This window comes from Sturnus vulgaris, chromosome 6 (assembly GCF_052056855.1).
Source record: "Sturnus vulgaris isolate bStuVul1 chromosome 6, bStuVul1.hap1, whole genome shotgun sequence".
Taxonomy (NCBI): Eukaryota; Metazoa; Chordata; class Aves; order Passeriformes; family Sturnidae; genus Sturnus; species Sturnus vulgaris.
The window spans coordinates 20267108-20534712 of NC_142248.1; the positions used below are offsets into that span (position 1 = coordinate 20267108).

The window sequence follows — 267605 nt, forward strand, 5'->3', positions numbered from 1 at the left end:
ACCTTGGTTTACACAGAAAAATACTCAGGATTAGAGCAAAAAGACTGGGAAACAAATTAGGGAAAATGTTTCTGCTTCCTCATAAAACAACAATAATCAGGCTTGATGGTAGTACTTCTAGATTATTATATACAAGAACTAAAAATTCTTGATGTAGTACTGAAAATAACAGTGTTTATTATCCTTTAAAATGGATGAAACAGACATTCTGAAAGGTTATAACAGAAGTTGGATATTAACTGAAGTGCTTCTAAGTGGATCTAAGAAATTTCCATTGGATAAAGATGGAGGTTGACCAATGAAGATAAGAGTAAGGTGTGGCTTTACAGAAGCAGGAACACAGCAACAACAAAAAATACAGATTGTAATTCTGCTATTCCAAAAATAGCAAAGTTTCTCACGTGGTTCTCACACAGTTTTTCTCACATGGTTCTAAAGGTCAGCACCAAGAGGAAGAAGTGAAACCTGCAGCAGCTGCTGGTGGCAGTTCAAGGCTGGCAGCTGGACACCTTTCTCCAAGGCACACAGCTGGCCTGATGTGAGGCTCATGTGCAAGCAGGAGAGACACAGCTCCTATCACAAGGGGCCACGCTGTGCAGGTGTGACTGTTCAGTGATTAGCTGGATCAGCCACTCCACTCACTTTTCTTGAAAATCAACCAAGCCTCCGAAAATAAGAGAATGCAACTCAGATGCAAAAAGATAAATTTTCCTGGTTCTATGCAGAAGTAACAAAAAAGACAGGTTTTTCTCACAGATTTTTCTAAAAGTCTAAAGTCCTTATTTTTAAGTTAATATTGGTTGAGTAACTTGCACTTAATTTTTCAGATGTTTTTCAATTATTATTGGGAACTCTGTGCAGCATTACCTGATTGGGAATGAACCTTTCTTGACCCAATATTCATTTATAAATTAGAGGACCTTCAACTGAGTGGAAAGATGAAATATAAGTTCCTTCTTACCACCCAAAAGACCAAAAAAACCATGTTCTTCACTCCCTAGCTTTAGGTACATTGCAGTAACTGCTCTAAATGAAAATGTGAATTTTGCTGATTATTGTCTTCCTAGTGAAAAATGAAAAAGAGATTGTGCTCCACCTATTAATTTTTTAGGGCAATTATATAAGCCTGTAAAGGTATATCCTCTTATTTCTTTCTAAACTACTCAAATGATGTCTAATGACCCTCAGAATTAAAAAAAAAAAAAAAAAAACAAACAAAAAAAAAACAAAACAAAAAAAAAACCACCACAAACCAAAAACAAATCTTCCATTTATTTCAGTCTTTAACCCAGAAAATATAACTTAAACAGTAGAAGAGAAATAGACTATGCAATAAACAGTAGCAAATGAACTTATACTTTGTAAGCAAAGAATCAAAGTTTACCCTTTTTAACTTGGAAGGGTAAAAAGGCAAATCATTATGGGACAGTAAAAATATACTCTGAAAATATTAGTCACAAAGTGCAGTATAAAAGCATTCATTCAAGGAGATGAGAAAGAACCTGTCATCATTAAAATGTCACTAAATTTACAGAGGCCAGTATTTCTTTGTGTTAGAGGCTATGAACATAACGATTATGCAGTTATAGTGCTGGGATAGCTGCATAAAATATTTTTATTTCGCATGACTGTTTTCAGTCTCTCTGTGCTGATTTCAACTTGTCTTCCAAAAGAGTAGTCATTCTCAGTCATTTTGAGGGCAACCAAGTGAACCAAAAGGTCAATCTAATTAAAAAGGAAGAGAACTTCAGACTATAGGGAAAAGGGTCCAGTAAATGCCAAAGGAGTTTGTATCAGAGAAGTGCAAAATAAATAGTCCAAACAATGAAAAATCCACATTGGTGTCAAGAATATAGAAACAAAAGAAATATAAGTGACCTTTTCCTACGTTATACATAAATGGTCTTGTCTACTAGCAGAGAAAGTATTGTTTATTAAAGATAAGGAATACAGCTTTCAATTAGGACATTTTATTTCCATTTTCTCAGGGACTCAGATTATATTCTATTTTAATAAGCACTTTGAAGAATGGGGGAATTAAAATGAAACCTGTTTTGTAGTTGTTTTTCTCCCAAAAGACATACCTAATGAGCTTAATATCAACGTGAGTCATCCATCATTCCAAAAGCAACAAAGAAAAGACAAAACTTTAGTGTATAACTGTGACTCAGTTAAACTCACAAAGCAAGCTATTCAAACCTCTGTGGCCTTTGTAACTTCTTTAGTCAAACCAGAATTTACTAATGAAAATCAAACTTACTCTGCATCCTTTTGAGTCTGGTTTGTGGACTGTAAAGAAGTAAGAGGCTGGTAAGAGCTTCAGGTGGGGTTTTCCAAAATAGTTAATAAATCACACAAAAAAACATACCAGAGAAGCAACTCACAAACTCATGAGAAAAGTAATCATTAGCTGCTTCCCACTCTAGAGAGCCTTTGTTCTGCAGCGTGACCCCATCCTTCAGCCATTTCAGTTGCCAACACAACATTTGGTCAGGAAACTCTGCTTCCTCTTTTCAGTGTAAGATTCTTGTAAAATATTAGTATACTGGAGTCCAGCTTCTGTAACAGAAGCATGCACATAAAGCACAAACATTGAATGCAGACAGTGTAATATACTGTGGCAGGAGTGCTTTCCTTCCGTTTTCAGTTGTCTTTTCCCAAAGTCATAGTGCATTACCAAGTTGCATATGGTATAAGTGGACACTGGCTGATTCTGTACCAGACATGCTTTGCAAATTAGCTGTATTTTTCTCAAGATGCAGTAGAAACCATTAGTTACAACCTTCTGCAGGTTCTTCTGAATAATAATCATATGAAAATACTGTTGAGAGATTTCACTGGCCAATGTCTCAGTGTTTTCAAACAAATTCTTATTTAAAAAAAAATTGAACTTGCACTCGTATGCCAAGCCTGAAAAAAAAAGAGAGGTTTGTTTTGAAGGAATTTCTGAACTCATTAATCTTGGAATTTAAAAGCAAATCTTTAATACATTTCTTTTCATACCAATAACAAACTCTCTCTCTGTGTGTATGTGCAAAAGAAAAAATCTACACTGAAAAACTTTAGCAGAAATAATTTTGGGAACTGCAGTTAAGGCTTCATTAAGGATTGCACTGATAGTATTCACACCTGAATTTAATTTTTTTCCTTTTTTTTCCATTTGCAACTTAGAAGGGAGCTAAGAAAAATAACTGGTATTGAGAAAGGAGATAACATTTTAAATCCAGGGAAAATAAGGTCTACTGGACAAAAATAAGGTCTGTCTTTCCTTTGGTAGTATTTGCAATAGAAGATTTTAGATCAGTTATGCCACATCATGGTTTAACAAATCTTCCTTTTCTACTTTCAGAACAATGCATTATTGTATTCAGAATAACATATTGAATATATTAAAACAATTTTAATAAATTATATCTTTTGTAATATTTGAATACTACATAAATCACAATTCATTCTACAATATATATTAACAGAGCATGTATTTTATAATGTTTAAAGCCCTTTTTTTTCTTTGAAGAAAACATAAAGTACAAAGATCTAAGGGTTTTTGGAAATTCAGTAGTCAGTGGATATTCCATATATTCTGTAAACAGAAATTCAGGTAACAAAGCAGAATTATTATATTTTGTACACCTAGAGTTTATTCTGAGGTTTCAGGCAAAAACCAGAACAATTGTAACAATCTCTTCAATTTCTGTAATACAAGAGAAATATTATGCAAACCTGTTGGACAGTTGTTATATTGAATCCCAGAGGTGGCTGAATTTCCACAGTCATTGAAAGGGCTTTTTATATACCATACAGGATGGAGTATTGTTACATATTCTCAGGTATTAAATTCTTACTGAAGGCAAAAGGATTTATGATTGCTTCCTTCAGTGACAGAATTTAGTGTATGAACTAAAGAAGCACCTCATAAGCCCACAAGGTGGGAATAACTGTTATAAACACAGGCAATCCCATTCTAGCTATGTGACATCTGCTGTTCCCCCCTACAGCTTACACACGTAACAGAAAGGAATCTCAAGGACAGTGGAGACCCCATTTCATTTCTGCATCCACAGCTGTGTTAGGTGTGTGCAGAACTGTTTCTGGAAACCAAGCCTCACACTGCAAGCAGCAGCTAAACAAAGCAGACACTGAAATTTTCTTTCATGTAGATTTGAAATTCTGTACACGTAGATTCTTTTCTGCAGTTGCCAACTCTCTTAGGATAAAACTCAGCTCCCTGTAATATAATGAAGAATTCAGAAACTTCAGGTTTCTCATAACAATAAGACTGTTCCTTAATGTTGCTATACTACTATCTGCTATGCCTTCTTTCTGCATCAGTGGAGAGAAACCCTTAAATCTAATCTAAGGAGGTACCCAATCAGTTACTTTGAATTCTGTATTGCATATGTGTCTATACTACTGTAGATTTCCAGCACTTCAAAGTATTTGTGCAATCTATTGCTAAAACACTTGGCAAGTTATCAGACAATAAGCTGAATACCAATAATGTTGATCTGATTCTTTCTTGGATGCAGAAGGGTTTAATACTTCTCTTCAGAATTTCAGAGTACCAGAAGCATACACTAATTGACCTTTACATTCAGTAAGATATAAAAAAACATTTTATTAATCTGCTGGGATATTAAAACAAAATTAATAAATAATGATGAAACCATGCTTATTTGATGAGTTATGTTACTTTACAGTCTGAATTGGAGGAAATAAATGTATAGGCTCTGTGCAGAAAATGTCGCAAGCTGTAATTGAAATCTAATTTTGTATGTCCTTATTCACTGCAATATAATCTTTAAATTACATGACTGAAAAATCTGAATTTGATTATGATTGTATCTATATAAAAACATAGTTTGTATATGTCCAGACAAGTTTGACAGTGGTAAAGCTCTAGAGGCATAGCTCTATGCAAGAGTGCCATACTGTTCAGAGGTACCTGAGCTATTCCAAACAGAACGCTTCTGGAACTGGAAACTGTAGACTTGTGGGACCATATCTCAACTAATTAAATATGTTGAAAAGCTCTACATGTTAGCTGCTGGAGAAGCACTGCTGTAATATAGGATGCTGCACCCAAATCCAAAGGAGTATTACTGTATGGGCTTGGTACTGTATTCAGTCACTGATATAACTCAAGACATGGTTACTGTTTGTCAGCTTCCCTGTTCTTCCAGACTTTGCTGACTCCTGAAACACTGTTCCAGCTTTCTTATCCCAGTTTCTTTTCCAAGAATGTGTGTACATTGGAGGCAGACTTCACAACCTTCTTCACATTCCTGTGGCAAGGGTCATCTCAGGAGCATGGAGAGAATAAGGAACAACATAGTGTTAGGCAGAGTAGTGAACATGATTTATATAGCAAAGCCCGTAGTTGTTTATTTGCAGAGATACAATAAATTGACTGTCTTCATTGCAAACCAATTCAGTAATTATTAGTATTATTTGAATATTCCTAAAAGAGCATCACAAAGTAAAGCGATTATCAATGCATGCTATTTTTTTTTTTTGCACTGTAGAACAAACATGACATATTTTTTGGTATCTTTCTCATATCATACAAGAGAAAAACAAAAGAATACAGGATGCTTTCTGCTGAAAGCATCTCAGTAATTTCACGAAAAGTTGCCCCACTTTTACCCCAAGCCAGTTCAGCCACTGTGCCCTAGTTAAACATCTTTTCATGACACCAGCCGGTGCTGAAATCCAGACATTCTCCTGATGCTCTGTCCCCTGCCCAACGATCTTAATTCCCCTGTAGGGATTAAGGGATGGACAGAATTTGCCAGCAAGGTGAAGGTAGTTTCTCTTCCTCTTGTAACCTCAGAGTAGTTCAGAGAAAATCTACTGCAGAGCCCAGGAGCAAATGTTTGTTTATATGTGATATAGCTGGCTGACTCCAGCAGAATAAGAGTTCAAGCTATGGGTAGAAGTCATAGTTCAGGTACCAAACTGAAACATGATGTGGCTCAAATATTTACTTGAGAAATAAATGTTCTGATTTGTGAAAGTTTTATGAAGTCATTCTTAGCAAATGTAGATTTTATATTTTTTTAATTTTTAGTGACAGTACTTAATTTCTTTTATAATAAGAAAGTATGTTTTTGTTAATGCCTAAACTGAATCTTTTAATCTTCAATTATGATTATGTTTGTCTTCGTTGGATATAGTGAAAAAACTCCTGGTTTTATTTTTTTCAAATGAAAAATCTACCTCTTTGGAACTAGTAAATATTGATTTGTGTTTTGTCATATGCTCTAAAGTTTCTTAAGATATTAATTGCAGCAGAACAACAACAGAAAAAGGTAAAATCAGCAGGAGGTAAACAAATCAAACCGTACATATTTGAAATATTTATATTTGAAAATTCATATTAAGTCCCCTGCAAGCCTTTTCATTTGGAGCTTTGTTTTTTGGTTGGTTGGTTTTGGGGGTTTTTTCCCAAAATGAAATTATTTTAGTTCCTTGAATTTATTTGCTAGTCATGTTCTTCTATTCTCTTATTATCACTGTTAGTGTTTGTAATTATATCATTTAACCCATAGGCCACAAGTAAAATGATATCCTATGTCTTACATATTATAATCCTCTTAATATGTCTTCCAATGCACTTTGACCATTCGGGTTGTTTGTTCAGCTGTATGGTTTTGCAATATGACAATGTTTTTATGATCCTAGGTCTCCCAGAATCTTCCTTTCATCTGTGTTTGTTCCCTTGTTTTTCACTTTTATACAGAATCACAGAATCATAGAATGAGTTATGTTGAGAGGGACCTTAAAGACCATCTCATTCCAGCCTCAACCACCACAGGCAGCGACCCCACCCAGCAGACCACGTTGCTCAGGACTCCATCCAACCTGGCCTTGAACACTTCCAAGTTTGGGCCACCCAAGGATGGGCAACATGTTTCAGCATCTCGTCATCCTCACAGTAAAGAACTCCTTCCTAACCTCTAACTGCATTTTTTCCTCTTAAAGTTTGAAACCACTTCCCCTGATCCTATCACTATCTGCCCTTGTAAAAAGTTCCCCTCTCTTTTTTTTTATTTTGCAAGCTCCCTTTAGGTTCTGTAAGGCCTCCCCAAATCCTTCTCTTTTGCAGGCTGAACAACCCCGACTCTCTCAGCCTGCCTTTGTAGGAGAGATGCTTCAGCCCCCTCATCATCTGCATGGCTCTCCTTTGGACCCATTCTAGCAGGTCCACATCTTGTGAAAGAATTGATTCAAGTCATAAATATAGTACAAATGAAGTCCAGAACTGATCACTAAAAGATTAATAAGTCCCGAATATAAAATAAAATGGGGAAAATTAGGCAATACATTCTTTTTATTTCTTTATCTAACAGAGCAACAATCTTTCAGAGTAAAGAGAAATCGTAAGTGTTTAATATATGTTTAATACAGTAAGTCTTTAGAAATACTTCCACTTAAAATTCTTATAAGAGTCTATGTAAATAGAAGGTAATAAATGAGATTCCCAAAGGCTATATTCACATGCTGATAAATGTTAAAAAACATAGTTTTTATTTACATTTTTTGTTGTAATACCTAATTTGTGATTACTGTTTGCCTGAAGACTCTAAAAGCTTTTCTAAAGGCTTTTTTTACACTGGACCAGTTAATCTGGGAAGTTCTCCACATATCATATTGCTAAAGTATATATAGTGTATATAAATACTTCTACACATAAAATAGAATATTTTCAGTTAAAGGGACCAACAATGATCATATAGTCTAATTACCTTACCAATTCAGGGCTGAAAAAAGTCAAAACATAAAAACTGACAGGCTTCAAGCCTCAACCACCTCTCCAGGAAGCCAGGAAGCCTACTTGACAGTGCTCTCTGAAAGGATATTTTTCCTAATGTCATCTGAACCTCCTCTGAATGCAGCTTTGAACCATTCCCAGCAATGGTAAACTCCAGGCAGACAAATAAAAGTAAGTTTTGCTTGAGTTCTAGATCTAAGAAATCTAAATTCTACTCCATATCAATTATTCAATCCTGTTATTATCCTAAAAATATTTATTAATAACTTTTCTCTGTTTGGGTTTTATTCCCTCTCCAGAGATAGGGCTTGAGGCAAATAACTACAGATATTAAATGGATGAAGTTCAGGCAAAATTATTTTCATCCACTTGAAAATTGACAATGAATGTGAAATCTTAAATGAGGAGGATTTGGAAAATGTGCTTAGAAACACATATAAAATCCTGGCTTAGAGGAAAAAATCTATTTTTCTCTAAAGAGTTCTCTGAGACAGGAGAAATAGAATCCGAGAACATTAGTTATTTCTTAATTGTGTCTGCTGTGCAGTACCTTAGAAAAGCTGATGCAGTGCTCTAAAAGTAATGACTTTTTTCTATTATGACAGTGTGAATAACCAGTAGGCTGGTCAGCAAAATAATGTGGAACTAATTTTGCTTTTAGACGATTACATAAGCTCTAGAATAACTTTTTAAAAAGCATAATTCTGTCCATGTCGGTTCTCTGCTGTGAAACAATATTTTCTATACATTGATTCTACATTGCTCACGCCTCATCTGATAAAATGAGACAACATAAGATGCTCACTGAAAGGCACCACTGACTTCCAATTTTACTTCCACAAAATGTAGTGGCTGCAGATACTTATACAATATTGGTATGAATTTCTATGGGCAGATTCTGACTCACAAAAATACATTTTGTATCAGACCATTTATTAAAACCATTAATTCTGAAAGTGTTTTTCTCAGGTTATTTTACAGATTTGCATGCCATCACATTACTTTGTGTATGCACAATGGTCTCTCATAAGCCCTTCTGAAATGGTAACAGGCCATCTAAACAGCTTAACTTGTCTCATTTTTAGAAAACAAGAGGATTAAAATATTTGGAGCAAGGCAATTTTCTTTTAATGTGAAAACAGAGGAACCAAAGCAGATTTCATTGAGAAATATGCAGGTAACACCTCTTGATCTCTCTGGGCAGCATTCCAGTGAAATCATAAAATAAGTTTCTTGCCACTTCTAAAATACTGTAGAAGAAACTGAGGGAATAAGTTTCCTGACCAAATTCGTAGGACTTCTGTGGTCAAATATTATTGCAGATGTGTTAATGAGACTTGGCATTCAGTACATGCAATAAATCCCCATTCCCTGAAATGAACTAATTAATGAAATGAAACTTTATAACATGGAACTTTATAATCTATTATATAGACTTTGTAATAGCACAATTTCTTTCAGAAATCATGTCTCTATTAATTGCATGGTCAATTGTCTGATCTCAGTTGTATGATCTGGAGTGGACTGAGAGGATATGTTCTCTTTAATTAGTACTAGCTTTAAATCCATTATATTTAGGGAACTCATGGCATTTTGCTTTCCTGTCTTCATGTAAGATTATCTGCAACAGAAAGAGACTTGTTTTAATATGTTGAAAATATTTTAATAGAACTTATTTCTTCTACAGAAGAAGAAAGTGAGCTCAGAAACAAATGGTTTCGCAGTAAATTTATCTTTAGATTTTTTTGTTTTATTGATAAATGCCTTGGTTGTATAGTTCTTGGCATCTTTTCTGTTATGAATAAACTCACCCTCATTTTATCCTTTTTAATTATCCACTGTGGCTTAAAACATAATCAGCATTAAACCAGCTGTGCAACCTTGAAAGAACACAATTTCAGTAATACATTGATAAAAACAGAGCAAGCAAGCTATTAATTTTAATGGAAGCCCTCCCTTCTGGCTATAGCCTGGACACCATTTCAGAGCTGTATCCATTTATCATGGAGTACCATCCCTGGTGCACTCATTATAGGAAGAGATTCCATTCACTGTCTGACACTGTGACTAGCTAGATGATTATTCTGGGCCAGTAAGGTCACCTTTGAGGTGAGTGTTCCCTGCTAATACAGTGAAATGACTTGTGGAAACACTCATCAGTAGCAGAAGGAAATGTATGTGGTAAATAATGAAGAATCTTAATACAATTCCAAAATTGTTTGTCAAGAAGAAATTGCACAGAGACACTTGGAATTTAATGCTGCAAGAATCTTAATCAGTCCATCCTGTCTATCAGTCCAACAGTTATGAGTTCTGGCCAGAAGCTTTAACTGCTAAAAAAGTCAGAAATTAAAAACTGCATATGTCTCCGAATCTCCTAAGCTGCCAGGATATAAAAGAGGAGTCTTATATTAAATACCTGAATTTAGACTTGAATATTTCTATGATGCTTTAAAAATCTATATCTATCAGCGTTATTCAGCAGCCTAAACCCAGTGTAGTTGCATTAAGAATAAGCAAAATTTAAAAGAATTATAACATTTTCCTATTTATTGGACAGGAATACAGACCATTCAGGTGGAGGCTTTACTGATCTCAAGTTCATATTCCTTAACAGAGTGATTTACCAGATGTGTGCATAAAGAACTGATGTTAGGAGCACCAGTACAATCAAAATTTCCCTTACTACCACCTACAGTCATTATATTGGTGCTACAAGCAGTATGCACTGTGAATTTTCTGAACTTAGTAACCTGCCAGGCCTGTTATACTTCACCCAAGAGTTTATCGAGTCATGATCATGACACTTTCCACTCCAGTGAGCAATAAACTTAGAGAAAGTGTGGGAATCCTTAAAATCAGAAGAGTTTGGGAAAGCAAAAAAGCAGGCCTCAGAAACAGCAGAACTGTAATTAGAGCTAAGCAGTAGCCATAAGATTTGTCACCAGAAAAGTGAAATGAGATGTAGAATGCAAGAACAATAAAACAATGGTCTGTGCATTAACGCTTGGCTAGACTAACTCCCTGAGCTGCAGAAAAGTATATCTAGCAAGATATTAGGAAGTTCTAAGCTTAATAATGGAGCTCTGCATTGTATTTTAAGGCTTACAAGCAGATATTGTATTCTAAATAAGCAAGCATTGTTTTAACCGAAGGTACGTGTACTTATAATGGTTGGATAAAACTACTGTCAATATGCTTTTGTTTTGTGTGATTGGTCAAAAAACTTTCAAAGTGTGTTGTAACATCACGTTCTGAGGCTGCTGCCAAGGACTTGAGCTGCTGGCATCTTCCCATTGTCCCAACCATGTAATGAGACTGATGCTTGGAAAATAAAGCAGCTCGAGACACATTCCACAGCAGTCCCGTCCCGTTCGTGATTCTGTGCATAAACCCGTGACTGGCATTAAGATAGGTTTACAGAATCTATACTTTATTTGCTTTGTATGGTGGAAATGCTGTAAGGCTCTAATTTAGGGAAAAACACATTTAATTCTGATTTTTCTGCAGCCATAATAATGTACTCACTCACTATTACTATTATATTACTTTATATGATCCATAGGTCAATGCAGCCATAAAGTGCATTGACTTCTATCTACCAGTATATGTTCATGTGTATAGAATCAAGCATATACAAATTTGAGCAGATGTCAGAAATATGAAAGGCTTTAATCGTAAAATACTATCACAGCTACTTACATAACCTCAAATAAATCTTTTCCAGTGAGATGATTTTAAGCAATCTAGGTATTTTAGATACATATTTGTTTTGTTAATTTGATTGCAAGCTCTCTGATTAAATCCCATAGCATACTTTGAAGATAACCTTGAAAATAATGCTTCTGTTACAGCCAGAACATAACATGCAGAAAGTAGAAACTTTAAGAGAAGAGAGTCTGTGAAGAAGTGTCGTATGCAGGGTCCAGGAATTGAGCCCTTTTGTCCAAGTGTTCTTGGGTGTCCAGCACAGGGCCACGAGCTCCCCAGGTCCCTTCCTGGGGAAGGGTCTTGATCCCTTCCAATTCAGCATATTCTAGGATTCTAAGAAAGGGCAGGGGTGTGTTGCTCTCTCTTCAGGAATGTTTAGGTCAGAAAGAACCGATTCTGAATAAGAGCCATGACCAGGCTGAGAGCCTGCGGATAAAAATCAAGGACATGAGCAACAAGGGATGCCTTGTGTTTGGTGTCAGTCACAGTCTTCCTGTTCAGGGGCAAAGTGTTAACAAGGCCTCTTTTTCCAACTACAACAATCATGGTGCTCACAGGCTTTCATCCCAGTGGGGAATTGCAACCACCTGGATAGCTGCTGGGAAAGCAATACAGCAGGCTATAGGCAATTCAGGAGACTCCTGGAGTGCATCTGAACTCCTGGTCCAGGTATTGGAGAAACTATCCCAGAGGAGAAGAGTTACTGGTTGTTGTGCTTATCAGTGTGAATGAGATCATTAGAAAGATCAGAGACAGCCTTGGATGTACCAAGGATGTCATGGTCGAGTCTGTGATCTGGGAAAACTTTGGCTGGGGAAGGAACAAAGTCAGGATTCTGAAATTTAGAAGAGCAAATCCTAGCTGTTAAAGGAGATGGCGAATGAAATCTTATGTGAAACTGTTCTTAGAGACAGAGGAGCTGACCAGAGTTGGCAGGTCTTGAAGGCCACTTTTCTTAGACTAAGAGCTCTGCATCCTGATGGATAGGAAATCAAGCAGTGCAGGCTGGAAACCAGCATGGTTAAGCAAGGATCTGCTCCTCAAACTGAACAGTAAGAAAGAAATACTCAGTGGAAGCAGGGACAGGTGACTCAGAGAGAATACAGGAATGCAGTCTGGATGTATAATGATGGGATAAGGAAAGACAAGAACAGATGGAATGGATCTTGGCAAAGGATGTGAAGAATAAGGAGGGATTCTATAAGTATATCGGTCAGAAAAGAAAGGTCAAGAGTAAGAAAGATCACTGATAAATGAGAAGAGAGAATTAGTGGCAACAGATATGGGGAAGGCTGAGGTACTTAATGAGTTATTTGCCTCAGACTTTAGGCTTCCATGCAGCCTGTTTTCTGTTAGCAGAAAACAATCTGTTGGCAGATTTCTGTAAAATGAAAAGTGAAAATTCGGCCTACTATGTACCAATTATTAAAAAGAAGGAACAATCCATTAACTGTTGATTTCTTTCCTGTGTCTACTAGTAAAGTAACCCAAAAGTTAAAAGGGCCTTCGGGCAGAGTCATTATCACATCTTCCTCTCTGTTTCCTGCGAGCTTTCTCATGTACATCCACTGGCAGTTGCCCCACTCTGAACTGGTTCCTTCAGTGAAGGTGTGCTGGCATCATTCCTGGAAAAAGAAAATAATACAAGTCTCAAAGGGGTTGGTCCCTGGACAGGTTACCCCTTAGTAGCTCAAATTGTTTAGCAGCTTGGAATTTATATTTCTCAGGTGGACTCTGAAAGTCTATTCCACTAAATGCTTGCCACACTGCTGCTGTTACTTCCCCTACCTTTTCAGGGTATCTCTGTCTCATTTCATGTCTGGAGGGAGTGAGAATACTTGTAGAAGTTGGAGAAGCACAGCCTGTGTCCTGGGGCGTGAATGCCTATACCTCTGAAGGTGTCTGTAAGTATTGTTCTCCCTTCCAGATAAGCACCAATTGAGCCTTGTCATGATTCCAGCTTGGAATCATAAAAGATATATCTTTTACATCTAAGGTTGCTGCTATCTGAGTTTGTTACCAGTTCCAGAAAATTTAGCACAGCGGTGGTTAAAGGTGCAGCATTATCTTTCAATTGCCTGCAATAAACTGGCCAGATAAGAGAATTAGAAAGGGAGTGTGAAACCACCCCGACAATGTCCAAGTACCTGGGCACTTGCATTGTGGATGTTAGGTTTGCAATGTTGGGTGATGCAGCTGTTAGTGGAGCCAAATCATCTGTAACTTCAGAAAATCCATTTTCTGCTGCAGCAAAAATTCAGCACTGTGATACACCAGCAATTCTTTATTTAGGGACTGTAAGTGCTGCTCAGAGTGAGTGCACTGCAGTCTCTGAATTTCTTTTAGGGTCAAGATTAGCAGGCATCTGCTTCTCACCCAGGAGCCATAAATTAACCTTATCAGCTTGGCAGATAACACCACTTGCTCCATTTGCTCCAGTGATTTTAACTCTTTGCCGCCTGGGTAGTACACCCAGCTTCCCAGCCTCTCACTGCATTAATGCTGACTGGATATCAACCTCACCCGATTTATGGCCAAACTTTGGTATCTTGGTAGCTGCATATGGCACTGCTTTAATAGCAGTTCAATGACCTAGACAATCATTTGAGGTTTTAATTTTAATTAAAGGGTCATAATGTTACATCCTCATCATCAGATGTCAATGCAAACTTCCTCAGTTAGAGATATTAATGAAAATGCTACATCTTGTTCTTTATCAGAACAGATCTGTTCACCTTCTCCAAAATCCTCCACCGGACACAAAAAATTTGAGTTATAAAACTGTGTTTCTGAAAATGTTACAGAACTGTTCCATATCCCGAAATTCTTCCTGTGATTCTCTTTCTCTCAGGCACATCCCAAAGCTGTGCTTGAAGCGTTCCAAGGCAATCACACTGCCTGCAACCTCTTCTCCTTTTCTGCATTTAAATGGTAGTACATTTACTTCACCAAATCTTGTAAAGTTAGTATTATTTTATCTTCAGATTTCTGAGTAACTAATCATTTCTTTTGTGCTGCTTTAAGGACAGCAACCAAAACCAGCCTCTCTCAGATCACAAACTAGTTGCAAATTCCTCCCTTCTATGCTCGTCTCAAATTCCCACTGTGTTGGCTTATCCTCATGTTCTTTCTGTGTCCTTGACAGTGTTTTAAGACAGGAAACTGTATTCTTAATGTCCTTACAGCACTAGAACAGGTTGCCCCAAGGTGTTGGTGGACCATCTTTGGAAGTTTTGAAGTACAGATTGGATGGAGCCCTGAGGAATGTGATCCACTGGGTGGTGTCCCTGCCTGTGATGGCTGGGGTTAGAACTAGATGAACTCAAGGTCCCTCCCAGTCCAAGTCCTTTCATGATTAAATGAGATAGGAATTAAAAATTTTATTTTGTCATATTTGTTAAAATCTACTCATGAACACTCATTTCCAATGGAAGAGGAAGGAAAAGCTTTATCTGTTTTATAAATTTTGTAATTTTAGACATATGTTGCAATTCTATTAATTTACAGACTAACTAAAAAAGATTTGTTCCTCCTGCAAAGGTAATTAAGAAGAAAATCGTGACCCTTATAACTCTCCTATAAACTCCTGTATTAATAAGCAACATCGTTTCACCCTGAAATTCTTGGGTACCTTGAATTCTGGCTATATGTGTAGCCAGAAGAGCTAAGAAAAAAAAATCACAATACTACTCTGATAAAAGCTGACAGGGATCTATAAAGTAAGTGGTTTTGAATACATTAAGGATTTTGATGCCATAACAATTCTCTGAATCAAACCATGTGCAAAATACAACAGTGAATACTTTTTTATAAAGCTTACAAATATTAAATAGATACTTTGGTACAACTACCTTTTCCTGCCTATTTCCCCACTTCATAAAGAACATTAGTCTCCCCAAGGCTGTGTAATTGACCTTATAGATAGCTTAAATTCAATTCTGATCCTTAAAGCACTTTGGAATAGCTCATTTTCAAATCACAGGATGCACTGTCAGTCTCAGCTAGGCCGACATAGAAATGCAGGGATTTCTTACGACAAGTTTTGATGTGATCTGTTTATGAGCTGTAGTGAAATGGCTGCTAAGATAAACAATGTCCTCAGGCTGAAAACTGTAAGCATCTAGAGCAGCTGTCTTCCTAGCCAAATGCCAGTATATAACACACATATTTCCTGATGACCTCTACCTTATTATCTTTCTATTATCAGAGTAGACTGATAAATTACAAGAAAAGTGAAAGCAGAAAACATAAAATTCATTGTTCTTGGCACATTTTTGAAGTGATCTTCTCTATGGTATCTCTTTATTTTTCTGAGATATCTCAATCCAATTAATTTTAGAGATTGACAGATGTCTTTCCATTTTGCACTTGTAGTTAAAGTTGGAGTGCATACGGATCTCATCTTTCATGGTTTTGTGCTAGACATGTCCCGAAAATATTTTATATAAAAAAAGGTTACATCAATTTGAACAGATTCAAGTTTTTTCCCTCTACCCCTGAGTGAGACAAGTAGGTTTTATCCCATTTTATAAAAATAACTAATAAGATGTTGCAAGGGAGAATAAAAAGAACTGCTGAGAAAAGAAACAAGCACAAAACTCCTCAGCTGTTGTTCAGCACATGCTACCCATCATCATTCCAACAAATACCCACTGATTGATTGGTGTCACTAGAGCTTTATGTCGTGTTCTGTGGCTCAGCTACTGGACTGCACTGAAGGGCAGTAGCTCCAGAGATTTCTCTTAAGCTCCAACAGTATATGTTAACTCAAGATTAGCCCTTATTATCAATAAAAAGTACACCCTTTTTAAATGTTGGAGGTGCTTTACTGTATGTCTGATTTTATGCCCGAATTTTGCTGATGGCTAGAACAGCACTGCTCCCTTGTCACCTGCCATTGCCAGCAAAGTAATAGGCTGTATCAACTTAGTAACTAACACTTTCACCATGCATATTAGCATTTTTGCATTTACTAAATATGTTCTAAAATTTAATAAACCACAATAATAAATTTAGAGATTACTAAAATCTACAGGCTACTGGGGGATTTTTAAGCCGAATGGAAATATATATTTCAATGTTGTCCTCAATCTTACATTTTTTTCCTTTTTTTTTTTTTTTTTTTTTTTTAATTTTTTTTTTTTATTTTTAAGAGAGAGTCTAGAAAGTAGAGCAAAAATTCATTCTAGTGAAAAATGCTTTTCCCTATGTTGGGCACCTCCTTTGACAGGCAAATTCACCACGCTTTCTGTACTTTTAATAAATATCATTGCTTACTTATTTCTGTCCAGTCATTATGTCTTTTCTGTAAACTATATTTAAGTGGCTGAAAAAGATTTATTTTTCAGCTTGCCATAAAATGGATTGTGCATGTAAATAAATGCCTGAACAGTAGCACTTGCAGGAATATAACAGCCTTATGTCAAAGTATAATAATGTCATATATCTACATTACATAACATAGCATAAATTCAGATTTTGTTTGGGTTCTTCTTAGGTACTCTTAATTATTGAATAATTTTTCTCAGCCACGAAAGTGCCTGCTTTGGGTTTGTGTCTTGAAAATAAAGTGGAATACTGCAGGACGCTATTAAAAATGAATGTTTCAAAAATGGGAAATGTTGATTAAAGATAAAATAGTCGGCAAATTAATTGTCCAGGATCTGTGTAATCATTTCTAAACTTCATCATTTAAAGAAAAAATATTCTAAAGTTACTTCTAATCGATTTCCTGCCATACATCCCCTGCCTCATATCATGCTGAGGCCAGCATAAATCATTGCTATGTTTAATAGCAGAGCTAATTTCTAATTTAATCTGCAATATTTGCAATTTTTTCTTCATATATATTAACAGTTGTAAGTATTATATTTATCAAGAATTGCTCAGTAAAACAGACAAATATTTACCATCCAAGACAATCCCAAGTCTAAAATGATATAGTGTTTCACAGCTATTGAATGCCTAGGTGAGCAAGACTAGTGAAAAAAAGAGAATGAAAATGGTGATAAAACTTCACTACAGGTCGAAATCCCTTAGCATTATTAGCATAGATGTATGAGAAATTTTCTTGAATGAATCATTGACATGGATACACTGGAATATTTTATGTAGTCAACAGTATTTCTTCCTTGGCAATACCACCCTGCAAACCTACAAGAAGTAATGTTATATCAGGTTGCTAGAAAAATTATTACTGACAATTAATCTGAATATATTAGTACTTTAGAGATTTAGTTATCCACATGTCTAACCAACAAGCAGAAATTAATCATTCACTTTTGATCATATGTGACATGATCTGATAGGCAACGGGTACTTGCTACCAAAAGTAATAAATCTATGCCTGTATATAAGGTCCAGTGTCTGAATTTCCCTTCCTTATTAAAAATAAACACTCCATCAGTCAAATCAATTGAAGCATCACAAAAACATTTTACATTATTCTTCCATCAAGCATAAGACAGGAATATTTGACTAGCTGACAGAGACTTACATTATTGCAAAGATTGTGATTGAAACTTTGGCCATACTGATATCAGTGAGAGTTTTGCCACTGATCCCAGTTTGGCCAATATTTTACCAAAGTCCAGGATGGTAGGCTGCAGAAAAGTGCAAAATAGAATAGCAAAATTATAATACTAAATTTTGTAAAAGATCCATCACCCTTAACTAAAGCATGAATGCATTAAATGTGATACTATAATGATAGCACTTTGCCATGCTATCTATTTTTCATTGTAACTATGGCAAGACAAGGAAAGGGCTAACCAGTGCATGATCAGGCATAAGGCACTTGAACAGGTATCTGATTTTCCCTCATGTCATCATTCCTATTCCTGCTTTTTTTAGCCAGTATAATTTTTTTAATTGCAAAGTGAAATAGATAGTGCTTCAATTTTAAATTAAGACTTTATGTATTAAAGAGGTAGCATGGTATTTTCAGGATGATTCATGTATATATTAACTATTTTGTTTATGCAAATGTAATCACCAAACTCAAATTCACTTCTAATGGACCATGCATAATGTCAGGGTCTCTGCTGTCCACTCAAATGCCATAGAATGCATCTGACTTTATAATGAGCCAAACAGTTGTCTCTTCATAATCTCAAGATAGCCTTCTGTTAGGTATCTGTTTCCAAATTTTACAACACTATAGTGGAGATTATGTGCTTTCATGGCTAAAATCCAGTTGAAGATATACTTGCTCTGAATTCTCTCACATTTTGTTAAAATTATTGGCAAGCAGTTGCCTTCATATCCTTTGGAGTGAAAACGTTTGACCTTACAGAGTCCAAATGGCTTATTGCCTAGTTTTGATCTATTTTGTACACTAATGGGGAAGAGATCAAAACCAGATGACAGACATCAAGGCAAACGGCCAGTGGCAGAATGGTAGGCCTGTAGGCAGAAAACTAAAATAAACCTGCCAAGTATTATTTATCTCAAGCAATAACTACCTCAAGCTGACCGCTTTTATGATTAACTTCCAAATGGTTACTGAGAACCACCAACAAAATTTATTTTGAAATTTGACAGCCTGAACCTTTATTCCTCTTCTGAAATGGATTTTCTTGCATTGATTTTAGAAAGCAATGCAGAAGAACCATGTTTGATAGAAGAACATAAATGTAGACAGATCTTGAGAAAATACAAATATAGCTGTATAAAGAATATGGTAATAAAAATAAGTGACTTTCCTATCTTTTTCTTTGGTCAAGGATAGTGTCAGGCAATTTCAGTTTCATGGAACTTTAATCATGTACGTTGGTAGTGTCTCTGCTGGATTATTCTCTCTAATATAACCTTAAGCAAAAGGATTTAACTACAGATATAGCAAAAGGAGAAGTATTAAAACCTAATAACAAAACTTCTTTTTCTTAATAAAAATTAATTAAATGAGACTATGCTTCTGCTGTAGGTTTGTCACGTCTACCAGCAAGCAGCATTTATCCTCAGAATCACAAATAATAAAAGGGCTATACAAAAATAGCTTGGTAAACAAACATTATTGTCATAATTAAGCCACAATTTTGTCACCACAATTACATTTTTACTTTAAGTATGATAGCTTATATTTCTTAGCTGTTCAATATCCTTGAACACATTCACATTTACATGCTGAACACTGGAACACCACAGACTATGGTAAGAGAAACATCAACAAGCCATTGCTTCAATTTTGTTCTTTTGTTAAAAGAGACAAGGAGCAAACCATAGCATATAAAACACAACCACAGTACCTTGACCCAGGCATCGAAAGCCAAAAATACCCAGACACTTAGGTGAAGTGAAATTAAATTAAATTTCCTAACTACTTTTCAAACATTTTGCTCACAATCAGGTATACATATCTACAATTATATATTAACCAAGTACAATGCCAAATTACAATTGAGAAATTACCACATATTCCTGGGAGTGCCATAATCCTCGGGTTGTTTAAGGATCCTGTCACAGAGGAAAGACGACTGACCCTTGGCAGTGCAGCTGCATGATTTACTGACTGAGACAAAATTATCAGCAAACATTAACATCTAATATCAACACTTGGCAATTTGTAGATTCTGTAAAAGCAGCTTGCAGAGCTGGAATTGTGTGGAAACAATCTTTAAAGTAATCTTTATGGTGTGGATGACCAATCCTATACAGAAACATGACCAAAGCTCCTGATATTCCTTGCTATTAATTCCATTTAACACAGTGATTTCACAATCATCTTCTGCATAAGATACCAATAGTGTTGGTTTCATACTATCCTCAAAGTATAACACTGTTAGTGTATCTCAAGTTTTAGCTGCTGTGGTGATAAAATATATTGTTTACTTCTTTGCAAAGAAGCAGCTTATTTTATTTGTAAGTGTCATACAATCACAAAGTTCTTAGAAAGGCCACCTACTTCTCTGGGCAGCCTGTTCCAATAATCTCCTCAGTGTCACAGTGAAGAATTTCTCCTGATATCTAATATGAATTTACCCTCCTTCGGCTTAAAGTCATTTCCCCTTTTCCTGTCACTGCTTACCCTTGCAGAAAAGTCCCTCTCCAGCCTTCCTTTATGCCCCTTGACATATTGTGAGCTCTTCTCTTCTCTTCTCTTCTCTTCTCTTCTCTTCTCTTCTCTTCTCTTCTCTTCTCTTCTCTTCTCTTCTCTTCTCTTCTCTTCTCTTCTCTTCTCTTTTCTCCAAATTTATATCCAAGAAAACAGACACTATGGAAAAAAAGAGTTAATAGGCATCAGGTTTCTACAAAGGAATTATTGTGGACATATTTTATTTCTCCCTCAAAGTTTATATTTTTCTTAATACATTGTGCTATTACTTTACATTGCCTCTTTAACAAAGTATTTCAATTCATCGGTTATGCTGATTCTTCTGATATTTAATAATGTGAAAATAGAGGTTAGGAGATAGATTTAAGACATGAACAATTAATTAAAAATATAAAATACTATATTTAAGTTTTTTAACTAGATCAGACACCTACTGGATTTTCTATCAAAATGACATTGTTTTCTTTCTCAAATGAAAGAACATTTGTAGGTGGAAAAAGAGTAATTTTATTTAAAAAAATAAAACATTCTGCTTTTTCAAACTTTTTAAAATTAAGATTAATTTATATGAGAAAAAATTGCTTAAAAATATTACAAAAAATTCCTATAAAACATTTTGATCTCATAAATTATAAAAAAAAAACTTATGTAAAATTTATTGACATTTATAAATTTTTAGGACCAGGATTTTCTAATGACAGTAATTTCTTCAGAGTAACTGCTCATAGGTAATTGTTTAACTTGATCACTTATATTTTGCTAGGGCTTGTAAATCTTAGGATACTCTAAAGCAACCATGGTAATCTGCTTTAAAAATGCTGTAAGAAAAACAGTCTTCTTCAACTACCAAAAAAAAATTAATTTTATACATGTATAGTACTATTGATTTCTGATACACCTAGCAACAAGCTATTTTCAGGATACATCAATAAATATTGGTTCTCGTGTAACACACTATCATGTGCAGTTATGAATTCTAAATTTTATTACTATTTTATAATCCCAGAATACATTCTGTTGACTGATTTGGTTGGCTGATCATTGTTTTATCTAAAAATTTTAAAAATCTGTTGATGAAAAAAAATTCTAGTCAATTGTTCTTATTTGGGGAAAAAAACCCACCAAAAAAAACAAATCAGATTTGAAGTATGATATTTTCTTGAAAGTAATACCAGCTTACTCTGAATTCTAAATTTCTCCTATCGAGTTCAATTGAAGAGAAGCTGTATAACTAATAAAAAGTTTACTCTCCTTCCTTAAAGTGGAATGAGATCTTGGGAATTGCTCCTAGAAAAGAGACACTGTGTGAACAAGGAGTTGCACTGCAATCTCTTTAGTCATGTTTCAGTGCCATACATAAAGAAAGCATGTGTATGTTTACCTGAGTTCATAGCATATTTCACCTCTCCTGCATTGGTAAGGCTGCATCTGGAGCACTTGTCCTCTTTCCACTGGGTGGAGTGAAAGAGGAGAAAACAAGGGGAATCATGGAGATAATAAATGCTGCTGCTGAAAAAGGCTGTCTCGGAAAAAGATCCTCTTCCACTCTTAGCAACCAGTCTGTCTTTCCAGAATCCTACCAGAAAGTCTACTTTTCACCATTTCTAGTAGTTCAATGGTCTCTGAGACTTTTTTCCCCTCTAAATCTTTATCCCTCCTTGCTAAGTTCCTGTGACATTCCATTAGAAAATTAAAAAGCAATTAAAATTTGACCTCATTTTCTCATACACTATACATGCTACTCCTTTACAAGCTACACAAAAAACAGAGTGCAAAAGACCAAGCTGAATCTTTTAAGCAAAGCAATTTAGTAATGAGCTGCAGTCATCTTACGACCCAAGTTGAATGGCCTCACTGGAAAAGTTAGATATCTGAATATTACACATAAAAAATGTAGCCTGTATTGTTTGTCCCTTTGTGCTTCAGGGCTGCCTGCACAGGACAGTATTAGACACATCTTTATCATCTTTAATCGAATACAGTCAGTTTATAGTAATGCTATAGCTAATTAAATGAAAAAGTATTTTCAGGAACCTTTTCTTCCCTTTTCTGTTTTTGACTTGGTCATAGATGCAAAACAGATTCAGAGCAGATGCCAAATCTGTGAGACTGGAAGAGTATATCAAATTTTAAAAATTGAAGGCTACTCGGGGGCATTTTTGTATTAAAACAGGTAAAACAGAGAATGCTTCCCAGTTATGACTCTCATTTTAAAAATGATCTAGTAAAAACTGAGAGAGGTAAGTGTATTTACCCCTGAACATAAAGACTTGAGAATGATTAGAGAATCTAAGTCTATGCCTCATCCCTTTATTTCTGACAGTGAGTGGTTTTCCCACTTAATACTATCTATCACCTTTGTGTTGGTGAAGGAGTCTCATGAATGCCAAGACTGTGCTAGCAACAAGCTTGAAGAATCCTTTTTCAGGGATAGTAAACAGATATATTCTTGTTTCTACAAATTTAATATTACTTAGAAAGAAAAAAAAAAGCTGTTTTTAGGATGAGAAACCAGCAGCATTAATTCTTACCTGCAGTCATGAATTTATATTTTTTGCATTGTACACTGATGAATGTAATAAAAGCTCATTATACTGAATCGTCTTCATGACCTTAAATAATTTTTGTATTCATGGTTTATCTTTTGTTCTCAGGATTTTTCTAAATCCATTCATGTGTTATGCAACCTTTTTTCTTGGAGATCTTACTATTTAAAATGTCCATTCCAAGGCTTTTAACTTCAAAATATTAACTTATTCACTCTCATAGTTCATCTTTTGAATGCCTTACTACTGCATCAATACTCCTATTTCTGAATCTAATTCCTATAGTTAAACACAGGAGTAAATGCAAGTATCTAAAACAACCAGAAATATTTATTTAAATGAAAGGAATTACTGTCATTAAGAGCTACCATTACTGAGCTAAACAGAGTAAGCATAGTATTAATATATATAATGTTTTATATTTATGCAAGTGCATTAAAAGACCCTTTAAAAGTCTACAGTATATCCTTCATCTAATAACTTATAGGCATCTTCTTCCTCATATATTTGTTCTAATTTAATTTGTTTGATTTTTTTCATTGTTATGAAGAAAATTTCTAATCAAAACATGTGAATATACTTCAGAGTTCTGGACTTTCCACTTTTGTGGAGATGTTCAAGTGGTGTCTGCCTTGGTTTTCAGAAAATCTTGAATAGGTAAGGAAATATTCTGAATATATATTGTTGCAAATATGACTCATCTACAAATCAGAATAGAGTGTGAAGACAATGATGTGGGAATAAGACTGCACAAAAGATGTGGTACATACTTATATTTTCATTTGCTAACTAATTTAAGAGGGCTTTGAAAAACACTAGGCATTAAATTGTGCTAGGTGGGCCCTTTACACCAGCACATTGCAAAATATTTTCTGCTGAGTACCCCAGCCAATATTTGTGCTATTTTTAAGAGTTATAAGAAAAATTGGATTCTGCTGCAGTATATTACCCTCAAATCTTAAATAAAGGTGATGACAACTAAACCTTTCCTGAAGCTCCTACATCCTAGAATTCCATGCTAACAGCTTACCTTTTCTCCTTTGTCAAACATCTGTGACTTACTTTCTTCTTATTAAATACATCTTATTCTGTTATTGGGGTTTGGTAGTTTTACAGCACAGGAACACACTATTTAAGGCAAAAAACTACTGTTGAATTCAATGTCACAGCAGACTTTTATAGCAGTGAGGAATTGCCTTGATAAATGGTCCTGACATTAGCGTTTTCATGACTCTACCTTCAATGTCACTGCATCACAGTGCAGAGTGCTAAAGTAAGACCACTGCTACTTTCCAACAACATATTAAGTTGAAGCTCACTCTATCTCTAGATCCCATAGGCACAATAAATGGAGAAAATAACACATTTACAAACTGATAAAATCCAGCAAAGCTAATAAAATCAGACACTTTATAGCTTGGCTAATAGTGTCCTTTGAAGGGCATCAAATACCACATCATGTACTGCTCTGAGGGAAATCAATTTAAGTACAGCAATACTACCTCTGAACTGTGCATTTAAATACACAAGAGCTACTAAAGCTAATCAACTCATAATGATATAAATTTTATAATTAATGCCTTGCTTTTGTTAATGCAGTTTTATGCTGGTTTTATAGGAGCAGCAATCATATCAAATTGTTCCAATTTCCATATTTCATCTACTACATTCTCTTTCCTCATGTGTATGTCTATTGGAAAGATATCATCATATGTCACTTTAGCAAAAAAAGGACTTTTTTTTTACTGCAAGACAGCCGCAAGAGTAACTACATTATTCATTTTTTCTGGCTCAAAAAATAATAAAAATTATTTTTATTTTTTGATAGTACATTCTATGTAGGTATTAACAATATATGGATTGCATTTGTTCTCATGTTGCACTTTAAATTAATGTTTCGTTTTTTTGCCTTTTACTTTCACAGCTGGATTTCACTGTGTTGACTTTAAGTACCAAGCATCAGATCAAGTCTATACTGAGGTTTATCTAAACTTGATCTCTGACCACTTACCTCATTTTAACAATGTCTAATCTGTCAGGGGTTCAAAACTAAATTGGTTAAGTAGTACAGAAATGTGGTGCAGAGTGCCTAGAAAGGCAGTACCAGCCATTTGTGCTCTGATTCTATTAGACCTGACAAACTAGTCAAGGTTAAGCCTGGTTAGTAACAATGGAGGAAATTTCCAAGAATGAGCTAGGCTAAGAAAGTTAATACTCATCCGTTTTTACAGTTATCTCAAAGCTTATGAAGAAAATGTCAGAACACTTAAGATCAGGGACTGCATTTTTATCATCAATTTTTTATGTCATGTAGTGGTAAAAATTGAGACCTGAAGACCTGTTTGCTTCCATTGTTAAAATATATCATGGTATATAAAATATTTAAAACAGATAGCATGTGTTCTTGATCCAAGAACTTGCAATAGAAAGGCACAGCAGTATTTCTGTAGAGCAGAGTAAATAGTTTTTAAAAGGAAACCCACAATAAGTTTTTTGTGAGCAGTGTAGCTGAAAATCATAAAAAGTAAGTGGCAACTTACATGGAGAGCAATTTTCTTTTCTAGTATCCTGAGCTCATATGTTGCCACCATATTTAAGCAACGTCTGCAGATCTATCAGCTGCAGTTCAATCTCATTTAATGAGAAATTATGGTCACCATTATGAACTCATGAAAAATTACTAAAATATTTCCATCACATACAAAACAAAAACTTCCTAGTTTTTTATGTTAGGCTGAATATAAGAAATAGGATATTAATATTGTCAGGTTAAGTATACACCTAACTCCCAATTACCTGTATTGCAATTGCCATTTGGACTTATTCAGCAATTGCATTCCATCTTTGAAATAGCTGCATATCTCAGATATGTGAAATAAGCTTTTTTTTTTATTTATTTGATACCTTCCTAAGAAAACTGATACATGCTCACATACATACATACAGATATATATAAATAAATAAAAGCTAATAGAGAAAAAGATCTTTGAAAAACATGGAACAATAAGCTATGCATGGTAGAAGGTTGTTCATGGGATTTCCTGAAGTGTTGAGGAAGTACTGGGTATTGAATAGAATGGACCAAATGACAATATCAATATTAATTACTAGGTTAACTGAAAAATAAGTTAGATACAAGCTTACTAGTAAGAGATCTTCTGTGAATCAAAACAGCCCTGGTGCAATGTTTTGTACTTGTTTTTTTTAATATTAAAAAAGAAGGAAAAGAAAAAATATGACAAACTGTGTCTTAATTGTGAGGTCTTTTCAATTTTTTTCACCTTTTGAACTCATATGAATTCTTGCTATATATCAGGCACTGGCACATCTGCCATAAATAAGTGGTTGGATTTGTCATATGAATTAAATGGTTCTGGCATGTTTCTATGAGATCACAGCATGTCTTGTTTTACTAGAAAGATTGCTGCATGCTCTATGGTTGTGTACTTTCTAGGCCAATGTATTTCTCATGGAGCTGATCAAAGAGTGACTGACATGCCTTGGAAGACAAGAATAAGCATTTCAGGAAGTGTTATTATGCTATCTAAGCATATGTCTATTACAGCCTCAGTCATCCAAATTAAATGTTCATGTATGCTGTATTAGTGTCTGATACTGATATAATGTAATCATTCATTCATATGTAACAGTCATTCATATGAATCAGTCATTCATACGTAATCATATTCACAGTGGTTTGTATATCCTCTAATTAAGGACAGAAAATAAGATTTGCACTAAATAAAAGCTGAGAATTTCTCTTCTGTACTGAGGCAACTGACTGTTTAAAAAACTTGTGATTTTGACTCTAAGTGATGGTTATGTTATCTCATGCGCAATGGAGAAACAAGACAGTTAGACTAAATCTAATTCTCCAAGAAGGGAAAACTCTCAAAATTTAAGGTGTTAGCATCATCTTCATTTTCTCAGCCTGTGAAATGATGATAGCCATATAATCTCAGTTTCTTTTGTTGCTGTTTGTAAACAGTTACAGGGTACCCTAATATTTAGGCAAAGTAACAACCTATATGAACATAACTTACCTTCCTGTGTTCTTTCTGCAATAGCCATGGCCTTCTTTTCTTCCACTCCTTTATCTAACCTCCCTTCTGCTCTGTGTGCATGTTACCTTCCCGACATGAACTAAATCATGCAGTTCTCTTTTTTTTAATATATATTAGGTAGATAGACAAATAATAAATACATTATATCTGCATAAATATCCATAGATACAATCAACAACAAAATCTAAATTATAGCTATATCTTAATTATTGCCTCTAAACTCTGTTTAAATATTCTTTCACCACCACAAAAAAAAAAAAGACTGACAGTAATAATAAAAAAAATTATTACCAAAGTTCTTATTCCATCAGAACTCCTACTGTATGACTACTAATTAAATACTAAATATCTAGGACACTTCAGAATTACACAGCACTGCTTCTTATAGTTCAGATGAAATAATTCCATTTTCCATTAATCCTTTTTTTTCATCATCTCTTTTGAACAGACTGTTCAGTATTTTATCTCCTAGAGTGTTTTTTGTACTGTGTGAGGACAACCAACACAAGATAAACACAAACTTCTAAAACAAAACTTACTTTTCAGAAAAATGATGAGAGGTTAATTTCTGGGAAACTTCTGTAAATTCTTCTTTTCTGTGGGGTTCTTTCTTTTTCAGGTTGTGTACTTTCTAAATGTACTCCAGCTATAACTAGGACTGTACATTTTGTGCAACATTTCTGAATTGCTACAGACAAAGGTTATCTTTGGCTGCTGATATAGCTATTTAACAGGTGAATGTGTCTTAGTGAGCCCCAAGTCTTTTCAAGTATTCTAATATTGTAACATCAGTGTCACTTCTAATTCATCCTGATTGTTTATTTAGATCTTTCTTCTACAGAATCAATAATAGTTAAGGGTTTATTGGCATGCTTATTCTGGTTCATGTTCAGTATGTTTTAGTGTGCCAATGTAAGGTTACTGTTTGATAGCTGGTTTTAGTTTCATGTGTCTGTCTGTTCTCATCTGACGTGTTTCAACACACCTTTGTTGGTCATTTTTTTCATTGCTTTTTGTTCCAATTTGACATTGAACTTAGGCCTATTCCTAGTGAGCTGCAATCCTCTCTTCCGTTCCAGTCTCTTGTCTAAGCATTTCTATATACTTTTTCTTTTTCCAGGCAGCAGAAGGTAACATGCCATGAGGAACTTGGGTTTCAGTAGATACAGATTTACCGAGAAGGGTAAGAAAGCTTCATTATTTGCACTTGACTGTAACTTCTTAGGAATTTATATTCAACTTGCATATTAACAGCAGAATATTTAGATGTCAGGTATGGGAGCATCAAAGATGTTTGTTTTCCTGAAAGTTCATCTCTACTTTAATTAATTAGTCAACAAAATACTGATTTCTGCTTCAGCCTGAGATTTTACTTTCTTAGAACAAATCAGGCTCTTGAAGGATCACATAATGCAATGTAATATTTCAGTGAATAGGGTAAAGGAAAAATGGAAATCAAGTCTTTTATGTTATTTTCCTCTACTTAGGCAGTTATTCAGAGTATGGTACTGCATTATCTGCCAGTGACCTTTGATATACTAGGACCAAAGTATTGGAAGGGATTAAATTTTCCTCCTGCAGTTAACTTATAATTTTTACCAGCACTGTCTTTGAGAACAACCCTATGTATGTTTTTCTTGGTTTTTATGCTGTGATCATGAACATTTCCCTTGAGATAAGTGCTTTGTTCTGCTTGCACTCTTTTAAATTGCTTAGATTGCTATTAGCTCTCCTACCATCATGTCTCCAATTTATAACTCACAGATCTGACTTATTTTTGTTCCTGTTTCCTTCTCAGCTCTTAATGTTAAAAGATCTGGAATGTACATGTAAATGACATTTAAGTGCATATCAAAATCTCTATGATAACAATCAAATAAATCTTTTACAAAAACTGGCCTGTCACAGAGATGTGAGTTCTTTATATACTCTTCTAGTTTAGTCAGAAATATTTTTTTGCCGCTATTTCTCCACCTCTCTTTCTTTCTTCACCCCTCTACACCAAATTTGGACCACATCTACTAGTAGTTCTTAAAAATACCCAGTTATTGCTGGATACTTTCCAGTCATCTAACCTCTGGCAGCCACTCAAAAAGGTTATAGGATTATATTTGTACAAATGTTTTGATGTTACCAGTGGGGATCTAAAGAGCTCTGTTTTTCAAATATTGCCCATATTTGTTCCAGCTTTCCTCTGAAAAATGACAATGAGATAGCACTTGCAATTCTCTCTGTTGGATGTAATCTGCATTATAACTAATGTATCTTTATTAGAGTGACAACTCTCATCAGATATTTTGTGTACTAGAATTTAGCTCCAAGGGAAGAAGTGATGATGCTTGGAGCATGTCCCAAAACTGTGAGGAACACATATATTTAACTACTTGTTCAGCTGGCAACAGCCTATGTAAAGTCATTTATGCATTCACTTTAAATTATAATGCTAAGTTAAATGAAACAGTACCTACTTAAATTCTTAATAAATTCATTTTAAAATTATTTTGGGCTCTCATGGACTGCTACCTTGTTCATAAAACTCGTTTAATCTCCTTTTTGAGTGTTTCATGTTCTCTAGGATCAATAATTGAAATATATTTTACAGCAAGGACTTGGGTCCCTGTTTTCAAAGACCTTTGGATGTTTATGCAGTTCCAATACTACAAAGTACCCTTGGCTTTTGAGTTAAGGTTTTTGAGTTAAGTGAGGCATGAGTGGTGTATTGGCCTTGTCTTTCTTTTTTTTTTCCCCCAGACCCAAGGAAAAAATCCAGAAACAGCTGTGTAAAAAGTGATGTTATCTTGGTGTCAACCATCTTGAACACAAATAGAATGGAGATAGTTTGGGCAAACCTACATTCCCACTGTCTGCATTATGTTTGGTCATTTAATTTTTTTTTTGGTAAATAGGATGGAAAATGAACTTGAGCTTTTGATTACAAGAAAGTAGACATTCTTAACTGACAGGAGAGAAATTAACTCATTTCTTTAAATTCTAGACTATATTTTCTATCCATGTGTGAAACAAAATAAACTGTGTGTAATTTTCATTTTATGTGAATGAAAAAAATATATCAGGCACAGCTGCTTACTTGTCCTTTAATATTATGTGAAGTTCACCAGCAGGACATGTTCTTGCAAAAAGTGAAAAAAAGAAGCATTAAAGACTAGGTGCCCTGAGGTTGACTTGCATCCTAGATGTTCATACTGCTAAACAGTGTGATAAAGTTTATGTTCCATCAATGTGTGAATGTGCTCTTTGGAAGTGTTTTTTCTTCATGCCTGAACAACTGGCAATAAAGAGAAGAGACACAGCATGTGAAGCAGATCTCATCCAGATGCACCCTGATGTCCTTGCTCTGCACTGGGTCAGATAACAGACTGAATTGTTACCAGTGATTATCAACTTCAGTTTTGTGTTCAGTGAAAATGAAATATTTAATTCTCCCCTCTCTTATTATACAGACTTTCTCCTCTTTTTTCTTTTTTTTTTCTTTTTTTAAATAAGAAGAACCTAGTAGGCAGAAACTAGAGGCAGAACTCAGTGTCAAGCAACACCATTAAACATGACATAAACCACAAAGTGACTGAACATGAACTTAGTGAAAATTCACAGATTATTTGGATACTGGGTGCTAGCTGCCATGCCTAGGACAACAGTTCTGATACTATCAGGATATAATTTCAATGTTTAAATTATAAGTTCAAATGTATGACAAAATGGTACATTAAAGACTTAACCTCTTGGATCAATATGTGTTTCCAGCAAGTTCAAAATGAACAGGTTTTCATTAGTCAGAAGAACTAAAATTAGTTGAATTCGCATCCCACCACTTCACAATAGGTCTGTAGTCCCGAGCCTTTGCCAGATGCAGTTAGTCAAAGTTGCCTATCCAAATAGCTTACCTTGATCATGGATATTCAATGTAAATATCTAAACTTTTCCTTTTGTGGGTTTTTTTGGGTGTTTTGTTGGATTTTGTGGGGTTTTTTTTGGGGGGGAGGGTGCTTTTTGTTGTTGATTTTGGTTTTTTGTTGTTTTATTTTTGTTGTTGTTGTTGGGGGTTTTGTTTGTTTTGGCTTTTTTGTTCTACAGTCACAGAACACAGAGGTTACTTCATCTCTTCCTGTGTTGCCCCAAAACTGAATCAATAATGAGTATTTTTGAAAACAACACAGTGTGGTCTGAATCAAACCATAAGAGCTGATTATGATATTGGGGTATTCTGTTGGGTATTCTGAAAAAACAAACTTCTTGGCTGATTGGTGATAATAAAGTAATTTTGAACCAATTGGCATGCTTTTCCTAAAATGTTTTGGACAGAATTTCTTTCACAATATCTCCCTGCCCTTAACTCTAAGCACAGACTTGAGGGAAGAGTCATGCAGGAAAGTCAGTTACTTAAATTAACATCTTTGTCCCCTTTCTCAAACAATCTTTCCTGGAATGGAATCTGGCAGAGGTTCTTTATTTTGGAGGATTTTCCTTTAATGATTCTGATAAGTAAATATACCAATATTTTTTCCTCCCTTTTAGCAATAATAAACCATTTGGCTGCATTCATGACAAATTTTATATAGAGGTTTGTGATTTAGTCCAGAAATATCAAGAAACTCCTTTTTCAGGAGAAACAAGTGTCAATTCAGGCAACCAGATGGAGAATTATGAACTACAGGTAATAGGAAACTTGAAATTCTTGAAGGTAGGAAAGAGATCTTGGTCCTTAGAGTGTTCATTGAACATAATCATAATAATTATTACTAGATTGGACTACAGTCAAAAATTCATACAACAAATTTATTACTTATTGTAAATGGTACTGTATAAACACTGTGTAAACCTGATTTCTCTTACATAAAGTACAATAGCAGACCTTATAGATAGGATGAAATAAGAAGGAATACACACATTAAAAAAGTCATTATACAAACTGTGATGCCTAGCACTTGCATAATTATATTATTTTCAATCAGTTTTGATCTTCAATTAAAATCATTAAGTAAACCTAGCTATTCTTTGTAAAATTCTGACATTTGCAGGTGCCACAATCTAGGAGTTGATCCTAAAAAATTGGTTTGAAGAAAGTTTAGGCCCTGAATAATTAAAAATACTTCTAATGATGCATATGTAGCAGCTTTGCAAACATAAATAAAAGATTCTGGAGATGAGGAACTGCAAAAGGTGACACACTGTATCCTCTTAATGTTTTTATTTTCCTGCTCATTCAACCATAGTGTCTTAAAAAAATCCAGCCTTGACTAGAGTCATATGTAGATTCTTTTTCTCTAACAACCATCATCCATATTCATAAGGACCAATTGCTGTGAGGTGCATGGTTACTGCTAGAACCCAATGGCTCTGCACATTTCACTCTCAGAAGAGCAGTATCACACATCCTTAATTGATATAATGACATTGTGTTCTTCGATTCATGTCATGCTACCATGAAATTTGGATTATTGCCTAGTTAAATAATCTTAGTTTATTAAAGGAATTAGGTAAATGTGGCTTTCTGGAACAGTAATTGGTTAAGTGCCTATCTGGCAGATTCTGATTCCTGAAGTCATGGACTACACAGGGGATAGAGAATAGCTTTCTAACTTTTTATTCCCACTCTGTAAATGTAATGAGACTGGGCTACAACAATCATTAGCAAAAATTCTGCTTGAAAATGCTTGAAGGTTTTCATCTAGAAAATTATGTGAAATAACAATGCAAAAGAGCATTTGTCTTAGAAAGTTGATGTTTTAAGATTTAGTGGTTTTTTGTACAGTCAGTCTTCAAGGCCTTTTGAACCTGTTCTGTTGTACGTGCAATTCTACTTCTGCCAAACCTGTAGCCCTGTCACTTTCTCACCCTGCCGGAATAATTTTCTATAAATCCCTGTGAGATTAAAGTTTTTCTCCATGTAAATATAAGAAATTAGATTTAAACTGACATCAGTAGCAGAGCTAGGTAATAAAGGTTCAGCCATCTCACAGTTTAGATTGCAAGCCTGTTTTCACAAAGCTGCTTGACTATTGAGTTTTTAAAAAAATTTCATAAATGACTACTCCAACCATTTCTGAAGATAAATCAATTAAAACCTTTCTTTCTTTTCAATCTCAAATTAAAAGTGATTTCTAGAAATGCTTAAACAAGACATTGTAGCAGCCCCAAAGTTAAAACCGGAATTTGAAATTTATCAAAACACATACCCTCGGTGTCAGGGTTATAACCTATACCTTTTCTAACAACTGCAGACACAACATTAAGATGGAAATCTTTAAAGATCCCCCAATTACATATGCCTGGTAGAATCCTAGTAGATTGTAGCAGGTAAATTCACCTAAAAATTCATCTCTACTGAGCATGATCTTGTGTTAAAGAACTTTTTGATGTTCTCAGTTTTGTTATATCAGGTAGAATGGAGTATAATGCTGCCTGACTTAAAAGAAATGGTTTTGGATGCACAGCTAAGGTTATTGTAGAGTGCACTTTAAAAAGGCATGTATGAAAAGTGAAAATAAATGTTGTTTTGTAGTTTGGAGAAACAAACCTGCAGAGAAAGAAAAGCCTCTGAAAACCCCAACGTGTGAGATCATATGAAGAACCTGCTATTTCCCAACTTTATTACTTCTAGGACGTTAGCAAATCTAATTAATTACAAGTCTCTACACAACGAGCAAAACTCACCAAACTGCAACTTTAAAATTAAAATTTTAAAATTATAAAATTAATTATATTTAACTTGTGCCATTAATCAATTACTTAATTTTTCATCACCTGGAAACACAAAAAGACACCATGATATGTGACTGTGGAGGTGAATACATATGAACAGAAGAGAATTTATTTGACAATTATCTGGAAAAGTTCTATAATGAAAAATATTTAAAATTTCCTTTTCATGAGTTGCAGCAATTCTATTGTATAACCTTTGGATTAGCACAATGTTCATATTAGGAAAAGGAAAACACACGAATTTGTTATTAATTTCATTATCAGTTAATATTTTTTGTTTGTGATCTATTTTAAAATTATATTCTTGTTCAAGGAGCAAATAACTATAAGTAATACAAGTGTAATTTTATTCTCCTTATAAAAAAGTTCCCCTTCACAAATTCTACTAAAAGTATTTGACAGAATATATATTCTAGTTCAGTAACCTTGATTTTCTGTTGGTCTGGTCTCTGCAGTTTGGAAGAGAGTGTCAGCCCAGGGGCATAGTAAAAAATGGATTTCATATGGTTTGCATTTCTTTTCAGCTTTTATTATTTTACTGCAAACGTAATATTTTCCTAAGAAAAAAGAAAAGAAGATTTTGCTCTATTCATTCTTTGCAGCCCTACCTTTCTTGGGACTTATTAGAAATAATGGCATTTAAAATCAAATGCAAAGCTGTTCTAATTTCCTAAAGCAAAATCTTTTAAGATTTGGCAGACACATTTTAAAAAGCCCCTTGGGAACCGAGAGTTAAAAAAAAAATCAACCATCAACATTTTTTTTCCTTTCTGGAGTAGTATGATCTGTAACTTCTGCATATGTTAAAACTTATAGAATAATCTCTGGATTTTCAAAGGGATCACTTACACAATGATAAAAGTGTATTTTCCCATGAGAACAACATTCTTAACATTCTTCTGAAAACAGGCCTCAGAATAGGGAAAATATAACTTTCTTTTGGAAGTTTCATTTTCATTGCTAAAGTACTAAAAATACAGATATGTGTTGCAGGAAAGGAAGAGAAAAATTAAAACAATAATCATTAAGTAAAAGTAAAGAACAGCCTCAATTCATAAGAGAGAATTGAATTATGTATTTTAAGTAGAGAGTTAGTTTCTAAACTATAAAACTTTTTAAGGCTTTCATAAAATATATATAGAAAGATAATACATTTCTAAGAAGCATGGCTGTTTTAAACAAAAGCCAGGTATTGGGAGTAATTTTTTCCTCCTTAATTCAGGCTTGCTCCCTAAGAACACCATGTGAGCATCAGTTGAATTCATTTAAGCACCACTGATGATACTAGCAATAAGAGCGACAGAAATGTTTCCTTCAGCTATAATGATGTGCACACAAATATGTTGATGGCTCTCTTATTTCATCTTATTTTACAACCTCCATCATTTTTCCACCAGTGATGACATCAAACCCATGACCCTAGCTTAGACAGAGCACCACTGAAAACTCTGCACTGAAACTCCTGTACATCTTGCAGAGTACTTTTAGCATCTGAACCAAGGGTCTGTGACCAGGTCCCACACCATGTTTTTTTCCCAGCTCTGTGTATTCAGTTGTCTCCTCAAGTTCCAGCCTTGTCTCTAAGGCTTCAGCTATGTGCTGTCTCCCACTGCAACAACTGTTCTCACACCAGAACCCAACCATGTTCCCTCATTTGCAGATGAATGTTCTCAACAAGTTTATCTTTCACATTCTGCTTCAGGGCTATGTGGAGCCTTGGTAGGACTCAGAGTTTTACATAGATTGTTTTAGATTAGCTTAATTGGAACCTCAACAATAATTTATTTTTTTTTTACTGAAGCATATGCTGCCAGACATTCAAAACTCACCTGGACAAGTTCTGTGTTACTTGGCTCTAGGTGAACCTGCCTTGGCAGCAGGGTTGGACTACATGATATCCAGAGGTCCCTTCCATCCCTAGCAATTCTGTGATTCTGTGATTCATGAGATAAATTTGATTGATTTACACCGCAGGTAAAATTCTATATTGCAAAACTAGTTTAATAGTCTTACAGTCTAGTATCTCTGCTTCCTATCTGCTTCCCTTGTGCCTCCCAAAGCAATTGACTATCCTGTCAATTGTGTTGATACTTGTGTTTGATGTGACATGCTACAAATTAGATTAGTGAAATCATCTAGATGAAAGAAAGAGTCAAACAAAGGAATTGTATACAAAAATTTAAATCTTTTTTCACAAAGCAACTTTTCCTTCCAGTAAATCTTTTTCCCTTGCTCTTCTTTAGATTGCCTCCAACTAATATAATTTCTTCTGCTATCAAGGTACCTGAAGACTGGCATATTTATTTAAATTGTGAAACTATAGGAAGGTCTTTTTTAAAGAATCTATGTGGTAAATGTCAAACTAGTTTTTCAGATCACAGTTGTCTGCTATATTACACAGCAAGACTATCAAAGTTGTTTACTATGATCTTTTACTTCTAATAGAAGTGTCATAAGTTCAATACTGCTACAAAATGGACAGAGAATAGGTGTAAGAATACTTGATATCCTTAACTGCTACTAGGCTACTGCGAAAGGAAATGTATATATCTTACTGATAGCTGGAATGAGGATGGATATCTGTGCTGCTTAATGTCTTATATCCTTTTCACCTTCAATGACATTTCATGTATAGTTAAAAGGTTAAAAGAATAATTTTACATCTATTAAAGTATTTCCTCAAGTATTTTATTGCACAAACATTTCACTCAACTCCTGCTTAGATTTTGACTAGTTCAGGCAAAGGCCAGATGGATGCTGGAAACTGCACCACTAGGTCAAATCAAGAGCACCAGGTCAGTAGGAAAGGTGGCCAGGAAGAGCTGAAGGGCCACTATGCATCCATGGTCACATGGTCATATCCATGATGTCTTGATGTCTCCTGCAGCCATTTTCTTTTTTTTTCTTCCAGTTTCCTCAGAATTTGCTAAAGTATGGAAATGGTCTAGATCAAACCTTCAAGCTGCAGGGTATGAAACTGGTTTACCCAAAAAAACTTTTGAAGTGGATCTAATGGCAACTGGATCACTGAGTCTTTCCTGCTTCCAAATGAGATAAGGGGGACATGCACAATGAGATGGAGGAAGAAGAAGGAGCACCCTCAACATCAGCTAACAAAAAAAATCTCTTATTTTGTTCATAGGTGCATGATATTAAGTTACAGGTTATAAATAATGAAATCTTATTACTTAAGTGGATAATAAGTGAATTAATGTGACAGGCTGGTCTGAGCTAAAAGGGGATTGACCCTTGTTTGTCAAGTTTGTTTATTATGCTTCTTAATAAGCTCATTAATGAAAGTTTAAGTCACAGCATACATTGTCCTATAAATTTGAGAGATACAAACCCACTAACATATTTATGCCATCTTTGTTTGTTTATTATGTTGAATGTGGAAACTTCCCATTTCATAAGTCCATATGGGCCAAAGATATCTTCTCTGTGCAAAAAAATTTGGTGGGTCCTAAAGCAGTTCCATAGAAGATGTTAAACAAATATTTGTCCCCTATTAATAATGAACTATTGATTCCCTACAAATGCCAGGTTTTTTCTGGTACTTTCACAGCTTCATTTTGATGTAGACACATAAGTCTGGTCAAGTGGTTTCTCAGAAAGTTTTATGACAATGTAACATTCTGTCTCCAAAGCAGTTTAGAGCGATCACAGTGTTAAATTGTCATGATGATAGTTTGGTTGTCAATTATCTTTCTTCTGCCCAACCATTCTACAGTTCATGCACCAAAGTACCCTTCTCACCTGAGACTAAAAGAAACTCACAGAGTTCATTGATGCTTCAGGTATTCCCCTACTTTGGTTTTCATTGCAGAGCAATTTCATGTTACAAAAAGTAGGCAACCTTGGGTTTAGTTTCTGGAACTAAACCACCTGTTTCAGATATACTTGGTAATGTTTATTTAGTCCCTGGGATGATACTCTAGAGAGAATAAAGCAACCAGACCATACCAGATATACCAGATATATCGTGTGCTGGGTCTTTTATCACTCCACTGTTGTTGCATCATGCTGTTTCCTGATGTATATCCAGTTTTAAAGATAGGGAGAACTAACAATGTGACACTTCCTGGTACTGAGAAAAGGAAAAAGTTTGAAACTCTTTTCTTAGTTATAGTCCCAAGAGAATATTTTTATGGCCTAAAATTTCTATGTGAAAACCTAGTTAAATACAATTCTTAAAGCTTAGCTAATTTAAAAACTTTACTAAAACTTTAGATGCACAATATAGAGCTTCTTTAGTACTCTTTTGTAGAGTACTTTAGGTGCACAGGTAGAAATGGGCCTAAGTAATGATTAACTATTAAAGTTCTAAGATGCAGATAGATGGGGTTTTAATCACTAGTCTTTACATGAGCATTTTTAGTGGTGTTTCAACTGCTTTGTTTGCACTTGCTCATTTGTAAGCTTATATACACAGTGATTATATGATGTATACATTTCACACACTGAAGTTAAATTTAACTGACAGATTATTTATGCAATATTACAGTAGTTTTGTTTTCCTAATCACTACAGTTAGACTTTTAGAGAAAGATTCCATGCACCGTGCCAATATAGTTTGCTAAACTGGTCTCTTTTTATTTTAAATAAGACAATGGTAGGTTGTTTCAGGCATTACTGAATTACATTAGACAATATTAAGTAGCTACAGCTAAGTTGAAATTTCCTTGTTTAATGTTTCTTTCCCTCCCAGTTTATCTGACCTATAGCCATGATCCCTGACAACTAGACAGGCATTCTTACATTAAACGTTAATTACTTGATTTCTCTTAATATATCTTATAACTTCATCAAGAACAGAAGATATTCTCAGAGCCATATTATTTCCAGACTTTCAGTAGAGGCCCTTTTTGAGCAGAATATATACCTATCTGTAGACATATTAGCATGCAGATATACACTACAGCCTCTCACTGAGTATTTTCATCGTGAATATGTTGCTGTTTGGGTGGTTTCATGTGAACTCTGTAACTGCTAAAATGGCTGTCCCAACAAGCAATGCAGTAAATGTATGACTCACCTGGTTCATTAATTCTTATTGGATATTAAATGTTTGGGTCAGGTTTTTACTGATCAGTAGTTTAGTGGCTTACAGTGAAAAATAGGTTTAGACATGCCACTACTGGTCCCCATGTGTGTGAGGAAAAGAGTGTCAGAATGATAAAGTGCCCACTACAAAAGCTATTGGAATTTCAGCAATATACAGTACTGCTCAATTAGATTATGGCACCAGTAAAACTTGTGTTGTCACCCACTGACACTTGTTCAACATAAACCTGAAAGTAAGAGTGACTGGTCTCTCAGATGCTGGCGCATCAAAGGCTTGTAGGTGTATAAAATGAAAAAATTGCAGAGTAAGAATGCACAAATACATTTAATCTGAAGAAGTCCTCCACCTTCAGAAGAAGATGGGTATTCTTAAAATTACATAATTCTGTGATTAGTTTTTTTAAGCTTGTTCTATACTCAGTGGATATTCACAAGGGGATAATTGAGAACATATAAGTTGCATGCTTTTGTACAGCATTTTAATGAATTTTTAAAAATTAAAATGTTTCTTTAAGCCAGGCAACCAAGGGAGACCATTATTTGTACACTGGAATATTTTGTATTTCTGTGATAGGAAACTGTAGTTGTAATGTTAGAGTTTATAAAGATACATAATTGAAACTTTAGATGATGATAGAGAGAAATGTTTGTGACTTCTCAGAGAACGGGTTATAGGAACCCTTAATACCTTGTCATAGAAGGAATTTGAGTACTTTTTCTTTGCAAACATTTCTTAAAAATTTAAGTAGCAAAAAGAAGCATGTAGACCAAGAATATTCACTTCCATTCTTTAGAGATCCTAATCTTACAAATAAGTTAAAAATAAAACAGGTTTAACAAGAAGTAATTAAGTCTTGGTAGTTTTTGTCAAAAATCCTCTAAGATCATTGAATTTAACCATTAAATTAATATTATGACTGAATACCTACAAAAAATGTGGGATCAAGGATTTATTAAATCCTTCTTTGGATCCCTCACATAGACAGGCAAAACAGAAAAACATCTAATCTTACACTCATTGTATTAACCATCTTCATAATGCTAATGTAACAGTAAAAACACAAGAGTAGCAAATTTAGGACTTTCAGGTTCCCAGTCTGTTCTTGCAAAACCTTTCGTATTTTATTGAAGGTTTAATACTTCTAAGGCACAGATTAATTTGATTGTTTCAGTTCAAGAAAACTTTCTCACCTATACCTTGGAAATTCCAGGAATTTAAATAAAAATAATAATGTCTGACGTCTGCCTTGGTATAACTTCTTTCTCTCGGGATCCTTGGTGCAACTTTCTCCTCAGCAGAGAATGAATCAGATCTGCATCAGTCAATGACTACTTGTCACTCTCATAGGATCTGTTTGTTTACAGAATGCATTAAAAATTTCATGCTTTACATAACTCTTTAATTATACAAGTTGGTTGTTTTATCAACATCAGTCATTATATTAAAAAACACTGTATAAAAAGCTATAATAGTGGAAACTACTGAGGCTAAAACTAAACAGAACTACTCAAGGAGTTCTGTGGATCTTTCTGCTAAATTCTTATAATCTCATTTGTTAGATTTAGTACTGTCATGGACACCTTGAATTTTTCACCTTCTTATTTTATAGCTTTCAAGCACCATCTCAGTTATTTTCAATGATTTAATCAGAAACACGTGATTTACGAACTATTCTATCGTTTTGTCTTTTCATATATTTTTGGGAGACAGGCCCTTCATACTTTATTTATTAGTTCATAAATTCAGCTGAAATTATAGAACTTTCACTTGCTTTTAGACAGAAAATCTCATTTTCATGACATCAAATGATAAAATATTGTTCTTTATACAGGTAGCCTTACTATTGACAACAAAGGTTAGTTATAGTGGAAACTGTGAAAAATAAAAATCTCTAACTACCATTACATTCAAAACAGAATGTCTTAGTTATGAAGCATTTTATTAATTGAAATAGTAGCTAGTTGTTTTTTGAGTCTGAATAAATGTAATATAAAGTTAAGCATAAGAAATAAAAATAAAGTTGACTTAAATTGTAAAGAAGTTGCTTCAAAATACCAGGTTTATAATACCCAAATTTGGAACAAAACCTCATGGCTTTCATAAATGTAAAATAGTTTTTGGGTAAACTCACTTCTGTAGTGGATGAAAATGAGCCCATCTTGTATGTTTCACTGTGCTCATGAGAAGCTGGGAGCTTATGACCTTTCAGTTTCATATGAATTAGGTGTTGAATGAGTATCAAAAATACTGGAGATTTCTCAATTCATATACAATATCAGAACCTCAGTATTTCATGGGTAAGGCTTTTCCCAGAAAAGTTCTTATTTCATGAGTAACAGATTAAGTGGGGGACTATCAGACTAATTTTGTTTAATATTCGGAATTGTAATAAATGACGTTTCTTATAGATAATGCAGAATATTAAGGATATTTTTCTTTTTTTGCTGGGAATAGCAATTTGCACTTTTTTCAAGAGTTAGCTCTTGGTGGGAAAACTTTATTTATAGTAGAAGATGTTGCTGTCTCTCTAGGCATGGTAGATTCATTTCCTTCAAGGATGAGTAGTTTGTTTTCAACAGGTAGAAAAGGAAGAAAACCATGCTATAGAAGGTGGCATATAATCTGAACCAATAATTTAATTATAGGAAGAACTATGGTACAGAAATGTCCTCTCATGCTCTCACTAACAAAATTTCAATTCATTTCCATTATTTAGGAATAAGATTGTGGAGGAGTTTATGTGAACAGTAAAGTGAGACTATTTCACACATGCATCACCCAACTGTTAATGGATGGTGTTATTTAGGAAAGATTCCTAGTACCTTTCATAAGTGTGAAATCTTGTTTCAGGTTTTGTGGTTGGAAATTTTTTTTATTCATACTAATGTCTATTTTTATTCTCAATACATATTTTTAAACAGAAAATATTCCTTTAAATTGAAAGTTTAAATTATTTAAATGGACATTCCCCACATCATGGGCTTCATTCCACTTGAGCAGCAACAGTATAATCAAATTAACTGACAAATTTCTTAATTGAAAGTGTTTGCTGTAAAGTATGGAATATCTGGAATCATTGTTAAAAAGCATAGTCAGGAAAACTGAGGCATTAAATTTGTGATATTTGCTCATTTTGAACCTATCTTGCAATCCCGCCTATTTTGAGACTATGACTTACTACAGAATTAGTTATGCAAGCCATTCGGAAAGACAATTTTGAAGCGATGTTGAATGGATATTTTAAAGGCATTTAGACAAGGACAGCAATAATATTTTACTGAAAAATTGAGGGCTGGACTTTCTTTACAAATAAAATTTTTTTTACTGGATTTTTTTACAAAGTATTACAACTTATTCAACAAATAGTATCTTTTTCTTATAATTAAAATAATTAAAAATTAGTTAATAAATAAAAATAATTTGGTTTATATGAAATGCAGAAAAATGTGCAGTCTAAGTAGCATCAGATTTTAATTGCATATCATCATAATAATAGCTGATTTTTAAAAATGCTGGAAACCTTAAATAGTTGGGAGAGTACAGCACACTTCAGAATATATTTGTGCTAAAAGAGAAGGTTCCCAATACTGTATAAACATTTTTGTTTCAACAAACATTTCCCTTTTCATTCCACTTCATGATATCATGTATAAAATCTTGACTAAATGAAGGTTGTTGTTTGGGGCAACAGTCCTTGCTTTCATTCATTGATTATTTTTCCTGACTAACAGACTACTATGGTAACAAGTAGAATAACTATCTAAAAGGAAATTTAAAGTTTACAAGTTTAAAAAGTAATAGAATCTCACAATCTGTACATTGACAAAAACCTAAGTGATGTTTCTTTCTTCGACCTACACGGACTATTCTCTTTCAGTTTAGCCATGAAACCAAAAGTATTTGGTTTGTCCAGATGTAGTGGCCCAGAAGATAAGGGGTTAATATGTAAGTCTCAAACACCTATAGCCAAGTAACCGAGGAGAGCTGGTGAGAACAGGCTGTGAGAAAGGACATGCCTGGAGAAGGGGGCTATAAAGAGGTAGGACAGCTTGTTTGGGGACAAAAATCCTTGTTCTGGCTTCTGGAAACCAGCACCATGCGGGTCAGTGCCAGCAGTGATGAGGCTGAGAGCCCGGACAATCAACCAAAGGCCAGTCTGGAGGGGCGTGGAAGTTCACCAAAGCCTCCTGAAACCCTCCAGCCCATTCCCAGAAAGAACAAACTCTACATGATAACTAATTTGTGTAGAAAGAGAGAAACTTCCCTCCGGAGCAGGAAAAACTTATCTTTTAAAAGGTATCACCACAAAACCTGGGTGGTGGGCACCCGGCACTCTGAATGAGACATTAGCTGGATGTAGTTTCAACCAGAAAAAAAAATGATGGATAGACAAACATTCACAGATGAATGCAAGTTGCCTATGGTGGCTTTTTTTTTTTTTCTGAAAAAAGATATATTAAAGAGTATATTAAAGTTGCAACTTTTAAAACTCATGGAATAGCAGGAATAGGAGCATAACAAGCAATTTCTCTTTGTGTTCTGCACCCAATAGAAAGCAAAACCAAAACAAAAATGTTTGGGTGAGAGAGAGAGGGAGTTTGGGGGAAGGTAGGGGCTATATAATTCAGTGATGGTTATATCAGTTTCATCAGAGGATTCTCAAGCTGTCCAAATGTCTCAAATTAAAATTATCAGTATTCAAAATACATTAGAAAAATTTAATTGTAGTAATCATAATTTGAAAAACTGAAATTAACCAAAGTAAAATTAGAGCAACTACAGAGAAGCTCTAGACTTTTAAAAATATGTGCTTGTTTCTTTGAATTTTCAATGTGATAATTCTTACTGTGTTTTTATAACTATATTCTGACTATATTGATTAATATGTATGTGCTCAGCAAGTCAAATCAAGCTTCCCTTCTCTTATGTCATAGTCCAGTTTTGCATTATCTGCCTGTCAGAAAAATCATTTACTTTAAGAAAGAGAAGTGCTTCACACAGCTCTGCAATGCCTCTAGGTGACCAGATTAGAAGTATAGTTTGCCCTAAAATTTTTTCAAAGAAAACAAGTTAATCCTCTTTCCTTTGTACAATGCAGTACATGAGATGTTTCTGCTTCCTCACAAAATGCCCTTAATTGGGAAATTGACAAATCCACTGGAATTAACATTTTATAGTTGCAGAAAAGAAAAATAGTAAGAAGATTTTAAACCAGTCTTCAAATTACCAAGTTTGGTTATTTTTGCTATTAATTTTCTTGAAATGTATGCGGTAGCAATGGTCAAACTAGATAGCAAACCTTTTCTTGAAGTTCCCAATCCCATTCCTTCCAGCTGCATCCTAACTATCACACCCAGTGTTAACACTGCAGCACAAAATAGGAGTTAGTGCACAGTTAAAGCTCCTCTAGTTTGGTTAAAATATGACCTATATAATAATCACTTTTCTGTATGGTGAGAGTATTATTTATAGTGTAGTTCTCCATTGAATTCTGTTTGAATTATAGGTTTCTGGGCCAGCAATTCAAATGGCAGGGGAACAATGAAGCTGAAATAGATCTAAAAAGATTTAGTGTTAATCAATGCATGGAGGGAAATCTATTCAATTGTTTAAAGATTCGATATTCTTCTCTCTAATGGACAGAAAGTTTACCTTCAAATTCATAAATTCCTCCAGAGATTCTGGGATCATTGGTTTGGGAAGGGCTGGCAGCCTCAGTCTCTCTCCATAACCCTGTTGCAGAGGGTAAAATAATTGGAAAAAAAGTCTCCTTACAAAATTGCAGAGAATCTTTCAAGACTTGTACTTATTAGTCATAACTGAAAATTACCAGCTATATGAGTGTAACACAAATTGTGAAAAATTAGTAACTAGTGAATGTTTCCAAACCAAAACATATGCAACAGGACATTCAAATAGTGTAAATCTTTTTTTCAAAGTAATATGAAGCTTTCAGCCCATAGCTTTTGAATTCTTCCATCGATACTCAGCAGCACTAGTTTTGGCTGGGATAGGGGTAATTTTCTTCACAGTGACTGGCATGGGGCTGGGTTTTGGATTTGTGTTGAACATAGCAATAATAATAGAGATGTTTTGTTATTTCTGAGTAGGGCTTAGACAGAGCCAAGGCCTTTTCTGCTATTTGTGCTGCCATGCTGGTGAGGAAGCTGGGGGTGTATGGGAGGTTGGGAGGAGACACAGCTGGGACAGGTGACCTCAAATGCCCCTTCTCAGGAATGCAAGAAGTTAAAAAAAATCAAAGTTATGTGTGTGATTTCTATGCTCAACTATTTTTTGGGTTTAGAAAATTTATGATTATTTTTTCATTAGTAATAAATATATTAAAAAAATATTGCAAAAATATGCAGTATAATTTTTACAAGAGCCCAGCATGCTCTAAAGTGGCTTCCCTTGGACATGATCAAAATGTTTAAGGACAGTAAGGGTATGTGAAAGATATTCCACTGCATTGCTGGCTCTTCTTCATTCTACATCAGGTTTGCCAGTTTGATACAACATTACTCATAATCAAGTAAATGCTTCGGTCAAGATCTATGCAGCATTATACTGTTTTCACTCTTTGTTATCACCAAATGAGCTTGAAGAATGTACAATGAATTAAAAATACCAAGACTGGGCAAATCTCTCTCCTACAGTTGGCCCACTTATATTTATGAAAATATTTACTTCCTATCTATATTATTTCTATTTTTACATATTCTTGATATTTTTTCATTATTCTGGGTTCTTTTTTTTTTTAATTTTGACTTCATTAGAAGGTACGATCAGAAAATATTTTTCCTCTGTTAGAGATACTACTATCCTAACATTTGCTGTGGCAGTTTTGCTAGCAGTTCCAGAGTAAAGAGCTTTAAATGCAAAGCAAACATTTAATGATCTTCTTTTGCAAAAAGCTATATTCTTCTTTTTTTTTTTTTTCCTGAAAATTTGAAAAAAAGCTTTCATGGATGCGTTTTAAACATTTAGCACAAATTACTTGGCCTTAGGATTTGCTATTCCTTCACCTTCAATTATTCTTAGAATGAAAGAAGTTTAATGACTTTCATGTCCCTTGGCTGAAACTCTTTAGTAGGATCCTTTGGTGCAACCTACCTTCGTGTCACGTAGGATAAAAGAATTTTTCCTCTCGTAGTCTCATTCCTGAAGTTGGTTCTTTCACAAGACTGATGAATACTGCAAAACATTCCACACAGTACTGTCTTCTTTCACAGCTTGCCAACTTCTAGGTGATTATGCTGAAATGGTTATCTGCCCCCCATTGTTTTCAATTTGTTCTTAAGAAAGATGTCCACTGCTTTTTCTCTCTGGAAACAATCCCAATTTTGAAAGAAAGCACTTCACCTTAACTGAATTTCATCAAGAATAATAGGGAATGGAACCATTTGAAAGGGAGTGATGGATGATCTCTAAGGATTTTACCTCTGATGAACATAGTGGTAGAATAGCTATTTAACTCGAGCTTTTACAAAAGTTTGAAGAAAAACCCATCATTTTTTTTCTCCTAAGGCTTCTTTGAATAACCTAACCTTGATAGGTTTATTGAATTTGGTTTTATATACTTCCAAGAAAAGATTTTACAAGCCTGCTCATTAACTAGTTAGTATATTTAATTATCCTTATAGTAAGAAAGACTTTCTGTAAACTAATCATTGTTTCTTGCCCTATCCAGTGGTATAGAAAGTACTGCCATCTTTACAGAAACTTTTTATTTGATGCTGAAGAACTTTTATGTCTTTGAAGTCTTCTGCAACCCCAAAAAATCAGTTCTTTCAAACATTCTGTCAGTCATATTTTATAAATAACTTTCCTCCTAATTATTTTCCTCAGGACTGACCCCAGTTATTCTGTACCCGAAAGCATTATTGTCAAAACTGGTTAAAACACTCTGTGTAACCTTATCACTGTCAAATAAAGCAGAATAATGATTTGTATATATCAGTTCCATTGCCCCACCATGAATGAGTTTCCTTAAATGTGTTGCAGAAGTAATTTATTCTTCCAGAATTATTTCCCATTCCAGCTACTAATTTCCCATCTTATTTGCAACTTATATGAATCTGCTTTCCCTTTTCTAAGAGCAATACTTTGTTATCCTCTGACTGAACCCCATTTTCTTGATTTTATGTAATTTCTGTGGTCTACCAAGATTACTTTGAATTCCAGTCCTCTTCTCAGTAGTGTCAGCTCTCCCAGCCTGAGGGTCTGTAGTGCATGTGAACTTTTCACAGAATCACTGTGAACCACAGAAAAGTCTGTGTGGGAAGGGACCCACGAGGATCATCAAGCTCACCTCTTAAATGAGTGGTCCACACTGAATCCACAGCCTTGGAGTCAGTCACCTGAGGTAATTGTGGTTTCTTTCATCACACAAGCTAGTGATGAAAGTGCTGACTTCAACACAGATTCAACATAGACTGTCTAGTCAGACCATGAACTCATTCTAATTAATCTCTGAGTGTGATTTTTAAAGGGTTCTGTAACTATATGGTAATATCATCCCAAAATTTGTTTGCATAAATGCTAAGTGGAACTTTTGAGTCCAACATCAAAATATACCACATCTATTGTCTTCTGCCTCATATAGAGAGGTCACCCTTTCAGGAAAGGAAATTTGGCTGGTTTGATCTGATTTCTTTTTGACAAATCCACGTTGGCTATTTCTCACAGCACATTTTCCTCTAGATTTTAAAAAATTGGTTGTTTTGCAAGTTGTTCTACAATTCTCTTGAGTATCATAGCTGGTCTGTCTGGTCTGCAAACTCCCACTCATTTTATTCTTTTAAATTAACATGATGAAATATTGAGCAATCCAACAGTGCTTGTCAGGGTGAAAGAGTATATTGCCAAAAATTATTTTTAAATACCTGACTTTGCCATCTAAAATTGATGGAGAATAGTGTATTCTGTGTACATAGTTTTAACAGGAAATTGCTTTCTACATCAGATCTATCCTAGATATATATCAGACAGAGACTGAAGGAGAAAAAAGGGATTGGCCCAAAGCTTAGTCTAAGCAGTAGAAAGTCTACCAGCTGAGGCTTCAGACTTTGGAAAAGGCTCTTAGTACGTGTCTGGCACTTGCATCAGTCTGGCACCTGCATCAGTTTGACAGACAGATCAATTTGTGAGTCTGGCTATGCAAACTGAAAAGTCTTTAAAAAGGCCTTGCTGCTATACAAAATGGGAAGCAATGACATGCTGACCATAATTTCATTGAAAAATGTGGCACTGCATACTCTCTGGGAGTCCCCATGCTAGTGTTTTGTGTTTCAGTAATTAGAGATTTAATAACGAATAAAGAACTACAGTGTATTACAGTGGAGAGAGGAAAAGAGAAGAACTTAAGGAATTCACTCTAACAATATTCTCTAAGAATTCACTATAAGGAATAGACTCTAATAAAACCTGCAGCCAATGAAAGAACCTGGAGACATTTTATGCACAGTTCAGGCCCTGTTTTTTGTTTTATTAAAAAACAAAAACAAACAAACAAACAAACAAACAAAACAAACCACTAAATAAATATAAGCTAAACCAAATCAATCCTCATTCAATTTGGTTTGTGTTTTATTTATGCAATTGTAACGTCGCCATCTGGTGGTTACTTTAACATTAAAAAAAAAAAAAAAAAAAGGTTGTTTTTGAACAGTTGTTGCTATACAGAACGTGAGATGACAAAAAAGATCAAAATGTGAGCAATGACTATCCTAAAAAAAGTGTAGGGAATGGAGGTTACTGTAATGACTTTATCCAGGACACTTTATGGATTGCAGTGGTTCCAGGTTTGGGGGATATATAAAAACGTATATTCAGGAAAAATAATTTAATCTATTAAAATACTTGAAAAGAATATATTTGAGATTTGAAAATCAAAGATGGGATTAATCTGATCAGCAACTGAAAAATTAATTCAACTAGTGGACTGGTGAAATAGAAATCCCTTTAAATAGCAAATTATCTTCACCTATTAAAGGCATGCAAGATAAATATGATCACAGAATCATAGAATATGCTGACTTGGAATGTACCCACAAGGGTCATCCGGTCCATCATCAGAGTTAGCTGTGCTGACTTTGCATAGCACCATCCCCAAGAGTCACACTCTGTGCCTGGGAGTATTTTCCAAACCCTTCTTGAGCTCTGCCACACTGGTGCTGTGACCACTGCCCTGGGGAGCCTTTTCCAGTGCCCAAGCACCCTCTGGGTGAAGAAGCTTGTCCTAATATCCAACCTAACCCTCCCCTGACAGAGCTTCAGGCCATTCCCTCAGTCCTGTCCCTGTCACCCCATAGAGAGGTGATCAGTGCCTGCCCCTCCTCTTCCTCTCACGATGAAGCTGTAACTGCAGTGAGGTTTCCCCTCAGTCTCCTCCAGGCTGAACAGACCAAGTGGCCTCTGCTGCTTCACTCACAGTTTTCCCTCAAGGCTCTTCACCATCTTCATTGCCCTCCTTTGGACACTATCTAATAGCTTAACAGCTTTCTTATATTGATGAAACACTCTCTGGAAGGGTTTATCTCTGGCTCTCATTTACTAGCTTTGTGACTGTACCCTTTGGACAAGTTAAGAAAAATGGAATCCAGTTTAAGATCAAGTACTGGAAATTCCTGTCACCAAGGAGGGCTCTGCAGAGGGACTTGGAAAGGCTGGATTGATAGGCCAAATCCAACAACCTTTTATGCTTTTAACTGTGTATCTTGCCTACAAAATAGAGATCATTTAACGAATTATCTGGATACATGACACTATTCTTTCAAGCTATTTTATATATGTATACATATAGCTGTTGTTATAGGATCTTTTTGACTGGCAAAACAATGCTTAAAAATGTGTTTCACTAATGTGAAACACAGCCATTCCAGCTATTAGTAGCCATAATGAAATATCATCTTCCATTAAAAACATTGATGTAATTTGTACTTGACATATTGGCTAACCACTGGAATAGGGTCTCCAAAGGTGCCATGAAAATGCTGACAATTTGGCCAGGTCTTCCTTGTCCTAGTGCAGAAAATCAAGGAAAGGTTTAACATTGATGACCACTGTGTTGTAACTGACTTAATGCTTTGATTTGAAAAGAAAATATGATTTATTTTGGTTAAGAGATAAGAAACTAAAAGTCAAAAAAATAAAACTTTTACCTCTTTTGGTAATGTTACCAATCCCTCCATTTTTACCCCAACAAGTTGGAAGAGAAAAGAAAGAATCCAAGTCTTTTCTAAAAAATAAATATGTACCTGTTTTGCATATTAGAAATGTGTAAATAAGACAATCACTACTTTAGTCAATTCAATCTTTAGACTTTATACATTGTCAGTTTTATTTTTTATAAATTTTAATTCATCATAATTTGAATCTATTCATATTTCAAAATCTTCAAAATATTTCCTTTATATTTACTTTCAAAATATTTCCTTTTTTTTCTTCTTTCAGAAAGCCTTTTTGTTAAATATTTCCTCTCAGAAAAAAAAAAAAAAGTTAAGCAAACATATAAACAGAGAATGAAATAAAATATTTCATCTCAGGCTGGTCAGCATGCTTCTGAATTTTTTATTTGTATCACTATAAAGAATATATGAATATTTAAAATAGTTTTCAAGTTTACCTGAGATATTTTTCAACGTTTTACATTAAATCAAAAGTTCTTTGGCTTAAGATTTCGGAATTTCTGTCCATGTACATACCATATGAAAATTATGCCTGTTTCACTGTAAAGAAAACCATTATGTAAGAGGATTTGTACACATATTATGTAATTTCCCCATGGAAACAGAATGTAAGATTTGAAAAGTCCTCTCACAACAAAGGACCACTGCACATAAAAAAAAGATGACACTGAAATTTGAAAAACTTACAAAGAAATTTCTTCAAAATCTGTATACGTATTATTGCATAGTAATTACTTTTTCAGCTCATTTCCTTCTGAAAATATCTCAAGCCTTCAATACAAGGATGAAAGAATGGTATTGTGTGAATCAACCTGTAAGTTAATGACACTATACCATTTAATTTCAGGGAAATAAAATTTCCTCAGAATTATCTATTTGCTTTCCTTTGGCAGCAATCTTCAGCCTTTCTAAAGCTTTGCTCTCTCAGTATTACTAGGAAGCAAAATGATTAGTGTACTTCCTCTGTAAATAGGATATCATTAGAGAATGATTACATCATACCCAACATCTTCGTGGCAGGAGAACTAGTTTTCACTTTTGTTTCTGAAATGTTTGTTACAAAACTCATTTTAGAAGATCAACATCAATATTTTGAAATTATCTTTGAAAATATTTTTCAATTCACTTTTAATTTTCAATCTAGTTTTACACAATGTGATTTTTTAGACAAATAGTTGAATTTGTAATATGGATATAAATGGAAGTACTAAAGAAAAGTAAATAAAAATCACAGCCTTTTTCTTCTTTTTCATGAAACACGGGTAAAAGGAGCTTTTTAGTAACTTCTGTAAGTGCTAAAATGGTCATGAAGATAAGAGGACTTCTGCCTTTCAAGAATCATAACTTCCTTTATTCTGTTCTGTTGCTCATAAACTCTATTACCAGAAAATCATGTTGGAGTTCTGAAATTACTCTGAAACACCACTTTTAATAGAAGTCATGGTTTATCCAGTCCTGACAGAAGGAATAGTAATGTTCCATCCTGCAAAAATTGTATTTTATTCTGATACCAAAAAAAAAATTCCCAAGTAGATTCCAGTGCAGACTCCAAGTAACATATTGTTTCATATACATGATTCTGTTACATTAAAACATCTACTATTCTACCATATTTGTATATCTTTTAATAATAAATTTATGCAAGCCATTTAAAAATGTAAAATTTTCAGTCTTTTCTCGTAGCTTTAGCTTATTGTTTACATTGAACTGCATCTCCCTTTTGTACTTCTTCTGGTTTTGGAAAACAGAACAAATTTGAATTGCACAGAAGCATATCATACTTGCATTTACTGTAAATCTGTGTCAGAGCAACCAGCATTGTTTACATAGGAATAAAGTGCAATACAGTAAAAGATTACAGAAATGAAATGTATACAAATAAATCACAAATAAACTAAATGCTATCCTAAAGTATAATGAACTATTGATTAATAATGCATTAGAAGTTAACACTGAAATCAAATTACTCATCTCAGGAAGTTTGCATGCAATTTTTTTTCCTTGTCACTGATGTTGTGGTAACAGTTTTTAAAGCAAGTATGTTTCTATGATGAGTTCATTTAGTATTCAGCATAATAGCACTGATAATAATGAGCTCAATTTGGCTTCCATTATATAAGCATTAGATAATGGATACCTATATTAAAGTGTTGCTGTTATGGTAGTGCTTTTTTTCTTCATTTGGTACACAGTGCTAAATCTTTAAAGGAAAGCTTTTATGCAAATTGTTGATGTTTTTATCTTTAAATCATGACTAATTTTATGGACTCTGGAATCCCATTATTCTAAAAGTTGCTTTTGATATGAGGCTCTCAGTAATTTGACTTGCCAAGAGTTTTATTATCATTAGTTATATCCCAGCTTTTTGCTTTCATCTTTTCTCCCTTTGTCAGCTTTTTACATACTGCAACTTGTAGTATCATCCAACAAAAGTATACAGACACACTTCTGGCAATGCTCTGCTAATTTTAACACTGTTTAAATCTCACAGCCCAATACGTTGGCTTGCCCTTCAGTGAATGACTTGTTTGGCTCGCTAGGTACTACAATTTCCCCTGACAACTGCTGATCAGTGCTTCTATGTTTTTAGTGGAGAAGATATTTATATTAAAGATTAAGAGATTTAAGTATAAGGAAAGCAGAAGCTGGAGTCTTATTTTATTTAAGGATCATCATACCCCATAATCATAGAGTAGATACTGTTGAAGTTTATTCACAGTCATCTAACTATGAAGTAATTTTAAGACATTTAAGACATTGAAAATGCAGAATATTATTAGATCATTTTTGTTTTCCACTGCATGCAAGTGCCATATACAAAATAGTAGTTACAGATCTAGATGGCTCAGCTTTCTGTATGCATTTTGATTAATTTTTTTTGCAGCTACACTGATTCGTTGGTAGCTGTCCCTAAGGCAGGTCAAAACACTGACTGCTTTCTGACCTGTGTCTGTCCACTTGGTCATCACCCTAAGGCAGTAGTTATACTTTTTCCAATAAATCTAAACTCAACAAGATGATAGTGTTGTTCTTTAGAATCTTCCAGAAAAGACCTCAAGTCTAATTTCCGTGGCTGGATGGGAATGGTTTCCTAGTGCTTAACATTAAAGTGTTGAGGTACCATCCTAAGAAAAATATGAACTCATCTTTTCTATACTTCTTTCTCCTGAAGTATGCAATCCTGTTAAAAAAGGGAATTTTGGCTGATAAAACTAAAGGTAAGAAAAAGAGCTTAAATGTAACAGAACAGATCTCAAAAGAGTCAGATGAAGGACACTTCATTTTTTGGACATCTTTTGATGGGGAAATAAAAATATCTGTCTCAAACTTACCCCTCAGGATTATTGTTCTGTTTCATTCAGTTTTTATCTCATTTTTCTTTTATGTATATTTTGAAATGTAATTGATTAATCAGATTGCTTTCTCCTTAGCTGAACATGAAATCAGTTTATAGCTCTCAAGAAACTTCATATGATAACCTTTTTAATTTTCCAACAACATACGTAAAAATTGAATCGATGAAAGTGAATTTCAGCATAAATTATATTCTAGGTTCATTCTTTAATTACTTTTAAATGTAGAACTTCACCAATTTGATCTGAAACTACCATGCCATAATGGCTTCATCTTCTCAAGCAGGCTACATGGCATTTTAATTTAATCTTCCTGTCTTGAGAGAAAAGTCAGGATTCAACTGAGGAAAGAAGAGCAGAGCTCATCAGTGTCAACGTGGTCCCTAATAAGAGATTAGGGATTTATCCTAATTTCAGGGCCAGATGTAACTAACTCTTGGAAAAGAGAGATGAAACATCTTCTCTCCCTCTCACATTTTTGGAAAACACTGATTAAACTAGAAGCCTCTGAAAAATCATGATTTTTTTTCTTTTTCTTTTGATCTGGAATGGCAGCACAGAAAAATAATAAAGAAGACTAAAGTACCTGTCCCTCACTGACCCTTGCCTGCTTAGCTGCAGCAGGTCTCTGTAGGAGGACTTTGTGCTGAGCTGCTCTCAGTAAGCAGCTACGTGGACAACTTTGAGAAGGACTGTGACTCCTCATCTGCAATTTCCCTAACTGATCTCCATGGGTCATTGAAGCCTTGAAGTCTCATCTGTGCACATCTTAAGGCCTAAATAGCAACTGATTATCCAGCCAGTCTGAAGGAGAGCAGGATTGTTTTCACACCCTTTCTAGATGAAAGTCAAAGGAAATGGAAATGTTTAAATCTTTTCAGCGCCTCATAAAATCCTTGTTGAGTTCAGTGGTCTTTGAATAAGGGAAACAGTTAACGTATATTGGCAGGACTTTGTTTCCCTGAAATACCTTAGAGAGTACTAAATCCATAAGAATGTCAAATTGACTCCTCTTCTTCACTAAATAATATTGGAACATTTCCCTGATTTAGTGTTAATACTAAATCCCACAGTATCATGGGTTGTTTTAATTTTGAACTGCAGAAGAACACTTTGAAGTTATATAGAAACAGTCTCAGGTCCAAAAATCATCAAATCAAGCTTCTTCCTTGGCTGTTAGTTTGACCATTTCTAGGGGCTTCCTAAGGTATTTACACCTGACAGTATGTTTTAAAATATTCTGACATTTTATATTAACAAGGTTCTTAAATTTTGGCTTAGAACAACATTTAAACCACTGAGACAAAATAAAATTACTTGGGATGCTCTTTTTATCTTTTTTTAAAAAAAGTAACTTGGCCTCCAATATTAAGGAAAAAAAATCTTGGGCATTATATCCGTATTTTTTATTAAAGTCCTAACACTAAATTGCATTCATAAATATAATTAATTTAATATTAACAATCAATCAAGAATCAGTAACTAAATACTTCTGTCCAAATATATATTGTTGAATCACAGAATCACAAAATATGCAGAGTTGGAAAGGACCTACAAGGACTCTGCACTGGAACCCCAAGAGTCACACCATGTGCCCAAGAGATTTTTCCAAATGCTTCTTGAACTCTGTCAGGCTTGGTGTTGTGACCACTTCCCTGGGGAGTCTGTTCCAGTGAAGAACTGATTTTTAATATCCAATCTCAACTTCCCCTGAAACAGCTTCAGGCCATTCCCTTAGGTCCTGTCACTGGTCACCACAGAGAAGAGATCAGTGTCTGTCTCTAGAGAATAATCCAGTTTTTTTGTATGAGTCATATCATTATTACATGTCCAACGTGCAAGAGCATGTCTAGTAGCTGATGAGGTATTTCAGTATTTCAGTATTTTACCATATTTGCCTATCATATTACAGAGCAATAATCAGGGCTGCAATTTGCCAGTGCCTCTAAGAGAAGTTCTGCCATTGACCTGAACCCAAAGCCTCTCTTACTTGAGGGAGGGGATCACATATGTTTGAGTACATATTTTGTGCGTACATAATTTGTTTTTACTTTGTTATTTTGTGGTTTTAGGCAGTGGGGTGTGTGTGTGTGTGTGTGTGTGTGTGTGTGTGTGTTTGTGTTTGTGCTTTGGTTTTTTGGTTTTTTTTTTTCAAAGGGTCTGTTTCAATAAATACTTTCTACTTTTGAAGTCTTAATGAAAAGGTGTCTCAGGGAGATAACTAGAGTTTGGGTAGTGGTGACATTAGTCTTGCATCTTGTAGTTAATTTATGGACAGGGAGTACTAGCTTGAAGGCTCCAGAAATAGACCAGTATTATGCCAAAAATGAAACCTTCAATAATGAACACCAAACTGAAAGTCCAGTCCCAGAGACAGAAACCAGGACCAAAGTATATACTGGGCTGATTTAAGAAATTAAAAGTACATTGATGCAGGATGTATTTCTAATAAATATAAACTTGTTCTGTTACAGATGGGTTAATAATTTTCAGTACTTTTTCGTAAGTTACAGCAGATGATAACTTTCTACACATGCAGCTATGGCAGCAGCTTTGAAGTCACAGCAGAGCATCAGGGTTTCCTAGGATCAAACAGCATAGTGTACGATGCACTGGTGGTGGGAGTTCAAGTCATCACAGTGGTGGCTCAAGTAATACTGACAGGAGTGACAGCTGTACTGAGAAGCTCTTCAGAATCATTCCATCCCCACCCTCCACAAAAATTATGTTGGGATGTTCGAGCCAAGCTACTTACAACTGCTTGCTTTTTAACTGCAGTTTGCAGAGCTTCTGAAACAGACCACCCTGTGTCCCCTCACATCTGTCAGTGCTAGTCACAAAGCAGTATTTTTTGTGTATACAGAATTTAGTGCTCAGAATATGTTAAGGCAGTCCTCAAGTCCTTTGGCAATTAGAATTTTTTTGACCTACTAAATCATGACTCTTCTTCATGTAAACACTTGTTTGGAGAGAAAGTTTCTTAGACATAATCTAGTTCTCATCATTAACTTCGAAGCACACTGAACAAATTGTTTCCCTGCTGCTTGGTGGAATGCAGAACTAAAGCTAGTGTAAACAAACTCACTGACAGACGGTGCCAGTTCAGCTCAGCCTTTACTAGGTATGTGGGTATGAGTCAGTGGAAGGACACATCCTACCATTCCCACCTTCCCTCTTTCTAGGCAAGGTGAAAATTCCAAGTCTAATCCATTGTTTCACAATAACATTTTAATGTATTGGGGTTTGTTTTGCCCTTTTTTCCTTGCCATCTTTTATAGTCTGAAGCATATATTACAGCATTTCTCTAAAAACACACAGATTTTGTGGTTAACATTTCCGTAGATTAGAAAGAGTTGCACTATAAATATGATGCAGGAGTGCCTTTCAGGTGATTTTCTCTTTAGATCGGTAAGTGTTGTGGAACTAGGTTCTTTAAATACTGGGGAAATTCAGAGCTTGGCACTACGGACAGTATATAATATTCAGATATCTAACAAAAGATATCAGACACAATCCCATTTCCTAAGGTGAATCAAAATAACTTCCAATTATACCAGCAGAATTTACAGGTTTTTGAAAGCATGTAGCTTATATATAGTAAGAACAGGCTTTATATCCTGGAATGATAGTAAGATGATGAAAAGCCAGTCTTATTCCAATTAACAATCAGTTCTAGCATTCCCTGCCACTATGCAGTACTTCACATGACAAGATTAAGAGTACTGGGCAAAATACATTCATGATCTCCTCACTAAGGAAGACAGTCTGGCAGGTCTAGCTACATGTTTTGTTTTGGCACAAGCCAGCTTTGTGTTTCTCTTTTGCTATTACTTTCCTCCCGTCTTTTTATTTTTACAAAATCTGTTAGCCCTTTTTTCAAGTCATTTGGTGGTATGATAGCTTTAGTGAGCTATCAAAAGCTGCTTCTATCTGCTGTAGCAGATGCCTAGAGCTATAGTGTGAAATCAAAGGAAATAAACTCTGTTGACATGATTTGTAGATTATACTCTGTACATCATAGTAGGTTTCAAAGGTTGTCTTTGTAAAGCTGCAAAAGAAATTTCTTTAACTCAGTAGTTATCTAAAAATCCTTATATTAGAAAAACAACCCCAGGAGTAGCTGAAATTAGGTGCAAATGAGTATGATTTTCAAAGTAGATTCTCAGATGGTGTAACATGTCATAACTTCCTAGTGTAATTATGGCAGCTTATGTTAGATAAGAATCTATTCCTTAATGATTATACCAAGGTATATAATACAAAGACCAAAGAAGATATTCACTTCTGCTACTGAAAGTAGTCATATTTCATTACTTGTATATGGGCTTGATGTTGTCAGCTTTGTCATTTTAATTGAAAATAAGTTTCATCCATATTTTTTTTAAAGTATTATGATTGATTTCTTCAATTTAGGTATTTGAATTTGATGCATTGTCTATTTTGCCATGCACTGAATCCCTTTGCTACTTAAAAATCTCAGATTCCCTGTGCTTACTGACTGTTCTAAAGAAGGAAATTAATGAAACAAACACACTAATCTTAGTTAGGAGATAAAGTGGTGTGATTAGTGACATACTAACTTGAAAAAATTTTGATTACTTTGGAGAAGAGAATAAAAAGCTATTAAGTTTTTAAATTCATTTGGTCCAGAAATAAGGAAATGTAGGAAAAGAGAATTTTTGAAGAGGAAGTATCACAGTCTGATCTGCAATGAGAAGACCTTGTGAATTTCTAAAAGAACTGAGCTAAATCAGATCATGAATTTCTGAATAAAATCTAGTTAGAGGACAGTACCTTTCATAAAATCATAACATTCTCTCTCATTTGACCTAGAAATAGGATGCTGCAAAGAAAAAATATCCTTGAGTAGGCAGTTTCAGAATCAACTGTACTTCTATGAGACTAACTCAAACTGCAATAAAAAGTATCTTTTCTTAAATCAGAAAATTAAGTGGAAGGTGTCATATTTTCACAAACCTGTTTCCATTTTAAAAGGAAATAAAATATAGTTTCTGATTTTTTATTCCAAATAGATTTTCACTGCAAATTGTATCAAATACTTATTTTCTTGCCCTAGTCTTACTGTTCTTTGTTGTGCTTCTTATTTCCTGGATTTTGGCATATCCAGATCAAGACACAGGTCACTTCTAAACTTGTAAAGATGCTGAATTGTTTATGACTTCATGAGAAGCTTTGCCTAGAGATAGGGAAAGAATCTAAGATGCCTGTGTCACAGGAGGGCATTCCTACAAAAATAATTATCCTTCCTTTCTGGTGAGGAGGTAGCATAGATAGCTCAAAGCTTCTAGGTACTATAAGCAAAATTGAATTTTATCATCCCAAAGATAATGACAAAATTAATTCAGTCTTGTAGAAGAGCCAGAAGTATTCCTTCAGGTACCATTTCCCTTCCTGGCTCAAAACACTGAAACTGAACACGTTCCTAATTCTGATAATGGACAGTTACAGCCTGGTTTCCTGAGCACCCTTACTAGTCAGCTCTCTCTGATTCTCATCAATATTGTGTATGTGACTTTCAGAAAAAAAAAAAACAGCATTCTTGGAAAAAAAAGAGGATGGTGAGGAAAAGCAATCCTTGTCTCCTTCTTCCCCACACACAGTCATGTAGTGTTACAACCATCTTTTTTAGGGAGGACTGCAGTCACCCTTCATCCCTACAGCCATCTGGGCTAAAATGCTGGCTTTGGGCTCCACGATGAAGAGCCACAAACAGAGGCTGTGGAGCACTAGTCACACATTACTGAAGGTAGGTATTTCACTTTTATTTGATTAATAGCTTCCTATCTAGAATAAGTTCCCTGAGTTATGGCACTTGACTACAGCAAGTATAGACACAAAAAATTTTGAATTCCCTTCATTTTTCATGAGGTAAACTATATGAACATAGCTATAAAGCTGTGAAACCACTCAGTCACAAAAAACCATTTCTGTAAGAAAATTGCACACAAATGCAGGTTATTTTTTTCCTAGAGGTTCACAAACATAATACAAATATTTTTTTTCTTATAATTAATTAAAAAACAATGAATATTCACTGAGAAGCTAGGACATATCATAGTTGATGTGGCAGTTGTGTTGTTGAGATTTTTGATTAACATTTGAGAGGAGGAACATGGATGGAGATTAAAAGCTATTTTATTCTGTTAGTGCTTTTTTGTGCTGTAAATTTCTACCACAGCTTTCAAGCAACTGTCTTTGTCATAGGAAAATATGCTTCTTTTGATCATTGATTCAAATAATTTGATGTACTTTACTTCACTATGTTAGTGTTCAGAAAAAGTAAGAAACACTTTCAAACTGACTCCAGTAGCTTTTCCATGCAGCTCAAGAAAAAACATAAGTATCAGTATCAGTGCTCTAGCAAAGCAACCACATTAATATGAGGTAAAAGTGATACAGCTACTATATGCTAAACACTTGAAAGATACTTCAAGACTAGTGTGGAATATTACTTTTTCTCATGAGTGATAATGTCCACTGCACTAAATAACTAATTCTTAGTTTGATGAATTACCTCATTTAAGAATGGCCATTCTATTTTTTAACTCCTCGTCCCTTATTTTACTGCTTCTCTTGATAAGTCACCTTGGCTAATGTTGTCCAAAGGCTGCTTACCTTCTGAACTCAGTTTTGGGATTCAGTAACATTTGAATGATTGAGAACTCAGACTGGGCATGATTTTTTAGCATGAAATATTGCACTGCAGTGCAAATTGAAGTTGATCAGGTCATAACTCCTGCATAATACCTTCCAGAACACAGAAGAAATTATCTAGACTTAGTCTTTATCCTACTGTTTCCAAATGTCTATCGCCTGACCAAAGATGTGTCTCATACATTTGTACCACTTGTTTTCAAGTATGAGGGGCAGAAGCAATCTTATGACAGTTGGACCAGAGTAAGTTATAAGAAGTCTGTGACTTCAAAAGCCATATTATAAATGTTTATAAAAAGGCTTTGCTCCAAAATTTTGGCATAAATCTGTTTCTTGTAGGGTTCAGGTGATTTTGTGTGCTATTTGGGGAAAATTTTAAATCTGATTGTTGAAAAGACTATTTGTTTTAAAATAGCCTTTCTTACCTATGATATACTCTGGACTGAATGTACTTGGCCTTCCCATCTTCTCTTTAAGTCCACAGTCTCTCAGGCAACGTTTTCACTCTTGCTGGGAGCTTTCATTTTATAATGACTATAAATTCATTTCTATTGAAATACCTCTGAAGTATCTACACAAATTTTTTAAAAAATGTTTTTATAACATTCAAGGCTTTTTATTTCCTATTTTAAAACTCTCTCAGTGTTTGGGAGGAAAAAATATCCAGGTCTGGTCTTTTGAGTTCAGCATGTCTTTCATCCCAAAACTCAGACCGTCAGGCAGAAAAATACCAGCTGATATTTAAGAAGAAACACAAGAACCTTTGACTACAAGATCAAATAGAACATCAAATAGAATGATGCCCTCATGTAACAGAGTTTTGTCATGTTTTTTCACATCTCCACAAACCAATGTGCGATAAAGACAGAGTAAAGCCGTGACATTGTACTTCATTCAAATATGTAGCTTGGGAATAATGTGACATTTTAGCTAACCACTCTTGCAGGAGATTGTCTTCAGGGTGGTAACAAACACAGTAATGTGCTCTACTGTCAGTCAGGCTTCTAACATCTTTTGCTTCTTTATGGCATATGACAGGAAACTGAGCACTATTTGTGTCACTGCTGAGCAGCTTAAATTCATGTTAGTATGAAAGATACAGGAACAAACCAAATTAATACAAGTTCTTTTTCTTAGCTCAGGTACTTAGCTATGAACTATGTTAGCTTCAATCCTTCACAAGTCCCATCTGGGAACACTGTAACAGGAGATGCTTTCCTACACTCAGGTGCTAGGTTTAGATTTTGTACTTTTATTTGTTTGATATAAACTAAATGACTCTTGTGAGAAATGACTTGAATTTTGGAGGAAGAAAATGGGTTTCCTATTAAAATTGATTGTATTCTTTTCAAACTAATTTTGCTGTCATTCCCCACTTTGTCAGAATAGCAAGGTTTTAGAACGACATCTCTAATATTTGTCATGGACTCAGACTCTAAAACACAAATCCAAAAAAAAAAAAAAAAAACCAACAAAACAAACAAAAAAAAAAAAACACAAAAAAAACAAACAAAAAAAAAAAACAAAACAAAAAAAATAAAAAAAATAATAAAATAAAAAAAAAAAAAAAAAAAACAAGAAAAAAGATTGCTGTGTTCCAGCTGAAATTGCGTCTTTTGGTTCTGAAAAGTGTTATTTTAAAAAGTGTTGTTCTTTCCAGCATGGAGGAAAAACTTTTAGGAGCCTCACTATTTCATTTTGGAGCAGGATTTCAGTCCCTTTGGTCAACCTCTAAATTGGCTTCCAAAATTCCTAGATAGCCTGAGATGTGCAAATTTCTTCAGGGTCTCCTATCATGTACCTGTGGCCAATGAAATTTTGACAGTGGAGTTTCACAGGACTTTGTGAAAGAAACCACCCAGAAGCTAAGCACACAAAGTGAAGATGAAAGCTTGACTATATCATTCTACTGGAGGTCTTTCAGCCTCAAGTGCATTTGCTTAATAGTTCTGCTGGTGTTCCAAGTTTGAAGAAAAGCAGTAAAACACTTAGCAGTTGTGAAGCTGAAAAATCAGTGAAGTCTGAACATATTTCATTTTCTTTTGAGATTAATTTCATATCTTTTGCTGTGCTGAGCCACACGAGCCTGTGGCTCTCATTAATTTTGGGATAATTTCATCAAAAGTATCGTACGACTACAAAAAGACACAAGATGTCGGCAGCTGGACAATATATTGAAAATTTGGCCTCAGAATTCCCAGGAGTTTTTCAAAAATATAAGGCCTAAGAGATAATGAAAACAATAAAGAGGAATAATATCTGTGAGGGCTTAAGTAAAAGAGAGATACAGATAAGCTCTCAGCTGCCTCCCTGATCACATAAGCAAAATGCAGAAAGCCCAGCTCTTGATATAGTGGAAGGTATGATTACTTGATTACTTGGTAATAAGTCATATTTGACACCCTCTTCTCCACTTTTCCTCGCTTTTTTTTTTTTTTTTTTAGCCGGTGTAGGAGTTATACTGCTTAAATTGTGTACGGTGTGCCTGCCATTGCCTGAAAATTTATGTAGCTGTTGCTATGGCTGCAGCTCCATCCACTGCATATTCTCAGCTCTCTACAGCTAAAATGCCCTGTGGAGTACAAATTTCCACTGCAGAGGTGCAAAAGAAACAGCATAAAATATTCTGCTCTTTGATCCAACTTATATTTTTATGTGTAGAATGTCATATGCATTTTGAAAACGTGAGCATTGTCAGTCACCAAAAAGCTATTTCCTTTTCTGCTAATGCTAGAGTAATTTGCTACTGTATCTTTTCTCTTTGGTAATTGCAGAGGGCAATATGCTCACATGGGTTTATAGAGCCTAACCTGTTTCAGCAATCTTGGTATGGGTTTGTTTCATTTTCATTTGGTTTGTAGAGCACTCCGTTTTTCACAGTTTAAGCACAACTGTTGAAACTTTTCTTTCAGTACTGCTAAGAGGTAAGTGCCAGGATTTAGCATGTATAACATTGTCTGAGGCATTTGTTCAGCTGTCTGTTGAATCCCCTGAAACTAATGCTCAGTCTCTATTAAAGTCTCAGTCCCTGGAAAGCAGAGCCCATTCTCTCCTATAATTAATCTTGCAGGTACTACCTTGACATTATTGGTTCACCAGCAGAGCAGAACTGCCCCAGCCATCAATAATAATTCAGCACATTAGGACAAGACCTATATACACAGCCCACAGATGTAGCTGAGTTGTGTGCAGGCTCCAGCACTCCTTGCTGACAGGGAAAAGAAGGAAAAAAAATCTCTGCAGTCAAAAGTGTTTGGGTCGCTGGATAATTTTGCAGCACAAAGGTCGTGGTGTTACTCATGCTTTGGCTTTATGTTTTTTTCTTCAAATGTTGGCACTGTTTGGCACAATGCTTGTGATTGTCTGTTTACTGAATCTTTATACTAAAGCTGTTACAAATTGGCTTTCACAGATGGTGGGAGCTTCTCAGATCAGGAGAGGCAGGGAATTTATTACTCAATATTTCTGTATTACTGATTGGGACGTGAGAAGCATAAGCAATCTGTTCTACTGCAGGGTTTGAGCTCTCCCTCCTCCTTCTCCCACCCCAAAAATTATGGCTAGCTGGAGAAGGATTTTTTTTTCTCATTTTGTGTAGATAGCAGCTGTGCAATTTCAAGCAGAATGTTTGCTTTGATCTTCCTTTCTTTAATTGAAATCCACAATTATGAGATTTGTTTCTTTTATGTTTGCTAGTTTATTGGTTTAATCTACAAAATGTGCTGTCTTGCTGTCTTACACAGTTAAAGGCAACAACACAGTTGGGATTTAAATGGCAAACTTGGAGGGGGGTTGCAGTCTCTCAGGTATTGGGGGATAAAACTTCTTTCATCTGATTTCAGATCATTATTCATATAGGGTAGCAACAAGAACCCAAACAATATGTCAACTAATTGTAAAGAATATCCCTAGGTAGCCACTTAATGCAAACTAACCACATGAAAGAAAATTTTAATATGGAGGCAAAAAATCCTGACGGCTTATTTGGAGATTTCCTTTTTTTGGAAGCCTTTGTTTTCATTACAGAATGCTTTCCTGGTCTCTCCAGTACCAACTCCTACCTACCTGAGTTTAGCAAAACTCATTTTAGAACAGTCAGGGTATTTACAGTTTGAGGGAGCCATTGTCAAACAGTCAGATTCAGAAGATATGGCAGAGTAAGCATCTGCAAACCAAATGAATTGAGAGAACAGCTGGAAACAAATGCACAGTGGATTTTACCTTGTTAGGTATAATTGGGGTGAAAGAACATTAATACTTGGTCCACCTATGGATTTTTAAATTGTTTTTTAGGTAGAAAATGTCAGAAAACTCTTATAACAAACTTCAGGAAGATAAAATCCCTTTCCCTTATCGTCTTTGCCAAGAACTATTTCCTGACAATAGTTACGGCCAGAAAGGAACTTGTAATAAATTTTCAAAAATACTTTGCATGTTTTTGTAATAACTTCCTTGTCTTGTGAGATAGATGCCTCAGATTGAGATGGTTCTAGCTCTGTGATTACCATATAACATGGACTGCATATCAGATTACCCATCAGTATTCTACACTGTTTCTCCAATTATGGAAAAAAAATCTGTGAAATCAAGTTCAATTGCATGTCTTTTGTTAGATTGCTAAAAACAGTTAAGAATTTGTTCTCAAATATACAAAGAAAAAAAAAGAAAGTCATTAATGAAACTGTATTACAAGTCATGGATCCATTCTGGAGTGTTCCTAGTTTATATCAGCTAATAAACTTTCCTTTAAAAGAAACTTTTTGCTCATGTATGGATATATTTTTTGTGATAATCTCAAATGGGAAATCTTATATAATTAATGTTGAGCAGAGCTACATCAAGCATGGACTTGACTGATAACCTGTCCTAAGGCTTAGTAAGGTCCTCATTTAACTCAATAATAAGGACTTATAGCAACTTTAGATCAATTTACAATAAAAAACAAAGACAGAAATCTATGAAGTCAGGAGGCTAAGTCATATGAACCTACGAACTCTGCTGGCTTGCAGTTCTAATGTGTGGGATTGCCAAGATCCCTTTCAGTTATAAAAAGCCCACAGTTTCCAAGAATCACAAATAATAACAAAGACCTGTCTCCTCTTGCTGAGATAAATAAATAAATATGTATGTAATCTCGTGTAGGTTTGTTTGCAGTGGTGATGCTGGTTTGGAGAGTGAGTGCAATGTGTTTGTTAATGCAGCCTGTAGCCCCACGCCTCAGTATTGCCATTGCTAAAAGCAACCTACAAGCTTTGAATTGAGCTTGCAAGGCCTCAGCTCTGAGCTGTTCTATTTCTGAGCTTGTCTTTACCTGCCTGTTGCTTTCAATGGGCTTTTGACAGGTCTGCTTTATCTGCAGCAAGCATTTTTTATTATTTTCTTATTTTCTTTAACTTACCATGGTACAACCATGGTTTCATAACAGAGAGTAGTAACAAGTAGCTCGAGAAATAAAATGCTTGTGAGTTTAATGGCTATGGAGCTGTTGTAGTTCTGTGCACAGAGGGCAAACTATAACATTTGTGACACTGAGAAGAATAAGATGATAGGACTCCTAAGGACTAAAGAAGGATCAGGAGTGACACAATGTCTGCCCTCTCAGGTCTGACTGCAAAGAATTCTTGTCACAGGTCTCTGCCTCTGATGTCTTGCAGAGCTCTGTGTTACAGATATTTTCTGCCACACCGGGCACATGATGGACACAAAAAGTATTGGGAAAAAATACCATTTCTGCATCAGTCTTATATTTTACCATGAGTTTGTCATGGTTAATTTTTCATTAGAAGCATAGTTATGTCGTCTTGAGACCTTTCTGGAAAAATCATAGCTATCCACTGTAAATTCGGGAATACTACAAGTATAAGAAACAGAATACATATTTTTATCATAAAATGCTGTGTCATTTCAATGCTTGTAATAAAAAGTAAAAAAACTTCTCAATATTATACTTCAACTATCACAACAACTCAGCCTGAGAAGTTTGAGGATATCAAATCAGAAGTCTGACCTCAGTGTCAGAAAAGAAACTAACATTAGATCAGTTAATTGCTTGATATGAATCACACAACTCCGCATACAAATCTGTAAGGCTAAGAAATACCAATTTAGATTTGCTGGATTAAAGACTTTGTCTCGCTACTAAAAAATGAAAGTCAATTAAACGGCCAGATATACATCCAAAGATTGTTAGAATTCTGTGCTAAATGCAATATTATGTATTAAAATGTGGCAGTTGTTCATAGAATCATAGAATAATTTAATTTTGAAAAGACCTCTCAGATCCCCTAGTCCAACTGTTAACCCAGGACTGCCATATCTCCCACTAAACAGAGTTCCCAACTGCTCTGTCTACAGGTCTTTTAAACACCCCCGGGGATTCTGATTCAGCCACTTCTCTGGGCAGTCTGTTCCAATGCTTGGCAGCTCTTTTGATGAAGATTTTTATTCTAATATCTAATCTAAGCTGTCCCTGTCATATCTTGAGACCATTTCCTCTCTTCCCATCTCTTGCTGCTTTGGAGGAGAGTCTGATCCCTACCTCACCAGTGGCTTTGAAAAGAAACAAGAAACTAATGAAGGCTTATAAGTGAGGATTTACCTTCCTAACCTGAGGTGAGTTCAACTTCATTTGGAGATTGTTGGCATCATTTTGTCATTTCACCATTTTATCAGCCTAACCCTTGCACAGTGACATTGCATCACCATTACAAATTTCAACATCTGTAAATCTCATTAGACCAGATTAAAAGTACAGAGAACACATTTTCTTAAAATTCTTGATAGCGAAAACTAAATAAGAACACTTACTCCAGCCCTTTTTCTGCTCTATTAGTTTGGATGATGGAATTCATATTCTACTCACATATCTTATTATGTAAATAATAATGATAAACTTATAGAATTGAAGAAAACGGTGGGGAGGAAAAAGACTACTGGGAAAAAATGTAATTTTGTTATTCTATATGGTTTTGTGTGTGATCATGGAGCAATTTAACACATAGAGCAATGCTTCTGAGGTTTCTCCTGAAAGCCTTCAGGATTTTATGTAGTTTCAGTGAACTAACTTATCTTTAATAAATGATATCTTGGCTACTTAAATGAATCTGCCCACAACGATACTATATATCTGCATTACAGTGTAATACTTGACATGTGGGTGCATGGTCAAGAAGGTATTGCAAATTAAGCTATGATGGAAAGAATATTAAGTGAAAATAAATAATACTTAAGAAGGGAAGTAATTTGGTAATATACATTGGATACAGCTATTTGGGGAAACAGAAACTGAACCAAGCTTGCAAATGTAAGTGAACTATAAGAAATTATTGATTCTGTTATTGAAGAGAACAGAAAGCAAAAAGCAAAACAAAGACGTGAATAAATTTGAAAAAAGGAGGCAAACTTTAGCTTTTCAAATTCTCCTAATCATCTATAGAAAAAGAGGCAGTGGAATTGATCAGTAAGCATAAATACAGCTTTTAAAGCTATCTTTCAAGTAAGTTAAAAAATAAATATATATTTGGCACTCTAGAGGGAAAATTACAAAAAAAAAGAAAAGTACTTCTGTGATTTTTTTACCACTTTTGCATCAACGAAAGTGTTACAAGTTTTATTTTTATCCCCAGTTTTAGGTTCAAAATTTAATTTTTCTATGTATAATATTTTCCCACATCCTTCTCTCTGTCTCTTTCTTTCTTTCTTTCTTTCTTTCTTTCTTTCTTTCTTTCTTTCTTTCATTTGCTAAGTAAAAGAGCACAAGAGAGCTAGGAAGAAAATGAAGGAAAAACTTACAAGGGAGAAAAGAAAAATTATGAAACAGAAATAAACGCTTTAGAATTTATTTTTATGTCAATGCAGATGTTTTGCCAGCTCTCTTCTGAATACAGAAGAAGGAATATTTCATTATCAGTCTTGAGCTTGCCACTTTTTATGATGCTCTAGAAATGCACTGGCAAGAGAAAAACAGGATATATCTCAAAAGTGTTTCTCTTTTTTCTGATTTGCATGTCTCTCTGGTAGGTGCATCAGATACATGTAGCTCAGTGTAAATGCATTATCTGTCATTTGCTATGTTTTAGTGGTAGGTCACTTAATTGGGAAGAGAGTGAAGCACCTCTATTCTATACATATATATGTATTACAAATTTTCTCAGAATTCTGTCTGACAAAATATTTACATTCTTGTGAACTGATTTGCTCTCTCAGTCTTAATGATCTCAGGCAGATTGTAAACTCCTTGGGATGTTCTTTCAAACCCTTCTATGCATTGCACTGGTCTATTGTTTTATGTTTTATTCAGAGGGAATGAAGTTGCAACTGTGTAACTCCACCACTCATAATCTGATGAGAGAGTGCTTGCTGCATTCTTTTCTGAGATGAATTCCAATAGTTCCGGTTAGCTGTCTCTTCAGCACACTGAACTGCAGAAAAAAATACTCTTTTTGAGTATGTCTACATTTATTAGACTCCTACAGTTATGCCGTCTTGAAAATGATGCTCAAAATGCTGCATTCTGAATCAGAGAGAAAATGAATAGCTGATATGAAGGAGCACTCACTAGATTATCACCCTCTGGGGCAGAGTTTCCTGAAATGCTGCAATGCAGTTTTATGATATGAGCAAGGTAATGTATGCAAGTACTGAAGGTATATGTATCAAGTTCTAGCTCAATTGTAAATTAAATTCACTCTAGTGGGTAAGGAAAGGAAATGTTTTGATTGTAAAATGTAACAATGTCTGTGCATTTTTAATTTATATTATTAAAGATTAGACTTCAAGACTAGTTCACAGATAGATTTTGACCAGATTAATATAGTTATGTAAAATATGCCAGGGAATAAATGAGTAAAGTATAATCTTTTTAATCCCACAGAGTGTCTTGAAATTTGTGAAAGTCACTTAACATGAGGGCAAATTTTATAGTTGTTATGAAAGAAATATAAAATTATCCATGGTCTTTTGAACATTAATTATCCTACAAAAACAGATTGATAAATCTCCTAACACTACTGTGGATATTTCTGAAACCAGGGAGCAAAACTGATAGAAAGCAATATGTACGTCAGTGACAAACAGATTTGGAAAACAACTGCTAGGAAAATACAAATTCATCTACTTTTACACTAAGACAGAATACCACATTCTGATATTCTTGAAATTATCTGCTATATTGTCAGACCTAGAAAAAAGCAATTTTACCAAAAGTTGGACTGATTTTTCTAACTACATCACCTGGTCTACTAAAACTACAGCCTAGCTTTACAGATGCCACATCCCTTCTAAACACATTTGTAGATCAGAGCACCTCTTCCATTTCCAGCTTGCTTACAATGTTTAAATAGTGAACAATAAATATAACTTATTTTGGTAGACAGAAAAATATAAAATTCAAAAATTTCCCCTTAGCCTCAAAGAAGCAGGATGTCCAATAGTGACATCTGTTGGGAGAAGAAAAAAATACTATCGTGGTGTCATTTAGAGCTCATTTATGAGCAGCTGAACAGTGGATTTAGATAGGCAGGAATCAGAAAGGTCAGAAAAGCTTCCTGTATGGAATTCCTTTGCAATGATATTCCTGTAAATATTTGGGAATTGCAAAGAAAGGTGGGACAGGTATTTCATGAGAGAGAGAAACAGCAATAAAATAAGCTGCCAGTTCATGCAGTAAAAGAATACTTTTAAAATTAAAGACGAACATCGAGAATAAAAATTACTGATTCTTGATGATTAGTTTCCTTTGTGTAAATATAATTTATAACTGACTTCACTGAGATGACTATATTTATTGGTTAATCACTGATATGGGGAGCATCCTAATCTCTCTCAAATGTAGCACTGCAGGATTGTTTGAACAGTCCTTATATTTTGGTTACTTTCAGCTCATCCTTCCTTTGATCCACTGGGTAGGACTAAGAAATATAAGATATGTCCTTGTATTTGAAAACTGGCATATTCAGATGTAAGAAAACAAAACCAAGGTGGCAAAACATAAGCAGCCAAACTATTGCTTGAAACCATCAAAGTGCTCTTCCTCTCTTGATTTTTTATAAATACATAGTTCAAATCTTCGAGACTAGAAAGGGGAATAATTTGGCTTTGAAGTAGACAGAAAAGATGCTATTTGCCACCAAACAAAAGAAGGCTTTCAGATGGAGAGGAAAGAGATATCTCTTGTAGAAATCAGCAGTTTGATATATTTTTTTTAATATAAAATATGCATTTTAAGTGTATTCTTAAAAAAAATTGGGAAGTGTAGCATATGCATAGTTTATCTCAGGAAAAGGCAAAGAGCATGAAGGACAACAAGTTGAGTCCTGAATTTATTCGGGATATTCAGGACTTCTGAGTTCAGTAAAAGATGGGAGAATCCATATCAAAATGATTGCATTGAAAACACAATATATAATATAGTAATATAATAATATAATGATTGTATGCAGGTACTTTATTGAAGAGCTCTGGGAATCAGGGGTGCAGACCCAAATCTGACTCTGACATAGATCTGAGATGAACATATTTTTACATGCTTTTCATTATATAACTATATATTAATTATTAAACCCATATTGTTCTATTGCATACTGTATATATATTGATCTTATCCAAGCATGTATTCTTGTAATTTTCATTAGCCCCCCCAAATATTCTTTCTCATGATCCTTGTTACAATCACATCATTTCTCATGATTCCTATTACGATTAAACAATAATTATATTAAATTACCAAACAATCATTACATTTAACAATCATATCATTTATCATATGATGATTACACAGATGTAGCTTCACGTGATCTACAAAAAACAAAGCTCAATATTCGTTCCCAGGACCTAGTTCCCTTTCCCAGGCCTACCAGACCCAATCATCCTTTCCACCCCCGAATTTATTGCTTGCAATTCCCATGATTTTAGAAACATTTTAACCTTATGCTATCAAAACCGACAAAGATGCTTCTTTTTGACATCAAATTCTATCTTCAGCAATCATACTGACCATTTCTGCTAAAAATGAATTTTTTGTTTTCATACTGCAGCTAGAGCAAAACAGAAAGAGGTTCTATTCATTGAGTATGTAAAGAGAAAATGTGAACTATTTAACTTCATTATCTCCTTACTGGTGTATAAAGAAGAGCAATCTCCATTAAAAAGGAGCACCAAAATCAGAAAATTCAAAAGAATATTTTAATTGAGACAGTGATTTTCTTTTTATATGTGCTTAGAATCTGTCTTGCTCTGCCCTCTTACCATCCCTGTGTTGTGACAACCATCTCATTGATTTTCCATTTAAATAAAATATAACTTTTTCCTATTCAAATTAAAGGTCATTAAATGCAATTATTTTAAATGGTGACCGAGATCTATTGACAGGACAAGAACTTGCACAACAGCTGATGGCTGACCATTCTATTACCCTTCTCTAATGTTTTCTAATATTTATCCAGAGCTCATACACATACACAGAAAGAATCATCACAGAGAATGTTTCCACTTGAAAAAATATTAAATTATGAAGCCACAAGGACATTATCTATCAGAAAATGTTATTATCTAAAGGTTTATAAGTTCATGGATTCACAATAACCTGTAAATCATACACCACAGGCAGGAGTTCTTTTACCTGTACTTCATATTAGAAAAAAACCTCAGTTATTCATTTACATACCTATGTGTATAAATGTGCAGGCATATATATCTGCCTTTGTTTTAGTATATGTTGATATCCAGTGAAATTATCTATAGAAGGTTGACAGGTGAATAAGCCTTATGACTAAGGAGCTTGCACAGATGCCTGAAAATTCAATTCCTAGAGTTTAACTCTCTAACTGCAAAATAGGCAGAACAATGCCTGGAAATTTAAGAGGAAAAACACATTTAATGGACTTATCTATGCGAATAGATTTTACAGACTTATTTACTGTGTGTTTAGAAAGCTAAATGCGGATATATATACATCTCTTTTTAGTGGTAGGGTTTTTTTTGGACTGTTCAAATACCATTTAAAATGAAAATATTTTTCACGTGAATACTACTCAGTTCCTTAGTCATGATAGATCCAAAGTTTACAGAACTGGACATAAGTAGCTTAAAATTTCTCATACAGGTCAGGAACAGACAAACATGTAAAATAGTTTTTTAAATCCTCTGTGAAATATTAATTGCTAAAAAAAATTATAAGTATCATAAATAGCTACTGACCACTTTTGAACATCACGCATTTGATTACTTTTAAAGATGTATTTGCTCTACATAAAGTTTTCCCATTAGTAACTTTTCTGTGTTAATAAAACTTAGGAGATTAGTCAGTTATGAATGCTAAACATTTTCATGAACTACCTCTGACAGTTTGCTTCTTTTCAACATTCCTCTTTCCTATTAAAAAAAAAATACAAAATTAGATTTGGTTTCACTCTGGTAGTGAAATTGATGAATTTGGCATCAGTTGTTCTAGCAGCAAACATGACTTGGAAATTTAAGATGCAACTGAGAAGAATCTTTACTTAGTGTAGAAATGCCTTCGATTTCCTAAGAAAGAAATAAAGAAAATTTATGCCACAATGTACATCCTTATCAGCCACTTCTAGAATTCTGTGCTCAGCTCAGACCTCTCTGCCTCAAAGGAAAGGACAGAATAAATAAAAAAATAGAGAGAAGGAAGACATATAAGGAAAATCAGGATTTTCATGTAAGGAATATTGACACTGATTTTTTTATATATAAAAAAAGAATATGGTAGAGTTTTATAGACTTATAAGTGGCATAGAGACACCAAAAGTGGATTTTACTAGTTCTTATGTCCTCCTAGTATGAGGACACCGGGAAATGCATGACAATAAAGTCAAAAGGGCAGTTCCAAAACAATCGGCCATTGCACAGGAAAAAAGAAGTTGTAGAATACCTCCCTGCAATTTGTTGTAGTAGTACCTCCATGATTTTTGGGAAGTGACTGGATAAATTTCTGAAAAAACAATAATTCAATGACTGCTATGACCATACCCTGTAATCCTGGTCTTATCACCTTCAGTTTGTCAGTTAAATATCCTAAAAAGCAACATGATGATGGACATTGAGATTTGATCATGGTCTGGGAACCCCACAGTTGACAACCTTGGAGGAATATACACTGCAATTCATAGAATCATAGAGTATCCTCAGCTGGATGGGTCACACAAGGACCATGGAAGTCCAGCTCCTGGCTCTGCAGACCAACACCAAGAATCACACCTGGTAGGCTTGCCTGCTTTCCTGAGAAGTGTCCCAGCGCTGGACTTTAAGTGAGGCCACAGAAGACCAGTGTAGAGTGCAATTAATTTTTGAGTTAATTCTCTAGTACCTGAATTATTGCATGCCCTAATACCTTCCAAGAGAGGTCCACCTTACTATTTCCCTTGAATTCTAACTACCAGCGTGCAAAACACCAGCAAATGTCAAAATAGTTTAATGTTCTCTCGAGAACAATGCTGCAGTAAATACATGCCAGGTGCTATACTTAATTAAAAACCACTGAACAACCCACAGTAGAAATGAGTTCACCCGTACAGACAAAATAAAATATACTGTGTCTAATCAAAGCCTTCAGTGTACACTCTTAATTTTCAGCTGTTCTATGAAAAATTCAGTATAACTATATTTAATCGTTTGTGTTAGTTACAGTTAGTGACAGTGATAGATACTGCAGTTTGGTTCAAATGTGTTTTGTAGAGTATCAAATGAAAGTTACTTTAAAATACATATTAAATAACATCCACAGAATCAAAAAAGAACTAAGAAATGGAGACTGTTATAGTTAGAAACTTCATTGTATTATTTTTCACATTCAACACTGCTGGAAAACAACTTGCTAGACAGTTATTGAATCAAAGATGCTGCAGTCTTACACTGACCTGAGCAAAAGTACTAACATTTCTAGATCAATTCACTGCAGGGGGCCATTGCAAATATTTCTTTAACAGAAAAACAAAACCCTGTTAGCAAAGGAAACATATGTGTTCCAGGAGAACTTCCACACATTCTTTTCAAAATTTGTATTCATAAGTAACCTGTACTAAAACAAGGAAAATAGCAGGGATGGATTCCAGAACAAAGAAACAACAAAAGGAAAAAAAAAAATTGTACATTTGTTCCACAGTGAATATTGCAGATAGCTCCTGGATGAAAAACTGTCAATCATCTAGAAAAAATGTACCTACTTCTCCAGAACACACTGCAAATCCTTTCTGTACAGTGGGAACATCTGTGATTGAAGATGGGATATTTTAATATGGTGGATATAATTTACTTCGAGCTAAAATTAATTTGTCCAATATAATCCATAATTCTCAATCTACTGCATTTAGATCTTTTTTTTTTTTTTAAAGGATGAAGATGAGGAAAAGTAGCCATATGTAAACTCAAAGTAAATGTTAAAAAATTATGAATGTGAGAAAAAGCCAGCTATTTATTTTTTTTAAAATAAAAAAATAATTAAATATAAATAATGTATTATACATTGGCACATATATCCTACACACAAAGATATCCTTTTATGCATACTTTCATTATGAGGAACTTAATTTTGGTGATATATCGTGGTGCAGGATTGTAGCAAGTCACTACTGATGTGTTTTCACATTTCCTTGAGCTGAAGCTGGGCAATCAATGAAAGCTGGGAAATGTCTTTTTCACAAGATAATATTCTACTTAAAAACTACCTCCATATCAAAACCTCGAATGAATGCATTGTCTTCCAGTCTCATGACAGGCAAGTCAAAGGTAAGTCATTGAATCCAAATTATTGAATGTTTATGAGTGGCCCAATCATGTTAACACTCAAAATAAGTATGGTATGATCAGAGTGGAGGACTGACTCTGTAGGACTCCTAAGGTTCATAGCTATTCAAGCTTTGACACACAATATGGAATAATTATTTTTTATTGCTTACAAAGCACAGGTCAGTGAAATGAGAGATTAAAAATCTCTAAGCTTGGGCGTGAGCTGAAAATGTTGAGAAACCTATAGCTGGATACTGTTGGAAGATAGACTTCTCAGTTCCAATTATTTAGAAATCTTAGAGTCTTAAACTGAATAAAAATGCATGTAATTTCTAAAGAATAAAAAGAATGATAGTGTTCATGAACTTAGGTTCTCATACACAAACTCGCCATAGCTTGAATGTTGTTTTTAGTTAGACAAACATTTTTGTCATTTTTGTTTTTATGTTGGACATCAGAACAAACAAAAATCATTCTGTTAAACTGTGCCAGCGGAGGTTTAGGCTAGTCATTCTTTACAGAAAGAGTGGTTAGGCATTGGAATGGGCTGCCCAGGGAAGTGATGGAGTCACTATCCCTGGAGGGGTTTAAAAAACAGACTGGATGTGGCACTCTGTGCCAAGGTTTAGTTGATAAGGTGGTGTTAGGTCATAGGTTGGACTTGATGATCTCCAAGGTCTTTCTCAATCTAATTGATTCTGTGATTGTGTGAAGTAAGAACTCAGCAAAAATACAGATGAACCACCACTTGACATTATAAATTTGCATAGTTAATTTTCATATCCACATATTGTTCATTAAAACTATTTCTAGCAGGAGACATTTCAAAGTTTAATGGAAAAGGAACCTGACTTAATGCCAAGCCTTCAGTACTATTTCCCTTAAATTTGCAGTCTGATTCAGCTGACTGCCTGAACGAATATATTCCTTTTTCCCTCTGAGCAAGTGACCTGTGTCTAATAGCAATGTTATTAGCCAAAGAGCCTACTTGATGTAGAGTGCTATGTGTTCTACTTTTCTAGTCTAAATCTTTGCATTTTTTTCTCCTCTGCAGTACTCCCTTTATCAAGCAGAACAAACCTAGAGTAGTATGATATTTGCTGATTTTTTCACATTCTTGGCTGGGAAGGAGAACATCTTTCACTCTGTCATACAACAAAAAAATGTCTCAAAATCAACGGAGTTTATCCTACTTGAAGAGCATTCCAAAATATCTGAGGTTATAAAACTTTGAGGCAATAGGTGAATGTGGGCAGCTGAAATATGCCTGCAACTCAGCATTTGAGAATAAAGTGCTGTAGATGTTTTTAAATAAATGCCATTTTGAAATCAATGGCTCCTGACATTTCACCATGGTAATTTTTAAATGTCCTTTCTTCTAGAGTGATACTTCCATTTCTGTAATTTGATGCATTTACACACGTTTAAATGGTAGCTGTCCATTGTTTTTAGGGAGCCTAGGCATAGAAAATAGGCCACTTTCAGCTCATCATACAGCTTACTATTCTATTATCACAATTTGATAAGCAATGCAAGATACCTAAACCTCTTCTCCTGCTAGTAAGTGTTATCATCTGTTTTTCTGAACAGACTGAAAGGCCTTACATGAGGCTTTCTGATGTTCCTAAACTTGCAGTTGGGCAAATTTTTGTTGATTTTGTCCGATATATTATTGAGTGTTCTAAACAAGAACAGAAAATTGAAATTTTATTACAAAGTGATTAAGCAAAGTAACATACTTCAGGTTCTTCAAGCAAAACATAGGTGTTTAATATTTCTTTTTTTATAACTATCTGGCATTGTAATAGATATTAGTCACAGTGACATTTTTTCTCATGGGAAATCAAAATTTCATATTATCATCCAAATAAAGAAAAACCTTCCATTTTTTGAATCGAGTATTGGTCAATATTTAATGAAAATTTTGCCTAACTTAATTTCTGTTAATATATAATGTGTATACACCATCTTTCCTTCTTATAATTTTTATGTTCAGTTATCCAAATTTCATGCACAATCACAGTTCATGCAAGTATAAAGCAGACTTTTTTTCATATTTATATTTTTATATTAAAAGCTTATTAATAACATAATTTTATACCTTTTTAACATACTATCCGGTGGAATATGTTTTGTCTAAAACATTTTTTTAAATAAATACATGTATTTTAAGCTACACTAATAGCCCATGAAGAGGGGCATGAAGTTTTTACTAATTTCATTGTACTACAGTGTTCACAATGACCCGTACTATTAGCATCAAACTAGGAATCCAGATTAGTTGTGTTATTAGTTATTTCATTTTCAGGCAAACAGGGAAAAAAATGTGCATGTACATAATCAAATATTACCGAATATTATCTCTGGCAATTAATTTTTCCAATGAATTATTAGAGAGAATTAATTCTCCTTTCTCAAAGAAAAAACACAATTAGATTCTAAATTGTGAAATATTTTGTTTCATCAAACTAATATTCCAGGCACCAAAAGAGGAATCTGTCAGGCAACACCAAGAGTTAAGCTGGAACTTGGAAGGTCTCTCAGTCTTATAAACAAACCTCATTTCTCTTATTTTATTTACAAATCATCAGATGTATTTTTCTCTCAGCCAAAGCCAGATGTGTCAGTCAGCAAAGTAATCTGTTTTGTTGAGGTTAAAAGAGAGAAATCCTAGTGTTCAAAATCTAAATATAGAGAGATATCACAGAAAATATCTTGCTGAAGGAACCAAACTTTGATTGTCCAGGAGTACTTCTGGAATCAACCTCAAGATGCATATAATGGTGAAAGTGTCTGTAAGAACTTGAATGCCCTTGCAAAAGTCATACAATCTGGTTCAAACAAAATTAATCTGGAGGAAAATAGTGATGATATATAAAGTATATTAAAGCTCTAAACAAAGAACTTCCCTTATATAACAATATCCAGACAGTTTTGAGATGATTCAGTAACAAATGCCAACAAAATAAAATTAAACACCTTCTAAAGCAGACTTGCTTCAAGGTCTCATCATTAATGAATACAGAGGATTTTGAATCCAATATTATCAATGATCTATATCAGTAGTGGAGTTTTATGAATTGTTGTTATTTAACAATGTGTCTTGGTCGATATTACTATATCTATATATTTTTATTGTAATACACAAGTCTCTGTTTTCTATGTAATTTTCCTTCATGGTTTAAATGTCTTATCAGACCTTGCAAATTCTTTTCCTTGGAAGAAAAAGAAATCAAAAAGGATTTCACTGTATATGACATCTGCATGTTTTGGGTGAGATGTGAGAATTTTCCTGCTGCCATATTCAAATTTCCCTTCACTCAACATAAAATAATATATATGTAGGTGCATTATTTCAGATATGGGACGAAACAGTGCTCTTTCACTGGGATTAGATTAATCTCTCTTTAATATTATCTATTTATATAATCTACATTTAGAAAGAATTCATCATTTCACAGAGATCTTTGTTTCCTACTACAGCTCACTGAAACATAAATTTCTCTGAGCTCTCCCCACTTAGCCTTTAGTAAGGTGAAATAACAAGAATTTTGCACGAGAATATTTCAGGAACTGTTTTAATAACTGAAAGCTAAACCATGAGAAGGTAGTTCACCCTTACTATTTTGTGTCCCCATCTTCTCTAGTTTAAAGCAAAGCAGTAAAGAATATGTAAATATTTAATTTTTAAAAACAGTTTCAATGTGTTTTGTATGTTTCTATAGTTTTTAAAAACGTGATATTTCATATTTGCTGTTGCCTGAGAATTTTGTCAAGAGCACATTTATAAGAAACACAGTAGTCATTAATCTAAATCTATGTAACTGCAGAAATGAATCTATTTGTGTATTTGTATGTCACTGTTGTCACTTTGCAAATATCTGAATCATTGATGTAGGCCTCTAAACTGACAAATGATAAAAATTATGCAGAAAGTGCAAATCAAATTTAGAACAGCCATAAAATACATGTAGAAATACATGTTTCTCTTTCAAGCCTTACTAGAATCAAAGGATTTTACATTCGTGAAATTTGTATCAAGCAAGTTTTACAAACAACTGATCTCCTGTAGCATTCACAAAACTCTTTGGAATTAGCTTCCAAAATACAGTCTGTAAGACACTAAAAGCAGAGAAGTCTTTAAAGAGTTCTGAGTGTGGAAATTTCTTCCCTGTGAAGAGGCTCAGTCAGTTTCTAGGCAACGTAGCTCTTCTAAATCCCTTTCATGCTCTTTACAGTATCCCATCCAGTGACCCTGCTAGAAGAGACTGGTTAGAGCAGCCACAGGCAGCACAATCATTTCTGCCTGCCAGGCTTCTTTGTTATTCAATGTTTTTGCAGGATGTCTGCTGTATAACCTAACAAGCCCCCATAGGAGACAATATCTTAGCTGATTCCCCTGGCATCCAATCACTCTGCTACCACTACAGACAGAGACTTACTGGCATCGGGCTGCCTCTCTTCTTTCACACCACTGCTTGCATTTGTGCACACACACAAACCCTGACAGAGACCAGACACCCTGATCTTCTCTTTGAACCTCTTCCTTCAGTGCCTAGTGCTGCTTTACGGTCATTACTAGGGGATTCAGCTGATAGCTGTAAGTAGGGTGCCTAATCTACAAAGATAAAGGAAGAAATTTTACTTTAATTAATTTCTTATTGCAATTCAGCAGGCCTGCTGACACCTGTGAAATTGCTTCGGTCACTATAATGACTCCTCAGAAATGGTGTTATTTTATAAACACAATCTGTTTGCATAACTGAAAATTTGATTTATGGCACACATCAATCCTACCTAATGGCCTTACTAGTATATTGTACACCCTTGACAAGCAATTATATGTTTATGAAAACACTTGTTGCTTATAATTATAATCCTGCTAATTTCCTCATTCCCAAAAGCAACATTAGTGTTTGCTAATGAACTGCAGATTAATTCACTCTGAATTAGTCTCTACCCCCAGTCTGTCCCCCGCGCATACTAGATGGCACTAATTTTGCTTTAGGGATCTTAAAAGGATTTGCTGTTTGAGAGTAGATACAAATGTCCTGTTCTATTACTTAAGACTTTGGTTTACTTTAATATGAATTCATTTATTCAACAATGTTTTGAATTTGAGCTGAGAGATAATACATTATTAAAGAAATATAGAAAAATTATACAGATCAATACAAAGAAATTGAGCATGCAAACAGTAAGAGTAGCTCAAGGTGTTGTTTTCTCTGGGGCATCTAATGGTTTGAAGCTGGTAAACTGAAACAAGCTTGAGGGTCTGAGTTCAGTCCATAATGGTTTAATAGCCACAGCATTTAAGTACCAAACACAACACATTTTCTTACATAAAACTAATTTTTTACTTGCTGATTTTGTTCATCTCTGCAATCTTTTTAAAAACTGAATTATGTTAACAACAGTGATACTCCTTTTGCTTTGCACTTAAACCCCCTGCTTTTCATTTAAATCTGTGTAATATCTGACCTAACTATAAGTGACTAGGATTCACTACCTAAGTTATACAAACAACTCTCAGAATTCATTATTTAAAACAACAGATTATTGCTTATAAACTTTTTATCTTGTATCAGCTGCCAATCTCACACTATAATCCTTGATTCACACTGCATGAAACCTTTCATTCTCTGCCAGCAGCTGCTTGCTAAACTATTCCTGCCTCCCTTTCTTTCCTTGGCAGATGATGTGTTAAAAAAAGTACTAAGTGGAATATGTGCTAGCTGCAGGTGTACCAAATGGGGCAAGCAGAGACTGAGAGGACTGAGACAGGATGAAGTTCTTCATCCTCTGTGGTGTTACTTTTAAATAAGATAACGAAAATAAAGTATGTCCTACGTTGATGAAGCACTAGGTATGTTGACACCCTCTGCTCCCATTTGGTACTGGCTAGTTTTTAAATCAGACATGTTTTTTTGCTGTTTACTTCCATTAATTAAAGAAAAGTGGATTAAATATGTTTTTAAAATTCTAAATACATAAATTGTGAGCTTATTGTAACCCTGAGAGAATTCACTAAATGAAAATAACGTAAAATTAGTGATTCCTAATTTTTATTTTTCCAAGGTAAACTTAAAATTCAAGCCACAGCATGACTGGGTTTTTCTTGAATAATTACCAGACAAGGACTTCAAGAATTTGGCCCATAAGGTCCAGATTTTCAAAACAATTCAGCTTTTACTTATGAGCTAAGTGAAGAGGCCAGATTTTCAGGTGCTCACTATGCAGTGGAATTTTGAGTCCAGAGTTCTATTGAAAATGAAGCTACTATATAGACACTCCAAAAAGTGCATTGAGAACAAGGGGGAAGAAGATTGCTTATTTGTGCAATTTTTATTAATCAGGCATCAGGTGTTAATTTTCCTGGTTTAGTTATTTGTACATCATGAAATTAAATGATTTGATTATATTCCTATTAGCCAAGGGAAAAAAACAAACAAAAAATAGTTCTTACTATTAATGTATTTTAAAGCTCAAGCACATGATACCCATAATCTTTCTTTCAGATTGGTTTTTACCTTAAATTAAAAAAAATAAAATTAAGTTTGTTTGGAATATCATAAAAGTTAATTATTGTCATCTGAAATAATTTTGTTGCATTTTTGTGCACTACCACTGAAATTATCAAAGCAACACTTTTTAATATATTTTAATGGGAAACAAAATAATATATTATGTGCTGGTCTGAAATTTCATCCACCCTGACAGATTTAGGTTCTTTGGACCTACACTTTTTTACTAGAAGTGACTTCTTATGTTGAAACAAAGGATTATCACAAGCACAAGGTATACTGACACCTGTTTAGATTTAAACAAAAATAGCTATACAATGCATCTCAATGATAGTGGCATATTTTGTGAAAAAAATCTATAAACATCATTAAACATTAAAAATATTCTGGGAACTTGTGAAACTTTTAAGCTTTTTGAAATTCACATAAAGCACTAAAAAATATTCATTAATTAAATTGAATGTTAAATAAGTCAAGATACAATCAAATGGAAAATATAGTTTAACCTAGGTAAAGTCAGAAGAAAAATTTGATTTAAGTTTTATATCCACATTGGAAACATACCAAAGCCTACAAATAAATGTTTCTGGTATCAGCCCTTTCACATAGTTCCATAACTGAACTTCTGATTCAGTTGTATATTTTTACTTTCTAAAAATTTGTGGTAGAAAAAATAATTTTCAGAGTTCTCTATTATGGTGTATACTAGGGAATATCAAAGTAATGGAAAAAGGGGTCCTAAACTAATCACACAAATTCATATAAATATTGGAATACATTGTCACTATGACAGTGGTTATTTTTGTTGCTTTGTTGCTGTTGTAGTTGAGATTCTTTTAATTTTTTTCTTTTTTATTTTTTCTGAAATCAGAGAAAAAATTAAAATAAACAAAAGTTTGGATCTTTGCAGGAGACCTATCTTTCTTGGTAACCACTGACAGAAATGCTACTGCATCTGGGAAAAATGTGTGAGGTATCTTGTATGTAAGCTAAGCTATCTTGGCAGCATATGCTTCTGACAGGGTTGCTTTATCCTCAGTGAGTTTCCTTTAAGTAGTTTTGCCTGCAGTGAGTATAACCACCCTCACAGTGCAGGAGGTGAAGATTTTACTATGTGCCTGAAATTTGAAAGGGGTGAGTCATCACCCTTCGCAGGTTTTTATAGCAGAGTTGCTCAGTGGCAAGTGTATGGAAGGAGCGCAAAGAGCGGTGTTGAAGTGTTACAGATTTTCTGGATTTACATGCAAGAAAACAAAGGAAAAAAATTTCAAGTTCCTGCCAGTTATTTGAAGGGGAAAGTTCAGGAGGAGCTCTGATGAATAAGCTAGTAAATTTGTAGAATTCTCTCAATCCTCAGAGGATGCTCTAACTCTAATTATATAAAATTCTGAAATTTTGATAGGAAGGTATTTCTTTCCCCAGATTCATGGTGTTAGGCTATGAAGTAGATGTAATACCCATAGTTGTTTTCAGGTTCTGAATAATGCCAAATCTCTAACCAGTAGTTACATAGGTAACAATTTGCACTGCAAACACAACTATTAATTCAACTTTCCCTTTTACAGATGTGAACAGAGACTGCTTTTATCTATAGGTAAATATTCAAGTTTTCCATTTTATCTGTTTTAACTTAAGGATTTGGACTAGTTTTGCACTGAGAATTGCTGTATATACCTGGAAACAAAAAGCATGTTCAGGCTTCCCAAGGAGCAAATTGTACTGATTTAGTGTATTCATTGTTATCAGTTTTGTTGTTATTCCTTAGTTTATAGCTTATGGATGTTTTTGTTCCAAATGTCCGCTTTGGAAATCTCCTTAAACATATTTTATTTAATAAAACAAGAAGTAAATAAGCAAAGAATCAATGGTCTTTTTTGCAGCTACTCGGTATCACACTTTTTAAGGAATAATCAAATCAAAAAAACCTTTTCAACAATGCACAAAAGACAGCAACACTTATTTTAGTAAGTTTTTCAAATTCAATGTAGATTTACCAAGAAAGGGCTTACAAACATTCTAGTGAGTAGCATGGTGTTGCTCAAAAGAGTCAGAGATTATCTTATTTTGTTTAGGAGGAGCACAAAGAAATTATAACCACGTTTCACCATCATAGGTGTCTTTAAAAGGACCTTCCAGCATTTCTGGCTACAAATTTCTTCTGCAAAGAACCAAGCTGGAAGTCTTTACCACAGCAATTAGACATGATGAACTGTGCTAATGACAAACTATACTTAATTAGTCAGTTGTGACTCATGAGACTCAGTGTAGCTAAAACGTAACAAGTGACTCAGGCATTAGGGTGTCTCTTTTTTAGATGTCTAAACACAGTATTGTCTGCAACCCTAAAGGAGATTTTTAGGTTTCTCCACTAAATATGCAGAAAACTTACAGAAGCCAATGATTTAAATGGAAAATTCTCGAATATGGCTTCAAGGACTAAGCTCTTCCACTGCTTTGAAACTCAGAAGACTCAGCCTGGCCTCACATTTTATGTGTGGAGAACATCCTTATGCATGTCATCCCTTTGGCACACAACAGTAGAAAAGAACTGCCCAGTATTGCCTTTTTAATTACACATTGCCACATATATAACGAATTTTGGAACGACTATATAATTTTTGTCTCCTGACATTGGATTCTAGAGCTGACTGAAATTTCAATTAATAAAATAGAGTTTGTTTGGGTTTTTTTTAACAAATGTATATTAAATAAAGGCAAGATCTGTCAAATTAAGGAAATCTTTAATAAGATCCAAAAGGAAGATTTTCAAATAAATATTTTGTCAGCTTTACAAGTTCTTTATAATTGTAACAACAACAACAAAAAAAATAATGTCCAGGGGAAGGGTAAACCAAATAGGTATATACTTTTAACAAGTATTGCAGATGATACTGATATCTGAACAAAAGTTTTATGACTCAGACTGTAGCATATTGTGTTTTTTGGATGGTAGGCATGTGCAAATCCTGTCTTCCAAAAGAAGATATACAGTAATAACACTACAATTAAATTCAAAGTTTTGAGAACAAATCAACTTGAATTATCAACACATCTAACAAGTACTATACAAAAACCATTATTCTTGGGCATAATTTAAGTACTGTAGTCACTTCTTTTTTCAAGGGGTTGACTTGTATTTTTTCTTGAAAGAGATTTCCATTATTTTAACATTTTGCATTCAATGAATAATGGATTCAAGAGAGTTATAAATAATGGACATTTAAATTACTAATATAAGAAATGTGATATTAACAAAATACAAGTCACTCATTCTAAAGAAAACTGTTAAATGCTAAAATGCCATTAAGATTACAATCATGGTACTGAAGACTTATAGAAGAAGATGCAAAGCCAGCCATCTTTTTTTTCTTAGTATCTGTTTCTTTAGGCCTAATCCAAACCTAGAGAAAGTAAGACTATTCACGGTCTAACGACTCTACTGCTGCCATTGAAATTGTTTTTTTCTCTGTTTATAGACAATGATAGCTTTTCTAAAAGTTATATTTATTAGAATGTGTTCTCTGCCTCTATCTGTTAAAAGTCATATGTACTAAGGCCAATCAAGACTATTCTGACAAAAATTCTGGTACAGATTTATAAAGGAGGAAAATATTAAAATCTGGGCTTTCTAGGACAAATAAATACATTTTACCAATCTTTCATTACTAGCCCAATCTCTGGCCTAGCTTCCTAAATTTAAACAAAGAAAGAAAAATTGTAAAGTATAAATTGCTTATTACTAAGAAGCACTTACTTTTCTAATAGAGTATATTTCTATTTTATTTATATAAAGTGCTCCAAACAGGAAAAACACAAATTTTGGTGAGGTCACTCAATTTTAATTGAGTAAATAGAACGAGAAAGCTTTCATCCAGATTTTTCTTTGTCTACCTGACTGAGTCAATTACCTCCCTTAACCCACTTGCAGTACTTCCCTTAAAACTTTATCAACACCTTCTGTTTTAAAAAACAAACAAAAAATAACCTAATCAAAACAAAATCACCAGAATTCCTTTTCACATCACTTTTTCTCACTTATTTAGACACAAACCTATATGTAAATAAGCACTGAAGTCATTGCTGTGACACTAGCTTTTTCTCCCAGCCCTCATGGATGAATTGCTTTCATGAAGCACTGCAAGTTGTCGTGTGGGGGCTCTCATGGGGTCTGCAGAGCAGGACATTGCCCAGCAACCCTGAGCCTGGCAGGCTGGAGATCTTTTGGGGCAGCCAGGAAGCAAGGCTTACCAGGCAAACTTGTAGCCAGGACATGCCTCTCATATTTTAAGTCAGGATTAGATCCAAAAAACAATAGGGAAAGTAAGTGCATACTTGACTAGCACTGCTAACAGCTACAGTGCTAATGCAGAACAGCTTTATTTGGGACACAAGTGCAAGAACCCACCTCAAAAAGAATGTTACTCTCAGCATCTTGGGAAGTATCACATGCATACACGTACATAAGCAAAGGTGAAGCAAGGTAGACAAACACATTTGATTAGAGAAATTTCTGTCATAAGTACAACAAAGCTACAGGTCAAGAAATATCAAGACAAAACTGATCTGACATGTCTCAATCTGGAGGCCTTGCAAACTCATCACAGTTTGCTGCCTGTTACCAGCTACAGCAGCTCCTAAGTGGAAAGGGACGTGCTTATAGGGTACTGCTGCTGACCCTCTGCAAGGAAGGAGCTGCCCCGACCTGTGACCCATCAGCCAGATTAGCAGAATGGAGAGGAGGAAGATGTACTCAGAGCTCTGAAACAGGTGGGCTTGTTTCTGGTTTCAGGCAATCCAGATCACACAGATATGTTTGGTGGCAAGATTTCAGCCAATGGAAAAAAGAGAGAAGGCAGAAATATTTACTAATCCCATTCCAGGGAGAGTGGGAGAGAAGAAAAACACTTTAAACAAAGGATTAAATGATCAGCTTCTAGTACCTAGGAGATGTTGAAACTTACAAAAACCTGGCATTAGTACAATCAAGATATTTATAACAAGCCTAATTTCCTTTTACTGATGAGATTATTGCTCTTGTAGGAAGGTTGTGTATTACATATTTTTTCAAAACGTCTTTAGTATAGTCTTGTATAACATCCTCACAAGCAAAATAACAAAAAATGATGAAGATGAAATCATGTGTGACTGAGTCCCTAGCAGAACAAAAAGGAGAGAATATTAAAAGGAGGTGTATTTGTGGAATATGGGGTTATATATGTTAAAGTTATAATGCCTCTGGGGTTTGGGCCTTACAATCTAGGAAATGGACCAGATATATAAAAAATCATACTTGTGAAACCGGATTAGTAAGAGTAGCACGTTCTTTTGGAATGGATCATGGGCTGAATAGAATCATGGTAACTTCAAAAGGAAATCCAAAATGCTTTAGAGGATCTGTAATGACACAGCTGTTCATAATTTGGACACCTGAGTGTGTCTCCAGTTCAAAAAATTACATGAAGAACACAACATTTTGAAGTAGTCAGCAACCATGAAGATATCAATGACAAAGACAGGAAAGATAAAGCTATAAAAACAGCTTAGAATCAGTACTTCTGAATTCTATTTAACAGGGGTTTGTTTATTGGTTTGGTTTTTGGTTTTTCCTTTTTTATGTGATTGTTTTTTCCATTTTATTTTTCTAAAGATGACTCTATGCAAAAATCTTTGAGTGGTCCAAATACTCTTTAGTTGTCCAGGTGCTCTTAATCTTGCCCAGAATAGAGCAAAAAATTCAGTGATATATTGCAAATTTTCTATATATTTTGGTCTATGATTTACATCTGTAAATTAATCTCATATAACTGATTGATTAAATTAAAGATTAATATTATCATTGCCATCTCATGACAATGACTGCTGAGCTTTCAGCAATTCTGACTTTAAAATTGGTGCAAAATATTTTCTCCAAAAATTTCTTCTAAAACTAAGTATGAAATAGCATGAAGTACACACCTGACAAGCATCACACTTTAAATGCTACCTTGCTGAGAAAAAAACATATCCTGTATTAACATATATACTTCTGATTGTTTAGCAAGTGTAGGATTTAAATAGTAAGCTTTAAGTCTAAGATGTCGTATATGTCAAATTGTGCTGAGAGTAGAAGGGAATCAGGTTTTCCATAAATAAATGCACTTAAAGGGAGGAATACAAAACTGGAGGGGTGTGGGGGTGTGGGAGGCAAGACAAAATAACAGGACTTCAGGTAGTCATTCTTTTTCACGATTCTTGTCAGGAAACATAGGCCCAAATCTTGCTGCAACAGCTTTTGTTCAAATGGTAATGTTGTGTTCATTTCAAGTTAATGTCATCTGGGTGCAATAATTCTTCAGGTAAGTTTTCCTGAATTGTCTTTTGTAGCTTCTGTTTTTACTTGTAACAGAAATTGTGGTATAGAGAGTGTGAGGTTGTTCATGATTTTGTACAATAATATAAAATTAATTTTGGATTTCTATAATTTCAGGGAATGTGAAACTGCCCTAGCTGTGGAAAGACTTAGGCTAAATTGAGTTAGGAGTTCAAGGGAAAACCTGATTGAAATGCTCCTATCTTTTGCTTGGTGGCAGTGAGTATAGTTTTCACTAACTATAGGTTGGGGTATGATAGAATAAATCTGCCTGCAGCCTTCCACCAAATTTCGTGAAACATTGATTGAATTGACTGACAGAGTTTTTTTCTTGCTGACTTTATTATGAAGAGTTATCCCACAAGATACTGGAAAATGCTCTGTCATTGATGTGTATAGCACATGTAATAATTCTGTGAAATTGTCTTGTTAATATATTAAATTACTAAGAGGACCTGCAGAAAGCACCTGTGCAAGTTCTGGGGAACAGCTCTGATTCCCATCTCAGCACTCTAGAGAGTCCTTTCCTAGCAAGAAGATTTTTATGGAGTCCAAATACTTTGTACAAAGCGACTTTGGAATACAGAGAAAACAAATGTTGAACTTGCTTGCACTTTTTCTAGGTTATGCTCTTGTTTTGGATATTAGAACCATCTAGGTCTTATACAATATATTAAGAGCTGTATGAAACAAGGATCCTTCCTGGAGAAGAAAGCTTCCCAGAAACTGGTCTACAACTGTCCTTTTGACTTCAGGACTATATTTGTCCTCAGAAACAAAATTTCCAAGATTAGGCAAAATCAAAGCTGACTGTAACTGAGTAGCATCTGCAAGTGTGTCATTACTTATGAACATGTAAATTACTGGCACGGAATTGAAAAATCACCACACACCAGAAAAAGATTATGTAAAAAATGTGCTGAAATTCTCTTAATGGTGATGTGGCTTTCACCTAAATTTCTCAAAAAAAAAAATAAAATAAAATAAAAAAAAATTCTCAGTTACCTTCATCTCTCAGTATTTGTTCTTAATTAAAAAAAAAATAAAAAAAAATCAAAACAGACAGGCTTTAAAAGATTGGACTGGGAAATAAAACAGCATCATCGCATTTCCAAAATCATAAACTCTAGAGAAAATGTCATGGATCATAGTAATTAATCTCATCTTTCTCCTTTAACAAAATTTTGCTATCAACAATTTTCTTTCTCCCAGTCTGATTAATGTACCTTGTAACATCTACAGCACTTATTCTAAAACTTGTACTTAGCTTAGAAGATTGTTTCTTCTTTTTCTCATGGCAGAAGAGCTTATGGATTCAAAAGCTTCCCTCTTTTCTCAAGCTATACCAATTGATCTAAAAGAAGATACTCTATCTTCCTACAAACTTTACCTAATTTGTATCCTTACACTGTCACAGCTGCAATCAATAGAATCGATTTAACACCTAAGCTATGGTAACATTAAGTGAGTGATCATAATGTCTTTTTAATGCATTTAGCTAAAGTTTAAACACTTTTTGTTTTTCTGATTATATCTGTCTCCGGTAGACACCAATTCCTGTTATATTAACTATAATAGTCAACCTTTCTAATAATCTTCCCAAAACCTTTTTCAGATGAAAAAACCCACTCATTTTTATGAGTTTAGATCAATGATAGATGAGAGGTGTCAGGTATTTGCTCAAGTTTACCTAAAATGCCTCTGGAAAAAAGCACAGTGCAAGGCTCTTAAACCTTCACAGTTCTTCTAACCTGTATAAATATTATTTTATTAACTTAAAAATGTGGATAAAAAAGACAAAAAAATCAATCTAATGTTCAACAAATGTTTTTCTAGTATAGTTAATAATCTGACTCAGACATACGGTTCATTTTAAATTCCATCTAGATCACACTTTAAGTTAAAATAAGGTGGTACAATTATGCTGCAAGAATTCCTTGGGGATACCTGGCTATGATTTTTCTAGTATTGTACCTGGCCTATTTTTATAATAGGAAAATTACATCAAGGATTCACTTTTTCTCACAGTACTTCAGTTGCTTTGTTTGACTTTGGGCCAAATCTGGGAAGCAAGACGTATGCAAATGGTTCAAATTTGCTCCTATATACAAATGTGAAGTTCCCTGCAGTTCACATTTCTCAGCCAAATCTGAAAATCTTTCACAATTTAAAACTACACCAAAGAGGTTTTGTTTTTTGAATATATATGAACGGCATTCATCTATGAGGAATCTACCAATTAAATCACAGTAAGACATGAAAAAAACAGAAAAACAAATGTATTTGGTTAAATAAAAGAAAAATTTTTAAAATTTCATTTTTCAAGTTGCAAATCCCGAATTTCAAGCCATGTTTCTCCAGAGAATATGTATCAGAAATAACAACTACTCCAGAATTAAAAATTCTTTTATAAGATTAGCAAACTAAGTCTATTTTTTTCAAACCCCTCAGTCTAGGCTCCTTATTGGTTAGTAAATTTTGATGAGCCTTTAAAATGTTCTCATATTTTCATTAACTGTATTGACAGCAAAATTATCCATTCTGACCAGATGATGACTGCAAAACAGTGTAAGGATGATGCAGAGAAGTAAAAAATAAAAGCAAGTATCTGCAGGACTTAACTATACACATTGTACAGCACTGCAGCTCACAAGAGCTCTATGAAAGTATCAATTTAAAATAATAATTAATAGAAAAAAACATTCATGACTCCTAAGTATATAGAAACTCTGAATCTGATTTTTTTACTCATGTTTTAGTCAGCTAATGAAATAAAGATTAAGCTCTTAATTTATTTCTTAGGTCAAGCCATAACATTTCCTGAATTTTTCGACTAAAGGAGAAATAATACAAATCTGAGTGATTGAGTGACCTTTTTTAAAAACATTACATTACCTAGCACATTTTGGTTTGATTTTTTGTAATTCAATGGTTGTTGCTTTTCATTAGACTAATAAAGGTACTATAAATAGTTTCAAAACAGCAGTGGTTTAGTAATGTTGCTGAAAGATGCAAGTCTTATAAATAATCCAGAAAAATCACAAAAATTGATTTATAGTCCTTGCTTTCTCAACCCATATCTCAGAACCCACTGCTGCAAATCTCTGGGCAACTCATTAACATTTTCTTAAACAGAACCAAAGGAATTAAGTTAACAGCATGTTTTTTTTCTGCTTCAATATTCCTAAAATACAAAGTTATCCAAAGACCACTACTCAAAGAAATTCTTCTCCTTAAAAAGCATAGCTTAAGGGTTGAAATACTGATCTTAGCAGTTAGGATTTCTGTCTAAAACTTGAAACTGTTTTCAGTAAAATTCTAACTTCTTTATTCCAGATGGTCAGTTATAGAACCTAATTTACAAAAACAGTTTCGTTGCCATACTAATTAAGATTAGAAAGTGGTCTTTAAATGGGACCATTGTTCTGGTTTTCTCCCTATCTTATAGTTTTGAGCCCTACAGTTATTTAAAAACAAACAAACAAAAAGAAAAAAGAAAAAAGAATTAAGCTAGTAAAATTGTTTCCATTGCAATCAATCAGTGAGATTTTGAACCAGGGCCATTTATGCAAATGATCAAAAACTGAGTGAGCCATTTGCAATGCATAATTTAGCTAAAAATGTTAACCTCTCCTTCTGTTCAAGGCTTATCCACAAGCAGATCACACATTCTTTGAATTTATTTCTATTTAGACATGCTTTCTGGGAAGAAACAAGAAATTAATCTGGTAGTTCTATAGTCACAAATATTCATGAGTATTTGGCAACATTTATTTATAGTTGCGTCTGGTAGTAAGTACAGATTTATTTATTATTTGTATTTCTAATTCAAATCGTGGGGTTAAAAATATTTGTGGTTAAAATTCTGTAGCATTTTCTGAAAAGAGAAAGTAGGACCTCTTTGTCTTATTCTTAACATTCTTAATATTTTCAGAATCGGATTCCAAAGAGTTGATCTGTGTGACACCTTAAAGAGCTTTCAGAAAGGGAATTTTTTAAGCTGTCTGTACTTTAAGTCTTCCTATTTTGACAACATATGATCCTATGAACATATGATCTAATTCTGTTTAAATTGTTATATCTGGCTTGCCTTTGTGAGAGGTCATATGGAGAGAATTGCAAACTCATTGCTCTATATGGGCGCTTTGCAGACACAGGAAAACTTGTTGACCATGCACAGACCCTACTGGGAGCCCTGTGACCATGCAGGCACATTGTAAATATTGATATCACAAAGCCCTTCTCTCAGCTTTGATTTCTAACAGAAATCCTGCTGCTGGGCTTGTAAGACTTGGTGGGCTTAAATCTGGTCATGTCATGAAGAGAGTGTAGCACATCTTCCAAAAAGGCACCACTTACACTCTATAGAAGCCTGGTTCTAATAGAACAGACTATGTGGATTAAATAACAAGATATGGGAGCATCATTTTCATAGTTTTCTTCCAGAAATGCAGGAGACAGGTAGTGCAACCCAGTAGGTAGGATTCTGTCATATTAGAAGAGTACTACTTTCCTATCATAATGACAACTGCAGAAAATTAAAGAGAAACAACTATTCTTACTAAATTATAAACATATTCTGCCATGGAATGTTTGTAATTAGTTGATATTGTGATTTAAAATAAGCAATGTATTAAATTTAGGAGAATTTTACTTCAAGAAAGAAATGTAGCTATTTTAATATTTATTGGAATGAAAATTGTACTGCTAATAAAGCAAACCGTTTATAAAAGAAATAGAAAAACAAAATAATAGAAACACCAATGACAGCTAGAAAATTATGTAGATTTTTCTTAACATAATTAACTAAGCACCATAAGACATTGATTGGCTGTTACCCACACACAGTAAAATACCATCATGAAAGTTTAAAATAGAAAAGATGCCCATACATTTTAAGCACCCATTTTAGATTTAGTTCCTGTAAGGGCAAAATGTTTCCATTACAGCCAATTTGGCATCCCTATTCCCTGACTGGTATTCTCTTGGGTTCCAGTCTATACCACAGCAACATGGCTTAAATTAGTCAAAATATGAATATGCTAAAGCCAAAAGGTCTCAAATGAAGCATAATTTATTCTTGTTAGACTAAGCTTTTTGGATTTATTGTATTCCATTGAAATATTTTCAATCGTCAAACTCTCTTCTACATTCATCCCAAATGGAGTTAGTCAAACAAGAGTCATTGTTAAATTATTTTCTTTTATAGTAATTAATTGCTTAGTTTACCCACAGGTACATGTTCTCTTGTTGTCTAAGGCAGGACAGGAGTGTTTCTTAGTAAATATCACATCTCCTTAATTATTAGCGGAAGCAAAAGTGTTGTTGGTTTCATGTCACCTTTGTTCCTGAACCACAACACAGATTCTAATAGCATATGCCACAAAGTATAAAGATTTTAGTCCGTTTTAGTCCTCACTTTTGGTTTTCTCATAGTTTCATATACTATAGCTGGCATCTTCTTTAATACATATATATATATATATATATATATATATATATTTGTATTTATTCAACTTTCCTTCCCATAAAATATAATCTCCATTGCTTGGCAAGGAACTAAGAATAATTTCCAGGCACTGGGAATCTAAGGGACTTTCATTTGATAAACCATAGCAATGTTTTCCCTTTTAATGTTTGTGTGAACTGTAAGACAAACAAGTTTACCCCGTAAGAAAACATGTGTTTGATTGCCCCTTACAGATGCAGGATTGCAGAAAAAAGACTGAATAATAAAAAGAAATGGGGGAGAGAAAGAAGAACCTCCATTTAACCTGAGGACTGAGTGTTAATGAATTTGGATTTTTATAATATGGCAAATGTAAAAGATTATTGGGGATAGGAAACGGAACGAATGAATTCAGTTCCTGTATTGACGCTTAAGAATTCAATGCATCCTATCTTAACTTAATGATTTGACTGCCAAATGTAGTAGTTGGATGACCTGTGATTTAATTCACTGCTACATTTGAGCTTTGTTTTCTAATTATAATACCTAATTTTTTTACATTAATAATTGCCTCTGGTTAGAATTTATGACAATGGCCTTGATTTTTTCATCTATTGCTTTATAGTTGTTTATAAAATCTACAAAGGTGTCTATAAAAGCAGATGAGAGAGTAGTAACTTGCATTGGCATTCTTAAAAACTTCCTGAAGTACATACTTTTACCTCATCAAGTAATTGATTCTCTCTCTGAAAATGATAAACAGATTTCTCAGCAGAAAGACAAGAGGCAAAGATGTGCTCTTTCTTTCCCAGTGGCAAAGAGAATGCCAGGGTTTTGCCGGGCTGTCTCTGACTCAAGGCTGCAAGTTTCTTTCTATCCATTATATATCACTTTCACTTCTTGTGTGGACTAGTGGATTTCTAATAAGAATACCCTATGCATACATGCATATATGAACTTCAATATACTGGCCATAAAGGATATGACAAAGAACTCGGTTCCCACAAACTGAAAAGTCATGATTTTAAATAGTTGTAACTCGTTAACATAATAACATTTTGAATATAGTAGAAACAATCTATAAAACTTTGTATATAAATAAAAATTATTTGCCCCTTGCAACTTGCATGAAGATCATGTAAAAAGGAGAAATTAAATTATGCAAGCTTTCTACTTTGTTAGAATATGTTGTCAATATTCAAATAACATGAAAGTTTGCTTTTGGACTTGTTGAGAAGTTCTCATTTTTGCTGTAAAATCTTGTATGGTAGTGAAAATGTCAGAGCTAAAAACACAGTAAAAAGCTTCATGCTTGAATTGTCATTTTATTCCTTTGTGCAGAGATTGAATGTAAGGGTCCATACTTTTAGTCAGTGATGTCAACAAAACTGACATATAAATGAAAAAATTTACACCTGAGGATTTTTATGCATTTGACAAGATATAATGGAATTGTTTGCAAAGTTTTATTGAATTTCCTACTTCCATTTATCTTTGCTAGCATAGCTACAGAAATCTGCTTTATAATATGCCTGTATGAATTAAACTAACTATAACAGAATTAGACAAGGAAAGGAAAAGACAAGAGTCTATTTATCCTTAAGTAAAAATGTTTTTGTAGGGAAATATTTCTATATTATTATGGTTTTTTGTAACAATTAGATTTGGTTTATTTAACAATGCCTAAAACAATGCCTAAAACTTGCAAGAACCTCTGATCAAGGATGTTGAATAGCTTGCTTTCTTTTATCAAGAGAGGAATTTCCAAGCATTAATAAACTTTAACCCAAATGCTTCTTCATAACAACTGAGAGGGTAGATTATTATTCCTAAACGTTTTGGGTTTTTTGCTTTTGTTTTATGATGCATGATCAAAAACTGAAGAGCAGTCTAAACTGTTTGCTTAATGAGCCACTAAGTTCTTTCAATATGCTAAGCACTAATTCTCAAGCCACTGCAATGTTTAGCTTGTGTATAAAGGTAAACATGCAATAGGCCTCCAAAGTCAATTAAAATAAAATACTTCCATCCCTATGTTCCCACCAAATACGCTAATTGGAAATTATCAGGACTGAAAGTCCTACCTTGAATTCAATTATATTTTCATATCCATATTTTATATCAACTTTTATAAGACTCCAAAAGTTCCTGTGACCTTGCAGCTAGTGACCAACTTCAAAAATACCATAAACCAGGAAATTCACTATAATAATTATTTTAATGTGTAAGTACAGCAAAAATAGACAAAAGAAAAAAAAGAACCTTGGAGAATTATACAAATTTTCTAAGAAACAGGAAACAATTTGTTTCCGTTGATTTGAAGTCTAATTATAAGAATATTTATGTACCTGCCTTGCAAAATGACACAAACTAAAGAATATAGAAAAACAGAATATCTAAAATGTGCCAATTCATATTAGACAATAAGTTTCTAAAGAAACTAGAAGGTTAAGACAACTCTAGGTGAAGAATATATTGCAGAATTGAACTGAACATCCTTTGGAAGAGAGAACAGCCTCAATCACTGAACATTTCATAACTCATTACTGACGGCTGTCCATGGCCCTAAATCACCTTCTCCCTGTATTTAAACCTCTGAATGCCTTGACTCCAGAAATTAGACTAAAATATTTCACTAATTGGAATTGTCTTATTTAAAATACATTTAATATTTTTTCCAGTCTTTTTGTGAAAATCGACTTCTTTATCCTTATGTGAAAATCATGCAATGGTGTGGGATACTCATCACTAGATATCACAGTGTGGATAAGACCTTGCCTAAATGTCAAAAAAGCCAAAAGAAGATGGGAAAAATATAATCAATATTCCAGAAAGAAACCATAACATTTTTCAAGATGAATGTTTTATTGATTCACTTTGCCCTGCCAGTGTCAAACTAGACAAAAAAATACGTATGTTAAAGAAAATCAAAATCTATATTATATAAGCCAAACATTTAAAAGCACTATTCAAAATGTCAACTAAACATATTTAATTGTTTTGTAATATAGAAGAACAAATTATAATTTATGCTTTAATTTTCAAACCATTTAATATTATTTCTCTTAGACTAAGTCTGTCCATTGATGTTAATAAAATGTGCTAAATCCTATCATCTTTTGTGATTAGCTGATTGTCTGCTGAATATTTTCCCTTAAATATTTTCTACTTTCTATCCAGTCTTGTCTCAAAAGGTTGTGCTTTATAAAAAAAGCCCCTTCCTTAGTAAAAACACAGCACCTTCTACAGAGGAAGCTACAGCATATAAGAAGAAGTAGATAGAGGAAGATGTACTTTTATACAGATCTTCTAACTTCAGGGCTGTTCATCTGAGTTTGGGTGAGAGACCTCCATTGGATGGGGAAAGAAGAAGCTTTCTTTTTTAATTTTTAAAAAATAAATTAGCATTTTTAAACTAATTTTTGAAATAATTTTGAACAAATTAAGTTAAAATTAAAATACAGAAGCCTGAAAACAAAGCAAAAAATTCAGGAAAAGTTCATAAACACCAAACCACAACAAAATGAATATTAAAAATATTTCATAATTTCTTCACAGTCATTCTATCCTGCAGTAAGTTTTGCCTACATCACTGCTAGTAAAAATAAAGATTTTAAGAATATAAGCAGAGATCTTTATCCCTTTATCTTGCTTTAAATATATCAGAAACAAAAATATATTTTTCTTCTTCCTCCTGTGATTTCCACAATAGTTGCTATTTGAAAAAATGGATCAATACTATCTGAAGAAATGGATCAATATGTGTTCATCACTAGAAAAGCTTTTGGTAAGAGTAGTAAAAATTCCCTGTACCTTGCTCTCTCTTACTGTTGGTACAGACGTGTCAGGTGTTGAAATAATCTTGGTTACTGGAAACTCAGTTCCCTTGTATGAAAAAGAGAATTTTTCCACAAGCTTCCACAAGGCCAAAATTCCACCTTATAAATTAAATCAAACATTTATGAAAGCCTTTATAAATTTCAACTGTTTCTCATGCTTTTGGGATCCTGAAAATGCCAGAATGTGCACAGCAAGAATTCAACTCTCTTTATTAGAAAGAATTTGAATCTGTTTACTTTTACAAAATGCCAGATGTACCTGAATTTTCTTTTAGGTATGTGCTTCTTCTGATTGCTATTGTCTCCTGTTGTGTTATGCTTTTCTTCAGAACACACTTGCTAGTGAATAATTTTAGTATTTGAATATCAGCTTGACATGAGCTTTATATTCCAAGACACATTTTTTATAAAATATATGTGTGTTCATCAAGACAGCAGTGCTCCATTGCAGGGGATAACTCATTATTATGTGCACAAATAATGTATAAAAGATTTATCTGAGGCTTGATACATCCAGTTGGGAGTCTGAAGAAACCAAATTTCTCCTGCTGTGAGACACAGAGTAGGGGAACACAGACACTGTTTGCAATCTGAAATGGGTTGCTGTGCCCGTTGTCCACCCAGCTTGCCTGAAACTTTTGAGTGATTGTACTCCAATGGGTGCATTTCCTACAGTCACACGCTCTGCCGAGGCAGGAAAAAGAAATGCTTCAGCTTTGTCACCGTGATAAGCCTGATACTTTAAATTGGTACATCTCCTCGTGTCACTTTTCCCCCACTTACTACTCTAATCTATTTCAGACTGCAGCAATGGCTACACTGATTAGCTTTTCTCCTCAAAGTTTGTTCACAATCATGAGCAGATATGAAAATTATTTAAAATTATTTTCAGGTTTTCTTCAGTGTCTGTATCAAATGATTAGTAATGCATTCTAGATGTGTATTTCCTTTTCAAATACTTGTATTTTTAAAAATGCAAAGTAATATAAAGTAGGATTTTTTTAAACTGAATTTGTTATAGACAATTATATAAAATTATGCTTCTGAAGATGATACCCATCATCTACCCCATGCATAATTGTTAAAATTAAAACTTTTTTTTTAACTCTGTGCAAATTGTCTATTCATTATGAAAGTTCTGTCTACAACACGATTATTCTTTGTACTTAAAGATCACTTAGAAAATTCCTTGTTAATATATACATAATTAGAATTTTGCTTTTAAGTGCAATACTTGTTAATAAATTAAATATAGGTTTTAATAGGGTAATTGTTCAAAGTTAAATTTAATCTTTAGGAAAACTGTCTCTGTGGCAATTGGTGTCACTAATAACTAACTGAAAAGCTACTTTGAGCAAAATGTTCCTAGTTTTCATCTAAGGAAGGTTCATGTCCAGCATGTTTCTGAAGCTATTACACTCAGATTTATTTATAATTTATTATTTAAAAAACCCTTACTTCAAGCTTTTTCCTCCCCCTTACCAAGGGCAATACTGAATCTTTCTCTTTCGTTGTTATTTTTGATAGCATTTTAGCTAACTAATCGATTTACAACATAATACCACCCTTAACTTTGGCAATACAGTAGGGATTCTAGTGTGACTGAGCAGAGATTTATCCTCTGAACCCTGTGATTTTTATTATCTTATTTTCATTGGCATTCGGCAAAAGGTACCTCTCAGTAAAACTGATTCAAGCAGTTGAGAATTGAATATTTTCTAGTGTTCTATTTCAGTTTACATTCACTGATATATGTCATTGTGCTAGAGATATTACTTTCATCTTCTCAAAAATCTTTGGCAAGATTATCATCACCTTTATTAATACTGAAAGCTAAATTTTAGAAATTTTTAATGGGGTGCATGAAAGATTAAAGACAATTTGCAGGATAATTTGCATTATTGTCTGAAGTTTTAAAACTGCAACAAAAATTGAGTATCATATTTAACAAGGAAAATCCTACTTTAGCTCTCTTTTTCAGCACTTTATTGAAGTTCCCATTAACCTTAACAGTGCCATCAGAAAATTTCCGATTGAATGAAATATTCTTCTAACAGAAAAGTCTAGATTTGGATATGATGAATCCCGTGAGTAATGTTAGCAGGTTCAAAAGGTCTGACAGAACTAATACATCAAGAAATTCTATACAGCAGAGAGTGCCCGATTGGCATACAATATACAGAGAGACCTTTGTCAACATTATATCCTTTCCCAACATCTTCTGTTACGTCAACATTTTCTTGTCTCTCCAAAAATAGTCCAAGAGCCCTGCATAAATCCACTATAAATCCAGAATGTGTCAAATTTCCTGAGGAAAATTCTGCCAAAAGCGGGCTTTGCTTTTTGCGTGCAGACACCTGTGATGTCAAGCAGACACCTTGAAGGGCACTGAGCTGGAAAGTTTCCATAAATTTTCCATTATTTTATGTGGACCAGTTTCTAGGGGATGAGGTACTTTTTGATTTTGGTTAGTGTTCTCATCCTTTGGGAAGTTTTTTCCCTGTATATTGGCTATTAGTTATGTGGCAATTCAGAGACAGCACAGGTGTAATGTACCTTTGTGTTATATGGTGACTCCACACTGAATTTTTGTGATAATTATGAAGCGAAAACCACCTTCAACATAGAATAATCTCATACAGAAACAAGGAAAGTACTTTAATCATGGTCATAGCTGAAATAGAATGACAGTAGAAAAGTCAAAGTTGAGCACTAGGGAAGCAGAAGTGCAGTAGCCTCTTAAATGTTTAGAAATGATGAAGGCAAATTAAAAGGAAAAAACACATGGTAGACTGTCTGCAATGTGAACTGAACTTCAGTTTAGTGGCTTGAATTGATACCTTAGGACGATGAGTTTAGGAGGTTGGATCAAAGCTAAAATTACTCTTATTTCCCGGAGAGGAAAATAAAACAAACATTTGGATGCCATAGAACATAACTAAGAATTTAAGTTTACTGATGCATCAGTAGAGAATTATATTACTCTTTATCAAGGTGCAGTGTTGAAACAACTGACCATACTGAGGTATATTGTCTTAAAGACACATTTTCTCACATGAAATTCCAAGGTTTTTTTTCCAATAGATTTTCAGTGATTAACAGACATAAAGGGTTATAGTCTGAATTGTCTCTTAAGCGAAATTTTTTTAAATTCCCAGACAGTGAGAATTCCACTGCAATTTCTAAAGATAGTCTGTTCCAGTCAGACTATTTTTTAAGATTTGAAAAATATTTAAAAGAAATATCAGAGATACAGGTTTGGTTTTTTTTTCAAATGTGGATCATCCATATTCTTGTGAGAAAGTAATGAAAAATAAAAAAGTTAACCTAATTATACTTTTGTCATAAATTAGCAGTGAAGAAAAATCTTCCTAAGGGAAGAAAATATCAAAATATACAGCTAGATTTCAAGCTAGCTTTTATTTCTATTTTTCTTCAATCCTCTACATCATGTCCTATTTGTGATAATGGCATTTTAAAGCTAAACAAGGGCTATTTTCTACAGGTTTTCTGCCACAGCAACAGAATAGCATGCATATCCCCTCTGATTAATTTGGTGTTTTGCATATGCACATAAAAGGTTGCTGCAATATTGTGATATATCAGCACACTGAGTATTAAGCAAACTTCCTTTTCAAGTTATTTTTCATCCTGAATTTGTTTGAGTTGGCTGAATTCTCAGCTGTAATACAACTGCATACAGTACAAGTCAAGATGGCAGAGACAGTGACTGTGACTGTTTATAACCTGATAGTGTACAAAACAGTGCAAGGATTGTTATTGAAGACTTTATTATACCTTTATTAAAAGAAATAACAAAGTTTAGGCTTCTCAAACAGATATAACAACTGAAAAAAATTACAAAGTGTTTTATGAAGATTTCATTTATAATTTTTTTTTTCCCTGCTAACTTTGCCCATCATTCCATTGCAAAGATTTCAGCTGTGACCTCCTTTATTTTGTTAGAGATCAAAAATCACATACATTAATGTATCCAGGTGCAAAAAAGTTGTGAAATTTAATTAGACCCAATTCGTTTAAAAATAGGATCCAGAAATGAGTGTGATAATGACTGTCATAAGCAAACTTTCTTTTTGTACTTTAAAGCACAGTTTTTCTGTTCTGTTGCCTTCTTTATAACTTTATTTAAGTAGTTCTATTTTGATCTTATACTAAAAATAATGAACAATTGAAATTTAGTCTGTGTTAGCATGAGGGGCTTTCAGTCTGCCATAGGGCAAATTCTGCTCAGTGTCAAGGGCATAAGTAAAGGAAGAGAATGAGCTCATTTCATGTTCCAGTTCCATGAAAAAGCAAAGTTATTCAGTAGTTAATATCTTTTTGACTCAAATATCCTATTAATTAAAGAATTGTGCTCTACTCTTTTCCTCCAGGACCACAAACCTCATAAATTTGGGTTCTTTGGGTTCAAAGTGATCTCAAATTCATTCCTCCCTAATTGGTTAGCTCATTAAGCAACTTTAACCACCTTATGTAACAGCTTTTATGTTAAATAAATTATAATAAGGAATCAATAGTAAAGCAAGCGTGATCAGGAAGAGGATCAAAGCTTTATACAGAGATTATTTGCTGTATGTCCTTGGAGTGTGATGTCTAGAAAATTAAGGGCAGATGCTTAATAGTCTACAAAGTTATTTTTATATTACAAGTACACAGATACATGACCAGTCTCATATGCCTATGTGTTTTCAAACAGCCACAAGAACTGATAAAACTCAAATATGTACAAGTAAAAACTCAGAATACTTCAAGTTACTTAAATCTTATTTTTTTTGTTGTTCAAATTTTTAATGAAATTGTAAACAATTGCATAAACAAAACACTTCTAAACTTTTATTTTCTTAAATAATTGTCTTTTAAAATGTTTTGTAACCTTCACATAGTCATTCCTTCATCATTTACATTCTCTAACATGTGATTAAATAATATCAAGTTTCTAGTTTTCCAGCACTATATAAAATAAAGTTTCTTTTCTGGGAAATTAGGCAATGTTCATATTGGTTTTAATATTTAATGAATGGAACAAATATGCCGATTCACCACTTCTTGTATGAAAGCAGTGGGGGGAGAAAAAAACAAAAACCCAGGAGTAAAAAGAGTTCTTTCATAGAAAAAGTTTCACCCAGACCACAAACAATTCTTGCTGAAAGTTCTGCTCTTCTCTGGAGTGTCACTTTCTAAAGTGTGTTGAGGTGTACAGCTATTATTATCTCAGTGATTTGCAGGTAATATCTTCTTTGGTACAAGCGGAAGGACGATTTATTCTACCTGCCAGCTCCACTCAGCTTGTGACCTGCAAGTGAAGAAGGCAAGGTTTGGTTTGGTCTGGTGTGACTTTGTTTGGCTTGGATTTTTTGTTCAGGTATCATTAGTAATAAAAGTTACTGTAACTTTTAATAAAGTTAAAAGTTACAGTAATAAAGTCTCAAGTTACAGTAATAAAGTTTCTGTAACTGAAACTTGGCTTTTAACTTGGTTAATGACATGGGAGAAAGAGTAGAATAAATATTATTTTCTTCCATGGTCTTCTTTACAGTTCAATAAATCTACTGAAATCTTTCTCATTAAAAGCAACAGATTCTGAATGCTTAGGGGTAAGTATCTTCAGAGGGCAACTGACCCTAGAGGGTTACAAGGAATATTCAACCCTCACAACTCCCAGCCTTAGTCACCCTTTCTTCCTTGAAGCACTTGGTATTATTTCTCTCTGTTCTCAAAATGCGAAAATAGCTCATGGGAATGGTTTGTTTGCTATACCCAAGTTATCAAGCTCCAGAGACAAATGAATACAACAGAACAAATGGAAACAGAACAGCTCCTTTTTTCTGTAAGTTTATATTTTATTGTCACAGCAAACCCATGTCTCATCACCTGCTATCTTCAATTATCTGGTGGAGAAAGGGCACTTCCTGGTATATACAGGGACTGGAGCTGGTATACACAGGGAACAGATACTCTTATTTCCTTGTGTTATAAAAACTTCCTTAATAATAATTATAATTTTCATTTGGAGTGGGAGTGTTTTCCATTTTTGAATGCTTCGACCTGATTCTAATATGAATATGTTTAATTATTTTTCATGTGGTTCAAAAATTGACAGTTTTAACTTTAGAATGAGAAGATTAAATACTGTTCTCTTAATTGGGCACTGTGGTTAGTCATCAGAATTTTTATAATCCTGCACATTCTGTGTTTCCCTAAGTTATTGGTCCACTCAATAGATACTGAGTACTGAAAATTATGTTTAAAAATCTATGCTGTTCAAAACCTCTCACCAAAGACTGTTCTTTATTCACAGATATACAGAAAACCTTTGCTGCATATATGATGCCAGGAAGTCAGGCTAGAGATTTTCAAATACCATGATAAAGATGAGGCTGTTTCCAAGTGTCTAATCTAGCATGTCCAGATCAGTGCTATTCAACTTCTAAATTATCATCTATTCCATAATAATAGCCAGCCTTGAGGCTGATCTGCAATCCTAATTAAGCTGTTGTGAAGTCAATTCACAATAATTAATTAATTATCTGTGGTAGTGTCCCTAAATTTCAGAGAAAGAGACCCACTTCATAATTGGCATGGACTCAGCAGAAGTACGTAGATGGTTATCATGGATGAGCTGAGAGCTAAATAGTTTTTAATGTTGCATGAACCCAGTCAGGGCCAGTTGCTGCTGCTCTAAATCCAATGCTTTTATTCTCTCTCTGAACTGAGTTTATGAAGATTCAGAGAGCAAGTGCTCACAGCTCTCTTTAAAAGTTCTTAACAATGTCACATTGTATGGAAGCGTCACATTGGAACTTAAGGTTTTAGATGTTCTCAATATCTTTACAAAGAAAGCATGTATGCATGTTTGATTTTTTTTAATATTTCTTAAAGTTTCATTGTACTGAATGAATCTGGGTAATAGCAGAAAAATAATGTCCAAGTCTGATACATACTACTCTGCAAACATCAGTTTTCAGATCAGCATCTGGAGAGAGAGAGAAATGGTTGATAGATACAAAGCTATCTTCTCACACAGGTAACTCTGCAAGAAACAAAACTTTTTGAGCTGCTGGTAACTAGAAATATAGGCCATAAGCATATTTCCCAAATACGGCCATCAGCATAATGTCTTGAGTACCAATGTTTCTCTTCTGTTTATAGCTTCTTCCACTTAGCTTCAGTCTCAAAGTTGTTGCACAACAGAACTTTATACAGTTTATTAAGGGACATAGAACACAATAAATTCTGCAATCCTTTTTGTCTTGGTCTGAGTTTGATTACCCTCCCCCTAAACAGATGGCAAAATCAAGCACTGTGTGAGACAGAACTTTCCCTTGTAGAGTTATCTTACTCAATTCTTTACCCACCTGTCACCCGGAGAGAAGTCCTGCCTTGCTCTGGTGTGTACCCTGAGCTCTCTCTCATGTTTCTGGTTCTAGTCCAGAATAGGTTGGGCTCTCTCCTTCAATCAGACCATTTGGGTTAAAAGGTGCCCCACTGGTCTACATCAGGAATCTCATGCCCAGTCTTAATTTTAAAGTTTTCAGTTTCTTTGCCTTGGTGAGTTAATCTAACATGGAATGGAGTCGTGGTTGGAGACAGAGACACAACCCTCTTGAGATTCATGTGACAAAAGTTTTCTTTTGTTCTGCACCCTTACTAAAGAGAGGGTTTGAATTTTCCAGGTATACACGTGATTGTTTGCTGTCTTGATACCTATTTCTCTGGCCAATGATACTTCTGCACTTAGAGTTCGATGGATTGGCTGGGATCTTTTGCATATGTTCAAAAATATCTTATCATCACTCACTCAGAGACTTGCTTACTTCTAGGCTGGCCGAGTTCAAGGCTGCAGCTTTATGCTAGCTGCAATGTGACAAGTTAATATTTTCGTAAGGAACTATACTTTTTAGTTACTTCAAGCCTTCTACCATTTAATTATATTTTTGCTCTTGTATCACTGAACCAGGATAGGAAATTCTTTGTTTTATTTTTTCATATATGCTTATTTGATCATTCATTATTTCATATACATCCCTGGTTTCCATTTTTACCTTTCAGAAAAAAATTGCAGCCCTTTCACTTTCTTATTAGTTCTTCAATGTCCTTGAACCTTCTTATTTTGTCTGAATTCCCTGTATTTCTTCCTTTACTTATTTGTTATTGTGGTTAGAAAATTAATTTTGCATTTAACAAATTATTTACAAGTATTTGGCCTCCTCTATATTCCCAATTCTAAAGTTTCTTCACTTTTTTTAATACACTAAGTTGATTATTTTTCTGAAACTGGATAACTGATTTATTAATCATTTACTTTTAGATATTTGTCATTACAGTCCTTGTAAAACTGCCATCAAATGCCTGAAAAGCAGATCTCCTGTGTGAATAGATAAAATATGAATAGATCAAATACATTCTATGAATAATATTAAAGCCAAATGGTAACTAAAAATAGGACCAACTATTAATAGATGGGGGCATTTTGAAAGTAAGGCTCTATGACTTAAGTAATTTAAAAGTTTGTCAAAATTAAGATTTTTAAATTCTTAGATTATAAAGAATACATCTCTTCAGAAAATTATTCAATATCTGTATGAATTCAATGTGAATGGTTTCAATGCAGAAGGACAGGAACACATTGAACACTACATTCATGAGGGGTAAACCTTTAAAATTAGATGCATATATTAGACTTCTTAATGTTTGCTGGATATCAAGAGTAGAGAGAGGAAACTAAAATATTACATGGCTATCTAAGCCATTTCCAGGGATTTCACACAATGCCCAAAAGGCACCTAATGTCTTTGAGGTTCAAAATGCTAAGTCCTTCAACCATCTTTAGAAATGTTATACTTTAAAAAATAGCCTGTTATGCAAAGATGCAGTTCCTTTTACTGAAAGTGAAAAATGGGTTTAAGATTGTAATTTTAAACAGTGATTTAAAAGATGGAACGTTAAAAAATAATAACTCAACCAGCTTTAGCCATAAAATAACCTTTCCTGCCTCTTCTTTCCTTCTTTTTTTTTCTTAAGCATTTCCCCCCCTCCAAAAAAAGGAGGCAGTAGATATTCAAAAGTATTATTAATGTTCCTGTCACAGTAGCTTCTTGTCCACTGGGAAATTGCTCATTTATGATGAACCAGACCTCAACTATAGATGGAGCTTTATAAGTTAAAAATAGTTTCCTTCTCAATAATAAAGAAAGAACTTTGAAATAATACATTAAAAATGTCACTGAGGGCACTGTAGATGACTAATGAGTGCCTTGAAAGAGATGAGTGTAATGTTTAGTCTTATAAGATTATTTATTGACTGTACTTTTACCTTTTATCTACTTTTTGATTGACCTTTTTTGAAATAAAATAATTACTCTGTGTCTGTCACCATGTTTATGAGGTTTTGGTGCTAAAGATTAATGGATAAAGATATACCACAAAAGATTTTTTTCTCTTTTCTTATTATATTTTAAAGGGGAAATAAGTCACTTCTACCAGTGCTTCATTTATCTGCATACTTGCAGTTACTTCAGGAATCAGTTTTCCTTTTTTATCACTAACTTGGTATCTACAAACTTGTTTTAAACAGAAAAACTTGTTTTAAACCCAACTATTTGTATGAATAATAACTTGTGCTTATAATGTGCATTTTATAACTGCATTGTTTAAATGTTTAGGTTGATTTAAATTAGACAACAATCCCATATATTTAACAAAATAATTCATAATAAGCCCTTCATAGGAAAGAAAAAAATAAAAAAAGTTAGAAATTGCAAGAAAAATTGAATGGTAGAGCAAAACAAGCCCACAGCTTTAATCCTTCCCCTTGACAGAACTAAGAAAAGTCAGTTTCAAAATTTACTCTAATATCCAGAGAATAAAACATATCTGATATGTCAGCAACAGGCAAAAACTTGGCATTTAAGTGAGAGCAAATGAGATTGAGCAGGAATTGGTATGTTTATACCTTTCTGATGAGTCAAATTAATGAAGCAGTCTAATGCTCATGAAGTGAAACTGGTGACAAAAGTGCGAAGAATGCAACAGACAAGACTGAGGAGGCAGCGAAGGACAATATGCATCTCACACACATTAGCTCAATGGCATCCTGGTCTGTATCAGCACTAGTGTGGCCAGCAGGACCAGGGCTGTGATTGCCCCCTGTACTCAGCACAGATGAGAACACACCTCGAATCCTGTGTCCAGTTCTGGGCCCCTCATTACAAGAAAGAGATTGAGGAGCTGGGGCACATCCAGAGAAGGGCAATGGAGCTGGGGAAGGGCTGTAGAGCACAAGTCATGAAGAGCAGCTGAGGGAGCTGAGGGTGTTTAACCTGGAGAAAAGGAGGCTCAGAGGAGAACTTATTGCTCTCTACACCTGCCTGAGAGGAGTTTGTAGAGATATGGGGATCGATCTCTTCTCCCAGGCAGCTGGTGACAGGACAAAAAGAAATGGCCTCACATTGAGCCACAGGAGATTTAGGCTGGATCTTAGGAAAAATGTCTTCAATGAAATGCTGGTCAGGCATTGGAATAGGCTGCCTAGGGCAGTGATGCAATTGCCATCCTGAAAGTATTGAAAAAGCATGTAGATAAAAAGCACGTAGACTTGAAAACGTGATTAAGAGATGAACATGGCAGTCCTAGGTTAATGTTTGGACTCAGTGACTTAAGCTGTCTTCTCCAACCTCAGTGATTTTATGACTTTATGTGTTTAGAGGGGAAAAAAGGGAGAAAAATAAAAGAAAAATGAGACATTTCAATGGTTTTGCAGCAAAAAATGTCTCTGGTAACTTACTAGACAAATTTACTCACTGTGTATAGAATTCTAGTAGGAATATAGTCAGTAAATTAAGAGACAAATTTTCATATCTAATGTGGAGAGGAATAAAATCTCAGGTAAAATCATTTTAGAAATACTTATAGAAGCATTTTACAAATCTGATTTTGTAAAAAGTCAGAAAGAAAAGAAATAGTTTACTGTGAGATTATCCAACTTTTAATATATAATTCAACCCCTTGAACTCTTTCCTACTTTAATGTTTTTGTTTAGATTTTTCACATCTTTAAGTATTGTCTCTCTGCTTCTAGAAATCACAATTTTATGCTTTACATTTTTCTCAATTATTTGGTTCTCAATGGGACGTAATTTCTTTCTTCTCTTCTCTCTGCATATGTCTCTTCCTCTTCAATTTCTTCTCCTCTCCTCTCAATGTGTGGGCTTCTGCTTTTGCAAAATTGCAATAATTTGATTTATTCTCATCTGCAATGAAAGAGAATTTTTATGAACAGTTACAGTGTCTCATCTGACACAGAATGGTTTTTTAGCTCGAGCAATTTATTTGTATGTCTAAGTCTTTCTCCTTCTTTCTAAGCTTTTTTTAAATATTTGAAAAATCTAGTGGAGTAGTATGTTGTAATTTCTCTCTTATTGGAGGTATAGAACCACACACTTTAGTTTCTTCGTCAGTGGTCTCATTGAAACTATCAGGACAGTTTACATACCTGAGCTTCAGCAAGAGCTTTATAAATCTTATTTCTCAGAGGGGTACCAATACCGCATTACTGTTCAGTTTTTGAACTACCACATTGCTCTCTATCTGCCTCAGTTTCCATGCTTTCATTTTTCTTCCTCTCTCAGGGGACATAGCTATGATAAGTACCACTAGACTCGGAGTAATGTTCACAGTGTGATCCCCAGAATAGGCAACCCTCTTGTGTCTTGGCCAGAGGGCTGCTTGCCTTTGTCTGCTCAGAGCACCACGGAATTGTGCAGGTGTCTCCTGTGCCACATGCAACTTCTACTTGTGAAATTAGCACCCAATGCTTGCATAGCAAGAATCTGAGCCCTGATCTCCCAAATGATAACTGATCCTCTAAGATGAAGGATTCTCAGAGATGGAGCAGGGCTTATTGTATGCAAGAGTATTGTTGCGGGAGAAAGGAGGGCAAAAAGACTAACTCTGTAGGTTGCTCTTCAAGCATCTGTCAGGGACATGCAATACAGAGATTCATTGAGATTCTAGTCCCAGGAAAATTGAGATAAATAAGCAAAAGGGATACAATTTTCAGTGGAATCACTGAAAAACTCTCAAATCGCTCCATGATATCTGGGTTTTGCATATACGTAGGGAAATTTAACTCAAGTTCTGACTCTAATTTTCTTTCACATGAACAAGTAACACTGTTCCTTGTGAGTGGTGAAGCTGGGGGTTGATCTTATTTTTCATGGGTAAAGTAGACTCTGAAAATGTCTTAATATAATAAAACTAAAACCTTAAATAGATGGATCTTTGTAGCAGACAGGAAGGCACATACCTCTGCTTAAAACAGAAATTTAAGAACCTGAGTCACACTCTATTTTTTTCTGTTTTATACCCAGAACATCTGTGAATCTTAGCACAGCCTCTTAGCTCTTACCATGAGATCTTCTGTGTGAGAAGTTTAGTTTGATAATTAGGATATGTAGTTTGATAATTAGGATATGCAGTGCTGATTTTACCTTGGCTTAATACATTTTTTTAGGAAATACTCCAATGAAACCTAGATCAACACAGCCTAAGGTATTATACAGCAGAAGAATCACCAACTTCTTCAACTGTCCTCCTCTAGTGCTCAGTAAATGTGGTCATTAAACAGAGCTAAGTTGGAATGTAAAGGAGGATAAGCAGTGTTGCAGACCTGATTTTGGCCATAAGGAATTCTTAAGGACTGTTACCATTGCTCAGCTGATACACAGTAATTAAATTTTGTTGTATGTAAATCCCTTAAATGCTTCCTAAATCTCTCAGAAAGATCCTGGCAGAAGGATATGTACTACTGTACTGCTTTCCTGTCTCTACAATACTTTTACAATTATAACCAGATTTCTTCTTTGCTTCAGTACTGCCTTTAACATTCTTATTGTTTTCCATAGCTACAAGTCATGATCTGTATTCTCTTCCTGTTTTGAAACATGTCAGATTGCCTGTCTGATTAACAACATCAGACTCATGTCTTGTCTTTCTACAATACTCCATTGTGAGGATACAAGGGAATTGAGTTAGTGATGTCTTCTATAACACTGTGAAGATTAATGTACACTGCTGCATCTCTGACTACAGGAGTTCCCACCGGATGACATGATGGGAACAGTAGGATATTTTGTTATCTATGACTATGACATTATGTTCTAGTTTTATGCACCACAGTACAAAGCAGTTGTTCTACTCAGAGAAGTTACTTACAGAAATGATGTAGGTGGAATAGCAGAAAGGCAAAAATTATTTGATCAAAATGAAGCAACCCAAGACTCTTCCTAAGAAAGTGTGTTGTTTGGCAATTACATTAAACAACTTCCTGGAGACTTGCACCTTGCAGATATGTGCTACTCTGCCTGATTTTGAATGTCAGGTGCTTTCTGTATTTCTCACCTCCACCTAGCTTCCAGGCATTCTGTAAAATCCTCAATATTACTGTGTAATATATTTCTGCTGTGATTCCTGGTATTTGTCATGATCAGACATTGAGTTGGGTTAAAAGGCAGTAAATACAAGGCTTGTTCATAGAGTTTCTCTTAGATGTCAGACTGCACCCTTCACTGCCTTTTATTTCTCTTGTTCTGCTGTTTTCTTTCTGTGGTGAAAGACTTTCCAATGGCTCTACTTTGCTCTTGTCATAGGGCTTTTTAACATGCAGGTTAAAGCTCTCGTTTCCATAACTGGAGCCAACAGAGGAGGTTTCATCCTGAAGTTGCTTTAATGATAAAGCAATGTCTTATCAGCAATTCAGTGGTGTTTCAGAAAGACATCAGAAATTAAAAAATAATGGCCTGTTGAAAAGGCTGCACTGGATTTTAGAGCCACTCCTGCTAGATTTCACCTGTCATATATTGGGGGAGGAGTATTATTGATCTATTTTTAAATGGAATTTTAGTACTTTAGAATAAAAGTATTTTCTGTGATAAGAACGATTGGTGAAACTAATGCACGAGAAAGAACTCAAAAAGAACTGAGAGGATTTTTTTCCACAAAAGCCCTATAAAGACAATTTTTATGTGTTTTCACACTCAAAAAGAAAAAAAAAAGGAATTGAAAAGAAAAATAAAACCCTTGGATGCAGTGTAGTTAGCTCTAGAGTCTCTATCACAGTACCAATTCTGAGCTGTCAGAAGGCTGCTCTATTTTATTCTTTTTTTTCTCTCTGTGTGTGACACATTTTAGCTTTCTACAAAAACAGAATAAAGGGGAAGCAGCTCCAGCTAGCCTTGGAAAAGCTATTTAGCTTGCATATTGTGGAACTGTCTTCCCTAGCTAGTTAATGCCATTTTATAACACTGCAGCATATTGGATCAAAGACTAGAACTGCCACCTCCTGTTTACAATGGGCTGGAGCAGTCACAGAATTGTCAGGGCTACTTTCTGTCTCGGTGTGATTGGAAATAAAACTGAAAATGGTAGGTTGCTACCAACAGGTTAATTTTTTTTTTTATCATTGAATTTTTGGCTTTCACCTCCAATGTCAAAGCAAGTAAAGCTAAAACATTTAACCCAGAAGGGCAAGGGTCTTTTTAATCCTTTTAAATATTCTTGAGTATACCTGGAATAACGGGCTCAAATATGCATGCAATACTATTGTTTCAGAGATAATTTCAAAGGCAAAACCATGGAGACAGGAAAAAAAACCTAAAAATAATCCTTGAAGTGTGTTCTAGATTTTTAATATACGTTATGCTGAGACAAGAGCTGTTGTTAGACTGCATAAACACTATGTCCCAAGGCTTAACACTTAGAAAGATTATTTTTATAGCTCTGTCAGTACCAAATTTTTGTGAGCGTCATCAGTGATTTTCATTTTGCAGTGATAATATGGTGTTTAAAAATATCAACTGACGATAAGAATACTTCCTTTTAAAGGTGAAATTACATTCCAAGTATCCAGAGGGTGTTATTTGGGGGCTCTGGTAGAATAATAAGCATTAGGCAGGCAAATTTCTGGTTTCTATATCAGATTTATCTCTCCAGATTTAAAAGGTAATTTTGTTGCTTATACTCACCAAAAAGAGACTAGAGCAGAGAGACAAGAGACTGCAATTTTCACACTGAAATAAAATACAAACTTGAAGATTCCCATCACTCTGTCAGTAAATCCAAGTACCTTAGCAAGAAGGTGTGGATAAACCTCTAAAGTTGGGTTTTCAAGAGACAAAATAAACACAAACAAGAAACATGGGTACTCACCATGTTCTTATAACACCAGCTAAGGTGGGAGACCTGTGTCTTTCTTCTGTGTCACTTCTTATATACCTTAAACAATCTCATTCCTTTTCCTGCATGTGCCTTGTGCAAGACCTAGGAATTGCATCATTGCTCCCATTTAGTGTTGCTAGTTGGTTACATAAGGGGTGCACATTGCAAAGTGAAAAATAATGGGATAAAGATGAAGCTGATCTGCTGCTTCTTTTCTTACAGTGGGCTTTGACGTATGCTGAGATCAGAGAGCAAGATGCATGCTGCATCATGGGACCAGGGACCTTGTGAGGATATTTGGCATCTATAATATACCATCTGTATGTGATTTAAGTCACTCTCAAAGGTCCAACCCGTTTGCCTCCTTATTTTGTGTTTTTTATGGAAAGGCTGACTTGTATGTGCAAGCATCAGACTGTGGGCTCAGTGATGACTTAAGGACTATTACCTAGAGACTTCTAAGGGATTTTTGCAGTCTGTACAGGTGCTCTTTTTCCTTCATGGTCTTCTACATCCACCTAGAACTGCTTATATTTTTAGTTCCAGAAGTTTCTAGTTTGATGATGATGGTGAATGTGCATCCATCACCATTGTTCATACTGGCTGTGTAATATTTAAAGGGATTAAACTTTGACAATACTGTTTCCTTAGGTCTCACAACGCCATACATAAAATAAAGGAGCATGAACTATTTGGTACCTTGTATGTACATATTTTGTTGAAATTTTACAACACTGGATCAAAAGTTGCATTTACATTTTTTTTTTGTGTTTTTGTGTATGAAAATATACAGATTTATATATATCTATAAAGTATTTTGGACTGAAAAGTATACAAATTTTTTTCATAAATATTTTCTGTTTTATGCATTGAGAGATTCTTAGGTAACTGAAATCTCTTCAACATTTTTCCTAAACTCCCCTTCAACAATGAAGGGGCACAAGACTTTGCATTTTGGGTCTGTTAATGCAATCAAGAAATTATGTCAATGGAAACTAATTCAAGAAAAAAATCTCGTGCTCAGCACACAAATGGGACTTAGAAATGTAGCTCCTAGAATTTCCAGCCTGGTTCAGCTAGACTATCATAATAAAATAGAGTGATTATAACTACTACCCAGTTATAACTGTATCTTTTCATTAATTACTTTTTCTCACAGACATCTAGGCTCACACATTTATGCATTAAGATTCAAGCCTTTTTTTTTATTATTCCTTTTCAAACCTTGGTATCCTTGTGTGTATTTGCTCAAAAGAGAAGTCAAGAGGAACCATTTACATTCTCTGTATTTACCAAATTTATTAAATTAGTGGTACAAAAGAACTTACTTCACACATGCACATCAAACCCACTTCAAGTAATATTCTACTACCTTTCCTGCTACTCCTTCTTGTCTTGTATATTAATTTTAAATATCTTATTCTAGTTCTTCTCTATGTGTAACAGTTTAAAATATAGAAAGGAAAGAACTCTAGTAGTTACAGGAGCCCTCCAGAATGGCTTTCTCTGCCTCAAGTCCCCATTTGGACAAAATATTTCTCATTAATGACTCAACTGTCATTGAATTTCAAAAGTATTTCACCATGGAACTGAAAAGAACTACTTTCCGAGGAGAGCAACTGTGTTCTTGCCGTGTAGTGGATAGGCAGTTACATTCAGCCATTTCTTTTTTCTTCTAGCTGAAATCTTCAAGTCCTGTTTTAACAATATTACCCCAGAGGAGGAAAAAACTGCCTGAAATGTTTGTTAGATGAAAGGCATTCTTTAAAAAAAAGAAAATATATTAATTTGAATACTGTTACTTAGGCAACAGTCAGAGAGTCAGTATAGCTTATCACTTGGTAAGAAGGAAAATTGCTCCAGGTACATGTAAATCTAGTTCATGTAATTTTTTATGCACTTGGAAAGCAACCAGTTAATCTCAGACTACCTGGTCAGGCTCTCTCTTGCTTTTGCACCCAACTATTCAGTTTCACATCTGGTAGAGTCAAGAAAAAATAAGAAAAAAGGTCTAGCTGGGCTGCTTTCCCTCTTCATAAATAAGAGTAAAGTCAGGCATTCCTTAACTATTTCACCTGTGATTTGGATTTCATTTTTCTTTTCAGGGAGCAGACTTGTTGAGATGATGACTTTAAAATGCCTTCCTTATGTTGGTATTTATAAACCACCGAGGGTGGAGGTTAAGCTCTGGCCCTGTTTTCAATGGCTTCTCTCATCAGCCAAGGTCAGGAGCTGAGCTCCTGAGGGACCTTGGGTTCACAGTTTATTGCCAATGAGTAATGCCTTCAAACTGCATCCAGTTCTGCTGCACTTCAGAACTTTATGTGGTGCTGTTTTTAGTACCTTGATTAAAACTTAGTAGTAAACATAAAGTAACTCTCTTGTCACTATATATTTTCAAGTTTTACTATTTCTTCACCATTCCTCTTTATGATCAGAGTAATAAATGCACCTATATAGGTTTTTCCCTGACATTTTATGCTTTTGACTCCATTAATAAAATCTGCTATAGAAAAGCTGAAACAATGTCTCAGGCAGTTAAATAAGCGCAATGACCTTATTAAATAGGTGTTTTTCAATATTTAGATGTAAGAGATATATTTTAGATAAAATATGCGATTTACTGGTTTTGTGTTCCACCTGCAAATAAATGTGGAAAGAAGCAGCCTGGACAGATTTACCCTTACAGAACATAATTATGATAATAGCTACACACAGATTTATTTAAGATTACCCCTATTCTTGGCATTTTCTTAAAGATTTGTGGAACTCTTAGCTTTTCCCCTTCCTCATTCTTTTCTCCTGGTAGTGCAACGTGATGCTCAGGTTCAGTGTCTAATGAGGCAGCCATTCTGAACACGTAGAGACAAAGAAGAGGTTTCCCTGGCAACGAGGACCATGCCAGAGCTCTCAGAACAGTTATTTCCCCTGTATTCAGGTTCCTTTTCTGTTTAGGATGCCTATTAGTGGGAGTTCACAGGCAATGCCTGGCAAGCTTTTCAGAGATTACAGCTCCTAAGTATACATAACAAAATAGAGCTAAGGCTATGATTTATGAGTAAACTAAAAAGTGGTGAGTTAACATATATTTTTTTCAGTTTCATATTTTTTAATGGAATCTTAAAACAATGATGACTACAAGTTCATTACATATGTCTAAGGCTGTTAAATACACTGCCCCTATTTCTTTAGAACTTCACTGGTCTCAGCAACATTTGTGTGAGTTCACTGAATTCTGAGCCATATTTCTGCTGGCACTAGAATAAGCTTTGATCAAGGTTTTAGCTATAAAACACATATGAATTTAAACAGATATAGATGTGATGAAATATTTAGAACTTTATGTAATATAACTTGGATTTAAACCTCAGTTTAAATGTGGAGAAAGATTACAATAATAAAGTATTGAAATATTAGCTAATTATTACTATTTTAAAGTAAAATGAAAATACAATGAAATTAAATTATTTAGTTCAAATCTTTACTTGAATCTGAAATCTATAAGCCTTTTATGATGAAGACTTCTGAAATCAGATTAAAAGATGAGCTTTTCCACATCCTTGCAAGTTCTCAAGAGAACTGAGATTACTACACCACCCAGCCCCAAGCTTGGTCAGTGTCCTGACCAAGTTCATGCAGCAATCCAGCTCAGCTGAGAGTTCTGATCCGGAAAGTGTTTTCAAAGTGCACCTGCTCACATACATTAAATATACAATTGCAATTTCTACTTCATGTAGATCAGAAATATTAATTTCATGTCCATTATATCCACTGGAGATATGGAATTAAATAGTTAAGGTTGGAGGGGACCTACAAAAATCAGCTAGTCCATCTGATAAAAAACATCTATTTAATTCCACCTTCATCAAGAGAGAATTCAACCAGCCGGCTTTCTTTCCTTCTTTCTCCCTTCCTCTCTCTCCTTTTTTTTCTGTCCTTCCTTCTGTCCTCTTGTCCTAATAAATACAGCGTTGTGACTAAATCACTGTATGAAGGAATGGTCAGCAAGTGTATGAATATTCTGAGGCAATAGAAAGGATTGTTTCTGGACAAGTACTGCAACCAGCTGACTTTTACTGCAGTCATCATTTCATCTGTCAGTAGCTGAACTTTTAAATCATTAATCCAGCTCATTTAAAAAAAATAAAATATATATCTATATCCTGAGCACTTTAAAGTTCTCCAATTTAAAATTCAAGCATTAGGATCCCAAGAGGACCAAACCTCCCTACAGCCTTGAGTAAAGAACCTAAAAGGTAGAATTTAATATCTCTTTCTTCATTATTCACTATTGATATCTGTAGGAAGCTGCATAGTGTCTATGCATACTGAGTGGAGTCCTGCATACTTAGAGAGGACCTTAGGCAAGTGCTTCCACTGGGATCTTAAACAGATGGCAACTAAATCCCTGTGTCTGTGAGACAGGAAGGTTTTCTGAATGTCCTGGGACAAAGAGGAGCCTTAAAAACAACCTCTGCAAAGTTCCTTGTATCTGGTTCTCATACACTAACCAAATTACTTGTCACAAGTTCAGCTGGGATTGATAGGCCTGGGAAGATACTGCTTGGCTCTTCTTTACATCCTGTCTCATATTCAATTCCATTGCTATATGTAAAGTCAAGGTAGTGGCAAAAGAGTGAGAAACTAAGGAAGAAAAATAAAAAATAGATGTAAAAATAAATTAAAAAGTGGGATCTTGCTTTGAACCTATAAAGAAGATATTCTCATTTTTTTCTCCTGTGAAGATTGAAAAGAAAACTCATTTCAGCTTTGTAAGACCACAACGATTGCTTCAGACACAAAATGAATCAAGCCTCTTGTTGGATTATGTGGGTGGTATTTCCACTCTTCCCTAGTGGGATAATTCACAGCCTGCAGCTGTGGCATGAAAACTTAAATATTTTTTCTCTTTCTGTCTGGCTTTAAAAGGAAGGACCTGCATTCATTTTCTGCTTTAAAGAAAAAGGAAAAGAGAAATTGAAGGCGCATTAAAGATTAGTAGTGTGAAACAGAGCAGTCATAAAACAAAACTGCATAAACAAAGAAGGAATTAATTTGCATCTTTTTAAGCAGCTATAGTCTAGTATTTGAAAGTGAATGAGAAGATATGTACTTGCCCAGGTGTATTAATAATAAGATAATGGTTGTAAACAACCCCTTTTGTACTGTTAAGAATCATAACTCTTTACTTACCTGCTCTTAAAGAATTGTTTCCTTTTTATATAGCAAAATTTTTAGTATTATTATTAACTATTAAAACAAATTCCTTGGATTCTTTGTGTGCAATTCAAACAAATTAGATAATACATGAACTATAATCTTGCTATTCTATATCATTAAAAACACTTTACAAATTCCCAGTTGAACTTCACTTCCAAGTACACTTTTCTCAGTCTAGGAATATCTTCTCCAAGGGAAAAAAAAACAAAAAACAAACCAAACCAAAACAAACAAAACCCAGAACAATAAAAAACAACCCCAAACAAGGAAAACTTGAATTCAATGTTTCTTTTCTTGCTAATACAACATAAAGTTGATCTTCCATGACACATTTCTTAAAAGCTGCTTTAAAGTTTTTCCATACCCTGTAAATTATTTTCTTTCCTTAATGGCTTGTTGTATTGTTTGCCAGTACAATGACTAGGAAATCACTATTAACACTTTAGCTAATTAAGGTTTTCAGAAAACATTGGCTATGTTGTTCTCATTAGCAGACTTTAAAAAAATACTATTCAGATATATGAAAAAGAAGATTGCTTTTAAATCTCAAGAAATGAATGTAAGTGTTCATATTCTGGTACATTAACAGTTTGTTCCAGTACATTGATATTTTATGTGGAAATCCTACTCTGCAATTAATATGCCTGATGCAAATTGAAAAAGCTATAATCCATCCTTTTCTGTTGTAATGTAAGAGCATATTATTATTGAGAAGCTACAGGATATCAGAACCATTTTTTAAAGTTGAATGCCCATTACCTTAAATCTGCATATAAAATGGTTTACTTTCAGAGTAGGTAGTATATAACGGAATTTATCTTGAAAATATAACAAAAAACATTATAACAATAATAAAAATTAGTCCTGTGTGTTTCACCTCCACAAAGACAATTATATCTTTTAGCATTAGTAAATAAAAATAGCTTAAAATTAAACGCAAAAAACTAAATGAAATTTCTGACTGTTCTAGACAACATGAGATATCTGCAATATCTGCATGGTCACTTATATTAAGTTTGAAAATAGTGTAGTCATTATTATCTTTTTGGAAATTTCCCAAATGTACTGATAAGCAAAAGCTCTATTTTTGACCATATAATATAATAAGTTAATAATTGTGTAAATGTAAATAAAATATGTCAATGCCACTTACTATCCCTTGGAGACATTTTCAGTTGAGGTAATTGCTAATGTTTGATTGATACTGAGATACCCTTTCCTGATCAGATGTGGGTCATCTATTATGAAGGAGCAGGGTTCTGGTGGGTTGACCCTGCCTGGATGACATGTGCCCAAAAAGCCATTCTGTCACTCCCCTCCTCTGCTGGACTAGGCAAGAGGAAATTTTAGGAAAAGCTCACAGTATGAGATAAGAACAGAAAAGATCACTCACAAATTATTGTCACAGGTAAAACAGTTTCAGTGCAGGGAAATTGATTTACAGCAAATGAAATCAGAGAACAACAATGAGAAATAAAACCACATATTAAAAAACATTTCTCACCCACCCCTCTTCTTTCCAGGCTCAACTTAATTTCTAAATTCTCTTCCTCCTTCTCAATAGCAGTGTAGAGGGATGGGGAATGGTGTTATGGTCAGTTCAACACACATTCTCGCTCCTTTCTCCTCAGAAGGAGGACTCCTTCACAAATTCTCCAACAGGAATCCTTCCTGTTTCTTGTGGAAAGGCCTCCTGCAATTCAAACATTCAAACCACTGCTCCAGCACTTACCTGGCAACAAAAATTCATACTTCCTTTCTTGATTTCCTCATACTCTGAAAACACGGTTTCTTATAAGCATATGTGATAATAACACAACCTTGCAGGAGAAATTAAAAATAATGAATCATCTGGTTTGAACTGGGCTGGAGTTTGCTTTTTTCACAGTAGCTAGTGTGGGGCTGTGTTTTAGATTTGTGAAGAACACAAAGTTGATAGTACAAAGATGTTTTAGTTATTGCTGAGCATGGCTTACACAGAGACGAGCCCTTTTCTGCATTTTTTACAGCCACACTGGTGGGGAAGTTGGAGGTAGATGAAAGGTTGGGAGGAGCAGTCAGGACAGGTGACCCCAACTGTCCAAAGGGATATTCCAGACATGTGACATCATGTTCAGCATACAAAGTGGTAGGAAGAAGCAGGAAGAGAGGAGCATTTGTAGTGATGGTGTTTGTCTTCCCGAGTCACTGTTACATGTGATGGGGCCATTTTCTCCTGAAGATGGCTGAACATCTGCTGGTCCATGGGAATTGGGGAATTAATTCCTTGTTCTACTTTGTTTGTATGTGCAACTTTAGCTTTTGCTATTAAAATATCTTTGACTCAACCCAGCTTTTTCAGTTTTCCAGCTTTTACCCTTCCAATTCCCTCCCTGTCCTTGCTGGTGGGGTAGAGAGTGAGTGGCTGCTTGGGGCTTGCTTGCTGCCTGGGCTCAAACCATGACAATCACTCAAAACAGACATCACAAGAACAAAACCACCTTGAGGTGGCAATGGATGTGAAGTTAAAGACTTTGAAGGATGCTGTTGCAGTAACCAGGCAGGAGACTCTAAAATTCTGTCTAAGTTGTCAAATATCATAAATTTTTAAGGAAACACTTTGAAATTCACAATAATGACTTTCATAGACATTAGTTTCTTATTCTCTGGAAGTTGTCATCATCTGGATGTATGTGTGAATGGAGACGTGCATATGGAGATGGTTCATTTCAACCTATTCCTGCATTTCAAACTATGTAGACATGTAAGAACGTTATTTTAACAGCTAATGTCAATCTAAACCAAAATTTCCCTTTCCTCTGATTGCAGCTTCCTCCTGCAGCTCATCTACTTTTCTGTGATTATTCCTGGCATATAAGTCTATTGTAAAATGTTGTCATCCTGAGCATGCAATAGAAATGGTCAACTCCAATATCCTCATGAGTCAGTAATATCTATCAGCCACAACTTTACCCTTGACTTGGTTTAAATTTAGGAAAATATGTAACAAATTGGGAAGGCTTTTTATGTTTCAGGTTCTTTATTCCCATCCTCTGAATGACTCCTGAATAGAGCATTCTTGTAGGGTGCTATAATTTGATGCAGCATGAAGTGCTACCATGGCTTACTACTCAGCAGCAAAGCCCTGAGAGACAGCATGATTCCTGTCATGGACAGAGCAGGTGGAGAAAGGAAATGATCTGCACACTGTGAGGCAGACAGCCACATCCTTACGGCTCAACATCCACTCGGGTGGCAACAGGCTGATAATGTTCACAGTGGCTGTGACATGTGCCAGAATTGCATTAATTACATTCTTCACACTTAATAAAAATCCAAAATGTGAGCCTTAAAATTAGCAGTACTCAAAGCAAAAATGCTAACAAAATGTATTCAAGTTATATATCATTTTAAATGAGATTTTATATAGGAAGTGGTTTCTTTTGCATTCTACTCACAACTGTACCTATACAGACTATTTTTCTATCAGCTTTTCTTCTCCACTTTTCTTCCCCTAACTGGCTGCTGCTTTTTATTCTCTCCTTTTTTATTTTCTTTAAAAAGTCCTTCACTCTATCACAGTACTTGTTCCACTTTGTTCCTCTTCCACCATCACACTTCAAAGACTTCCAGGAGTCAGACAAAGTTCTTTCAACAAGGTAACACTTTCCTTCACAGAAAGGCAAAATTCTCTGCATAAGGCAAGGTGCAGTAGGAGCAGTCTAGGTACCCTTACCAACCCTTTTTTTTTTTAATTTAACATATCCTATACCCATTACTGTAGGAAAAGTATGAGACAAATGCAGTGAGCTACAGTTGTTAAGGAAGACCTTATGGTTTATTTATTCTCCTCACATCACAGAGGGACTCTCAGTTCCAGACTGGAATAGAATCCAGATCTACCTTTTATAAGTTTTTATATCATTGTTCCCAAATGAAATATTCTGCTTTAAGATAAAGAAAATTACTTACTTTACAAAATAAATTTTCAGATGATTTGTTTTAATAATTCAATATTTTAAAAAACCCATATAATTTCAGATTGCTTTTGCTGAGAGGAACTTGAGATTTTTATTTAACTGTGTAGAGAAAGTCATCTTAGACTCTCCGACTTTTGAATTTATTTGATTTTTTTAAAATTATTGAATCTGGGTACTTAGGTACACTGGGGTTTGTTGAGATTTTTATATATATGTAGATTCTGATATCTACAAAAATTAGTAAAAGGCAGTACTTTATGACAGATCATTTATTTCAATTGTACAGTAAATATCTATAAAGATGTTGTGATGCAAATTTGATAATGAAGGCTGTCTCAGAGCCAAGCCATGGAAAAGACTGATGTTTTCTGGTTTATGTTGTGGCTTTAAAATCTTGCCAAGCCCTTGACATGCACAGTTCCTGAGGATATTCGATTCACCTAACAGGATGAATATATTTTATTTGTAAAACAACAATATCATTAATAAACAGTCTTATTTTGTTGATTTTTTTTATTTCTGCATGCAATTTTATTTCTGCAAAAGCATGCTGTATGCTTTTACAAACTTAGATAAAGCTAATAAATTACATGATAGCCCTGAACATATACACCTTGAAAAGTCAAAAAAACCCAGTTTTGACACTCTCCATAGGAAATTGCAATTGTAGCATAAAGTACAAAGACTTTACAGATAGTGTTTGTCTCAATAAATAAATGTTTAAGATTGTCTTTGGGTGACAAGGTGGGGGGAGCAGGGCCTGCAGTGGTGGATTCTGTGAGGAGGATCCCATGCCAGAGCAGGTGAGGTGGATGCCCGGGGGAGGCTGTGGTCCCGTGGAGAGAGGAGCCCACACTGGAGAAGGAGGAGAACTTGAGTACACTGAGGAGGAAGGAGAGAGAGAAAAAGTGTGATGAACTGACCAAATTTCCCATTCTCCATTTTTGCTGTGCCACTGGCAGGGAGGACGTAAAGAAAATTGAGAGTGAAGTTGAGCCTGGGGAGAAGGTAAGGGTGGAGACAAGGATTTTTAAGATTTGATTTTATTTCTCGTTGTCCTACTCTGATTTGATTGGCAGTAATTGAAACTAATTTCCTCAAGTTGAGTCTATTCTGCCTGTAACTGTAATTGTATGAGTGATCTCTTCCTGTCCTTACCTCAACCTGCAAGCCTTTGGTTTTATATTCTCTACCCTGTACAGCTGAGGAGTGAAGTGGCAGTGCAGCTTGTTGGGTAGCAGGTGTCCAGCCAGGATCAATTCTCTACAGAGTTATAGCTGCCATTATTAGGGTATTTTAAAGACTGAGACTGGTAGGATAATTGTATTTTCTTTTAAGTTATTCCAAAAGAAGTATAAATACAACTTATCTGAAGCATGAACTATTACAGACATTCTCACAGACTTCCATTAGGTAAATGTTAGTTTCTCCCATCATTCTGACAACACACATTTTCTCTTCCCTTTAAATTAATTTTACAGCAGATTACTATTCCTAAAACCTCCCTAGGGACTTGAGCTAAGTGAAAGGGAGAGCTGCTGAAGCATTATATAAAAGTTGAATACTTTTCAGAACTGATGCAAACATCTTAGAGACCTTTCCAAATAATTTCAGTTAGTGTAACATGTTTTTTATCTTGCAGAGTGGTTTGAACCACACTTTAACCCAAATACTCTTTAAAGCTCTGCAAAATTGACTGCTGAGCCAAACTGATTTTTGACAACTACCTTCACCTTTAAATTTCAGGTTTTTGCAAAACATGGATTACCTCTGTTGATCAAAGTGTTATGTTTCCTATCTGATCAATGTTAGCATTAATTAGACCAATGCAATGTTTTCCCAGTAATCTATAATGTTTTTATTCTGCTTCTTTGTGGTTTTTTGTGGCTTTTTTGGCCAGGGTTTTGAAAAAGTTTCTGTTTTCTCTATATGTAAGACCCTCCCAATCCTCCTGGCATTGTTCAGTCTCCCACAGGTGTAAAATACATGGATTAGGACTGGGAAAGTTTCATCGGACTAGAATAAGCAAGACCTCTGATCAAAATATGCTGAAGGGAGAAAACTGCTCAGGCATTTTCTAGAATCTCGGATTCCAGTAAGTGCTGGCCAACTCTGAGGTACAGACTCAATGTACTGGAAGGTTTTACAAAGGATAAGCATATTTTTCTCAGCTATTTTTTCATGCTACCATCCCCCTGACAACTGGGAGCCTCTCTTTTATGTGGATTAAGTCCATGCCAGTTTCCCATTCAGTAAACACTGTCTTATTAACAAGATCATATTACTCACAAAAGGCAAGTCAAAAATATTGTTATGTAGTTAACTATGACTGTATATTGATAATATCACATCGTTCTTTACCCTGATTTTATATAGTTCTGTATATTTGCTTGTTAACAGCATGGTAATTTTAATGAATGAGGAAAGATAAAGCTATATACATATACAGCCTCTTATTTAGTTATTTGACCTGTTTACATTAAGCACAGAGTAAATACACTTTCTAATTCACAGAAGGCTAAGCCAAAGTCATCAATATGAGTGAATAAACCCATGTTTTGAAGTCTAGCTCTCTCTGATACTCTAAGGTGGATATGCACAAGATCATTATGTATTCTTCACCACAGGTCAGTTGCTTAGCTACCAGAGAAGTAGAGAACTACTAATTGAAAGTATTCAGTATTGCTGGCAGCATCTGTTGCAGGACACTGGTCTTGGAAACACTCAGATATAAATGTTGCAGGAGGAAGAATGAAGGAAAACCCCACATAATATAATCTTGCTGAAAATGGCAAATATATTTGTTTAGTATTGTAATATATGAATTATCATCAGTGAAGTGATATTGATTCTGATGGCCATCAAATGCTCCTGTGATGAATTTTGTTGTACAGATTAGTTATATGTTGTGGATATATTTTAGATGCAATTGTTGCAAAAGGAGTAATTTTTTGTTTATATAGCTCCATCACATTTCTAAGTGATTCATTACATTCAGGGGCCTCTAGCTAAAAGTTGAGTCATTAAAATTAAAAAAAAAAATACAATCAAGAACTGGCAAGAATATTATCCTCTCATGAGATCCCTAATTGCTAAAATTCCTGCATTTAGTTCACATGAAACCTGAAACTTTGTAGTGCAACAAGCACTCCTTCATCTTAGCTCAGAGAAGAATTTGACAAGACATTATTAATTTTTACAGTATTCTCCAGTGTAGGTGCTCTTTTTTAAAATTTTATTGATTTTCTTTTGCATTCTGTGTTTTATAACTTCGTTTTCTGCCAATGTTAGTGTCTGGAATAAAAAAGTTATCCTGTTGGGATAAATGAGGGGCTCTCTTTAATCTCTTGTCCTCCTATCAGACTTCAAATGAGACATTTTCAATCTTTACCTTTCAGCTGTCAGATTGGAAAAAATAAATTTGGACTAGAATTACATTCTACTGCAATTTGGCATATAAAGTATTGGGAGAACATTCCTGTAAACAAAATCTCAGCTGCTTTATTGAGAAAGTTCACTTAAATTTCTTCCATAAAGAAATGTCTCACAGATAGCTTCACATGAATTCAATAAATCTGTATTTCCATAGACAGATAGTTTTTAGAGTTGCTCGTAATGATGATTATGTTTATATACCATTTTGTAGATGTGACAGCCCCATAAGCAAATGAAAGCTAAAAGTTTGTTGTATTTGTCTGATTTCCAGTGACTTTAAACCTAAAGACAGCTCTTCAGACTTTCTGAGCCTACTTAAAATACATTGTCCCAAGATTATCTATTCAGATAATAAACAGGATTCCATATTCTCTTAACTGGGAGGAGACTCTGGAACTTGAGGAAATAAAATACTTTTAACTGGCACACTGCCATGTTAATTTAGCACCTTTTTGTATTTTATTAATGGATCAAGTGTGCTGTTACAGGGCTCCAGTAATATAACTTGCAACTCAGTAAATCCTTTTTGTAAATTTTGTTGTGTATCTGGAAAAGAATCTCACCCTACTTTTTGCTTAAATTGTACAGTTGTTCACTACAGAGTAGGCCTAGAACTGTGCCTTGGATGCCTTTATAAAAATATCCCTAAACCAAGCCACCAGGGAAAGTGGCAAGTGCAGCTTGTTGCAGACAACTTCAGCTCACACAATTGCACATTCCAAGACATTCAGTTGAATATTCATATATTCGTGACTGCATTGCTTTGCAGTCAGGAAAAGGTCAACAAGGTAGCTGACAGCCCTTCATAGAAGTAGTAGGTGAAACATAGCAAAACCACCCAAAGTGCACAGCTATGTTTAATATACCAAAACCACCTTAATTATAAGCTATGTGTTCAACCATAATTTCATTTCCCACAGTCAAATGAATTTTTCTCCTCTTGTAAAGCAGGTATAGTTCTAAAAACCCTAAAACATCACTCATTAGTCTAAGCTAATATCTGACATCCCAAAGCCTAGGGAAAACTGGCAATGTCACAGCCTCCTTGCCACCCCATGGGTCTTTCCAGAGATGGTTCTAGTATATATAAGCTCTACACTTCTCTCAGTTTTCCTTTCTATAACTTCCTCTTTCAAAATTAAATTTTCTGTTGCATGGAGAAAGTAGATTTAACTTCATAAGTTAACATAATTTTAAGAGAGTAGTTGCTTAAGGCTTACTTGCCAGCTGTGCTTAAACCATAACACTGACTAGTGCTTTTCATCCCTTCTTATCTTTTTTTGAATTCTCTGAAATCCATATAGATTATTCAAGGCTCAATGAATCTTCGGTCCCTTCTTAGGTATTCCCATGAGATGTAAATAATAAAGCTGCTAACATAGAGGACTAAAGTGTTTCAGTAAAACCTGTTTTGTGTTAGGGAAATAAGTAAGTGGTGATTGAAGAAAAAAAAATACTTTTTATCCAAGCAGATATTAGGCAGAACTTAAACAAGAACTAATAAAGTTGCACCTTTGAAATCACAAGGTATGGATAATTTACAAACAATAATTGGAAAAGGCTCAGCTAATGAAGTCTCTGGACCATTAATAATCTATTTCAATAACTCCAAAGATCCCAAAAGACTGGTAAGAAACCGTCACTGTACATCTGGTTTAATAAGGCAAAACCAATGGCCCAAATAACTATATATTTTTCAGTCTGACCTTTTTCACAGATTACAAAGGACAAATATTAATGGAAATTCAATAGAGAGATTTTTTTAAAAGCTAAATTAATTAATGATGATTAAATATTTGCATGACTGTAATATGAATAATTATAGAGGTTATAGGGCAAGGGAGGTTATATAATATCTCTATATGACACTAGACCATTGTCTTCTGCATTTCCCGACTCAACTCATACATCAACAAATTTGAAGGAAAAAAACAACCAACCAAACAAATGACCCACAGCTGATAGAACTGCTAATGTTCCAGATGGATGAAAGGAATTTGGCTCAGTTAGGTGAAAAAATAGTGTCCAAAGCTTAGTTGTGGAGTTTAGACATTTGAATAAGAAATAAAGCATTCATTTGAAATGTCAGTACTGTGTTGTTATATTTTAAAATCAAGAATGAGATCAGACTAGTTGATCAGGACTTGATTTACAGACTAAAAACTGGCTCTCTCCCTTTGCTTCTCACAAATCAGTCTGCAATAAGAGCCAACATACCCATACAACTAAGAAGGTCAACAGCATCCTGGGCTGTATTAGGAAGAGCAGCACCAGCAAGCAGATTTACATTGTTAATCCTTCTCTTCTACTCAGCACTGCTGAGACATTGGAGTGCTGCTCCCTGTGCTTGGCTCCACAGTACAAGAGACATGGATGTCCTGGAGAGAGCACAGTGAAGGACCACTAACGTGATTTAATGATTCCAGCATCTGTTGAACTAGAAAAGACTGAGAGTTGGGAGTTTTTGCCAGGAGAAGAAAGGGTTCAGTGGGACCTTGTTAATGTGTATCAATACATAGTGCTAGAAAATAAAGATGTAGAAGCCAGACTCTTCTCAGTAACACTTAACAAAAAGACAGGAGGAAGCACGCAGAAATTAAAAAGCAGTAAATTCCAGTTAAACACAAGGAAAGGTATAATTCTGTAGGATCACTAAAAAGTTTGGGTTGGAAAGATCTCAAAGATCATCTTGTCAAACTCTCTGCCATGGGCTGGGACGTCTTCTACTCAGGTTACTGTTTGACCAGGTTGCTCAAGGATGTAAGGTGGTTGAACACTATGATGGGTTGCCTGGAGAGGCTGTAGAGTCTCAATACTTGTATTGAGAAAGTAAAGGGCCAACCCGACACATGATTGAGCAATCTGCTCTAATTCTTCTTGTTTGGAGCTGTGGGATTGGGCAAGTTTACCTCTGGAGATCCCTTCCAAACTTAATGATTCTGTGATTCTATGAAGTAAAAACAAGAGATGACTGCTAAATTACTGATGCATATGATGTTCGAAATGGAGCTTTCCACAAAGCTTTATTATCAGATACTGAAATATTTTAGGTATTATAATTTATATATAAATTCTTAAACTAAGATATGGACACTTGCCTTATGAACTTTCTCTTTTTTTCTCCAATTCCTTGGTACACACAGAGGCATACAAATAAATTTTAATTTCTCCCTTTATCAACCAGACTTGTCCTACAATCATTGAAAATCTTGAGACACTCTTAAAGTCACTGTGAGTTTTAGAAATATTTCTTGCTTTCAGTTTTCATTAACCCCTCTTTCTAACAAATAGACATAACTGTGATATATCTAAATTCTATGCGTTAATAATAGACCTCAAGATTTCAGTTTTGAACATGTGTGAGAGGTGAGAAGCATTAATTGAAATAAAAATTGCAGAAGTTTAAAAAATAAGTACGCTAGCATTATAAAATAAATGGCTTCCATTGTTTTTCTTTTGAGGGTTTTTCTGACTTTCTGTATCTTCCTTTACTAATTTTCAGACCTTTTTAAGGATAAAAACATTCTCATTGGGTCTATTATCAAATAGTTCCTTCATATAATTTCTATATTGGGAAATTAAACCAAAAGCAAACACTTTTACACAATTGTTCTTTCCTGTAAGATTTTTTTTTTCTATTGAATGTATGGGGGAAAAAGAAACCCCGAACAACAGAAAAGTAATGTTCAGAATAAAGAAAAGCTGACTAAGAGTTACAATATTGCATGCTTCTTAACCCAGCATCTAATTTCCTCTTCAGTTATATATCAGTGACTTTGACAAACAGAATTTTACAGTATTGTCCTATTAAACTGGTGACTTATATAAAGGAATGGTTTCCAGATCATTTTCTGACTCTAAGCTAGTCTTTGAAAATTTCATTCCTGGATAATTACCTCCTATCCAAAAAAAAATCAATATTTGTTTATACCCAAGTTTATGCATCTTTTTTATGGCATGAACAGAAAATGAGTGCTTAGGCTGAGCTAGCAATAATAAGTCAAGCATGCTGCTTCCTGAAATTTATTGTTATTATGTTGCTTTTGACTTGCTGATGTTGTTATTAAATGTGCAAACTGAATTGGTCTACACAGCCCAACTGATAGCAGAGCTCGGAGTTCAGTCAGCTGCAGTGACCATTGGTCTGGAGATGACAGTAAGCACTTCCCACCTTTACCTCTTGTCTGCTTTCCATACTAGAAGGAAGACTATTTGGAATCGTCTACGTTAGGAGCAGTACTACAACAATTTGTTAAAACCTATCAATCTTCTTTTAGTCTATCACCTCTCCTACCACATTCCTTTATCATTTTGGAAAACTGGAAAAGAGAAAATATCCTCAAACTTTTCTTGGCATTTCATTCTCACAGTGAAACCATAATCAACTCTCACAATTTCTACTGCAAATATATCTCTTGATAATATAGCCAATAAGACATGCACAAGCAATTTAGTTACTAGAGTGAACAGAAAAAAAAATAAACTTTTATTTAAGTACGGTGAGTTCTCATATTACTTACTCAAGCCATATTGTGTTATTTCATATTGTTTCATTCCTGATACTCTTACAGTGTTTTTCTGACACCATGCCAGGAGACTTTTTTACTCATTTTTATGTTTTTCAATCCAAATTATAAATGTTCTCTGCCTTCTTTAATCTAGTAGATACCTTGATAATCAAAACCTAATAATTTTCCTCTTGCACCCACTCCTTCATCTCCCCAACCTGCTTTCCAGACCACTCTACTTAAAACTCTCTTTGGGAGTCATAAACTGAAATAAGGGGGGAGCTTTGCTAACATGTGGGTTTATGACCAGTAAGATTTTAGGACTGCAGAATCATAGAAGTAGAAATCCAGAAAGCCAAAAATCATCTAAATTCCTACCTGTACTCTTTATTATAAGTCACCCAGGATGCCAGCTTATTGAATTGTGACTTATATTCCAGTGTACAATCTCAAGTTCAAAAATATAAGAAGTGCTCATTTTCTTATCCATATAGATTCAGCTTATGCTCAATTTCTATGCAAAAAAAATAATTTGCTCATACTTGTAAAGGATATGCATTATCAGAACACAACACCTGCAGGACAAAGGATAGGTTAATTTCATTGTTGCCATGAAGCAAAAGAGATCATTATAGAGCCTGCAGTAACCAAGCTCTGTGAAATAGCTGTATTAGTCATTAACTTTCCAGCACTAAATTTCATATCAGACTCAATTAACTACTACATAGCTTTTAATGACAATATTTTTCAGATGCAGCTTTTGTTTACTAATAAGATTTCCCATCACAACCAACTTTATCATTACTTTGGTGGCATTAATATTCAAGTCTTGTATTTCTCTGAAGAAAATGGAGCAATGAAAATCACATTTGCTGAAAGTACTCGTTGAATTATTCTTCTAAATTTTAAAGCATTTAAGTTGTACTTTTGCACTAAATGGCAATAAATGTGTAGATGAATGATGTCTCTGCATTAAATCCACAGAACAAACTAGAGTTGTTTATAGAACTTCCATCTATTTGACCAGAACATTTCTGTTCTCTTTGAGATTTTCATGATCAAAGGCTTAAAGTTTGTTATTTTCTTATCATACTGAAATTCAAAGCTCAGAATAAAAGAAATCATGAAGTTAATATAACCAGAAAATAATTTACATAGTAATTAGCACAATATGCACAAAGTAAGAGCAGTTGGATTAAGATATCAGATCACCCACAACCTACAGAAAAAAACATTTCAGAAATAATCTTTGAGACTTCAGAAATATTTTCATGTCTATGAAATTAATCCAATAAGTCAACACTGGTTTTTTGTCTTTACTTTTTAAAGGCAAAGCCTTAAAATGGCACCTATTTAAAGCAGAAAGAAGAAAAATATCTGTTTACTGTATTTTATTTTACAATACAAGCAGAGAGCAACTTTAGCTGTTACTGGCCTTATTACTGCACCTGAAAATAGTTGCTTTGTATCCTTACATTAGAAAAAGAGAAGCTAAAGCTCATCATTTGCTTTCAAAATTCCTTTCCCTATGCTATTACCATGTTTGTCTTCAGCCCACTTAGAACTGCATTCCATTTTTATGTACCTTGCAATTTGTAGTCATACCATCTGAGCTTCTCATTTCAAAACCAATCAGCTCCCTATTCATTCACCTGCTCCTGAGTTTTGAAATACTCACTATGCACTTATCTCTCCAGCATTGTTTTAGATCTTTTTCTAGTTTCTGCTGGTTTTGTCCTTGGATTTTTGACATTTGCATAGGAATAGGCAAATTTTTTATTATAAACATATATGTCATTTTTTCTTTATTTCTTTATGCTTACATCATCAGTTTCTCAAGAATTCTTCAGCGACCTTCGAGTATTCTGCTAGACTAATCTAGTAAAGTAGGGAACTCACAAGTCTGCTTTTGTACCACTAAAAGAGTATTTAATTAATCAACAAACAGCATAGAAATCTCCAAAACTGACATTGGAAAGAAAAGTCAATTCAAACATTGAAATATTTATGTGTTCAACTTTTCTTGCTGTCTATACAAAACAAGTCATATTTTCTGTGCTATGTTAGCAGTGTCTTCTGAAAATCTGTCAGACAATACAAAGTAGAAGTTGTTTCTTAAACCTGGGACAAATAAGAACTATTTAATACAAAATTATATTTAAATTGAAAAATCCCATTAAATTCCATAATGAAAAAAACTTTAAAAATCACTAAGAACATTTTTAATTACTTTCTCTTGAATAACTCTTCAGTGCCATTGCTTCACCACAGCTCAGGTTTCATGGATCCTAAAGAAATCATTGTAGCTTCTTAAGGGACCTTTTACAATCAAAGTACAGTGCATTTTCTGTACGTGAAATTTTAAATTTTATTGCGAAATTTTTACCAATTTGTACAATTAAGAAGTGTGGATCAATAACATTCGTTGTCTTGCAATATAACTAATGTATAAAATATATTCTAGATATAAAATATTGTAATACAAGTTAGACATTTCTTCTTCTCAGCAAGATTATCAGCTAACATGGAAAAATAAGGTACTAAGGTAAACTAAGAAACTAACAAAATGACCTGGGGGTTAAAGAACAATTGTTTATTTTCAAATACATTTTCCATATCACACTTTTAGCAACCACTCTCCTCAATTCTAATTTCTATGAAGTTTATAATAATTTTGCTAGTTACCTGACCATTCAGGTATTTCTTCAGACTTAGAGAATGAGTCCCAAGTTCTTTCAAACTCTGCCAGCCTCAACTGGACCAAAAAAAAGCTGGTTCATTTTGTTCTGACTACAAGCATCTTTGCAGAACTGAAACCTTACAGACATGTTCCAACAGAGAGAGCTGAAAACTCTCTGAAGCTGTAAGATATGTGAACAACATAACCATTTCTTTCTGTACCTAATATGAAAGGCATTGACAATTAGTATTTGCTAAAGAGCTAAGCTCTGTCTTATCTGTGATTAGAGTTTCAGGTCTGTTCTCATCCATTAAATTAAGGAGGGAGTGTTTTATTCTATTTGAATTACTCTCCAATCCATTCAACCCGAGAGGGCTCTATTTATCAGAACATATAAGTAAGTTTATTAGTCCCTGAGGGGTCAATAAGATCTCTTTTTCTTACCTGTTTAGCAGATTAGCACTAGCACTAATCACATACTTGTCAAAGTTAAGGTTTTTGGTAGTTAAGAATACACCCTAACTGATGCAAGCAGTTTTAAAATTGTATGCATGAAGGAATTGGTAGTGGTGTATTTTTACAGCATGCATTATTGCACTGATAAAATTAATTTTGTAGTAAAAACGCATTTTCCACATTTTCAAAAATTGTAAAGGACCTCTCTGTGAAGCCAGTTTAACTATGATGTTTATTAAAAACAACTCATGAGATCACTGAAAAAGTCCTCTTATTCTTTTCACAAGGGGTGTTAATTTTAACCCTCATTATTAAGACATGCCCTTACTGCTCAAGCCACAAGATATATTACCACTTTCATATGGTTCCTATCATGTATATTGATACAAAATGGTAAAAAAAAAAAAAAGTTAAACACCTCATTCCTCACATATTCCTACCTGAAAGTTCCATCTAGACAACCCAAGGGCAATGGCTTTGGATTACACTTTTATCAACAGCTTGTATCAAGGAGGTAACAACAAGGTTTTAACCAGACATGTAGAGATGAGATGTTTTTCTAAAACGAACAACTAACCGCAACAAAATTGTATTTCAGTTCTTGAAAATAAAAATCTTCAGGGTAGTCTCATCACTGGCCTTTGAGGACATGAAATCCAGGGCTATTAATCAGAAATATTAAAAAATATTTTGTTTATTACAATCTTTTCACTACTGAGTTTTCATGCGTAGGTGCAAAAAACACCTTTTAAATGAACTACAAATTTCAAAACAAGTTAATATAATTTAACTTTGTCAAGGTGAAATATCACTATGATGTAGTTGGATTACTCTTATAAAAACATTTATTCTAAAGTAAGGATGTAAATGTATTATTTTCTCAGTTAAGAAGTGCTGGATGAGAGGCAAAACGGTCCTAATATCTGTTCGATTTGAGTCCTTGTTGTATTAATTTGCTAAGACCACCTTCCTCATTTCTACTTCTTGAATCATACAAAACATAAGGATAGGTCACAGAGAATATTTTAAACATGAACTATTTAGATCTCTGAGTTTCAAAGGAAAGGATTTGAGACAAAATTAAATTCAGTACATTGACCTCAAGTTCAAAGCAATTCCATGAGTTTCTCTTGCTCTGGGTTTTTTGTTTTTTGTTGGCTGCTGGATTTTTTATCAAATTGGCTTCAAGAATTGTAAAATTAAGCTGAAAAAAGGCAGCTCTGTTTATGAAAATTTTCATGCAGCGAACACCCATTTTTCAAGAAAGGATGATACATGGAGCTACCCTATTTTTATACTCAAGATCATTTACAAGTGCCTTGGAAAAAACATAATTTGAAAATCAGTTCCAGCCTGTTCTTAAATAAAAAATTCAATAGATAGTTTAATCATAATTAGATCCAAATTGTATCTCTAAAGATACAGAAGACTAGTACATTTTCGCTCTAAACCAGTTTTTTGTAGAATGAACAATAATATGCTAAGTACCACAAGATCAGTTCACCAAAATGTTACAAATATACTTCTCTGTGCTAATTTTAGTAACTGTGGTGAGTTAACGTCTTCTGGTTGCCAGTAGCCTACCCAGCTACTCTCTCACTCCCCTTCCTTAGCCGGGCATAGAGTAAAAATAAGATGAACAAACTCCTAGATAAAGACAGCAAGATCACATCACAGGCAAAAGATAACTTTAGGAAGACTTATTTAATTTATTGACAATAAAAGTAGAATAAGATAGTAATAACAAAACATCTAAAACATCTACTTCACCTCCACTTTCCAAGTTCAATTTTACTTCTTCATTTCCAACTGTTCTAGCTCCTCCCAGTCCCAAACAGCAAAAAGGGATGGGGAATGGGGGTTATGGTCATTTCAGAACACTTCAGCCCTGCCACTCCTCACACTTTCCCCCTTCTTCATCACGGGTCCTTTCCATGGGCTACAGTGCCCCGGAAACAAACTGCCCCAGCATGGGCCCCCACTCCTTCCAGAAAGCCTCCTGCTGCACGGACACATGCACCTGCTCCAGCTGAAACTCTCTACACGCTGCAGTGGGGCTCCTCACAGGACACAGGGAGCAGGGCACTTCACTATGGCCTCCTCTGTGGACTATGTAGGATTCCCCAATTTTCCTCACTTAGAGTCTCTCCCGGCAGCTGCTGCACAGCACTTGTTACCCTGCCCTGAGCAGGCCATCACAGAAGCACAGCTGATGGGGATCAGCTCTGGCCAGCACCGGGTCCATTATGGAGCCAGCTGGAACTGACTGCCCAAAGCAGGGAGAGTACCTTGTCTCTTCTCACAGAGGGCACTTCTAAAGCCCCCTTGCTACCAAAACTCTGCCACATAAACAAAATATATTATTTGAAACTATCTCAGATTGCATAATACCCTGAAAGAATACTATTATCTCACTTTAAATACTTCCTAGGGTTTTCTGTAAGACAGTATTAGTGATTTCTTGCAAAGGGTTCAAATCCAAACCGTTACTCTCATTTTTAATGCAAAGAATGTTTTCAGCCATAGACCTAGAAGGCAACTTCCATCAGAGCCGACAGGTTCTTTAGCAAAGCTAATAAAAGCTGAAGAGTAAAAAGTTTTTAATATTGAGTTCCTTAAGTGTCTGAGAGGATCTTTATAATGTACTTGCTGATGTCATGAGACTGAACATCTTTTCCTTATATATAAGGATAAATATATCTTATATATATATCTTATATAAAGATAATATACTGTATCTTTACTGTGAATAATATAGTATACATATTCATCTTTTGATTATAAATGGCAGGGGTAGTTGGGGAGGTTAACTAGTTATTCTGGGAAAAAATCTAGCTAATCAAAAGCTAGATCAAGGAGTTAGGCTAAACAGAAGATTTCAAATTCCTGTACATGTGAACAGCAGGAATGAGGCAAAATTAATTTGGAACTACAGTTTAAGACAGTATTTATGTTGCACGAATTGACATTTCCCCCTTCCTTTCTCATAGGCCAGATGCCTTTTCCTCCTCATTCAGTCCTGTGGCGAACCAAATTGAGAATCTCATCTAAGTTAAAATTAATCAAGGAAAAAAAAGGCAGTTTTAGCTCTGATTGGTTCCCTGATCTAGTTCAATGAGCAGCAGCAGAAACATTTCTGCTAGCCCAAGGGAGGAAGCAAAGCAGGGTGAGAATAAGCTGTCAGGTAGAGAACGAGGTCAGGACTGCTGCTCGAGGCAGCAGTGCTAGCTGACAGAGTACTTGAAACCGCAGCTAGAGGTGTTTTCATATTTGCATTTTTTTCATCAAAACCAAATCTTCGTGTTCTGTTCTTGATTAATTCTGATGCTCCCAGAGAAAGGACTGCAGCATGAATATTTATGTATAAATACTTTAAAAATATTAGCCATTTCTGTTTGTTCGAAATGAATAACAAGGTTTATTAATGAAAACAAAGGTGAAGTCACTATTACCATAGTGGGGCAATTAAAACCCAGCCTAGATCAATGCAAAAATAAGCTAAATGAAATCATGTTCCTCCATCAGTTTAGACTAACAGTGTTTATAGACTAGTTTCTAGTTTTTAGCAGCTCCTGTAACTGAATGTTGTGGAAAGCTTCCTCTCCTGGAGTGTCCTATTTCTAAGGGTATTACTGTGATATTTGAACAGTTTTGCGAGCCACTGTACATATGTAGCTGTCTGACATGAAAACTAGCTGTGCAGGAGTGAATCACTATTCCAATCTGCACTGGTTATAACTTTTAAAGCAGTGATGCTTGCACATAAGACTAAAATTCAATTTATGTACCTATAAACAGCGAAGACGCAAACAAACCAGCTTTCTGTGGAAAAGCAGTCAGTTAAATTTACAGCCTTGTATTCACAGGATGACTGCAGCAGAGCAGATTACATTAATTTAGAGATGAAAATCGGTAGATATACAGCGACTACTGTGTTTCATTTGTACAGTTGCTGACTGGAAATGAGGTAAGAATGCAGCAACATGTCATCTAGCTAGTCTTTGCTACCCTGTGACAAAAGATCACTTACATGGCAAAGAAATCACCTACCTTTTCCACACATTCATGGATCTTAGACCCCAATTAAATATAAAGATCTTCAAATATTTTTCAGGTGAGGAAACTTCGTAGGTTCTGCTTAAGATAACAAATTGGGGGAAACAATGCCAGGTGACCAACTGATCTGATTGCTTTGAGTGACAGTATTAAACAGAAGTAACATTTGCTCTCTATGCAGCAACAGAGTATTTCAGCATCCTGGGCTCACAAGGCAGATGTGATGCTTTGTTATAGCTGTCAACAATTTGCTGCATTGCAGGCTAATGGTAGTGGTGTAGGACAGCAGTGCTATGGTAATGTTCAAAGACTCGTCATTAACCATCACACTCAGATTCTAAAATAAGATATTACTTGAACACACAGGAACGTTAAAATGTAAATAATATTGTCTTTTAAGTTTGAAAATGAATAGATTTCTGCTAGATCTTTAACTCTGCAAATGCAGCAACCTCACAAAATCAGAAGCAGAATTTTAATACAACAGCCTCCTCAGAGAATTGCTTATAGAGTTGGACTGATGAATGCAACAAAGAAATGGTAGATATCTATTTTGGCTCTCTCCTTTGAACACACATATAGAAACTCATCCAAAAGCACATATATACATTCGTTTAATAACCTGAAATATCCCTGTCAGCTGATACCTACTTGCTTTTTAATATTTTACATCTGCTTCATTAGAATAGAATAGGAAAAAAACCCATAAATTATAATAAAAATCAATAGACACTGCAAAATTCCATAAAAAGCTATAAATAACTGATTTTGTCTCCTGACTGAAAACATCAAATATCTGATTCTCCCAGACACTGATAATCAGAAACACATTTCTCCTTCCTGTCTGTTTTTCAACAGTTATCCAGTGCAAAAAGGTTTCAAGGACAAACTCACATAGGTGCAGAAAATCACTGCATAATTTGATATGACTAAGACAGAAAAGAATCCTGTTAAAAAGGCATTTTCATACCCATATGGATTTTCCTTAAGTTGTTTTTGTCACTTGGATTTTAGGTGAACCGAAATTAGCCTTTGTAATTAGATGTTCATAAAAATACCGAAATTCCATAAACCCAAGTCCTTTTAAAAATTGTAGTGTTACGTGATCTCAAACTATGTATTGATGGTTCCATCACTAAACCTAATTACTCAGTTTCCCATAGCTGGAGCACAATGCCTTTATAGTCCTCAGGACACAAACTTGAAAATGCAATTCATATAAAGTTTTGTCTCTAGAACACGACATGTACATTCAACAAAGAGATGGGAAGGGTTGTATAGAGAAAGGGTGAAAACAAAAGCTTTGTAGTCAGAGAGTTACTGAATAGTTTGTTGGCTCAGAGGAACATACTGTCATCACAGAGGTACAATCCTGGAGCATTAAACTGAAGCCCTCCTATCAGAGGTGCCATACAACGTGTAGGTGGTTTGCTACTATCCATTTCTATCAAGGTGAATATTATATGGGAGAAAATGAGTCTTGCCAATTTGCACATACAGCTTCAAAGAATTAGCAGTATATAGGTCATTGCAGAGTATAATGCTGTTTTTCTTCCTGTGTGATTAAACTGGAAGATATCAGTAATCAGGCAGCATTGATTAAATGGATGATGAAAGATTTTTTTTTTCAAACACTGAAATTAAGGCTGAGAGATTTCAGTATGATATTATTTGTGATATTTGGATATTTTGTTACTTGGATTATTTTGATAGAAAGCAGAGTTTAGTAGAGAAGGAACTACAACAGGGATTGGTAGAAGAGCCTGGAGACTGATTCTGAGATGATGGCTGTGAAAAGGATGGACTGTGACCAGGATGGTATAGTACTAAAGGGACATTTTAGTGGTGTAGTGTGAGAATCAGAGATGAAAGTAATACTTTTTCTTTCATGTTGAAATTTCCTATACCATCACAGATGTCAGATGTTTGTAATGGATGTAAACCAATGCTCAGGGAAATCTTGGTTTTCAAATACAAATTATTATTGATTTACTTTTCCTAACTGGTTAAATGAAACAGCATTAGGGGGACTGAGCATCTCTCCCTAAACTCTTGAGCAAGCAAGATCAAGAGAAGAGGATCATTTCTTCTCATACATTCCCTAAAAATAAGGGTAGGATCCATTCTGGCTACAACACAGGATATGTCTCCCACCTGTTCTTTGACCCAGAACTAGAAACAGTCTGTTCTAGATCCTCTTACTCCAAGTTGTGCCAGAAATGAGTAACAGATGGGTTAGATGGTTTTCATGTGAGCCAATATTTCAGGAATACCTGATTCCCTAGCAGAGATTATAGTCTCTGGATTACAAATTACTGATGAAATTTGAAAAAGAAACATGAAAAGTTAGAATGCTGACTCCTAAAACATGTCTATAATTTGTTTTCTTGAACTTCCAGCCTCACAGCAGCATTATCTCCTAATATTCAATACATAATTATTAGTCTCAGCATCACAATCCTAGCAAATTTAAAGTACAATTATGAGTCATATAGCATCCTTTCTGTTACTAATACCTTTCCTATAAATCTGTGCAAAAACTGCAATTACTAAAATAGATATCAAATTCACAAAAACTGCAATTACTAAAATAGATATCAAATTCTAGATATAGGACTTCTGTACTTCTTTGTAAAAGGAGAGTTGGAACAATAAAGAATAAAAGAGAGAGACCTCTGAGCACTGAAGTAGGTAGCAGCATGGCACAGCAGATAGACCTTCAATCTAGCTCTTCAAACAGTGACTAAGCACATCTTGGTATTAAATACTCACCCTTTAATCTTTGCAGATAACTCAGCATTCATAAGCAGAGGAGAGACTATTTCTCTTTCTCCAAGGAGGACAGTCATTCCAATGAAAAATTTACTCTTGGATTAGTCAGAAAAACTTCTCCAAATTCTAGTATTTGCATTGTTATTGCTCTGCTAAAGTTGAATCAAGTTAATATGCTTACAGGTGTATCAACTTAATAGCACAGGTTAGACATGGCAAAAAAAGAAGAAAAAAGTCTACCTTTCAAGGTAATTTTTCAAGGTTATTTATTTCAAAATTATTTCTTTCAAGTATTTCTTCCAAGGTTACTCAAGAGTTCAAAGTAGAAAATTGATATTGATTCATATAACTTAGACTTTTTACTTACTGCACACTATATTATGTGCCTCTTCTTTTGGGAGAAGAAACACAAAATAGGGACAATTTTAGAATATTTTGCTCATATAAGGAAAAATACTGATTCTAGTCCCATACTTATTGCACTCCTTCTCCCATGTTTGAGTTTTTGGAAATTTTTCACATTAAATAAGAAAGGATTAACATTAAGATACTTCATGTGAGCTCATAACACCAAGGAGGATGGCTCAAAAAGGCAACAAGAAAATTAGTGTCTGTTGGATTATTGTGCATTTACTCTCATGTGTATAGAAATAGTTCCTTGGGAAAAATATAGTTGAAGGATTTAATAGGTAGTGTCTATTCAGCTTTTAAGGTGATCTCACAGAGTAAATTACAAATAGAAATCCAGCAACACAACTTCTGAGATGTGACATAAATCACCACTAGTAGACTCTTCAAGACACACTGTAAAGAATTAAACTTCAGAACCTATAAAGGCTATTGCCACAATTTGCCATTTGTTACCTTGAACATATTTTTTTTCTAAACGTGTTTTTTTCCTCATGTCCTGCTTCTTTCTTCCTGAATTTTATAATAATGTTTAGTGAAGGCAATTTTAAGATTAAATATTTATATATGATGTTTGGGTTTTTTTACTTATATTCCCAAATTACTCCTCCAAAGTGGAAAAAAAAAATCAAACAAAAAAATCAACATACTTATTTTAATTGAAAACTCATGCCATTAATAGAAATACAGGTATTCAATACAATCTTTACCCTGAAGGCATTCTTAAGCCTTCTTCCCTCCTCTAAAGCAAAAGCAAAATATATGTATGCAACAAGTTTTTTACTGTCTGCCAGTGAATATGAAGTAAATATGTGAACTCCTTGGTCTTGGAGTTTTTTAAGAAATTCACGATATAAAAAAACACTGAAAATGAGAGATGCACTGTTTTCCATCAATACTAAGTCTGATCTGTTTGTTAAATTCCTCTTGATCTGTGGCCTTAAGGATGCTGGTCTAAGGTAACTCCAAGAGCCTTCCTTATACCACATTTCAGATTTTCAAACATCAGTACCTTTGCTGGAGTTGGTACATAGTACATATTTGGAGAACTCATGTTAAATTTTAAGAGAGATTTCTTCATCAGATCTGGAAGCTGACATGGCCAATTTAAATTTCTTACTATGAGAGCTCAAAGAGAAAAGGAAAGCTTTCATCATACTTTTCATAATTTTTGAAGTGCAACCTTATGACTTTAGCTGATTATGATACTGCTATCATCTGTAAAAAGGCTATGTAATTCTGTCTCTTGTGAGGTTACAGCTACACCTTATTGAGCTAAGTCAAAAACCCTCAAACTTTGAATTTGTAGAAATAAACTTAACATAAAAATATGTGTGAATAAGATGCTATCAAAACGATACTGTAGATTTTCAGTAGCCATGTCACAAAGTAGAACAAGGGAAGAAGTATTTCAGTGTCAGTAAAAAATATGCATATTTGAATACTGATATAAGCCCTAATTAGAAATTCTCAATTACCTTGTACAATTTATGACAGGACTAAAAATAAAAAATACAGAAAGAAATTAAATTTGGAGAAAAGTCTAATTTGCTCAAATAGTTGATTTCTTTTCTGCTTTAAACATGTAGAATCTATGAAAGTATTAATTATTATTTAACTTTCTATTTCACTTGAGAATTATGCAGCCGACTTGATAAAGGGCATGGGGACTTAATTTGTCCAGTGAGGAGCTATCTTCACTCAGGGAGTAGTAAAGCTTCAGGGACATATTTTCTGGCTGCTTGTCCACACTTAGATGATGTCAAGGGAAAAAAGATCTCCCACAAATTATTGAAGGCATATGGATATCCAGATTTGTTCCTGAACCTCTCTATTCATAACCTCAATAGAGGGGACATTTCAAGGATAGGGGATTAGGAGCACAGGAAAAGCCAGATGACATGCTTCAGTGATATTTCAATGATGTATGTTCCCTGGTGATCTGAAAGGATTCAAATGTAAGTTTATTTGAATTTGTTAAAAATTGACCTTAGAAACCGAAACAAATTGTAGAACATTTCTCATTAGACTTACTTCTTCAATTTCTTATTTTTAATTATCATGCATTTCAATAGCATTGTCTACAGCCATTGCTCATGACCCTGCTATATACAGGAAAGTGTTTGTCCTTTTACTATAGATGAGGTGCCTTTCAATTCTGCTAGTTAATTCTCATGAATGTCAACGTTGTGAGGTTCAGGAGAACTTGACCCAAAATGTTTAGGGTACTAATTTTTTTTTTCTCCAAAATAAATGAGTTCTATCTAGGTTAACAGAAACTCATACGGATATGAAAAAGAAGCAACAAAAATTAATACTTTGCTCTCTTGCTCCTTAAACAAATTGCTTTCATTTGGTCACAAAAATTATTTTTTTCTCAATTAGGTACATGTCAATTTTGAAAACAGAAGATATTTCACAGAAAGTATTTGCAAACAAGATATTTAATGATCAGCTGAATTTGGCCTCAGGTAAGTGTTTTAAAATGTATTGCAGTTTTGAAATCCACTCAAGGTGCTTCTTAAGTCTTTGAATAGATTCTGATTTGATCTTTAGTGCATAAATCAAGATTTATTGGGAAAAATCAAGTATACACTGTTTATCTTTACAAAATTCAGAATTCAAAATCTTCACATCAACCCCCAGATAAAAAACTACACAGCGGCTACTTGTAACGGGGCTAAGACAAGAACATTCTCAGTTTTAAAAAACTGGTAGGACCTCGTACAACAGCTATTCCCTCCTATCTAATACAGAAGGCCGAGGGCTTATTTTCTTTTAAAGGTTTTGAAATCAAGCACAACCATTGTTTATGGAAATAAACGGTGAAATTGAGACTGAGAGCACTCTCAGCAAGTTGCAGACAACATGAAGCTGAGCACTGCAGTTGACACAAGAGAGGGAAGGGATGCCATCCAGGGGAACCTGGACAAACTTGAGAAGTGGGCCCACGAGAACTTAGGGGAGTTCAACCAGTGTAAGTACAGGGTTCTGCATCTGAGTCAGGGCAATCCCTGACATGAGTAGAGACTGAGAGAAGAACTCAGAGCAGTTCCTGTGGAGAAGGGCTTGTGGGTTCTAGTGGATGAAAAGCTGAACATGAGCCAACAGTGTGCACTTGCAGGCCAGAAGTCAATTTTATCCTGGGCTACATAAAGAGCGACATGGCCAGCAGGCTGGAGGTGTTTCTGCCCCTCTGCTCTGATCTCAGGAGACTCCATCTGGAGTACTACATACAGGTCTGGGATCCTCAACATTAGAAGGACGTGGACCAGTCGGAGCAAGTCCAGAGGAAGGTCATGATGATCCAAGGGCTGGAGTGATTCTGTGAAGACAGGCTGAAAAAGCTGGGGTTGTTTAGCCTGGAGAAGAGAAGGCTCTGGGAAGACCTCACTGCAGCCTTCCAGTACCTAAAGGGTGCTTTTGAGGAAGAGGAGAGCAACTTTTTGCACAGAATGATAACGATAGGACAAAGCAGAACAGTTTTAAAACAAAAGAGAGATTTATATTAAATATAAGGAACAAATTCTTTATTCAGAGTGTGGTGAGGCACTGGAACAGTTTTCCCAGAGAAGAAGTGGATGCTCCATTCCTGGAAGTGTTCAAGGCCAGGCTGGATGGGGCCTCAAGCAACCTGCTCTAGTGAATGGCATCCCTGAACATGGTGTGGGGTTGAACTAGATGGTTTTTAAGATTATTTTCAACCCAAACCATTCTATGATTTTATGAAAGGGAGCTGATATGAAAATTAAGAGGAGCTTATTTTATTTTCAGGTTAGAACATCCATATTGTTCTCAAACTGTGTATGTATTTTGGAAGTAAAAGACAAAGACATAAAGCTGCCAAAAACCCTACAATAGTAACTGTATCAACAAAATAAAAAAGCATTGTAGTGAGTTGGGGGATATCTCTTTTTTCAACATCCTCCTTATCTTCATATACACAGCAGGTAGGACAAACACCCTGGTAAAAGTCCAGAGAGTGTAGAATTTTAACATGGTGGAGTTTGCCCTCCGGAAAGTGGAAGTCATTAAGACGATCTGCATTGTTTCCAGATGAGTTAATAAGGATATAATTTTATTAAGTCACAGTCCTTGCACCTTTTTTTCTTTCATGTCCAGGACAAAACCTAACTCTCCAACACTTTGTACACTCCACTGAAGAGTTCTATTACATTTTAATATCTACTTTCTACCACCTTTACCTTTGAGACTTTGAAAATCTATGTCGTTCCTCTTTTACTGAGCCAGTCAAAAAGCTATGTGCCTTGGAATGAAAGATGTGCCCTTTGAGTGCTTTCACAAAAACACCATCCTCTCTATCACGATGTTGTGTTAGGGCACAACTGTGGGCAAGATGGAGCACAGTCACACTGATTCCTGTGTCCTTGCTACCCAGGAGTTGCTTTCAGAGTCAGAAAGAGATGAAAGAGGCAATCAAGAAAGAGATTCCATTTCACTTTCTAGTGAAGGAGCACTCAGTTTGTTTTTGTGCTGTGGCTCTGATGACTGCTGACATACGAAGAGAGACCTTAAAGTAAGTCCATCCTCTTATAAAATGTAACAAAGATGGCAAGGCTGGCTCACTTTTTTCTTACCATCTGACTTCATTCCACTGGTATTCTAAGCAAAGCACGCCATAACAACAAAATTTGTTACAAAGTAGACCTAAGCCAGGAGGGAAAACCTTCACAAAAGAGGTAGGGGGAACTTGGCAAGGATAAACACAGCTGCTTTTTTTCTTGCTTGCTTAATAGTGTAAACAACTTTTGTTAGTTAGCTTTGTATGTGACCATTCAGGAAACCCTCTATATAGACAATGTATCTTGTCAACCATTTCCTCTGTGTGTAAAATGTAATTCGTCACCCTGTGCTGCCTTGGCAGCAGCCTTGAAAAGAACTCACTGAATTAATGAATATTTCATAAAGATGTGATTTATTAGCATTCCTCTCCCTCAGCTTTGAAAAAGATCCATCCTTCAAAAGCTGAGTGCACAAAAGCTATCTGCAGGTATGGAAAGGAGACTGAAACCCCTGAAGACAAAACCAGGATTTCTTAATAACCTCTGGGCTCTATAGACTTTAGAAGAGATACTTAGTCAAACTTGTATTAATATTTTAGATGGTAAAGAAAAGTAATACTAAGAGATTATACTGAATTTGGCTGTCAGAACCATGGGTTATCACAACAAAAAAAATTATTACCAACTCAGAATTTTATATTTTCATATATTTTGATGAATATATAAAAAAATAGGCCATGGTATAATGCAAATACCTCTAGGCCTTCTGAGGTGCCCAGATTTTCATACTGCTACAGAGTATTTTCCTTCCAGATCTACCAGCAAATTCATTACAGGCACATATTATGAAGTTGTAGGTACTTGTACTTTTATCCTCACCACTACTGTCCTTGGGTACTAATACAATAACTACTATAAGAATAAGTATTCTTTTCTATGATTGCAAATATTTATTGTGCTCAATTAATATGCATAGCCTTGTTTCTAATATGTAAAAAAAAAATCTCATTTTTTTTGGAGGTATCCCTTATTTGCAGCTCTAGTGAAATCCCATTATTAATTGTCCTCGGTGTATTTGGTCCAAAACACCTGTTGCATTCACATAATTTTTACAGCTGGATTACTAAACTCTTATTTTCAGCTGTGAGAATTTACGCTTTCAGGTCAGGAATCCTCTTATTCTGTAAAGATGGCAAATGCTGCATAATGTCAGACCGTGGCAAAACAACACAGAACTACTTCACAACAAGAATCCTCTATTATAGTTGTGTTTAACTCTCCTTGACTAAAACTTTCTTGTGTCCCTTTCTCTGAGAGATGAATAGCTCCAATGCACAGCTTTGGGATGTGAGGTCAAAGGAGAAAAATGTGTGTGGCAAGTTATAAGGACAGAATGGCTTTCCCAGGTGATAGATAATACTTTTTGCAGCAATTTTTTTTTTAATCTGCCTTAATTACTTAATCTGAATTTTTTTAGTGGAACAAGTACCTACTGTATGTCTTTAGACTTCGGAGAGACAAAAGAAAGGAAAGAGGCTTATGCTATTGCAAACGGGAAAAAGAAAACTAAAGAATACCTGAGGCATATTCAAGCATAATATGGAATACATAAGAGAAGGACTGCATGAACTTAACCTCTGTATAGAAATAACTCCTGCAGTTTGTTTCAGTACTCAGAAAAGCCTTCTCACCAAGCTATGAATCTCAGCCCAAAATATTAAGGGAAAATATGGAGGTATACTTCCCAGAAGTCTGTTCTTGCACAGGAGCATTCATCTAGGAAAATATACCTATAATCCATCAAGAGGGTATATGAGATATAGGTCAGATAAAGCCTATAAAATCCTCAATCAAATATTTTTATGATGGGCATAGAGAAATGGAAAACTAATGCCTATAATCAGAAGTTGATGTTCTCAGACAAATCAGAAAGAAAACAAGAAATTTTCTTGACACTGCTGTCATCCCCTCCCAGGAACCATTCCCTGGAGTCTTATTGTATATTGTTGGTTTATTCCATGTTCACTACAAACGAGGTACAAATGTGGTCGTAGCCATCTGATATTTGCTCTGCAAACACAATCCTTTTCCTAATGCAGAGGTTGAAACACTATCAAGATTTATATTTCACTAATTATCAAAGCTGGAGCAACATACTGTCAGACAAGTTTTTAAGGATTTATGAAACTAAATGGGGTAAAACAAATAAACTAAGAGAGTCTCATGAACACTTTTGAAGCAGAAAGTGATTAAGTTAGTTTCACAGTGCTTGCACTCCTTAGATAAACTGGAATACAATCTGATTTAATCATCTATCTAAATGGGAAAAAAAATTTGGATGGCATTAGAGATTTTGGAGAGAATCAGATTGAACAGGAGGCTGAAGCAAGCATTATATATACTCAGTGGTTCAATACTAATTTACCTTACATGATGGGTTTATAGAGCTGTACCTTGGCAAGGAATTTATAATAAAAACTTATCTAAACACACAGGGCTTGAAATCCAACTTCTTGTTAGATATCAGCAGTTTCAGAATTGTTGAGAAGTCTATTATGTGGTGAATATGGTTAATAACACTACTAATAAAATAAAAAAACCCCTTTGTTACAAGGTCACACCAACAACTGCATGTGTGAGTAGGTTAAGATCCTATCACAGCAGGGAGGTGGTTGTTAGCTTCAGATGCAGCAGGGAGAAGAGAATTCAAAGTGAGCACAAGATAAAAAAGTAAAATTTTAAAAATTAGTTCTAGTTGATTTTGTGATTTTTGGCATCATCCCCAAAGAGTGTTAGAGTCAAACATGGTGGTTTTGCAGTCATTTGTGAAGTGCATGCCTATGCAGGAAAATGTCAGAGTAGGAATTTGTAACTAAATCTTTGTAACTGTCAGATCAGGTGCAAAACTCTGTGTATGAATACTGTGAGGAAATAGAAAAATGAGGTTGCATGGAAATCTCTGTAAAGCCAACATGTCACTTTCATCAATGTATTTATTTTTTGATGGCCCACCAGATTACATAGAGAAAAGAATGCCAGAATGAGGGATTTAAAAGAAAAGCCCTCTTTCCACAGAGAAAAAACAACACTTGTTCTCATCATTGATAAGAGACAAGATCATGTCAAAAGGCTGACTAGTCCTTCAACTGGATATTGAGGAAGGTCAGCTAAATGTTGGCTGTATTACATAGTCATTACAAACATTTCTGGCATCCCCTCCTTCTGAAATTGGAAATAAAAAAAAAGCAATCATGGAATTATTTGGGGAAGCCTACCTACCTACAGACATTCAAATCATCTAATGTAGCTAAATAACTTGGAAGATAAAGGAAGAAACCTATCCCAATCCCTTAAATGTGGAGGCCTTTATAGATTGACAGAAATGCCTAAAATCAGTCTTCCACAGACCTTTCAGATATTACAGAAGTTCTGTAGAAAATTTAAATGATATCGTTCTACTGTTACTGCACTGTGCAAAAAACAGGTTAACAAGGTAACTGATCAGAACTTTTCAGAAAGGCTTGATGTAGATAAAGGCATTCTTATCTTAATCTTTCTTGTCCTGTCTTTGCTGTCCCAAACTTTGTAAAAATATTTGAGCATATGTCCAAGATATAAGGTGCAAGTAGGAAACTCAGAAAAGATGGAGAAGAGAAAAAACCCTACCTTCTTAGTCTTCTCAAGTAAAAAAAAATGTAAGCAAAATTTTTCCATTATAGAGAAATTATACTATCTAACAGCAGAACCATTATCTGATCAATTGTAAATGTAGGCATCTCTCATGCTAGTCCCTTTTAATCTGGTTTGACAGAATGAAAGGAACATATTCTAAATTGCTGTAATAGCACTTTCTGCTTCAGGAATTTAATATGAGAGTTGTTGATATCAAAGGCAAAATGTGCATATCAAAGTAGTAGATTTTTTTTGTCACTTTCTAAAACAGTAAATGAGATGTTTACATTTAAATTATGCAAATATATTTTTTCTTTTCTATCTGCCTTAACCTTTGGTTTGTGTCAAGAGACACTTCAGGTTAGTTGGCAAACATCAAAACACTCTGGTCCATACCTGTGTCATTTTTAAAATAATTTTATTAGACCACTTAACAATGTTCAGTTTCTTGTACAGGTCTCATGGCTACAGAAATGGCAAGGAGAATAGGAGGGTGAAAACTTTAGAGACCTGTAGAGGTTTCCACAGAAACTGTTAATGTTTGAGAGCACTGCTGGGATAGAAGCATTTCGTAGTGTCTCACACTAGTCACAGAATCACTAATAAAGCAAAGAGTGGAAAGACTGTATGAACTTTGGGGATCTGTACCAATTAATTATAAAGACAAAATAGATTTGTAATTTATAATTAATACATTACTTTTACATTAGCAAGAAGTACCAATTGCCTCAATTATTACCATAAAAGTTATTCCCAAACGCATCTCAATGATGTCAGATAGTATTGCCTAGACAGAGGATGTTTTTTTCTTTCAGATTTTTTTTCACTGTGCAGTTACTACAGTTACAGTTACTGTATGTGACTTTTATTGCCACATTATAATTAACTACACAGATACAGGGGTTTTTTTGTGACTCAATGAGTTTATCACAGTATAAATGTATATGGTTTGGCATATTGATTTTTATAATTAAAAAAGCAAGCTTTTTCATGAATAACTTAAAATGTATGGCTTCTCATATAACTTAGGGATGTCAGTCAAAGCATTTGGAGAGTTTGGTCTGGTTCTTCATGATGCTACACAGTGTTTGTTTACTAGAGGGGCTTTTAAGGGGTTGAGGGGTTTGATTCCTATAGCGGGGGGCATTGTCTGCCTAATTCTAGGGTAGTAACTAAACTGGAGTGGCAAAACACTCAAAAGAATCCTAGCAAGAATAATGCTTCAGATGTGATGAATAGAATTATTGCATCTCAAAAGCCTCTTTGGATGGTTGGGGTATGGTGGCCTTGGAATATGTTTGCTGGTACAATGTCTCATCGTTACTGCAGTATGACTAGGGTTGTGACAGTAGTCCTGGGACCAGGAGTCACAAAGAAATGTAGTGAAACCATATGGTTAGTCCTGAAGTAGTGACTAGGGCAGTGGCTGCCCTGGAGATTGGTCAGGGGCTTGATTCTACTATATGTCAGGAATGTGCTAGGCGGGCCACTAGATATTTGGAAACATTTTCTTATAGGTATGAGTTTAATTTTTTTAAAAAATTGTAAATTGGGACTGTGGCCATGCTACATCTAGAATAGTTAGTAGGAGTCGGATTGATACAATTGTCCTTTTCCCTTTTCCTCTGCTGGAAGAGGATCAGCTCTTCTGATCAGCTGATACATATGGAGAGTTATCTACAGATGGACAGCTGATTCTGTGTTCCAGAGGCCCTACATATAGAGATACAGATTTTGGTCAGCTGGATTATATCAACTGCTCTCAACAGCATTTGTCCTGAGATACTAGTCTGCAAAATATAGCTGCTGAAAATCAGACCCATTCCCTGTCTTTTCACTTTTGTTAAAGAGGCAGAAATTTCCATGGAGGATCAGAGCAAACATATCATGGAAGAGTCACATCTTCAATTGTCTCTACTGAATATTCCACACCTTTCTGCTCAGTTACACTGATTTTGCAACACGAACACAGGAGAGAAAGGAGAAATTCAGTCTAAGAATACTAGTGGTTTGGTTTTAGGGTTTTTGTTTTCCTTTTGTGTCAGTATTCCAAAGATTTGCACTATTTGCCTTTTCTAATTTGAGAGAATGGAGACTCATTCCTCTATAGTTTGAGCTTGTTAGGTCAAATGAAAACCAAAGCACAGCAAGCTCACTGAGGAATGACATTTTACATTTAATACCCAATTTTCTGCATTCCAGTGGTTTAATCCGTTCTATATGGCTTTTAAAGAACATTATTCTGGACTCTACCATTAATAGTGACTTTAGTAGTTGAATAAAAGTATTCCTATGGACTGCAGAAATTTATCTTTGGATGTTTATTTAATGTTTTCTTTTTGTATGTGTGGAGACCATGGTTTTAAATAATGAGTATAAAGTGAAGAATACAGAACTGTGTAGCAAGCAGTTTGAAAATTTTTGCACATTATTATAATCTTATAAAAATATATTACAGAAAAAGAGAATGAGTACAAGGATAATGTACATCATTTTTGAGTGTATAAAACTTCTATTGTGAAATGGCAGCTGCTGATTTATGGTGTGTCATCTGTTATGCAGTTCATAATATATATGCTGGATCTAAATTCTCTTATAAAATGCATGTCATGGTGAATTTCCATGTAAGTGAAGTTCAATGGTTTTTTAGCTATTCTAAATTTCATAATAATGTATTTATTTATCCTTACTTATTCAGTAACATGTTTATTAGGTTTAGATATATATAGGTCTCCAAACTACCAAATTTCCACGAGGCTTCAGGTAGGCATATGCCTTTGAAATTGCTTACTAATATCTTTACTGTAAATTGAATGTGTTGAAAAAAACTGATTTGAAGGCAATCCTGAACACTTTTTTTTTTTTTTTTAAACTTTATTTTTAACGAAGAAATAGAAGTAATTTCTCTGAAAGAGATGGATAGCTAATTCTTGAGACTGGAGGTCTGTTGAGTTATACTGCAAGGAAACCATAGAAAAATGACAGAAAATATCAGAGGCAGATTGTTCACAGAAGTAAAATCTAGTGACCCATCAAAAAGCTCTCAACCATGTCTTTCTTTTTATTGCAGATGTGACAGTTGCAATTCATTTTAGTTCATGTTAAATATCTGAAATCGGGTTCCCTAGAGCTGAGAAAAAATATAAGGTTAATGTAATGCTTATTTATGAAGTGTCATCTGCTATACACTTCATAATGCATATGTTACATCTAAATTTTCTCTTTTAAAATACATGTAATGGCTTATGGGGCCAGTGTTGTTTAATATCTTGATTAATGATCTGCATGAGGGAACCCAGTGCACCCTCAATAAGTTTGCAGACAACACTGAATAGGGTGGGAGTGTTGGTCTGCTGAAGGATAGGAAGGCTCTGCAGGGGGATCTCTGCAGGCTGGATTGATGGGCTGAGGCCAATTGTGTGGAGCTCACCGGGGCCACATGCCAGGTCCTGCACTTGAGTCACAACAGTCCCAGGCAGTGATAGAGGGAAAAGTGTCTGGAAAACTTCATAGTGGAAAAGGACCTGGGGGTGCTGGTCAGCAGGCAGCTGGACATGATGCAGTGTGTGCCCAGGTGGCCAAGAATGCCAGCAGCATCCTGTATCTGTATCCAGGCCTGTATCAGCTGTAGTGTGGCCAGCAGGAGCAGGGCAGTGCAGGGCAGTACCTGGCACTGGTGAGGCCACACCTTGAATCCTCTGTCCAGACCTCAGCAACGGGGTTGGGGAAGGGTCTGAAGAAAAAGTCTTGTGAGGAACAGCTGCGGGAGCTGGGGCTGTTTAGCGTGGAGAAGAGGATGCTCAGGGGAGACTTTATCACTCTATGCAACTGCCTGAAAGGAGGGCACAGCAAGATGCAGGCTGGACTCCCAGGCAACTAGAGATAGAACAAGAAGAAATGGCCTCAAGCTGTGCTGAGGGAAGTTCAGGCCAGACACCAGGAAAAATTTCCTCACTGAAGGAGTAGTTAAGCATTGGAACAGGCTGCCCAGGGAAGTGGTGGAACTACCATCACTGGAAGAGTTCAGAAAATGACTAGATATTATATTTAGTGCTGTGTACTAGGTTGACATGATGGTTTTCGGTCAAAGGTTTGGCTTGGTGATCTTGGAGATCTCTTCCAGCCTTAATAATTATATGACTCTGGATACATTTTCTTGTGAATTAAGAGAAGTATGCCTTTTTTTCCTGGAAATTAAACATCTAAATTTTTTAGAAAACATTTGAAGATGATTTTCCATTAAGTATTTTGTATCTATTTATGTCTATTTTATATATTTTTATGCTCAATAAAAGGCTGTCTGTGGTAATTGCCAAGAAGAGCAGCTCAAAAAAGACTGGTCAAGAATATTAATCTTTGATATATTTTTGTTATGGCTTGAACATATTGGAAATTATAGATCAAAAAGAGGTTACAAATACATTGCTTTTATGAGGCCAAATTCTCCAACTGATTATTGCCTTTTAGGCCCAGATCAAATTTAGAAGGAATAACAGAACAATTTTTGCCCCTAAAATTCTTTTGTTATCTCTCTTATACCAACTTACACCAAGTTGCAAACAAATTTCTGAAATTTAGCCATTATGTTAAAAAGTTTGGCTGACACAGAGAGAAAATATACTATAAATTGTAGCAGAATAGATACTTTGAAACATGATAAGCACAGAAAAAGAAACATGGATCATAAGTGGAAGAGAATTTTCAGAGCTGGATCCAGTTACGGAGGGCAAATATTTTCATGTGAGTGCAGAACAGCCCAACTGGAAATTACCAAGCTATTATCAAATTCTCATCAAGCTTCAGTAGAATGTTTTGACCTTTCAGAAGGCCAGAATAAAATCCTTCACAACACACAGCTAAGAGACATTTTCCATGGGGGTGAAGTATCTCCCACATCGTGTGAGTGAGCTGTTATAAACAATAACAAAATAACAAATAACAAAAGAAAAGGAAAACCATTCTTGGAATCCACAGGTATAGGAAATCAGAGGGGTCAGAATAGTGGCCAATTCCTATTACCAGAACTGAGGACCCAGAAAGTTTAATGGTCCCAGATATTCGGGTTACCAGAAAACAAGAGGTGCAACCAGACACAAAAGCTATTCTCTGCATTTTGTGGAACACGAGGTTTAACTCTCGCTCCAATTTCACTGAATGCTAAAAGCAAGACAGGAAAGCAAAACATACTAACAAATAAAAAATTGAAAGGACAAAGTGAGTCAAATGCTCAAATAAGTACCTCTTGGTTAAAATGCATATCCATTCTTACATTAGATACATTGTAAATAATCTCTGACAGAAATGTTCTTTGATCTTTCGTCTGGCCAAACACATTCATTTCAATAGAATTATAGAATTTATTGAAACTTGCTTTAAAATTCTAAGAAAGTATTTCTACTCTGCAGCATCAATTAAATATGTATTGATTGCCTATGAAATCACTGTATACTTCTGGAGTGAACTGCTCTATGAGATTGACATCACACTCAGAGAACTATATATATAATTTTTTCTGTTATGTCCTTCTTTCCACATAGACATGAATCCATTTAATTTGGAAATTTTTATGTTCTATTAAAGAGTCGGTGCTTTTGAGCTGTGAGTAGGCTTAAAAAGGTAACAGCTTTGAGCTGTTCTATACCAGTTTTAATTTTCAAAGTGCCAATTTTGATGTCATTATTGAAGGAAGCAATTTTGCTCATTTGTTTACTAAATCGTATTTACACTGAGAAATGTATTACTCCATTAGTGAATTGCTTTGCAAATATTCTTGTGCATTTATATAAACTGACAGCTGTTCTTGATAATTTACCAATTTGCAGAATATTCCTTGACTCTCCAAAATGTATATCACAGCTGAATAAAATATTGCAAAATATTGTTTTCAAGCATGACCTTCAGAGGTGGTTTTCTTTGTATGACTTGTTAACTATTAGAGATCATAATAGAGATAGTATCAACCCAGCCTTTTTTCTTTTCCTTCTTTTCCCTGTGACACATCACTAAAAATGTAGTAGGCTCTAGGGAGCCAGGACGTAAGATAAATATTTTTAAGGTACCACAATCAAGTCAAAAATTCCCAGACAATGACTGCATCATACACAATAGCAAAGATATTTATTTTAAAAGAGGCTTGAAAATGCTGAACATCAGACTAAACTGAGACAATAGACAGGCAAGAATAGTACTTTACCTCTTACTTTGGTACAAGACAAACTCAGTTCTAACCATATACCAATATTTATGTTTTAGCTAATTGGAAACTTTGGATCAGTCTTGTCTTAATATCAAAGGCTTATCTCACACTAATTTTAGCGAGATCGGTTCTCTCAAATTGCCACACCTGACAAATTCATTATATGAACACAAAACAGTCACAGGCTAAAAGAACGTAATTAAATGGATGCAAAATTTGAATGAATTTTAGACTGAATGTCGTGCAGAAAGCAATCATCCTCTCAGAAGAGCAAACAGGAAAGTGAGATACATAAGAATAGATTTTGGTTCTGAACTTCCTCTTTTAACGTGGCTTGCTTCTTTAAAATGATGCTGGATGGCAGCTGTGGGCCAGTGAGTTTGCAAAACATATTTTTAAAAACAGTGTTAAAAAGAAACCTTTAAGTGGGGAAAAATTCCTACCAAAATCAGGATACAGAAGTCAAGTATTTTCCTATTTGACCAAAATGACAATATGTGTTGCAATTAACAATAATAAATAATCATCATCATGCATTTTCATATGAGAAGATTTTATTTCAGGATCTTTTGTGCTAAGGAAGGGTGATTAATTATTCTATCTCATAGTTGAGATAGATAGGAAGACAATGTTTCCATATCATTCCTACCACATTGGATGTGAAAGACATGGGAAAGGAAGAAAAAATAGGACAAAGGAGGAAAATGTAATTGTAATCTGGTTACTCTACACCATCATAAGAGTTTGGGACATACCAGTTATGCACTAATATTATTTGAAACACTAACATTGGTGCTTATATTATCAAGACTATTATACATTCAGCTAAATATGAAATATGGAATGTGTAGAGGTAAATCTGAATTTTATCTCCATTCTTCTTGCAGTTAGTAGAAGAAAAATGCAATAAAGCAAAGTAATGGTTTCTGCATTTCATTAACATAGCTTGAGTCCTTCAGGTTGTTTCACCCTTTTTTCACCTTTATGAATATGTTCTATTTTAGCTGCTGTTTTATTTTCTGTATGTGCCAAGCCACTATACTGTAGAGCCTTGTCTCACACTTCATTAATAGGTCTGAAGTCTTATAAAAGGAAATAATAAAAGAAATGTAGAGAATGAAACCTTTGTAATATATTTACATCAATTTTTGCTAGTGTTCTCATTCTAGAGAATTTTTCTGCTTCAAGAGAAACTAATAGTAGTGCATTGCTATGGAAACCTTTTAGTCTTCGTATTTTCTTTCTTATTTCATCACCAGTTATGTTACGTTTTCTGTGGCTTGTAAGTTCACATGCATGCCCTGCTTTTACCTTAAATTCTGATTTTAACTTTATTAGTGCTGTAATAAATTTCTCCTAAACTAATAAATATTTTGAGCCATAATATTTGCTATTTTTACACCTAAATAAATTCAAAGGAGAAAAAGTTTATTTTATCTTTTTGCTCATCATAAGTACTTTTCAAATGTGTGTGATGTATTTTCAATATAAAATGAATGATTAAATGTAATTATCAGACCACTAGGGGGAAAAAAAAGTAATATGTTCCATTTTACTTACATTTTTTAAGGAATGAAAACTTACCAGCTACCATCTTTCAAGGTTTGTTCTTCCCCCAGCCTTGAAATTAATATAAATAGCTGTCATAAACTATGCCAACAAACCAGTGAAGGAATACAAACTGCAAAAGTGAGGCTGTTTTACCGTGCTGCTGTGCTCACTGCTTTACACACAGCACAAGCTCTCCCTTCTCATAATACATGCACTTGCACATCTGTAATGTTCACAGCTGCATTATAAACCATCCTTGGTTACTGTAGATGATGAGCCATGTACATGTTTCTGATTCATCTTGAAACAAATGTATCTTAAAGTGTATATTTAAGGTTCACAGAAGACAAGAGAAAAGGAGAAATTATGCAGGGAGTTGATAAGCCTAGTCATAATTGCAATAGATTTAGGGTGGTCTCAGAATGAAGACAAATTCATGATGGATTTTTTCGTATGTTTTCACAAACTATTTTTAAAAAACTTATATATTTAAATGAATATATAAAAATTATTGTTGCATATAAGGTGTACTTAAATTACTGTTCTAATACATATAGTTATATCTATATATAAATGTAAAATGGAAACTGAATCATCAGATACGTATCTGTTACAATATAAAAACTATTCTATCAAAGATGAAAATTAGAAATAAATTCTGCACTATATTTATTATGAAATATGTGACAAACATTTGAGAAAATTCTGTGCTATTCAAGATTCAATTAGCTGTGCAAACTCTGGAGTGCTCTGCAGTGATGTGCAGAAATGACTGAAGTAATCCATACAGCAGAAACAGTATAACTAGGCTAATGCTGGCCTCTGCCTGCAGTGTTCCTGTCAAATATAAAATGGGAAAATCTGAAATATTACCATTGTAAAAAGGTTCTTGGTACCCTTCTGGAACAAGCTCTCATCCAGTTGATGAAATGCTCACTAGCTCTACTTTAGATAAAATACAACAAATTATCTAAAACTGCAGTTTAAAGCAATCTTGTTTAAATTGATTCTCTTGGTTAAAGCCAAAAGAAAAGTCTGATGAACCAGTATTGACAGAGCTATTGAGATGGCAGTGCAGAGGAGAAGCAGGGACAAATGGATCTCTGGCAGGAGTATCTTCAGAAGCTAGTGTCTGCTAAATGAATACCTTTCTATAGCTGTTAGTCTTTTCTACTGAAGCAACTTTGATTTTGGTACCTAAATAGCATAATATCAAGCACATACTTGACTTGGCTTTGAGAAAGCTATCTCATGTAATGAATGCTTCTGGAGCTGTCCTGATCTGCCTGTTTAATGGCAGGATCCATGGGCACTGGATCCATGGCTGTACTAGCCAAACAGCCACTCCTGAAACCCTCTGACTGTTCCTCGTCCTCTTGCCACACACCACTTTTGCATCTACCTTTAACTTAGCTGTGTCCTGATGGACACTCATTGTGGATGCCCAGTGGTTCTTCCACGTGTAGCTGGATTTCCTCTTTTTATCTTAACCAAGTAGCACTGCTAATCAATGTCAAACAATGCTCCTAACTTAAGATCGTGATCAGATCACAGTATCACAAAAACCCCAGGTAATTCGAGAAATAATCTTGAACCCTCTTAAGCCTTGGCTTAATCCATGACTCAGAGGTATCTTTCTGCAGAGTATTTCAGCACAAAAGTGTTTCTGCAAATGTTGGCATGCAGAAGATTAAACAACAAGATTTATGCAATCGTAGGTTTGAGCAGCAGCTCAAAAGCAGCTTTGGAGACTTTGGGACGTAAAGAAAGTAAAGAGAGAGGTGCATGCATATCTTTGGAGACAGATATATATGGGAGAGTTTAAAATGCCAAGCTGTGAAAATACTTTTGAAAAATGGCATTTACAAACCTGAAATTTTTAATTGTATAATTGGCTCACCTATGGATCACTACATGTGAAAGAATTGGACAGGTAAAGCATACATGTAAGGGTAAATAAGTTGCTGATTAGTAGAATAGAATTCTGCCAATATATCGGAGGAAACTTCAAGAAATAGAATATCAATAAAATATTTTCTTAAATGCCGACATTTTTAAAATTTCTGTAAAAAAAGCAATTTTTAAGTCACAATTTTCATTTTATAAAAACTTTCTAGATACAAATTCATATTTGAAATTGAATCTAAAATGTTCTTTTTTGAAACGTCATATTTTAATATTTGATCTGTTAATTTCATTGTTTTCTAAAAAATCAAAGTCAACGAGTTTCAAAAGAAAATCTTTATTTTTACAATAAGAATATACAATAAGTGTTTGATTCTTTCTCTTCAGAGTAGATTTTTAGAGCACTTGGGTCACTGCTATGAAGTAGTAAACAAGTGACATTACTTCCATGTATTTTCTACCTATGATTGTTTTTCATAAACTTATAACATTGCACCTTTGATAACGATGGTTTTTGCTCAGAATGTTAAGATGAGAAGAATTTTTGTGAACATAATTCTAGTAGTCTCAGAGTTCTGAAATCATTACCTTTATTGCTGCCTAAAGATATAATGCATCACTTGCAATAGAAGCCAGCAGTGACATTTATCTTCCATCACTTCCAGGCTTGGCTTCATTTTTTGTATTAATTTATGTACTACATGTCTTGGATCTAAAAGAAATTAATGCATAATGGCAAAAAGGTGCAGCACATGCTAAAAATAGCATCATTCCATGGTACATATTATATGTTTAGGTATAAGAAATGAAATACACTGTATTGTTATTTTCATCACAGAGCAGTAGGTGGTAGCTGGGACATCACATTCTTATATTGCTTTATTTATATGGTTTCAAACATGGCAATGAGTATTAGAAATTAAATGGTTTTTTTAAGTGATGTGAGATCACCCTCCACAGGAAATACAATAGAATGCAGAATTCTTTTATATCCTGAAGTTACCAGTAATTCCCCTGTGTGTTGCTATAATTTTCCAAATATTCCACAGCATTCTTCACCTGTCATGTATCCTATTCAGTTTTTCCATGTTTACCCATCTTGTGAAATCCAACACTTTCAAAAACAGAGAACTGAGATGTAGGACATTTTCCAATTTTCACAATTTTTGGTCATAGCTTTAACAAATTCAACCTACAATGATATAAATCTTATAGAGGATAAATTTGTTCAGAAAATTGCTCTCTATTCCCTTTTCTTTCTCCTTTCCTTCTTTTTCGTTTTTCCTTTCCTTTCCTTTCCTTTCCTTTCCTTTCCTTTCCTTTCCTTTCCTTTCCTTTCCTTTCCTTTCCTTTCCTTTCCTTTCCTTTCCTTTCCTTTCCTTTCCTTTCCTTTCCTTTCCTTTCCTTTCCTTTCCTTTCCTTTCCTTTCCTTTCCTTATACATGTCTACCTGTTTTGTTTTTAAATAATTTAATTTAAAAATGCAATAATACGTTTTCTTAATTCATAACAGAGGTGATCTGCATTAGTTTTTCTTTTTCTTGGAGTAAACTTAAGTAGAAAGTAATTAACAAACACGCATTACAATTCCTAAATAAATGTTCCAGGGATGAGGAATCTATGTCTTCAGATAGAAATATCTCTGCTCTTGGTAGTACCGAAACTGTTATCCTCTCTCAATCCTTGGTATTTGTCTTCCCTATGGAAGCAGACTGATGATGCCATAAAAGCATTTGGGTCTGGTAAAATATGAAAGGTAGATAAAAGTAGAAATCAAAGGCAAGAAGAGCAAAGAAAATTTATATCTTTGTAGATATGATTTATATATCTTTGTAGATAAGTCATTCTAATCAGCGAGGGGGTAAGCAAAAAAACTCTATAGGTGCTATTCTGTACAGCAGAGACATCTCTCTACAAAAAACAATTTAAAAGGCATAGTTATTGCAACTTTGCTTTAGTGATTTGGCAACACTTCTTTTTCTCTACTCTCTTCCCCTGCTGAGCCCATCACTGTGCATGACTCTATCATTCTCTAACATAAGTTTTCTTTTCTTCACACCCATTGCTCCACCTCTCTTTCTAAGTCTTTTTATAGTTATCTCTTTTAATGCTTTTATTCTTTCTGCTCCACTTGAAGTTATTGTTGCCTTAAAAGTCTTGTCCAATACACCTGGACTTAATGAAAAACTTTGGGCCTTTTAACAGTTCATTTCTAGAACCCTCTCACTGGACAATGGCTTCTAGCAATAGCAGTGTATGTGGTTCTCCCATTAATGAGAAATTGCAGCTTCTTTCTCAGGGGAGAAACACTGGTATTTTGAGTTACTCTGTTCCAGGCAGACTGTGATGTTTAGAAGTCATTATTTGTAAGTGCAGCTCCTGCTCTTCGACAGGACCCATAATCAGCTTTAAGCGAGGTGGCTGTGACTGCTTGGCAAAGACGAGGTGTAACACCTGCCGCGGTGATTTCTGTGTCCACTCCCTGCTCCGAACGCTGCAGGGACAGTGAGCGGGACACTGCTTCACTCCGAGATTTACAGCCCAGCTGTGAGAGCAGTGATTCTCAGAGCTGGGCTGCTCAGATGCAGGCACTGGTGCCCTGTGCAGGAGCTGGGAGCGGGTGCTTTGCAGAGAGTGCTGAGCCACTGCTGAGCACAGCAACAGCCCCACTTCCCCTGCCACCTGGAATGAGATGGATATTTGGCAGGTGTGGAAGGGGCAGCTGTTGCTGATTTTTGGTATACCTTTTGGCATTAGCATCGTACACACCATGCCTTGAGACCTCTTTAAATACACATTGGAAATAATTTAATTTATCACAGTTAACATTTTGTTCTTTCCTTTGAACCATTGATCATCTCAATCCTATAATTTATGCCCATAAACATGTCTTTTGTTTGTCTGAATTTCATAGAGGTTTGTATTTTAGAGGGGGAAAAGTATGTATGTCATGTATAACAAAATAAATGCCTTTCTTAATCTGCAAAGAGTATTCATAATGTACGTTGAACAAAACATCTAGAAAAATTTATTAATTTTATATTTTGAACATTACTAAAATTTTCAAAGGCTTTGAGGTGAAATCCTATCTTAAGGTAAGAAAATATTCAAAAGTAAAACTATAAAAAGAACTGTTAAAACCAATTTTTTAAATATCAAAATTCACTTTCTATAGTTATTATAACTATATATATTATATTTTGGGAGTTTATCATTAATATATTATCTCTTGTAAAGTAAAAAAAAAATATAAGAACTTTAAGTACACTTTGCAATTCAAAATTATGTATGGGATGACTTGCAAAGAAAAAAGTGAAGGCTAGAAATAGGTGACAACTGGTGGATGAAAGTTATTTAACCAGTCAATTCAGATAAAGACTTCATTACTGAATTTTACTGGCATATCTGACAGTAAGAGAATAGGTGAAGGCAATGAATAAACTGAAAGTTAGCTGACTAGATGGTGCACTGAAATACCTACCTATGGTTCTCAAAAAAATTGCTGTAAACCTGGTCTTGACACTGCAAATACAAACATAAACATTCTTTTCAGGTACAATAAAACAAGCTCAAGAGATTCTGTAGTCATAAGAGCACAAATTACTGTTATATATGAAATAGATACCTTGGTAGGTAATCTAATAAGGATAGTTATATTTTAGAATTTGCTTTTTCTACATTTATTTCAAATGGTGGATTTTTTCTCATATATTTAAAATGATCCTTCCCATTTCAAATATGGATGATATTCAAGAAACCATTAACTTCTTCATTTCCCTTGTACCTAAACCTGCATTTCAATTCTATCCAAGGAAGAAATGAAAATTATTTTGCAAACTATGAGATGATACTTGCAGTATCTTGGTTTCCAGACTAAAATTATACTCAGCAATCAGTAGGTGAAATTCATCCTGTTTATATTTTTGTGGTTTGTTGATATAATTACAGGTGAAGTGTAGAGGAGTCTTTGTTTTCTGCCCAAAAATTTTACCTTATCTAAATCTTTTTTTTTTTTAATCAAACTATTAATACAGAGCTTTACAAAAAGATTGAAAATAATAGCTAGCATATGTGTCTTCCTTTCTAAGAAGAGATTGGATGAATACATCACAACAGAAAACTCGATTCTAAATGTCTCCTGAAACTGGTTGTAAAGCTGCTTTTTAGTATTTACCTCCAACTGAAGATAAGACTGCTTTCTAAAAAAGATTTTCATCAGAATCCCATGTGATTCCTTTTCATCTCATCCCTACTGTTCCCTGTTTAATATATAAATGAATTTTCAATCAAATCTGAAATCATGTCCAGAAACAGAGAAGATAATCCAAATAGTTCTTCTTCACTTTTTTTATTTGTATATCTACAACATCTTAACAGTATTAGTGTCACTGCCTAATGACTACTAACTATAAAGGAAAAGGATAAAATTATGTTGCATTAATAAAATAAAGAAAAATATTTTTCTGCAATATAACATCAAGGCCAAATATGCGACAAGTCATAAACATTATTCAACTTTCACATGAAACGAAAAAGTTTATTAATGTATGCTCCATTATGGAATTTCACTCCAATAAAATGTAGCAATGATTTGCAGTTATGTAGCAGTGATCTGTAATGAAAAGTGCACTGATGATGATTTAAACTGGCTGCAACTTCAGCTAACAGCAAGAAAACACTTTAATGGGATTTTCTGTTTCTCTGAGGACAAACTTTTTTGTCTTAGGAAAAGATTATTGTTTTCATTTCCATTTCATTCTTAGAGAAAAAGTATTTTGCTGGAGTATGTTTCCATTATGCTTCCTTCCACAAATTCCCAGCATAACAATTTTAACTACCTGCCTTTATGTCAGATATATGAGGTGCAGTTTCTACACAATGTGAGGATGACAGGAAGGGTTTCATGCTCAATTCCAGACAGCTGTGAGACAGACTGTCCGGGATGTGATGTCAGAAAGAGTGTTCATTTAGCTCCAAATAAGACAAGTGCTTCATATTGCTGCTTTTCAGGCTTTTCAAGCAGTATCAATCCCAATCTATGTGGAGTTCACATTCATGAAGCATCTTGAAAAGCTGGAAGTGTGTCCTGATTCAGAGCATCACCTTGGTTTATTTCTAAATTCAGAGAGAGCAATCTTATTAAAATCCGGACCCATGATTCAAAAAATCTCATGTATGTTGCAGTTAGCAAAATCTAACAGAGCTTTGCATAAAAAATGTGCAAATAAAGGGGGGAAAGTACAATTTAAAGTAAAATACAAATATTAACACCATAACTATGCAACAGATTCAATCATTTGAGATGCAAATTTCCAACTTCTGTGCTCTGGGAACAACTTGGACTCCATAATGGATTGCTCTCTCCTGTTCTTACTGAATGTATTTACCAGCTTATGGTTCAATTGCAACCATCATCTTGAAAACTGAGTGATCCCTGAAGAAACTTAAAATGATAGATACTGGAGTACATTAGGTCATAAAGGGACTTTCTTGGTCATTAAGATAATTCCCTTGCTAGTGCTAGAGAAGATAACCACATTCCATAATCCATTGATCAAGCTCCATTTTGAAAGAAGTTACTTTTATAGGGTTTGTTGTTTCCTCTTGCCTCTCCCCCTCCTGTTGTGAGTCATCCTGCTTCCCTGTACTACAAATCTCAAACTGTCCAAAAGGAAACCAATTGCGTTTTCCTCTTGAAAATTTCAAACACAGAATATGCAACAATTAATCACTTGGCATAATGTTAGTTTCCTTAAGTAAATGCTTTAATTTAAAAAAAAAAAAAAAAAAGAAGAAGAAGAAAAAAGAAGGTAAATAAAATGAACAAAAATATTTCTATTTGATTCTGTTTTCCATGTCCTATCATTATAGTTTTCTGGGATGAATTTCATATCTGTTTCAGCTCTTTCGCAGAGATCTATTTTTCTTTATTTATTCCTGCCAAGACTATTTCTTAGAACATTTTTCAGACATTACTAATTAGCACTATAAAGTACACTAAAGTTGATTAAAATTAAAAATGAAAGATTTAAGTAATATTTTGTGAAGAGCACCACATAGCATCTGATTGACCTCATCACATCCACTACAGAAGTGATGACTTTATCCCCACTTTTGCCCACTGTGCAAAATTATTACTAAAAGATAGTTGGCTTGTAAGCCTAGGTTAGGTGCTGAATCTCAGGTTTTCTCAAACTTCTAGCTGAGTGTCCAACAGTCACTCCTCTTGTGAGCATATCTTGTTGTCTCTCTTTTCAGGCAGATATTTTCCATGCATAAAAAAACACTATACTACAAACTGTTTCAAATGCAGACTTCCATATCTGGATGAAATGCTGAGATTTGAAAATGTAATTTTTTTCTTACACTAAAATACAATGTCGAAATCCCCTTCAAATATATATCACCCGTATAGAGTCTCATTGTAAATAAATATACATAAATATACATAATTATAAATATGTATAAGCTTAACAGATATAACCAATATTTGACATTTTTAGCTTTTATGTTTTCTTTTAAATATATCATCATTATAAAACATAAAACCAAGCTTTAGGCTTTAAATATCTGAAATAATAACATAATTTCATATGAAATTCTAATTTCACTGAAATGTAACTTTTCGCTGGAAACATTTTACTCAATTTTAAGCTTGAATTGGGAAATTTTCAAGTGTCAGGTGGGAATTAAAATAGTTATTTGTCTACACATGCTGTGATGCTATTACTCTAGTTGATAGATTCGCATACATTTAAATGTGCAATATCAAGCATGGCTTTAGACCTTAATAGCTACACCTCCAATACACACATGGCATCAGTCTAACCAGAATATTATGTGGTGAAAACATTTAAATTTCCTCATGGAATTCATGTGAAAAATTTGAAAATACAGGCACAGTTATATTATGTGCAAGCTACTTTTGAAATTGATCCCAAAAATTTTTCATATGCAGGGCATATTGCAGTAAAAGCATGCAACGTTTTGGTAAGAATTTGAAAACCAAAATATTTATATAATCTGATTAATTAACAGTCCATGGGCATTGTTTTTTTCAAGAGTAGTAAGCTATAAAACCCTAAACAATTTTCATTTATGAAATTATGTGCCTGAAACATATATCTTCTGTCTCTATACGAAATTGAATCTAGCAGAATAATCCACCAAAACTATCAGTGGTTTTCATGCATTAATTCAGGTAACTCTAGCAAGTTCATTCTGCTGTTTTTAGAGATGGCTAATTTCAAGTGTTCTTCAAGTTAAATTCTTGTGGCACATATGGAGAATTGCTGATTTTATGAACATTTGTTTTGCAAATGCCAAACTCATTATGTTTGCTTTTATGATTTTCTTCCTCTGATATTGTCTTCTAAATGTCTAAATATAGCATGTAGAAACAGCTATATTATAGTACCCTTCTCAAAAGTTCTAACTGCTAAAAGAAAACCTTGCTTTACAGAATAACATTTTACTTGTAAAACAGTCTTTTTAGTCAGTGTCTAGATATAGTCCTCTTCATTATTTTTGTGTACATTTTATAGAATTCTAGCAAAACCAAACCAAACAAAACAAGGCAATTTATGATCTATTTTATCTATTTCAATGAATGATAAACAGTACATATACATGCATGCCCAGACAAACAAGTTATTTTGAAACCTGGTACACACACATTTCTGTTGATGTTCCATGGATTATATGTTTCTAGACCTAAGCACCTTTCCCTCTGTGGTGGATATCACCTCCAAAAGAGAAAATAGCAAATAGGATAATCATGGACCTCAATATCTTCTAATTATGCAAGACCTGTTTTCTGGAATTAGACTTTTTTCAAACAACCCATCAGGACTGCAAAACAAAAATAAAAACATAAAAGTCTGTTTCAGCCATATGCTTTAGTGTAATGCAGTGTATGCAACGGTTCAAGAAATAGGGAGATTTAGATAAAAAGGTAAATAAAATAATGTTACAAGCTACCACAGAAAGAAATTGTCAGAAAGATTCTCATTCTTTTGATGTCACAGTCAAGATATGAGGTAACATTTAGGTTACTAAGTTAAGCAAAAAGATTAATTTAATACAACATAATGATGTGGTCATGCTTGTTCTCAATATTAATGAACCTAAGCCACTCAGTTATTTCTCTACTCAGATAAGGACATCTGAGTGATTAAGCTGCCCTATGTATTGATTTGGTTTTTCTAAGTATAGTAGGATAAAACATAGTAAGATCCTGAGTTATGTGCTGCACCTTTTGCTCTGGGGGACTACAGCATGCTGTGAACTTCAAATTAGTAAAAAGAAAAAAAAACCTAAATTAACCTCAGAGAGACACATTCCTTTTTGTGTGTACTTTAATATGTCAGCAAAGCAAATTTTAAATGGATTGGACTGTCAAGAGTCAGGCTGAACTCTGAGTGAGACTGAAAAATTACACGGAAGAAAAAATCCACTGCTTTTGCTTGGATGCAGTACAGAAAAAAAATGCTAATCATCTGTGGCATTTTTAAGTTTGGTTGAAAAACTGAACAAAAATAATGAAGAATAGTAATCTGTGTATAAAGTGTGTATAAAGAAATCTCAATGAAATCAAGTAAACTTCTAAATAAGAGTGGCCCTTTAACTTATAGATTTAGTGGGTTATTTTGTTCAAAAAATCTTGGTTAAATAACGCCACATCATAGTAGTAAGGCTGTGAAGGATGGATCAGGGGATTTCCTCTCTGATCACACTGAAGGCTGATACCTGTGAGAGATTCCACCAGTCCCCAGACCACAGAGTGCATAGAGGCTGATCTCCACAAAGCCCAAGGCTGGGCACCACTAGACTGGGCAGGCTATCTCCATATTGTAACTCGGCCAAGGTCTCTTCCAAACTCCTTGTGGTGCTCCTCTGAGATTAAAACCTTCTTTTTACTGTACCTATGGTTCCTCTGTTGTGATGAGTAATTAATAGAAAGTTATCACTTTAGGGAATGGAGGACAGAACTGATTGGCAATAAGTGCAAGACCTCTATGGATGAACATGAAGAACTATGGGGACTTAAAAGACCCAGATGTTTGGGATTAATCCATAGAGCCTATCAAGAAGGATCCCTGGAGAGAACATCCACCTAAAGAAACACTTTTCAAATGGGAGCTACTTGATTTGCTCTGAAAGAACTGATGTGATATACTTGTGTAAGGTAGGAGCAGGGAAGCAGCTGGATCAAGTCACATGGCTGAATTACTTGATGATGAAGAAATAGCCAGAATCTCCCACTCAGTTGGGAAGTAGAATTTCATTATTTTATGATGGGAAGTGAATTATCTTGAGATGCAACTCTGTGTGCATCTACACTGGTGATTTTGCACTTTGGAACGGGTCTTTTTAGCTGTAGATTTAGGTTGTATCTGTGCCTGGATTAACAGTTTGCTGTGCACTGTAGAATGTTGCCATGCACTTTTCAAGGTTTCCCTCATGGCTAAGACAAGAGTGCTATTGTGCCTTACTACACCACCCATAAATCACCACTTGCAATGTGGAGAAATTACCTTCCAACATTTTGCTCTCTACATGTGTGAAGGATTTTAGCACGACAGCAAAATAACCTGGGAAAGCTGTGCAGAAATCTAATTAGCATTGTCTATTAGGTACAGCTGCACAACATGACCCTGTAATCATGGAAAGTCAAAACTACCTACCTTCCTCTTTGTACATAAATAGTAGTGTAAGTGCACCCTATGTGGGTACATTGTAAGTTTTAACAGTGTTTTAAAGGACATGATAACTTTTAGACTATAGTGAGGAACAATAGAGACATTTCTCTTTCACCCCTAATCCACGTAAGGATCTAGGATCTATGATAGATCACCAAAATTTCTTTTCTTGTAGAAAATATAAAAAAATATCAAAATGTGCATTACATAATTTGGAATTTCCCCATATGTAAGTAATTTTTTAAGAAAGTTAATGTAATTTGGTGTAATCACTAACAAGCAAAAGTTTTGGCAAAATAGAGAACAAAGATATTCTTCACAGAAAGATACCCGTTCATAAATATTTAATAAAATCCATGTTTTCACATTTTGGCAGACAATTTACTGGTTGCTGCACTAGTTTAGCCCATGCCCTGAATCTGAGGCAGTATTTGGGAAGACTAATTCTATCAAGAACTTGGCAAATTTAGTAATCTGGCTTTACAGAATACAGTCTGGACAGCTTCAGTCTAGGGCTGTCAGGGCTTCAAGCCATATTGCCATACTCCTGCCTGACAAATAATCGTATCCTTTTTATTCACTTTTTCTTTCTTTAGCAAACAGATGGTGTTGGTGCCTGACTGTGTCCTAAAATAGTTTCTAACTTTGCAACCAATTGTAGTTTCTTCACACTCAAATGCATTTCATCTTAGCCCTTTGCTCTCTATTTCAGCCCTTATTCAATGCTCACCTAATGGTGAGCTTACAGCTCATTCTTTTATGCATTTCATTTTATTCCTTATTTTTTTTCCTTGGGTACAAATAGCTTTAAAAAAATCCTAAATGAATACAGCCCTACAGATTGAGTGACAAAAAATGTCAGCTAGATATGATGTTCTTGTATGCAATAAAAAAGGAATCTTGTAATAAACTTGCTACAGCAGCAGAATGTCTGATCTTCAGTCATGAGCCCCTGCACTATACTGCCCCATATAAAGACATGATATAGCAACAAAAGAGAAGCACTTTAGCCATCTTGATATTCAATGAATGTGCTAACTGCTTTTGTGGAATTGCAGTGTTCTTCAATGTGTTACCTTTATCAAACTGAGACCTGCATAAAAATGAAATGTCAGACTCCAATACACTTCTAGTCAGTCATACAGTTTATCTTCTTGTCCCCTGATAGAGTTCACGAATTTAATAACTGTCCTTTATCCTTGTCTCAATTCTCTTTCAGCTTTCTATTTGACTTTCCTTCTGTCCTGACTTGCAGGAAATGCTTCATCCTCCTATAGTAATCAGAATAGAAAGAACAGAAAGAGCTTAACAATTGCCATTACGAAGTGTATGATAGATAATCAAACCACTTTCAAAACATGTTCATTGCTATTCTACATACAGTTTAACCTATTTAGACATTAGTTGCCTAAAGTAACTGAATAATTTAAACTGAAAATTTACTAAGAATCTTAGTCACTTTGCTTCATGTCTTATATGGAAAAAAATATAATTTATTCTTAATCAAAAATAATAAGATTACTTGGAGGAAACTGCTGATAACATCATCGACATTATGTTTCATCTGATTAGAAAGTATAATCATAAATTTTTGCCCTTTTGTTTTGATTTCTGTGACTATAATTAAGAATGACTCTTCTGGTCTTCATATAGTCTGTAAATGACTATTATACTGGTTTCTGCTTCTTCCAGCACATTCACAAATGAGAACAAACTGAACTTGCATTTTCTCTGAATTGAAAATGCTAAAAGAAAAATGGATAAACCGACCTGCTACAATGTCAACTATATGCTTCTGTGGAGATACACAGAACCACTAAAGCCTTGACTCCTTAAAATGCTGAGCAGGGTTCATATGTGAAACAGTAGCCAGCCCCTTTACAGCTGTGAACTCTCAACTCAATTTTCTTCCTCCTCCTCCTGCAGTTACAGTGCAGTCTTTTGGAATGAGTGTGAGAATAATGTTGATAACACACCACACTGATGTTTTAGCTGTTGCCAAGCAGTGCTTACCCTGCCTAGCTCAAGGACCTCAGGTTCCCATACTCTGCCAGTGAGTTGGCTCACAAGGAGCTGGAGCAGAGTGTGGCAGGACAGCTGACCCAAACTCACCAAAAGAATGTTCCATATCACAAAACATCACATCACATACCCAGTAAATCAGCTTGGGGAATTTGGCCAGCAGTCATCAATCACTGTCTGGGGACAAGCTGGGAATCAGTCAGGAGGTGGTGAACCATTGTTTTGTGTATCACTGGTTTTCACCCCTAAAAGGGGTAAAAAAAAGCATCTTTTTTGTAGTTGAAGTGGAAAGCAACATCTGATCATGTAAACAGCAGCTCCTCTTGCTATCAAGTAAGGCATTGTTTTAAATTTCTGGTCCAGAAAAAGTTACTGTCAGCAGTTGATAAGTTTTGAAATTCTGGGAATAAATTTTTTTGACAGACACTTTCTATTTATTTTCAAGTTTTAATAATTTTGATCACTGTAACAATATAATTAGATCAATCTTTGAGAAAATTATTAGCATTGTGGAGCAGTCCAATCAATACAGTCACATTTTGTATATAAAAATTGACTAGAATTTCATAAGAATTTTTTTCCCAAAATCCAACTGGCTTTTTATTATTCCTGAAGTTAATTTCCATCCAAGTAAATATCAATTCATAAGAGGCTGACTGTCATTAGGAATACTTTTGTAATATTTTCTGTTCCTAGCATGAGTTCATAGAAAGCAGGTTCATGCTGATATTCTAGGTAGATATTGAAATACAATACATTTGGTGTAACATCACTTCTTAAACAAATTGCATTTTGTGTTTATTTTAGCTGTCATTAGAGAGCTAATATAAAAAGAAGGGAATCACATTAAAATTAGTCATAATTAAACAATTTTCTCTGCAGATACCACAAATTATATGGAATAATTATTCTGAGGAAAGAAAAAGCCTGCTGCAGGAAAAAAGATAGATTTCTAGTTAAGGTGTTCCATATAATTTTCAGCAGACTTTTCTTTGGATCATATCTCTCTTAGAAGTGTCCTGTGTGACCTTAGACAAGTTGTTAAATTTCTCTGTGCTTCTTTTCTCATGCAAAATTATTTCTTTCTCACAGCATCCTTTTTCATCACCATGGAAGTGATGGAAATCGTCCTAATTGTGCAAACTCACAACAATGTGCCAACACGTCTGGCAAAAATAATGGCATTTAACTGAGGGAGGAAACAGAAGACACAGTACTTCTTGCATTTCCACTGCTAGCAAATATGATCACTTTCCCCAATAATTACTTCAGGTTGCACACTGTTGACATTTACAACAAGAAACAAAACAGCAATCAAAAGCAAATACCATGAAAGGTACAAACCTAAAATAATGGGACCTTGGATCACATTATTTACTGAAAATATTGATTCATGTCTTGGAATATTCTTTGTTTACAAGATATATTTAATTATCTCATTAGTGTAGCAATCTGGTTTTCTTATTAATAAAGGAATAGTAACTTATGAAAAGTATTAGATCAATTTATTTTCTTCTAGTTTTTAATTTGCTGTAAAATCTGAGAAATAACAATGAAGCTTTCCTTCAGAAAATCCTAATGCCATCTCAATTGGAACTGTATGGCACAATAGTGAAAAGCTAAATGTCCTTACAATGAACATAGGTAAGGTAGCTGTAGTCAATGTCAGAAACATGTTTTCCTATATGAGCAGAAGTTCGTTAAGTCAGAAAAACATTTGCATCATAAAAGTTTGTTCTCAAATTTGTACATACATTTGGGTTTTGCATGTCACATCTTCTTCTGCCACTGTCACTGAGAAACAGCAAGTGCATTGTTTCATGCTCAGGAGGGAGCCTTCTTGCTTGTGGTTTGTGTGCCCATAACCTCAGTGGACCCTGGAATCCACAAAGATTCTCCTTGTGCTGCCACATGCTCAATGCAGATGGCATCTTCAGAGAGTAGGTTGGCAGACACACACAAACCCTTATTTACAATGTGCAAACAACGTTTTTTAGGAGTTTGTAAGTTAGCCAAAGGCAGGTGTCTTTCACACAGATAACAAAACAGTTCTCTGACCCCATGTTGATACTCTCCATTTCTCCAGCTCCCCAACTGAAAATCCTTTATTAATGTACGAAAAGGTTTCTTCACCCAAATGATATTATTTGTTTCATAAAGATTATTTTTTTTCTATTTCCAAATAATAGCTGGTCTGTTTAAGCTGGAATTTAAGTTATGTTCAATACTCAGCCAAAAACATCACTTTCAATTCAACAAACACCATAGGAAGAGCAACCACACTGTAAATTTAATTTGCAAATGTAAATTCAAATGCAAATTTTTAAGAAATTGCAAAGGCTTCAGTACAGATTGTCCCTAATACATTCTAGTTCTTCACACAATAACTTTCCTAAAGCTTCAAAAGTGTCAAGTGGATGCTGTCCACGATTTATGCAGATTGAGGATCTGGCTCAACACACTTTAAAGTGATGCATGATAAAATTTCAAAGCAATATATTATGCTTCAATAAAATAAATACCTGAAGGAACCTATTGACCTTATTTTGTTCTATGATCCTTCCTTTCTAAACCATAGTATCTGTGTGTTGTTTACAAAGTATATTAAATATATATTTTATTCAAAGAAACATTTTACAGGCAAATAAATAAACTTACACCCACATATTCAGTTATACCTGTGGCAGTAACTGTTTCTAGGAAATAGCTTCATGAAGGCTTCTTATTTAGATAAGTCACCAGTGAAGAGTAAACAAACATTCTAACAAACATTAAACAGCATCATAACTCCAGACTGATTTTTCCTGTTACTCAGCTGTTGCATCTATGGGTTTTGATTATCTCAGTTTAGAAATCTTTAATCTGTAGTGAATACTTTCTCTTCTGAGAAAAACAAAAGTCCAGTATGTTTTTCAGTCCTTACTAAAATTGAGAAAATATGAGCTAAGACAGGATTCAAATGCAACATTGTGATTAAATGCATTTTTTCTTCCCTTATACTTTACTTCTCAAAATATTGCAATATTTGCTTGAGGAAAAAAATTATTATGTTGTAGCATGTAGATCTACATGCTGAAACTCAGAATTTAATATTGTTGCTTCAATATAAGAATTTCTACCTTACTTTGAGTATATACCATATGTTCTATTCACATCTTATGATAGCAGATTCTCATAATTTTTATGTCAAGCACACATTAATATTATTTTCATGCATGAAAGTAAAAAGCTAAAATGTGTATATTTTGAATCAGATAAAGTTTATCATATTTGTATACATATTTCATTCAAAACATGGGTGCAGCAATGTCAAATTGTAAAATTTCTACCAAAATGGTCAGTGATTTCCAGTTTTTAGATGATATCTATTAGGAAAAAATTCAGTTTGAAGAAATAAAGACAAAATAAATATGCCATCTCTCATCTATATTACAGCTAAACAAAATTTTCAAACATTTTCCTTGATTTTCTAAGTGAGCTTGCACAAGTTCGCTAATGGGATGTTTCTTTTCAGAGATATCAAAATGTAAAATTGAAATGGAAAGCAAAATTTCTTTTCACTGGAAATAAACTGAAAATAATCCTTATTTGGTAAACTTAGCTTTGGGTAAGTAACATTTATCAGTGGAATGACAACCCACAAAACGTATTGCAGCTTCAGTTAGGTTTCAAACACATATACTCCAAGCTATTTATCTATGTCATTATATAAACCTTACTGCTCTCGAGATATGTTCACTGTAGAACCATACAGAGATTCCTTCCTAAAATCAACAATGGAAAAACTGGCATGGGTGTGCCATGGAATGAGACACGTGATATCATGGAGCATTGCAGCCTCCTCAGCTGGGAAGCCACACCACCAGTCACAACCAGCCTCCAACAATCCAGGACCCCTTCCTGTCTTCCCTGCCTTGTTTCATGATCCAAGACATTTCCTGGGGCCCAAATCTAATAGCTAGTTTTCTGGTTTCTTTGGCTTCACTTCCTGGATGAATACAACACCCAAATAACTTATTTTTCATCTGAACTGAAGTACATTTCTGAGAATATTAATATTTTTAGAGAGCAGAGAAAATTGTAAGGTACAGCTGAAATAGTCATGACTGTATTTCATAATGGTCACAGTAATTAAAGGTGGAAAACATCACATCAGCTGTTTCACTTTCCTGCATTATAGTAACTTCTTGGAGAAAATATGCCAGTCCCTACCCAAGCACAGATACATTTCATCTCCTAGGTTTTATCCAAAGACCTAAAAGAAATAAAATGAAAAAAAATTACTGAAAAGGAAGTTTTTAAGTATATGGTTCTGAGAGCAGTGAATGTCAGATGGGCAGTCTTGCTGCAGGTTAAAACCTGCAAACTTTTCTCCTTAGTTGAAAGGCAAGAGCACTCTCTTTCAAGGTAGTCAGCCTAACTGTAACATTTCCTCATAAATACATAATAAATTTCTCTCAGCTCTACAAGTCTTTTAGAAAAGTGCATGATGGTACCCAGTCACAAATTACTGGACAGTTTTTTTTTAATAATTATATTCCTGCAGGATAAAAGAAGCTCCACAATACAGGTCAAGCTAGATGATATTAAGTTCCTTTGCAGATGCCATTGAAGAAGAGTATAGCCAGACTTAAATAGAATAATATTCAGAGAGCAGAAATGAAATATAAACCCATTTCATAAACATTACATTAAAATGAACCAGATTGCATGGAGGAAGCTGCAGAGATGCTGATATAGCCCATCATCATCAATATAAAACAACTAGCCAACACCATAAAGTTGAAAGAATAATGTTTCATTTAAAATGCTCTAAAAGAAACATTTCCCTGCGGAGTCATGATGGTGCATATTCAAATACACAGCAGATTTTTTTTTTTACATGTGCAAAGCGTGGAAGCCTGGCTTTATATGGCAACGGTTGCATACTTATTTGATAGGATATAAACAATCAATTTGTTGCAAATATATTGATGCCAGGTAATTAACTAGATCCAATAATTCATTGACAGAGTCAGATGCTGATGATTATGCTTTAATGTCAAGTTTTACACTGGTATGACCCATACTAGGAAAGAAAAAAAGATTGTGAACAGTTGGGTTGAAATGTCCACACTCTTTTCAAATAAATAAATAATCACAAGTTGTAACCATATTTGCTGTGTATTACATGGGAAAAAGAGCATCTTTAGTAGCTTTGCACCTTGCAGAGTAGAGGATACCAGTGACAGTTCTTCAATGGTGGTTTAAGTTTTGCTCTTAGAAGCTATCTAACATAGAAAGTAAGACAAAGCTGACAAGAATCAATAATTAAATAATAAATGTTTGGGGTTTATTTCCTGCAAAATATAATTTTATTTTATTTCTAGGGCTTAGCTTTATAGCTCTTCACATCTCTCTCATTGGAAGATAAGGAAAGAAATAACAGCAGTAGATGAATAGGCTGAAATTAAGCACACAGTTATGAATGTGTGCACAAAGGTTACCCTGGTAACCTGTTGACAGATTTCTGGCTGTCATGAAAGTTTCCTCCCAGTAAGTCATTCCAGAACTTTACATGCTAGGCCAAAGTATATTGACTGATTATTCAAATGTCTGGCATTTCTGGGCAAGAAAACTGACATCCTCAGTGTATATTATGTGTCCTTAATGTCTGGTTAAGATAAATAAGTTTTTCTTATCATCAAAATCCCCAAACATACATCTTTGAAGTAGCTCATCAAAGGATGCTTTTCTTCAACTTAGTGGTGATATCTACAACTTAAAATAACCTTTTTCTTCCAAATAGCATATTTACTTGAAAGTTGTCTAACAGCCCTCACAGAGAAATGAATATGAATATCTAATAAAATTTACAGGATGGTTAAAATAAAATATAAAGTAGTCTTTTTAAAATTATACCGTATAATCCAAAATAGCTATTCCATTTAATAGGCTTTAAATGTAGAAAATACCATTAAATCTGTCTCACTACTTTTTATCTAATTATGTAATTGAACTCAATGACAAAAGTTTGACTAAATCATCATCACTTTTGAATAAATTATACTTGATAGGAATGCAACCAAGTTTAACCAGGAATTTAGCAAGAGTAGAAGAAACTGACACTTTTCTTGGTAGCTTGCTCCAGTGGTTTTTCATTCTTCCTTTTTAAAAAATCATACAGATCTGACTAATATGCTTTTAAGTTCTCTGGTTTCAACTTCCAGTAACTGGTTCTTAGTCTCCATTTCTGTACAAGATTTAATTGCTGTTTACAAGGAAGTTGCTCATATGATTGCTTGTACTGCAATTGACTGCTTATTGCAATTAAGTCACTTTGCAATCTTCTTTTTGTTTGAGAAGCATTTGCATTAATTTCCTCCCTTTTGGCAGGGAAAGGGTTTTAACGTCCTTCAAGAACCATGTGCATCAAAACTTTTTGAACTATTCCAGTGTGTCTTATGCCAAGGCAAAAATGTTGGTCTACTTCCACTCACTCACTGCTCCCCCATTTTTCAATTTCCTTGGCTTATCAAAATTAATGTCAAAATTTAAGAACAGCTTTGAAATTTAGTCTTCTTGAAAAAAAAGTACAGTGTCAAGGATGGTTGAAACTCCGATTAAAAAAAAATGAAGATTAAAGGTTATAATAGAAATTTTAAAGTCCACATTGCATAATATGTTAACAGGAATATGTACTACGTCAGCAAAATTGTCCTTAAGCAGTCTGGAATATTTTTTGCTAGCAACCACAAGAAAAGCACTAGCTATGCAGAGCACTGCACAGTCATACACAAGAAGATGGCAATAAACCTCATCTTTTAAGACAAGGGCCATAGGACACATAGTAGGAAAGGCCCCTACTGGCTCCCTGGGCTTTTGATCAGGCCTTTATACATACACAGAACCAAGAGAACCTCTGCTTTGAGGATCTTCAGTAAAATTCTAAAACTCTTCAGTAGCTGGGTGGAACTCATTTGTCTCTCTCAGTGGGATAAATGAACGCTGCTATTGAAAAAAGATAAAGATCACTTGTGTCTGTTTCCAGCATCACAAGGAAGCATTGACTTCACATAGTCATTCTTCTGATGTAAGCTTTTTAATTAAAAGATGTTTTTTAACAACATTGTCTTGCTTGAAAAATTAATATTTTCCTCTCAAAGTTAATTCTATTAAAACAGTAGACTCCTTGGAGGTTAAATGGGATACACACATACAAAACAGGTACACTTGCCAATCAATACAATGTATATACGGAATGAGATGCTATCTACAAGAAAAAATATTATGAGAAAATTATTTTTTGGAATTATCTGTATGGAGAGAAGTAAAGCAGTGCAGCAGTTTTACTAATCTCAACACATACACTTCTTGCTCAGTTCGTGGGAGACTATATCATTTTTCACAAGCCATTATCAGAGGTACACTTTAATGAATGATGAATTGCGAGCATTCATACAGTAATACATCCTCTTACATGCCATCTATATTTGGTTGTGTTTAGACTTCTCTGTAAATGATTCACATAAAATGATATTGAAATGATTTGCCACTTTTGTGCCTAAATCTCATTAATAGCTAACGGAACACCAATGGACTCTGTTAAAAGGACTGTGCCAGTTTCTTCGCTTTCAATACGAAAAAGATGATACATAAAAAGCTGAAAGTATAATCAAAATTTTTTTTTATTGTTCTCATTCTGCTCAGGGCCTGATGAAATGGCAAACCCAATCCTTGAGTTACCAGTTTGTTTCATCTAGGTTTCATAAGCTTACAAAAGAGACAAGACCTATTGTTTATTCACAATGCGGTCAACTGAGGCAACAGAGCATCCAGCCTCAGATTTCATCTCTTTAAAGAGAACTGTTCGCTTAAATTTTCTGTATTTGAAAATTCTTTCTTGCAAGATCTGCAGAAAGGGTCAGGACAAATGGAGTGACTTTTTAAAAGCTGTCACTCACTAGGATCTTGAGTAGAGCTGATGGATGCCTCATAAATCATGGACTAAGGTGAGAATTTGGTTGATTTCAACTTGGCATAAGACCTAATCAGAAAGGAGAAAACACTCAAGTTTTATTAATTAGGAACATTATTCTCCTGCTTGTCTCATTTTCTGAAGGGGACCTAAACTAGAAATGAAATCACTACTGAACTATATAATATTACTAGGTAGACTGGGTTTAGACACTTAGAATTACATATTGTTGCACATATATTCTTTCTTCTGTTTTTCAGTCCAAGAAGTACCACCTATTGGTATATTCACAGGACAGCTTCAGTTCAAATGTTTATTTCATCTGATGAGAGAAAACAAAAGATATGACAGCGAAGATTTTCTTATTTTTTTGAGAAACTAATGTCCAGGTATCCTTTCAATTATTTGTATATTGATAATAATATATTCTGTTGCAAAGTATTCAGAAAATGTGATGACCTAGTCAGACATTATTTTAGTAGTAGTAATCCATTGACTTCTCCCAGCTTCTAAAATTAAGAGCATACCTCACCAGATCCCTCCTTAACCCTTTCTTTAGATTAAACAGCTCCCATTCTTCCATGTTTATTCATAATTTTTTCCATCTTTCTTTTCTAGACTCCCATAGTATTTTCTTAATAGCTGTAAATTTATATAACAGCCCAGAATCTGTTCTGAAGGACCTAGAAAGTATCTAAGATTAATGGTAAATTTCTACAGAAGAAGCATTGTCCACTGTGTGTACATCTATGGCCTTATGCTAATCTAGGAATCACCTAGATTATCACTTAACGCAATTTGATTCATTTTTATAAGATTTAATGAATATTTGTATATCTACCTATAATAACTTAACAATTCCCAAGAAATTTATGTCTGTAATTCTTGGAATATAAAAATTGCTTTTTAATATAAAAAATTAAGTTTAAATAAATACAATTGAACAATAATTGGTTTTACATTATATTATTCTTTCACAGTTAATAAATCCATATTATAAAGAGCAGAAAAACAAGGAAGATGAGAAATGTAAGGAGTAGAAAAAAGTATTCTTATTGGTTTTGATATTTGTGACTCTATTTTTGCTTCTTTTCTGCATGTACACATCATTCAGTAGTGATTTTTTTTGACTCATAGATCAATGTTGAAGCTTATGTGTAAATTATGCATAGCCATCCCATAAATGTTGCATCCACAGGAGAGAACAGCTGACAGATATTGAGGCTATAATGATCTCCTTTGTGTCAGAATCAATTTTACATAGTCAGAAAAGTTTGGGGGGTGGTTGGGTTTTTGGGGTTTTCTAATCTTGAAATAATGTTATAGTCTTCATCCTTCATTGCAGATACGTTTATCCTATCCTTTAAAAATATAAACCTTGGCACAGTGGTAAACTAAACGATACATTCTTACTTTACTTATTTTCTTTTAAAACTTTTCTAGCACATACAATTATTATATCTGTTATTTTGAATGTCCTCTTTCACCAAGTAAATACTCATCTTTCCATTTAGATGTGTTTCTACATATAGAATTAATGTAATTTTAGAAAATATTTCAATTTGCAAGTTGACTTTTTTATCTCTAGATGTGAATGCAGTAATTTCAACTAAATATCACTAAGTTAAAATACTCAATGCATTTATGTATTAATTGTTCTATGTACAGAAAATAAAAACTATGTTTTATTTGGCCATAAGCCCAGCTGTGAGGTCAGCACTGATGTCTTTCCCTCCTTAAAAGCACTATGACTGCAGTAGTTAGGCTCACTTGTTAGAGACCAAGGTGACATATTATATTTGGACATCATCTAGAGCATTATTTGCACGGCTAACAAGCTATTTTCTCCTCTTGGCTTCAGTTTTTCAGACTGAGAAGGATTGAGAAAACTATTATAGGTGTTTGTAAAGTCAGATTTGTGTTGCTGCAGAAGATGTAGCAGTGGATGGCAGACAGCCAGGCAACAACATGAAAGTGGATGTGTTGGATGTGGTGCACAGCAGTACTCGAAAAAATACAGAGCTACAGTTGTATTCCTTACTGCTGCTGCTGAGAGCCACTCTTCTGTGACTTACAACATTTCCACCATTTGGGAGAAGTGGTTTCAATGCTATTATGAAGTAGAAGTAAACAGCATAACAACAAGCTTCTTCATCTTTGAAGTCTTCATGCGTTGGTACTAGCAGGTTTACATATATAGGTACTGTTAACAAATACAGGCAATGCAATTCAAAACATAACCCCCAAATTTTCACCACCTCATAAAAGAAAAATAATAAAGAAACATGAATGAAAAGTAAAAGAAAGCAAAAAAAACCCCGCAGGTCTCAGATAGTCAGTGTTGGGGGTCAATACTTTTGAAGCAGGTGATTTGTCTTATGATATGTTCCTCATGTTCTTTCTTTTTCACTGCATATCTGCTGCCACAACAGCAATTTTTCATATTAGTGGTGCATCAAAATGGAATAGGTATTCATATATGTGCCATTTTTTAGTCTTTAGATGACATTCATCTTCAATTTATTTGCTTCTGATCGCACCAAGATACACTCTTTCCTCTTTCTGAATACTAAGTAGAAAATTACAAGTTGTTTTGCATTTATATAAATATTGATACAACTGTAGCTCCAGAAGTCTCTGATCACTTTGAGTAACATAAGCGACCTTATTTTAAATTTAAATTATTAATTATTATTTTAATTTAAAATTTAAAATTTAAAATTTTTAAATTTTAGTTGTAGAATATAATCATGCAAGACTTAAAAAAATCAAAACAAACACAACTAGTGAATAAAAAAATAACATATTGGTTTGTAAGGAAGAAATTAAAAGGATAAAATCAAAATACAGTCAGTGCTATTTTTCTCTAATATATTTCCATTCAAATCCTAAGTCCAAGCTCTATCTCCTCTCAAAAACTGATAAAAACAATTTTATCCAAGAGTTACATAAAAAAGGAGTCCAGGTATCAATTTCAGAAATATGTTTTATATTAAATGAACCCTAGTCGATTTCACTTCCTAGTTAGTCCAATTATTAATGATGATTCTAATTAACTCTAACTACAAAGATATGAAATCTGAAGACTGAAGTATATATTTATAAAATAGATGTCAGTGCTTCTGGGATCACAAGAGCATTTTATATGACATTCCTATGCACTGAACTATTTTCACATCATATTTCTTCTTGTTTCATACGAAAAGTCTGGAATTTATAAGTTTCTATACAGAAAGAAATGTAAGATTCTGGACTTTTGGTAGCAAGACGAAAACCTTTCCTAGAAGACCTCAAATGTCTGGCTTACCAGCACACTGCTCAGCCTGTTTGTATCTGAGAATAGAGGTTAGTTGCTTTTGTTTGACCCTAATTAGCAGAATATTTTGTTCCTTGGGTGGCACTACAGTCTGTGCTAATAGCGAGGATGACAGTGGTTACCTCTGCAGTGCATGAGTTCTTTTGTTGTTCTAACAATAAATGTCTCAATGAGCCCTAAATGTGAATTCAGTGCCAAAAGAATTTTCCCTTTCATTACTCTTTATTCCATAACTTTTGGCATACAGATGAAAATATTACTTAGGAATTACTATCAATAATAATTAATGTAAAAATATTAAGTATGAAGCAAATGTCTAAAGTCAGGCATTGGAGTGCAAAGGTTGGGGATTTTTATCTAAAGGCTTTTGGCAATTTTTGGGGGGGAAAAGTACATAATTAGCTTGGAAGAAATTATGTTTTGAACATATGTGCAATAAAATATGGGACCACTTTAAAAAAATCCATTTTAAATCCTTGATTTCTGTATCTTTTGCTGTTTATCTAGAGCATTTGTTCTTTGCTAGAGAGAACACTATGCAAGTCCTCTAATACAGCAAAGACTGGTGCCATGACATTTCTAGCTTTGTCCTTCCTTTAATTATGTTTCATGCTGACCCTCTTGTATGGAGCCAGTACCAGAAAACACAGCTTTGATAGCAGTGTTTACATTAATGTTTGATAAGCATCTGTCAGCCCTTAGCACTCTACAAGTCTGTGTAACACAAAAGACAGCCAGAAAACCCTGGAGCTTTTGCCACCTGAAAGCATAATCTGTGTGTTTTCTGAATTTCAAATGAGGATAGAAATGCTTCTTTTGTAACTCAGAATGTAATTTATGTAGTATTTATTACAAGGATATATTAATCAGAAAAGACTGTACTTTTCATTAAATGAAGCTTTCAGGAACAAGGTCAAGATGTCTTTTAATGTGTACTTATCTTACTAAATTGTCTTTGATCCCTCTGAAGAAAAAATGAAACATATAAAACGGTATAGTTGACTAGACTTGACTACATCAAGATGAGTAGTGAACAATTAATTGCAAACATTTAGAAATTTTTTTAATTAATTTTTTTCACTTCTATTCAAACATTTTGATTTGTTTTCTGCAGAATTTTCAAGAATCATAGAATGGCTTGGTTGGAAGAAGCAAAGCTTTACTTTTACTTGGATTAAAAGGGCAGATAAGCTGATTTCTGGTCAACAAGAAGGAATACTTTTCCCAGGTCTATTGGTAACCAGTTGTGTGACTTTGAATTAGATGTGTGTATCTTTAATCTTTTACTCAAGCTGTGCATATCAAAACCATTTAAATATAATTTAATTTTGAATCCTGAAAGTGTGCAACCATATAATTCTTTCTATGAAATATAATAGAACATAATATACACTGTTATTCACAAACCACTCCATAAGTGTAGATTCTAATTTGGAAATGACGTGTAACCATCCAGCAGATGAAGGTCTCATCTGTTTATTAGGAAGTACACTATTTATGTACTTAGTAAAGTACTTAACAAAGGTTCAAAACAGACCAAATCACTACAAAAATGACTAATTTAGATCTATGAAGGCAAAATAAACAGGTGTTCAGAGCTCTGCTCCCAAGGCAGCAGATTTCTTATTTGATGCTGTTGGAATCTGGGACTAGTTTTGCAACCTCTTTAACAGCCCAAACAACTGATACCTCAAGTGTGTAAGTCACTTGCATAGTAGCTGTCATTCTTCCTCATTGATCATGGGTGATCCTCTAGTCCACTGTCAGCAAGGAGTAACAAGACAAACTTTCCAAGGTCTTTACTACATCTCTTCCTTCTGCTCTGGCTTTTCCTTTTCTTCCCTTGGTGGCTTGAGCCAATGCATTCCCTTTAACTTTTCAGTTTATCCTGTTTCTTATTGATGTATGAATCACCATAAATTCACAGAATGGTTTCAGTTGGGAGGGATCTTAAAGATCATCTAGTTCCAAACTCTCTGCCATGGGCAAGGATACCTTTCACCAGACCAGGCTGTTCAGAGCCCCACTGAACCTGGTCTTGAACATTTCCAGGCATGGGGCATGCACAACTTCTCTTGGTAACTTGTTCCAGTGCCTCACCACCCTCACAGTAAAGAGTTTCTTCCTTATATCTTATATAAATATACCCATTTATCTTATATAAATATACCCATTTCCAATTTAAAGCTGCTATTTCTTGTCCTCTCACTACATGCCCCTGTTGAAAGTCCCTCACCAGCTCTCTTGTAGCCACCCTTAGGCACTGGAAGGCTGTGCTAAGGTCCCCTTCAAGCCCATTCTTCTCCAGGCTGAACAACCATGAATTTCTTTCTGACTCTTCATAGAAGAGAAGCTCCAGCCCTCAGATCATCTTTGTGGCCCTCACCTGGACTCATTCCAACATGTCCCACCAAGTCCAGAGCTGGACACAGTATTCTAGGGAGGGGTCCCATGAGAGCAGAGTAGGAGAGTCACCTTTCTTGACCTGCTAGCCACAGAGATTGTGGTGCAGCCCAAGATCCAATTGGCCTCTGCACTGCCAGTGCACATGGTTGGGACATGCCAAGGTTCTCATCCAACAAGAACCAAATCCTTGCTGCAAGGCTTCTCTCAATCCCTTCTCCACCCTGCCTGTGTTTGTGCTTGGGCTTGCCCTGACCCAGGTGGAGGTGCTTGCCAGTGTCCCTGTTGTTCATGAGGTTCACACAGGTCCTGTCAAGTCTGTCAAGGTCCTTCCAAATGGCATCTGTTCCCTCTAGTTTGTTGACCACACCATACAGCTTGGTATTGGTTTGCTTTGGTATAGGCAAACTTACTGAGAGTACATTCAATCCTATTGTCCATTTTGCCAAAAGTGAAGATGTTAAACAGCTTTGGCCCCAGTACCAGCATTCCTCGAAGAATACCAATCACCATTGGTCTCCATTCAGGTATCAAGCAGTTGGCAGCATCTCTTGAGTGAAACCATACAGCCAATTACTTGTTCACTTGGTGGTCTGTGTCTCTCCAATTTAGAGGCAAAGTTGCTGTGTGAGACAGTGTCAGGTGAAGACCGAGTATTCATGAGGAATAAGATGTCTTTCTTGTCTTGATATCAGGCACATTGCCAGTTCTTAGCAAATACATAATACCTACATTTTAAGTAAATTGATGCAATGCCTGTATTTATTGACACCGCTTAAAAATAGGAAGGAAAGAAGTTGACAAAGTAGACAAATTTTAGTACTAAAATTGTTATACATCATTTATTTAGCCCTATGCTCTTGATACATATATTTAAGTCAACTTGTAACTGTTCCCTGTTTATTTTGTGTGAAAATTAGAAATGGTGCTTTAGGGGATCATGCACATAAAGAATATTTTGTTGATTTATCCTTGATACAGCTGTTCTACAAAATAGGCATGCTGAACTCAGTATCATCGATGGTGTAACTCCATTTATCCCAACCTTGCAAACAGAAAACACAGTAGTTTCATGGTTTGGAATCATATTGAGGAAGACTTAGCACATTTAGGCACATTGAAGAAATCTGAATCATTTGGCATAATTTGATTGAACATTCAGACCATACTGCTAGAGAAAATGAGATTCCATTTAAATTAGATTAAGGCTACCCTGTGCCATGAGGGGTTCATCTGCGCTTGTGGCAATTCATGCTCTCATGTCTCAGTTTTCAAGTACTAATACAGAAGGAAAGGTTAACTTTTTTGGACTTCCACTTTTCAGGATGAAACATTGACTCTGACTTTATTTAGACTTTGTTGACTGCAAATAGAATGATTTACATTGCCAAGTATTAAGACAAGCAGTATGAGACAGCACCTCCATTCTCCCACATACAAGGCAAGGTCGGGTCAGCTGAGATTCATAAAAGCCAACAAAGGGGCTGTAAGAGACATTTCTTAGCATAAAATGGCAAGCAAAGCAGCGTTTCCAGGAGCACATATATCTAACTCCAGACTACAGGAAATCTCCTTGAAGCCTAGATGCACACTACACCTACATAAGTCCTACCTCCTTAAGAAATTAAAGCAGTGTGCATGTACTATTGAATAAATTCTAGGGAATTCTTATGTCTTTTCTTATTAAATGAGAGCAAAACAAGTTAGCCACTTCAGCAAGCATCAGTTTGCTCATTCATAGCATCCCATCTCTATGTGCTACATGCAAGATTATCATAAGCATGCAAAAACTGATGGAAATTCACCTGTTCATTAAAGAGACTTCTGAAATATAAAAGGTAGAGAGAATGAAATAGCAACATAGCATTAACAAACATTTGAAAATTCCACTTAGTGTTTGGGTGCCATTGATTAGCCTGCCTAGGAAGCAGTCCCTTGCTCCCTGTTCCCTGTTTTAAGCCAATTGGCATTTTTTTTCAGACTAGGGCTTTGTATGTTCAATTCTGTTCTCAATTACACTGGCACATATTCAGAGTAACTCTACTATATTCAAAGGAATTATTCTATTCACAGCAGTATAACTGAGATTAAAATATGCCCCTCAGAATTCTATTTTAAAAGGTTGAAAAGTTATGGTGATTTCTATATACTGTGTGAATGAATCCCACAGAAAACATGCTTAAAATGCAGGGTTCATTCCTTATAGTATTAGTAACAGTTCTTTGTTGTCTTTTAAATCAATTTAAAGTTGATCACGGGTTTTTAAATTGGCACATGTGCTTGTCAAAATATGCTGCTCTAAAATTAATTTTCTTCGAGGAATGTTTCCCTGAATATTGCAATCAATTAAAAACATGCTAATTTACACTCCCCAAGGCTAGATATCTATATTTAATATTTTCAATACTTTCTAACACTACCAGCAATTTTCCTCTGCACATTGGAGTAAATAAAGGGAATTATGGGAACCTATTTCAACTTTTCAGTTTTTAATGCTTTTTCTTAAACAATGAGAAAATTGCTAATTAATATTTTCCATTTTTGTGCACAAGCTGTGAAATTGCACAGCTAGCTGAAACTAATGGATCACAGAAACTCTCAATCTTGAGGGGAGCGAAATATACTAAAATTTAGTACTTATAAGTCTCTACTACATAATTTTCACAAACAATGAACTCATCACAGTCACAAAAATCCAGATATGCACTCATAATACAAGATGCAGGTGCAAAGATGGAAGTGTAAAATTTACTTGGAAATGGAGTATTTCAGGAATGTTTTAAATATATGAACTTAAAACTGTAGGGTACTTATTAATGGCATGCCAATTTCAACAAATACAGATAGGACCTTTTTTTCAATTTCTTGTCACTTTGCCAAACTTATTTAAATAGAAATTTCTCTCTTAAAGAGTGGATTTGGGTAACACTGTGTTTACAGTTTAATTCCTACTAGACTGTTGTAAAGCTGAACATACTTACACAGGGATAAGAAAGACTTTCTTTGCAATTCCAATTTATTTCTTGCAATAAATATTACTGCATTTGTGCTAGGATCATGAAAGGAACATGATAGACCTTTGAAACATAATCATCTGTCAGAACTGGTACAGTTCTGGCTCTGGGTCAACTATGACTCTCCCAGAGAATTTCCACGCACAGTTGGGAGTTTCAATGGAGCAAGGACTAGCCCCATTAGGCAGTTCGGATGATTCACCCTTGTGGGAGGGGAAAGAGTGCAGTAGTGTGGATGTGAGATGCTCTGCTCCAGCTGGCCTCAGTGATGAGAATGGTCCTGGGAATGTTTAATTTATGAGTATAGATTCAGTCTATGGTGCCAAGAGAAGGAATTGAAAACAGCTGTCCTCTGCTCTCAGTGCCCAAACTGCCAACCGTGGGTAGCACAGAGAGGCAAAATGTTGCCAAAGAACCAGGAAGGATAGACTAAGACAGATGTTTTGTTCCTGCACTGCCTGAGGAGGGAAATAGTGGGATTGCTGAAGTTTGGAATCTTGTTTGGGTGAAGAGAGGAACCAATGGTTAAGACAGTAAGTAATCAATCTCTGATGTGCAGTAAATCAAGGCTTTAATTTTTATTCTGACTGATTCAGGCCAACTAATAGAGATACTTAATAACTATTCCAAGAGTTTCCCTGTAAACTACTTTTAGTTTTTTTTGTTGATGCTGTTCTACTTTGTTCAAGGCAAAATTTTTAACTGGGACAGGAGAAAGAGGAGCCTGCAGTCAAAACCAGATGGTGCCAACAGTAGACAGCTGAGCACTCTGTTGTTGCTCTGCTAGGTATTATTATGACCTAGCAAAATAGGTAGTCTAGTCTTAAATAAGGCTTTATTTCAAACAGTTTCAACATTTTCTGCACAATAAATAGCACCTCCTTCCTTACATATAATTTAATACAGACAAAACTGTGTGAATGATTTATATATAATATTCTATTAATTTTCAGTATTACTATTTTTTATTTTCTTGTTTGTACTCTTTAAAGTGAAAATATAATAATAAACAAAATAAAATTATTTGTTTCATGTTTTCCATACAAAGGACTTTATTTAGCTCTTTCTTAGATGTGAATGCTAGTACATTTACCTGTGAGTGTTATGTTGCTTTTCCTACAGTTAGAAATTTTAATACCACTTTTCTTGACTTAAGTTTCTGCAAGGCAAGAAGGAGATAGCTTTCATGTTGTACAAGATGTGGATCTCAGCAATTGTGGAAATATGTGTCTGAATTTTGGAGGCCAACAAAAAGACGTAGAGTATTCAATGCATATCAATTAACATTAACCCATGTGTCTATTCTAACTGCAAATCCATCAGATTTAAATTCAATTTAAAACAACATATAAAGATTCTAAGAAACAAAACTGATGCTTTCTTGTCCTCTTCAATTTTGTCTTTATTTTATGGCTGCACCAGGTGGCTCCAACAAAACAAGTATTATCCATTTTCACTAATTATTTATTGATGTGAAATTACTCACATTCATAACAATTACAGTGTTAGCCCTAATGTAACAGGAAACACCTTTCTTACAATTCATTTTTGTCCTTCTGCCTCCTGACTTGCAAGACACAGGTTTTTGTCAATCTTTTCCTATGCCATGACTACTTTACTACTGAAAGTCAACAAAATCACTGAGGTTGAGCCTGTCAGAGGCTGAATTCAGAGCTCACACAACAATTGATTGCTTTCGTAGGTGAAGTAGCACTTACCAGTGTTTTATCTCAAGCCAATGAGTGAATATATCTTCCAGAGAAATTGTTCAGTGCACTGAAAAATAATTCTTCCTCACCTTTCAATCAGAAATCCTTAGAAAACACAGAATCATTTACAAACCTTTTTAAAAAACTTATCAGCATTGTGAAATAAGCATGTAGTGTAGTCTTTGCTTTCAAACACCAGAGTATTGATACTGGCGATTGAGTGACAGTGACATCGAAGTTTGGATCAGAAGACAATTTTATTGATGTACAAGGTGTTCATATAGGGGTTTATATATGTATGGCACTTATATAGGGCTCTGGTTTTGGTAACAATTTCCCATTGGTTACACATTCTTCATGACATCATGTCACCTGGTAACATTATCTTATCACAAACTTTCACAGTATGTTTCTTGGTCACTTCTTGCCCAGGAAGCATTTATCTGTGTTTGTCTCTGCCATGGTTTCTGCTCAATCAGGCCTAAGATATCAAGTTCCTTTATCAGCTCCACTGTATTCTCCGTTTTATTTTATTCTCCATATATTGATGTTATCCGGTGTAAAAAATAATTATTTTGCCCGAGAGATATACAGAAGATGGCAAACTGGGGAACCACATTTTGCAATTGCAGTCTTTGAATTGTGTCTTGAATAAAAATGGAAAAAATTAAAATCTGTTGAGGTGAAATTGAAGCAGAAATTTGCTGGTAAGGATAGGAGTGATTCAACAAAATAAGACTAAATTACAAATTTTGTGTCTGCTTATCATTCATTTGACTTGGAAAATGAAATTTTTCCCTTTTCTTGCCCCCTGCTTTCAGCTACTTACATTCTGTTGAGGAAAATCTCGAGTGTTATATAAAAATTAAAAGTTTCACAGCTTTAAAAATGCTAGAATACATTTTAATAGTATATATTTTGAGAAATAAAAGCTGTCTTTATACAAATACGTACCAATTTTGAGGGTTTTATTTTCTGGCCCACTTCGGATAAATTTGAGTACGTTGAGTGTTATTGTCCTACCTGTAGGTGCAATTTTCCCACAATTCTTGCAATTTTTTCTCTGAAAATAAAGTTTCTAACTCTATTTCATGGTTCTAACCCTTATTCTGTATTTGAGTTCCTGAACTACAATAGCAGAAACACAAGTGTTTGAGAAAAAGGATAAGAAGGATAATTAAGGTTCAGAAGATATGGGAATCATCTGACAAACAAGAAACACGTGAAATGCTTAAATGAGCTATTATAGGATGAGAATTCAGATCTGTAGACATTTTAACAGTGTAGGAAGGATAAATATAATTTTAAAGATGAACGGTTTAGAACTGATACTTTCACTAACTCACTATGCAATTACTTTTTGGTTTTTTAGTCCTACTTTTCTCAGGTACTTTACAGGAGTTCAGTTTTTCTCTTCAAAACTCCTAATTTGTTTGCCTCTGTGTTATCCAGAATTCTGGTAGAAATGCTTCCTGGACACACTACTGAGTTACCAACTACCAAGAATTTCATACAGGATGAAAACGCAGTGAGATTTTCTTTCTGCTTTGATACATTTAAGACATAAGAATCTTCATGTAAAATTTGGGATAAATCTCTCCCAGAGCTTAACTTTTAAAATGTCCTTTCATGGAGACTTAGAAAACATGAATAAGAAAGTGGGCAGAGGTGAGCTTGTCAGGTTTCAGAAAGGCCCTCCAACATCTTGATGCCTCTCTCACACAGACTACAACACACTAGCACTTCTCTAGTTTTCTTATCATATCTGCAAAGAGTGAAGTTTTCACAATTTCAATATTGTTGATAACAAACATCAAAACTGTTCTGAAACAAAAAAATTCGTTTATGGTATTTTCTTTTCTAGAAGAGTATCTTTTCAGTGAGTGGTAAAGCTCAAAAGTGACAGAAGATTCAATGGTTTCTTTTTTTTTCATAAGGTCTACCATCTTATTTTTAACTATTTTGTGCATTTATTTTAAACTTTCTCACAATGATATGCTGAAGCAGAGTAAGTGTTTGGTTTTAGTCTGAAAGTTGATGTAAGAATAAATAAATAACTGAATGAAATCTGTTCAGTGCTGCATTCTCTAAGGATTTCTCAGGGGCTTTTAAAGCTCCAGGTTGCTCTACTGCAAAATTATATTCCTGAGCTCACTCCCTTCTGACAATACATGCCTTTATGACATTCTAGGAGAATGTCCTTGCATTGTGAGTCCACAAAGTGGCTGATGAGAACAGGACAAAACATTTAGATGTTGTAGGATTGAACAAGTGCACTGAGAGGGAAGGGATGTGTCTCCCTGTCCCTGATCCATACAATCCCCCAGTTCTACAAGATTCCAAAATCCAGTCAAACATCTAAAGGGATTTTCTATTTTAAGTGATAAGTGGTTATTTATACATATGGATCAGTAGACAGGCAGCAAAAATTATTTAAGATATCATAACAGCAGATGTACTTTTCAAGAACAGCTCCTGCTTTGTGTGAAGTAGTCTTCCTTTGGCCAGCCTACACCTGTAAATGTGGCTCAAGGGTACTCATACTAACTGAAGTGGGAAATCAGGATGTAGATCCTGGAGAAAGTGTGATATATAAAAAACCCATAGTTCTATCAGCTTTTTATTTCTCTCAAACACATTTTTATCAGTAATATAAATTGAATGCGTATTGAATATCAGGTTTTTCAGGCAGAAGCAGAAATGTTCCACTAACTTTGGTGAACCTTCTGACTTGAAAGGGTGAATTCTATATGAATGATTTTAAAATTATTAAATTACAATTTCATACCAAAATTAGAATTATGCTTAGCTTCAAAAGGGATTTTTATGTCCAAAATTCTGTGTGGACCATATTCAGCATTTGCCTTTGCTTCAAAGATACACACACTCCTTTGAGATGTTTTACTTGACTATGATGACCTCAAATTGGTTTTATTTTGTTGAATCCTGGTTTTAGAGAAGTGTAAATTATTAGTTAAAGTAATTTAGATTCACTCTTAGATTCACTCTTTAGATTCACTTTTTAGGCCACAGCAAAACTAGATTTCAGTAACGTTTCCTATAAAATTATAGCAATGATATAGGTCATCCGTTATATATATTTTCATATGTATTTTCATTATGAATTAGTTCATTTTATTCCCTTATTTTTCAGATTCATAGTATGTGGGCCATAAGGACCAGTCATATCCTGGGAACATTGTGAAACGACTTGGGAACAGACACTGACATATATCTGACGTCACAGCCGTATCTGGCAATATTTATGAGTTCAGACTCAGATTATTTGTGTTCATGGTACAAAATTAATCTTTTGAAGAACCTGGAGATAATTTCAGTAGAGCTGTTGGGCACCACTTCAAGGTCAAAGGATCCTTGCAGTGGCAGACCCTGTCTGAGGGTGACATTCAGCCCTCAGTTACATTCACACTTCTAGGAGAGTGCCCTTGTTTGGTGGCACAATAATCTTGTTTTTCCAAGAGCCATAGGATTTTCTAATTCATCTGTCTCACCCCATCTCCCATTCCCCAGTTGTAGGTGACAGAAGAGGCAGAGATTTCCTTAGAACTACGAGGCTTTAAAATAAAATTGAAACACAACCCATATGCCATGCTGTAAAAAATGCAAAATATGCTGGATCTGTAAAAGCGGCACACCAGGCCATATGCTTCAGACAGAACAGCTTGCATACGTCTAGGCCTCTACACTGATTTCAGGAGCTGAAAACACTGGCTAGTCTACTCCACTTTTCCACTTGTTAAATTTGTTTTGCTAAAGTCAGGTTTACATCCAAAGCCAAGAAAAAATTTTTTTAAAAAACCAGTCTTTATCAAAAGCTTGAAGTCTATGACTGGCTATTTATTTTCTGCACTGCTTTGATCAGTCATGCTGTAATCAAGAGAAGTGGAAAAACCGTAAGGTAGTTATTCAGTCTACAATGAGAAATCAGTTTTCAACACTAGGAGAGTTTGTCATACTACAGGTGGTGTGCTCTGTGCAAAAAATGGCACTCTACCCAGTTTTGCCATCAGCTCAAACACTTTCCTGTCATTTCCTACAAGATTAAGGAACGTTAATTCTTCTACTTAGACCCAATTCCCACAACATTTTCTTTCACACAGAAAAACCTGCATGAACACTGTATTAAATGTCTGTTTCAATCTCCATTTGCCAGGAAATTCTAGAGTCATTAACCTTCCTTATTGCTCACAGTATCATGGAGGTCTAGGAACAGCAGGATGCTTCACATACAGTAGCCCATGTGATATAAGAGCTAAAATTTACACAATTACACAAATTAATATTCAGCAATCATCTCTGTTTTGACGATGAAATGTCACCAGAACAGTTAAAAAATTTTTATATATCAACAGTGAAAATGTCTGTACATTTTTGGGCTTTCTGCAAATGCAGACTTTTGAAGAAATGTGAAAATTCAGAATATATTTAATCTTGTTATAGTCAATACTTATTGAAAAGAAAAAAATTATTTAAACAGTAGGTTTTTCACTTGCCTGTTTCCCAGATAGACACCTCATAAAACCAAGTGATCATTTTCAACAGTGTGCAAGCCAACTTTCCAAATGATACCTGAATTTTGCAGAAATGTTTCCCCCAGTTAATAACGTTTAAGTCAAGATATATTTTCTGCAGGACAGCAGACTGGAGGACATTATGGTGTCTTCCAGCTTTAAAACCTTATGCTGTTACTGGTGAAATCCCAAACTCCCAACTTATTGATGCAAATTTCATTTCATCATATTTTTACATATCTTTATGCAATACTGAATAGAGGTTGCTTCTTCCTGTAAAGAATAAGGCAAAAGTGGTTTTGTTTGATGTGGCACTTTTTTCTTAAACTCAAGGCTTGATCAGATGCCTTCCTTCCACTGCAGCTGTGTCAGTGAAAGATTTCTCAGTGCTTGTCACACTGTCAACTAGGACGTTTTCATCACCTCCAATTTACCTAGTAAACTGTTTAGAAAATGCTTAATTATATTTGTCTGTCAAAATGAGTAGCAAAACCCTGCTCATTAGACTGTGCAATTTTAGACTGAGGTAAGTCAAGGGGCTCCTGTACAAGTCACCTGGCAGATTTGAGGGAAGCTGTCTTGTGTGGGTGAGATGTGCAGTTGCAGGCTGGCTGGCTGGCTGAGTCAGGAAATTCCTCCAGCAGACCTGGTGCATCTTTTCAGCAGGATATATGATTAGTTTTTTCCTCTATAAAACCCATATGGTGCTTCCATATTGCCATGAAAGTTTCAAAGGAACTATTGAGAGTGAATTTAATCTTAACTATCAGGGAATAAGCATACAAATCACTAGACTATGTCTGAAGAGGATCTTCATGTCCCCAGGCTGCTGTGCAAAAACAGTGAGCCTTGACCATTTTTTACCTATGGCTTTGAAATAACATCATTAAACAAAGTAACAGTCCATACAGTCATGATAATCCTGTCAGGAGATTTAAGAAAATGTCTTTTTTATTTGCATAGTAGTGGTCTAATAATATCTTGTTTACATAGATATGCATTTAATTAGTAGGTCTCTAGAGATTTTGTTTTCCCTGGAAATGGACAGATACATAAAAACGTGGATTTTGGTGTTAGAAAGCAAATATTAGATTTTTTTCACCTCTTAAATAATATAGATCAGGTGTTTCTAAGTTACTTGTACTTAAGCACATAGCTGTTTGAATAAAATAAATAAAATAAAATTATAAGTAGTAATGTAGCTAGTTTTTTTATTTTCAAAGAAGAAAAAAATCTCATCTTTTCCTTGTAGCTGCAGGCAGAAATCAAGCTTGTCAAATCTAACTACAAGACATTAACTCTACCATAATTACTACTTAGGTCTATAATTTTCATTATATTAATAATGAGAATAAAAAAGACAATAATGTTGATGATGATAATTATAATAATAATAGAAATAATTATTTTCCATTCTATATGAATATCACACTGTGTATTCTAAAAGTTCTTACAGTAGAGAAACAGTTACAGTATACAGTTTACTTATGTGTCTATATTTGCTAATGCTGTCACAGATTTGTGTAACATCACTAGGACACAGATTTGGGTTTTGTCGTGGTTACTGTAGACTTGACAAGATAAAAAAAAATGCATATTCTTCTAATTTGAATTTTCTTAAAATTTGTTAATAGTTAAAGCTGCCTGTGCTGTTTATCACTCAAAAATACTGATATATTAGTTTTGGCAAGTATCTTTCCTGCACCATTCGTTATCTTCAAGAGTTCCAAAACTTACACTGTTTAACTATTTTTCTATATAAAAATATCCAATTGCCTTTTGTTTTTTGCTTCTCCAAAGTTTTCTTGAGAAAATAGATTAAACAAATTGTATATTCTTGTAGTTATGCTAAAAGCAGCATTTCAACTTTATCCCTAGGAAGGGGCACTCCTTAATATAGTACCCAGGTATTTCTGTTTTTTTTCCTAAGTGCTCTGAAAACTGAGTTGTTTTATTATGTTGTTTCTTACTGGTTTGTCATTCTCCTTTATTTTTGTCTCAATTTTATATTAACAGTCTATGAAGTTGGTTTTTTTTTTCCTAAAGTTTTGTCTGTAGAAGGGAGATGAAATTTAATTTGAGTGTTACAATAAAATAGAAAAACATGTCATGAGAAATTAGTACATAGAGCTAAGTAAGGTTCAAGAACATGAACTGACATTTACACTGCAATAATGCTGAATTCAGCTATTTCTGGTGTGTCCAGGAGAAAAACTAAACGGAATATCATTTGTGTTTGCTGAACTGAACATGCCAGCTAAAATGAAGTTTAGGACGAGTTTGTTCTTGCTGCAGATGCTGAGTCATTTATAGCATTGGCTTAAATTTGTCTAGCTGCAGTGGTTACCATCTTCATTTCTCCATCCCTCTGCTCTGCCATAAATTTACACTCCCACAGCAGGGCTGTCTGAGCAGGCTGTGAAAGGCATGGCTGCTGATGAACCAGCGCAGTTTACAGACTGTTATGCTAACAGAAACCACCACTAACTTTAATATACTTCACATTAATATGCCTGGCAGGAGATAGGAAGGCAGACTGCAGGAATGGAAACTGTTTCAGCTGTCTCAAATTAATTCATTCTATATATATGAGTCAAAGTCTTTAATGTCTACAAACTATTCAGGCAGAAGCTGTTGAAATAATATGTCCTCCTGTCTGCCTTAGAGAGAGTCATGGAAAGATACAAAGAAATAAGTTAACATTTCTGAATATATATATATAAAAGGAAACCTTATCAAACTTTTATACATTTTTGAGAAGAAAGATCATAATATTGTAAAAAATGTTCCTAGGATTTTAATGTATTTTCTCTTTATTTTCAATTATAAAAGTATACCAAGTGTTTCAAATAGGCTTCCATACCCACATTAAACACGTTGGGATTTTAAGATTATTTTTCTCTTTGTGATTACTCACAAGATTCTTTTATCTCCCTTCAAATTTGATCTTATGACTGTCATCTCTTTTGCTATCATGAAATAAAATTACTGCTGGTTAACACTAAAAGTACTTGACATCAAAATAGAGATTAGTCAAGAGATAAATTTATTTTAGTAAACTTTTCCTGTGTATTTTCTTTTATAATGTTCAGACAGAGCCAATGTATTCCTGCAAGGCTTTTAAAACATATATTTGGGCATTTGGAACCTAAAAGTTATGAATCCACTCCACTTGTAGTTTGCCCTTTTCGCTGTTGATTCTGGACAGATTGCAGAGGACTTTGTAGCAGGCACGGCAACTTTGTTGATTCTAGGAAAAAATTAAAACATCAGTCTACAACTCTTTTAGCTGGACAACTAATAAACATAACCAAAAACATTCTCTTTCCTCTTGTTTGTATTTCTGTGGGTTTATGCTTATATTTCTATATGTGAACTATACTGAAAGAAAGAAAGAGCAAAAGAAAAAGAAAGTATTGACTGCAAATTGGGGTGGGCATTTCTTAAGGCACATTTGTATTTTGCCTATTTATGGCTTGCTTTTGAGGGTATTGTGTTGGTGATTATGTTAGTTTGGAATTTTTATTTGTTCATAAAGGGCTTTCAACAGAGGACTAAGACACTGAACAAATTTTCTCATGTCTGAGCTTTGCTAGGCATATTCCTATATTGAGGAATTAGTAACAAATACACTCCTTCCTCCCCTATTCCTGAAAAGCCATCGAACAGGAAGATTTTCTTTCAAAAAATATCTCCTACAAAGGGCTGAAATTGAAAATAACATCTCCTCTAGTCCAAAAAGTCTAAATAATCATTTGCTCAAAATTTATTTTGAAAAATTAGTTTTAAAGCTGTTCATTTTTATTTACTGCAGTTATAGAACTAAAGTTGTGAGGTCATTTTTAAAACCACAAAGTTCAGTGCAGACATGGCAGAAGACTACTTTCATTTTTACTATGTCAAACCTGAAGCAATTTATAACTTCTGTATCTCATTCACCTGGGAAGCTTAAAGACTAAAAGTTTGCAGAGTTCTTCCACGCTCCTTATAGGTTTCATACACTAAGTCAGCAGGAAGAGTACAGCACAAGTGGCTTTGCTGAAGCACAGCAAAACCCAGCCCTGATGCACTTACCAAGAGACACAGAGATTAGACCTTGAATCAGCTCTTTACTCTTATCCTGGTCTAACATAGCTCACAGCAACATTTCTTTGTAGGCTATGCAAGCAGACACTGTACATCTGTCAAATGTCTTCAACCAGTACAGAAATGGCAGGGGTACGATGTCCTGATGTTTCATCTCAATAGATGTTGCAAACAAAACTGTAGCCAAGATACACACAGTTTTAAGGGCAATGAGCAGGCAATAACAGAATCTTTAGGAAAATGTTATACATGTACAGATTGTTTGTATCCAGAGTTCATGTGACCCAACTCAAGACACCTGTCACTGTAGTGAGATTCAACTGTTTTCAGTTTAAGACAACATTTGAAACTGAAAAGAGGGAAGCAAAAAATATGATGAAATTTTTCTTCCCCCAAAAGGTCATTTTTTATATTAGCTTTTTGTCACAGAGAAAAACAAATTATGTACATTTATTTGTTCAAAGTGTTCATTTAGCCTCTAAACCAATAAACTGAAAGATAATATTGTTTAAAAAGTCAGAAATACCTGTCAGAAAACAGGAATGGAATATATTTGGCTATTTCAAATGTTATAATGAAAATACGATGTTTAAAATTAAAAAAACCCATGCATTTAAAATTTTTATTAAAAAGCAAAAAAAATAAATCCTCCAGTGTTAGGTAAAATATATGCATACAGAATGCTCATCCAAATCTCAATGAGCACTTTGAATATTTTCTCTTTCAAATTCATTCATGAAAATGAAGGACTAAAAGAAAATTTATTCATTTTAAAAGTATGTATTATTCATTAAAATAGGTGGTAGAAAGAAGGCAGTCTACTTTTACAAAATTAATATTTATTCATAATTATTATAATAAGTAAAAATATTCAGCTGGAATACTCTGAATGGAGTTGCTAGAAGACACCAAGGATTCTCTTCTCAGAAGGATATATTTTTGAAATAGCTTTTCACAATCCAGTTATTCCCCAAAACAAAGAAGGCCATTATGAATCTTCAAGTTCAGTTTTGCTCTTTAGTACGATTTATCAGTACTTCAATCACCCAAGGCTCTCAGCCAGAAGTAAAAAACTCCATCCAAAACTTTCTTGAGATTATTGGGAGAATTTTAACAAGTAGTCCCAGGAGAGTTCAAGATCCTTCTCCAGACAAATGCTACAAAGAATTTTACCAAATAAAGCTGTAATCAAATGATTAATTCAAAATGCTGTCTCAACTTTTTCATGATACACAGGAAGTAAGGTAGACATAGCATAGAAAGGAGTAAATAGGGCTTTAAATCCTTTTTCATTGATTCAGAACAGATCAAATTTATTTTGGAAAGAAAGATACTACGTTTATTCTGGTATCCTAGAAAAGCTAAACATATGGAGGAAAACCAAGACAGACGAGACTAGTCAAATAGAAATCTGACTAAATAGTCAGTGTATTGCCATCATTATTTTCATACTGAATCCAAAACATAGCACTAGACCAGACATTTAGAAGAAATTAATTCCGTTCCAGCCAAAAGCAGGACAATATTTTATATACAAAGCCGTGATATTAATTTCATTGTATTAATTTAGCCATATAATGTATTCAAAAACAATACAGCAGTCTGGGTCAGAGTCTCTACTAAACTTGTATTCAAATGGCTATCATCCATTTAAAGTTGTATTTAAATTGCTACCATCCATTTAAATTTTGTTATTGTCGTAGTGGAGGTTCTGTGCTGTACAGAAAGAAAATTACAGGGTGAATTTTCTCTCAGTGGAATTTTACTCAATTAATTCAAAAGTTTGATTTGATTTGATTTCGTTTTAAGGAAAAATTAAAATATGGCTTTCATTTCCTCCTGGAGACTCTGGAAATGGTTCTAAGATGAAAGAACATCAGGGGATAGCAACATACTGAAAAGAAGTTCCATTTTAGATGTTTCTAGCCAAATTTCACCTTCTCTTTTCACTGTGATGTAAAAATGAAACAGATGCAATGACAGAACCGTCCTAGAGGTACACAGGAGTACCTTTTGGAGTCCGTTTTCTAGTGGAAGCCACATAACCTACATGATTCCTGGGACAGCAATAGTATGAATAGAGGTCAGAAACTCAGTTCAGAATTGTTTTATTTCTCTTGGGATCATATTTATAAGCACATTTTCTCTCGTCTTTTCCCTTGAAGAAGAAAATAAAATTTTTTTTTTGTTGTTGTTTTTGGCCCATTTTGATCATTTTCACTTGCCCCAGTCTTTGGGCAAGAGAAGAGATTGCATTGATGAGATCCACATGCTCTTGGAGAAGTAGCAAAAAATCCAGTGTGTGTCTGTGATGTGCTCCAGCTTGAGACTTGTTCCTTGTCCTTACAGATTTAGCATTTTGAGGGGCTGAATGTGTATGCTTTCTTCCCGTTAAGATTTGGATTACCCCAAGGTTAATCGTGAGGATATAACTTTGCCTAAGAATAGGTACACTCACCTATTGCAAACTTTATCATCTTTATTTGTAATTAGCAATGAAGTACTACTTTCAAATGAGCAAAGATGTTTGTCTTGAAGTTATCCAGTAATTATCTTGAGATAATTACTGAAACAAAGTATTCTACAAATCATGTGGGCAGAGGTTAAGTTATCCACATTTAGACAGTTATATATTTTTAAATTAATACCAAATCACACAGAGAATTTCTGAAGTAAGAGTATTCCATTTAGATTAAGTTCCATTCCAAAGTTCCATTTAGATTAAGGTATCTATTTATCAATAATGCTATCTGTTTCAAATTACTAGGTTGTCCCATAATGAAATAATGCAAAATCCAGGGGAATGTTTTCTCTACTTAATTATTTTAATTCATATTGGATTTTATGTTGTCAGTTGGTATGTTGAGTCTCCTAAAATATTAAATAAATGAAGTATATGACCATAAAAACAGCAACTAAAACCTTATAGGGGACATCCTGTGTTTCATACTCAAACTTTACATTGTGTCATATTAAAATTGTCATATGATAAAAATATCACAGAATTAAGAATCTCAAAATGCTGAAAATTGCCTCAAACATCCTATTCACATTCCTAGTGCATATAAATATTTTATTTCGAACAATAGGAGACAAGAAGTCTCTTTAAATATACGATTTTTCTCTGTGAGAATTTTGGTTTTGTGAAGATATGGAAAAATGTTGGCAACAATGCCATCTGTGTCTTACCCTGCTTCTCAGTAGTCACTAGCTGATTGTCCGTCCATTGACGAATATTTTATCAATTTAGTGGTTCAGATGATTTTTTAAAATAGTTTAATTAATAAATTCATCCAGCCCATGCTTCCTCAGCTTAAGAGGGAATAGAAATGAGAAAGAAAGTCTTACAAAAGGTTCTTTCAAGGAACATGATAATGGCTGTTTCCACTTTTCTTCAAAATGAGTGATTTCAACATTGAGGGCAATCAGTTTGCTCTAACTTTGATATATCCATATATTTCTGATATATTTTGGCTGTAGTAGTATGCTTGAAAGTGATAGAAATACATATTCTAGAATTTTTCTTGAGACTGAAGCCCTGGAATTCTGGATCTTGCATTTTTCTTTTAAGTAGGATAAACATACTGTTAGCTTTTTTTAGTGTTAGCTTTGTCTGGTGAATGTTAGTCAGCCAGTTTGGCTGGCTGGCCCCTTCTCAGAGTTATGAAATACTCAGTGCAGCACAGAATCCTCCTGGCTCCCTTGTACTACTCTGTGTTGACTTGGTAGATGCCTGGATGGTTGAAATCTCCTGTGCAGATGAGGCACAAATGAGCAGCAGCCAGCTCTGGCTGCCAGCCTTCATCCTTTGCATCCTGTTGGGAAGGTGGTTGGTAACAAGTACTTACCACAACAATGCCAGTGGTTTTTTCCCCTTTCTTAACAGCTATGTCTTTGCCTTTATACTGCAACTCTTGGGGTCAAAAAGATACGTGGAAGATAAATACCTCTAAGCAGTGAAACAAAATTCTTTTGGTCCTTTCATTTCATCATTCATTACCACTGCATACAATATTGTCTACACAAGTCAGTGGCATGAATTGGATTACTGTAACATTAGATAGCTTCCCATGATATTCTAAGATCAATATTTTGTAATATTTGTTTTGTGAAAGCTGTTTGAAATATAAATAAATGCTTAGAACAACAGAAAAAAACAAATGGCTTTTGATCCCTTTCAATAGTTTAGGGGCCTGCAAGTAAGACTGAACAGATGGTAGGTTAAAAATTGAAAGATGGAACTGTATTGGAGGGAATTAGTTGACTGTGATGTCAGTTTACTAAGAAAAATCAGACAAATCATTTTTTTCCCTGAGGTTGACATGAAATACAATGGTTCAAGAAAGAAAAAAATTGAATGTTTAAACATTTCTGTATCACCATATTTAAGGAGAGGTGGCATTTTCCAGTTTACACATTCGAATAATTTTTTCTCTTTTAGGACTAAGACAGCTGCAGACAACTCCTCACTGTAACAGAATGGTTTTCTAAATTATATGGCAAAACAACATCAAGAAATGTTTGCTATATATCTTGTCTGATGTTATTATCAGAAATTATTTATCCAACATATAGGTAAGAGCTCCATGCTCTATTTGCATGGAATCAGAGATCCATGCAATGATTTAGGCTGGGAGGGATCTCAGATTTTCTCCTTCAACCCACAACCCAGAGCAAGTGTGAAGTAGATCAGATTTTTTAATGTCTTCAACAACAGTATATTTGTTTCAATTGCTGACCATTGTCATTGCATTTTCTTCCACTGTTATCTAATTAGAATTTTACTGTCATATATTCAGAACTTTATTTGTATAGCTTCATTTTCTAAACTGAAGGAAGCAAAACTCTTGCCACAGTATTATCATTGCAGTCTGGATGACCAAGTCAGTTTTATATTGCTTCATTTGGCCTCCTAGTTCCACAGATGTCAGAATCATAGAGAAAAAAATTAAACATGCATGCATTTTGAGAGGTTAATACACAAATACAAATGGTGTGAGTCTTTTCTGCTTATCCAATTGAGCTCAACATGTGTGTTCAAATAACATAGCATAACTAACCCTGCACATATTGCTTTGGGACAATGGGAAGGCTTTTCACCTCATTGTCTCAGCAGCTGTAGACAAAGCCTTGTCATTTCTGTCTGTCACGCATTTTCTTTGCCATCTTAGAAATCACACTTCAGCTTCATCTCCATCTGGGGCAGAAGCAGGGGTGCTGTAATATTGCAAGAAAAACTGCTTTTTTAGTATTTTTAGCTTGATTGGATGATGAGAGCTCTGAAAGTGCTATGGCATAAACTGGTCTTTTGATGGTTATAGAGATAGTTTGCAGGTGCAATAGGCTGACCAACTGCACAGCAAAAAAACAGCTTAGGATGACAAGCACTACATTAGCACAGCTCATATGGGAAATGACATTTTTCTAACAGAGATAGATATGCCCTGCATGCTGCAGCCAAACAGGGATTCTTCAGATCTCTTCTTTGGCTCTTTGAATATGTATTCCATTTTATACATGTCATTAGCACATTTTGTGTAAAAACAGGAGAAATGGTAAATCAAATTATGCCCCAAAATACAAATGTAGATCAAGAGTTTGGCTGTGTATATGAAATTCAGAAGTTAAACTGACACAAAAGGAATGGGAGATGATTACCCAGTGTTAAATATCCTGAATTAAATTGTCCTTAGATCAGGCTAATAGTAATATTAAGGTATTATTTTACTTTTATGAAGAATTAAACATCAATCCTATAATATTATCACCCATCTGAACTTTTGATAATTTTCCAGATTTATACTGAGGAATATACATTTTCTTTATCCCTCATCCCTTTCAATTCATCATAGAATTGTAGGCTGCAAAAGAATTTCTGCTACTCTTTAACATGGACATGGTTATTTATCAGGAACGTCAGGAACTGATTTATATTCATCTCAAGATACAGTTGCCGATTGTAGTAGAAATGAAAAAAACTTTCGATTCTGTAGATATTTGCTGGGTTCCTGCAATGAATCTGCTGGACTTCCTGTTGCATATCTAAGCTCTACTGCAAGTGTCTTGAATCAATTTTTTGTTAAACCATCTCTTGGTCTACTAGAAAAAAGTAACTGCACATTGAAAACCAGACCAACATTTCTGTTAAAATGCAAGATATGATTTTATTATTTTATTTTAAATTATAAGTCTAGCAAAAAATTATAACTACAGTCTCAGGAAAATAACAATCGAACAATGGAATAGCAACATGGAGAACTGAAAACCAATAAAAACTTTTTTCTGAAATATTTTGAAATTCTTCTGAAAAATATCTTCCTTTAAGTCATTCATAGAAAGTACTCCAATTAAAATTTAACCACACAGTGCTGTCTTGACTAAAATCATGTGTTGCTAAGGAGTCTTACAGAAGCTTATTTAAATTTTTGTGAGTTCTAATGCATCTAACAATTTCAACTGGATCTCACGACAAAACTCTACACAGAATGCTCTCTATATTGCTCCTAACAGGAGAAAACTATAATTAAGTATTTCCAAAATATTGAAGATATTTAAAACTCCCATGGACATAGTCCTGGGCAGCCTGGTCTAGCTGAGGTTGCTCGATCAGGTGCATCATACAAGATGAATTCAATGGTCACTTCCAACCTACACCGTTCTGTGATTGTCTGACACTTTACAGGATAAAACATCTGAATATTGTTCCCTATCTTTCTCTATTCTAGGATTTAGAGCTGTTGTCTAGTCCATGTTTGTGTCTGAAATGACAATGTTCTAAAACCGTTTTAACCTTCCCTATCATGGATGCATATATTTTTGTAAGGTGTGAAACCAAAGATTTAAAAATATTTCTAAAAAATATTTCTTCTTTTTCATATCTCCCATATCTTTTAAATCCCTGGAGATTCAAACAGTAGTTTCTAACAGTTTATAACAATTTAGTTATCATAATTTTCATTTAGAGACAAAAATTTGGCAAGCCACATCTCAAATTTTGTTGGTACACTTCTGAACCAGGCACTGCTAAACATAATTGTATCAGAATATTCACGTCTAGGAGTCAATTCAATGTCAACTATGAGAGCAGAATAATATTAAATATGACTATGTCCTCAATTAAATTAAGCAAAAAGTACTTTGATATAGAAATTTTTACCTTCATATAGGCTTTATTAAAGGAATTTTATTATAGTCTTATTTTAAAAATGAAAAAGGTGATATATAGAAAATCAGAGAATTGCTTGAGAAGATGTCCAAATTTATTGTTTTCTGGAAAGTGAGAAAATACATTTCCAAGAATTGCATTCCTTTGAAGATTTTGCTTACATGAGTCAGATTCTTTAACTCCTGAATATATAGACACTTAAAAGAGAAATGTCAACGTGAGAAAGAATAGTAATTAAAGTATTCTAATGAATTCCATCAAAGTGATAGAGAAAAGTACAAATGTTTCAGTTTCACAGTTTAGTCTTAGTTTGCATCTTTATAATAAAAGGGAAAATCTTTTGATCAAAGAAAATAAAATGATTTTGAACAGAAAAGTATTAAATGCAATCTTTATTAAAAAATAAATTACAGCTGTAGTTATATTTAAGTATAGTCACTGTTCTTCATAAGATAAATACCTCCCTAGTTTATCTTGCAAGAGACAGAAGTTTTACCAACCCAAAAGTTAACTTACAAAAACTATTTCCTGACACAGTGGATAGAATCTGCTCCTCTGGGCAGTCTAAATGTATTGATGAGATCAATGACTCAAGGAGCAGAAGTGCTTTGGCTCTCTTCCATGCTGGACAGGAATGCAATTATTTCTTTTTTTGCTTCTGTAGTCATCAATATAATGGTGACACAGGAAAAACTGAAACCTATCGTTGCCCTGCACTAAGTGTTAACAAATATTTTTATTGCCATACTTTTAATTTTTTTTAATAAAACCATTTCTAAGCACATTTGGGAATTACATGTCTCTTGAAAGCTAAATTGTGAGAGTACTTCACAGATACGTATTATTGTGTTTAATTTTAATAAAACTAATATCTACTGCTGCTTAGCTTTATTTTCTCATACCATGTTAAATCTTTTCTTCATAGTTAATATAATTTTAATATTACATGAAAAACATGGGTTGAGATTAATATTTCTCAAAGATGGAGTTTGAATAATGGGTGTTTACAGTTTATTAAGGGGAAGTTTCTACAGAAACGTGATAAAAATAAATGTTTAAAAAAAGAAAAAAATTCAAACCTCCAAATATTCAGAAATACCATTGATTTCTAACTCAATGAAAGATTTGCCCTAGTTCTAAATAATTCTATTTTTCACAAACTCAAGATGATGGCCATATCTTTAAATGTCAGCCGTATATGTCTTGACAAAGACTAGTGGCTCTAACATTGCCAGCTGTCCACTAAACAATGAAATGAAGACACAATTTAACCTTTAAATTAGTATGAGGTCATGTCTTTACATATATATTATATACAACAGTATAGAAACACCTAAATCATCATCATAATATGACAGCTCGTAGCAAGGTACTCCATAATTAGCTGTCACTTTATTTTTACTGATTCTGGACTTATCTTTAAGTTTTTTATAAATAAAACCTCTTTCATGATAGATTACAGCACACAAAAATTTTACTATTTCATAATATCTTAATTTTAAAAGAAGTATCTGAGAGTCACTGCACTGATGAACAATAATGGGGTTGTCTAAAATATCAAAATATATATTTATCACTTTGGAAAATGCATAGTGAGAACTACAGGAAAGTACAGACTGCAGCCCTCAACAAAACACAATTACTTACAATTCATAAAACTGATAGAATTATCTAAAATCCACTTTAAAAAGCAATTTATCAATTATAATTATTATGATCATTATTTACTCTTACCTTTAGTACTTTTAAAATCTCATAACTGTCCATTTTTGCTAATTTCATTCTCAAAAAAATCTTCTTGAGAAACAAACCCCATGAAGAAATTCCCTATAATTTTCAAATATCAAGGGCCCTTTTCCTACAGGTTCAAAAGATTGGATGAAAACAAAATTTCTTAGGAGTTATCAGTGTTTTAGAAAATTTGGTGGAATAATTCATGGTTTTATGACAATTTTGCTCAACTGTGTTTACATTTGGAGAATAATGCCATGCAACTGTCGTGTTTATGTAAGACATAAGGTTCTCTTTTTATGCACTCAAATTTAAAGCAGTGATCATCTTTGTCAGATATTACTAAAAGTAATTACTAAAAGTCAGGTATTACTATTTCCAGATCTCATCCTTGCATCTCAATCTATTAAAAAAAAAATTGACCTTTCATATATTAGGTAGTATGTTTCATATAGTTTAACATAGTTTTAATCAGCCTGAAACAGAAAACAGCTCCTTTTCCTTTCTTATTCTTAGGCTATATAACAATTATGTAGCTGCTGAATTTCTGCAGTGCCCAGAACTGTTATCATCGTAGCCACTAAAAAGTAAACGAAAAAATTAGAAATAAAATATATAAAAGTTTAAAAAACAAGTCAGTGAAAAATTTCTCAATATCATAAAATAAAGGCTAATCAGAGAAAGAGAAACAGGATCTGAATTCCGGAGTGTGAAAAGTATATACTAATAAAATCTTTTAAATCATTATATGACTTAAATTTTCTCTCTAACAGGTCCAGACAGTCAAAACACATTGCAAGCTTCATAATAAAATAACATGTGAGAAGATATGCTACCTTTAAAAGCATAATCAAGAATAAATGACATATGTACGCTGTAAACAGCATTGCGGCAGATGGACGACAGATCAACTGCACACTTACTAAAAACTACAAGAAAATTCTAGAGTGTCTCTCATATCATATTTTTAAATTGCTTCGCTACAGGTTTTTGCATATGCCAAGTCTTTTCTCGTTCATGCTCACTTGGTAATAATACGTACTCTTTTAGCAGTGTACCATCAGCTGACATTATAAATATGGACAGCAGAACACAACTTGCTTATCTTCTTCCTAAGACAAATGAAATCCAACAACGAGTGTTAAATAATGTGAGGTATTATTTCAGTATTCTGTAGGGGTTTGTGATCTAGTATATCTAGTTGTCTAGAAAAGACAAAACCATTAGCTATCACTAATTAAGCCCTAAACAATCAGACCCTGATGGCCTGAATCACTGAATTCTAGTCATTGATTTAGTTGTTGCTCTTATGTCAATAGCCATCTCTGTGCACTATGGATAGATTTCTTTACATCTAGGTTTATTTTTAAACTCTGTTATGGAAAACTGTCACCTTTAGCTGTTGAAGAATAAGAAAGAAAATGTTCAGCAATGTTTATGATTTTGTTAAGAACTGCAACCACTGGTTGCTTATAAATTGATTGGCTTATATGTTGTGATGCTGATATATGCCTTGTAAAATATATTCTCACACTTCCTAAACTGATAAATGGTTCAGTGTGGTTCATTACATTTTCAGTTCAGGCTAGTTTTCGAGTTTGCTCAGTAAAATATAATGAATTCAAAGGAGAAATGAAACAAACTTACAGAAATAACAAAATGCTGTGCTAATAAACAAGTTCATAAATAAGGTTAAATAAAGTAAAAATGTATATGGGGCAAGTGAATTAGTGTAAAGTTGTGAGAAAGAATAAGATGCTATAACAGTCCAATTTGGTTAACTTTATAAGCAAATTTGTGTTGGAGACTAAATGAGAGATTATAAACATGTGGATTAGATTCCTTTGCTAGGAACATAATATAAAGCTTTCTAAAATGGCAGATTTAAGTCATTCATTCCCTTCAAAACTTGTTGACTTCTACACTGAATGTTTTGACAATTATATCCAGCTCCAATGAGTTGTCAAGCTAGGCCTGTCTTGTCACATCGTTACTAAGGTGCCACCAGAGTTCTAACACGTATGTCTGTTGTCATTTTCCTGAGGTACAGCAGTAAACCAACAGGGTAGAGTGAATGGGAGCAGAAATGACTGGAGGAAAAACATTGACTGAGGAGGGGAGGCCAATATAATCTTTGCCCAAGAAATATGTGAGACAACTACTAGCAGTCTAATGTTCACAAATCAAACAGGTGCTTGCAACCACTTGAAACGCTTTTCTTCATTCTCTTGGAAATCATTCACTAATGCAGACAGTTTTCTTAAACTATGCAGGAGGGTGTCTACATCCTGCAGACTATAAACTAACCATAAAGTCAAAGATTGATTAGTCAGTGTATTCAAGCAGAAAATGCGAAAACTTCACTTGGCAACAGAACTCAGCTGTGATTGTGGAAGCCTTGGCAGGTTTGAGCAGAGGTCTTTTTCAGTTATTCTGCCTTTAGAAGGACTCTTGTCATCACATGCCAGATGGTCACAGGCATTGAGAGTCTGTGTATGACCACTCTTGCCCAAAAGCTTTTAGAGTAGGGTTATTTTTGGTATATTGAGACAAGTTGTAACTTCCAAGAGATGCTTTTCAGCAATTATTTAATCAGGCATTCCCATTCCAACTGAAAAGAAATCATATTTGAAAACTAGATTAGGGTAATTTAGAATTGTCTGGCATTCCTCTCTCTCAGCTTTTTGGAGCCTTCATTCTTTTATTTCTGCTGATAAAAACTGTCAGTTCCTTAGTGGCATTCATTACAGGATGACTTTAGAGGGAGATGACTGCTGTGATAAGAGAGAATTGGAAGTTTTTACTGTTCCTTCTGCTAGAAGAGGAACCTTAATTTCAGGAAGACCCTTTTTGTGCACTGGTTAGATGCCCATAAAATCAAAGACAGCTGAGACCTTCTAAAGCCAGCTTTTTCTTTAGCTGCTGTATCAGTTAGCTATTGTGTGGTGTTGGCTCATAGGGTCTCAAAAGACCAGTCAGAGACAACAGATCTTCATCCACTATATATATTTGTTTAGGAACAATTCTAACATTCCATTTTACAAGTGTCAGCAAGTTAATATGTCTCAGCACCTTAAAAATTCACTGCTCTTGTTGTTGACTTTTGGCATCCAGGAGACAGAAAATGGCTGCTGAGTCCTACTAACTCAACTCACTGTTTGTGGAAGGTGAATATGGCAATATTCACTGACTTGATGATCTACATTCTTTCCATGATGCAAGTGTCTAAAGTAGATAAATGTACATTGAGGAAATGTCTTAGAGACTTTTGGGATGGGCCACATAAACAGTAGCTGCATCTAGTGGACATGAATTCTTCTTTCTGACCTTAGAAATGTTCTTAGCCATTATTAATAATATTAAAATAGTCTGGGTACCAACATGCAATACATGTTGACTATTTAGCCTATTCTCTCTCACTTGAAAACTGGAAAGCAAGCTCTGATTTTGTTTGAGAATGGACAGCCTGCAGACTAAAATTAAACCATATTACATCTCGCTCTCTTTCCTGCTGGGAGGAATTAGTCATGAATGGCAAATTAAATGCAGATTAGTGTTTCTTAGCAGACAAGTGAGTCTTTTTATTTTGCACCGTAACATAGTCCAACCTTATGTTTGCCTCAAATAACTGGTCAGTAGTAATATAATCAGATTAAATTTGCATGTTTAATTTTATATATAATTGTTGTTCCTGATGCTGTTGATGTCTGAGAGACCAAATCACTAATCCAGGGAACACTGAAAGACTCCTTGGAAATGAACTGTCCATTAACTTTTCCCAGCTGTTTCAGAAAAAAAGTTGCAAAAAAACAATTGTGGGAAAACCCCTGGCAGAAAGGAAGGCAGCTTGTTTCTCTTTCACATGCTTAATTGACTTTTACCTTGAAGCAAGCACTTTTATATCATGTCTATAAATCTTTTTCTTTGACATAAGAATAAATATTACAACTAATCATTAATGTAGCTCCCCCCTTCTTGAAATTCTATCTTGCTGTCAGTGATAGCCCCTATAGGAAATAAGAACTCAATTACCAATGCAATTGCTATCAATCAGACCCCTGCAGAACAAGCTGAAGTTGACTCCAACAATTTCACAATGAACATATTATTGCTCTTCTGTAATAGTAGGGTAAATTTGGTTTTATATGTCCAGTTGGGGCTTGACAACTAATTATTGGGGTGGTTTTATGGGAAATTCCAACCTCCAAGTTAATCCATCTCTACCTGGTACAATATTAAGGATTAGTAATTTCTCACACGGTTTTGAGCTACTAATAAAAAGAAGCTGAAGCACACGTATTTCTAGAGATTTTTTTTCTTTTGCAGTGGTAGCAACAGTGCACACCCTCCTCTGATACGGAGAATATATTAAGTGCTAGCAGAAAGGAATACCACTCAGATAGGTGTAAAGTAAGGCTGGACATAAATACAGCTTAGTAATGGCTGCCTATTGCTAGGACCAGGCTGTCTTCCTGGGTTTTGTGAGCCAATTTTTACTTACTACTCTAGTGTCTGAAGGAAACCAACTGGGAGACCATAACGTAGAACTCTGATGAGAAGCCTTGGATTCTGACTCCATCTCTTAATCTGTTAACTGATTTTTCACAGAATCACATAATGGGTTAGGGACCTCTGGAAATCATTGCTCAGTCCAGTCATCCTGCTCTGTGGAGGGCCAACTAGAGCAGATTGCTCAGGATCATATCCAGTTAGGAGTCAAAAGTCTCCAGGAATATAGACTCACCAACCTCTCTCAGAAACCTACTGCAGAGTACAATCACCTTCATACTTGCTTCATTATGTCAACACCTGTGTTGCACTGTAGAGCCCAGCACTGAATGCAGCCCTCCAGATTTGGTCTCACCAATTCTGAGCAGGGGGAATAAACCGGGTAGTAATGTCTTCCTAATTTAATCCAGGATAGCACTGGACTCAGCTCCTTTTCTGCAAAGTTGATTTCCATTCTAAAATGCTCTTATTGGTCCATTTGTTGCCTTTCAAGGTCAGCACCCCCATCTGGTGTTTCAGTCCACTCCATTTTGCATCACCTGCAAACCTGCAGAGGGTGTGTTCTGTTCCATCATCCATGTCATAAATGAAGTTGTTAAAGGATATTGATACCAGGATAAAACCTCGAGATAAGCCATCAGTGACTGTGTTTCTGCTGGACTTTGTGCTGCAGTCATTTAGGCCTGGCAGTTCAGCCATTTTTCAACCCACTTCATTGCTCATTTGTCTAAACCATTTTTCATCAGTTTGTCAACGAGTTTGTTATGAGAGACAGTGTTGAAAACCCTGCTAAAGTTAAGATAAACCTCTGCTGCTCTTCTCTTGCCCACTGACAAGTTTTCTCTTTGCAGGATATCAGGCAGGTCAAAAATTATTTCCTTGTAAATCAATGCTGCCTACTCCTAATCATGTTCCTGTCCTTCATTTGTTTGTGGCTTTCAGAAGGATTTGCTCCATCACCTTCCCAGGGATCAAGGTTAGGCTGGCAGGTCTGTAGCTCTGGTTCCCTCTTCTTTCCCTTTCTCAAAGTCCCCAGGAACCTCTATCTTCATGAACGTTTTCATGATAATCAAGAATCGGCTGGAAATTACATCAAGAAGTTCTCTCAATACTCGTTAGTGCATCCCATCATTCCCCATAGACTTGTTTATGTTCAGTTTCTTTAAAAGTTCATGTATCTGATGCTCATCTACATAGCATAAACTTTCCTTGCTCAAGACTTTCCCAAAGATCTGAGATTCCTGCAGGGAACACTTACCAGTAAAGTTATATATTAAGAAGTTATCTTCCATATCAGATCTCATTTACCTAATTCAGCAGAGGACCCACTTTTTTCTTTATCTTCCTTTAACTGCTGAACTACCTATGTAAACCCTTCTTGCTGCTCTTCACATCGTTTTCAAGGCATTACTCAAGGTGGGCTTTTTCTTTCCCAGGCCCAGCAATGCACACTTGGGAAATATTTCCATATTCCTGACTCTGTTTCCACCAATCATATCCATTTTCACGTGTCCTGGTTCCAGGACATCCAGGCATCCTATTATCTTTCTTGACTTTCTGATCACTGGAATGGACCATTCTTGAGTTTGGGGGAAATGAGCAGTGAAAAATCAATCAGTTCTTCTAAACCTATCTTCTCTGCAAAACTGCCTGCTGTGGCATTCTTCAAAACAGGTCTCTGAATAGGCCAAATTCTGCTGTCCTGAATCCAGGATTATGATCCTACTATTTGCCTGGTGCCCTCATCTCAGGATATTGAACTGTAGCATCACATGGTGTACTGGATCTGCCTTGGATAGTTATTTATCTTCAGAGCAGTCTAATTGTTTCTAAGTTCCTACAGGAGATCAGGGTGGTTGAAGTCTTCTGTGAGGATCAGGGCCCAGGACCAAAAAGATTCTATCCAATTATGGCTGCAGGTTTTCCTAGCTTATTTGGAATATTGACTGGAATTCATGTAACTTGCAAATATTTGTTGCTTAATGACATACCTCTTTGAAATTTATTAATATAAAATTAGAAATATGCATGCATGAAACAATTACTTGAAGTATAATGATCAATTGCACTGGCAAGCTAAATATATAACAAAAAATAGCATATAAACAAGTTCATGTTTGCAGGAATGCTGTTATAATTGTATACATTGGCTTTTCCTTTGTGATGATAATGTTTCTGTAGGTACTCAAAAGAAGCTTTTCCTCCTAACATAAGAAAAGGATGAGACAGAAAATGCTTCTCTTATTTTCTTTCTCCTTGTTGTTTTTAAACACCCGATTCCATGATTGGCTGAAATTCTATCAAAATCTTATTCAGATTACAGGAGACATCTCTACCAAAGTTAATATTTCCCTCAGAGTATAATACCAGAGAGCCTCAGGCAATGCTGTGTAACCCCCTGAAGCTTCTTGTTACCAGGCTGTGTATTATGCAGACTTACATTTTCATAGTTCGGTTAACAAGGCAAAGAGACATTGGTACCTTGCATCTAGTTTTGTACTCCATTAGAATAGCTTTAAGTGTTTCATTTTCGACTTCAAGCTCTTTGCATGCAATTCTATTTGCAAGTATTTGGCCCCCAGGTTTCTCCTTGAATCTGTCCTCCACTGTCTCTTTCTGCTCTTGTTGCCAGTGACATTTTCTACACCATAGCTCCCAGCTATCCCTCAACCACAAAGGTAGTTGAAGCAGCTTCCAAAAATACCAGCTCCCAGGAGCAGCCCTTCTGTGCTTAGAGTATAAAACAAGTCTCCATTCCGTGTAATAAATGAATTCATGATTCTCAATTCCCAGCTGACATTAATAGCAGGAAGGAGCAAAAAGCGAGTTAATGTTAATTTCTGCAGGTAATGCATGAAAGCAGATAGGAAAAGCTTGAAAGGTCAACATCTGCTGTCATGTAGGAGAGTTGCAATATTTGATTGGCCAGTAAATGTCAACACCATGTTCAAAAATCTACATGCTATCCTTTCCAATTTAATCTTAGCTTGCAGCCCAACTAGAAATCATGCAGCATGTTTCAAAAACCCTTGAGTTAGAAAACGGGGTTGTATGATTGCCTTCCCATGGCAATAAGGCACTTGTAAATTACAAACTTGTCATTTAATCAGCATAGTAGGTAGTACAACGCCTGTGACTTTTTATATCAATTTTCAGGGAATGCTGAAGAATCCATAATGATTATATACCATAAAGAACTGCAGTTCCAACTGTTGCCATGGTATTATGCACTCCTCTCTTTTAAAAGCAGTGACTAGAATGTAAAACAGATGATGAATCTAATTGATTGTCCCTTGTAACTCACAGAGATGCTTTATTTTTGTCTCTGCTTTGTTCTGTTTTGTCTCACAATATATCAGACACAGAACTGCATTGTTTAGTACATTGATGGCATTAATTTAGAGGAGAGCAGATGTACTTTCTAAAGCAGAAATATGATGACCAGCCCTAAGCAAATACGAATGAAAATGTTATCTTCTTTGTCTAGATGGCAAATAGCAGTGGCTGATGGAAAACATGTCCTCAGCTTATGTTTATGTAAAACCTTCTGTAAAGAATAAGACAATATTGAAGCAGAGGAAGCTAGAAATAGACCGAAGGAGAGAGTGCATGTGTGCACATACAGATAGCAGGGGTGATTATATACAGCTTCAGCAGTAAAATGTGCCTGCAAGCTCATGACTCTAAATATAGCTTAAATTACTGTGCTAGGTGTCATACTGTATAAATTGTAATGTTGCACAATAAGGATGATTTGGGGTGCAGGAAGTTTCATGTTCTCTGAAGAAATGCCATGTCTTGCTATACCTGTCTTTTCTGGACTTTGCTCTGTATCACCTAACCTGGACATGTTTTTACAGTTCTATGCTTCAAATGTACCATGACTTAACTTGCTCAATCCATTTGACACAGTGGGAAGAAGGGGAGCTAAAGACAAACTACATTCTGTTCTTAGCAAACCAGAGACAAATTGTGATGTGAGCCAATGGCAGAGGGAGTAGAAAAGAGAGAGGACTGGCAAATCCCATGAGTGTTTGGTGGTACCATCTCCACAGTAGTTATGCCTCCATGGGGCAAACTATATGCTTTCAACCTTCCCAGCAAGTGACAGTAAGCTGGGGAATGGAGTATACTGATGTAAGAGAGTTATGAACCAGCTTCCAGAAGTTTCTGAGAGCCCTTGATAATTTTGTCAAAATTGCCTCAAAAAGAGACTATTGAAGTACCTGATGTGACTTTGCAAAGCTCCTTTCATTTTTTTGTATCAATTTTATGAAAAACAACCAGTAGAGATCTGTGCAAGAATCAATCCAGATAAGCTCAAGATGCTGCTACTTTTGTGTATTGACAGCACATAGTACCTGCTTAAGTAAAGGAACTATATCTTGGATTTCTATACATATTCACAGTGGCCTATAGCCTATGTATCTTTCAAAGCAGAGATGCAATTGAGAATGAAATCACTCAGCAGTTTTATCAGTTCAAAGACCTGTATAAAAATAAAAAAAAGGGAAGATATTCTCAAACCTAAAGATAAAAATCTCAGATGTTTGATTTTAAAAGAAACTTGCTACATATTTGTATTTTTCTTATCAAAAGCACATGAAAATAAAAACAAGAAAATCACAGAAATATCATTTGGGCATTCCAGAAAGCAGGAGTATAACTAAATTTCCACCTTTTTACTCATTCCTTCATTGCACACTGCTACTCCATGGGACATATGATGGTTTTTAAAAAGATATGAAAAGTCAAACAAGTTATCAAGGCTTTTAAAATTCTAGTACTAATACAGGTGATTTTCAAAGTTTACTATTCTTTTAAAATAGATGCTTATAGAATGACAACCATTCCAATATTAATACAAGATTATCTATAGTGAGAGTAAATCAGGACGACAAAGTGAGAATTACATTTACATTTTTATGGTCACATTCTTGAGGAAAACAAACAGTCTTTCACACACCCCTGACTCCCCTTTCTGAGGTCATCCTGAAGCAAAGTATTCCCCACCAGTAATAACGTTTTGCATCTTGTCATCATTATGCCATAGTGCCTGAAAGAACTATTCAGGTCCTATGAAGTGTTTCTTCACAGAGTGTGTCCATCTGTGGCAATGCCAGTAAGGTTCTTGAGAGGGTTACAAAAGTTATGCTGCAACACGTCACTGATATATTGGTTAATGTAGAAATAGAATTTCCTTATGTCTTTTAGACCTATCTATTTATTTTACTTCTCCTTTATCTGCATTTCCTATGGTCTTGGTGAAAAGCACCAAAAGAGGAGGACTGAGTCTTTGGCACAAGCTTCTCTCTTATGCTGCCACTTATTTTGCCTCACATTGATCTACTAATACTTGCCAAGTCAGTCATGCATGGTCACACTAATAGCCCCTCTCATCACTTGTCTGCCTTATCTCAACCACAATCACTGAAGCAAAGAATCTTAATCTACCTTTTAAATATAATTAGACGAGTAATTTGTATACAGATCTACTCATTATTGATTTTCTTTAAAATTCCCTTTCCCCTAAAGTTATGTGTACTAGAAATGGTGCATCTGCCCACACCTACATTTAGATAGTTAACAATTCTTTGGAACATCTGTTATACTGCTACTGAACAGTTGTGGTTTCTTTAAGAACGCGCAAGGGACTTGACCTGCACCACCTCAATCTTGACTATTTTGAGGGTAAAAACACCTCTGGGAGCTATTTTTATATATGGTGCCATATTGACACAAACTTATGCTCACTGTTTTATCACTTCTTTCCCATTATGTTATTGATCAGTCTGTGCTTTTATTCATTACTGGAACACTGAGTTACATTTGTGTTCCATCACTTCCCAGTCAGACACGCTGAATATTAAAATGCCACAATTACAAAACCCCTTAGTCAAAAAATATATGTGCCTGAACAACAATTAGGATGAGAACTTCACATCAGAAAACTAATCTGGCTGGGAGATACTACTAGAAATTTTTATGATAATGTGTCAGAGAAACAAAAAATAACCAACCATATTTTTCTGTGGGTAACATCATGTATTCACAAGCAACAAGGTTTGCTGAAACTCCAATAAAACAAAACAGTTTAAACTGAAATCAATCAGACCAGAAGCTACTTTAATCTAAGAGAGATGAGGTCTGCTACTCCCAATATTAAAGTGTGATGAAGCAAAACACTGCAGAATTCCTTTTCTCAATTCTCAAACAAATTCTCTGTAATATATATCCTGAAAAGTAGTTTATAGCTCAGTAGGTTTTGCATTTTTTTCTTGCTGGTTACACTATGTAAGTAAACAGTACAGTGATTTCTGTAGAAGAATCAGTATGGCCATCATGTTGATTTGTAGGATAGATTTCTGCAGCTAATAATTGACTGTTAGTTTTCACCACAAATGACTCTGAAGCTCCTGTTCAACATTGGCAAAAATGGAAAGAATACAGAGGTGGGACAATAACCCTTTCTGAACGTTATTCCTAGCTTAGCTACACTCTGATCTGAAGAAAACATTTAAATAAAACCTAGCCAACTGGAAATTCATCTATCAGATACAAATGTTTAACACTTGGAAGCCTCTATTCTTATGTTTGGAGAGGAGAAGGAAACAGTCTTAGAAGACTTGATAAATGATGATGGGCAGACATCCACTCTTGTCTTTCACAGCTTTTCTGCAACATTAACTCTCTCAATGCTAAAATCACTTTTTTTCCACCTGACAGGAATGCCAAGGAATCAAGTGAATTGCTCAGATGATTTAGGGCCTTCCCGAGGAATGTACCCAGAAAATTCCAGCTTCAGATCTTTCTCATTTGACAAGGTTCCACGGGGATCAGTTCTCTCTCCTACCTGATGTTTCTCTGAAAGTTTTAAAAGAACTATTGAGGTAAAATACTGAAAGACATAAATTGTGGTAAAATGCATGTAAAACACCTCTCCCTATACTTTTCATCATGCATGACTGTATGACTATTACTATATGACTTAATACTCAAATAAGATGAGTTATACTTGATTAAATCTTATCTATTGAAAGACAAAATTAGTATAGGTTTAAAAGTTTCTATTACTGAATTTTATGCCTAATTTACTGCTAGTGATCATTACAGAAGGTGTACCCCATTACAGCAGAGTATTTCTGGACTCAAAATAGCTCTTTCTACTTTAGTGGAGTGTTGCAGGTTCTGGTAAATTAAAACTCAGATTTACAACATCTGTTCCTTCAGCTAGAAAGTACCAATGCTGCACACTCAGTGTCCTCTACTGCAGCATGAGATGCAATGGACATTGATTTGAGACCAGACAGATTATCTGAGGGAGGATACAGCAGAGTCTTTGGATGTATCATATTAATATTTTAGACTGCCAAATTTGAATTTCACAGATGACTTTAACACAGAGAAAAGGGTAAAATTTTTAATGGCTTGGAAAAAAACTCAAGCAAATATTAAAGGGACATTTTAATTGTGTAGCATAAATGTTATTTTGTTAATTCTGTTGAATATTCCTGGGAAAAATGTGTAGCTCTTACTCATATTTTAGTCTGTTGCCAATTCTTGCAACAAGTGTAACAAGACTGCTGAAATAACTGTATATCTGAGGTGAATTGGTAAAAGTTAACTATAACTAAAGCTTCATGTAACTAACTCCTCTTTCATGAACTCATATAGATTACCATTCAGAGAGGACTTAATATATTACTACTACACGTAAATATGTACAGTCATTCAAAACTAAAAATATGTCATGAAATATTATGGAAAAAATCATTAGAGCAGTTGAACAAAAATATCAAGCCGTTTACAGCTATCTATCTTCAGTTCCCAAGCACTTGACCTTTTAGCTTTGTCTGCTAAATTATAGATATTTGCACTACCTGGGCATTAATATTTTTAACTCTGACTTTTGTTGTACCTGACTAGTGTAGACGTGGTTTAAATATCTCATTCCTGTCTTTAATCCATATTTATTGGAAGCACAAGAATATCACATTTTAGCTATATGTATGTAATTGTCTGTTTATCTTTTTGATCTGTCTGTTAAGCATGGGGAGTTGAGTAACACTGCAATACTTCTATTCCATTTGTGAGACTCATTCCTGCTGTGAGAGATTTGCACCACCGTAATGCTTGTGAGGATTCCTGCAAGTGGAGGCAAAGAATTTTCAAGTGGAAGTGGATGATAGACTTTATTCCATTCCAGAAAAGAATTAACAGTACAGCCACTTTCTTTTGCAAATTAATTGGAAAGAAAACTGATCAGAGAGAAATAGTGGCTTAGAAGCTCCTGTGTGTTTGTTTGCCATTCTACCAGCACATTTCAACTTTCAGAAAACTGTTGCAGTCCATGTTTAACAGTGATCCTAGAGGCCAAGTCATCTTCTGTTCCAGGAGGAGTTACATGAAATCCTGCTGGAATATAATAATGTCTTCAAGGGAAGGAAAAAATATAGCTAGAAATTGATTAATTCTGCCAGTATCTTCCCTACAGAATTTTAAATTAGAATCTGTCTGAAACACTGTGTATATCAAAATTCTTTTTGTACCTGGTGGTTTTCACCATGTGTCCATGTGAAACCTCAATATGCCTCGAGCCATTTTATTCATATAAATAACTCATATGTGTATGGCATCTTTCAGCTGTGAAAGCAGAATTGAAATCTCTGGTGGATGAATGAGTTATGAAACTGCCAGTACAGAATCATAAATGAAAGCATGTCTCTGCAAAAATAATAAGTACATAAAAATTTCTTAATTAATCATGATGAATCACCATGGATATCACCCAAGGTGGGATAAAGGATTTTGAGTCACAGTTTATTTTTTCTATTTCCATATGCAACTAATTCTTTTTCCAGTTTGTTAAGAAAATGTTGACCAATATTTTTATTAGAAAACTAACCAAGTTACTCTTTTGTAATGTCCTCTGTAGATGTTGCTTAACTTAGTCATAGAAAAGTCATCTTAGAAAGTCTCAACATACAAGGAGCTCTTGTGTAGTTTCTTAACTAAATTAAAAACACATTGTGGTTTGTCTTTTTCTGCTATGCACAATGTACTTACAGAAAATAGCACAAATAAAGAGTCTCATCTGTCCAATAAGTTGCTTTGTGGTGGGGAAATTTTGTATACAGATGTGTTGTAAGTTGAAAGAAAAAAATCAAGGGGAAGCTTATCTCCCCTTTCCACTAACTTACTGTTTTTTTCCTAATCATTCTCACTATATAGAAGGGGATTTTTTTTTTGGCTTTCCTTTGATAAATCCTAAAACCAAGAGAGTATTAAAATTTCAAATAAAGTATGCTTTCTTTTCAATTGTGTTACAGTACTTACAACCGAGAGATTGTACTACGGCAAGTTTAAAAGTGAAACCGACTTTAACTAAAATGAGACTGAAATTCAATTTTCATTGCCTGAGATAAGAGAAGACCTGTATGAGGAGGAAGGAGGAAATTGCACTTTCAGGTTCTGTTAGCTTGAATAGATGAAATAGCTATTAGAGGCAAAATAAGAAAGAAATTTTCTTGTTTGCAATGCAAAATTGATTTAATAGTGTCTGTTGAAGAAACAGTTAAACTTGATGATGTTCTTGAAATTAGGTATTGGGACCAAATGGTAAGTCTGTTTCTAGGTATGTGTAGTAAAATAGAATGAATCTCAGAGTGCTACCAACAGAAGTAATAAAAATTTTTTTTGTTAATATTTATTAAGTACTCCTAGAGTTCAGTGATGAACTACAGAAATAAAAGTTCTTAAAAACACACAATGTTGTATGTACCAGATTTCAAAATCATTTTCTCCTAATATGGACTGGGGCCTAATTATATGGCATTAAGTATAATCTGTGAAGCTGAGCTGAATTCAACCCACTTTTTAAAGCTAGAGTTGAAAAAGCCTCCTTTCTCAACCCTGTATTATATCCCTGTAGAGAATAAGGACAGGAACATTTTACATGATCAGGTTTATTTAATCAAAGTGGTGCTTTTTTCAGGGGGGAAAGACCTACGAAAATTGGAAACACCTTTTACTTGAAGCTTCTTTCTTTCTTCAATAGTTAGAATTGCACAAATACTTTTTCTCAACAGAATACTTCACTAGAAGATTAAAAAAAATTAAGGATTCTATTTTTGGTGGAACAGAAAAGATTATACAAATCTGTTGAGATAATCCTACAATATCAGTGAGAAGCTATAACCACTTCTATTATCCTCTCACATTGTTGCTGTGTGGAATTCAGTTGTCAGATATTAGAAACTGGCAAAACAACAAAACTAAAAAGACCTTTACAAAAAGAATGTTATTTAAAGGAAATACCAGAAAAACCAGTGAACAACAGTAACAGAAATGTCTTACCCATTAATGCAGCACCAGAGGCTATCAGTGATTACATGAAACCCAGCCTCTACAAAGTGGCAAACAAGGCAGTGTAATCATCTACTCCATCATAGCATCCTTGCTTTCCTGTTCTCTTCCAATACCAGTAAATGGGAGTCTTTGTAATATATCTGCAAGTTGAGGGACAAACACAGGACACATAACACATCATCATGCAAGAAGTAGGTCCTTTCCCATTGGATAAGAAATTTCCTTCTTTTTCTTTGAGTTTTTTTTCGATGAGAATAACCACAGGGAAATATTATATCTGTGCCCAGTCATTGAGAGTACAAATGTGGCAGCTATATATCAGTACAATAACATGCACTTTTTGTGGTACTTTTAAAAAAGAAAATATTCTGAAAACATTCTGATCTTCAGCATAATTTCCCAGCATTGAAAATTTGTTTTTTCATTTTTCTTTCTTTTTTTTTACCCTAAGAAAATGTTGAAAATAATTATGCCAATTAGATTTTTCTCATATTCTTCTGATTTTTTTCAAGGCAACAACATTATCTACATGTAACTATTGGACTATGTATATTTTTAAAAGGCTTGTTTTATTGCAGAAGGATTTTTTCAAAATAGATGGTTTATTTTTAATTTTTAAAATTATTATTATAAATAGAAAACAGAAATATAAGTTTTGTATTATATATTTTCACTAATACTATAGGACAGAAGAAAATGGGTATAAATATGCCCAAAATATTTCAAGTTATATTGTCTTTTATATACTTTGGATCACTGAGCACAAATCTTTTTTAAAATACACCCTATTTCCTAAATTAAAATTAAAGAATCGATCATATTGGGTGTAAAATGCTTTTCCATTTGATGGATTCAGAAAAGGGTGCCTTGAGGAAAATTGCACTGTGTTCTGAAGAGACTTTTGAAAGCCACATTCCAACTGCTGAGCTGCTGCCTTAGGCATACCTTCTTTTGTGTTTCTTGGAAGTGATGGGTCTGAATTCCTGCCTCTGCTAAGTAGCTATAATTTCATCTGATGTTGATGCGTCCTGACTCTGCTCACTCTTGAAATCAGAGTACTTAGCAAGCTATTTATCATCTATTTAAGGAACTTCAAAAACTTTTGAAGCACAGCTGTAAAGAATATTTCCTGTTCAGAGCAAAGTAAATACTTTTGAAGGCCTACTGGCTAATAATTAATCTGATAGACCACTGAGTTAGAGGAAATTCTGGACAATAGTTTGTGAGTAATGTTATGATCCTGCAAGAGTAAGAACTGCCACATACTTAAAACTGTACAAGCAAACTAAAACAATTTTTAAAAGCATTTTCTCTGTAATAAGTAAAATTTATTGCATTGATTAAGATTGTTATTAACAATATTTTCAGTATTGCACTTAATTTGAAAAGTTTAAAGGACAAAAGTTTGTCATGACAAAACATGGTAAAAGTTTGGAAATAGATCAAATTGTCCTAGGCAATGGTACACTTTCCATTATTTTGATACTTGAAATGGGCAAAAAAACTCCTCTGCTGTTTAAGAAAATGTATTGGTTAACTAGGACAATAAAAATGCTTCTAATACCCAACTTTCTCAAAATAATGCAGGACACCAGAATCTGAACCTTCCCACCTGACTAAATTAGGACTATTTAAACTGGAAATAATTAACAAAGCACCAGCTTTCTCACTTGCTTTGGAATATATCAAATTGCTTTGTATTGATACAGAAAAGACAGCAAAGAGTTAATAGAAAAAAATTACCCATTAATAAAAAATAATTTAATTGGACTTTTAAGATGTCTTTGAAAAAATACTTCACAGGAGATTATTAAGGAAACAGGAGCAACAGAATAAATTATAAAATTCTGTTTCATATTAGAAAATGGCTCAGAGATAGGAAAACAAAGAACAAATATAAGTGTTCATTTTCAACATGGAAGAATGTTAATAAAGAGATGCCCATGTATTCTTTCTAACAGTAGTGGTACTTGACACATTTATTACATGCTTATTAATGTCCTGAAGAAAAGGATAAATAGAAAGATGGACTGAAATCTCATTCTGAAAATTATGTAGGTCAAGAATTTAAAAATCAACAAAGAATCTCCTGCATAACCAAGACAGAGAATTAGCTGTCATAGTAAGAAAATTCCTAAAACATAAGCAAAGGTAAAAGTTGTATTTGGCTACTTTACATTCATTTATCCATACTGACACCTCTTAAATCAACATCAATCACTAATAAAAAGAATAGTTTCATGGTGGGAAATTTCTTTAAGGAAATTTAATGCGCAATGTATTTAATTCTTCAGTGTACCTAGGAAAATAAAAATGCAAAGCAAATAAAATTTTAATTTCTATTGAAGAACAGTAGAACACTGAAAATGTATTACTATATTTTTGTGGATTGCTGGACTGCCATGAGAAAAGCTCTAAAGATCATACAAAAAACATGAAGATATGGGGGATGATTTAACAATTAGAACCATAATTTTGTGATTTAAATTATACAGAAATTTTGTTGTAAAATTATTGAAAATAATGAACAAGTTGAACGACTCATAATAATTCATACTACTAAGACAATTTTCATCCAAAAACGAAAAAAAGACAACAAATTTTAAAGTCATATCAAGAAATTATTTGTTTATTCACACACTAACATATATACATATAAATGGCCCATTGTTACATTGCACTGGTTATCGTGATTAGGCCATGAAAACAATTATAAACTTTACACTAGAAAAATTTTCACAAAGCACTAAAAAAATCTTTCTAAGAGGATAATGAACTCGTGGAGCACGTTGCTGTGGAGACTATGGAATCTCCATCACTGGGCTTTGTACAAGCATCTGTCAAAAATATCCCACTGTTCTTCTCTGCAGGTGTAAGAAAATTAAACTGCATTCAGAGTTTTCCTCCAGCTGTATCATACGATTAATTTGGTCTGCTCTTTCAGCACCATAAACCAAACAAAACAAGAAAACAAAAATCTCTTAGAGTCAACAGCCATAGACCCTTTTTTGTAGTAGAGTTTAGGCACTTTTAAAATACTCACATAATTTTTTTTTTAAAACCCAGCAAAATAAGATTAAAGTCTTGGAGGGTAGATGATTAACTTTATTTGACTAGAAAATTTGAGAAACAGAAGATGTTTTATGAGAGAAGTCAGTTCACATGTTTATTGATTAATTATTGCAAGAGTATTTAATGAAATGTTTTGCACTATCTCAGTAAGCTTTATCTTATTGTACCCACTAAAGAGACAGAAATTGGTTTTATAAAGAGTAAAATCTCCAGTGAAATTCAATGAGAGTTTGTTTGGCAAATAGAATGAAGTAAATGTCTCTGCAATGCAGAGGTATTTTTACTTTTTATCATCGGACAAAATTTGTCCATTAATACTGAAAATTTTTAAACAAACATTCTACAAATATAGTCAACAGTGATCCATTTTAAACACATTTCAATGTGAAATTTCACATTTGCTCTTTACAAAGACAAGAAAGAAAGTACATATTTTAATTAAGGCCAAAATATAACCATTTCCATCCTTGAACACACTGTAGTAGATATTTTTTGATCTAAAATCTCAAGTGATTTTCAAAAAGCTGCTATGATTCAGCTCGAATTTCTATTTGCATGTTTGTCTGAAGGTCTTCTGGGTATTCTTAATATAGATAATTCATAGGTTTTGTTTTTTGATGTTGTTTCAGTTACTCATGAGAGTTCAGTTATTTCAAATACTTATAGTCAATGTCATCTGTGTTAACTCTAACATCCGAGTGAAGGTGAGTAGTGTGAATAGTTGCATCTCAGAAGGGCTGGCTGCAAGTCTAAAACCAAACCAAATCTTGAAACAAAAATAATTTTTCCCAGTTTGTCTCTTGGTCAGATATGTTGAAAATAAGTATAGTAAATAGCTGAATAGATTACTAAGAACCAAAATATCTTATTAAAGAACTCTCCAGAAAGTGAAAAGAACCTGTTGGAAAAGCAGTTAAAACAAAAAAAAACCCAACCTTTTGTTTTTCCAGGAATAACTCATTATATAAATGTTTGGTTATGTGAACAGTTAAATCTTGTTTGGTTGTAGTTTGTTTTACAGTGAAACTGTATTTTGCCAATTGATATTTAGTTTCTTTTTTCTCCTGCCCTAAACATATACCAGCAGAAAATTATGTAGAAATGTTAAATTTTTTAAAGATAAGGACCCTGAAATACAGGAAGATGAGTCTGTACTTAACCAACAGAATAAATTACTTAATTTTCAGAAGGAAAAATCCTGTTTTGACTAACACATTATACAATAGCAATAAAAAAAAAAAAGAAAAAGCTTTATCATATAGACAATTCAGATTCTTCTGGATCAAATTCTTTTCTAGAGAACTACCACTGAAGTCAGTGGACTTATGCCAAGGTTGAATTTGACCCAATATTATTTTCAAGCTGAGATTAGAGAGCAAGTGAACCAGCAAAAGACAATTAAGTCAGTGATGCACTTACTATCTTGAGTACGCAAGCAATCTGAAAGCTGGCATAATGCAGTTCTTATTCACCAGGCATGCAAATAAATCAACTTTAATGTCAATAAAGTCAGTAATGACAGATTTTATCACTAAGTTATAACTAAGCAATAATGATTGGGAAAAAGGCAAGTAGCTCACAGCAACTGAAGTGATTTTTTATTTTGTCCTAGGTGAAGCCAAGGGTAACTGGAAAGATTGGCCTTTACTCCCTCTATTATTAACTGCAAATCATTCTTGTCATGTTAGAAGGCAGATCATTTTTTTCTTCCCAAGTATTACTCACTGTTGTGGTGTGCCTCACACTGTGACCTCCTTCAGAGGTGCTACAGTCCATTTCCAATTAGCTTCTGCATATTAGTCAGGTGGAGTTTAATTTTAAGGGGGTCAAGACAAAAATACATTTTTATTTATTCTGTAAATATAGCTAGTGATTTAATTCATCCATCAGCAGATATCAGAGAACAAATAAGTAAGATTTAACGCTTTATAAGGAACAGCCCTATGTTGAATACTGTTGGACAAATGCAGCATTCCATTTGTAGTGGCTGCATTTCAGTGAGGAATAAAATAAATGTTAGCGATGATAAGAGCCTTATTTCAAAAGTTTCTAAATCATTTGACTGAAAGGCATAATAAAAATGCCAGATATTGTTCTTCTTGATGTATAGAAGGAGGAAATCAGTATGTAAATATTTTAAAACAGTATTATATTAAGTAGGTAGATGAGTAATTGAAACTCACACAGACATTTTAAAAGCCAACAAACTTTTTAAACTCTGTACAATGTGGTTTATATGAGTTGGTACAATCATTTTCCTGTCTCTGCATCTTAACCAAAATATTACACATTTTTGTTATGCATGTAGTTGTTCTCCCCATGGGACATGTTTAACAATGGTCAATTACTATGATTCAGTAGTTTTGGCTGACATTCAACAAATGTCTGAGCAGCTAATAACGCGTTTAGTTCTGTTAGTCCACCCATCTGTCCATCACATCTGCCTGTCCTCATAAAGGCTGTCATTAAGCAGCATAGCATTTCTCTAACATCCTCTTGCTTTCCGAATGCCTGGAAGGTAAACAATGTGCTCACAATTCTGTCTTTTCATAAGCTAAAGATAAATATGCACTTCCTTATGAAGAAGCAACAAACAAAGCATTTCTTTTATTATTTTATTAGTGGCACTTTAATCAATCAAATTTATATGATTATTAGTCAACACTCAATTAAAACCGTTTGAAAACATGAGAAGACAACTTTCTCTTGTCCATAAAAATTTATAACTAGTCACCAGCAACATAGCATCCAAAAAAACTGTTTCAAGAAAAATAACAATTATTAAACTTGGCTTTTTGGTATCTATTTTGGACCTCACATTGTGGATGCCCATTACAGTCTTATGGTGGTTACTGGCTGCTTCTACAAACTATTTGAACACATGTGTAGCTTTTTCCACGTGGGACAGTCACAGGGATAAGGTTCATAAAAACAAAGATGCTATTGTATTGGTGTGCATCCTTGCTCATGCTACATTTGCAATTGTGATCATTATTCCTACAGGTTCAAATTCATCTTCTACTGCACAGCAGTAGGAAAATTCAGACTAATAATCACAATTCAACTGATTTATAATTACTGTGTTAGTTTTTTAGAAGGTTGAAAAGACAATAATATTGTGGGATTACTTTATGCTAAGGGGTTTTCTTCTCATTCTTTCTTTTTTCCTTTGTACTCGTGACTGGCCAGCCTGGTTAATATTTCATTCAAGTTTAGAGATGTTCTCCATTTATCTTGATCGTTGAAACCTCCTGCTTTAGATTTAGCCTTAGAGTAAAGTACAATTATTATCACTAAATGTAAAATTTGTAGATTTGATAAGAACACAGTTGGGATGTTCTCATCATAACATGAAACAACTCTTACAATGCATCATTTTCAAGCATAGACTTGGCATCCTGGAGAGGTCTTCGAGGAAGCCAGACTTTATTTGTTCCACCATCCCAAGGACAATTTGTTTTTCCCCTCATTTACAGAAGAAACATGTTAAAAGAGAAAGAAGAGTAGCTTCAGAAAAGACATGAGCTGAAGAGCTGACAGCATGAGTTCTGCATGATAACAGCAGCAGCACTGGGGGAAGTCCAGACTTTGAATCCTTCTAATATACGTTGGGTACTGAATGTCAGATTGAGTAAACTGGCACTGAAAATGAAAGTTAGTATGTCCCTACTCCTTTTCATCAGCTGTGTAGTGGGTACATTGAGAGGAGGGAAGCAGGTAGCTGAGGAACTCTGCCCAGTTGTCATGTTGGTCACCATAGAGAAGACAGAAGAATGGCTGCACATTTTACATTGCTCTTCCAAATATGCCAGGTATTATGAAACCAGTAATAACTTCTTGAAAGCAAAAAAATGGTAATGTACATTTATTGAGTTTGAAAAATAAATATTTTCTAATTACTTGGAAAGTTTTCTATCACTTTCAGCCAGCAGATAAAAAGAACAAGAAATGTACCATGCAGATATTTTTATCTAAAGTTAAAAATAAAACCAAATCAGAAAAAATCAGCTCTTTTAATATATCTTTTCTTTCAGATATTTTTCTCTTTAACTCAGTTAAACTTTTTTGGATGATCTTGAAACATTCTGAGTGTTTTCATCTTAAGAAGGTAAGGTTTAATGTCTGCAGGAGCAAGGCACAAGAAATAACCTTTTCATTAACATTTGAACATTGTAACTTCTTAATAAAATCCAATTAGAGTGTCATTTTATTGTTGTTTTTATGTAAAGGAAGAAGTAAATATAAATGTAAATATATAAAAATATTCATAAAAGTATGTATATACATAAATTATGTATATCAATAACACAAAAATTTTTAAAAATGTAACAATAAACATATAAAATAGCATATCCTTACATTTAAAAAAAATTAAATATATGCAAGCTATTCAAAAATATATATAAAAATAACCATCTACAAAGAATACTTGAGAACCAGAGAAGTGTCTGGATGCCTTGGCCCTCCTTTCAGCTGAAAATCAGTTACTTAATTTTAATGCTACATTTCTTTTACAGAGCAATGGAAGGCTTTGCCTGAGCCTTTTACAGGACACATGACACAGAGGTGATTTTTCCCAACTCAGAGAGATATCTGGATCCACGGGTGTCAAAGTGCAAAGCACAAATACAAAAACATGCTTTTGCACCAGCTACTTTCCTTTTTGTCCTTCTTTATTCAGATGGAGCTGCTTGTTCAGTCTTCCGAGTTCAGTCACGCTGTTTGATTTTCTTTTTGAAGGAAAAAAAGACTCTGGCACCAGAATAACTGGTATTTTTTGTGTTGATGTAAATGAGGGTAGAAGTCAGCTGAAACATCCAGTCAGGACATTTCCCTGAATAGGAGCAACTTGGGGTGACACAGAACTGCCAAAATGCAACAATTCCCTGCCCTTCATCTCTGACATGAAGAGTAGGCACAGTGAAGAGAACATGATCAAAGCATTCAGCCCTCATTGATCACCCACAGAAACCTATGTTTAAAGCAAAAGGATCTTGAGCCACAGTATTTAATTTCAAGAATCAAGCTGAGTGTAAGGCAGCCATCTCTTTGGTGGTTTTGCTTATTTGATAAGAAGATTTTACTTCTTTCTTAATTAATGTAAGTATTTACCTACAATGGCTACTAGTTAGAACCTCTTGACTATGAAGTAGCTGCAATGTCATGCTCACTGTGTATTCTTTGCATACATCCTTGTGATTCTAAAATTCTTGCCATTTTAAAAAGTCTTTCAAATTTTGCAGCTGTTTCAAAAATGCATTTAAGTTCATCAGTCATGGTCACGTCAGCTCTGCTTCCTTGCCATCACTTAACTATAAACAGAAAAGGTCACATACCTCATACAGAGTGGGACCTGGATGGCTGTTCTATTCTGAGTTATAAATTTAACATTACAACTTTTCAAAAAGAAAAATATCCATAAAAGAACATTTAAAATACTGAGCAAATCCCATTTTATATATATTTTTCTTTAAATGTGTCACTCCACACATACTTGAAAAGAAACTCAAACATATTACATAATTTCACCAGTCCCAGTATTGCCTTTGCAATCTTCACCAGCATCTACAGTTTCCAAGTACAAATGCAAGATTTCCCAAACATTCTCTCTGAGAAAACTTAATTCCTCAGAGGGTAAAAATTTAATTAATTTCCATTCCCATTGGAGGTGGAGATGGGAGCGACAGGTGGTCTTTTTAGTGGTAGTGCTAAACTGGAGAATACCATTCCTAACCATGATAGAATTGCACACACTTTATGAAGTTTGCAATGAGTAAGACCTTTGAAAATATAACTTTCCTTCTTATTGAAGATTCTATTATTATTTTATGCAGAACTGAACAACACATAAATTTGTTTTCATTTTAAAAATAGTTATTCCTTTAAATTAGAAGTAAAAAACAAGCCAAAAACAGACCACTTGGCATTTCAGACTCATTTGTTATTTTATTTCCGTAATGTTTGTTGATTATGATAATTGATCACTCCAAAATTTCAAAGATATAATTAATTGGTAAAAGTAAGTTAGTTGCCTTTTATGTGGAATATTTTAATTAACAAAGAACATTTAAATAAATTACCATAATATTGAAGGTCATGCAAATATTAGCTGCAGTTGTGCTCACTGCTGCATAGATATGTATTTCTATATAAAGACAGAAAAAATAAAATTAATTTTATTAAAATTAGAATAATATATTTATTTATTTAGAGTTTCACTTCAAGCATCCTATTCTCCTTGGCCTTTTGCTAAGAATAAATCTAATGTCAGTTTAATATTATGTGGCAATGTAATTTAATCTACTTAGTACTTTGGCAAAGCTGGAGCAACAACTTCATTTAGTCTTTCCTTTCTTCAAATACTGTAACTACTTTTTCTGTGAAATCAAGCAAGCATGTTGGGAAAGTGACCTGCCAAAAATTAATACAATGACTGCTGAAATCTATTGCATGCAATAGCACTAACACCTGCCACCATTTTCTTATCAAAATTTGTGGGAATTCACCCGCAGTGCCTTCTTGGGAGTCTGGTAATAAAGCATCTTCAGGCAGACTAAAGAGAGAACTTTGTATTTGCAATTTCCCAGGTGGTGGTCAAGTCGTTACTGTTGGCAGCTGAAAATATGTAAGGAGGATTACTTTCTTCTTCACTGTGTATTTAAATGAAAACAGAGTTGTTATAGAAGTTTGCATGGAGGGTAACCATCAAGTCTAGCACCTTTGTAGAAATATGTCTTTCAAGAAATTTAAGAAAAGCATTAGTTTTAAGATCCTTAAATTAAAATATCAAATGTTGTATAGTAAAAGCCAAAAGCTAGAGATCTTTTTTGTCTAACATCTTTTCTATACATATGAAATATTAGACTTTCAAATCAAGATTAGAATCAATTTCAACCGAAGTTGTGACCTTCTGTAGCTGAAGAAAAAAGTTGTTAGGTTGATGACAAGATTAATGATATTTACATGGCAAATGACAGAACTAAAGCTAGAGTACTGATTAAAGATAATTAGTCAATGTAATGCCATTTTGAACCTATGCAAAATTGTATAAAATCAACAAATAGTCAGAATTTGAATATGTTCTGAATTCATAAGCAGTAAGGACATATTTGCAAAGGTACTGTCATTTGTACTTATTTGCTTTCTTATGAAGATCGTTTTTTCTTCTGCTCTTTCAGTAGGTCCTGAGTGTTGCTATGAATTCTGCTATAATTCTGGAGAGAAAATATTTATAAAAATCACCCTTGTATAATATATCCCCTTGAAAAAAGCAAATCAAATATGTTCATCAACTCTAGAACAAATGAAATAACATTTTACATGCATTAGTATCTTGACTTTGATTGAATTTCCTATTCAAGGGACTAGGTCTAATTGAAACCTTTTTCACGGTATCTGTGCTACTTTTGCTAAGGTGTCTGAAAACTTTTCTTCAGACAGGAAACTGACATGGTCTGCCTAATCTGCTTGGGCACACATTACCAAAAATTAATAAGAACATCATTACCTTTGACTCTATAATCACCCTGCTAAAAATGTAGAAAATCCTTCATTAAGTTCAAAAGGAAAGGACTCATCCATAGAAAAAGTGAGTTTGTCTTTGCATAGTTTCCACAAGAAGTCAGGTTACAAAATAATGAGGAATTTTCAAAAGTACTTTCTACTCTAATTTGATAATTTCTTTACAGAAATCAAAGGGAATTAGCACATACCTAAACACACAAAGGCTTTGTAGCTGTGACAATGGAAGTATATAAAAGTATAAAAATATGTAGGAAGACAGTATTTTAATTGGCAAGCCATTAGTGTTGGAAAAAGACACATTTTCAGTCACATTAGCCCTTCTGTGAAACACCCCCCTGGCTGCCCTTGCCAACAGATAAACCAAGTATAAAGAGAAGGTGCCATGAGCCATTCATACCTTGTGATCTGTTTCTGTGTCACTTAAATGTGTGCAAAACCTGTCATTCATACCAAGGGGATTAATAGAAATCCTAGCTCTGTTAGTCTTTCAGTCGGAGAGTTGTGCAGCTATTCTAAAGCTTTTGGACTGATATGTTTCAAAAACAGTTTTTCATATTAGCAAGTAGAAATCCTTTGCTTTGGAGGCAAACTGAATTTTCACCTGACTCACTGCACACATCAACCTGATCTTTCAAATTCCTAATACTGCCATAAAAGACACATTTAACTATTTCTGATCAAGAAAAAGAAAGCATACTGTAATCCTTCTTTGAATAGACATTCCCAGGCTATAACAATGATAAAAGAAGGCAGAATATTAAAACTAAACTATTAAATGTCATTAATCTTCTGTAAATCAGACAAGCTTAACAGCAACAAGAAAAAAAATAAAAGCAGTTCTTAAAACAAAACAAAGCCCTATATAATTTATACTTTGGAGCAAGTCTTTTTTGTAAAGATGCCAAATAGTATTTACTCAGACTACAGAAACACCAACACAAATATTTAATGGAAGAAAATTCAATGCATTGTTAGCTCATTAGTCTCCCAGGAAATTAATGATTCTAGTAACTGTATAATTAGAAATGGGAATTTGTGAACATCTTTGTTAACCTCATATTAATTTACAAAATGAGACGAGAAAAGAACATATAGAGAAAATTTTGCTCCCCAAAATTACTTTGTATAATATAGAGAATAAATTGCATCTGTAAAAAAAAAAAAAAATCTGTCTCTCATTTTAAAAGGCAGAGCTACAAACCAAAACCCATTATTAACCATGAAGTCAGAACTATTAAATCACGTAAATTACTACCTTCATATGAAACATTTCACTTTCAGTGGGGTTAAACCAATAAAATCATACCTTCCTAGGCTGGGGAGAAAATGTGTATTGTATTTTCAATTTTCACAGTAATAAGAGATTAGGTAGGAAAACATATCTTCATATCAGGAGATATATCACTGCAGCTGTACCTTTCAAAGTCTCTTTAAAGCAGTGTTCCTTGATCTCTGTGAGGACCAGAGACCTGAGGAGAATGGTATAGCTAAAGGGGCTTGATCTTGCAAGCTCGCTAAGGTTTGCTGTAAGAAGTGCAAAAAGTCAAATAATCACCACTGAAAACTTCGGATGGATTGTGAACTATTTCTTCATACTAGTAAGCAATTGGATGTCATCTTCTCGAGAAAACATTTGAGTATGTGCTGAGTTTGAAGTCAGTGGGGCTTAAGTATGCCCAGCAGGATTTCCCTGAACAGAGACAGACCCCTAATAAGAAAACGATTCTCAGTGAAAGGATTCACAATCTGGTCTCAATGCTTACTAATTTTATTCGTAGAGTAAGAGACTTGCATAAACTGTGGGAAACTAGGACATTATTGATCATCCAAATATTCCTCTGGTAAATTTAAAAACTGAGGAAAAAGAAATCTTTATGGTAGAGGGATAGACACAATCTACACTATATACACTTACAGGGCTTACAGTGACTGTATACGTACATATATATATATATATATATATATATATATATATATGGGAGCCATTTTCAGAGTTTTTAGGCACTTCTAATGTCAACAGTAAGATGTGTTCTTGATTGTGCTGCAGAAAATGGGAGCAAGGGCAGCTGTGCAGCACAGCCTCTGAAAGAAATGCTTTCAAAGTTTCTGTTGAAAGGGCTGTTTCTCAAAGGCAGCTGCTCAATGCCTCATGATGTATTCAAGGCACAGCCTCGTTGCTTGGCCCATCACCCTGCTGCACCTGCTCCTCTCAGCTCACTTCACCTGAGTAGATTGTGACAAGAGTAACAAAGCGCTGCGCTCCAGCTTCCTACAGAAAGCTCAGCGATGCTTTCCCTGCCTCCTGAGCTGTACCACTGCAGAGCCAAGCTCCTGGTTATACACTGCATTTGCTCAGAGCATCAGGTACCAGTGTCTGTTTACCTCCATTTCATTCCTCCCTGCTGCAATTTCTAGTTACTACTAAGCGACTTCTGTATGAGGAGTGCCTTGCTACTGCTCAGAATTTCAATACAGAGCCTGAGATCCTTCTTCCATTACAAGCCTCAGAGGATGGTATTAATATCCCACTAATTTCAGACATCTTTACATTTGGCAAAAGTACTACCAGGCAAATTACAAGTGTATTGGTAAATGAAAACATTTATCATCAAGATCTATTGAAAGGTGTCCACAATATTCATTTGCAGCAGTCACTTGACTTAGCACCCTGTTCTACCTCCGTCAGATTTACATAAGATTAAGTCAAGCCTCTTCTTTTAAAATCCCTGCTTTTATTCAGACCGCACACTGTCATTCTCTGTATAGCAGGTACCAGAGGCTAGAATATTTACCCTGAGATTTCCAAAAGATCAGTAATATCTATCCTGTCACCTGATAATTTCTACTTCACCTTTTGTTGTGTCCAGAATTATATTTATGTTTTTTATACACGCTACTTCCAAATGTTTCAAAATAAAAAAGTGTCAAATTAAATTAGAACAGCAGAAACTAGAAATCTATAACTGATTATAAATAAAGTTTGAAACACATAGTTTTGCAGTGTTTTTCATTACTTCTGATGCTTGCATTTCTCTTTTCTAAATAATCTTCAAGATTTGATGTAAGGAAGGTTTTGTTTATTTTTTTCGGAAGGATTGAATCCTTAAGAGCTGTTTTCTGTTGTCTGGTGTTTATAGTATAACTCAAGCAATTAGAATGCAAAGATTACAAAAGTTCAAAAAAGAAGATAGTTTGCACAGATTTAGCACATTTATTATTACAATAGGGACTGAAACGTTATAAAGGAACTTTCAATCAGATATAAAATTTAGTCTGTATAACTGGGTTTCCATAGGATTTGCTATATTAACCACATACCACATACAGATGTATTACAGTTTACCTCATTTCTTGCACAACTTTATGTGCAAATTTCGCTAAAGTTTGAAAAAACTTAAAAGAACTTAAAACTTTAAACCACACTTGAAACAGTAAATTTTGATTTATTTTAAAATACCTATGCAACTGATTTTGCAGGGCTCCATCCCTTGTTTGGAGGAGAGCTGAGTCTTGTTTAGAACTTGTTTTGAGTCTTATTTAGAAAACTACATACACAGATTGAGACAGTGGAGCTTTAAATGTTAAATAAGTCTTACATTTAGCAAATTCAGACCCTTCTAAGAGGAATTATTCTCCAGGTTGCAAGAGAACCAGGATGCAGAATTTCTCTCCAGAGGATCTCTCTGATGAAAAAACATGGATTGCAACATTCAGAAAAGGATTACACTCTGCATTTAAAATTTCCTGGCCCTTTCAGACTTTTGCAGAGGAAGCTCAGGCAAGTCTGGTTTGTTTTTATCAGCAAGAGACTATGAAGATTCTGCTAGATCCTTTCTGCATCAAGAAATAACACTGCAGCTTTTGTTGGAACTTCAGATCACTAGATCTAAGTGCCTGAAGTTTCCAGTATCTGAAGCAAATAACCAGTCTCTGTAGATATTTTTCTGCAGCACTTCATAATTTCTTCAGAATGTAAATCTAGTCTGGTATTTTAGTGTGTCTCTCAAAGGAAAACTGAAACCTGGGGACCCGTAAGAGGAAAAAAAAATTAGGAGGGAGTATTCTATCTGGAACTACACAGGAGGCACAAAAAAAAAAAAAAAAAAAAAAAAAAAAAAAAAAAAAAAAAAGATTATTTTCTCACACAAACCTAAGATTTTAGAAGAATCTACCCTACGCCCTGATCTCTTCATTGGTGCTCGTCCTTACTTTTGCCCAGATGGGCTGTTGCTACTTTCCAGCTACAGAGCCTTTATTTATGGAGATACAAAAATAATGAAACCCATACTTCTAGAAAGTTGCAGGAAGAAAGAATTAAAAATCTCTGAAAAGAATTAGGTAGTAGCAGAACTCAGTTATAATGATAATCCTTTTTCTAGGAAGTCCTCAGTGGTGAGAATAGCTGCTGTAGAGTCTTAGAGCAAACAAGATTTTCAGACTTCCAAAATGAGTACTTTATTTTTCATTATGAAGATTTTCCTCTTATTTTTCTGCAGTAGCCTGAGTGTATATTTCAAAAATTTCACAGTTTTGTTATTCAGCACTTATTCTGGCAAAAATACAGAGGATTGGCCATTCATTTCAGAAATATTTCATTGTGCAATTTGTGAGAACTCAGAGAATCACATTCAACAGTCAGAGGCATCTGGTTGGAACAGGTGTTGCAGAAAATTATAATCCTACCTTGATTAAAACTGTTGGGGTTTTTTACCACCATCCTCCAGTTATGCATGACAAGTATCCAAATGATAAAATGTATGGAGTCAGAAGTAATAATCCGAGGTATTGTCAGGAGAAATATCAGGAATAACTTCAAACTTGTGAACCAGAAGAATTTGCTTTTCAGGGAGTAAGATTTTCACAAAATCTCCCACTACTCATGGATTTGCTGGAAAATTCAGGTTTGTTTCTAACAGCTTGGTTTCACTGCTCATTTTAAAAGCAGCTTTCACATGAAGAAAAAATTTGAATATGAAATAAAAATTACTTTAATCAATATTGAACACATTGTAACAGTTGAGTAAGGGAAAATAAAACCTAGTTTAATCAGTCTAAAGCCTTTATTCTTTTATCAATGATACAAGCAATATAACCATTAAGATCAAATATGTAGCTAAAGCTTGAATGTTCTGATCTTCCCCCAGTCTTAAGGTGACTGGCTGCCTCATTTGGTATTGGTTTGGACCAACTTAGGACTTCGTAAAGGAAACTGACTTTAAGAAAATTCAAGGGTCCCATTCAGTGAAATCAAATACCTTTCTAAAGCTTCACTGTATCATCACAAAGTAATCTGTGGGCTCCCTGCCACTGGAGAAGTAGCGACAACAGTTTTCATGGCAAGTGATATCTAATGTCTTACTGTGTTTTTTTCTTAGTCTTGGGTTTTTTCTTAGATTAGGAGGGGTAGAGAAATGTGCTGCCCACAGAATAAGGACTCTGCTTGTGTCTGCACCCTCCAGCATTGCAACCAAAAACAGACACAAAGCTTTGCAGCTGCAGACAGTGACAGGCAAGGTCTGCAAGGGGAGACTGCAGCAGCAGCACACAACAGATTGGGCAAAAGTGACTCTGTCAAGGGGCACTGAGGCACTGATGGCCTGAGAGGGAGCCCTGAGAGTTACTCCTGGAGACATTCTGGTTGGTCACAAGAGGGAAATTTTTCACAAAGACAACAATCAGCCATTGGAATAATCTCCCAAGGGAGTGATGAGTTTCCTGAAATTGAACATTTTTAAGATTCAGCCAGACAGGATGCTGGACTGTCTTGTCTAGACCATCTTTTTGGGGAGAAAGGCTGGAACAAAGGATCTTGGAGGTTCCTTTCAATGAGGTATTCTTTGATTATTAGATAGTGAAAGTAAAATAAAGACAAGTTTGTTCATACATGATCTATCTTTATTTTTTATAGATTATTAAATATGAGGGAACAACTATGTTTATTAGTGAAAAACTGCGTTTTCCAACTCAATTGCAAAAAATGCAGAAAAAAAGTGTTCAAAGAAGACAGCAATTGCTATTTCCATTCTCGTAAAAGAATGAGCAGGAAAAATTGGATAGTACAATTAAAATTGTAAAAGCCAGCAAGACGAATGCATTTTAATACATCTTACAATCTTACAGCACTTCACAGAATCACAGAATCACCCAGATTAGAAAAGACCTTTGATATCATCAAATCCATCTAGTCCTTCAGCTGCAGTACTGGAGTTTTGTAGAGCTGCAGCTTGTCCCTGAACCAACCCCATTGATTCTAACTTGTTTTATTCTTTCAGAAAAGCAGAGAAGGTTCATATGGATTATGGCCTGGTTTTCAATGGTTTCAATGACTTGCAATTCCAACTGAAATCATGACAATTGAACTGTCTTCATGAGCAAAATGAGACAAGAGGTTGAATTACTGTTTATATCATCTGTCTCTAATATAACATTGACAGAAAAGAAACCACCCCACCCCCTCAGTCAGGCAAAATTACATAAAACTGAGTATAAAGTGTACTGAGTATAGTGAGTGTGGAGCATCAAGCAGTGGGGGTGTTCTCCCTCTTAGCACAAGACAATTATGCAAGATAAGCTTCTTGAAAATCAATATTTGACCTGCATTTGTAGATTTGACTCTGAGACCTATGATTACACACTCTTGGCAGATTTTCATATTAATTACATTTATTTATTTATTTTAGGGGTTAACAGCTTTTTTGGCACCATGCACAGTAGTTATCCAGATGGTCATCTGTTGTAAGGTCAAGCAAAATAAACAAAAGGACTTTTATGCATTCCTTCCATGAAAGCTAAATGGTGCCAACACTATTGTCTCTATTTTGCTATTAATAAATAAATAAATTATATATATGTGTGTGTGTGTGTGTGTGTGTGTGTGTGCACAGTGTTGAAAAATAAGACCATAAAACTGAATTACTTCTGGGGAAGTTTAATTTATCCTGAAATCACAGAATAAATTACAGAATTAAAAAATATTCTGTGTTGCAAAGGACCCCCAAGGATCATCAAATCTAATTCCTAAGTGAAAGGTTAGTATTGGGATTGAACCCACAACCCTGGTGTTATTATCACCCAGCTCTAACCAACTGAACAAGTCTCAGGGTCAATGGACAAATGTGCTTTTTACTGCTTGAAAAGCTCTGATCTAATTATACATTATGTTTTGGTACTGTATAATCCTATGAAACAGAAAAACAAGGTCTTGCACGCCTTATTCTACTGAATTAATTTGCTCATATTATTAGCTTTACAAAAAATGTTGTACTGATAATATACTACTCATTCACTCTAGAAAGTAGAAATTTTAAAATCCCATTACCTATTTTTGCTGTCCAAGGTAAAAATTATTAGACTAATGTTCTGTCAATGTACAGATGTCTTTAATCATGAGGAAGCAGAGAGAGAAGAGGAACTTTCTTAATTACTCTTTATCTGGCTGTATCAAGATCTGAGAATTATTATCATCTATACTTGGCCCCATTTCCAACAGCCTACTGCATTCATTCTTTTTGAAGAAATAATTATATAATTATTTTGGAACAGAGAAGTAATTGATGAGATGTGAAGTAGTTCACTGAAGTCAATTCTGTTCTACTCAAAAATGTGCACTCTCATGAGAAGTAAAGGACAATAAAGAAGTAACTTCCTCTCCCCATTTTTCTCAGCCATCAGATGTAGGGAGCTGAAAAACTGCTTATACTGTTGTAAATATTTGTTTTCCTAACATGAGGAATAAGAACTGTATGACAAAACAACTAATTTAAAAGTCATTGTCATGTATAATCTACACTTTGCAAAAGGCAAGCTGTCCTCACATGCTGGGTGTTGACATGGAATCAGAGAGGAGCTCTATTAAGTACAGGAAATAAAGCATGTAATTCCATCTCAGCTTAATGTCACCTATATCCAACACTCTGTGACACAATTATCCCTCATTACTCTCACCCTCTTTGCTTTCACTCTCTCCACTCTACTATATTCACATTTTTGAGACTAGGGAGTGAACTGTTTTAGGAAGCTGATCCAGCTCGAAACTAACCATCAAAAGAAAATAAAACCTATATTTTATGATTATTTACCATAACAACAGAATTCAGTCAATATTTAAATTGAGCATGTTTTGCTATATGATTCATACGTGGCAAATCAAAATGTACATGTCCTTCATGTGACTAGCAGCAGAATGGACACTGTTCAGCATTTGTGCAAGTACATAAATATATTTTAGCTGTACCCTTTGGTTGTACAGATTAAGTTCCTCCAGATTAAGCACAGAAGTTAGGAAATATGGTCACAGCTATTCTGATAAACAACTTCTAAGATAAAATAAAACTACTGACAACACCACAGGCAAATTTAAAGTGCTTACTCTTATCTTGAATGTATCTTCTAAACAATGGTTCTCAGAACTCAGAATAAAATCCAAATTTTATTGAGCAATAGTAAAATTTACTGGGTATCTGTTCATTGAATTGCTTAGTATCAAAACCCTACTGTAAAACTACTTTCAAAGTTCGCAAAATATCTGTTTTAGAATGATATGAAATAGTGCTTATCTTAAAGATAAACTGCTTATCAGATTAAAGGCCTATGTTTACTTTAGAATACTATCTATTAATTTATTTTTCCCTGTAATATTTTTTCTAACTTTATTCTGTCAATAGAAGTAGTAGAAATTGCAGCAGAAGCAAGTTTTATTACTATTATTTGGGTTTCAGTAGGGTTTGGGTTGTTTTCAGTATTACATCTTTCAATCTAATTTTCATGTTTTCCAGAGAATTTGAACTAAGATAGAAAACATATTTTCAAAGTATTTTCTTGAATCTCTTAAAGTAAAGGTAAATTTTTAATACAAAATTTTGCATTCCATTCTACATTAATGTAGATTAAATTTCAGGTAAAGGGCCCTACACAGTTTCTAGTCAGGTATGATCCTAAAATGGAAGCACAAAAGATTAATTATAAAAGTTGAAGATTTCCCATTTTAAGACAACCTATAAATAGTTTTGAAACTTCATCAGTATGAAATATGTTTGTTTGCCTTTAATCTATGTTTGAAAACACCATAAAGAGCAATTAGAATTGGTATTTACCATCCCTGATACAATATGTAATTTTAGATGTATTTAATAAGTCCTTTATGGAATTTCTTTCATCAATTTAGCCACTAATATATCTCAGGAGCTCTAGTAAAATATTTATTCATGTTAAATCTTTAAGCATCATAAGTGACAGATTCAATAATAAATATGCCAACCACTTTTTCAAATAAGAAACAGAATTTAAATGGACTTTGATATTTTCTACTTACATACCTGTCTACCCAGCAGATGTTGTTCACACAGATTTCTTACACATTTTTCTTTTCTGTTATTTGTATATAGTGTCCTATGTAATTTAAGTGATGACAATTTCTTTTGTAGAATTATTTTAAAGAGAATACTAAACTATTCTATGTCCTTATTTACATGTATTTATTATATATACACAATTGGACATACATGAATGAACTAAAGAATTTTATGTTGCTAACAGTTCCTCCAAGATGTTCTCCCTGGAACTGGGATCAATTTTTCAGTTAAAGATATTGTTATTTTCTGCCATGTACAAATATAATGGTCATTGAATAATTTCTATATATGCTACAGCAAGGACTGCAGCCTTATTTCAGGACAAATTAAAAAGTCACACAGCAGATAAATCTGAAAAATACCATTATATCTTCCTTCCTGAAATAAGCCCCACCATCAACAAATTGAGTTTGTTTTGGTTTTTTTTCCAAGGGGGACAGAGATTCCTGAAGAGTCAGTTCCTCTCAAAAGCAATGCAGTACTTTTATCACACATACTGGAGCAAGGACTTTGATCTGTAGCTGGAAAGAAACAGTCACGTAGCACCAAATGCATCACACCAAACTCTAGTTTCACTTCAACTTTGAATCATAGTTTGCCAAGTCTCATCATGGCAAGGGTCCTTGTTTCATTTTGCTTCATTTCAAGCTTTGAAAATGCATAAGCCTTCTGCAAAATACAAAGTCTCCTTGCTGACTGCACCCTCCCAGACTTTCCATTTGCTATCAATACAACAAGACTCTTCAATTTGCCCTACTGACATCTAGACACCTCAGATCTCTTTCCCTCCCACTTTATACCATAACATCCAATTACCATAGATAAAAGGGCTCCAGCTGGTAGTTGTAAAAACTGACTAGACAAGTTTTAGGTGATGGGCATTCTGAATAGTAAACTCTTCCCTAGGCCTTATACACTCTCTTCCTGTCTCCAAAAGATGGGACTGCAGAATTCAGTATCAGTAGCAACTTTTTTGACAAGAGATCTCCTTTTGTGGCTCAAAGCCAGAGTTGCAAACCATGAAATTCCCTTCAAAAGGCCTGTGAGTTTTAAAAGATGTCATTTTCCAATTGCAAGCTTGTCCAGTCCCTTACACAACTGTAAAGGTTTATTGTCTCAATTTTTGTGGTAGGTTAGGCCACTTGTGACACAACAAATGTGACAGGAATCTTGTCAAGATAGAAATGTAGATGTGTTTCTCTCAGGAGCACATTTTTATCCCTTGCATTAGATATGTTTAGATTCATCGATTCCATTAGGTTAAAATCAGAAGGAACCTTCTTCATCATCTCGTCTGTCTTAATATACATAGCAGAAATTTCTAAATTTCTCTACCTTTCACTTCATTAACACTGTCTTTTACAAAGATTGAGAGTCTTGAACTGAAACCCTCAAGAGACACTGAATTCAGCATTCTCTTTATTAGTTTGTCCCAGAAGTTCATTAACTCTTCTCAACTCATTTTTAGTTTCAATATGTCCATCATGATCTGTTGAAAATTTTTATGGGTTTTTTTGTAAGATCACATGGTCTTTTGGAATTCTTTCTCTCTCCACACTTACACGGTGTAATCATGCCAATTCTCAAAACTCTGCAATAAACTACACAGCATTATCTCTCTTTATTTCATGCTGTGAATTTATTTTTTTTTTAATTCTCTGTACTTCTACTGGCATCCACTTTGAAATGTAAACACTAGTACTATATAAAATATTTTAATACAATCTTACCCTTCTACAGGGATAAATGCTCCTATCTCTACTCACTAGTGTCTATTTACATATCCAATATTATGTTACTGCTTTGTGTTATGGCCTTATTTTGAGAGCCATTGTTGAATTATCTACCCATTATGAATTGGAACACTTTCTGAGCCACTATTTCAGGCTGCGGTACATGTGGATTATATTTCTTATGGTTAGGTATATAATTTTAGATTCTTTTGTTAAACATTTTTTCTAAATAATTTAGTCCACAATTTTTTTCATTTTTTTTTAATATCATGATTCTTTTCAATTCTGTACTTGTCATTGAGTGAACCCTTAAGTCAGTCAAAGAAATTATAATTGAGTTTTATATAGAAACATATTTAGGTTGCATTTGGAATGATACCATTTTTATATCTATCAGCTAATAGTTAATCTGTTCAACATTTTTGTCTTACTAATACAGTAATAGTGATACTTACCATAAGAAAAGTATTCTTTCTTCGTATTAATGATGAGATGATAAAAACATAATCAAAAACTTTACAGGAGATTTAGAATTGTATGCAGAAGAGGTCTTCATTGCCTACAGCAAATCTTGGAATGGATTAAAAGGGTTGCAATGAAAAACTGCTGCTTGCTTATGTGGCAACTAAACACCTGCTTACCTATGTGAGCACAGAGGTGCCTAATATTACTTAACCTTAAAGTTATAGTTTCTTTATAACTTCCACTTTGGGCACAAGCTTAATATTGCACCAGTGTAAGAAGCTGAGTATTTCTTATACCTAAGCTCCATGAAATGTAGAAACAAGTGTGGATTAACCTCACTGGACTTCAGGTATCGGCTGTACAGATGTTTCATCCAAGCTAGTCACTCGCTGTTTCAAGAGCAAAATAGAAAAGTTTAGAAAACAGTTTTTCAGTTTACTTTAGAAGTTTATACGCAGGATGAGATATTCTTTTCTGTTTAATAATGAAGAGTCTGGATGATTCTGATTCTGTCATACATAGGCATCTGCATTTGGTTATGAGGAATCCATCTTTAGCTGCTACATAGCCTAAATCCTTCAGAGCTGTGATGCAGTTCTCATATTCTCAGTGTGTTTACCATAGGGGGATGAAAATATTTATTTAAAGAAGATTCTCATATCTGCTTTTGATATTAGCTCATAATCTAGAGGATTACACTCACAGAAGCGTGTAAAGTTGTTTCAGTCCCATCCTCAGTCTGAGAGAAGTTATATCTCTTCATATGTAAGAATTTTCACTCAAAATGAAGACAGCTGAGAATTGTGATTTCTTCCAGACTTAGATTTCTTGGACAGTAGTTTGGATTTTGATAGTGTCATATAATTCCACTCTGTTCCCCAGCTCCTGACAGTCAAGCGACTGGACATATGGATATATCCTCGTGCAATACAGGATGGCAATGATACATGACGCCTAGTACATGCAAATCTCCAACTTGAAAGTAATTCCAAAAGGTAATTAGAGTTAAACAAAGGAAAAATTTTGTCAATCAAACAGATAAAAATACACACACAAATCCAATTCACCATAGTTCCAAACTTAATTGTGCAAGCTGTTAAAACACTTGCAAAATATTGGTAAACTAAACTCCATTTTCCTTTTTATAGCCACTGCTTTGCTGTGCACATGCTTGTTAGTTCATTTACATAGAAATGAGTCTCAGAGACATAAAGCTTTTCATTTTCGCTGAATATAACTTACAAGCATTATGCATGCTAAATTGGAAAGAGAAAGACTTCAGAAAAAAAAAAGTTATATAGCTCTGTGATATATTGAAACAGAATTTTCAATTAAATCTGGAAATTTCTGGGTGTTTGTAAGAAGAGGATTGTGTGTTTCTGCTGTACCTAAACTGACATTTTATTGAAACAATAGTGTTTCCATATTGTGATTTGCAGAGTCCATAAAGTTACTACATTATTGAAAATATAGAGATGCAAGCCTAACTTCTGTTAAAGGAGTGAGTTCTGTGGATAAGATATGCTCACATATATTGTCCTCAAGAAAACATCCCAACACATCCTAATCTTTAGGAAGAATAGAGTGATTCCTGTGTGATGAGGAAGACAGCCAGTAACGGGTGTCTCATGTTCTTCTCCTGAGGCCACCCTGGAATCCACCAGCAACACAGAACAGTCATGGAATCAGATAGTAGTTTGGCTTAGCAGAGACCTTTAAAGATCACATAGTCCAGCCCTACTGCAGCAAACAGGGGCATCTTCGACTGAATCAGGTTGCCCAGTGCCCAGTCAAACCTGACCTTGAATGTTTCCTGGGTGGGATATCTACCAACTCTCTGGGCAGCCTGTGCCTACGTCTCACCATCCTCATTGAAAAAAATCTTCTTTCTTACATCTAATATCTGATGTGTAACCGAAATTACCCCTTTTTTGTTTAAAACAGTTATCCCTTGTCATTTCGCAATAGATCCCGATAAAAAGTTTGTCCCAGTCTTTCCACAACACCTCCTTTATGTACTGGAGAGATTCAATGACATCACCCCAAAGCCTTCTCGTCTCCAAGCTGAACACTGACTCTCTCAGCCTTTTCTCATAGGAGATGCTCCATCCCTCTGATTATCTTGGTGGCTCCTCTGGAGTCTCTCCAGCAGGTCGCTGTCCTTGCTGTGCTGGCACCCCAGAGCTGGTGCAGCCCTGCAGGTGGGGTCTGACAGAGCAGAGCAGAGGGGCAGAATCCCCTCCCTGGCCCTGCTGCCCACGCTGCTTTGGATGCAGCCCAGGACACCCTTGGCTCTCTGGGCTGGGAGTGCCCATGGCTGGGTCATGTCCAGCCTCTCCTCCAGCAGCACCCCCAGGTCCTTCTGGGCAGGGCTGCTCTCATCTGTCCATCCCCAGCCTGGGCTGATACCGGGGGTTGCTCTGACCCAGGTGCAGCCCCAGCACTTGGCTGTGTTAAACCTCATGAGATTCCCATGGGCACAATTCTCAAGCTTGTCCACGTCCCTCTTGATGCCATCCCATTCCTCAGGTGAATCAACCACACCACTCATCTTGGTGTCCTCAGGTTTGAGTTGGTGACAAAAGCTTTTTTTGCCATCCTGTTGGAAGTTCCATGACTTTTCTCTTTTATTCTACACAGTTTATAGCACAATTTGACAAGTAGTCTCTTTCTGATGCCAGTAAGAGACCAATGCAAGAGAAGAAACACATGAGCAGGAATTTCTGGTAATCATCTGGTAATGCAGATAAAAACTCAACATTGCTCTTGCACCCTTATGCAAGTAAACTAAAGGAAACACAACAAGTTAAATCAATGAAATTTGGAGTTCTTCTAATATTAGCACTGTTATTTTTGAATACTTGCCTCTAAAATATTTCTTTTTGGTGAGGGTGGTAACTCTATTTGATGGATAGATTACAAAAAATCGATTAAGAGCCAATAAACAATGACTGAAGAAGGGAAATGTTGAATCATGTATATATTTGTTCCTGTATATATTTGCCAGGTCAAGTTTACAATTGAACATGACTTTAAATATCTTTAAATATTACATATATAATTTTTACATGTTGCTAGTTAGAATATATTTTAATGATGAAGTGAATACATAAATTTGCCGTTCTGGCAAACAAAGGTACATACTTCCTATGTGACTTAATGCTCAAGGATGATAACTGGACAGAAAAATGATGAGTTTCTAACTGTCTTATATACCACTTTAGACATATAGTCAATGTGACTCAGCTGAATCAAGAGTTTCTATTCCTGTTGTCACCTAAAGAAGAAATTTCTAAGAGTATTAGATTGGTATTTTCTCTCCTCTAGTATTTTATTATGTAAACAAAACCCTCTGCTCTGTTTTAATTTCTGTCTCCAGACTGCAGCAGTTATTAGCCATTTTAGAGTCAGATGTTTATTGGTAGTAAATCAGCATAAGGTTTTATAGAAACACACTGATCTAAACAACCTGGGGTTTTTCCTGTCCTTGGGCTATGACTCAGAGTTATACAAGAAATAAGAAACAGAAAACAGCAGAGAATCAAACACCATAGTGTGAAAGACTGAAAAGTATTTGGCTGACTCACAAAGGTTCAGTCTTTGTAAATTTTGGAGATATAAACAGTGGCTAAAAAGGATTTGTTTTTCTTTAATTTACACAATATATTTATTATCCTTAAGCCATTCATAAAGAGACGCCTTACAGACCCATGTGGGGACTGAGAAAGAAAGACACACCAATGGCATTTTCACAGTATTTTTTTAATTAAGATTTTCCATATACAGTATGTAAAACATTAACACTTTTTCAGCACACAAGGCACGAACAGGGTCCTGAACCTGCTGTAACACTTTGAAAGCATTTTAGAAAAGCAGAAAATTTTAATTATTAAAAGGTTACATGGGTGGTTCTGCTCTGTTTGTCCATAACATTCTCAATATGGCATAATTGTCTCTGCATTCTAACACCCAGCAGCAGCAACAAACTGTGCTGCTACCACACTAAACCAGGGTGTTTTCCAGCAGTCAGCTAATTGGAAAATTGTAATAAAGTGTAAAGCATGTATTACAGCCCCATATGATTCCAGCTTATGCCAGCATTTCCCTTGCTTCTTCCTGATTTGTCGAATTTCTTCTTCTACTGTCACTTGGATTCATAAACCGATCTCACACATACCAGCATTTTAGTCTGTTTAAACATCCTTTTATGTGAAATTAACACAGTATTTCACAGCAATCACCTTTCTTTTTATGTGCTTTACTATTTAAGTAGTTTCCAGTGATTACAGAATGCCCAATCATAATGCTAAAGGGTTGAATCACATAGCTTATAATTTATAGGAGCTACATTATCATGTGGAAAAAAGTACTCAATACTCCACGCTGTTACTGTTATTATGACTGCCCTCACAATAGCTGCTTAGTTGCAATTCTTTAACTCTGAAATCTTAAAGTTAAGCATCATCATTCCAGCATTCCCTGGTGAAGTAAAGTGAGTATCCAAATGAAGAATTCTCAAGTGACAGCTAAAGAAGTAGTTATCCTTTCAGGATAAAATACAGTAACTGCTTTATAGCACTCAGCAGGAATCTATGTAGGGAAAATGCAGAATAACGGAGAAAAATAATGAGCCAGAGATGAAATTTATCCAGAATTGAATTTAATACCTTCCCCTGACAGAGAGAGATGAGGCTGTACCTCACCACAAATTACATATCTTTTTTTATGGTACTACTTCACACTCATTCACAGGAAGACGTTACTTACCACGTTACCAAATCTACTTCCAGATGCAAGAGGTGGTTACTCAGATTTCTAAACTCAAAGTGAAATACTGGGCCAGCCATGACCTTTCTAATTATAAAAGCTGAAGAGAGTACAGTCTATGGCTATACTGTAGCAGTAGCTTGTTGACTTTACTACTCAATAACAGTCAATTGTTTTCCTTATCTTTCCATTTTCTTTGAACTAATGCACCTTGCTTAGATTCATCCAGCCCTTTCCAAACTACTCCAGTAATCCGTACTTCCAAAATTCTGGTGAAACATTTTTCAGCTGCTTATTCATTATCTCCAAGAACAGCTCCTTCACCTTTGTTCACATCCTTATCTAATTGCACTGACATTGAAAGCCTGGGCAGGTCGATCTGCTTAATCAAAAATTGGCAAATATTATAAACAACACAGACCCCAAATGTTCTAAATCTATCCCATTGACATCTTATTCACCTTCTTGTACTGAAGAGCACTGGAGCTTGAAAATAGCCCTGAAGAAATTACACAACTGATAGGAAGCTGGTGTTACTACTATTCATTTTGGCATGTTGTACAGAACAACAATATTGATTTGTGTGCCATGATTAAGAAAAAAGGTTGCCTTTTGCTGAGAACATACTTGAAAATTTTGACAACAGAAAACAAGACGTTTCCTCACTCCTGCTGGGAATGTTTCACTGCAACTTTAAAGGAAACTTGACATTGTCATGTCATTAACATTTTGATATATTTTGCATTTTCAATTATGAGGAGGTTTCACAATAATTTTCTAAGGCAAGTAATACCACCACTTTTGAAGAAATTAGCATGAAAACTTATAAGGCAAAGGAGTGTAAGACCAAATCGCATTCAAGTGGACATTTCATTCAGTCATCTTCCTTGGCCTAACAATCCTGAATTATTCTGAATCTACTAAGGTCTAATTTAGATTTTGTGCAATAGTATATGACCATACTGAGAAATCTATGATACAGAATACTAAATAGAGTGCAATGTAACACTTGCTTTTATTATAGAAACATGAGTACCATATAACTCATGGTCTATGCTTTTCCATGCACAGACTTTTGTTGGGAGGAAGTCTGAAGAGTCATAGTTTTCACTTAGTGCTAATTTAATGGAAGCTGAACATGTTTATGCCAATTTTGAATTAAGTTCTCCATTTCTATTTTAAAGCAATTAGCATGCTTTTGTGCTATTCTATGAGTTGCTAAATCAATCAAATCCATTATTTTCCTTTTTCTTAAGTCAGAGGCATTCTCCACAAGGAAACAAAGACAGGTTCAGTCTCTTTTGTTTTGCCTTTATTTCATAGGATATTCTTTGTTCATGGGAAGCTTCTTCTCCTCTTTTTTTTTTTCTTTTTTCTTTTTTTATTTTTTTAATGGAAAATGGACATGGTTTTACTCTAAGGAGTAATTGCTATGTTTTCCATTAGTTGTTTTTATTATGGTAAATCCTCATATGTAGCCAGAAAATCTCATTTAATTTGTAGAAAGTACAGTTCAACATAGACATTACACAGTATCCTTTATTTGATGAATGTCAAAACCATACCTGAGTGGCTTGGTTGGAGTAAAATACAAAGAGTCACCTAAAACCACAGCCTTAGATTCTGACTGATCAGCACCTTGGACCCAACCTTATCACTCGCTATTTTCCTAACAGTATGTGAAAAAAATAGGTCAGTTTTGGTCAAGTCAAATTCTTAGCTATGAATCTCCAGTTTGGAGGCTCCTCTGCTTATGGCCCTGTGTGGTTTAACCTGGGAGCTGCTGCTCTCAGAGAAAGCGAATCAGTAGAGTGCAGTACAGTATGAAGGTGGTGCTGCTGCTGTCTTCTTAAACTTGATGATTGGCACATATAGTAACAACTTATTGACTAGATGACACACTACACTTGGAACTTAATCCCCACTCTCTTTCCCTTGCCTTAAATTACCCAAAGATGTCTCCCAGCTTAGAGGGACTCTGTTGCTTTACAGGAATATAACAGTGGCTGTTGTCTCAGTTTAAAAGACTGACGAGGCCTGAAAACAAACACCATGTCAGATTTCTCCTAGACTTCTCCTAATCTTTATACTAGAAAATCCCATGTATCTTGCCCATTGTTTCAAAAAAGTGCCTTAACAGCACCAACTCTATAAGGAAGAGTGAAAAGAATCTTTTCTGACCAAGACCATAAGAACAACATTCTCTGGAATTTTCAGGGACCCCCTGTCGTCAAGGCTACCCCTATGTGCACAGGTAACAATGAGAAACTCTCTGAATATTATGGATACTTTGAAACACAGGTTTGAAATACCTAATTCTCTTCCCTACCAGCATCCCAGGAACTTTAGAGTCATTTCAAGATTTTTACCCTGGAGACTAAACCTCCAAAAGCTGTTAACCATTTCTCATCGTGACCAATGCGATCACCTGAGTGAGATTTAGTCCAGGGGCTTGCCAGTCCAAGGGACCGCGTATTCTTGAGCACCATCTAGCGGGATTTTCATGGTTTACATATTTAAAACAAATATCACAGCTCTTTGCTACGTTAAAAAGGATTTAAAACATGAACCCGTACTTTGGCTAAATTTTTCATTGCTGTTAGAGAGCCTCAGGCTTTCTTTTACTCCTGAGTGTTCAAGGGAGTAAAGAGCTCTGAGCTATTATGATAGTTTGCTAGTTGGTTTCTAGGATACTTGTTTAACTAAGAGACCTTTTGCCTGCTATTTTGGTTTTAGGAAAAATTAAAAGCAGTTTTCAGGTTTCTCAAAGCACAAAAAGAAAAATACAGAAATAAGAGACAGTATAATTGGGAAACTTTGTGCCTGGTAGGGGAATCCAAGAGAAGTAAAACTGTTTCCTGAGAAATCATCACTTGAAATCCATAAACTGAATTTAAAATAGGAATAAAAATCTTTGGAACATATAATAAACCCAGCATTTTAAACTGATTTAAGATTTAATTTGCACACATTTCCAGCTACAGTCCCATTTCCAGGTAATTTTCCACAGAAAAATATAAGTTAATATCTTAAGAAAAGTCTTGTTTGCAGAAACAATGAAGTAGGATACAGCATCTGTTAACTTCATGATTGTTCTTAGATATTTTTATGCACAATTCTTTTCATTGTATTTGAGGCACAATTCCTTGCACTGGGACAGCCTGGTTTTAGCATCTCAAAATGGCTTAGAATTGAGGGAAAAAAATATTATGTGGAAAATTGTGGGGAATTATGGGAAACCATAATTTCTCTCTGAAATATCATATAAAACTCCCTTGTAGGAGAAACCATCTATACAGAAAGGGGACACCATGCACTATATTTTGGAATAAAGGGCAAAAGTTAAACGAAAAATACATTTTCTGCAGCAAAGTACTTCTTTCTTGAAGAATTATTTCTTTAGAAGAACCTCAAAATATGAGGAGAAAATAAGAGAGAGAGGTTCTCTAGCAAACAATACAATAAATGTGTCAAATTTCATCATTTTCCTGTATTTTTTCAGGGAAAATAGCATAATTTGAAAGTGAAATTGAAATTTGAAATTTTCCTGCATCAAGACTATAGGTGTTTGGAGGGGGAGATGTACTGGTCATAAATATCAGAATTTTTATTATTTTTGCACATATTTGCATGATGATACACAGAAACATCTTCTCCAATTGATGTAGTTTGCCACTGATCATTTATTACCAACCACAAAGGCTTTTTTGGTTTTATTTCTTTAGTATTTGGAGGTGGCTTTTTGATAAAGCAAGCCAAATTTGAACCGTCAATGAGATTTTCCTGTCTTTGAACTTGTTAAAAATGGAGAGGACGTGAGTTTTAGTTCAACACTCTTATCTTATTAAAAATTGGTTGCATTTGACAAATTTTGGCTCTTTAGGAGGTTTATTCTATATCTGAGAATATATGTGCTCTGCTTGCGTTAAGTGTTCACTGTTTGGTGGAAAATTCAAAGGTTCACATTATCCAGCATAACCTTTCATTTTGGCACATCCCAGTTTCAAGAGATCAGACACAAAGCCCTTAGGGTGCCTGAGAAGTTAGCAACATCTCCAGAGCTCATCATCCTGAGCAGTTAGTCTTAGCTAGTGGTCTCACTTTACTGTTCCAATTTTATCATCACTGGTCTGGTTAAGTTCTCTGCTACTTAACAAAAAGTGTCAGCCTACGTGGAAGACAGAATGGTCTATTTTTTGTCATGAAATAAGAACTTAGGAGTGCCTCTTTAAACACTCAGTCAACATATATAAAATTAAACTAACAAAAATTATGTTTAATCTATGAGTCTTAGAGCTATAGGATATAATGGAAAATAAAAACATGCATAAGTCTAAGAAGTCATTTGTAAAACTTCAGGAAGCTGTCAGGAATTGGAGGATATTGAGTCTGAGATTAAGAGATTGTGCATTTGTTTAAAACATCCTTGAAAAGATCAGATATTTTAAGCAGGGGGAAAAAAGTCTCTTCATTTTCCTGATATTGATTCAAAGAACTGTTATTAGTGGAAGAAACATTTGGCCATTTGTCTGGTATACGATCCATATGGAAGCTTTGTTCTTCCCTAAAAATGGTTTTGATGTTTAAATACTATGACATCAGAGCAGCAGTGATCTGAATAATTTCTATTGTATAGCAGTGGCATCTGTCATTATTCACATCTTCTTTGGAAAGGAGATTATTTCAGTTAGTCATTTTAGTCATTTTAATCCACATAATAAATATTAAAAGTAATCATTAAAAAGCTTATTTAGTAGAGATTGATCCTTTATTAATATTTTCACGACTCAATCCATCCCCAATGCTAGATAAATTAATCATTCCTTCCTAGTTTTCATGTATCAGAATAATTTCCTTCAAGAGTTCCTGACTATACAGTTTCAGGATAATTAGCTTTACCCAGATTCCTTTTTACTCTATTTCAACTTCTGCAAAGCAAAAGAACTGAAATTCAACATATTTCTTTTGGAACAGTTGTTCCTGGAAAATTTTATGCCGCTAATATTATCATTCTTTTGTGTGCCCAAAGATGATGTTATTTTGAAGCCTGGAGTGTTTTACACTAATTAACTAACACAAAGAAATGGTGGCGTCTTCAGTAAATACCTGTATGCAGACTTTGATGCAAAAAGTGCTGGATTCCTGATTATTTCCTACAGAAAATATTAATTTGTATTAAAAGAGTATATTAATCCCATTATATTTGTTATAAAAGAACTAGTTTTTCAAAGCTGTGTCCTAATGGTGAAATTATTTTTAAATTAAAGATTGTGGGAGTTTGGTGGATTTTTTTTGTTTGGTTGGTTTGGGGTTTTTTGTTTTTGGTTTGTGTTTTTTTTTGTTTGGTTTTTTTTTGTTTGTTTGTTTTTTTGTTTTGTTTTGTTTTTTTCTTTTTGTTTTTTTTTCCTTTTATTTTTTCCTTTTTTTTTTTTTTAATTGAGGCTGGTTAATATTGAACTCTCTGCCATGTTAAATAGTTAGTTCCAGCTACATCAAATGAGCCCCTTTACAAAGCAGGTTTCAGTTGCTTCAAGTTCCCTGCCACAGAGGCAGAAGCCTAAACTCGGTGTTCTGTGCCTTGAACAGAACTCCCAGCAGTTCCAATAGAGCAACCTGAAAGTTGAAGTTAAAAAGTCTTTGTCTCCTTAAAAAAAAAAAAAAAGAGAGAGAGAGAGAGAGAGAGAGAGAGAGAGAGAGAGAATAGAGTACTCAGACAATCACAATTCCAGGAAACATAATTTCAGAGCAGAAATACTTGTTTCAATGATAGCTAAACAATGTTTCTTATCCTGTGTTGCTAGTAGAATTTTTTGTCACTTGGTTTTGCTTTAGAATGAGTCCAGATCTTGACATCTCAATGTTTTTGAGAAATAGAATTTTCAACTTCAGGCCAATTCTATTATCAGTTCTAAAATTACTAATCTCAGCATGTTCAGAAAGTGGAAGAGTAGAAGAGAGAAAAGTCACTTCAGGAAAACCTAGGAAAAGCTGAAATACAGTGCAGAAAAAAAATAGGCATGAAAAACGTGTTTTACTTCAGTGTCTATTTTCAAGAAAAAAAAATCTCAGAAAGGGTCCAGAAAGTTAGAATACTTTTATATAACATGGACAATACCTGTATGTAAGAGCATCAGTATTGTCTGATGAAGAGGTCACATCACACACTCTGAATACATAATATTTGAGCCCTTCTGATCACTGATTCTCTCCTGAAGATGGAAAGTCTTGTAGCATTGATGAGTGGTGTCTCAAGGACCATCCATTTTGAGTACCAATACGACACTAGAAATATTCATTTCTGATTCCTAAAACATAAGTATAGATACAGACCTACATGTTGACCTGCATTCACTGATGGGAATATTCCTGTCTTACCATAAGTAGATCCACTGGCTTTAGTAAGAATCATGTCAGTGGCCTAATTCAATGCATTTAGAAATCTAAAAAATCTACAAAAATGAAAAATTAACCAATAAAACACCTTTGTCTGCTGCTTCTTTTATAACATCTACAAATTCTGAGCTTATTAAATTTAAATGAGCCTAAAGCTTTTAGCTGCGCTGTTCATTGTTTTTTCTCTGTGTGTCTTTGTGCCACAGCAGGAGTGTTCCATGCCTTTGCAATATTAATATTTCTAAACATCTGGCATCTCCTATATGACTTCACAGATTATCTGTAAAGGAAGCCAAATGAAAAAAAAAAAAACTCTGAAATGTAACAGTTTCAATAATGTGCCTCTTTCTCTTGGAGGTGTTTTAAAAAGGTGAATTAAATTAATTGAAGAGACAAACTCCAGCAGTGTGAAATTATCTAGCAGAGAACATATAACCCTGTATAATCTTTATTTTCACTCTCACAAGATTACCATTTTTATAAATTTTCTGCCAGATTTGAAGGAGTGATTTGCAAATTAAACTCGCAGAGACACATATACACACATGCATTCAGCTCTGCCTTTGGGGATTTACACAGGAAAATGACATTGAACAGCACACTGTAACTATGTCACCTTGTAGTTCTTGGAAGTTATAAACCCATAAAACCAAAATGGAGGTAGTTAAAAGAAAAATAAAATTTAAAAAGTGAAAGGCCTGTTTTATACTTAATATTTAAATTACATGTTTATTAAAGGATTCAAAATGGACCATTTTATTGTGCTGTGAATATTTGATTCTAGCATGGAAAGCTATGCACGCTAAAAAGTAATTATAAATGTCCCAAGTAAATGTTTCTATTCTGTATTTTAATTAGTTTAATGCCTTGTTTTTTACTGCTTTCCATGAAAACTGTTCAATGGCATATTGATTGAAAACATTATTCAACTCCCAGAGTCCATTGCTTTCAGGATGATTATATTTAGAAAACAGCTTATATCACCCTATTACATATTACTTGTTTAATTTCCTAAGAAAGCAAGTAATTTTTAAAATATTATGGAAATTAAGGGGTTTGGTATTAACATTTATAAACTTGGTCATTTTCATGTTCAGTGTAATCAAGGCAAAACTTGTAAGATAGAAGCATATCTTGGATTTTGCACACAAAACAATAATTATTCTTGATACTGTATATTTACAGGTTTGACTTTCAGTAATTGCTTTTGTTTTGTTCTATGTATTTTTATTTTTATGAGCAGTCTTTGCACTTTACCTAGCCTTCCTCAGGTAGAATAGGTAAACCTCGGCTGCATCTCTGCTGCCTCCATTCATCACCTCTTTATATAGATGCAGACAGTTGGAAAATTCACCTTTCCTTTCACAGGTAATTTCCAAAGCATAAAAGTTCTAGAAGAATGGTCTTAAATGATGGGACAATGTGAAACAGCACACCAGAAGTGAGCCCGAGCAGTTGGATTAATCACAGCTCAGAAATCCTAGCCTGCCAGAGGTTTTCCCCAATAGTCAGCTTTGGAAGCGTTTTAAAATCCAACAACTAGTGGGACTTCACTTGCTTTTCAAGGAGAGGAGAAAAGCAATATTACCTTGCAAGTCCAGCAGAGTTGCCTTTTATCTCTGCCTCACATCTGCACAGGGGAAGTGAGGTGTAGGGATGATGCATTGATCAAATCATTTTAATACCATATTTTTCATTAATATATTGAATTTTAAATTATTTAGTTCAAGTAGAGACATTATAAATTTATGACTTTTATCAATCAAGTAGAATTATGGACATATCTCATGCAGTTAAGCACCGGTTTTTCAGTTAAAGCACAGACTCAATAGATCCAATTTCGCACAGATGTGAGGGAGAAAAACAGCAATCCTTTCCAAATTACAGCATTTATTTTTCATAGATGAAATTGAATTTGATGAGGTTTTACAAGTAAATTGGTAGCTAATTTAACATCACAGTAATAATAAAATTTGTCTCCTTGCAGAAATTCAGTGGAGTGGGTTTTGGTTGGTATTTTTCGTTTTTGAACCAGATAGCAATATTACAGCAGCTTTGAATAGAAGAATATATATATAGACATATACACTTTGATATGCATTTATCCCAGATATATGTATCAAACTAAGAAGATAACCAGGGGCTCATTGTTTCCCAAGATTCCCCTATTTCAAGATAGGAGATTCAGCCCAAAAATAGCAGAATTAAAGCAGAAAATGATACTTCCTTGTATAAGCTGTAGACATCATATGGAGCTAATTTCTACAGGACATTTTACCTGATCTAAGCAGTAGAAGTTCTCACAAAGGATGAAGAAAAACCGTGGAAGAATTTCTGTAAAATATCCACCAAATAACCACCTATCAATTAGGTCTGTCAAGAATGATGCAAATATTATATCCAGTATAAAAAATCCTGGATTGCTAGAATCTGAAGGTGAAGTTTCAGTCTGTTCTTATCCTGTATTCACAGGCCCGTAGTGACTTCTGCTAGAGCTGGAGAACTGCAATAAGATGAACACTTTGGTGTAGCCCAGGTTAATCATTACGGTTTTCTTAACACAGATTTAATTACTGAAACGTTGCTAAATGGCAAGCTTCTTTTGAAGAGGGGATAAGAGAAAGATTTGATTAAATAATCTGATAAAAAATGTTGTATAACAACATTTGCTTTTTATATTCTTTATAATAAAAAATTCCTTTCAAATTAGGCTGAAGAATAGCATTTTCATCATGCAATTCCACAATGAAAGGTCTGTTACATATGATTTCCCTATTTCCTTATTTCAGTGAGTTTGAAATGTGTGATTTCTTCTGTGTGATGCTTCTTTCTTCAGACTTTTTCTTTTCATTGCACTCAAGAAAACTGAAGTGCAGATGAAATTTCTCTAACATAATCATAGTCAGTTCCTCTCAATTGTTTTCAGCTGTAGGAAATATTTTAAAATATATATTTTGTCTTTTTTACACCTTTTGAGGAAATGGGGAAGCTTAATACCTTTTGAAAGAGATGGCTTCATTCTACTGGTTTAATTCATAAATCCTTTCAGATGGAGGTTACCAGGAAAATAAAAAAAGCAAGAAGAAAGAAAACAGTGAAAGGGTATTCAAAGAGTCAATTCTTTAAGGGTGAGAAACGATTACAACTTTTTTTTTAAATCCTAGGTTGTCAGAGTTAGAACAGTTACATTTCAATAGAGGCATGCAGCAGAATGGGGCTCTTCCCCGAGGCCTGCCTGCATCCTGCCAACCTAACATCTGTAAATCTGACAGTTCGCATCCTTTGCCACATTTTTTGGGAATATTCTTAGCACTCTTTAATATCACATTTTTTTTTAGTAGTGTGCATTATTTACCAGGTGTACCTATGTTATTTAAAGACCAAAAAAAAAAGGCTACCTATTCAAAGGCTACTTATTCATTAGTTTTTTCTAAGCAAAGGGAGGAGTGGGTGTCAGGCATGCACAGGGTGTGAAGCGCTGCTGGAGCCACAGGCAAGAGGTGTCCTGGGGGAGCAGCAAGGTTGCATTCAGCGTCCTGTTCAGCTGACAGCAGAGAAGTGCTGGCCATCAGAGCACTACCAGATAAGTTGAAAATAAACACTTAAGGAACTTGAATAACTCCATTTTCTATTAATGACTTTGATACAAGTTTACAGTTCCGATTCATGAGCATTATTTCTAAATATACAAAAGATATCTGAGGTAAAGCAAACATGTAGATTCATTTTCCTCTAAACAGAAAAAAACAAAATTGCTGTCTTCTTCCCAGAGTAATTCTTTTTGACAAATTGACTATATCAGGTGGTCTTTTCAACTCTGCAAATGTAGATTTTCACTATAGAAACCAATAACTGAGAAATCATCAAAATAAGAGACAAGGGGAAACATATAGTTGTGGAAAATTTGGAATACTTTCAAACTTAAGGTTTGCAGATGGGTAACCTCTCTGAAGATTTTAATACCCAAACACTCACTAATTATACTTGGAGACTTTTCCTTTATAGGTCCCAATAGGAAAGAGAGGCTATTCACAAATAGATGCCTTTTGTTACATAAAATATGCTGTGAATGTACTATCTAAATTTAAAATAACTTAATTTAGATCAACCTACTTAATGAAGAATACGCAGAGGTCACTGAAACTTTGATTTTCCAGTTATCTTATTTTATAGATGGTGCTTCAAAAGTCATCAAAATTATAATGAGATAGATAAATCAGATTGTTTTTCTTGGTCTACTGTGTACATTTTAATATAGGTAACAAGAGTGTCTCCTGAATCAAACTTTGGAGGAATTTGCACTATACTGTGGCATAGCTTTAACCTTGACACTTCTCTAAAGATTATCAGTTTGATAATTAATCACTATCCATTTTCATCTGAATAATATATCTGATTATTTTTTTTTTAAGAACTTAAAACTATATGATGTTGATAATAAATTTCTCTGTAGGTTTTAGAATCTATTGCAGCATTTTTATCAAGAGAGTTGTGAAAGGCTCTAACTAGCAGTTAAGTCACAATAAAAATAGCGTGATTTTTTTGTTTAATTAATTTTGTATTTTATTTTTGAAAAATAACTTTAAAAATTTTGAAGATATGTAAATAACATTAGATCCCCATGACTGATGAATGGTTTTCATGCACTATTAGAAAGGTTTCATTTGTTCTTACAAAGTCTGTATGAGTAAAGTCTCTAAGCGATGAATATGTCAATTACTGAGATTAGAAACTACAGCATTTCACAAACTCAGAGTTGGAAAATTAAGGTTTTCTGTAGACCTGACACTTATTGCACACCATAAATGTCATTTTGATTGTTGCAGAAATCTTTGAACACCAGGTAATGTAGAGCAGAATAGACAAAGACACACACATAAACACTATGGATTTAAGACTTTTTACTATTATAGAATCAAATTTGATAGCTTCAAAAATAATAGTCTCATCACCGAAATATAAGACTTGTTTTTAAAAAAACGTTTGCTCAATACCGAAGTTTTTCTGCAATCTAGTGGTTTAGTTTCCTATGTTTACATTTAAAACTGGGCCAGGACAGTCAGTGCTTCAAAACACACTGTAAGAATTAGTGACATTAGTTCTAACTACATGATAAATGCTACAATATTTAGCATATATTGCTAAATATTGCCAGTGAAGTATATAATATAAGCATGTCTAAAGGGTTATAAGCAGGTTCAGCTGGAAACACATAGGTTTACAATCTTTGGCCTTGCAGAATGCACAATTACAGAGCAAGAAAGCACCTATGTAACTACTTCAGGATTTTATCTCTGTATGTGACCAGACATCAGGGCTTTTACTCACCTGCCTAAAAGTGAGTATTCCCCATCTTCAGGCTGGACATACCCTGCAACAATCCATGCTGGGAGAGGGGCTGGGGTGAGACACTCAGAAGCTGCTTGACACCTCGAGGGACTAGTTGGCCCAGCTGGCCCAGTGTCCAGCAGCACTTTATACCCAGCTGAAGGCTGATGGGTAACAAATTCAGGTCCCCCATCTCTGGAATACATCAATTATGTGAGCATCCAGATGGCTCCTCCTGTAATTCCCACCTGGTGTTCTCATTCTGGGACAAATAACATTGCCCACCAGAGGCGATTGCAAAGCAGGGGAGGACATGTGCCAAGACACAGCTATCTTTCATCACCATCACACAGAAGTTTCAAGAGAGCAAAAATACCTTCCACTCTATATGAAGAAATGCAAGTGAGACTGGACCTACTGTCCCATGTGATTGGTGCATGGGTTAGTGGCAGGGATGGCAATTTATGCATTTTTGTTTACCAGAGACACTGTAAATTATGAGTTCATGCAAATGATGAGTACACCACAGACCTCTGACTGGTGACAGATTATGAGTGAATTCTGCAACATATATATTCTTCTGGAAGCGGTTTAACAAGGAAATATTATTACCAGGTGAGGAAGCAGGATAACATACTGTGTAAGCCTATAGGACACAATAATCTTGGCTATTGATGTGAAAGATGAAATCAGTTACCCTAAAGATATTAGCCTTAAAGTTTAGTTTACAGCCTCAAGGTTACTGCTCTCCTCCAAAACAAAATATTTCAGAAAGGTGAGATTAGTAAAGTAGCTTAAAGGAATAAATAAAACTCCACTTGTCTGTGAAGCAAATAAACTGCCAGTGTTGAGCAAAATGAGGTCCCTCCTGCCGTGGCCAATACCAAACGATAGCTGTAAACAAAGCTGAGGATGGAGTAACCCAAGCAAAACATCAAAGACAAATTAGGAGTGAATCGTACCGTGTGGACGCCCCTGGTGATGCCATGAATGATGGATATGAAAAGCTACCGAAAGGTTTGTCATAAGCTGACACTGACAGCTCAAAAACTGCTGGAGGTTTGAAAGTAGTCTTTCATACTGCCAAAGTACTGAAAAAGAGAGTGAGAATTTTTAGTGCAGGATGTGAAAGGTACTACTTTGAAAATATTAAAAATCCAACTATCACAATGTGTGGTCCTCCTACATATGAAATTAAGTTATAGCAACCACTACCTCTAGGAATGCACTAATTTGGGGACATCACTAAATTACTAGTATTGCACAGAAAGAGGATTATTTTACTAGGATTTTCTGCTGAATGTATATCTTCAAGGAAATTCTAGAAGACTATGATCTCTTCATGAGTTATTTCCTGTGGTAGCTTCAAACACTAGGATGGCAAATATCATCATGCAATTAGATTTCTAAGAGTAAAGGGATGTATGATAGGATAAGTATCCCAGAAGCAATTTATGTTTATCAGAACCCTGTTTCACTGAAGACCAAAGACTGAGTAGGTAAGATTGATTAAAGGCACTTAGTAGGAAAAGAATCTGGTGGAAAAGTTAGATTAGCTATGCTGGAAACTGTCTCTGTGTTGCCTCAGAGCCTCTGGGAGAAGAGAGTTTAGAAACTGTGAGTCTCACACTCCCTTGACTTAACAGGAACAGCCCTAAAGGCAAAGAGAAAAAGTAATATGTGGTCTTATACTATGTTAACATGCTCTCCGGGGAGCAGGAGTATTTTTACAGGTGTAGTGATCAAGTGAGACACTGGATTGTGCTGAGACCAGGCAGTATTTCTGCGAGACAATCCTACATCTGATTTCCCCCAATGACTCAGGTGGCTGTGTGAATCATGGTGAATTTTAATGTGCCAGAGAAGGGGCTGATTAAATAATCACCTTCGGCATCTTCAATTACCTTTGTAAAAAATGCCCAGTGGAGAGTTGTGGCTGTGAGAGCTTTACTTTGCAGAGAGCTCAGAAAAGCTCCCCACTTTCACATAGTAGATGTCAGACAAATATTTCCATAGTTGGGATTTGATCCCCGGCTATCATTTTAACAAAATTGCACTTAAGGATCCAAGTAAAGCTGCTTTTTCTGATTCACTATGGATTGTCCCAAGGGTTTAGAATGCCCTTTCATTCATGAATATAGCTGTGTCTTCTGATAAGATTATAAAGTTAAGTAACAAAGGAAATAATTTCCTTCTTGTTGAAGGAAGGGGAAAGATAAAAGGAAAAAAATTAAATTATTCAGTGTTTTGGGGGTTTTTTTTGTTTGTTTGTTTTTTTTAAGAACTACAATTAAGCTTGCAGGGAACTTTCATCACCTTTCCAGTAAATAAGCGCAAACAGCTGAAATTGCAAATCTAAAAACTGATTATTACAAACTTCAGGAAAATGCCTGTTAGGCTGGAAAAATATTACTGTTTGTAAGCATGATGATTTGAGGTATCTCTAACAGTTTACTTCCCGGCTGATTTGTTAGACAAGAGTGTTTCTTGCGTGGTTTCACATATCTGTCCATCTAAGGAATCTGTGGAGAGATATTAGCTGTTTAACATAAACAGCTACGTTTTCAGTGGCATGAGTTACATATAGTTACAATACCGTGCTGTTAGGATGTTGTTTGCCCAGCTTTACTGGCTCAGCATGAGTAGCTGGTTTAGATAAAGCCTTGGGCCAATAGATCTGAACTTAGGTCTAGAGATGTTTTCATCCGGAAGGGAGTTAATTTTCTGAGTAATTTTCCTAGTAGGTAGTTCAATGCTTTGTTTTGTCTTTAGCACAAGAACATTGATAACACACTGATATTTTAATTGTTGCTGAATAATGGTTATCCTAAGTCTAGGGCTTTTTAGTTTCCTGTGCTCTGCCAGAGAGCAGGGGCATCAGAAATGCAGACAGAAGAGACCGACTGCAGGAGGCTAGAGCAGCCAGCAGAAACTGACACTCCTCAAGGTTAGAACAGCCTACCTGCACAGACATAGGGACACAACCCAATACGGTGGAAGGAAACCCCAGGTTCATAAGTCACAAGGGTATAATTGCCCAGGGACTTCTTTATTCTGGGTTCCTTCTCTACGTTAAGAAATTATATATTCTTTTAACTTTTTGCTCACCAATGACAATGACTCCAAAAGTGTTAAATGTTACCAATTCACCTTCTGACATCTCAAAATTCTTACATGGTTGATTTTTGTGTTCTGGGTTTGTTTCTTTTTTAATTGAAGTAATAAACTGACTTGTCTTCATAATAAAAAGGAAAAGAGGATACATGGAAGCAGTTGATAATAAGGAACTCAGAATACTGACTGCATGTACAAGAGAGAATTATAGACTATATCTGTATCGATATCTGTACTGTTCTTTGCAAAGTAAACTCAGATATGGATTCCCCACTGAAAGATTTCCATTACAAGTGGAATTTCCCCAGCAGTATAGTTCAAATCTTACTAAACTTCCTCTAAAGTGGACTTGACTAGGCATGACACAGTCTAGCACAGATGATAACTTTCATATCACTATTGCTAGCAAAGGCATCTGAGATCTTAAAATACTGAAAAAAGTCAGAAACTTTTTGACTCAAGAAAGCATGAAATAAAAGCTGTCTAGAAGCACAGCAGAAAGAAAGAGTCACCTACTGTGACTCACACAGAATAAGAAAGGTAAAAATTGATAACTTGTTGTTCAACCCTTTAATGAGTTCTCTAAACAAGGGATGGACTATAAAGTAAAAACAACTGGTGTTGAAGTTATTCAACACATAATACAAAGGTGAAATGTAAAGAACTGCAGAGGACCCTTCTGAATGGATGCTAAATAGTAGATGAATTTCAATGCAGCTAAATTTAAAATTATTATAAAACAATCTGAATTCTATACAAAAAGAGATTCCATCACTTACATGTCTGATTTCTAAAGCGACAGTTCCATGCACAACAGTGATAAGAAAATTAATCATATCTTAAGATAAAACAATACAAAGTTTGCAACGAAATCAAACACGGTCATATTACTAAACCATAACTCACCCCTATTTTAACCATTACGTGTAAGTCTAGTCCCAAGCAGAGGGAGTGAGAATGGAAGCTCCTGTAAGGAAAACTGCCCTGGCTTGGTCTCTTCAGATAGAGACATATAGGGAGACAGTGAGAGATAACTAAGGGGTGCATGATGAGCTAGACAAAGTCATGAACAGTGACCAGCATTGCTACCTTTTCCAGCAAGGGCTTTGGGGATTATCCAATTAATCGAAGACATACCTTATCATACAGTAAATAATAATAAGTTAAGCTAGACACTGAGGAAAAGCATTTTTTCCAAACTTTATTAAAGGAACCTTCAGCTTTTATTATAGCAAGAAATGCCATGAAAAACCTCTAAAGAGACACTAGTTTCATGTTTGGACTTTGAAAAGTCTGAAAGGCACATAAGAGTGACATGTAAGTTCATGGCTGAGGTAACACATGCAAGTTTTCTTGAACAATAAATTTCATTTGCATAATAATTGGTAAGATTCATGAAAATAGAGATGATATTGAAACTCTACGATGCCTCTGGAAGGTAATTTATCTCACCAAGGCCTGAACACTTACCTAAAGATGGGAAGAATAAACTATTCTTCAAGGAGTTGATTATGGAGGAGAGCTTAGATGACAAGCCTCAGTTCTGGCCTGCTTGTGGTAGGTATGATAAATTCTGGTTTTAATCAAAAGCCTATAGAAAATAAAGTATAAAGCAGAGCTGTACAGGATTGGCTCAAGATGTGATATTTTAAAAAATATTTATTTCCTTAATATATATTTCCAGTATGATAAATTACTGTGCATACATACATGGCAATCTTTACTTTGTACAGCAACACAAAGTTCACTGGACATTAGGGCTAAAAAAAGGTGTTTCCATCAATGGAAATTGTACTTTATAGCAATGTTGCAAATTCAGTCCACACCTATCATGACACTCATAGACAGCAGCAGAAAAAAAAGCAGAAACACAGTGATAAGTCACTGATGTTGAGGTCCATGTACTCCTGCCAACCAGCTTAACTCCCCAAAAGGCATGAAGAACAATATTAAACAAGAAATATAACCAGGCCCTTGTTCTCTGTACAAGCATATGAGCAAACATGACAAGAATGTAAACAGGAGTTTATTTGACAGCTCATACTATTTGAAGAACATTGAGTATTCTATTAAAATTGATCCCATTAGATTAAAAAATATAATTAACCATCTGCAATCGGGGTTTTACAAGCAGAATCACATGGAGACCTGATGTTTCTTAAGACAAGCAGTACTATTGCTTATTTCTTAACTCACTGTTTTAAGATCTATTAGCTAATAGGTGTCATTTAAAAATACTAAATTTCTTTTAAAAAAACCCACAAAGCAAACACACAATAGAAATCCATGGGAAAAAAACCTCCGCAATTACAGAAAACAAGCTGTTTATCTGTCTTTCAACATCTGGCAATGCATACATGTTGGCAATATATTTATTGCATGAGAAATATTCCATTTCAACTTTTTTTTAATAATAATGAAGGCCTAGTGGTTCAGTCTCTCTTAATATTTAAATTATATTAAAGTCCACATCTGTGGGGTAAAAATTCTAAAATTCAAACCAAGTGACTAGAAGAATTCACATTCAGTATGTGCAAGAAAATGATAAAATTTTCAGAAGTGTTGTGTCTGACACAGGTCCCTCTGACAGGTCTAGGCATATAGCATGTAAAATCTAAAAGCTGCTGGAGTATAACTAAATGCTGTTATCCAAGCTGTCATAACTGTATTGCAGTTTAAAGATATTTCTTGACAAGAAAATTGAGAAAGCTGTCTGGCTAGTAAATCAAAACCTTCCTCCTCTTTCAGTCGCCAATGAACAGATGCAATTTAGGTCACAGATGGTCTTTTTCACCTTTTGGTCACCATGCACATTTTCAGCACAAGTATTTGCTTTCTTTATCACTTGGAGTGAAAAGTACCACTATCCACAAACCACTGTTATTTCAGAAGGCAAAAAGCTGCTGAGCAGATAAGGTTCAGAAATGCAGAGTGTTTTTTGTGATCTCATAGTTGAAGATTGTGGTGCATTTTACTGTGAAATATGTTATTATATGGTTTTATTCCCTTGGGGAGACTTAAGAGAAGCAGAAATACCATCAAAAACAAAAGGTATATTGAGATTAGTGGGAAAAAAAGGCAAAATATGTAAACATTTCTCCGTTTGGGAGTCTAAGTTAAAGCTTCCAAGTGAGTTCAACATTTCACTTATAATGGCCACTTACTTCTTAATTTTGTTTATGACCCACAAGACTGTTTAGCTTGTGTCCTGTGCTCCCTGCAAGGGGCTTCTGCCCAGCACAGGAGTCTGCTAGAAGTGTTCATTCCAGCTGCTCTGGCCAGCATCCTCCCCTGCACAGTGGCCTCCATCAGCCTTTCCAGGTCCCTTCAACCAGGGCAGCACAGAACCAGCATCAAACTCCAAAGGCTGTCTCCGACCTCCTGAATGTGAGTTTTCAAAGATTTAAAAATCTGGACTTACTATCAAGAAGTGTTCATCACTATGGCACTGTTTTCATAAAAGTGTGTCTCCAGAATCCTTAACTTAGATGGATTTTCCACTTCTTCCCTTTTCTTTACTTTTCAGATCAATGCTCACTGATGAAGCTGAACAAATTCATTTTCATTCTTATTGCAAAGAGTAACTGGTTGAGAATGTGCTATTTAAACCAAATGATGTTTTGTATATGGTGTCCATGAGAAAATGTATAAAGCAACCTTGATAGCTATACATGAGACAAGTGGGATTCTGTAACTGTCTGTGGAATCAAATGCTTAATTTTTCCTAAAGTGATCTCAGATGTCAGGGGAGCTCAACAAGTTTATGAAAAGATTCTTCATTAACAGCTGATTGAGTTCAGTGACTTGACATGTATATTCTGAACCAGTACTCCTTTAAGGGACAAAAGCTTGCTAGACAAAATACCAATTTAAATTTAAACAAACCTAGAACAAATTTCATTAATTATCTCATTCTATGCAAGGAATTAATTAAAACTATTTTTGTTAAAAGTAATTTCGGTAAGGCAACAAATCTTGTGAAGCAAGAAGAAGATGATCACTGACGAACTATCAGGTGTAGCTTACTCCCAACACAAAATTATAAAGAGATTAAATAACCCAAGTATTCACTTTACCAGACTGAAGGATATATGCTGTTGAAAACATTGTTGGTTCTGATTCTTCTTTACATAGTAGCTTATGCACATTCATTTTTAAACTGAACTTGTAAATTTTAGTCTGTATTAGTATTCTGTAAATTTCCATGAAAACTGGGAGTAGTGTTCTGAACACAGAGAAAAAATCTTCTTTGAATATTTTGTTCATCACAGTTCAAATAGGAAATACCTGACTTAAGTAGTTTAACTACAAATAGTTAATACCCTGTGAGAGAAGTGGGAGACTTTTGATTATTCTGGAAGATGAAAGGATGAACTGTGTCAAGAATTCTTCTCTTAGTTTTTCCACCAACATCCTGCATTAATTCTTTACCAAATGCTCCAGAATTTTGTAGTCAAATCTTTAATTACTACAGACTGTATCCCTAGAAACATTTAATTACCAAACTCATGTATACAGACAGATTACCTCATTCTAGTCTTTGCAAAATTTGAAACAAGTCATTTGCTTCCAGATCTTCAAAGAACTTTTGACACCTAATTTCCATTGAAATCAATTAAGAACACCAAGACTAAAATAAGTAGTTGCTTATTGGTAACTTTGAGATAAATCCTTAATCACATACTCAGTTTAAAAACCTAATAAATTAAGGCATTAGAATGACTTTTTTAAATACTGAAAAACAGTTAATTTTATAGTGCCCTAGAGAATAGTAGAGAAAATTATATATGCAGTACTGTGATAAATAGAGATTATTTCAGGGTCAATATATAAATACAATTTATGTTTTGGGGTTTCATTAATTATTTTTCATTGGTCTTTTCCGAATGACATGTTTATTGACATTAGAAATAAAAATTTCAATAAACCTGAAGCTTCATATTCAAAATATTGTACAGTTATGCATTTCCACCCTGTGGAATCAAGTGGTCTCTCAGCAAATGCTTGAAAAGAAAGTGGGAGTGTATGAAGGGGCTTAAGTGAACATAAACATATCTAAATAATGCTCAATTTATGATACTCACACATAGGTCAAATTAGAAGAAGTGCTTGTCCATTAATAAAGCTCCCTCTCAAAAAAAAAGTCCTACAAAACTAATCTTTCCCCAAAAGCTGTGATAGCATTTCTAGAGAATTCAAAGGATCGAAACTAAAGAACATAGTCACAACAAAGTCCCAAAAGGAATCCCTCAAAGAAAAGAAAATCAACAAAAGAGATAAAAATTTAGCTGTCTTAGTTTTCATGGAAGTTGGGAAATTTGCAGAGGACTTTCTCTGACTCTATTCAACAGGCATGCAGTGTCTACTTCACTCAATCAAATGCTCAGAAATCCATTCAAGGAACAAGCAAAACGCACAGACTACAAAAAGGCCTAAAGGGATAAGGAAGAACTTTCTTTTGGAGACAGTATAGTAAGAAGGTGCAACCAGCATCCTTTTTTACAAAATCATCATGTTGGAAGCTTATAACGAGTGCAGAATCGGGATGATGAAGGCATTTGATTCATATGCCAGGCTTGGAAACACAGGGCCAACTTCCAAAATCAGCAAGGTCACACCTTTCTCAGCTGTGGTCACAAAATTCTCTCTGCCCTTTAATTTAGCAAAAATTCCACAAAATTTAAATGACAATGAAGAAATCTTCACAAAGAAGAA

At 34.7% G+C, this 267605-nt stretch overlaps 2 long non-coding RNA genes across 3 annotated transcripts; one reads left to right on the top strand and one right to left on the bottom strand.

Moving 5' to 3' along the window:
• Window positions 1-1248: 1248 nt before the first annotated feature.
• LOC148223345 (uncharacterized) lies at window positions 1249-112447 on the bottom strand. The gene is made up of 3 exons (XR_015804547.1): window positions 112283-112447; window positions 20511-20696; window positions 1249-13110 (listed from the first exon to the last, which is right to left on the bottom strand). It is a non-coding gene; the product is annotated as an uncharacterized LOC148223345 (long non-coding RNA).
• Window positions 66119-219405, top strand: LOC148223346 (uncharacterized). 2 transcript variants are annotated; one of them, XR_015804549.1, is made up of 5 exons: window positions 66119-66761; window positions 142171-142256; window positions 177572-177700; window positions 216503-216666; window positions 217825-219405. It is a non-coding gene; the product is annotated as an uncharacterized LOC148223346 (long non-coding RNA). The 2 variants fall into 2 exon arrangements; XR_015804548.1 differs by lacking the exon at window positions 177572-177700.
• The last annotated feature ends 48200 nt before the right edge of the window (window positions 219406-267605 follow it).